The following is a 217,795-nucleotide window of genomic DNA, read 5'->3' as shown; positions in this document are numbered from 1 at the left end:
AGTCTTGTGCGTTGCTGGAACGAGCTGCAGGTCAAATCCACGCTCTTTTATCATTTAGATAATCTTCAATTGTGTAATATGCTTTTTTCAGGAGCATATTTTTAATAGATTTTTTAAACTTGTGCAAAGGTAAGTCCAAAATAGTTTGCGGGATTTTATTATAAAAGGTAATACCCATACCCACAAATGACTTTTGGACTTTCCTGAGGCGGAAGGCAGAAGCTGCAAGTTTGTCTCTGTTTCTGTTTCTGTTTGAAGGGATAAATTACTATAATTAATTGGTCAGCAAATATGTGATACATATTAAATGATATTCGCGACTGCGATTTCATCCGCGTGGATTTAAGGCCCAAACACACTTGTGCGGCAAATATAGTTTATGAGTTTGTATGGAGCAAAACGCTGCTGCGTCGCATCGCGTCACGCAGCGCAGCGCAAATGCGTTTGGACCATGGAAACTAAGTTCATCATGAGGAGGTCATCATGCGAAAAGCTTCTCTATTTAAATCCCTCTCTTTTGACTTTGGGTAACTAAGCCCTGTCCACTCCCCTTATATCGTCTAACCATTTGCGTCTTTGACGACCTGAACAATTAGGCTTACTTTATAACACTAAATTAAATTATTTATTCAACCAAGAAAATGTAGCACAGTACAAAAACTACTTAAATCTAGTGCACAGAAAAGGTAGAGACACAATAATTCAACTCAATCGGCTGGACAATGTACGAACTCTAACAAAAAGTTCCTAAGAGATTTTGCGGACAAGTCGCGGGCATCATCTAGTTAAACTAAATAATATCTGTCCCGGCTGTACTCACGTGTGTAGTCGACGTTAGCCCGACTAGTTTCGAACCCATACGGGGTCCTTTTTCAAGGGAGTCCGTTCGCGCACGCGCCGCGGTTTTGACTGCGGGACGCACGTGCCGCTGCCCGTAGCGCCCGTTGGATATTATTATATATATGGAGGATATTATTTAGAATGGAAATCACTCACGGTAGTTTAAATGCTAAAATAGTTAAACTAAATTAAAAGACCAAAATAATATATTTGCCGTACCCATCGCATTGGTGTTTAGCAATAGCACGCCGTGGCTTTGGCCGCTGTTCTCCACTGCCAAGTAGAATGGATGGGATCCGTATAGATTAACCTACAAATAAATAAAGGGTTATAAATACTATCTGTCCCGGCTTACTCACGTGTGTAGTCGACGTTAAAACTAACTAGTCGGGCTAACGTCGACTACACACGTGAGTAAGCCGGGACAGATAGTATTTATAATGGAAATCACTCACGGTAGTTTAAACGCTAAAATAAAGGGTTGTTACAAAAATACTTGGAAAGAACATCCATATCCCTTCGCGAACAGAAAACAAGTCTTATTCTAATTTAAAACACTAAAAAACAGACTGCTCTGCCACATTGGTCTTTTTAAGGTTCTGTACCTCAAAAGAAAAAAAAGAAACCCTTATATTGATGAAATTTCTGTAGTCCACGCGGACGAAGTCGCGAGCATAAGCTAGTTTTTCATAGAAAAACTTCCAATAAAATAAAAATTAATGTCAAATGAGCTCGGTGGCTATCATTTAGTGTAGGTCACAAAGTTAGCGAATCACCGTATTGGGCAGCGAGGTGAACAACGGCCAAAACCTTCTGCCGATTTCGTAAAACCTGCATCAATCACTATTACAATCTCAATTGTTGCGATTGGAAGAATTTGTGCGATTCTTGTTGCAACAATACATTGTAGCCAATAGTGAGCGAGCGTCAACCAATCAGAGGTGATTGCGATCGTGACATTGTAGCTGTCATTCTACCGCAATCGAGCAGTTGAGGTGATTGCGATCGTAACATTGTAGCTGTCCATTTTACCGCAATCGAGCAGCTGAGGTGATAGCAATCGTGACATTGTAGCTGTCATTCTACCGCAATCGAGCAGTTGAGGTGATTGCGATCGTAACATTGTAGCTGTCCATTTTACCGCAATCGAGCAGCTGAGGTGATAGCAATCGTGACATTGTAGCTGTCATTCTACCGCAATCGAGCAGTTGAGGTGATTGCGATCGTAACATTGTAGCTGTCCATTTTACCGCAATCGAGCAGCTGAGGTGATAGCAATCGTGACATTGTAGCTGTCATTCTACCGCAATCGAGCAGTTGAGGTGATTGCGATCGTAACATTGTAGCTGTCCATTTTACCGCAATCGAGCAGCTGAGGTGATAGCAATCGTGACATTGTAGCTGTCATTCTACCGCAATCGAGCAGTTGAGGTGATTGCGATCGTAACATTGTAGCTGTCCATTTTACCGCAATCGAGCAGCTGAGGTGATAGCAATCGTGACATTGTAGCTGTCATTCTACCGCAATCGAGCAGTTGAGGTGATTGCGATCGTAACATTGTAGCTGTCCATTTTACCGCAATCGAGCAGCTGAGGTGATAGCAATCGTGACATTGTAGCTGTCATTCTACCGCAATCGAGCAGTTGAGGTGATTGCGATCGTAACATTGTAGCTGTCCATTTTACCGCAATCGAGCAGCTGAGGTGATAGCAATCGTGACATTGTAGCTGTCATTCTACCGCAATCGAGCAGTTGAGGTGATTGCGATCGTAACATTGTAGCTGTCCATTTTACCGCAATCGAGCAGCTGAGGTGATAGCAATCGTGACATTGTAGCTGTCATTCTACCGCAATCGAGCAGTTGAGGTGATTGCGATCGTAACATTGTAGCTGTCCATTTTACCGCAATCGAGCAGCTGAGGTGATAGCAATCGTGACATTGTAGCTGTCATTCTACCGCAATCGAGCAGTTGAGGTGATTGCGATCGTAACATTGTAGCTGTCCATTTTACCGCAATCGAGCAGCTGAGGTGATAGCAATCGTGACATTGTAGCTGTCATTCTACCGCAATCGAGCAGTTGAGGTGATTGCGATCGTATCATTGTAGCTGTCCATTTTACCGCAATCGAGCAGCTGAGGTGATAGCAATCGTGACATTGTAGCTGTCATTCTACCGCAATCGAGCAGTTGAGGTGATTGCGATCGTAACATTGTAGCTGTCCATTTTACCGCAATCGAGCAGCTGAGGTGATAGCAATCGTGACATTGTAGCTGTCATTCTACCGCAATCGAGCAGTTGAGGTGATTGCGATCGTAACATTGTAGCTGTTTATTTTACCGCAATCGAGCAGCTGAGGTGATAGCAATCGTGACATTGTAGCTGTCATTCTACCGCAATCGAGCAGTTGAGGTGATTGCGATCGTAACATTGTAGCTGTCCATTTTACCGCAATCGAGCAGCTGAGGTGATAGCAATCGTGACATTGTAGCTGTCATTCTACCGCAATCGAGCAGTTGAGGTGATTGCGATCGTAACATTGTAGCTGTCCATTTTACCGCAACCGAGCAGCTGAGGTGATAGCAATCGTGACATTGTAGCTGTCATTCTACCGCAATCGAGCAACTGTTCTCAGTAGTGGGCCAGGCGGTGGGTTGAGATGATGATATAAACTTTACTCACATTTTCCGTCGGAGCTATATCTCTGTTGAATAAAGTAAAGGTCTTCCAATTGAGATCATTCAAGAAAGTCGCCTGCTTCTCTCCCAGTCCGTACAAGTGATCCGATGGTAAGAGAGACGATATTTGAAAAAACTTATCCGATAGGATAAGTCCGCCGATATTTTGGGTGTCCATTCTGGAATAAGAGAAAGAATGTTTCTAGAATCCAACGTCACCCAATAACATTCCGATTGTTATACAGTAGGCGGCAGAAAATAATGTACATCGACCTTTAGAATGATGTATCGGCTTTGTAGAGCATTGTCTCCGTCAGTCATACCTATGTGACGTTTAGTCGGTTTGAACGACAGAGACAATGCTCAAAAAAACCGCTATGTCTTTCTAAAGGTTGATGTTTTTTTTTTTTTTTTTTTTTTGAATTAAGATACAAGTTAGCCCTTGACTGCAATCTCACCTGATGGTAAGTGACGATGCAGTCTAAGGTGGGAGCGGGCTAACCTGGAAGGAGTATGGCAGTTTTTATCAAACCCATACACCTTTGGTTTCTACACGGCATCGTACCGGAACGCTCAATCGCTTGGCGGCACGGCTTTGCCGGTAGGGTGGTAACTAGCCACGGCCGAGGCCTCCCACCAGACACTATTTTCTGCCGCATACTGTACTGAATTTTTTCTTCTGTCTCCAAGGATCCTAGGCTAGAATGTAGCGGATAATTATTATCGGGAGCGAATGACCGCGCGCGAAAATTTCTCTTCAGTATTTAGTCCGCCCAATTCGTAAAAAAAGGAAAGGACGAAAGTGAATAAACGAACGAACCACGAAACGATAAAAAAGCTTGGATTTGACTCGCTCCAGCATTGCACGGGGCTGCAATAGCTTGTATAGTACGGTATAATAACATTGTAAATTGAAAAGTTAAAAAGAGCAACCGCCGAGTTTCTTTCTGGTTCTTCTCGGTAGGAACGGCATTCCGAACCAGTGGTAAATTAAAACTACCTGACTATTCATATGTACTTGTAAAAAGTTTACATGAATAAAAAAAACATTCTAAAAAAAAAAAGAATTCAGCGATGAAACCATCTCAATACTTCAGCTATAATATGGGTCCATCGGTACCATCGGTATCTCGGGGTATGGAGACTCGAACCTCTTGAATTCCGCGTACTCATGAAGATAGCCATACTAAATGAAGATAACTGATATAAAATGTACTCACAATGTAACATTGTCTGAATTCCGTATGACTTTGAATCCAACGGCTGAGCTGTCGACCTGCACTCTATACTTCAGCTGTGATATGGGGCCCGATACCATAGGTATCTCAGGGTATGGGGACTCAAATCTCTTGAATTCCGCGTCGAAAATCTGTTGGGGACATATTTTATGGCTTAAAATAAATCAGTAGATCGATTTTGTAAAACCTGCATCAATAATTATTACAATCTCAATTGTTCTGATTGGCTGAATTTGTGCGATTTTTGTTGCAAGACGGCATTGTAGCTGTCATTCTACCGTAATCGAGCCCCTGTGCTATTACATTCAAACTATAAATGTTAAAGTATTTGTCTGTTTGTAACGTTTTCCCCGCTCTAAGCTACTGAAATGATATTGACCAAATCTGGCACAAAAATGGTTCAGATCCTTGAGACAATTCAATTTTTTATCCAGGAATACAATTTTAAAAATCCACATGTCCGCAGGCATCTGCTAGTGTTTAAGTTAAAAAAAACCGGCCAAGTGCAGTCAGATTCGCCTACAGAGGGACTACACTACAGTCGTATTTTTTCGACATTTTGCAAGATAAATCAAAAAGTATTTATTATACATAAAAATAAATAAAAATCTGTTCTAGAATGTGCAAGTAAAGCACTTTCATATTTTTTTTTTTTGAAAGTTAATATATTGTTATTTGTTCATGAACACTTTTTTTCCCTTACATGTGCTATAAGACCTACCTGCCTATCAAACGTGATTTTAGAATCTAGGTCAACAGGAAGTAACCTATAGGTTTTCTTGACAGACACTACAGACAGACAGACGGACAGACAGACAACAAAGTGATCCTATAAGGGTCCCTTTTTTCCTTTTAAGGTGCAGAAACCTGCAAAAATCTCTCACCTTAATCTGCAGCACGTCATCAGAAACATAGTTAAAGTCCAACTTGATGGTGTTGAATTCGTTAGGGTACCCAGCGTCCCTCCCCCTGCCGCAGTAGACGTACATGCCGTGCTTGGTCTCTGTGCTGTTCACGAAGTGGTATGTGTCGTACTGTGGAGGGTAGAAGCAGTACGGCGCGCCCGGGACAGGTGTGGCCTTCCAACAACACCCTGCAATGCAAATTCAAGATAATTATCAACGAATCTATCTATATATATAAAAGGAAAAGGTGACTGACTGACTGACTGACTGATCTATCAACGCACAGCTCAAACTACTGGACGGATCGGGCTGAAATTTGGCATGCAGATAGCTATTATGACGTAGGCATCCGCTAAGAAAGGAATTTTGAAAATTCAACCCCTAAGGGGGTAAAATAGGGGTTTGAAATTTGTGTAGTCCACGCGGACGAAGTCGCGAGCATAAGCTAGTGTAATACTATTTGGAGGGCTGAAAAGCGCGACTGGCGAAGGTCGTACATAACATAAGACAGACAACAACAACAACAACAGATTCAAATTGTGTCTTTTTTAGTTACCAGATATTTTGATTTCCACATATCAAAAACATTCAATAATAATAAAAAAAATCTACAACCGCACCGCACGCCACCGCAAACAATATTACCCTCACCACCTGGGTGTCTGGTGCACTTCGACCACCCGTCGTGCCAGACCCTTCTTTCCACGCACATGCAAACTGTGGAATCAACTTCCTTCAGTGGTGTTCCCATTAGATATCAACATGGGGTTATTCAAGGGGCACCAACAAGTTTCTGAACGGCCGGCAACGCATTGGTGGTTCCTCTGGTACTGCAAATGTTCATGGGCAGCGGTAATCACTTAACATCAGGTGACCCGCCTGCTAGTTTGCTCGCCATTTTTAATTATAAAAAACAAAACGTGTTCATGGTATGTTATAGATATGTTTGAGCCATTATGAACGTGCGAACTGAGTCATTACGATAATAGGGTTGCGAGAATGCTGCAGAAGTCGTTATCGATAAAGCCGTACGGACGCAGGAAGCTAATTTTGTATTGTTTCCCCTCGCTCTTTATAACCTGTTATCGACTATCGACAATTTTTTTACCACTACACACAACACCAGAGCATCATATTTCAGTTCCATAAGGAGCGAGAGGCCTGTAAAAGTGACTTATGACCCAGTTCGCACATTCATACTGGCTCAACTATAGTAATACCAACCTCGTTGTGCGCATGCCTCCTCACTAGCGCCGCCCTGCGGGTGACAGTCAAAGCGCATATGGTCCGCCACCTGAGCGCACATTTCCCGCAACACTTCCACCGGCCTCTCAGTGTAAGCACTCTTTTTATTGTAATCCTTCTTTTTATTTACATCGGACATGTTTATTTTGTTCTTCGTCGACAGATTATTGTGATCGTGGTAGCGATTTTCCGTTGGTATTATCTGCAAGGAAAATCTAAATAAAACAGATATATCAGAGTACTATACTCTATCCGCGGAAAAAAGTTAGTACATCACTCTCTCTGTTATGTAATCCCATAAAAATCACAGAGACAAAAATCTCAGTGGGCGCTAACCATTTTGAGTTAGCAAACAATCACAAAATGTTTTCGAGATTCAATTCGAAAATTTTTTCAAAAAAGATTCGAAATTCAATTAGAAAACATAGTTTCGTTTGTGATTGGTCAGTGGCTCAAAATAGTTAACGCCCAGAGAATTGTGTCTCTATCATTTGTATGGGATTATGTAACAGAGAGGGCACTATACTAACTTCCTTCTTTCTCTGTTTTAGAGTATAAAGAAGTTTCACTTCAAAAATGTACCTTTTCAATAATTGGTGATAGCGGCTTGCTCACGTCGTCAGGGTGCGCGCGCTGCCATAGTCTTCTAAAAAATTGGAAATTAATAGGTCAATAGAACAAGAGAAACTTTTAAAACTTAATTTCACAAGCTCATTAAACTATGATCGATGATATACTTTAGTTTTCATATTTGTTTGTTTGCATTCATGTACAGTTGGATAGCTAGTTTTTCTTAGTTTGCTTAAAAGGTAAACAAATCGCAGGAACCTTCTCGAAGAAACGCGTAAGCGACGCAATTCACCCGGCCCTTTAGACCTTTTCACTCGTATCATGATTTCATTTTCAGTTCAAAGTTCAAACTCAAATTATTTATTCAGAATTGGTAAAATTTTACGCTTCCTGATTGTCATAAATTTTTATTTGTAAGATGATATGATATAGTGGTGATAATTAATACGTACTTAAAACTAAAGCTACGAGGGTTCCAAACGCGTCCAGGTCTGAGAAGAACCCACGTTCGCGGTAACGCAGCAACGCGCGGTTCGCGCATCTAACGCATTTCAGTCAGAAGCTACTCGTTTACTTCAAGGTAGGGAAAAAACAGACTAAACCTCTGTTGCAATTTCCGTTCGTTTATAGATTACTAGCTTATGCCCGTGTCTTGGTCCGCGTGGACTCCACAAATTTCGAACCCCTATTTTACCCCCTTCGGGGTTGAATTTTCAAAAATCCTTTCTTAGCGAATGTTTACGTTCATGCCAAATTTTAGCCCGAACCGTCCAGTAGTTTGAGCTGTGCGTTGATAGATCAGTCAGGTAGTCAGTCGGTCAGTCAGTCACCTTTTTGTTTTAAATATTTAGATTATCTAATCCAAAAACACCCATGTTAAATAGTCAGGGTTTTTGACACTTACCTATAATGATCATCACCCCAGCCCCCGCCCAGGGCGCCGCCCACCGCCCACCACGCGCCCACGCACAGCGCGCAAAGCAGTGCCATGGCCACCATCCCGGGAAATAGGTTCGATGTGGTCTCCCAACAACGACCCAGCCAGCCGCGACTGTGGGAAAATCTCTCGTATCTGGAATACAAAAAGTGAAAAAGAACAAAAGTTAAATTATATGAGAAACAATCGAATTGTAAATATTGTATGAATTATCTTCTTTTTTCTATATATAAAAATGAATCGCTGAATGTGTTGCTAAGCGCAAATCTCATGAACAGCTGAACCAATTTTGCTAATTCTTTTTTATAATATTCCTTGAAGTACGAGGATGGTTCTTAGGGAGGGAAAATTTAAAAAAAATGCCTGAAAAAGTCTAAAACCAACACTTTTCTATATTCCCATACAAAAAATTCGTAATAATACTTATAGTCAATTTAAACTTTAATACCATACCATAAAGTTTAAGTGTTAGTGGAGGGGTTCCGGGAAGGCAAAACACTTGACTATATATAAAACTTGAATGTTGCTAAAGTATTAAAAAAAAAAAGAGTTAACTGTTAGGCGGTACGAAGTTCGCCGGGTCAGCTAGTAATTTATAAAACAAAATCTATGTGATGTCTTTAAAACAATCCAACAATGACTGAGCAGAGTAAATTATACTATTTCAGACATTGTAGACTTGTAATAAGTAGGTATAAGTATAAAGTGGGGGAAAGTAGGATATATAGTAATAACATTATTAATATCTCAAGTTCTAAACATAATAAAAGATAATCAAGGGTCAATTAATGTCAATATACAATTAAATATATATTTTTCTCTGCTATGATATACAGCAAGTGTGATAAATCATCTAAAATAATAAAAATGAGGAATGTGTATTAGTCATGCAAATTGCTATTGCGCTGGAACAATGACTCAGTTTCATAACAGTGACGTCAGCCCAAATAAAATATACCATCGGCAAAAACAATTTTTTTTTATATATAGTATTTGTTATTAAGTAAATTTTTTTACTTATTTTTGATAAGTTTTATTAATATTTTTTTAGACTGCCGTCTCAAAAGTTTGATTTTGTTTGTAGGTATTCTCTAAAATAGACTCCCCACTTAGAAAGATATTCCCCCTTCAGTCTTAAAAACTAGTATTATAACTAGTTAGCTACCTATAGTACAAACAACATACCCTTTCATTTTATTTTCACACCTAAAACCCAACTGAGTAAGATTTTTGGACCTCAAATACAAGTACTTAATAAGTCACACACAAAATGTTAAATTCTATTCAACAATTTTATAGAAGTGAATTATGTTTGTAACTCAATAAACTCTGTATAATTTGTAACAAAGGATTGATCTTTATACTATAAAGGTTCAATGCACTGTACAATGATTACTGTCTAAACAGTATTTATTGACCTTAAGAGTAAACAAAGTAATCAATGTTTTTATTATGTGAATTAATATTGAATGATATTTTTATCAAGTACCTACAGCTGAGTTTTATTAAGTCATTCTAATACATATAGGCTAAGCTGTGATAGCCTAGGTAGAGGTTAGGATGTCTGCCTCCTAATTGGAGATCGGAAGTTCGATCCTGAGCAAGCACCTCTAACTTTTCGGAGTTATGTGCATTTGAAGTTATTAAATATCACTCGCTTTAACAGTGAAGGAAAACATCGTGAGGAAACCTGCATGACTGAGAGTTCACCATAATGTTTTCAAAGGTCTGTGAAGTCTGCCAATCTACACTTGGCCAGTGTGGTAGACCTTTGCCAAAACCCTTCTCACTCTGAGAGGAAACAAGTGCTCTGTATGATGACGATGACTAACGCATAAACATAGTTTAGCTAGGAAAACATATTATGTACCCAGACTAACAATTAAATGCACAAGCCCAGCTGAGATCTTCAATAAGCAATCTTACGCCTTGTCTTCAGATTGGACTACTTGTTTTGCGCGCACTGTACCCACCTATGCTCTCTCGAAGATTCTTCTTCATTCTGTGGTCTTGGTATCACACCACCGAAAAGGGGTCCACGATTTGTTTTGTCAGTTTTTCCAAAAGGAGCAAAAGACAATTTCCTTTTATACGATGCATTCTTAGGACCATTCAGTGAGGTCTCGGTGTGCATACCAACATTACGAGTTGACGGTTCACCATTTTCAGCAATATTAGAACCTTTATCGCTCTCATAGTAAAGTCGGTAGTTGATATTATCGTTCAGCGTTAATAAATCAGTTTTAGAACCTGGCGACTTATCACAGAAGTCTTCGAATGAAACTATTTCATAGTCTTCGTCCTCGTCCTGGCATTTTTCAGCCTTGTACGGGATTTTCGGCATACTTTTGCTAACTGCGATGCGCAGTCCGAGTTATGTTTACTAAACTCTAATATGAACTCAGTTCTTTAAGAACTGTGCAATACTTTGTAATTATTATAACTGTTTCATAGTGTTTTCATAAAGAACATTAATAAATCACAATTGTTTTCTTTGTATTTTCATTGTATTTTCGTGTGTGATTTTGATCGATAAAAATCGCTCAACAAAAACAAATATTTTGATTGAACACAGACCACAGACTAAATACGGGAAATGACACAATACACTAGACAGCTTGACAACTACTTTCATTCACTCGTTTCATTCACTCGTTTTTATCCTCATTTTTTATTTTTATTTCAAAATATTTAATATTTCAGATTTGGTTAAATTATTATTTTGAACATTGAACATACATTTTGATAAATAAAATATAAACATATCACAAAATTAAAAATATAATAATATTAAATACTTAACTAGTTAAGTACACATTTCTCACATTTCTGATGGATCCCACTTTGTAGGTAGTTTGAAAAAAAATAACAATCAAATGCGTGAGCATTATGGTGGAATATTTGCAGTGAAAGTTTTGTTTATAGTAAAAACCTAAAAAAACGCTAAAATGGATTGGAAAAGTGCAAAGTTTCTTTTAGCATCCACAGCTACGGTTGTTGTTGCTTCCCAAGTGGTAAAAAAAATATGTAATTACTTTTTCAACTCTAAAAAAAGTTGTCAATCTGAAGATGCATGTGATGAAGTTAGTTGTGATATGATGAACATTAGAAATCGTGAAATAAATGACGTGATATTGTTTTCTGATGATGTAATCCAGCACACAATAAAAGTACCACCAAATAAAGACTTTACAATAAGTGAGAGCAGAGAATTGAACTGCTTCAAATTGATAAAGTATATCAAATCAGCACGTGAAACTTTAGACGTCTGTATGTATCTTATAACCAGTGCTGAAATTGCTGAACAATTGATAAGGTTGGGACAAAGGCACGTGTTAATACGAATCGTTGTTGATAGTGACATGGCTTTTACTGCACCATCTCAAATTAAGAAGCTAAAGGAGTACAGTAAGTTTAGTTCAGCTTAAAAATACGTAATTTTTGTATAAACTTTATTTACTAATTAGTTAACTATAAGATTGATAAAATTAATGATAAGACAATATTCTACTTTTACAGGTTTCATTCAAGTGCAGACGAACAAGAAATCTATCCTGATGCATCATAAATTCTGCATAATAGATGGTCCAAAAGCTGTCAAGCGGAAACAGATATTAAAAACCTATGCGGAGAAATTAAACATTCATGCACAATTAACAAAACATAATTCGCACCAAAAAAATATGAAACCTTGTAAGGGTTTTGTCATGTCTGGATCATTAAACTGGTCTACCCAGGCCATGGTTTCAAACCACGAGAGCGTTATTGTAACATCCCATCCCAACATCGTCAGTAAATTTGAAAAAGAGTTTGATAGGTTATGGGTTGAAGATGAACCAGTGAGTATAAGCTATTATTTTATTACGTTATTATTGTTATTAAACGCAATAGTAATGATTGTTACTAGTACTTATAATAATAATTAATATTCTTTACCTATACTTTATAATATTTGATAATCATAATTAACTATATGAACAATATTTTCAGGCTATTCTTTCAACGCTTTGACAAACTGACGAATAATCCTAAACAGACAATATACATAAACATATTACGGTAAGTACCTATGACCCTGTTAATTTTATTATTGAAATAAACATCAAAACAATTATAATTTTGAATACAATGGTCACAACTCACAAGTAACTTTAGAAATACATAGTTAGTTATTATGTGTCATTCATTGTGATTCGATGTTCGTATACTAAATAATGGCACAAAAAGATTTAAAACATCAATCACATGGAAAAATGAATTTCAAATAAAACATTAAAGCGTTAATGCATATCTCAAAATCAATACAGACATAAGATATTTTATTGCAATGTGAAATAGTTAGTATTTTAAAGCACAAGGGGGTTTTTAGGACCTATTGTGTTTTACTTTTAACTTAAAGTTAGGTTAACATTTATTTAAAAATAAAATAGGCTTTCAGTTTGTTTTATTCATAATTTTAATTTTTAAACTTACACACTTAACACTTTGAAATTTAGCATTTCTTAGGTTTTTCGACAGAAATTTCTTTTTAAATGAAAATGAACACTTTTCCGCCACACTACATTTATTTAGTTCAATTTAATTCAAAACAACTTTATTGTTACCAAAATTACAGAGAATAAGAGAGTGGAAGTTGAGTTGAGAAAAAAAAACAATTATTTTATATAAATCATTCTTTTAGGTTTATCTCAAAATGTTTTATTACAATATTAGTTCATGTTTTTATGATTAGGAAATCCATGATTGAATTGAACAGAATTACAATTATGAAATGTTTCAAAATTAAAAAAAAACCAAAAGGGAACCTCAAACATACCTTTTTATAAGTTGGGTAGTTAGGTATTTGTTACAGTACAAAAGTCCTATAAAATTAGTTAGGCAAGTTTTAAATGGCATTATAATAATCGCCGTTATAAAAAGTTTAAAATAAAAGGAAAAACAATAGTCGTCCAACTGTCGAACAACAACAGGCAGCAAAGAAAAATATTGTTCGATCCATTCACTCAAATTTTCAGATGACAGATGACTTACAAAACCATAGATAACTCCATGTGCACTTAAATTTAATTTCGATCGATCATATGTTTTCTTTGTGTAGTTTTTTCAGCCGCTGATATTCGAATTGGTTATAAAGTATCTATTTATTAATTAAGCTAGAATTACGTATGAGTGTCTAAAGAGTGTAAATTACACTAGTTAACCGTGTAGACCAGTGAAAAACAATATTTTTCCAAGTTCTTATTATGGGTGCATTTCGACGTGCACGTGCTTGCATTTTACAGTCATTTTCTGAAATTTCAATCGGGAAAGTGCAGCTGAAACTTTAAATATAACATTATGAATGTTCTATCTCTCACTATACGATCTTTCCAATCTTTAATTTGTAAGTTTCACGTAAAAAACGTGGTTTTTAGCGAGTGTTAGGTTCATTTTGCTAATGCACTTTGGTTATTTTCTATTCAAAATTTTCTGAATGGAAGCGTGTTTCTGGATCAGAAATTATTAGGATGACGTGCAAGTGGTATGTATGAAACAAATTTATGTTCTCAAATACATATAATTACGAAAAAACAGCACATTTCAAAGTGATATGAAAGTCACTCTAGAATGAGCATGTTATTTTTTTTCTTAATTTTCTACGAGTACTGGTGACAATATGTGCTATATCAGGAATTATTAAGCTAATAATTGATGTTCAGCTGTAAATTAAAACATCAGCAGATCAGGTGACTAAGAAAACATTACTTAAATATGGACTTCAGGGATAACTTACATGGACTTAACATAGCTACAAGTTATGTTTCATCCATTGCATTAAACCTGGAATATACGATATTTAATGAAGAAACTCTAGTTCAAATGTCTATTCAATCTTCACTTTAAGGCAACATGTGATTAAAAATAAGTGTGGTTATCAATTTTTTTTGGGTTACAAAATTGCTCCATCATTGCAACGTGCAATTTTATTTGAATATCATGACATCATTTTGTAAAGACTAAGTAAGAAAGTTACTATTTTAAATAGTATCATTTGTGGCAATACTTTTATAAAAAAAAATGTTTTTGATTTAATTTTTCGTTTGCCGAGGAAAATTGTACTTCTCTTATTTTATCAATCGATAATGAATCACTTAAACATTATTGGCAAATTCATAATTAAAATTATCACATGTTATTCAAGATATCACATGGTAATCCATGAAAAAAATATAATTTTTCTCTATCGTCAAACCTTTTTTTGTCGAACCATATTTTTTCTCAACTTTATTCGTTTTATAAGACCTTATTACCCCGTGTTCAAGCCGATTGATAAGTACTTATTTATTTCAGCCATATTCTAATAACCTCTTTCTTTGTTACAGTTGTATGCGCCAATGATGCAACACCACATGTGCAAGTGTTTTAGTGCAACAAATTTTCACCAAGTGTATCAACGTAAAATACACCAAAATGGTAATTTTAAAACGTGAAACAAGTATTTTTAAGTGTGTGAAGTTGCCAGCAGATTATTTGGCTGAAATAATTGTGTTTGAAAAAAGTGCGTTTTTTGGATGCAGTGTTTCTCAATAGATGGCGTTGTTAGCATTGCTGAGCAAGTGAGGGAATTCCGCTATTCGTCACTAGGTGGCGCTGGTAAGTTAATTATTTTATTTTTTTACTAGAATACCGCCATCTAGTGGAGAGTAGCATTATTAGCAGTTTTCAGTTTTACGTTAGATGGTGTTCTATGTCTCGATTTAAGACTATGGAACTAAGAAAATTAGCACAAAGTACAAGAAAAAATATCGGCCAATCTCCTCTTTGCCTTACAAGTTACTAGAGGTAGAGACTAGCGAAGTGCATAACGCTAATTGGACACTGGAAAAGCCATGAATTAAGAGAAGAAAAAGGATATTATAACTAGGTACTTACTACTAGTAAGTAACTAGTTACTAGTAGGTATCTACTAAGTATAATAAATAATTCTATATATAATTTATAATAATAAAGGCATTCCGAACCAGTGGTAGATGCATCCGACTATTCGTAAGCACTTGTAAAAGTTTATACGAATAAAAAAGATTTTCATTTTCATTCAAAAAATATTATTGGAAATAAAGGGATTCGCTTTCGAGACTACAGTCTTTCAAGTCTTACGTGGGTACCTACCTACTACCTAAGTTTGAATTCTATTTAGGAAGAACTTCTGTAATAAGTAGCGACTTCGTCGACAATGTAGGTAGGTTAGGTAGGTACTTACTTAGGTTTTAGCATACAGGTACTGCCACAGTCTTAGGTCAGGTCCGTCTAATGTAATAACTAAAGAGAAAACTGTAATAAATAATATAACACAGCACAGTCATCAATCCTCTACTTTACTGAGCAATAAATGTCAGTTTTGACTCCAACGGCTACAAAGTCTTGCGTACTAGTAGCTCACTAGTAGGTCAGTTTAAAGCTATGGTCAGACGCAACGGCAGGCGGCGTCGCCAGAAATCAAAGATAGGCATAATATAATAACAATGAATAATTTAACAGTATTTTTCATTTGACAGTTGTCAGGTCATTTGCTATTCTTAATTTGAACGCAGGTGTTATTCTTGCCATCTTCTTGCCATATTAGTAAGTACATGGTCAAATCTTTTTTTTTTAATTTTTAGGGTTCCGTACCTCAAAAGAAAAAACGGAACCCTTATTGGATCACTTTGTTGTCTGTCTGTCTGTCTGTCTGTCAAGAAACCTACAGGGTACTTCCCGTTGACCTAGAATCATCAAATTTGGCAGGTAGGTAGATCTTATGGCAGACATTTGGGGAAAAATCGGAAAACCGTGAATTTAGGGTTAGATCACACAAAAAAAAAAATTGTGGTCATGAACTAACAATTAGTATTTTCAACTTTCGAAGTGAGTGACTATATCAAGTGGGGTATCATATGAAAGGTCTTTACCTGTACATTCTAAAACAGATTTTTATTTATTTTTATGCATCATAGTTTTTGAATTATCGTGCAAAATGTGGAAAAAATACGACTGTAGTACGGAACCCTCATTGCGCGAGCCTGACTCGCACTTGGCCGGTTTTTTTTTATAGACTAGCGCTTGGCTGCAATCACACCTGGGTGGCAAGTGATGATGCAGCCTAAGATGGAGCGCGCTTGCCTAGAAGATGCCTATTCACTCTTGTCTATATCTCTGTCATCTCTAGACCAGTTCTCCCCAACCGTTCAATCCTTTACTTTACTGTGCAATAAATGTCACTTTTGACTCCACTAGCTACCAAGACCTACTAGTTTAGTAAGTACATTTAAAGCTATGGTCAGATGCAGCGGCAAGCGGCAGTTATATTTGAGCCAAATTGCATAAAGAATGTTTACTAACAAAGCCAAAGAGCGTTACCTAGCAACCTATACTAGTAATAATAATAAAGGCGGACACAAATTATCGGACGCTTACGGACGCGGCTGACGGCCGCGACTAAGGTATCTGGATAATACATAGTACACTGAACTGTGCAAACTATAGGACGAAGTCGCGGACGTAACCTTGAGCGCTCGGACGTCCGAGAGATATCTCACAAGCCGCGTCCCAAATGACTGTGCACATCTATCAGTCGCGGCTGTCAGCGGCTCCTTATGGACGTGTCTCATAGTTTGTTTCACGTTTTGTACCTATGACAAGCATACTATGCCTGCCATAAGTTGCCAGGCAATGGCTTTGTTAATAAACATTCTTGACGCAATTTCGCTCAAGTTAGTTGACACCGCCCGCCGCCGCGCTTTTGATCTAACCAAGGGCTTATAACTTTCCTTTGATACCTCATTCGTATACAAAACAAAACGTTTTATTACAATAATGCTCCCATATTCCTGGAAGGTGCTATAAAGGTGTACGTTGGATCGCGGTGGCATACTAACTGCGTTTATTAGGGCTTTTTTTAATTTATTTTAGTGTTCCGTAAACAGAACTGTGGGGATGGGTGACCAATCATCATCATCATCAACCGATAGACGTCCACTGCTGGACATAGGTCTCTTGTAGGGACTTCCACACGCCACGGTCTTGCACCGCCTGAATCCAGCGGCTCCCTGCGACTCGTCTGATGTCGTCCGTCCACCTAGTGGGGGGTCTTCTAACGCTGCGTCTTCCGGTGCGAGGTCGCCATTCCAGCCCTGCCCATTGACACTGGTGACCAATGGTGACCAACTACTGGTGCCCAACCTAACACACACCATTAACACACAAGCATAATAAATAACTTATTATGCTTGTTGCGAAAAACCGGTCAAGTGCGAGTCGGACTCGCACACGAAGGGTTCCGTACCATCGCAAAAGATGCATGTGTGAGATGTGGGCATGTGAGATGAATACTTAACTTAGCTGTAGACCGTACCTAGTTATTTGATTTTCTACAATGACTTATAAATTATAATGTATACATTTTCTAACATATATTATCAGGATCGAGTAGATACCTACTAGGTTAAAAGTCAATTAAAGCTTTTATGCAATTTTAATAGATATTACAATTTGGCTTACTAAGTAAGCAAAACTATTAAGTAAGTAGTATAGGCAAGTAGAACAGTATAATTTGATTATACCTAAGATATAAATTACTGCAGTGATAGCCTAGTGGTTAAGACGTGCGACCTTCTCAATTAAAATGTTAAGTTTACTTTAACGGCGAAGGAAAATGTGAGGAAACCTGGATGCCTAAGAGTTGTCCATAATGTTCTGTGAAGTCTGAAAATCCGCTCTTGGTCAGCGTGGTAGACTGGCCAAACCATTCTCATTCTGAGAGGAGACCCGTGCTCAGTAGCAAGCCGGTGATCATGATGATGAACATACAGATGTAGCTCTATCGTTACATGAGTTTTATAGATATTTAAGATCTATATGTATATATACCTATATTTAAAAGAAAAAGCTGACTGACTGACTGATGTATCAACGCACAGCTCAAACTACTGATGGATCGGGCTGAAATTTCGCATGCGGATAGCCATTATGATATGATATTGATGGCATTCCGAACCAGTGGTAGATGCATCCGACTATTCGTAAGTACTTGTAAAAGTTTATTCGAATAAAAAAGATTTTTATTTTATTTTATTTATTTATTTATATATATATATATGTATGATATCAGCTAAGAAAGGATTTTTTTGTTCAAATCAGCCCTTAAGGGGACTCAGTTCGGTGCTTTCTCCATACAAACGTAGGAGGGAAAATACAACAATATTCGATATTGTACGCACAAAACTAAGAATTATATTGATTTATCTCGTCATTATCTAGGTTCAATGATATCTAAAACATTGAAAAAAATATTGATTTAAAAGTTACGAGCCTCAAAAGATTCCTATTTTAACACTAAATTTATGACAACTTTAGGCGTAAATAAATAAGATTAGGGATATGAAAATTGTAAAACAATTTATCATTAGACGTAGTTTATTTATTCATTAGTTGAAATAACTTTACTTTGCAAACATAAATTCAGTAGTTTTTTCTCAAAAATACTTTTCCTAAACCTTTTTCGCGCGCTTGATTTCAGTGATAATCATCGTGCCTCTCAACTTTCTCATACAATGTCAAGTGAAAAGCAAACACGTTGCCCACGTGCGCTGCCAATTTCGGTCGAGCGTCCTGCGTCACCTTAAGGGGGTGAAATTGGGGTTTGAAATTTGTGTAGTCCACGCGGACAAAATATAAGCTAGTACTTACCTATTATAAATTATAAAAGGAAAATCTGACTGACTGACTGATCTATCGACGCACAGCTTAAACTACTCGATGGATCGGGCTGAAATTTAGCATGCAAATAGCCATTATGACGTAGACATCCGCTAAGAAAGGATTTTAAAAAAATCAAACCCTAAAGGAGTAAAACAGGTGTTTGAACTGTGTGTAGTCCACGCGGACGAAGTCGCGGGAATAAGCCAATGATTTAGTAGAATTATTGTAGTAGTTAGTATTGTATGATACGGAACACATCAACTTTTTGTTAAATAAGTAAAGTCGTAAACAACATTTCACAATCTTTGACCCATAGCGCGTAACTATGGGTCGTAAAGATCGTTGTCGGCGGATAATCGTGTGATACACAACTTACACACCTAATTCTAGTTTAACTGATTCCTTTCCGTATAAACTTCTTTCTCGTAAATGACATGATCTTACGAGCATTTTATTGTTTTCGGTTTCTTTTTTTGTACAGAAAGTACCAGGTTTGTATGGTGGGAGGCCTCCACTGTCCGTCCATCTATTTGTTTGTGTGTCTGTCGGCAGGTTATATCTCGTGAATCGTAACAGGTAGAGACGAAATTTTCACTGATTGTGTATTTCTACTGCGACTTCAACAAACAAATAATTAATAAAAATTTCAAAATGGCCGCCATGTAGGTACTTAAATTCAAAAAGTTAAAATGTACCTAGGTAATATAACATAATCTTGAACGATAGTACGGAACCATTCGTGTGCGAGTCCGACTCACACTTGACCGGTTTTTAGGGTTCCGTACCTCAAAAGGAAAAAACGGAACCCTTATAGGATCACTTTGTTGTCTGTCTGTCTGTCTGTCGGTCTGTCAAGAAACCTACAGGGTACTTCCCGTTGACCTAGAATCATGAAGTTTGGCAGGTAGATAGGTCTTATAGCTGACATTCGGGGAAAACTCTGAAAACCGTGAATTTGTGGTTACATCACACAAAAAAAATTAAATTGTGGTCACGAACTAATAATTAGTATTTTCAATTTTCGAAGTGAGATAACTATATCAAGTGGGGTATCATATGAAAGGTCTTCATCTGTACATTCTAAAACAGATTTTTATTTATTTTTACGCATCATAGTTTTTGAATTATCGTGCAAAATGACGAAAAAATACGACTGTAGTACGGGACCCTCGTTGCGCGAGCCTGACTCGCGTTTGGCCGGTTTTTTATTTATTCGTTTAAGGCCAAGTCAGCTCTTGCCTGCGAATTTACTTACTAGAAACTACAAGAATAGTATAAGCCCAGCTGTGTGGCACCTTTACCCCTTAAGCCGTGTGAGTCACGCACCGATTTACATATTAAAATGTTTTTATATTTACAAACAAAGAGCCGAAGGGTAACTGCACCGGACGCATCCAGAAATGGATACTAAGTGGAGGAAGTTGCGTTCATAAAGAGGCATTTTGATATGCGACTGATATGTCGCGATAAAGGGTTTAACTAAGCGTTCCCGCCGGCGGCGTTCGCGTACTTACTTATCAGTACCCTTATCGTAAATGCGAAAGTGTGTTTGTTTGTTGGTTTGTTGGTTTGTCCTTTTTGACGTGGATCGTTGGATTGACGTGATTTTTTGCATGGGTATAGATAAAGACCTGGAGAGTGATTAGGCTACTTTTTATAACGGAAAATCAAAGAGTTCCCACGGGATTTTTAAAAAACCTAATTCCAAGCGGATGAAATCGCGGGCATCAGCTAGTACTTAATGTAATAAAACGTAAACTTATTGAGAAATTTTATTATAATGTAAAGGATTATCTTATAATATGTATTTAGATTATAAGACATCAGTCACATGTAGATATATCTATATTTAAAAGTAAAATGTGGCTGACTGATCTATCAACGCACAGCTTAAACTACTAGACGGATCGGGCTGGCTATTATGACGTAGAAATGATTTTTGAACATTCAACCCCTCAGGGGGTAAAATAGGGGTTTGAAAGTATAGTCGCGACTAAACCGACCGGACCGACTAACCGACTAAACCGAATACGATTTGCGTCATCAATCCTTGGTTTTGGAATACACTTCCACGATATGTGTTTCCTACCAATTACAATCCGGGTATCTTTAAAACAAGAGTGAATAAGCATCTTCTAGGTAAACGCGTCACATCTTAGGCCACATCATCACTTTCCATCAGGTGTGATTGTGATCAAGCGTTTTCCTATAATCTAAATATACAAAAGGAAAGGTGACTGACTGACTGACTGATCTATCAACGCACAGCTCAAACTACTGGACGGATCGAGCTGAAATTTGGTATGCAAATAGCTATCATGACGTAGGCAACGCTAAGAAAGGTTTTTGGAAATTGAACCCCTAAGGGAGTGAAATAGGGGTTTGAAATTTCTGTAGTCCACGCGGACGAAGTCGCGAGCATAAGCTAGTGAATAATAAATAAAAAAGACTTAACTCTAAGAAGACTCGAAAAAGACTTAAGACTAAGTAAGTACTTAATCGATAGGTATAATATACTATTACAGCTATCGATTAAGTGTATATACGTACGTCCATTTTGGTGTAATTGTTGTGTATGAAAGCAAGATTAAGTATTCAATCCCGAAGGCCGGCCTGCGATTGTATTGATAACAAATGAACAAAGACAAACGCAAGGCTGTGTGATTATCAGATAATATATTGGAAAGATGGTGTTTTATTACATACTACAGGTAAACTATTAACTGTTAGGCCCCAATTAAGTACTACTTTAAAGCCCGGTTTGTGAACTCGCCAGTTATGTTCTCATTAGCTATTGATTCAATAAAGTTATGTATAGGATAAACGTCGGTTAACTGTCCATGCGTTTCTGTATACAACAATAACTATGAAACCGATAACCAGTTCATTATTCTGTCGCTAGATGGGTCTGTTACAGGAAACGAGTTGAAATGCATATATATTATTATTTTATTTCGCCATCAACACTAGTTTTATTAATAATACTTAGTATTTTTTTCTATGCTAAATAAGTGGCTAAACACTGTTTTTGCAAAGTAAAGAACAACTTACTATTAAAATACTTTTAATCTAAAATTACGCAAACCATGAACTACCTACTGACAGATGAAACGTCAAATAACTTTATGAAATCGATAATTTAGCCAGTTAATTTTAAACGGAGTTTATCTTGCATTGCGTTTTTCAGAAGCGCACTGTCTTGAGTTATCGGATCAATAGCGCTATTGAATACATAAACCGTCGTTAAAAGAACCTCAGAAACCTCATTAATGTCCTTGATTAAATATCAGAAATTGGAAAAACTTTGCTCAACCATGCTTTGAAAAACCTGAGTGCGTGTCTGCGAAATTAAAATGCTAAATGAAAAAGCATCCTAGAGCGCTATAGCCTATAAAATACGTTTTACGACTTCCTAAAAACAGCAATAAATAGGCGTAACCACTTCAAATTCATATTATTCAGTTATTCATCGGAATTTACGATCAATTTGTAGAAGTGCGTTAATGCGACCGAGGCGCCTGTTCTGGAGGGGTCCTCGCTTGGCAACGAGACTAAAGACGGCCATATTCTCGCTGTCAATAGGCGAATAATTGAATTCTACGCTTTCTATAACAGTAACATCACCTGCCTTTAAAAAGAAATATAAAAAATCAGAGCGGATCCCCAAGCTCTATTTGACATATCGTAACTCAAATGTCTTCTCTTATTATTGAACATAACATCTTCAGATACCTATAACTAATACTGTATATTCGCCGCCCGTATTAAGCAATTAGGCCTCTATTTATTGGAGGATAAAAAAGATTTAGGATAGACACCATCACGGCGGTTACGACCTTTTGGGTTGATTATATTCAACCAGGTGCGACGAGTCGCTCCGATTTTTTTCTTGAAAAGCTTTGTCCGCGCTGCCAGGTATGGTTTCATTGTACAATAGATGTAAGATTTTGCACAAAAACCGTCTCGCAGAAACGGGGCTTTAGAAAAAAGTGCACCTTGAATGCAATATCGGGTAGGTACATTATATATGTACCCACTACCCAAATTTCAACTCGGCGGGCCCCGAAAAGCATTTTCGTTTCTACACTACAATGCATACAGCCTAAAACGAGTGAGTGAACGAATGAAAGAAGGAATTGCGTCATGTTTTTTTTATTTTTAGGGTTCCGTACCTCAAAAGGAAAAACGGAACCCTTATAGGATCACTTTGTTGTCTGTCTGTCTGTCTGTCTGTCTGTATGTCTGTCTGTCTGTCTGTCTGTCTATCAAGAAACCTACAGGGTACTTCCCGTTGACCTAGAATCATGAAATTTAGCAGGTAGGTAGATCTTATAGCTGACATTTGGGGAAAAATCTGAAAACGGTGAATTTAGGGTTAGATCACACAAAAAAAAATTTATTGTGGTCATGAACTAATAATTAGTATTTTCAACTTTCGAAGTGAGTGACTATATCAAGTGGGGTATCATATGAAAGGTCTTCACCTGTACATTCTAAACCAGATTTTTATTTATTTTTATGCATCATAGTTTTTGAATTATCGTGCAAAATGTCGATAAAATACGATTGTAATACGGAACCCTCAGTGCGCGAGTCTGACTCGCACTTGGCCGGTTTTTTTATTGAATCTATGGTTAACGGCCTGCTGCCATTCTTAAGACTGTTTGACCGCGGGCGCGTGCCATGTTTTTGATTTCTTTTGTTTTTTTGACATCTTGAATTTCAGTGTTAGGTAAATACGACCCCTGTTTTCCTAAATTGCATTCTCATTCAACTTCTAGAACAAACTTGAACTCAAATCGAACAGAAATTAGCTTTTTAATTATAGCTTCAAGACATAAGCTACATAAGACCGTGTCCTGAGAAAACCCATGCCAGCAAGAGACCTATAGTCCGCGACATGTCGAGATAGCAATCGGGGTATGAGGCGGGGGGACGTCCCGCATACCCGCGCGTCACCCGCGCTTGCCCGTAACGGGTTAACGCGGGGGCTGTGCGGGTGTGCGGGTCGTTCCCTCCCCGATTGCTATCTCAACCTGTCGCGTACATACGTCGAGCAGGGGACGTCTATTGGTACCAATTAGAAACGACGAACAAGAAATTTTATTTTACATCCCTACTAATCCATACCTACTACCAGTGGCGTGCACAGGAGTTCAAGCCAGGGTATGCATTTAGGTATGAACTTATTTTACGGCAGGTTATAATGAAAAATAAGCATTGATTTATTACAATGAGGGTAAGCAGTGCGTTTATGCTTCTATGAGCTGCACGCCACTGCCTACTACCTACTTAATAGTATATTAGTTATAAATTCGCAAATGTGTCTGTCTGTCTGTTTTTGTATACCTATCTGTTTTCGCGGCCCATCCGTTTAACCAATATTTACGAGTGCGGAGACAGCTTGCATCCTGGAGACTGATTTAAGCTTACTTTTTGTCCCGGAAAATCAAAGAGTTGCCACATTTTTTTTTTTAATAATTTTTACAGTCTATGTTTTAACACAGACATAATAATGACAAAAGATATATATAGATAGAATTACATACCTACAAAGTTAGCAGAAGTTACACATTTTTTAAAGTGGTTACCACGTCGGCTTCATTACAAAATGAATTTCATATTATAATGAATAAAAAAAAAAAAAAAAAAAAAAAAATGGATAGAACACAGACAGAAGACACCCGGCAGGCGCCGAGCAATCATTATGTTCGGTAATTGAATGGGTTGATATACGTATTGTCCTAAAATAACATTGGTTTTAACTTCAGGCAAATATTCAAATGGGTTTTTTGTATAACAATTAAGTAACTAAGTAACTGATACCAGCAAGAATACTAGGTATCTTTTTAAATCCATATTTTTTTACTGTATTCATAATATGCTCCTAAACCCACTCGGATGAATAACGGGCATCAACTAGTTGTCCATATAAATCCACTCCTCTATTCCATATTTTCGTTTTCGGATAACTAAACTGTCTGTCTGTCTGTATTTGACCTGAACTAATCTTTATTGGCAATATATCGTATATTTTGCAAGAGGAAACCAATGAGGAAACAGGCTACTTTTTACAGCCAGTTTTTACAGAAAGGTACCTATTTAATGGCAGGCTGTAATGCAAATTAAGCATTGAGCTATTTTAGCTAGGGTAAGCAGTGCTTTTATGTTTCTATGAACTGCCCGTAGGAAAACATCGTTGTCCCGTAGACGGAGCGGACGAAATCGCGAGATATTTGTTTATCTATAGATGAATCATTTACATAGATTAAAAATCACTTCTTCAAGATTACAAATTATCAAAAATCAAAATACAGCTTCAAACCCTCACTGCTCTAGCAACACTGGCGGCGCGCACGCGTTATTAAATATAATTTTATGTCCGCCTATAAAAAAACATATTTACGGTCTTTGAGGAATTATTATACATAAAAATTCAACGGTAGAATATACGCCTGAAGAAACTTAAACGCTCATCGCAATTCCTACCGAGCTTAAGCCGAATAAGGAATGCGTAGAGTTGTTAATGGCACGTTTTTTAATTATTTTTTAATTATTTCAAAACGAAGCGGTAAGTAATAGTTTTGAAGTATCAATTCAAGTTTTACATGACGGTTTAATGATTACTGTATTATATTATATGAAATTGTTATTTGTTTATTCTTGGTTTTTATATCCATCGTTACGTTACGGAACAAGCAGTTTATATTTAAACTGGCTTATTCCCGCGACTTCGACTGATCTCTCAGCGCACACCTCAAAGTACTTGACGGATCGAGCTGTTTGGCATGCAGATAGCAATTATGATGTAGACATCCGCTAAGAAGGAGTTTTTAAAAATTCAACCCCTAAGAGGATAAAATAGGGGTATGAAATTTGTGTAGTCCACGCGGATGAAGTCGCGGGGATAAGCTAGTTCAATATATTTTCTGCTGCCACTGATCTATTCGATAGAATCTCGTGTACGGTATCATATACGGAATAACTTTTGCCGTCTCAACGTAGCCTAAAGCTTTGCAAAAACATGGATAAGGCCCGTTTCGACACATTAATTTCGCGTGCCACGGCACCTCAGCCGACAAAGGGGATTTCTATGTAAAAATCGAACATTAAATAACATATTAGCGGTAGGTAATGCACATCGTTAGTACACGCGAGCGTCTAGACCGGAAACGAGGAGGTTTTCATGCTAAATATAATCTCTCCCCATGGATGGCCTAAGGTAAGCCCGCACTGCGGAATTTCGCCACAGAACTCTGCGACATATGGAAATTTTATGAATGCCATTCGAGAGTATTTGGTTGCACGCGCGAGGTTGCATCACCATTATTATCATCATCTCAATCCTTAAGAATTAAGGATTGGTCTGCATTGCGCTCCGGAGCGTAGCACAGCCTGATCCTTGATCTAAGGGTGAGATCTATAGAGTGCACTCTGACTTTGCTTAGACTTAATATATCTCTTACATAAATCTGTTTCGTTTTAACTCAATATTAAGCCTGAGCAAAGTAAAAGTGCGCATAAACGATCTCAGCCTAAGTCTAATCCCATCGCTGGCACTCCGCTGAGCACGAGTATCCTTTCGGAATGAAAAAGGTTCACGTCATAGTCCACTTTGATTGGCAGACTTTACACGCCTTTGAGAAGATTATGAAAAAATCTCAGGTATGCAACGATGTTTTCCATCGCTGTTGAAGCAAGTGATATTTAATTTTAAGTGAGTACCCACTTACGTTTCCATACTGCTTCTATATTTAATTAACTTTCAAATAAATTCCTATAACGATAATATAACTCAATTCTGCGACAAACAACCGCGCTGTGAAATTTGCAGTGCGGGTTTACCCTCAGGCTTTAAGATATTGCTTGATTCGGATATTTTGAATACTTTTCGTAGCGAAAATGAGGCATGATGTAATTTCCTAGTTGTGGTATTTTAAGTGACTCGCGATTCTGGGAAGGGGACTTGAAATCTTTGAAATTTTGTATAAATAATATTCGCTTTCAGATTTAAACGAGTATAGATACTTGGTTACTTCTTATTCTCAAATTAATTTGGTTACGTATTTCAAGCTAGCTTTCTTCCGCGACTTCGTTTGCATAATTCTCTCTCTCTTCTCGAAATAAAAGGCTGGAGTATGCTTGTCTAGAAGATGCCTGTTCACTTTTGCCTTGAAAATATTTAAGTTAATACCTTCTTGGCAGGAAGCACGGACGCTGGAAGGGCATGCCACACCTTAGCGGTTCGTATCAAAATCGTTTCATTTGAGTAGATTGGGTGTCGACCAAATAAGGGTGTCAATGTTCACGGTTTCTCGCTGTTCTGTGGTAGAACGGTGAAGGAGGATCAAGGTAGTGAAGTTCCTGAGCACACTCCAAAGTATATCCGAAATATATAAAAGGAAAAGGTGACTGACTGACTGATCTATCTTACTGAAACTACTTGACGGATCGGGCTGAAATTTGGCATGCAGATAGCTATTATGACGTAGGCATCCGCAAATAAAGGATTTTTGAAAATTCAGCCCCTAAGGGGGTGAAATAGGGGGTTGAAATTTTATTACTATTATTATTGTGTTGGTGCTGTAAGGTGAGCAATTTCGTCTGTGTAAGCGATTGATCGCGAATAATTCTTTGGGCGCGGCGATATATCGAGTCTAATGCATCGACTTGTCCAAGTCCATAGTAAACTAATAACCCCATACCGTAATAATTTCCGTACTCGTTCAAATTCTCGTAACCTGTACTCGGCAACTACACAATCGCCCCTCATAATCCTGAGCCATTCCCACAGTTGAATAATCTCTAGAAAAACATCACAGAAAATTGCTATTGGAAATCCCAGAAATCTTAGAATTTCCAACAATGCATAGCACAATGCAACATGTACAATGCATCACAATGGCCCGATCGCTATCGGTTCTGTGCAAAAAATGGTAAAATAGTAAGATCAGGGCAATTGAAAGGAGGGAGCCTTCGGTGTACGGACATCTGCCGCATGCGGCGCGGATACCGCTTACTTATGGCTAATGTGACTACGTTACGTTTAGATTCTGTGGGACTCACTTCGGAAGGGAAACAAGCGATTTAGTGTTCCGGTACGGCGGCGGTGCACGTAGTAAGGAGTTTGGGTCTATTACAATATAATCAACTAGCTTATGCTCGCGACTTCGTCCGCGTGGACTTCACAAATTTCAAACCCCTATTTCACCCCCTTAGGGGTTGAATTTTCAAAAATCCTTTCTTAGCTGATGCCTACGTCATAATAGCTATCTGCATGCCAAATTTCAGCCCGATCCGTCCAGTAGTTTGAGCTGTGCGTTGATAGATCAGTCAGTCAGTCAGTCAGTCAGTCAGTCAGTCAGTCAGTCAGTCAGTCAGTCACCCTTTCCTTTTATATATTTAGATATGAGTAATAATTCCTATCTATGTGAGATGAGAGAATAGACAGTCCAAATGTATTCCCGAGCAAACTTGCGCACTATATCTATATATTTTCTGGCTTGTCTTCGTTGAGATTGGCCGCTCTGGCCGGAACTCGGACTTCGGCCAGGATTATTACCGCTGCACCAACTTAGACTCATCTTACTGTCTTTGTAAGTTTCAAGATCTTTCCTAAGTTCTCACCCTTTCTTTTATTATCATAGTTACAATTTTTGTTTTGCTTTATGTATGCAAGCTTCAATTAAAAAAAATGTTGTCTTACAGTTCCAAAACGAAACGAAACGAATGGTCACCCTACGAAACTTTGCACGTTACGGCAAATCTAAACTATATCGAAACAGCCTGGCCCGTAATTTCTTCGGCAGCACGTGTGTCTTTCTGTGGCGCAATTTGATGGACAAAGAGAAAAAAAACAATCCTCTCTTGTCTAGGGGACAAAACTGGTATTATCTTGTACAAATCGCGTTATTTCTGATGCATTGTGTTGCACAGATATGTATTTTTAGCCTAATCTGACGTAAGTAGAAAAAGTGGTTTTGACGTAACGTCAAAATAATGGACCCAACAGCCCCACACCATCCCCACACACATTGAATTATTAACGTACGGCCGCGGGTACACGTGTAAGTTTTACTCACGTAAGTAGCTTAAAATTTACTAATGTAAACGCTCTTATTTTTTTTTTTTGCAACACTTACATCTAGCTTTACAGGCTTATTCCTAATATACTTAAGTACATATAGCGCAGTAAATTTGTTGTCAATTAATAACAACAGTGATTGAAGAAATAATTACATATCGCAGCCCTATGAGTATTGCAGACGTTGCACGGCCCCACCTATGCAACCAAACATCTATTGAGGTCGCGATGGATATTTCCTAATAAGTAAAATTAAATACATTTGTTAATTCTTGTCCTAACTTCGGAGAGAATTCTATACTAGTTAATTATAAGAATTAATTGTAGTTTTTAATTTTTAGTTAAATAATTTTTTTTAAACCCACTAAAACGCCGCTAACGTATTTAAATCATCAATAAATATAAAGACAAACATCGGAAACGACTGCAAAGACATCCCAATTCACTGGCATACAGCCACTTAAAGCGACTGAAGCGCGCAAATATACTCTAAAGACTGCTCGATACTGTACAGACTTGAGGATAGTGGCCCTCCAATCTGGCAAAGTCACAGAAAACAACAAACCTGATTATAGTCTGTCGACTGATTGCAGCTACATCAACAAAAAAAAAACGTAAGCTACTTACGTGAGTAAAACTTACAGGTGTAATCACGGCCTAATGTTTCCTCAAAGCCCACACAAACAGAGGATGGCTTTATTTTCATAGCTTTTCTTAAGTTCCAATAATTGTCATCAACCTATCATCCACTGCAAGACATAGGTGTTGTAGGGACTTGCATACGACATCTGGATCCAGCGGCTCCCTGCAAGTCCTGTAACTCGTTTGATGGTGTTTGTCCACCTAGGATCCTAGTAGGAGGTCCGTTAAAATTGCTCTTTCTGGCGCTAGGTTGCCACTCCAGTACCTTGCGGGATTTCAATGACTACTATGTTTCGAACTATGTGCGCCGCCTATCTCACTTCAGTTTCGCACTCCGTCGAGCTATGTCGGTTACTCTGGTTCTTCTACGGATCTTCTCATTTTTGATAGACTGTAGAGAAACTCCGAACATAGCTCTTTACTTTTGCAAAAGAACATGAAGAAAATACACGGATGTAGGTACCTATTGTTGTAACTTGTACAGTACGCGGCCAAAAGTAATGTACATCGACCTTTAGAACGAGATAGCAGATTTTTAGAGCGTTGCCTCTGTCGTTGAGACCGAAAAAACGTCATATAGGTATGAGTGACAGAGACATACGCCCTACCAATCCGAAATGTCATTCTTAAGACCGATGTACATTACTTTCTGTAACTAAAGTCCTTTTCATGAAAGAAGTCCCGCGGTGATTTTTGGAACTAAATTTGACAATACAATTTGAGAGCTTATATTGTTTCATCGAAGTATGCAGGAAATAGTATTATTTGATTTACATATGCTAAATGTAAAATAGGTAAATTTTTTACGACATTATGTCACGCGAGTACAGCGCTGCGTCTGCGTTCTTTCATGAAAAGGACTCTACCTATCGGATTGCTTTAGTATTATTACAAAATCGCGTTCTATGTATTTCAAGGAAGGTTTCAAATTCTAAGGATTATTATTTATTATGTAACACCTACGCCGTTGTCACTTCATCTCGCGGACGCAACTGTTCAAGTTGATATAACCTTCTAAATATTAGTCGAGGCTCGAGGTGTTTGCAGAATAAATTGCCTTCTACGTTCTAAGAATTTTCTCCATAAGCCGACGAGGAAAACAGAATTTTTCCACTGCGATCTTATGTGGGTAGGTATCTGCTATGTTATCTCTAATAAATAATATTTGAATTATATAAAAGCTTGGTGTTTTTCGAAGACCGACAATTTTTCAAAAATATTTCTTCAGTTCTAGTAAAATCCTACCAGTAGGTAATTCGCACAGGCCGTGTCAGTCTTCTATAATAAAATAGGGTAGTAAACAGATCGAGGGTATACCACTAAAACCCAATAAGTCTGTTGGATTTGGAGGGATTTATTAGGTTTGAGCGGCATACCCTCGACATCTCTTAAATATATAAAAGGAAAAGGTGACTGACTGACTGATTGACTGACTGACTGACTGATCTATCAACGCACAGCTCAAACTACTGGACGGATCGGGCTAAAATTTGGCATGCAGATAGCTATTACGACGTAGGCAACCGCTAATAAAGGATTTTTGAAAATTCAACTCCTAAGGGGGGAAATAGGGGTTTGAAATTTGTGTAGTCCACGCGGACGAAAAAAATATATAGTTTAGGTCACTCAGGAATAATGTAGCTTTCTACTGGTGAAAGAATTTTTAAAATCGGTTCAGTTCCAGAGATTACTTCCTACAAACAAACTTACAAATTTTATCTCTTTATAATATTAGTAGGTATAGATTAAACATCAAACAAAAACATATAAAACTTACCAGTTCTTCATTAAAATATCTGTATTTAGAGAAATAAAACCGTTATGAGTAATAAGTTTTTCATTTGTCTACGATAATTTTTTTATGAAATCTCGTTTATTGTTAGCAAAATAGGCAATGTAATATTCATTACAAGGTCAAAGAATCTAACAATTCTACTACTGATTAACGATAACCATACCTATTTAGAGGCGGATTTACCCATGTAATAACGGCCTTACAAAGGCTGCACCGCATTTCATTCAAACTCCTTTAAAAAAAGAAGTAAATTACGTCTTCAACATTAAAGTCTTCGTATATTAAAGTGAAGCCGTCACTCATGTCACTTGTCATTCAATGACAGTGCGTGCGCTCTGCGTGTGAGTTGCGTTTGCGGCGGCCGACAAGATTTCGCGCCAAATTCGAAATAAGAACGCGTGAGAAATCGCCGGCGGCCATCTCGAATTTCGTTCGGAAACGCTTTTCGAACGGTTCATGGAATTTTTTAGTCTTTAATTTTTAAAGTGCCGCCTTTTGGGAGAGTTTTAAATAAAAAAAGAATTTTACTTTGTTGATTATCATTTCGTTTGATTACTTAGGCAGGTACGTACTTACTTAGTTGTATTCATTTTTAAAAAAAATATATATACTGCAACCATTCTGACACCAGAGGCAAAGAGGGAAATTCAATATGGCGGCTGTGTGGCGCCATTAGCAAATGTGAAACATTTCACTATTTACACGACTGCCCAAAAAAGGGTTCATGTAATGTATGTGAGTTTCTTTATTCCACCATAACTTTTAAATTCCTGAACATTTGGATATATATGAACCTTACATCATCCCAAGTGACACTGGTTATAATTTAAAAAAAAAACAATAGGTATGGCTGTTGTATGGCGACAAAATCAAATAAGAAAATTTTGACTCGTATTTTGGCAGGACAGTGATGCTCTTTTAATTACGCGAGTACGACTTATTTTTTTAGTTAAGTTACATATAACTACCTATTTAGTAGACTTAGTAAAAAAACTAAATATTCAAATAACTAAGGGCCTCGAAACCTTGGGCAACACACTTTAAAATCCGTCGATAATAGCTATCTGTCTATTCAGACGTGACCTTCGGAGGATTTTTACATACTTTATCTATTTAACACTATATTCCACTAATAAATAACCGGCAATTTTCCCACGTTACAATATAAACTGATTAGTAATGTAAAGCGAGGCGACAAGGACGCGTCAGCAGTGGTAGGGTTGTCAACCGTGCTCTATTAGAAAATCGAACATTATTCGTAGTCTTTCTTAGGTTCTTAAAAATAAGTTTAAAACAATACGATTAAGTAGGTGCGTAATGTACATATTATATTTAAAATTAACGATTAGATTAAAAAATTCCCAACTATTCAGATAATAATTAGTAGGGCCTTTATTATTCCAGGTATATCGTTGTTTGGTTCAAGTATCGATTTACTTAAGTAATTAAATCATTCATACAATCATCATGTTCATTACGTAGGTTAGGTACAAAACTCGAGTAATAACATTAGTATGGGACTTATGCTTCATAATTTATTGAAGAATTACTTAAGTATTTAATTATTTATTTAAAACTGGCTTATTCCTGCGACTTCATCCGCATGGGCTACACAAATTTCAACCCCTATTTTACTCCTTTAGGGGTTGAATTTTCAAAAATCTAAACATCTAAACATACGCTGGCTATTGAATACTGCAAGTTGACAACCCTAGTAGCGATGCGACGCGGCGCGCGGTCCGCATGGCGACAATTAATTTAGCATATTAACGAGCAGCGGAAGACAATATCTAGCCTAAAATATTGGGGGCTCACAATCTTAGCTGCGTAATCCACTGACATTTATTTTCAGCCGGCTAAAAAATTAAATAACTACCTACTTAGGTACTTGGTAGCTAACTTTATTTCAGTTTCTTTTATTTGTTTGTGGCTTTCTTTTTAATTTTTCAGCTGCGGTTCTCTAACTTTTGCGATTTATTAATCATATACTTATGTACTTTAAACGAGTTATTCTTGTACATTTATTATATCAATCAATCAATCAGTCTATTTGCGTCCACCGCTGGACATAGGCCTTCCAAAGAGCGCGCCACCACATGACCACAACCGATCAGCTGCCTTCCTCTTCCACCCACTTCCCGTTACCTGCTGAAGGTCGTCAGTCCAGCGGGTTGGAGGTCGTCCCATACTGCGCTTGCCGATACGCGGTCTCCACTCCAGAACATGTCTGCCCCAGCGGCCATCGGTTTTGCGGCGGACGTGGCCTGCCCACTGCCACTTCAGCTGGCTAATTCATTGAGCTATGTCAGTCACTTTGGTTCTCCGACGGATTTCCTCGTTACGGATTTTGTCCTTCAAAGAGACACCCAACCACCCCAACATAGCCCGCTTTATAGCACGCTAAGCGACATTGAACTTGTACATAACATGTACTTAATTGGTTTGCAGTCTAATAAACGGCATCCCGTTACCAAATGATAAAAAGAAGACTGATAATATCATTACGAGGTTAAGTTACTTTTCATTACATTAAAAAACATAAGAAATTAATGGATTTTTAATTTATTAACCAACTATTACATCAAAAAAAAATATATTCGCAAAACATTCGCAGTAATTTCGCGGAATGCGAATGCGAATTTGCAAAAATATGCGAATATCCGCGAATGCGAATGCGAATATTCGTTACATCACTAGTAGATATATATTTACAAGTATCACCTGTACTTACTACTGCACCCTAAAGGTCAATCACCAAGGGCAGCTGGTAATAGCATACCTCGGTGGCAATTAGTGGCATCCCATATTTGGATGAAAGATTCCTTTTTATTGTTACGACAATAGAAAATGTCACCAATACATTTTTTCAAATGTTATTAGAATATTTGCTTTCATACTTAGGTCACCTCTTGGTCAATAACCTCTTACCGTTAAGGGGAAGTAATTTAACTATAGGAGTAATTGAGTAAGTACTTATATTATACCTAATAAAAAAACGAAGTGGCAATTGTAAGACGAATTTATGCATACTAAACTAACAGTTACATTATTATAGTACCTCGATAGCAGAAACTCGAAAGCCGTATCGGAGATAGAGAGCTGGTTATGTTCTAGGCAAGCGAGCTCTAACCTAATAGTACTTATCAGTGCTTTCTATTAAGCATGATTGTCGTCAAACATAAGCCTATTCCTTTGCGCCTAGCCTAGTCCAAACCCTGAACCCAGTCAACTAGTTGGCTGAAATAACGTTTAGTAAATCGTATATAAACGTCTAAATAGGGCCCAAGCAAGGGTCACAAATGCTTCCGCCGGGCACATAACATTATCGACGCTACGTGATTCGCATCCCAATGGTTCCAATGTTGGACTTGAAATAGAAGATTGCGTTTGGATTTAAGGGAAACCCGTTTAGCTACAGTTTAAGGGACGTGTGTTTTCTTTTCATCCTTAAATAGGCTATTTCTTTCGATAGTCGTTTCAACCGATAGACGTCCTTGCTGGACATAGTTCGTTATATCGTTATGTTATCAGATCAACAGTTAGACGACCACTATTAGACACAGGTCTCTTGTAGGGACTTAACATACCGGTCTTGCGCGGTCTGCGGTCTGAATCCAGCGGCTCCCTGTGACTCGTTTGAGAGCCGGCTATCGGCTTTTCGGTGTGAGGTTGATATTCTAGCACCTTTGGAACACCAACGTCTTCGTTTTTTTAACCCATTGTTACCGTTTACCTAGGTTGGTTTTTCAGGTTCTACTACGGATCTCCTCATTTCTGATTTGATTACGTAGAGAAACTCCAAGCAAATTCTTTGATTTATAGATGTTGGTCTATTGTCTTAGCCAATTCTAGACCCAAATACTTCTTTCCTATGAATTTAATATACTTAATAGCGTTGTTGACTATCCTATCCATCTATCCACCTTTTATTTTACCTTTCCACGTCAAAACGTCCGAAAGTTTACGTGTAATTATTTTCTCAGTGAATTCCTTCATTAAAATTCAAGTCACGTATAGACAATAGGTGCGAATCGAATAGCTGGAGGAGGTTTTAATCTTAGCGGAATGTCGGAAGCTCATAACGACTCCATTTTGAGTTATGGACCAATAAACACGCCGGATTTGAATATAAGGCGACCAGACGGCGACTATCTCTTCTCTTTGTAGGCAAAGGGAAAGGGTACCCAGTAATAAGAACTAGAATAAAGACTAGAATCGCTAAAAACTTCTTAATCAAGAGTGGGATTTTCGGTACGGTTAGTGAGGCAATAACTGAAAATATTCGACGAAAAGAAAATTGGGCCTGATAAACATATTCGGTAAACTGGATTTGTCATCCTCGTCGTCCTCAACTAATAGACGTCCTGTTAGTCCTTTTTCAATGTTCTCAAAGGTAAGGCCGGGACTTCACCAGAGCGGAGATGTGCGGAGATTTCTGAAGCGGAAACGAGAAGAGATGTTTTTCAGCAAGGGTGTATCCACCGAAGCTGTCCACCGGAGACGAGATGGGGGAATAACGAAATTCTATTGGTTGTTTAAATCACATCTCCTCTCCTCTCGTCTTATCTTCGCTCTGGTGGAGTCCAGGCCTAAGGTTTGCCGGCGATGGGATGATGATGATGTATTCGTTTTAATTTTGCCTCACTGATCGTTTCCAAATTCTCACCCTGTAACCTGTTCATATCTGTAGAAGCCATGATTCATGAAGCGTGTTGAATTACTGTCTATTGAAAGGAAATAATAACCGTTCTTTTGTTTTTTCCGCAATCTTGTATAAGGTTAGTATGATCGATGCTATGAAAAAGGTTTGCACAGACTTTATTAACTTTGTTATGATGCTGGTCTATGGAATTAAGTAACTATTTACTTACTTGTTTATACATTCTCTATTCGTAAGTAATTGTAGCGTAAACACTTAAATCACTGAGTAATCGATGAGAGCTCGATTATATGTTGTTAATTGAATAGTTGATTGAATCGATTTCATGAAATATTGTGATTTATGGAATTACTTATTCGTAAAAAGTTGCAAAATAAAACAAACAAGTTGGTTCGGTTGGATAATTCAGAGTTTATAGACTTTATTCGCCAATTAAATCCTATAGGATTTATTCGCCAATTAAAGCCGAAATTAGAGCTCTGGTAGAGCATGACATCTGAAAGCGATTGAGTATATGTACATAATTTACATTACTTAAGTACTTGATTAATAATATTTTTGAAAGCTGGGTATCAAAATAGGACTTTGGTCATGTTGCTTGAGATATCAATACAAACAGCATATATATTATATAAGTAGCTCCATAATAAGTATTTAATTACTTGATTTGTATTGAATTAATTTTTATATATATTTAATATTTATTTATTTAATATTTATATTGCTTGACACTTATTCTAATGAAATGTATAATCAATACCCTTATAATGAATGCGAAAGTGTGTTTGTTTGTTGGTTTGTTGGTTTGTCCTTCAATCACGTCGCAGCGGTGCAACGGATTGACGTGATTTTTTGCATGGCTATAGATAAAGACCTGGAGAGTGGAGAGTGACATACTTTTTATCCCTGAAAATCAAAGAGTTCCCACGGGATTTTCGCCAAACCAAAACCGAAAAACCTAATTCCACGCGCACGAATTCGCGGGCATCCACTAGTAATTTAATTTAAAGTATCTTTTTCCTATAGCCTAACAGGGTTGCAGCCACATGTATATATATAGCTGTGTATACTAGCTGCTGCCTGAGACTTCATCCACGTGGATTTAGTTTTTTTTTCAACTTGTGTGAACTCTTCGTTGTTCTGGTATAAAAAATAGCATATCCATCTTCGGGATGCAAGCTATCTCTGTGTTTTGGCACACCTGGCTTTCGATAAAAACTGTTAAACCGGGTTAACACACATGGGCCGTGAAAAGTAACAGACAGACAGACGAACAGATAGACACACTTTCTCATTTATAATATTAATACTATATATTAGGATTAGGTACAGTCCAACCTTCAACAACATCTAAATTGCGTACCTAAATAGTAAATATGTACTTTACGTTTCACCTTTCCCCCACAAGGAGATACAACTACTAAATCTTTTTGTTGTTGTTTTTCTGACAAAAGGTTTGTCTAGACTTCCACTTTGGGCAACCTCGATATCTTTGAGAGATTCTCTACGAGTGATATTGGTTTGAGAGCTGGTGAAATATTTGCGAGGTTATTTATTTTATTTATTGTAAGTAGGTTTAAATAAGTTATAAAATATGATTAAAAATTGACAATAATTAATAGAACAAAGAGATAATGAATAATAACATAGATATTTTATATTAAGTAAGTCACTATTGCAGCTTTCATCAAAATAATATTATCAATAATAATCTTTTGTCAAATAACTACCTAATCACTCACTTAGGCCAGAGAAAAATCTCGGAAATATTAGGAGATAGATATGGAAATGTTAGGAGAGCAATACAGTTAGAGAACATTAGGTTGCCTATTTCACAACCTCCAGATAAACTTTATTTAATGAATAAATTTGACAGTTTTTGTGTTGGAAATCTGTCGAAATGTTAAATTTATCCGTTAGATAAAGTATATCTGGCGGTTGTAAAACAGGCCTGTCTTACTACCACTATTTTTTAATCAGTGGTTGGTGAACACAGAGGATTCAACTCCTAGAGTACGCATACACAAGGTTTTGCATGAAACAAAATCGTAAAATGTTGGCGGGGGACAGGGGAATGCTATGTTGTGATTGATGGACTTAAAAGTCACGAAATCAAAACAATGTGTGGAATGAGGGTACCGAACGGGCGTGGGCCGATTCTTATGCTAAGCAAGTGCCTAAGCTTGGCGAGCGGGGGTGTTCGGCTATTAGGCGACTATAGGTGGTGGTCTGTGTTGGTGAAGCACTTGCTCAAAATTTTCCACCACTTCTCCAGCTATTAAGTACGAGTGATATTATGTTATTGGAATTGTCTGCGCAGTCCCTTCTGAACCCTTTGGTGAAGCACTTGCTCAAAATTTTCCACCACTTCTCCAGCTATTAAGTACGAGTGATATTATGTTATTGGAATTGTCTGCGCAGTCCCTTCTGAACCCTTTGGTGAAGCACATGCTCAAAATTTTCCACCACTTCTCCAGCTATTAAGTACGAGTGATATTATGTTATTGGAATTGTCTGCGCAGTCCCTTCTGAACCCTTTGGTGAAGCACTTGCTCAAAATTTTCCACCACTTCTCCAGCTATTAAGTACGAGTGATATTATGTTATTGGAATTGTCTGCGCAGTCCCTTCTGAACCCTTTTGCCTAATGTCCGTACGCTGCCCTTCAATGGCTTTTATAGCCTTAATCCCCCTCTTATAGTGCTTATAACGACTTATGTCGTTCGGACCATTGCGAATTGCCGTACCGCGACTCGCAATGAATTTAAATAGAGCAATATATGAAGCACATAACTTTTGACGATTTGAACGTGTCTTCGTATGGACACTGTTCACGACATTAAGGGAACTTGGTAACATGACGTCGAGGCTTCGACGTCGCTAGCAGGCGTCAAATGTTCTAACTTGACGCTAAGACCTAGGTAGCCGATGAATCGCCTATTTTTCTTTGAGTTTACGTCACCCATAGCCTAATATTTTACACATCGTCGTTTCAGGATCAAACCGAGAGTTCCCTCACTCTAGTTCACTCTGGTATGGAGATGTGGGGTTTCTAGAGTAGGTATTGTCATAGCTTAAATACATACATAGTACTTGATGTTTGTGATAAGCCAGGTTTGGTCTTTGCGCCTACATACTGCTAAAAATATATAAAATTATTCTTTGTACGTAAATAGTACTTACATAATAAGTTATTGTGTTCACTTTATAAATTTGGGAATATTGTTGGAACGCGCTTGTTGCTAAGCAGGATCTCCTGTGTATCTAACACATAATAGTCAGGAAAATGGATATAAAGACTGAAAAACGACCTAAAATCCACCATCCCTCGAACCCCGACGATGGGGTGCTTAGACATAAAAATAGCCTCGTTTGTCATCCTCCCCCAGACCTGCAATTAACTTGCTCAGCATGGAGACATATTGCCGTACTTTTCACCTTTTTTCGAGGGTCTGTAAATCTTTTTTATAACTACCCACCCTAAATAAGGCTAGACAAATTAACTTCCAGTCGAATTGTCTCCTAACTGGTAATATGGTAAGTAAAGCCTCCTCCTTTAGGCTGCCTTACCACCAGAGATGTGCGAAAATGCGTTGTTACTTTAGGGATGAGTGTGTCTTGACATTCACCAATAGGATCACTTTGATCATTTTGACCCCTATCTCCGTCATACATTTTGATATTTATTTTACTAACACTTGTTTAATCCACATCCCGATGGATATTTCATTGATATTGTAACTTTGACCTGATGCTACAACCAAGATAGACTGTGGACTATCTAACTCCTCGACAACTTTCAGAAGATGTGTTATGTTTGGGCTCATTGCAGATCAATGAGCCTCGATATATAGTTCGCTTACTGACCAATCTGATGCTTCTGAGTCTGCACCAAGAAGATGGCCCTATCAAACGTAGGTCCGCTGAGTTTGTACTCATTGGATTTCTCTCGACGAGATTTTGATAGACACATGATGATCAAGGCTTGCTGTTAAGAGCCCTCGCCCACGGCGACTTTTTGTAGCGATACAGTAGCGATGCTGTCGCGCTTCCGCATCGATACAGTCGCGAAGCGGTCGCTAGCTGTGTGCCCTCGCCCACGGTCTTAGATTCAGTCGCGATGCAAACGCGATACTGTCGCGCTTCTGTCTCGATGCAAACGAGAAAAAAATGTTGCACTGATGCTTGGTTCTCCATTCATGCGCCACCCTCCCTCCGTTCTTTCCCCGATGTCGTCCGACACGGTCGCGCGTTTGCATCGATACAGTCGCGATGCAGTAGCGCGTTGCAAATGCGACTAACACGCGTTAGTAGTGATGCTGGCGTGCGTTTAGTAAACGCGCGACAGCATTGCTACAAAAAGTCGCCGTGGGCGAGAGCTCTAACAGGAAGGTTGTGGGTAACATTTCACACGTCGGGGCTGATTAAAGTTTGTAATGTACAAACTTGTTGTAGCTTAACTTAATTAGAAAAAACCGGCCAAGTGCGAGTCAGACTCGCGCACCGAGTGTCCCGTATTACAATCGTATTTTTTCGACATTTTGCATGATAAACCAAAAACTGTTATGCATAAAAATAAATAAAAATCTGTTTCAGAATGTATAGGTAAAGCCCTTTCATATGATACCCCACACGCAATCTTACTTTGAAAGTCTAAAATACCTAGCAATATTTGTTCATGAACACATTTTAATTTTTTTCTTGTGATGTAACCACAAATTCACGGGTTTCAGATTTTTCCACTAATGCCAGCTATAAGACCCACCTACCTGCCAAATTTCATGATTTTAGGTCAACGGGAAGTACCCTGTAGGTTTCTTGACAGACTGACAGACAGACAGACAACAAAGTTATCCTATAAGGGTTCCGTTTTTCCTTTTGAGGTACGGAACCCTAAAAAAGCTCATTATGCTAAGTTTTGAAAGTAAAGCGATTGTAAGTGGTTGTGGGTTTCTCACATTCCTCTAGTTATGGATCCTGATAACTCCTTGCGTGGAAGGGCAGCCTTTTTTTTCCCGTGGGGAAATTTCCATGAATACCACCGCAGCCGAGGAGGCACGGATGTTATGTCGGACTCTTACCGACTAAAACCCCACGATGTTCCGCGCATCGCCTAGTGATTGGGCTACGGGGCCAAACACGTTCGCGAAATCCAGCCAGCGGCGCCTGCTGAAGATCCACCTCAGGGGACCAATAAAGTCCCTACGCACCCTCTGAGGCGCACCAGGAACACGAAGGTGCACCTCCCGACTCGAGGACTGGTTAGTGGAAGGGCAGCCTAACTCAGCGATATGGTACAAAAAAAAAATTTTTTTTCGCCGCCCCTTTATGGTCAAATGTTGTTGTTTATTCCGTATGACCTGGTATATTTATTGTGAACAAATAACCAATTACGATGATTAACGACGGTCGTATCTCCTGAAATCTGTAGTGTTCTTATACTTGTAGAGATTAAGTACCAATGAGGCAGATATTTTTATGGAAATGTAACTAGGGCTTATAGGATTTTAGGATTTATCTCCCCATAAAGGAAGACTTATGTCTGTATACAAAACCTAACTGTCTCAAAAAAAACTGTTAAATTAATATAGTGGGGCTAATAATAAACAAGTACGTACTAGTTATGTACTACACAAAAACCCATTTAGCTAGAACATAAAGAGATACTCTAATAACAGTTAATATGATTTGTAGTAGTTGGAAGACTCGCCTCTAGGTAGACGGACGACATCAGGCGAGTCGCAGGGAGACGCTGGATTCAGGCGGTGCAAGACCGTGGCGTGTGGAAGTCCTTACAAGAGACCTATATGTCCAGCTGTGCACGTCTATCGGTTGTTGATGATGATGAAGATGATTTGAAGAACCAGCCACAGGCCACGGCAGTTAATCTCGACCAAAGATATTATAAAACTCCAGAGATAAAACTTCATAAGATTTGATGCATGACATGAAGCATGCATGCGCATAGGCATATAAATGAACTACCTCCAACGCTGACTAAAAAAATAGATATTAAAAACATTAAGTTTAAATTAAAAGAATATTTTTTAGCAAAGTTAGATGGCTGAGTCTTTTGTGTCTATGTAGATTATATAATTATTTATATTAGTGCTAATCCTATTCACCTAATAAACCTTAAATTTAATATACCTACTCACGATTATAATATGTTACATACTTACGTGATTCTTCGCGTTATATACCTACTGTTGATTATTTCTTTAAGTAATTAGTTAATAGGTACCTTCGTTGCAGCTAGGCACCGAGGACAAACCTCTGTGGTTTTTTCGGTGTTTTTAGTTTAAGCTCTATTTGTATGTATTTTGATTTGATAATAAATTAAAAAAAAAAAAAAAAATATATATACTTATGTGTGGGTAGTTAACGCATGCGTGTAACGCAAGTTCAAAGTGCACCAGTGTACTTAGACTATTGACTGAACGCATATCACTACAGTATCGGGAAGCTCAAAACGAATCGGTCCTAATCCTTTGGTAATGAAAAGTTTTTGGGAGCTTGCTTATTTTTAAATAGCTTATGAATTACACAAATTTCAAACTCCTTTTTTACCCCTTTAGGGGTGGAATTTACAAAAATCCTTTCTTAGTGGATGCCAACGTCATAATAGCTATCTACATGCCCAGCCCGATTCGTCCAGTAGTTTGAGCTGTGCGTTGATAGATCAGTCAGTCAGTAAGTCAGCTTTTCCTTTTATACATATATAGAGATTTGAAATTTAATTTAAGTAATTTGTTTTTTATTTGCTCTGTTTTGGGTCCGTGACGTTTGCAGTTTTTGTGTTATAAATGCAGATGAACTTTTCGAAAAGCAGTCAGTCATAAATCATTTAATTGTGCAAATCATTGGTTGGCAAACTGTTATGACTCAATCAATTTATTGTTTGTTTTCAAAAATCATGCCAATTTTTTTGTACAACTATATTACATGAATCAACGGACTTAATTTCCTTTGGGGTTAGGACTTTGAAGGTAAGCCTTTTATGGAGCGCACTTTGACTTTGCTCAGACTTAAGATAGTATTAAAATGAGACATCGTCATGTCTCTGACATAAATCTGTCTCTTCTCGTCTTAATAAAATCCAGTCACGCTCTCAGCCTTCGTTAAGGTTGAAGACACGGTATGCCCGCGAAATTCAAATTTAATTTGGTTTTTCGCAATTTTTAAAGTAATAGGTACGATAAAGTAGGCTTATGGCATTCAAATTGAGCGCCTAGCAGTATCATCTTGACAGGCTTAAATAAAAATCTTTATTTGAAATTGTCCAGTTTAAGAAATTAGTCAAAATAATGAGTTTGACGTGAGCTGCTCACAAATTAGTCATTATTTTGACTAATTTCTTAAACTGGACACATTCAAGTAAAGATTTTTATATAAACCTGTGAAGGTGATATTGCTTGGGGCGAAATTTTAATGTCATAAGTCTACTTTGTCGCATTAGTTTACAAATTGTGAAAAACCAAATTAAATTTGAATTTCGCGGGCAGACCCGTGTCTTGGGCCTTATCAGCTTGTCAAAAAAAAAGGTTTTTGTCTAATAAAACTCACTCTATTCAACTAAATTATAGAAATGTATTATTGAAAAATTGCGATGATCATTTTCTAGAGTTCGAATTTTTAAAACTAATCGAAATAATTTTCCTATAAAACGCCTAGAATGTAGGGCAAAGGAGTAGACACCTATACAATAAAGTAAACATAAAAAACCTACTGCATCTCAGTTCGTGGAAGCAATTATCACCTCTGCCGTGGCGCCGGATGTTTTGTTTGCATCTGATATAATACCAGCATTTTGCGACTACCTGGCCCGTCTACCTGCCTTTGCATATTTCGAAATTATTACTTCTAGCTTGGCACGTTATCCCTGGTTTGTAATTTCCATTCAGTTATTTGTTGTAGATACATATTTACTCTTTGTTTGCTTGGTCTTTTTTGAATTTCATAATGGACTTTTGCTTGAACGCCTAGAATGCCAGGAGTTCTTTTTAATTGAATTCGTGATGTATATGCACAACTATCATTGTACTACGATCTACGACACTGGCGCGCGAGTGCAAGTAATGATCTAGTACAGTTCTTGCAATTCATGCAATTCTTTCCGAAAAGGTCTACAATATATTATGTTTGTTTAGACTAAAACTAGCTTATGCTCCCTACGTCATAATAACTATCTGCATGCCAAATTTCAGCCCGATCCGCCCTGTAGTTTGTGCGTTGATAGATCAGTCACCTTTTCCTTTTATATATTTAAAGATGCAGTTTTTGGAAATTGTTGTCGATTACCATTACATTACAAAAGTTGGATGATTACCGTTTATAAAGGCTCAAATTTTCTAATGAGATAGTATAGACACAGCTACGTGTAATACTCACAGATCAAAACAAAACGGGGATGCAATCCATCTACCAGATTTGATAACTGTTCGAATTGCACCATAAAACGTTGTCGTAAACCCTCGCACTTACATTGTGTTATTAAGGAGTCGTTTGTTTAACGACTGCATGTTAAATACGTCTACAAAATATTGCGACGGCAACGCTCGGCGCAAACTTGAAGTTATCGGTTTTGGGGTGTCTGATATATAATTGACCAAGCGAAGCGAGGTCTCTGCGTCTACTTGAGTGGAATTGCACTTGTCCGTCCGTCTGTCACAGCGTTATAACTTCTAAATTACTGAACGTATGTAATTGCTTCAAATGTAAATATATCTAATAATATGTAAACTGATCGCCTTCAGCCGAATATTGCATTTACAAATATAAAAAGCTTTATTTCATGAGAGCTCCCATACAAAATGGGGGGCCTTAAAGTGGAAATTGAATTTGACGCTATATTTTTAACATAACTTGCTTAATGATGTCAATAGATGGCGCTGTTAACTTTTCAAACAATCGGGATTTATGGAATACCGCGAGATCTTAGTTCGGGGCGAATCACTAGTGATAATTTTGTTGCCGCTACAGTTAGTGAGATTGTGAATGTGCAGCACGGTAGGTACGCATCGCGCAGTTAAAGTGCCATAATATTGCGAGCTTTGCACATTTTCAATTTAATTTAATGCTTACTTGTTTAACATGGACCTTCTTAGGAATCCGAAACCTTTTTAAAATTTTCATTAAGTGAATAAGTAAGTACCTACTGAATTATCTTAAGTGTGGATATAAAAACACCGCCAAATATTTTATAACCTGGCATTAACGGAAAGTTTTTAGCGCACGGCAAGTTAGTTAATGATCGAATAAATAAAGGGTTTAATTGCTATTATCTTAGTGTATTTTTAGCAGGCCGATAAATCAATTCTTCAAGTTATGGGTCCAATTATCCACATCTTAAAATCGATATTATTTTACTTACTACCAAGTTGCTACCATTAAGTAGGTAGGTACTAACTTAAAGTCTTCGGTATAAAATAAATCATCATCCGATTTTTTAAAGGCTTCTTGTTACTTAAAAATATTCAAAACAGACAACTCAAAATACCTTTTTATAGATAATTACAGGACAAGTTTATGATTTATGTCTACCCATATCTAAAGATGGTCTCGCGTCCAAAAATAAATCAAAGGATTCTAACATCAGAAGTGTCACACGCACCAAAATTTATCGCACGAAATTTAAACACAGGCGATAATAATCGAACTAAGCTCCTTTACTGCGAAACAAGCCCACACGGGGGTTACTAGTGTTGATTAAAAAAAATTAATTCAATTAAACTTTTACAAGTATTTTTGAATCGTCAGCTGCAATTGCCACTGGTTCGGAATACTTTTCCTACCGAGTTGATATTGATACTGTTGATAAAATATTAATTGGTGTTCCGATAACTTTACAACAATTGCTGGTCCATGCACTGAGTGATAGAAAGAGATACATACATAGAGACTTAATTAGTGCGACAGAGATGAAAGATTAGGCAGAAAATATTAAGCGTGTGCTGTTTGTCAGACACCTGGAGCGTGAAGTGATTAATATGTCTAGGGTTGGCACCTTACACGTTAAATTGCAGGTCCTGATTGTTATCTTAACTGGGTAAACGCATTACTTCAATGCAACACTTCGCTACATTCCTAGGGTTACATATACTCGTACCTAAGGCAATGCACACTGACTATAATAAACCTGTCTTGCTTTACCTTATCTATGACTTGAAACCTACAAATAATTTCGTTATTAACCAATTAACAAAGCAGAAGTACAGTCAAGCTAAAGATTAGCTCATGTAGCTGTATTTAGTTAGAATAAAGACCAACTTAAAACCAAATTAAAAAATTCAAGTGGGCATTAAATCATTTACATTTTGGACGATTACGGTTTGCTCGGACCTCCAAAGCTCTTTTTAGCTGACGGTAACCGTACCTGCCTGCACAATTTAGTTCTAGCAGGCTGCAACTCTTTGGTTCACTTGGTCACGTCATCCCCGAAATAAATCTATGGCGCTGGTCTCCTTCGACGGCAACAGTTTAAGCGTAAGAGAGAGAGAGAGAGAGAGAGAGAGAGAGAGTTCTCTCTCCTTCTCTCTCTTACGCTTAAACAGGAGGGGTAAAAACAAGAGTTTTTGCGACAGAAAGAGAGACGTTTGTCAGATTTTACTCTGTAGTGCTGTGTGAGCAATTGCAATCTTTGGCGTGGTACTAAGAGTCGCTCTTTGTTTAAACAGTTTGCGAATAGACTTTTCTGTATATATAAGGTAAATTTTCCGTTATTTTAGAAAACTTAGTGGCAGCCTTAAAAGCATTTATTTTCGCAGTCGAAGCCTGTGCTCAGTTTATGCAAATGAGATTTGAACAAAGTCGTCTCGGACCCTCAGCGCATCGGAGCGTCCGGCGTTAATTGATAATATCAATAAATAATCCCTCCTCACTTACCGCCTTGCCCAACCGCCTTGACTTACCGCCTTATCAGCCTTAAGCTGGTTATTTAGGCTGTAATAAGTAAAATTATAAAACAAACTGCCTTCATTATTATACCGAACATTTTAAGGGTTCCTTCCGTACACATAACCAACGGGACTATTCCCTTCGCTGTCGATGTTGATGAGTCTGTCAGTGAGGAGTGAGGACTCTTATTGTTACATATTCAGACTATTGTCATCATCAGCAACCGGTAGACGTCCACTGCGGGGCATAGGTCTCTTGTAGGGATTTCCACACGCCACGGTCTTGCGCCTGCACTGCGTTTTCCGGTGCGAGGTCGCCATTCCAGCACCTTGGGACCCCAACGTCTATCGGTTCTTCGAACAATGTGCCCTGCCTATTGTTTGTAATATCAAATATATTGTAACTCAAACTTTTATAGGTAGGTAGTTACAAAGTTTTGTTATTACATTATTACATTTTTATTTATTTACTAGCTGCCCTGGCGAACTTCGTTCGTTTTGAATTGTTCTCTCCGTAAGAACCATCCTCGTACTTCAAGGAATATTATATAAAAAGAATTAGCGAAATCGGTTAAGCTGTTCTCGAGATTTGCGATTAGCAACACATTTGGCGATTCATTTTTATATATAGAGATATATAGTGATTCAGATACAAGTTAGTTAGCCCTTTACTGCAATCTCACCTGGTGTTTAGTGATGATGCAGTCTAAGATGGACCAGGACATTCAGACACGCAATCTTTGAATGTCCTAGTTGTGCCGACCTAAGGACAGAAGCGCTAGGATCGACCGACGCGGAGGGTGTGAACGCCCGTAACCTTATATCGCGCATGCTGTCGAGCGAAGAAGCCTGGCAACGATATAGCAAAATGCTGAGGGCTATAATGATAAGAAGGGAAGAGAGGGAAAAAGAAGAAAAGAGGATGATAGAAATTTAGGAGGTCAGCACGAAGTAATGCTTACGCAGTTCCGTGCTCACCTTGGTAGGCATGGGGAGGTTATTTTAGTCCGTGCGAGTCGGACACACCCTGCCGGCAGGCAGAAGTCCGTAGGGATTTTTCCTCCCACGAAGAAAAAAAAAAAGTCTAAGATGGAAGCGGGCTAACCTGTAAGGGGTATGGCAGTTTGTTTTATTAAACCCTTTGGATACTACACGGCATCGTACCGGAACGCTAAATCGCTTGGCGGTACAGCTTGCCCAGTAGGGTGGTAACTAACCACGGGCGAAGCCTCCCACCAGACCAGAAATTTAGAAATTATAAAATTCCAAACCTCTGCCAGGAATCAAACCCGGGACTATGACCTCCCACTATGACTAATACGACTACAGTGCTTACCACTGCGCCAGGGAGGTCCTCAATTATAGGTAGGTACCGAGTCTTGTTATTACATTGTGTGTTCTATTTAGAAACTCGGTTATCACTAAGGCGAATTTCCCAATTTATCTTTTTATTCCGCATTCCTCTGGTTTTGCTCCAAATAAAAGAGTCAGTAAATCGTCTCCGTTTCGTCCCACGTGATGTGGCGTTAAGGGGAAGCTGTTCACTATTGCTAAAAGAATCAGTACCCGTATTATAAATGTGAGAGTGTGTTTGTTTGTTAGTTTGTCCTTCAACCACGTCGCAACGGTGCAACGGATTGACGTGATTTTTGCATGGGTATAGTTAAAGACCTGGAGAGTGACACAGGCTACTTTTTATACCGGAAAATCAAAGAGTTCCCACGGGATTTTTAAAAGCCTAATTCCACGCGGATGAAGTCGCGGGCATCAGCTAGTATTTTAATAATAGTGTGCGAAACGCACAAGTGGGTCATGACTCGTGACGGCACTTAAAAAGCTTTGCCTGAAAATCAACCCTGCAGTAGTCAAATACTGCAACATACATCGACAAGCCTTTTTAGCGGACACACGCGTTACTGTTTGTCTGTATTTTGTGTAGCTCTTAAGGTATGATTCCGAACCACGCTGCACGCAGCAGCGCTGTCGCAACAGTGCTGTCACCAGCTGTCACAGTGCTGTCGCGGCACTACTGGTCCCCATACAATCTCTATAAGCTTATATGACATTACATTCCGAGCTAGGCAGCAATATCGCGGCAGCAATGTAGCGGAATATTGCTGCCTAGCTCGGAATGTAATGTCATATAAGCTTATAGAGATTGTATGGGGACCAGTAGTGCCGCGACAGCACTGTGACAGCTGGTGACAGCACTGTTGCGACAGCGCTGCTGCGTGCAGCGTGGTTCGGAATCATACCTTTATTTAATCATTTTTAGTTTTTAGCTTTCAGGGTTCTGTACCCAAAGGGTGTCAACATGGCCCTAAGGTATTAAGTATAGTATTAAGGTATAAGTCTTCGCTGTCAGTCTGTCCACTGTCTGTCAGCGGGCTATCTCTTAAACCGTAATAGGTAAAAAGTTGTCACAGAATATGTATTATATTGCCGCTATAACAACAAAGAATAAAAATTACAAAATGGCCGCTATGAAAATTTTAAAAATTATAAGGTAGGTATTATTTCTTGTACGATGGTACGGAACCCTTCGTGTGCAAGTCCGACTCCCACTTGGCTGATTTTTATTTCATTAGTTTTTATTTTTCATGTACCAAAATTGTAGTTACAAAGTAAAAATAAATTAAGTTGCATTGGAAGTGCTTATCTCCAAACAGAGATTTCTTCCAGCTTCCCATTCAAGGTTGTAAGTAAGGCATATCAAGAAGCTTTTTTATCCGGCTTTGAAACTGTTTTCCCATACTATTAAACTTTAGGTTTACTTTAGTTTTGAAAATATTGCGCTATGCTTACATCCATTTAACTTCTTCCTCATGTTAAAACCTGGCCTAATTCTGCACTTCCTCACATTTAGACCTAGCCTAATCTAACCAGTTGCGTGTGGTTGCGTCTCCTTAACCCGCGTACGAGTAATTGTGCCAGGATGTCGGGAATAACCCGGTGACTCACGACCACACAGACGCCCACATATACACATCAACTACAGTTAGTACTATCTATGAATTTGTATGGCTCATTTTTTTACCGATTACGTTTGAGTTTGTTCCTTGTAATGTAAGTTTGTCTGTTCTTTTATATCTTTTGAATGAAAACCATATTCAAATGCTAACAGCCTCGGTTTGACATCTCCTCCAGGAGCATTATGAAAAAGATAGCATAATTCTAAAAAAAAAGTTATAAAATAGCTTATTTATAATAGATAATAAGAAAATAAATTTTGCATGCCCACTGTATAATGTAAACTGTAACACCATCATTGTACCTGCAATCGTGCAAATAAATGATTTGATTTGATTTGATTTAATTAGAAATTATGTATGACAGAAATATCCACACGTGACTTTTAATATAAAATTGTCGTTAAACCGCTAAATAAGCTTAAAATTATTAAAGATGGTTTCGTATATTGTGTAGATTCGAAAAATATATTTTTATAAATATTGTACATAATATTTACTTAAGTACCTACCTAGTCATTCGATAAAAAATTTGCTCCATCATAAGTGCATCTTACAGTGCATTATCACGTAATAAACAAGTTAATTTACGATACAATGATGATAATTATTCATACCTACATACCTACATTTTTGAATTATGAACAATGTTACGTATTTTTTACTGTTTTACAATTCCGCTGTAAATTACACCAGTGTCGTGTAAATTAAAAGCTTAAACGTTTCATAAAATATATGTGTATGTCTCTCAACGCCCAATGCTGACAGAGTTATGACCGTTTGTATCGTTTTTTGTTCGCATAAAAATGAATGGACCCAAAAATGATCCCACCTCAATGCCGTGTTGTAGAACATGTGCCAGTTTTTCTGAAATTTATCTCTTTCGCGCATTTTGCGATTTTACTCATAGTTCAGGAAAATTCCCAACCAACATTCTTTAAATAGAAAATTAGCTATGCCTAGCTGCCACTTTCTATACTGTATGTACGTAATGTGGTATTGCTTGCTTTTACTGTGTGTGTAGTAGCGGTGGGAGGGTACCGCATATCGCATGGTGCATGTTATACCGTACAGATATATCCCCCACACTCCATACAAGCGAACTGATTTTACCTGCTGACCTGGCGAACTTCGTACCGCCTAACAGTCGATTATGTTTCAGGCAATTTTTCAAATTTCTCTCCGTAAGAACCATCCTCGTAATTCAAGGAACATTATAAAAAAAGAATTAGCGAAATCGTTTCAGCTGTTCTCAAGATTTGCGATCAGCAACACATTCAGCGATTCATTTTTATACTACTACCGGAGCACCGGCCTGTCCGCACACGATTTGGGTGTGTTGGTAACGGTAGGTCGGGCTGAGCAAAACTAAACGAGCGAGAATTCGGTTTTTTAAGTACCTTTGGGAACTTTTTGATTTTCCGGGATAAATAGCAGCTTATATCCGTCTTCAGGATGCAAGCTATATCTGTACCAAATAGATGACACGTCCCGCGACGCGACGTCTTCGGTGTGAAAATCCTGTGGGAACTCTTTGTGGGAGCTAGCAGACAGACAGACATGTACACTTTCGAATTAATAATATTAGTATGGAAGTAGGAATGAAGCCTGTTGCTAAGGAACAACAAGCTTAATTTGCTATTACATGTGTATCATGGAGCTTCCGACTATTATATTATATTCTGTGCTTCCGCAAAGTAATACCAGATTGTATCCAACAATAGCTGATGCCCGCGACTTCGTCCGCGTGGATTTAAGCTTTTCAGAATCCCATTGGGAATCTTTGATTATACGGGATAAAAAGTAGCCTGTGTTAATCGTGGGTAATAATCTATCTCCATTCCAAACACCCAAATTCGTCCAGTATTTTTTGCGTAAAAGAGTAACAAACACACACACACGTACACACACACACACGCACACACAGACACAAGTGTGATGTGATATAAATTCGGTGTTAACTGCAACACGTAAGCATGAGTGGTGATTTTGATCTATTTGGCACGAGAAAGCAATAATCTCCTTTAGTTATTAATGGATAGCGTAGTGGATTACTTTGTTGCAACGCGTTAAAATGTCATTTGCTCTAGACCCCGCGCGCCGGCGAAAATAGCCCCAGCGTTCTGGCAAGGGTGCGGAACTGTCTGTCTGCGGCGACGCCGATGATAGACGTCGTCATTTCAAACTGCGTATGCAAAATATTGGAGAGAGAGAGCTATGCTTGGAGTTTCTTTACGTGATCAAATTAGAAATGAGGAGATCCGTAAGAGAACTAAAGTAACCGACATAGCTCAAAGGGTTGCGAAGCTGAAGTGGCAATGGGCAGGGCACATAGTTCGTACAACCGATAGACGGAGTCCCAAGGTGCTGGAATGGCGACCTCGCACCGGAAGACGCAGCGTTGGAAGACACCCCACTAGGTGGACAGACGACATCAGACGAGTCGCAGGAAGCTGCTGGATTCAGGTGGTGCAAGACCGTGGCGTGTGGAAGTCCCTACAAGATACCTATGTCCAACAATGGACGTTCCCGTGGTAGTGACATTGGGGCGGTGCGCGTGGGATGACACCGGGAAAAACTATTTTCTAATATTATTTATTATATTACATAAATTACCTACTCTATTTTAATGTTAAAAAATTGAAGAAAAAGAATAAAGTCCCTGGAAGTTGATGATGATAATATAGTCAAAAGTACTATTGACTAGTTTATTTTTAATTAAAAGTACTTTTCAGCTGATAAAAGTACTGGCAAACATAATAGTTGACCTCCTGCCGTGCAGTTTTCATCGCTTCACAGTTTACGACAGAAGCAACTCGTAATAAATGTTCCTACATTTGACGCTAGGTAGGATGAATCGCCTATTTTTCTTTGATTTCACGTCACCCATAGCCTAATATTTGACATATCGTCGATTTACTTCGATTGCGGTAGAATGACAGCTATAATGTCCACGATCGTAATCACCTCCGATTGGTTATTGCTCGCTCACTATTGGCTACAATGCATTGTTGCAACAAAAATCGCACAAATTCAACAAATCAGAACAATTGAGATTGTAATAATGATTGATGCAGGTTTTACGAAATCGACCTACAGGATCAAACCGCGAGTTCCCTCACTCTAGTTCCCTCTGATCGCGCGTTCTGTATGCAAAAGCCCTAATAGATTATGAATATCTCCGCCGCCCAGGATGGCGCCTGGTGCCCGCACGGGAGGCGGAAGTACTGACTTTAATTACCCGCACCAAATAATTACTGCGCTCTTCATCCATAATTATCGCTCATAAGCTCCCGTTACCGTTGTTTAGGGAAACAAACAAACATAAAGCGTTTTAATAACTTGCATGATAGAACCTACACACCTAGTTTCTCCTTTCACCAAAGGTTGCCTGGTAGAGATTGCTGTGAGCAATAAGGCCGCCTTTGCATACAATTATTTTTTAGTTTTAGTTTTTTGTAATAGTTATGTAATATTTTTTGTGTGCAATAAAGTGTTTCTATCTATCTATCTATACCTGATAACTGGGTATGTATGAATAATCCATACTAATATTATAAATGCGAAAGTGTCTGTCTGTCTGTCTGCTAGCTTTTCACGGCTCAACCGTTCAACCGATTTTGACGAAATTTGGTACAGAGATAGCTTGCATCCCGGGGAAGGACATAGGCTACTTTTTATCCCGGAAAATTGAAGGTCCCACAGGATTTTTAAAAACCTATATCCACGCGTACGAAGTCGCGGGCATCATCTAGTAATTAATAATTCGAACAATAAACGAAAATAATGAATAATAATGAATAATAATTCGACGTCACCGGCAGGCCTCAATTTTTTTTAATAAGAATATTATCCATGTTAAATGACTAATATTCCCCTTTCCTCTCCAACTAAGCGTAAGGCTTGTGCTAGGAGTAGGTACGACAATAGTGCAACGGGCGAAGTTTGAACAGTCGACCTTTCGGTTTTCAGTCCACTCCTTTACCGGTTGAGCTATTGAGGTTCAAATAGTACACTTGATGCAAGTAGTCCTAAAGTAGACCTATTGTTCTTTGATTTTACGTCACATACTATGTTTGACATACCTATCCTTCGATTCCCTCACTCTGGCGGCGGCTATCATTCATCGTTGAACACTGTGTTAACGAATCACCCCGCAGATATAGCGTATTAAAATAATGTTTTGACTCTTACTTAACCATTAACGCGTCATCCTAGTTTTCGGACAAGTATAAATGATAATTCTCTCATATGAATTTAGTGTTGCACATTTCCATTTGTCATAAAATCGCGAGAGGCTATTAGCGGCTAAGTGGCGGCTCTTCCTGCGCTGGCGCAGTGCCGATTCGACATAGATATCCATGCGATCCGCAAAGCAAAACGTTTAGCACAATCGCGCATCGACTGGACAGTTGTCTATAGTTTTGTTTTTATCTAAAACTAGCTGCCCTGGCGAACTTAGTACCGCCTAACAGTCGATTCCATTTCAGGCAATTTTTAAAATTTTTCTCTCCGTAAGAACCATCCTCGTACTTCAAAGGAATATTATAAAAAAAGAATTAGCGAAATCGGTTCAGCTGTTCTCGAGATTTGCGATGTGCAACACATTTAGTGTTTAATTTTTATATTATAGATTATAGAGATTGTACAGTTCATAGCTTTAACAGTTTAAAATAGGGTCATCTAAAGAAACTGACTCACTGATTGATATCTATAGCTGATGCCCGCGTCTTCGTCCGCGTGGAATTAGCTTTTTCAAATATCGTGTGAACTTTTTAACTATACAGGTCTTTACCTATACAGTATACACATGCAAAAATCACGTCAATCCGTTGCACTGTACAAACCAATAAACCAACAAACAAACATACTTTCGCATTTATAATAAGGGTACTGATGTCAATGCTCCAAGCGCTGCACTGGGATATGTAGGTGTTTGTACGTATATAAATTCTAGATTGTCACTAGTGGGGGTCTTCCCCAAGGGTTAGAAGCGCTGCGTTCTGCGCTTTTCGGTGTGAGGTCGCCATTCCAGCACCTTGAGACCCCAACGTCTATCGGTTTTACGTCTGATAATAATGGAAAAATATTTGTCACAGCAGATATACCTAATACAGTAAAGTACTCGTAGTTTAAACGTAAGTCAGAAAAGTAAGATTAATATAACTAATTTTATAAGTTATTAAAATGTCCCCTCATATAAAGCTTGCACGTGGATATAGATCACAACGCGTCGAGGCTTATCGAGAGTTTTAATCTTTATAATAAGCTAACTGCAATATTAACTTGATTAGGGCACAATTGCTATTGCAACCACATAATTAAAATAGCGACCTAAACACAAAAAGTATTTAATAGTCGTCGAGTCTCGAGCCGGAACGAGACTGGCCTAAAAACCTTCAAACACCCGTATTTATACAAATCGATTCAAGATGGCTCCCCCGCCACAGATCGCGTGACATCGGATGAGTCAAATATTGTCTAATTCATTAAACTAACTTTAACAAGCTAACAGTAGGTACATCACAGTCGTAATAGGTGTAGAATTAGTTACGTGAGAGTCACGCGTGTATTGCGTAAAGCGCCGGCGCCGGTCTGGGCGCCGCGGTGGTAGGTAGATGCTCATATATCGGTCAGTGGGCCGCGCATGAGTCTAGTCACGCGCATAGGCGGGAAACTGCGCTTTCCTGTACTACAATCATTACCGCAATCGCAATTGTTGTGATTGGCTGAATTTATGCTATTCATGTTGCAACAACGCATTGTAGCCAATAGTGAGCGAGCGACAACCAATCAGAGGTGATTGCGATCGTAACATTGTAGCTGTCAGTCTACCGCTGACGTGACGGGAGGATTTGATTCGTCATTTCAGTCTAATTGAACTAGGGCAGTGCCTAGTCATTTTTCAATTTGACTAGTGGTTGTAGATCATAGAGGCCTAAAAACACTGCTTACCCTAGGTGAAACCCTAGGTAACAATGCTTATTTTTCAATACTACCTACTGGTTGTGTGCACTGTGCATGTCATAGAGACAAAAGTGGAACTTATGCCTCCCCTGCGCCTCGATTGCGGTAAAATGATAGCTACAATGTCACGATCGCTATCACCTGTGATTGGTTGACGCTCGCTCACTATTGGCATTTGGTTACCTATTACCGATAAGCGTTAACGCATTTGTGTGCGGAACCTAAACCGCGTCGCGGTTAAGATAAAAACTGTCATTTCCTTTCCGAATTATTACTTAACTAGCTTATGCTCGCGACTTCGTCCGCCTGGACTACACAAATTTCAAACCCCTATTTCACCCCCTTAGGGATTGAATTTTCAAAAATCCTTTCTTAGCGGATGCCTTCGTCATAATAGCTATCTGCATGCCAAATTTCAGCCCGATCCGTCCAGTAGTTTGAGGTGTGCGTTGGTAGATCAGTCAGTCAGTCATTCAGTCAGTCACCTTTTCCTTTTATGCATTTAGATTTTTTATTCGCAGTTAAAATATGTTAGTACCTACTCGTATATCTACTACGTAAATTATTCTTTTCCCCCAATTCCTTTAGATACTGATCATGTTGTTGCAAAATAGGCATTGTATGCAACGCTCAACTGCAGAGGAAGGGAGGGCCAATAAAGCTATTAGTGGGTGCTGCGATGTCCATTACCGATAACGTGTAAGGAGGGAGAGTTGCTATGGTAACCATGACTTGACCTCACATCAGGGTGGAGTCCATAAGAACCAACTCCAAGAATCTAGTGCAGTACTACTACTGTTACATATACCTACATAAGTTACGCCGATGTACCTGCGCAGAAATCTTATTTTTGAATGGCGCGAAATTATTGCATCCAATCATAGCGCATGTCCGTCCGCTATTGCGTGTTGTGTGTTGTTTCGGATTGACTATGCTGTGTAGGCCCTACTGGCCGCTACAGCGTCTCTGGGGAGGGTGGCGAGCGTGAAGGTCCGCCTTGGGGTGAGCCCTAGGGCTCGTAAAAAATAGTTAGAGAGGTCGGGGGGCAACGTCCTCGTAAGGGCGCCTCCTGTGAGGCTCGGACCACGGCTTAGGATGACGTTGGGATGGGTGGATTTGTTGGACTACTGGTTAGTCCGTACGCCCCCGAGGCCGTGGCGCGAGTCCTCCGAGTGTCGTTAGAAATCGCGGACCTCGTCTTCACCGGCGAAGACGCTGTAATAAGGTTGAGTTGTGTAGCCCTACGAGTAGAGTTGCGTGTTGCCTATGCGCTATATTTTGTACCCGCATGAGCATGAGCATCTTAACGTCAAGCAAGCCTGCATTTCATTGATGTACGTACATTCGGTTTTAGTCGGCGTTAGGTTGCGCCACTCCGCCAGGGAGGTCGTCTTATATATTTTCATTTATAGAGTGCCGAAATACAATTTACATTGCGTGCAATAAATGGTCACCCTACGTCTGAGGGCGTAGGATAACACGACCAATTTGCAGATCTAATATCTGTAGCACCAAAATTATACTCACCCACACGAGGGCCGCGCTCCGGGCACCCCGTGACGTGACGTGGCCGGAATTAAGTACAAATTTTAGGCTAGAAACGCATTCATATCTCGCAACGCGGTTTCAAACCACCCGACTGTTGCTGTGCCAACCAAGTTGTATGGTACCAACGTACAAGAAATAACACTTAATTTTCATGGCGATCATTTCGTAATTTTTATTAAAGCGGCAATAGAATTTCTGTAAAAAGGCGACCGTTCGGTACTTGCTCTTGGCATTTTTCCGGGGCGCCTTCTTGTCTCCCTACAAATTATTTTGTCTCTTTCTTGTCACTTATGCTCACTCCCTCCCCTTGAGAGTGAGCATAAAGCACAAGGGTCCGGACAGACGGACGGACGGACGGACAGCGTTGGTTTAGTAATAGGTTGGCACTCTTCGAGTACGGAACCCTTAAAAAACATTTAAATTACCAAAACGGCCGGATCTATCTGGAGTGAACATCTAGATTCTAGCCGCGTGATTTTGGGTTGAGTGGCGTGTAATGAGTATATTTCCTCCATTAAGTACACGCTTGTATTAATATTTGCCGTGAACAATATGAGACTGTGATTTTTATTTTTGACACGTCGTCGCTTGATAGATGTGACACGTTTTGACACAGACGCCGGGCTTGTGCGAGGGACGAGGGTTGTCGTTTTATTCACTTTGGGAATCGCACACACAAAGTGATAAGAATTCGCGAGACTTATTTTACTTAGGTACTTACTTACTTCTTTATTGTAAACTTTTTTTTTCAATTGCAATTTTGTATAAACTGCCGCACTTTAAGCTTTTAAAAACAGATTACTTCAATTAATCTTAAAGCAGTGCATAGTGCTTAATTTGAAAAAAAGTTACCTAATACTAATCTATACTAAGTATACCTAATATTATAAACTAGAAAGAATGCGAATTTTGTGAAATTGTAGAAGGTAATCTCCGGAACCGCTTTGCCTATTTGAAAAGTTCTTTGGCTATAATAATCTATATCTTCTAAATATATAAAATGAAAAGCTGACTGATTGATCTATCAACGCACCGCTAAAACTACTGGACGGATCGGGCTGAAATTTGGTATTCAAAGTACGGTTCACCTTTAAAATAAGGACTAAAATCGTACTTTTGACGTGAATTTTGACGCACAAAGTTAAAATGGCGCGTGAGATTCACTCATCATCATTCATTTTTGGGACCCCAAGGAAGCCTGGTTTGAGCTTTAGACTGCATCATGATTTACCATCGTGTCAGACCGCAGTTTAGAGCTTATTTGTTACTTAGAAATTTTTAAAAAGCAATTAAATAAGTAGTTACTCATTGGATAATGCGTCTGATTAAAGTTTCTTTTAAAGCATTTAAGTAAATAAAAACTTTTTAAGCATTTTTCAATTTAAAACGCTCTGCTCAGGAATTTACTTAAAAAAACAAAAAGAATACGACTTACCATATAAATAAGGAACTTCCAAATTGAATTCTGCGATAATGGTACCTTTTCGGTATGTTTGTTGAGCATTTAGCCGGTCGGTCGGGCTTATCGGGTGGAGTCAATTTGGACGGGTTTATCAACGGTCGGGGATCGTTCGCTAATGCTCCGGTTGGATATTAGAATCAGATTAGCAAAGGTCAGGGGCACAGCGGAGCGCGAAAGTGAATCTAGTTTATGATATTGACAGTGCAGCTTTTGTAGGGAACATTGGAAATTACTAAAAGCGTTTCACTTAGGCTATACAGGTCGAAATAGCAATAGAGGTGGGGAGGCCCCGCACATCCGCACAACCCCCGCGCTGCAGTGCGGGATAGCGCAGGTGATGCGCGGGTGTGAGGGTGAGCCCCCCCCCCATACCCCTATTGCCATCTCAACCTGTCGCGTACTATAGTTGTTAAGACGTCTCATCCTAACGACATCAGGACCATTAGAAGAAATCGCAAAGAAGCACTAAAATTTGTCATTGAATTAAAAAATATAAATACGTATGTATTTAGTAAGTTAGTAAGTAATAATCTGAAGTTACTTCGAATATTTTTATTTCGTCTGATTCAAATTTCCTACCCTCAAAGTCTAGACAACCCTGAGAATTAACGAAATATTATGTGAAAAACCTAAAAAAAGTACCAATTTTATAAGAAACGTTTTCGTAGAAATGCTTTTAAGGATCGAAAACTTCTGAATTTCCTTCGAATATTCATATCCAATACTTTACCAACTCTCTACAAGTGTACAAGAAAACCCAAAACTTGATATTTTTACATTGAAAGTAACATCGTCTGGATTTTAACGAACCGTTTCATTTGTTAGGGGTCCTTCAGTTAAGTAAAGTCGCACAATTAATTGTCCGGCGTCCGGTCTAGACTCTCATACTCACGACATTAGAAGTTGAACAACTTTGTGTGTTTGAACTAAATCTGACGTGACCTTTATATATTTGTTGTATATAATGCGAAAAAAATAACTGTAATGGGATCCGATGATTGATCGTTATCAACTAGGTAATCATTTTGACTGGTACATGAAATATGCAAGTCTTTCTATTGTTAGTGTAGTATAATACTGTATTTGACAACTAGTCAAATCAGTAACTTTTTATCAAACGTCAAAACGCGCGCTTAGTATGCGACATTCTATGAAATACCGGTGTGTGACGTCACAATCATTTGACGTGTTTTTTTTAGTTTAATCGATAATTTAAAATGGTTATTAGTTATTACACTTAAAACCAACAAAGGACGTGGATTTTACGTATTTTGGAAGACCCTCTATTTAATAATCACTGAGAAATAATTGAATTTTTGATGTAGTCAAAATACCCAATTGTAATCGTAACGTAAATTGAAATAATTTCAAGGCCATTGCAACACAGTAGTTAGCACATACATCACAAAGATCGAAATCGGAAACATCAAACAAACGAGCGTGTTTATGCGTCGTCATGTTGGCGCATAGCGGCAGTGTATCGCAGTAAACACACTGTGTAAACTTACGACTGTAATGGGATCGACGATTGATCGTAATCAACTACGTAGGTAATCATTTTGACTGGTACTCGTAATATATATATTTAAAAAAAAAAAAAGAATATTAGCCATGTTAAATGACTAATATACCTCTTTCCTCTCCAACTAAGCATCAAGCTTGTGCTAGGAGTAGGTACGACAATAGTGCAACGGGCGGGGTTAGAACCGTCGACCTTTTGGTTTTTCAGTCCACTCCTTTACCGGTTGAGCTATTGAGGTTCAAATAGTACTTTTGATGCAGGTAGTCCTAAAGTTGCCCTATTGTTCTTTGATTTTACGTCACGTACTATATTTGACATGCCTATCCCTCGATTCCCTCACTCTGGCGGTGGCTATCATTTATCGTTGTTCCTTCCTTCCTTCCTTTACCGGTTGAGCTATTGAGGCTTAGTCTTTTTTATGCAACTTCTTATAAAAAATTAAATTCTTTCCGAATTGCACAAAGTGTATGTGTGTGAAAGGTGTATGTGTGTATGTCTGTTCTCTTCTCTGTTAAAAATTTTATAGCTTTATTTGTTTCTATTTGTCAAGTTAACTGTAATATTATTACACGACTGCTCAAAAATGAGGACCAAAGAAAAGGTGATTTTTTTAAAAAGTATATTAGCCATGCTAATCAGGACTAATATTCCCCTTTCACCTCCAACTAAGCGTAAAGCTTGTGCTAAGAATAGGTACGACAATAGTGCAACGGGTGGAGTTTGAACCGCCGACCTTACGGAATTCAGTCCACTCCTCAACCGTTGAGCTATTGAGGCTTATTGCGTGGAAGAGGATATACGTTTAAAGGTATCGAAAATACTAATTAATAAGCACGTGTTATTAATTAGTATTTTCGATCAGTTTTCTATAGCTGATTTCGTTCTACTACATACATAAAATAAGGACCGTAGTATATAAAATGTTGCAGCTTAAATTCTATGGTATTAATACCTCGAAAATTAAGTAAAGTGGTAGAAGTTCAAAGAATACCGCTAAATATAACACGAGCGACGGCGCTATCTTGGTGGAAATCAGACCTAGTAACGACAGCCTCGTGTGATTTACAAGCAATATACCTATTTTTAGTTGCTGGCCCAAGGCATAGGCTTAAAATCTTTTACTTAACTACCTGACAGGTGACTCATTGTAGCGTTATTAGTTATTACCCAAGTGAACTAGAACTTAGGAAACTCTCGGTTTAATCTTGAACCAAAATATTTCCAATTGTTCTCTACAAAGTCCACGTTTTTATTTGTCATACTGGCGATTATGTACAGTTGTGCTCGGCGAAAATATAAATCCTCCTTATTCCCTATTCAGTGGGAGTTTTGAAAAATGCAGCATAAAACTACTTGTCTACTTGTAAAGGAACCCTTTGTATGTATAAACTTTATTGAACCACAAAACACAAATGACAGGTTACAAAAAAAGTAAACTTAAAATAAACTTTGTGTGCCTAATACAGAGAATAAAAGTGGTCCAAAGCGCTTGTATTTTATAACTTAACCCCTGTCAAAATTGCAGCTAGCATACGAGCCTTGACACGCAATTGCACGTTACTGCAAATTTAAATCATTCATTCCGCTACATTCCTGTTATTTACTTTCGAAGGGCCAATTTTGTATGGCCCGGCCACAGTAATTTATATTTCCGTGGAGAATTTAGAGCTGTAAAGGTGGTCGCACATTTGGCCGCACAGTACGAATCTCCTTACTTTTTGATTTTTAGAATAGAATAAGGAACCCTCATACGATCAGAAATGAGGAGATCCGTAGGAGAATTAGAGTAACCGACATAGCAGGGTTCGTAAAACCGATAGACGTTGGGGTCTCAAGGTGCTCGAATAAAGGTGTTCCAAACACACACACACACACACACACACACACACACACACACACACACACACACACACACACACACACACACCTCTACTCTACCCCTCACTAGGTGGACGTACGTCATCAGACGAGTCGCAGGGAGCTGCTGCATTCAGGCGGCGCAAGACCGTGGCGTGTGGAAGTCCCTACAAGAGACCTGTTATGTCAAGTACTTAAGAGGTTAAGAAAAAAGACCGATGAGTTCGGGAATTTCAAGCTCCTTGTCCTAGTTTATAGATTTTGCAGATGGCAACCCTATTCGAAGTCAAACACTGTCATTTCCAATTCGCGCGTCGCCCTTCTGAAAGCCAAAATGACAAATGATGTACGGTATTGGTAAAAAACGCGTGTCTTTGTAATGCTACGCCAGCGCCACGGCTAAAATGTAGCTCTAAATAGTTTAACGAACTTTTTGCCACCGCCATTAATAATAATGCCGTTTTAAGTGTTTAGGAAATTCCTTCTAATGGTGATATTTGACGGCATTGATATTACTAATTTTATATTATACAGATTTGGGCTAGTTTTGAGATGGATAATACCCGCACTGTAAAATTAAATCGCTTGGCATCTAACGACAAACGGCACGGCATGCATCCCTAGCTCAGAATACGCAATAGTACCCCCTTGGTTGATAAATAATCAGTAATCATAAAACATAATCATAAAGCTGTGATAGCCTAGTGGTTAGTACGTCCGCCTTCTAATCGGAGGTCGGGGGTTCGATCCCGGACACGCACCTCTAACTTTTCGGAGTTATGTGCGTTTTAACGGTGAAGGAAAACATCGTGAGGAAATCTGCATTCCTGAGAGTTCTCCATAATGTTCTCAAAGGTGTGTGAAGTCTACCAATCCGCACATGGCCAGCGTGGTAGAATATGGCCAAAACCCTTCTCACTCTGAGAGGAGACCCGTTCTCTGTAGTGCACCAGTGATGGGTTGATCATGATGATGATGAATCATAAAACTAACGTCTACCTAAGCCTTCTATTAGTGACTAGTCCGTACCTGAGCATATTTAGAAGTTATCCCATTAATTTTCTCACTGATCCAGCCTGGAATTGATTATCCGACCTCCCTGTTATAAGTCTACAGCCCACACAAACCACTGTGCCACAGAGGTCGAGCGGTGGGTTTCACTACCCACGTATATAAATGCGAAACTGTGTTTGTTTATTGGTTTGTTAGTTTGTCCTTCAATCACGTCGCAACAGAGCAACCGGTCCACCTGATTTTTTGCTTGGGTACAATAATTAAACACATGGAGAGTGACATAGGCTACTCTTTATTCCGGAAAATCAAAGAGTTCCCACGGGATTTTTGAAACCTAAATCCACGTGGACGAAGTCGCGGGCATCAGCTACTAGGTACTATCTGCAAGATGATCCAACCCTAAACAAAAGTTAAATGTGGACATCCCGTCGGTACCCACTCTACCCAATAATATCGCATGCGATATCAATCTACGCACTGGCTCATTAAAGCATAATTAAAGCTATTAAGGCAAACGAAATGTCATAGCCCCCATAAACAATTATAATATATAATAATATAATATATTTATTTATTGATCAAACATAGGTACACTTAAACATACTTACTTACGAGAACTAATACATAAAATACATAATAACAAAACCAATTTGTTAAGTAGGTAGGTATACAGAAAAATCGACTGTCCCTAAGCTAGGTATACACCTGTGTTTTAGGCGACAGCACTCTCCTTAAAATTGATGGCTCATTTTATATACAAAAGAAAAGGAATCTGCATGTAAGGTAGATATTATAAAATTTAACATGTTTACTATAATTATTAGAACTATAACTATTAGTGAGTGTGTGTGTGTGTGTGTGTGTGTGTGTGTGTGTGTGTGTGTGTGTGTGTGTGTGTATGTGTGTGTGTGTGTGTGTGTGGGTGTGGGTGTGGGTGTGGGTGTGTGTATTATATATTTATTTTGTAAATAATAATGTACATTTTAATAATATATTGTAATATATATTTGATATAATATATTATATTAAAATTTCCAACAGCTTTTCAGTCTCCGAATATGTTCGTGTAAGCAACCATTCTTTAACTTTTTTTTTGCATTCGTTTTTATTTAAGGGATAAATATTTAAGGCTTTATTAATTTCATTATAAATTCTACTACTAATGATATAGTATTGTCTCCCTGCAAGTTTACTTTTATGTCTACCCGTTTTAAATATTAGATCCATTCTTCTCTTTTCTAGGTTTGTATCGAAATTTAGGGAATTATGTTTACGTATTATAATTTGTAGTAAATAGAGCTGGCGAACCGTAAGAACCTTGCAATCTCTATATAGATCTATTGTTGGGAATCTAAAAGGTCTGTTTGTCATAACTTTTAAAATAGCTCTTTGTGCTCTCTCTAGCTGTAACAGCAATGTTTTATTGCTACCTCCCCAGACCGATATGCAATACATGAGTAGCGATTTTACTATTGCAGAATATACCATAAAGATAGTACACTTATTTGCTGACGACCTAAGATTTTTAAATATATATATCAATTTCCTTATTTTTGATGTCAAATTAGATATGTGCAATTTCCAAGACAAAGTATTATCTATAAGTAGCCCAAGATATTTTATATTAGTAGCATATTCTACAACAGGGCATGAACAAAATGAGTTCTTAACAAAAGAATTGCATGTATGCGCTTTCAGTACGCATTTATCGGCGGAAGGTTGAGAGGTAGCTGAGGGTGAAAAAGTGAGGAATTTAGTTTTACTAATATTTAAGCTAAGCAAATTAGACGCCAACCAAACTGATACTTTTTTTAAGGCAATCTCGGCATTTTCGAATGCTTTTTCCCACGTATTGCCTGTAATTAATAAAACGGTATCATCTGCATAAGTTATAATTTTGCAGTTCGGAATAGACAGGCGACAGAGATTGTTTATGTAGATAAGGAATAGCGTAGGGCCCAAAATGCTTCCCTGAGGAACACCATAGGAAAGTGGCATGTCGTCGCTAAGGTATTCATTTACCTTAACTTGCTGCGTACGGTTTGTCAAGTAGTCTTTGAAAATGTCCAGTGCTATTCCCCTGATTCCTATTTTATCTAATTTTCCCAGTAGTATGGGGATAGAAACAGTGTCAAAGGCTTTGGACAAATCCAGAAATACACCAATGCATTTTAATCTCCGGTCTAGTGATCTAGTAATGCTTTCAGTAAGGTCAAGAGCAGCATCTTCCGTAGATTTATTTTTCCTGAAACCATATTGATTTGGAGATAAGATATTTTGATTTTCTAAGTAGTTGATTAATCTTTTATTTAAGGCCTTCTCAAATATCTTTGAAAGTGCTGTAAGCATAGATATAGGTCTATAATTGTTGACACTGCTTCTATCGCCATTTTTATGTACTGGTGTAACTAATGCCTTCTTGAAACAGTTCGGAAAGATACCTTTTGACCAAGAGATATTACAAATTTTAGTGATAATTGGAGTTAAGGTAGAACAACTTAATTTTAAAACCTTAGTTGGAATACCATCATATCCAACTGCACTATTTAATTTAAGACTCATTATAATTGTTTCTATTTCTTTTTGATCTACTGGTAAGATCCCAAAAGAGTTAACAGGGGAAAGGTAATCATCCGTGTTGTCAATTTGGGAAAAGTTCGGTTTTGAGAGTATTTGTGTCGCTAAACTATTTCCCACATCTACAAAATATCTGTTTACAGAATTGAGAGAAGTTTTTGGATCAATTTGAAGTTGTAGTAGTTCATTTGGAGGAGACGATGTAGAAGTAATATTTGCAACTTTCTTAATAACCTGCCAAGTACCTTTTGAATTGTTCTTAGTTTTTTCAAATTCTAGCTTTTCATAGTCTCTCTTTAGTCGTTTTAAAAGATTATTACAAAAATTTTTGTATCGATAATACGTTATTTTTAAGATTTCATTATCAGGTGAAGTCTTATGTTTTTTGTGCAAACGGTCCCGATGTTTAATACATTTTAAAAGTCCAGGAGTAATCCAGGGCTTTATTACTGCTTTTTTCCGTGATGTATGAACAATTTTTGTGTTTGTCTTAATAATGCTACCCAGAGTATCAACCAATAAATTTGCAGCACAGTTCGGATCTTGCATGTCAGCTATTTTGTTAAAATTATATTCATCGATGCTCTTTTTGACGCCTATATAATCAATAATGTGTCGATTTTTTGAGACGTATTGCCTGGGGATTTTCATATCAAGACACACAATTGTTGGCGAGTGATCAGTAACCGATGCATCCAAAACTAGTGTAGTATTTTTGAATTGTGTTTTTAATAATATATGGTCGATGCAGTTTTTATCATGAGTTGGGAAAAAATGAGTTGGAAGGAGACCATAACTACTAATAAAATTAAGATACTCATGGGAACGATTATCACTACTTGATTCAGTAATATTAATATTTATGTCACCCACTACAACAAGAGATTTATGTCTCAGATCATGAAGAACCGTAGCAAAACTGTTTAGAAAATTGTCTATTTGTTTAAAAGAGGGAGATCGATAAATAGCAATGAGAAATAATTTATCATTTAAATTACACATTATCGAGCTCGCATCTGCTAAATTTGGGTGTGATATAGTGTATTTAAGTTCATTCTTAATATATATAATGACACCGTCACGTCTCTTGAGCAGTGCTGAGTATAGCCAGTTAAAGTAGGTATCTGATTTACATTCTTAAGCCAACACTCTGTTAAAACAATAATGTCTAATTGTAAATTTATTCGTTTTAATAGGACTTGGAGGCCGTCGAAATTTGAGTTTACACTGCGAATATTCATTTGCAAGCCTGATGCGTTTCACAATATGGTCATTTTGTAATTTGCAAACATTGATACACAAAGGTTAAGAAAAACAGAACCCCGCTTTTTTAAAGTGACCGTGAAATAATGTTTAACTTTAAAATAAAATGAGAATCTGAACGGCATTTATTTTGTTAAAAATATTTGTTTCCGTAGAGAGCATTAAAAAAATTTCAATTACAAATGTCCATTTTGATTTTTTTGAAAAAATCAAGTAGGTATTATAAGAATAGTAATCTTTACATGCTGAATTTAAACCGTAGAAACCCGCATTAAAATAAGTAGATACAGTACAGAACAGTTAAATAGATATTAGTTACCATAAAATTGGTTTAGTATAACCTATATATAAAAGCTAAGCTGTGATAGCCTAGTGGTTAGGACGTCTCACACCTCTAACTTTTCGGATTTATGTGCGTTTTAAGTAATTAAATATCACTTGCTTTAACGGTGAAGGAAAACATTTTGAGGAAACCTGCATGCCTGAGAGTTCTACATAATGTTCTCAAAGGTGTGTGAAGTCTACCAATCCGCACATGGCCAGCGTGGTAGACTATGGCCAAACCCTTCTCCCTATGAGAAGAGACCCGTGCTCTGTAGTAAGCCGGCGATGGGTTGATCATGATGCTATCTAAAAGTGAGAGAAGTGAAGCTTCAGATCAACAGTTCTGTGGAAATATGTATCTTGGCTTCTTATATCAATGTTTGCCAACTAATTTCATACGTGAGATCGCTATGTGGTCGATGAAAAACATGAAATTCGCGCGCCGAACGTTTTGACCGTTATGGGTGGCCGCTTGTTTTATACCCGTTATGGTTTTTTGCAATTTGCCAATGCATACGCATAAGTATACGCATAAGTACAGTTTGCGACAGTAAGAGCTAGTGCGCACCACGGAAGATTTCCGTACGTTTTTTTCCCGCATAATCTGTGAACTTCGCATCCGTAAATTTTGCACCGGATTTTGATAGATTAAAATTCTAATTTGCGGATTTTAAAACGCACCGCAACTCACCGCACCGAGGCCTCGCGCTAGCTCTTAGGGAACTTGTAACAAAACGAGACGTCATTGGCTGGCGTCCAATGTTACCTACATTTGACGCTAGGCTATGAAACGACTATTTTTCTTTGATTTTATGTCACATAGCCTCTATTCACTCTGGCATAAGCGTTTGACTTATATTATACAACAGTCATTTCAATTTTGGCGCACTCTACTACAAAATATGAATTATGTTATATGTTATAATCAGAGTTACAGTACGCGGCAGAAAGTAATGTACATCGGCCATTAGAATGACATTTCGGCTTTGTAGAGCGTTATCTCTGTCACTCGTACCTTTCCACGTTTTGTCGGTCTCAACGACAGAGACAATGCTCTACAAATCCGTTATCTCCTTAAAAGTCGATGTACATTACTTTCTGCCGCGCACTGTAGACGAAATAGCATCTGCTATCACAATGATACTAAATACAATCAGGCAATTCCCACAAATCTTATAGCCCTCGAAATTTCAAACCAAAACAAAGGTTAAACTGATTACCGATTCCGTTAAAACCAATCTGCTCCAATCGTTGGGGCAGATGCGTCCCAAATAATTAACCGCTGTCCGATCAATCGACCGCGCGTGGGATTTTAATTACCCCATAATGCGGGCCCTAATCTAATAGAGGGATTTCGTTGAATTTAAATTGACTTTCAAATATATTTTTTTTGCTTTTGTTTGACGTTTGTTAATTTTTGTTTAATTTTCATTGTTGATTGAACTCTTGATAGAAGATCTTGGTTCGTAAAATATGAGGACCGCAGTTTGACTTTTGTTATAGTATATATTCTTAAGGTCACAAAGATGTATTATATCAAGTAGGTATGTTTTGTTGTTGCTGACAAGTTTTGTGATAAAAAAAAAATAACATGTGTATTGTTAATTTTTTGTATGGAATTAATTTTTTTAAACCCACTATGTTACGCTAACTATGGTTCAAAAGACGCATTTTACCGAAATGTAATTATTTATTGGAATTTTTGACCATTGATTGAATTAACTATGGATCAAAAAACCCGCCCTATGGGGTATCAAATGAAAGGGCTTCATGACCTGATTAAAAAATATACTCATAATTAAATTTCAGCAATAAAAAAGATATTTTCAAAAGACAAGTTTGGGCTTCTTCGGATAGGATCTGCAGAGTGAGATGAGTTTTTGTAAAATATGTACGTCGTAATATCCTCATATCTAACTTCATGATTCATGACAGTAATTTTGAAAAACTTTAAGTTAAGGAACTGTCGCAATTTTCAATTAAAAAAATACTGAAAGAGCTTTCTTACTCTAACACACTTGAATAAAAGTATCTATTGAGTTACATTAAAAATAACTTCGTTAATAAGTGAGCTTCGATCCACCATTTTTATTTCGCGTTTCAAATATCGCGAGCAATGTTACTTAAGGTGATTTGATACAACCAGCCGCGAAAATTCAAATTTTAGTTAGTTTTTCGAAAATAGTAGACTAATCATCCATCGAAGGCTTATGGTACCCAATGAGTTTTGCGGGCATAAAACATTTATTCATCTACATGTTTTTCTATGAAAACCTTGGTCAAAAATACTCATTTACTTCATATTTGTGCAAATCTGGGAAAATTCTGAAAATTATCTGTCAGGAACAAATATGAAGTAAATGAGTATTTTTGACCAAAGTTTTTTTTGAAAAAAACATGTAGATGCATATAAATGTTATGCCCGCAAAACTCATTACCATAAGCCTTCGATGTATGATTATTCCACTATTTTCGAAAACTAACTAAAATTTGAATTTTCGCGGCTGGTTGTATCAAATCACCTTAAATAAAGTTGATTTGTACTGAGATAGCAAAAAGATAGATATTTTCGATATCACGTAGAATCGGGGATCGAGTTCGTTTACGGTTAAACAAACTTTTGATTATTCCGAGAACGTTACAATGTGGCTACGAAAATACACAATCATTGACTGATAGCCATCGAGACGAGCGTTTATATTTACCTACTGACCAAACATTGATATAAAAACAAGATCTGACTAGTTAGATACGGTTTTGCGTGAAAAAGTTGTGACTAAATTATACTCGCGACTTTGCGCCCGCGTGGATTTAGGTGTTTAAAGTTCCGTGGGAACTCTTAGCTTTTCCGGGATAAAAAGTGCTGCGGTAAGCATTATATTATCTCCGTAATTCTCCTCAAAATCGGTTAAGCGGTTGTAAAGAGGTGACACTTGACAGACAAACATACTCATTTTCACATCCATACTAATATTATAAATATTTGGCGCAGATATAGCTTGCATCCCGGGGAAGGACATAATCTACTTTTTATCCCGGAAAATTAAAGAGTTCCCACGGAATTTTTAAAACCGAAATCCACGCGGATGAAGTCGCAGGCATCATCTAGTTTATAATATTTTAGTATGGGTTCTCAATGAAGCAATAATTATGCTCACCCCCGGGTTGGTAAAAACATACGGGACCATTCCAGTATGACTGGGCCAATTATGATGAAGTCATTCCCATTATGTACAAATTACAATGGCCGGTCGACCCGCATGGTCCGCACGCGCCTCCAACTACGATGGGGTCCCTTAACTCCCATCACTACCCATATTATAAACGCCAAAGTGTGTTTGTTTGTTGGTTTATTGGTTTCTTGGCTTGTCCTTCAATCACGTTGCAACGGATCGACGTTTTTTGCATGGGTATAGTTAAAGACCTGGAGACTTTTTATCCCGGAAAATCAAAGAGTTCCCACAGGATTTTAAAAACCTAAATCCACGCGAACGAAGTCGCGTGCATCAGCTAGTAGTATATTTTTTTTTATAAATACTATCTTTTATTAATTTTTTTTTTTTGTAAGCTATTAAACAATTTTGGGTTACGTTTGCACCAAATTAAGAATAATGTTAAAATAAGGACTAATAAATCGTTATCTGACCCATAAAGTTAAAATGACGCGTGAGAAGTCATTTTTATTCAGACTTCCAAAAAGGAGGTGGTTCTCAATTCGGCCCGTTTCTTTTTCGACTTTTTTTTTAAAATGTATGTACATCGATTTTTTCCAGGTTTCTGGACCGATTTTTATGCTTTATATTACACTAGCTGATGCCCGCGACTTCGTTCGCGTGGAATTAGGTTTTTAAAAATCCCGTGGGAACTCTTTGTTTTCCCGGGTTAAAAGTAGCCTATGTCACTCTCCAGGTCTTTATCTATACCCATACAAAAAAACGTCAATCCGTTGCACCATTGCGACGTGATTGAAGGACAAACCAACAAACAAACATATAATATGGGTACTGATTTAAGCCCGTCAACTGAAACTGTGGGTGGTACAGTGCCTTAATTCTTCGGTTTATCAGCCCATACACAAATGCACTTGTAAAGTACCTATTTGCTTGTTTATGTATGGTGCATTTTAAGTAGCATTCACGTATGGAATAATTGCAATCGCCATGTCATTAAGACAAGTTCGGGGTGGTGCGTGACTCAATTGTTTCTGTGAATTTTGGAGTACACGCCGCTTTTCGTGCGCAGCGCGGACCGACCGCTCCCAGCAGATGTTTTTCTTTTTTGGCTAATTGAATGTATGAATCACGCGATTTCGTAAATACTGGTACATAATATACCACTATGCATTCAAAATAAACTGGCGTGTTTCCACTTGAGACCGTCATCTAAATATATAAAACGAAAAGGTGACTGACTGACTGACTGACTGACTGACTGACTGACTGATCTATCAACGCACAGCTCAAACTACTGGACAGATCGGGCTGAAATTTGGCATGCAGATAGCTATCATGACGTAGGCATCCGCTAAGAAAGGATTTTTGAAAATTCAATCCCTAAGGGGGTGAAATAGGGGTTTGAAATTTGTGTAGCCCATGCGGACGAAGTCGCGAGCATAAGCTAGTTGGTAATAAAAATAGGACTATATTCTGGTAACAATATATTACATTCGACATGCCACGTAAACAATAGGGGTAATAAACCAAACACTCATAGAGCCCATTCATTTTTAAAGGAGCCGGTTCGGCCTCATAGTGTTGATACTTTTGAATTCACCCGCCACGACTTAATCCTATTGTTATTGTTAACTACTGTCTCAATTGGAAACACGCCAGTTTAATTTGAATGCACTTATACGCGACAGGTTGAGACAGCAATCGGAGTATGAGGCGGGTGTGCGGGGTGTTCCCTCCTTGATTGCTATCTCGACCTGTCGCGTACTATACGTACTAGCGCCTGTGGTTGGAAGTACTGAAATCTGAGTCATTTAAAAAAAAAACATCGTAAGTCGTATCTACTTGGAAGTTGGAACTCATGATTTTTCGTACACAAGTCTTATGATAAAGCTTTTTCTGTTCATTTGATCATGAAACAATAACTATTATGAACTAGAAATGAATTGTTTAAAACTAAAACCTTCCGCAGAATTCTTAGATATTACTTGTCAAGCCATATTTTTTGAGTTATCGCCAACAAACGAGAATTTTCAAAAATCTAATGTTTCTAAAAACAATGCTTATGTTTTATTTTTTTCTTGCTCTGCACAAATTTTCATTTCGTTGTATAGATTTTCTAGGTTAAGTATAGAGTTTTTAGATTACTTTTTGTTAAAGCAAGAACAGAATTTTGGTACTTTTTGTTTCTAACAGTGAAATTATGTATTTAATATTGGTGTATAAAAAACATTTCTGTTCGAAAACATTTGTTCCTAATGAATTAGTCAAATAGAGATTAGGACAAAAAGGATAAACCGGAAACAGAAGAGTATGGTGTGCGTGTGCGTGTGTAAACGGGGCCTTCTGCGAAATGGGGTACTGGTGAGGACGACAGAACGGTGTATTGTTCCAATGTAAATATTGCGACATTGGCAACCCTAATCTGATATTGACTACACACTGCTTTGTTGTGAGTAGTAATCCTTATTTCCGTTTAACGGAATTTAGGCAGTGGTCCGACCCCGGCGAGATAACGACTAACTATCGGCGATTTTCTCTCTCAAGAAACGCACAATAGTTGTTCATTCCGTGTAAACGAAAGAGATGCATATACTTATATCAAAAGTTGTTCTCTGACTGTTCACACTGCCGGCGACGACTCGCTTTACTAGTTTTGTCGCTGAGCGACAAGCTTTCAAAAATAAACTCGCTCAGCGATATTCGTTCAGCGATGCTCGCTCGCTTGTACACGTGTAACGCGCGCGCAGGTTTGCACAGGACTGATCGCAGACGAATGGCGCGAGTAATCGGTCGTCGCACTTGCACACTCACTAATAGCCCGGCGACAAAACTATCGAAGCTATACACTCGCTTCCCGCCGTTTCTCGTTCATCGTCGGCGGTCGGACCACTGCGTTACTCACATATCAAAGGTCCCTTGTAAAATCCTAGTTTACTTTAGTCTATTTTACACTGAACCTACCTTCCAACTATGTCTATACTAAGTGGGTAATCTATCAACGCATAGCTCAAACTACTGGACGGGTCGGGCTGACAGGCATGCAGATAGCTATTAATATGACGTAGGCATCCGCTAAGAAAGGGGCAAGAAAGGGGCAACCGCTCTTAGGGGTTGAATTTTCAAAAATCCTTAAAATAGGGGTTTGAAATTTGTGAAGTCCACGCGAACGAAGTCCAAAGCTAGTTTAAATTATAAAACCGGCCAAGTGCGAGTCAGGCTCGCGCAACGAGGGTTCCGTACTACAGTCGTATTTTTTCGACATTTTGCACTATAATTCAAAAACTATGATGCATAAAAATAAATCAAAATCTGTTTTAGAATGCACAGGTAAAGTCCTTTCATATGATACCCCACTTGATACAGTTATCTTACTTCGAAAATTGAATATACTAATTATAAGTTCATGGCCAAAATTTTTTTTTGGTGATGCAACCCTAAATTCACGGTTTTCAGATTTTTCCCCGAATGTCTGCTATAAGACCTACCTACCTGCTACATTTCATGGTTCTCGGTCAACGGGAAGTACCCTGTAGGTTTCTTGACAGACCGACAGACAGACAACAAAGTGATCCTGTAAGGGTTCCGTTTTTCTTTTGAGGTACGGAACCTTAATAAATTGAAGCTACCGTGCTTGTTTGCCACGGCGGCGCTTTGGCCAAATACATTCGCGCCGACGACGGCGACGCGACGTACGAGTACCTACGCATTTGGCATCTTTCGGTTATAGTGGTCCAGGGCATTGGCCCAATATCAACCCAATCTGTAAACAAATAGAAAATGTCGCGACCTCCCGTCGAACTATCAGTAGGTACCTACGATAAGTCAGTGGTTCATAACGACCGATAAGAAACGTCATACAAACATCGTGAACAAACGTTTAATGACTCGGTTTCATGGTTTCGTAGGTCATTGACTCATATCTAAAAATACAGCTGATTTCGCGAGAGATATAATGCGATGGCAAAAAGTTTTAATTATATAATTAACTTAATTAAATAATAAATTCAAACCTTGTGAGGTTTTCTTCGTGATTTTTCATACACTTCTTTTAGCACGGTCACATTGAAATGGCTTTTCAAAAGACTTTTCACATGCTACTATTGAAACGATCCATCTCTTTATTTTATTTCATTGTGGGATAGACTTGCGCTCGATGGAAATTATGCCTGAGAAATAGATTAATGATGAGGTGGGAGCGCGTTTGCCTAGAAGATGACGTTTTTTTGTCGTTTAAGGATTGTGATGATATACAGCATGACGTTCATGTTAAAAGTAAATAAAAATCGTGATTTTTTAAATTATTCTCTACTGGCTGATATCCGCGACTTCGTCCGCGTGGAGTTTGGTTTTATAAAAATCCCGTGAAACTCTTTGATTTTCCGGGATAAAAAGTAGCCCATGTCACTCTCCAGCACGCCTAACATGCGCCGCACGAGAAATGTCTACGCATTTACTCGTCTTATCTGTATGAATGAACACGAGAATATGTGTAGACAAAATTATTATCTATACCCATGCAAAAAATCACGTCAATCCGTTGCACCGTTGCGACGTGATTGAAGGAAAAAACCAACAAAACAACAAACAAACACATTTATAATTTATAAGAATATTTATAATATTCGCATTTAATATATATTATTAAAAATAATAATAGATATATATTACGCATAGTACGCATTTATAATAATAATGAATTCTAGCCCCATAAACTACCACTATACAAAACATGACATCATTTTATTACTACAGTCCAAGACCCTCTTTCGCCTGCCGAGTGGAATCCATCTCAATCCATGGCCCAGCCTCTTACCAGACAAATTGGCTCAAGAACTTTTCTCTTTACGAAGTGTTTACCTACACTTTTTAATTTTTAATCTGTAAGTTTGATACTATCTAATAACATTGCAGGAAAAGTCTCACAGGAAAATTACTTAAGTACATAGTTTGCTTTCTTAACTTTAAGTTTTCCGGAACAAGTTTTACTTAATATGTATAAGTGAACATATTGGTTGGAACTTATAAAAAAGTTTGCTCTTATTTCATGACTAGCTTATGCCGGCCATTTTGTTCGCGCGGACTACACATATTTCGAACCCCTATTTTACCCCCTTAGGGGTTGAATTTTCAAAAATCCTTTCTTAGCGGATGTCTACGTCATAGCTATCTGAATGCCAAATTTCAGCCCGTCCAGTAGTTTGAGCTGTGGGTTGATATGATAGATCAGTCAGTCAGTCACCTTTTCGTTTTATATACTTTGATATTACCTTACCTACTAGCTGGTACGCGCGACTTTGTCTGTGTGGAATCTGAACTGAATATATAAAAAAGAAAAGTCCTGATGACCTGACTGAGTCATCAATGCCCAGCCCAAACTGTTAGACCCTGAAAACTGGGAGCTCCCTTTACAATGTAGACAAGAAACAATGCCGAATTGTTCGAAATTACATATATTATATGCGATAGCGAATAAGAAGGATTTATGTTTTCACAGAGCGAAGCTGCGGGTGGTTGCTAGTTTGTATGTATTTTTAGCAATATAAAGGTATGCCTAGTATTATGTAAAGCGTTGTCCATGTCCCGCTCGATTTACATATAGCACTGTCCTTGTCAATAGTAGATTAAATCTGTTCTCTTGTATGAAGTGTCGAGGGTGTGCCTTAAAAGCATTCCTAATGTGATTTCATAAAAATAAAAGAAGAAACCGGCCAAGTGCGAGTCAGATTCGCGCACCGAGGGCTCCGTATTACAGTCGTATTTTTTCGACATTTTACACGATAAATCAAAAACTATTATGCACAAAAATAAATAAAAATCTGTTTTAGAATGTAGGTACAAGTAAAGCCCTTTCATATGGTACCCCACTTGGTATAGGTAGTTATCTAACTTTAAAAATTGAAAAATACTAATATTATTCTGTTCATGAACACATTTTGATTTTTTTTCTGTTATGTATCCACAAATTCACGGTTTTCGGATTTATTCCTTTATTTGTGCTATAAGACCTACCTACCAAATTTTATGATTCTAGGTCAACGGGAAGTATAGGTTTTCTTGACAGACAAGACTTACAGACGGACAGACAGACAGACAACAAAGTGACCATAATATAAGGGTTCTTTTTTCATTTTGAGGTACGGAACCCTAAAAAGGACTCCCCGCACTCGAATACATCTCATCAGCGCCGTTAAGTAATACGCGGCTCTACACCTAAAGTGCTCGAGAGCAAGGGGCATAGACAAAGTGACTTCCATTCGCCTTTGAGCTGGGTAAACAAACTAATATAAGGTCCCGACAACGAGTTACTCATCTAGGAGTTGACATAATGATCTCTTCTTATTCAGAAGTTTGGGTAAGCCCCAATTCTAGACGCAAGTGCAATACTTACTGCGAATGAAGCTCAAAGCTATATTATGACTAAGAAAGCTACTAACTATAGTTTAGCTCGTATTGCTAGGGGTCTTTCTCACACTTTAGTTTTCTCCACGGGCAGAGATAGTGATCGCAAAACAAGTAGCCCTGAAGGTGCAACATGGCGATTTTGAACAAGTGACAGGCTAAAAATTAAATTTTAATTTTGGCGACCTCCCTGGCGCAGTGTTAAGCGCTGTAGTCTTGTTAATGGGAGGTCCCGGATTCGATTCCCGGCAGGGGTTTGGAATTTTATAATTTATAAATTTCTGCTCCGGTCTGGTGGGAGGCTTCGGCAGTGGCTAGTAACCACCCTACCGTGGCAAAGCCGTGATGCCAAGCGATTTAGCGTTGCGGTACGATGCCTTGTCGAAACCAAAGGGGTATGGGTTTAATAAACACTGCCATACCCCTTCCAGGTTAGCCCGCATCCATCTTAGATTGCATCATCACTTACCACCAGGTGAGATTGCAGTAAAGAGCTAACTTGTATCTGAATAAATAAATAAATACACAAGCCCGGCTGAGATCGGTTTTTGTACAATGCGCAGTCAGACAGACGCCTCGTATTCAGAGGGCTATTTGTTTTGCGTGCACTAGGGCTAGTGCCAAAAGTTGCTAAAGTCCTAGCACAGACCCTAAACTAATTTAGCTTCTTCTCAGCGTCTATAGCGGAGAATATTTGTAATGTAAGAACGCAATAAAGAAAATAAAATTATACATTCAACTCTTGTAACTACTTTGAGGATGATTTCACGCATTATTTGTTTGACCCTGTGGTCCAATGCTTTGGCTGAAGGGAACCTTACGTATAATAGCTTCTCTCATCGTAAGGAGGGACTGCGTAATGTTTCTTTGTAATTCTGAATACAATAAAATGGCTAGTTTATGGAATCACAATCTAATCTGGAAACATAAAAATTGTTACCTCATTAAATTTTCAAACGTAGTGTATTGATGTAAAGTTTATTAAAATCTGTTTGGGCAAAGGTTTACACAGTAATAAGGTGCGACGCATACCAACGGAGTGAACTGAGGTCGAGGCGCAGCGCATTTTTAGGGTTCCGTACCTCAAAAGGAAAAACGGAACCCTTATAGGATCACTTTGTTGTCTGTCTGTCTGTCTGTCAGTCAGTCTGTCAAGAAACCTACAGGGTACTTCCCGTTGACCTAGAATCATGAAATTTGGCAGGTAGGTAGGTCTTATGGCTGACATTCGGGGAAAAATCTGAAAACCGTGAGTTTGTGGTTACATCACACAAAAAAAATTAAATTGTGGTCATGAACTAATAATTAGTATTTTCAATTTTGAATTAAGAAAACTATATCAAGTGGGGTATCATATGAAAGGTCTTTATCTGAAAACAGATTTTTATTTATTTTTATGCAACATCGTTTTTGAATTATCGTGCAAAATGTCGAAAAAATACGACTGCAGTACGGAACCCTCGTTGCGCGAGCCTGACTCGCACTTGGCCTGTTTTTATAACTTTAAATAAGTTTAAATTCAGCTTCATTTGTTACTTAAATTAACAGTTTTGAAAACAAAACACGGAGTTGTAAAGAGCGCGCGATCGCTGCTTTGCAAAACTCAATAAATTGAATACTAGCTTATTCCCGCGACTTCGTCCGCGTGGACTACACACAAACCCATATTTCACCCCCTTAGGGGTTGAATTTTCAGCTGTCTATTTCTCAATAGGTCGCTATCTGCATGCCAATATCAGTACGATTCGTCCAATAATTTAAGCTGTGCTTTGATAGATCAGTCAGTCAGTCAATCAGCTTTTCCTTTTATATATTTACATATATAGACTAAGAATATACCTACGCCGATCAATATTTGCGTTATTGTAAAAAAAATACTTCTAAAGGTTCGTCCGCACCTGAGCGGCGCGGCGCGGCGCTTCAGTCCGACTGCAGAACGCGTCACCTCAGGCCGCTCGACGGTGCCTACCGCACTACAACTTCAGTACGCGGCACCTCGCGTCACTTGCGCGTCACTTTTATACCCGTTCGCGTACGAGCGCGAAGCGCCGTGCCGCGCCGCTGGGTATGTCGCACTAGCGTCACTGCACTGCGCGTCGCTTCGCTGCGCTTCAAAATATTCTCTCCAGCCGTGCCGCGCGGCAACGCGCGGTGAAGCGCTGTGCAGCGCCGCTCTAGTGCGATATGCGCCATACAAAATGATAGAAATGATATTTTGAAGCTCTGTGCCGCGACGTGCAGCTCGCTGAAGCGCCGCGCCGCGCCGCTCAGGTGCGGACGAACCTTTAATAATACCTGTCCCGGCTTTACTCACGTGTGTAGTCGACGTTAGCCCGACTAGTTTCGAACCCATACGGGGTCCTTTTTCAAGGGAGTCCGTTCGCGCACGTGCCGCGGTTATTTAGAATGGAAATCACTCACGGTAGTTTAAACGCTAAAAATACTTCTCTTTACACCTACAATGCCTGCTACGCACACTGTAGGTGTGACTAAGAAAGTCGCCGATGTAATAGGAGTATTGTAATATAGGAGTATAAATAGGTTCTATAAACATTTTAGTTAGATAATTAATTTATTTGCCTTTAATTAAATAATGACTGTGCTTTTTTACGTTTAACCTATTACGTAGGTACCTACTTAGTAATTATAACGAGCAAATTGGATTTGTTTTGGAGTCATGTAAATTAGCGTGTACCGTTGAAAGTCTGCCGCTGACGCGATGACAGGCAATTCTAAGTGGGTTCCCTGTTCTATACGTTGAACATTTACTTAGCGTTTTTATTTGGGTAGATCTTTCTTCGACCATGGTATGATCGAACACCTCCTGGTACACGGTTGAGTGGAAGGCACACGTCCACGTGGGCGTTAACCAACTAGGTGGACGGATTTAATCCGCTCCGCAACGAACACGCCTGTCTCCGTGAGTGCACGTAATGCCACAAACAGAAGTCGCTGGAGGGAGATTGAGAAGAAGAAGAAGAAGAAGATTTTTCTTGGTTGGTCTCTTACGAATACAACGTAAAGCATTCGGGACCAGTGCTAGACTTTATTAAAAACAGACAGATCTTCGTCTATTAAAATAACTTTATCGTCATTATGATCTACCCATTACCGGCCAACTACTGACTACGGGTCTCCTCTCAGAGGAGAACGGTTTAGGCCATAGTCTGTCACGCTGCTGACCCAATGCGGATTTGCAGACTTCACACACCTTTGAAAACATGGAGAACATGAACATGGAGAATTGAGAGTTCTCCAAAATAACTTACTGTGTTCCTAATTCGATACTACAAACACACACATAAGCTAAGTAGAGGGACAATAATTTTGATAAACATTTCTTATTTTAAGCTTATTTCGTGGTTTAACGACATATTTTAATGTAGATAACGGGTACATACCGCGATCCGATCTACCGTCGATACCGTTATCTACATTAAAATATTTTTTCATTCATTTGAACAATTTAATTTAACAAGTTAATAAAACAAGCTCTTTAGCAGTTCATGGCATTTGCACGCAATCTAATATTCAAAAGCTTCCAAACATTTAAAATGAAAACATTAAGTAAATATAATTCAACAAGAAAGTACCTACACAAGTTCTGAGATAACTTTCTATCATAATTTAGAAATAAAACACCAAAGCGTGGTGGGAAATTCCTAATTTATCTTAATTTTGTCCCGAAGGTACGAAGAATAACAGCGGAAAATAATAGCTCTGAAAACTTTTATTTACTTACGGTAGTAGAACCATGCGTCAGGCTGTTGACGGGATAGTCCCGTAGTCCTTATGAATCCTAGAAGAACATGTGACATGAAAATGCCCCTCAAAGCTGAAGAATATCATTTGGCGCGTTGCAAAATCTGTACAGGAAGTCTATAATGTATCTAAAGCTATTAATAAATATGTAACTAAAATCCCGCTTACTTCGCTCGCGAAAATTTTGCGTGTTGTCCAATTTCGTGATTTGCTAATTGCCTTTGTAAATAAATTATATATAATGTATAGTACGCTGCAGAAAATAATCTACATCGGCCATCTATTTCGGATTTGGAGAGCGTTGTCTCTGTCACTCATACCTATATGACGTTTATCGGTCTCAACGACAGAGACAATGCTCTACATTCCGCTATCTCTTTCTAAAGGTTCAAAGAGCATTATTTTCTGCCACGTACTGTAGTTAATTGAAGGCAATATTTTTCCTTCAATAATATTTTGCTATTCTTAAAAGCATCAAAAGATGTAGGTACTTATCAAAAGGGAACCTAAAATAACTATAGAGTTATTTACTTTACGGAAAGCGGGTTTCTGAACTTTATTGGACTTGTAAGTTGAGACATGTGAGATTCTTTTAGATAACAGAGTCCTGCTTTTATTCAGCAAAACCCTGGTTACGTTTTAGGCGCAACTTCGCAAAGCCAAACGGCCCCTAAGAGGCGAAAAGTGTTAAAAAAGTGTAAAAGCATGACGCAACAAGCTTTTTTCTTCGCTCTATGATTAATTTATCTAATTCCTGAATAGCCGACATTGACCTGATTTGCGTTAATTTGAGATGCGGGTACACTGAGACTGAGATCTAAAGAGCTCTAAGTTTCAGTTCTTAAGCTAAAACGGGACAGAACGGGACGTTATATCGCTGACAGAACAGCGATATAACGTTGTCTCGCTTTGACAGTGTCTTAAGTCTGAGCAATGTAAAAGTGAGCTCTATAGATAGATCTCAACCTTAGTTTAAAATTAAAAAAAGTAATTTTTAGCAAAAGTGAGCATTTCGGCATTGAAAGTGTATTTTGTAAGTGATAATAATTATTGTTATATGTAGTTATACAAGGTGTAACCAGACCGCTAGCAAAAACTTAGCGTTAATGGCACCGATTCTAAGCACAACCTAATTTTAGAGTATTCGCAACCTCTTCTTACTATTGTAATATGAAAAGGACAGAAGCAGTTTGACATTTCTAAATTTAATTTTTAGATGGTAAAACCCGTGATTTTAGCACGCACTCGCGAACCTACTGTTTAAATTTGCTTGTGCACTAAAATTGAGAGTCTTTAAATGTGAAAGTCATGTTCCGTTCCTTTTTTTGCATTAGTAAAAAGAAAAGGATACAGATACTCTAAATTTAGTTTAGAGAGAGACTAGAGAATCGGGGCCATTGTTATACTATTTAAACACAATCCAATACCAATAACCATTTGCCTCATTTTGTAGTTTTAGTGATTTAGTATTTTTCAAACCCGTTCCCAAATGCGTTCAAAACTGGGGTCAATGGTCCACCTACGACGTGGCATTGACTGCGAATGGCCTACTTACGCAACGTTTGTTGACCTCTAGCGTCAGTCAGATGTTTTATTTGAAATATATCGTGAACTTATTATATGATATAGGATATTTTTTTCGTGTTTTTTGTGGTATCAGTACCTACCTAATCATCAGTAGGTACTGTCACCTGTCTTCGTTTTTGCTAGCGTTCTATAGATTTAATCATAGTTTAGGTAATTTTAATTTAGTATATTGTAACCCTTAAATCTTAAATCCAATACCCTTCTCTTTCTGAGAGAAGGCTCAGTAGTGAGCCGGCGAGTTGATCATGATGATAGCCGATTTGATGGACATACGCGTGGGCTTAATATGCATACAGCCTTACGACATAAATCACTTGTGTACCATTTTCGTTTCTCGAACAATATGTCAGATTCGCGCATATTGTTGACCTAACCTGGTTTCACATTCATATATTTTGATTCGAATTGTTTTGGCAGTTTTTTTGACGTCTGAAATCGGGTTTTTGTAAGAGGAACTAAAGGGGAGCTTAAAAACTCTTAAGAGCATAATAAGTACGCTTTTATTATGATGTGTATACTTAAAGTATGTCAATTCATTGTTAACTAAATGTAATGGGTTATTTTTATGACGTGTATGTTGAAATTGTCATAACAACTTATTCTTATGATAATTTAGTACAATTGTTATTATTATTATAATAGAAGTGGACTAAGAACCAGCACGTGCCAGACCTTCATTATTTTATAAAAGCTGAAAGTTCTCTGTGTATTGTCCCCAACACAGGTAGGAACGATCAGAAGTTTGGATCATGGTGGCTTTGGGAGATAATCCATACTAATATTATAAATGCGAAAGTGTGTCTGTCTGTCTGTCTGCTAGCCTTTCACGGCCCAACCGTTCAACCGATTTTGACGAAATTTGGTACAGAGCTAGCTTGCATCCCGGGGAAGGACATAGGCTACTTTTTATCCCGAAAAATCAAAGAGTTTCCACGGGATTTTCAAAAACCTAAATCCAAGCGGACGAAGTCGCGGGCATCAGCTAGTATCAGGTAATAAAGGTGTCAAAAATCTTACGTCAAATTATAATGGCATTTTTTTATATTTTTTTCGGAATAGTATTAGAAACCACGTCATGGCCAGACATTCAATATTGTGGCAATCCCCTGCCAGACACCCTTAAATTTCAAGAGCGTCTGTCATTCTAGTAGATTTTGTTAAATTAATTTAAATAAGTTTGTTTGTTACAAATCATGCCGCATCCCACTTCTGATGTTTATCATCAGAAGTGGGATGCGGGATCGGTAAAAAGTCATATCAAATATTTGGTTACAGCACTACCACTTTTATAAGTTACGGCGTGAAAATATCTCAGCCAATCATAGCGCGCGTCCGTCGGCTACTAAACTCATATTTTGCGATAGCACGAGTCTCCGTTGTTCTTGTGTTTAGAATCTTAACGTCAAGCAATAAGAACTGTATTTCATCGGTGTAAATTCGGTTTCAGTCAGCGTTGGGTTGTGCTTTTCTGCGCAAACGAATTTTCCGGTGCGATTTATAAAAGTACGTGTACGCAAAACGGAGGAATTTTAGATTAGAAGTAATTCACTGCCTACGTTTGTTTCGCGCTTTATTCAGTGCGTCATCGGATGAATATCTTGGCCGTGACTGACTCAGTTTTGCATACGAATGGTATGTATGAAGACAGTTCATAAATTCATGAGAAAAATATCTCAAAGGTACTACACTCATGTTTGTTTTCGAATTTTTTTGTTTAGTTTTCGCGAAAAATTATTCATTTGATTCATTCATTACTATTTATTATTCAGCGCTGGTTTTAGATTAATATTTCGTGTTTTTTGAATTTTGACTTTAGTCTACCGAGTCAAGTACTCGTACTCTTATAAGTTAAAATAAAATGAGAGACGTCGTGCCTTTGCTCTACTCCATTCTGCCAGTGTGCGTTGCGCCTAAGACCTAAGAATGTAGATTCTTTAAGCAGATACATTTTGATATGACACATGGCACCTCGGCTATTCAACTAATCATCTCATCAGGTGGAAAGTGGACGGGTTTGTTTTTTGTGCGGGATGCAACCAGCGAGTAGCGACTGACATTCTTAGCATCATTCCACGATGACATGTGTAAATTAACTTCTAACTATGTACATGAATTACAAGTAATATTATCACCCAATCAATAATAAGTACCCATATATTATTAAGACGAAAGTGTGTTTGTTTGTAAGTTAATCCTTCAATCACTGATAGGCAATGGATTGACGTGAATTTTTGCGTGGTTATAATTTAAAGACATGGAGAGGAACTTAGGCTACTTTTTTCCCAGAAAATCAAAGAGTTCTCACGCGATATTTAAATACCTATAAGAACGAGGACGAAGTTGCGCCACAGTTTTAGCGGGCTGGCTAGTATCTATTACATACATAGATTGATGAGGAGTATTCGTAGTACGTACTACTTACGAACTTGAAGTAAGTACCTTAAGCGCAGACCACATTAGTAGCGAAGCAAAACGAAACTGAGCTCGTTTCGCTTCGCTCATGTTGCTACGGCTACGCGTCTTTTGCGCAGGCCACAACGGGAGCGAAGCGAAACGAAACTAACCGCGAACCATAGAGCTGAACTAAGCCAGCGATTTTTCCTTAGTAAGCGAGCGAAACGAACTTAGTTTCGTTTCGCTTCGCTCCCAATGTGGCCTGCGCTTTATAAACGTAAACGTAAACGTAATAAATAATCACGTCATCTATCAATAAACTGATTGGACTGCTGAACACGTTTCTCTTGTGCTATGCTTTAATGGAAACGCACCCTTAAGCACTTGTCCCACCCGCCGACGAGGAAGCCAGTGATGATTTTCTAGCTCAAAAGACGTAATTTTGTATCGAAAGCAGTAAGTAATTAGTATTAAACTTTATTGTATAAATTAATCGAAGTAATTCTGATACCTAACTGATTTTCAGTATCAAACAAACAAAAACACAGGGCCTAAGCGGTAGGTATTTCTTGAGAATTCTCTAATCAAAATCACTGATTGTGTACCAAAAGTTCGCCAGACTGAAGTTAGACTCCCCATTTTCTAATCCAGTTCGCCGTTTTTTTTCATGCCAATTCCAGACGCGAGGGCTTGCCAATTCGTTTTTTTGTCTAGTTTTTCTCCGAAACTCGGCGCGCGGGTTCGGCGCACTCACCTTGTGCGCGCCCTCTACAATATAGACTTCAATTCAATGCCTAGAAATAGAACACGCCTTTTGTGTTCGCCGAAATAGCTAGAGGCACCTAGAGGTACACTACTAGGCTAAAAGATGATGGCGTTTTACTATTACACGATAAGCTTGCGCTTTATGACAATCATGCGATAGTAGTGGACTTTCGAGTCGAGCGTATGTGGTATCAGTAGCAGAGTGAATTAGAGTGAGGAAACTCTTGGTTTGATCCTCAATCAACGATATGTCAAATATTTGGCTACAGTGACGTGAAATCATAGAAAAATAGGGCTAACATAAGACTAGCTGCGTCAAATGTATTTATAAACCTGCATTGATAATGTGTAGGTTTGACCACGCTTGCCTAAAAGTTGCCTATTCATTCTTGCCTAACTAGTAGTAATTAATGTATAAAAATATAGTAGATTGATGAAGTTAAATAAGCGACAATCTGGACGAAATCAGAATATTATTAGATTCTATCTATTTTATTTTAAAATTGCAGAAGTAAATAGATAAAATAATAAAATGCTTTTTAGTTAAAATTAAAATGGTAGGATTTTGGCTCAGAAACGTTTTGCAATTTAGCGATTTCACTAAAAAAAATTGGAGGAGTCATGATAATATTGTTGCATAATGTCCATGATGTATTGCAAAGATGAACGAAAGGGCTTAGAGTTAATTTGAAAAAAGGTTAAAATTACGCTAAAACACCACGATTTTCAGCAGTAAAGGAATTCATCGAGAGAAGAAAATGCTTTAGATCTATTATCCGCTTGCTCTTACAGCATGTTAAGTCGGTATCAATATTATTTTGATTACGACCTTAATTCATAAAAAAGGTTAAAATTACACTAAAACACCACGATTTTCAGCAGTAAAGGAATTCATCGAGAGAAGAAAATGCTTTAGATCTATTATCCGCTTGCTCTTACAGCATGTTAAGTCGGTATCAATATTATTTTGATTACGACCTTAATTCATGGTTGGGTGTTTAATATTAAATACCACTTGTTTGCCTTTCGTTTGAGCTCTAGTTTCGAAACCAAGATTGGAAAGTCTTTTTAATACCTGCGTATACCTATGAGCACCTAGTCCTATCTACCTTTTCGCTGTCATTTACACATGTCATGGTTAAGTTCATGTTTCGTTCAAATCGTGGTATGAAACATACTCGAAATTGATTCATCATCATTGTCATCATCTCAACCGACGACGACCTCCCTGACGCTGTGGTAAGCACTGTGGTCTTATTAGTGTGAGGCCCCGGGTTCGATTCCTGGCAGGGTTTTGGAATTTTCATAATTTCTAAATTTCTAGTCTGGTCTGGTGGGAGGCTTCGGCCGTGGCTAGTTACCACCCTACTGGCAAAGCCGTGCCGCCAAGCGATTTAGCGTTCCGGTACAATGCCGTATAGAAACCAAAGGGTCATGGGTTTAATAAAAACTGCCATACCCCTTCCAGGATAGCTCACTTACATCTTAGACTGCATCATCATTTACCACCAAGTGAGAAGACAGTCAAGTTCTAACTAGTATCCGAATAAAAAAATTAGCAGTACCCATCACCTTAAAGATAGATTTCTATAAATTTTCGGGATAGAAATTACATATTTCGAAAATCCGCGACTGCAATGCAGTATTCAGCCTTGCAGGAAATTCGTGCTGCATCGGTCGGCTAAGGACTTTCGTGACAAAAACTGTTTGAGGACCACTTTGGCAACAATTTAGATTTGGATAATTATGTTTTGTGTATTGGATAATTTCACAGGATAATTTGAATTTTTGAAACGCGGTGGTAAGTGGTTATAGCACAAGTTAGGTGGTTAGTTGGAAAAGTAAGACGAATATTAGTCAAGTTTTTGTACATGGCTTCTTAAAAAAAATCATAATCGTTTTTTCCCACATCAAAAATTTAGATCAGTTCTGGTTTCAAACCAGCTAGTTCTGAAACATGTTTTAAATTGAAAATAGAAAATGTTAGCAATGCATAGTTAGCAATATTCGGAATTGAAGTTACATTATCGATGCCTTATGATTGCATATTCACCGATGTTGCCGTGCAAAAGGAATGGGAAAGAGCGAGTTGAACGGTTGGTATCACGAAAAGTCCCTAATAGGAGCGCCGCCGGTGCCGCATCGGATTCCTGCCAGCCCGCAGTCCGCATTGCAGAGGGTACCTAACTAGAACTACCTACTGAAAATTGTTGCATCCACTTGCATTTTATGCACTCCAGGTCAAATGATTTTATTACAATCTTCTTGTCTTTACTGGAACTACTTGAAGGTTATGAATTGAGCGATCTATGTGTAATGTTATGTATGTCGGTTACTCTAGTTCTCCTACGGATCTCCTCATTTCTGATTATATTTTGACCGTGAGTAGATTGTATTTTTTCCCACAAGCGGCATTTTCTTTCAAGTACTTACGCTCGCTAAATCAGATTGGCGTGTCCCCTAAAACACTACAGGTACATAGGTATAGGTAAAAGGTACAGAATATTTTGAATCTAATTACGGACACGCAACATCGAGTCTGCGACCGCCGGGTCGATGCACTCTGCTTTGATAAAAGATAAACTTTTTTGTTTGGCTAATGGCTCCACGTTATCCATACTAATATTATAAATGCGAAGTGTGTCTGTTTGTTACCTTTTTACGGACCGTCCGCTCAACCGATTTTGACGTTTGGTCTTCTTCTCCTTCTTCTTCTCGAGTCGACGGTCACCTCAAACACGGGCCCAAAAAGCCGCAACTGCGATAGCTCGGTCTTAAAGGTAGCCATTGTGCTGAAAAGATTAGTCAGCCTACTTGACGTTTGGTACAGAGATAGCTCGCATCCTGGAGACGACGCATTATCCGTCGTCTACGGACTAGCCCCCAAGGGGGGAGAGTGAGCATAGGGGACAAGGAAGAGATAATATAACTTTTAGGGAGTCAAGAAGGCGCCCCGGGAAAACGCCAAGAGCAAGTACCGAACGGCCGCCCTTCCGTGATTCGGCCCATATAACCGAGAGGTTGGTGGGGCCATGGGAGGTGGAGGGTGTTTCCAGTTCCCACGGGTTTTTGAAACCTAAATCCACGCGGACGAAGTCGTGGGCATCATCTAATATTTCTCTAAGTGGTGCAGCTTATTATTTAAATACCAAATGCAAATTGAGCGGAAAATTAATACTTAATGCATTTACTTTTTGCTTCAGTGTGACATAAACTGTGATACAGTCGAAATCTAAGATTAATGGATTGCCATGGCGATGGCGTGTGGGACACATCGATCTCAATAGTTACGAAATTAAAAATATGAAAGTTTGTGTTTTTTGTTCGAAATGTTGTTACTTACTATATTTGAAAAGTTATGTAGGTACCATTGAAATAAATGACTGGCTGGCACGGAAGTGACTGACTGACTGAGTAACTGATTGATCTATCAACGCACAGCTGCAACTACTGGACTGAAATTTGGCATGCAGATAGCTATTATGACGTAGGCATCCGCTACGAAAGGTTTTTTGAAAATTCAACCCCTAAGGGGGTGAAATAGGGGTTTGAAACTTGTGTATTCCACGCGGACGAATTCGCGAGCATAAGCTATTATGATAAAAGAATGTAATATCTAGAAAATACTTGTAACTACTTACCTATGTATTTTAAACAATAAAGAATTTTCTTATTATTTATTTACTAAATGTCAAATCTATTAACTAGTTTTTTGCTAGTCGAAATAAACTATTATCAAAAATATAAAAATTTGCAATGCGATAATACATTTCCGCGTGACGTATTGGTAATATTCCATCTGGTTGTTACAGGGCCGCCGAGTTCAGCAGCCGATAGTGAAACTGATAACGTGAGTACCGAATTTATTTTGATTTTACGCCAATGTTGCTAACTGGATACAACTGGTTTTAGGCGGCCAGAATCGGTTTCATGGATACAATAACCCTCATGTCTTGTCAACTACACTACTGGACAATATAAGGAGATTTTAGCGTTTAAACTACCGTGAGTGATTTCCATTATAAATACTATCTGTCCCGGCTTTACTCACGTGTGTAGTAGACGCTAGCCCGACTAGTTTCGAACCCATACGGGGTCCTTTTTCAAGGGAGTAAAGCCGGGACAGATAGTATTTATAATATAAGGAGACATGTAGAGACATGGAGACAGTAGTCCGACGCCTTTTATTTCTTTTTTTATTCAGATATAAGTCAGCCTTTGTCTGCAATTTCACCTGGTGGTAAGTGATGATGCAATCTAAGATGGATGCGGGCTAACCTGGAAGGGGTATGGGAGTTTTTTTTATTAAGCCCATACCCCTTTGGTTTCTATACGACATCATACTAGAACGCTAAATTGCTTGGCGGCAGACGGCGCGGCGCGGTTTGATAAAAAGTCGCTGATTTGACTAGTAAACAATAAAACCTATTGAATAAAGCAAGTATTTTTACAACTAGCTTAAACGAGTTACCAACAAGCCACCCACAGGCAATTTAATACTGTAATTCCTGGCTTGTTCACTTTACAGCAAACCCCGCAAGTGCTTTCATTGCATTACGAGCGGTAATCCAGTAATGAGTTGTTACTAGTACACTGATGCAATTGTGATACTATTATAGCTTTATTTTTTAATAGAGATAGCGAGCAAACGAGCAGGCGGGTCACCTGATGTTAAGTGATTACCGCCGCCCATGAACATTTGCAGCACCAGAGGAACCGCCGATGCGTTGCCGGCCTTTCAGGAATTTGTAGGTCCGCCCCTTGAATAACCCCATGTTGTTATCTAGTGGGAACACCGCCGATGGGAGTTGGTTCCACAGGTTGCATGTGCGTGGAAAGAAGGATCTGGCGCAGCGGACGGTCGAAGTGCACCAGACACCCAGGTGGTGAGGGTGGGTGGAGCTGTACTTTAACCACACTATTGGCTGACAGTGAAATACTGAAGTACGAATAAATACCTCCTAAGCCCGTAACTGCCTGTATCCCCAAGCTGTGATAGCCTAGTGATTGGGAAGTTCGCCTCCTAATTGGGGTCGGGGGTTCGACCTGTAACTTTTTTTTTATTTTTTATTTAGATACAAGTTAGCCCTTGACTGCAATCTCACCTGGTGGTAAGTGATGATGCAGTCTAAGATGATAGCGGGCTAACCTGGAAGGGGTATGGCAGTTTTTATTAAACCCATACCCCTTTGGTTTCTACACGGCATCGTACCGGAACGCTAAATCGCTTGGCGGCACGGCTTTGCCGGTAGGGTGGTAACTAGCCACGGCCGAAGCCAGAAATTTAGAAATTATAAAATTCCAAACCCCTACCAGGAATCGAACCCGGGACCTCCCACTATTAAGACCACAGCGCTCACCACTGCGCCAGGGAGGTCGTCGTCATTTCGGAGCTATGTGCGTTTTAAGTAGTTAAATATCATTTTGAACGAAAACATCTTGAGGAAACCTGTATGCCTGAGAGTTCTCCATAATGTTCTCAAAGGTGGTATGAAGTCTGACAAACCGAACTTGGCCCGCGTGGTAAACTATGGTCAAACCCCTCCTCAGTCTGAGAGGAGATCCGTGCTCTGTAGTGAACCGGCGATGGATTGCTCATGAAGAAGCCCGTAACAGGGGTGTAAACAAACCTAGTTTGGCTCTAATTTGAAAACTAACCAATCAAACTCAATTAAATTTTGTTGATACGTTCTAGGAGGTGTATGTCTGTGTTTTTCAGATTTCCGTTAAAATATTCAGTTTCAAAGTTTCACTGAGAACTTTATAGATACCTATAGGTAGGTTTGTTTACCCATGGTTTACCAAACTGATACTATGAAGGTGCGTGAGTACTTTAATAAGTTGGGTCATGGTGTTGCAAAATGAACGTGAAATATCGGCATGCATGTTTTGTTTTCGCGTAGGGGCTGTTATCCGTTGCAATAATGCATAGAGATAAGATCATTTTTAGGCTCTGTGTACACTGGCAAATTTGAAATGTGCGTACATGTTGAGAGTGGGAAAATTTTGCACTTAGCACAAGCCTTAGCGCGAGCTAAGATGCCTTGCTGATCGATTAAATCTGTTAATAACTAAGATTCCGACGAATTGAATACCTCCTCCTTTTTTGAAGTCGGTTAAAAAGTTATGTAATAGTATGGATATAACTAGGATTACAATTTTACAATTAACCCATCTATGAATTAGACTATTTGCTTCCACTGCTTAACATAAGCCTTCCCGAGAGCGCGCCACCATATACGGTCCTCCGCTTTCCTCACCCACCCACTTCCCGCTTTTATTTGAAAGGATTATTGAGTAATTCCCGCGACTGTCGCAACGGGTATAGGTGTTGTCGCCAGTATGCATTTAGCCTAATCAAAGCGGGTGTAAAATAATGTGGCCTATTGTCTGCCATGATCGATTGCGATTAGATACTGTTTCCACGGTTATCGCGTGACTGGGGGTTGCTAAACCTTTATTTTGGCTAAAATCTGGGGTAGGGTGTTACACTGGGGATTTAAGGACCGCTCGACGTTTTGTTAGTGTTCGCTTTTAAAATACATCTAAAGCCTTTTTTTCCTTCGGGGAGGAGGTCCTTTTACCTCGGTTTTTGGTCATGTCCGACTCTATTGGGTTTGCGGCCTAAGCTTTTCGCTTCCTCTAGAGCGGAGATCATTAAGGTATCTATCTTAAAACCTAGCACCAGCAAAATAAATAAAATAAAATAAACTAATCAGATTATTGAGAGATAACTTGATGAAATTATCACGTCACTTAATAACTTGATTGGTTTTTTTTTTTTTTTTATTCAGATACAAGTTTAGCCCTTGACTGCAATCTCACCTGGTGGTAAGTGATGATGCAGTCTAAGATGATAGCGGGCTAACCTGGAAGGGGTATGGCAGTTTTTAATAAACCCATGCCCCTTTGGTTTCTACACGGCATCGTACCGGAACGCTAAATCGCTTTGCGGCACGGCTTTGCCGGTAGGGTGGTAACCAGCCACGGCCGAAGCCTCCCACCAGACCAGACCAGAAATTTAGAAATTATAAAATTCCAAACCCCTGCCAGGAATCGAACCCGGGACCTCCCACTATTAAGACCACAGCGCTCACCACTGCGCCAGGGAGGTCGTCAAATCACACGACATCCTTTCTCAAAAACCTTTCTCAACCCTCGTAGCTTTAGTTTTAAGTTTGCGTTATAATTATCACCACTATATTATCTTACAAATCTAACACTATACCAGACAATCAATAAGAGTAATTTATTACCTATTTTGAATAAATCATTTGACTTTGACTTTGAATCATTTGACTTTGACTTTGACTTTGAATGTGATTGGTCTATCGAATACGTCTCCGTTCCGCTACTCTTCAATGTAAATGCACCGATTTCGATCAACCAATCACATTTTTGAGAAAGGATGTCGTGATAAAAATAATGATCACGTCATCTATTAATAATCTCATTGGTCTGCGAACACATATTTCCGCTCTGATTCAGTAGACAGGCACCCTATTACTCGTAATCTACGAGTATAAAGTACAAACTGCAATATTTAACTGTAATATCTAAATATATAAAACGAAAAGGAGACTGACTGACTGACTGATCTATCAACGCACAGCTCAAATTACTGGACGGATCGGGCTGTGGCATGCAAATAGCTATTATGACGTAGACATCCGCTAAGAAAAGATTTTTGAACCCCTAAGAGGGTAAAATAGGGGTTCGAAATTTGTATAGTCCACGCGGACGAAGTCGCGGGCATAAGCTAGTTTTATTAATAAAAGGTGTACGTAAAGTGACCCGGTCTATAAAAACAGTCTATTAGATTTAGAAGTTCCCCTCAAGAATCAAACAGTTTAAATATGTAATAACAAGTTTACATCACAGTTTGCATTATTAATAAACAGGGAGTTCTACCATTGCACCGAACCCCCATAACTTGCAGCTACGCTCATAAAGATAATTAAAATTTATGTCTCTAGTATCACATTGAATATTTATATGAAAATATTGCTGGTCTGGTGTAACTTGTCTGAAAGCTCAAAGTGTTAAGGGGTAGGTTTAGTACGAATCGATAAAACTTTTATTGAGAACTAGCTTATGCTCGCGACCTCGTCCGCGTGGACTACACAAATTTCAAACCCCTATTTCTCACCCCCTAGGAGTTGAATATTCAAAAATCCTTTATTAGCGGATGCCTACGTCATAATGCCCAAAGGGGTAAAATAAGGGTTTGAAATTTGTGTAGTCCACGCGGATGAAGTCGCGAACATAAGCTAGTATGCTGTAATCCACTGAAACAGATCAAATCTGTATGGTGCAATATGCAGCATGCGATATGCACCGTCCGCCCTCCCACTGTTATACATGCAGGACAACCCAACTACCAAGCAATGCGCCTACTACCACGCAGCACCACACAAATCTCAAAGCACACTCGACGCACGTTTCGCTCCGACACCGTAGCATCCTCTGGAGATTGCAGACCTTACAATTCACACTTGCAAAACACACAGATTTGATCTGTTTCAGCGGATTATAGCAAACTAAGCTTTTGGTTCATTGTATGTCATGGATTTTCGCAAAATAACGCCTGCTTCTGTACACTAAAACTAGCATAAGAAAATAATTTTGAAATTACACAGACGAAAAAACTTTGCAAGACATGTTTAAAAAAAGCAATCTAGAATCTAGATCGATCGAAAGTCTGAATGTTATATTCTCTTAATTATCTAGTATGCTTAATTAAGTTTCTAAAAGACGACAATTTTTCTCTTGTTATAAATTTTTGGACTTGACGTTTTGGCATTCGCTAACAAGCTTCGCCAATTAGTTGTTTCTTGATTTCTTATCTTGGTTTTTTTATAAAGTTGACAAATTATGCTTGGTACGAGTTTGCCTATATCTCGATAACGTTTGTAGATTTCGAATATCGAAACACTACATCGTCAAATTAAACTGTAGTTCGATTGCTTTGCTTCATGCTGAAGTTACGACATGGGGTTATTCAAGTCACCTGATGTAAAGTGATTATCGCCGCCCATGAATATTTGCAGCACCAGAGGAACTGCCGATGCGTTGCCGGCCTTTCAAGAAGTTGTTGGTCCGGCCCTTGAATATAAATGCGAAAGTGTGTTAGTTTAATGGTTTGTCCTTCAGTCACGTCGCAAAGGAGCAAGGGATCGACGTTGTGTTTTGTATGGATAAAGTTGAAGACCTGGAGAGCGACATAGATTACTTTTTATCCCGGAAAGTTGTAGAGTTCCCACGGGACTTTTAAAAACCTAAATCCACGCGGACAAAGCGCGCCACCAGCTAGTCCATCTCTATATATAAAAATGAATCGCTAAATGTGTTGCTGATCGCAAATCTCGAGAACAGCTGAACCGATTTCGCTAATTCTTTTTTTTATAATATTCCTGGAAGTACGAGGATGGTTCTTACGGAGAGAAAAATTATAAAAAATTTAATCGACTGCTAGGCGGTACGATGGTCGCCGGGGCAGCTAGTTAAATATATATATTAATGAGTCGAGATGTGAAAACTCGTACTAAAGGTGTGCAGTCCTAAAGTACCTACTACCTAGTCATATAAAACAGATCTGTGAGCAGATTTGAATGCATAGCAGTGCATATTATTGTCGCCTCGTACAATTTAAGAGGTCCTGGGGTTGATGCCCGACTAATATTAGGAGACTGGTTTAATTTAGATGATCTTTTCCACCCGACCAAGAAAGGCCGTGCTTTGTCTGCCGAAGGTGGGCATGTTGCGTGGTCGCCATTCAATCATCTTGGGACCCCGGACAAAGTCTTTGTTGCCACTTGGCTTCACGACTCGTTGAGCCATGTTGTTTACTCAAGTTTCTAGGGCCAGCGGTTTGGGTTGTGTGTCATCATCATCATCATCATCATGATCAATCCATGACCGACTCACTTCAGATCACGGGTCTCCTCTCAGAATGAGAAGGGTTAAGGCCATAGTCTACCACGCTGGCCAAGTGTGGATTGGCGGACTTCACACACCTTTGAGAACATTATGGAGAACTCTCAGGCATACAGGTTTCCTCACGATGTTTTACTTCACCGTTAAAGCAGGGGAATTTAATGGCGATGGGTTAATCATAAGAATAAATCACCGTTACATCATTATCATATAAATTCAAGAATCGACAATCAAAAAGTGTACAATGTTTCCAAATTTGGATAAATGATTTGATTTTGACTATCAGCCAGACAAACTTTCACATTTATAATATTAGTACGGATAAAATTTTGAGAAGCCACAGTTTGTTTCGAAGCTGTTCAACAGTAGTCGAAGCTTACTGTTATCTACTTGTAACTGCTCTATATATAGGTAGTATGTATAAGTCTATGCTCTGTAGCAATATTAATTTATTCAATCTTGCTTTCATCTTTAATAGGCCCAATTCTAACAGGCTTATTAAATTTCTAAGGACTCTACTTACAAAGAAGAGAATGAATCCTAATTGAAATTAAATAGCAACGACTTCTGCTTATTATACCTACCTGTTAAATTTTGCGAAAAATAATAATGCGAAAGTGTGTCTGTCTGTTAGCTTTTCACGGCCCAACAGTTTAACCAATTTTGATGAAATTAGACTTAGAATTAGCTTACATCCGGGGAAAGAACATAGGCTACTTTTTATCCCGTAGAATCAAAGAGTTCCCACGGGATTCTAAAAACCCAAATCCACGCGGACGAAGAAGATTAACAGGCGTCATTCACTTCAAAGTGTGTTTTGTAACAAACACGGAATTGTATGAAATTACGAGGTATATGCAATTTTTTTTTTTTTTTTAATAAGAATATTAGCCATGTTAAATGACTAATATTCCCCTTTCCTCTCCAACTAAGCGTCAGGCTTGTGCTAGGAATAGGTACGACAATAGTGCAACGGGCGGGGTTTGAACCGTCGACCTTTCGGTTTTCAGTCCACTCCTTTACCGGTTGAGCTATTGAGGCTCTATAATTAAATATATAATATAAATTGTACAACTGCTCCCTAATTTTGAAAAAAATAACCGTAGTTTGAAGCCTGTCTCTCTAACCGAAGTTTGACGTGGTTTTATTTATTTGATAACCAAATTGTCCTTTTTGGTAATTCAACTAATTTTAGATTGATATTTAATAGTAACAAGAAAAAATATGCAAATTTGAACGTTGTCATACTGTTATAAGAATCGTTTTTATGATAACTGTCTGACATGTTCCCCCTTTACTTGATTTTCAATTCTATTTTTTTAGACATTCAACTCATTTTAGATTGACATTCGATACCGATTTGATTATAAGGGCGCGTGTACAACAAGTGTTGTAGCTAGTTATTAAGATTACCGGACACTAAATATAGGCTTAAAAATGTTAAGGGACGGACAAATTGATTTACAAAATTCAAAAGTGAGTTTGTCTGTCTGTTACTGCGGATTAAACAAATTGGTGTTATAGAAAAAAATAACTATAATTATATATATTTAGTAGGCACATTTAATTAAACGTAGTGCACGTAGCGGTCCTTATTTGGGTTCCGTACCCGAAGGGTGCCAAAGGGACCCTATTACTAAGACTCCGCTGTCCGTCCGTCCATCCGTGGGGTGAATCTCGTGAACCATGATAGGTAGAGAGTTGAAATTTTCACAGAAAGTGTAAGTATTTCTAATGCCGCTATAAGAACAATTAAAAAGAATTTCAATATGGCCGCCATGAAAATTTAAAAAATAATTAAAAAGTGTTATTTCTTGCACGATGGTACAGAACCTTCATGTGCAAGTCCGACTCGCACTTGACCGATTGTTTGACTATCGTTTAAATATAATATAAAAATTATTAAGATAACCATTGAAAATGGTACCTATCGTGGCTACGTAAGCTAGTATCATACCAAACATGACACTGTGGGTAATTCTCTATTACACAATGTTTGAACCAAATTAAATCGACAGTTCTTAATTTAGTGCTATGATTTTTTGCAGGGAGCAATATGAAAGGGATAGCAATCCATTTAGACCTGTCACTTTAGTTCAATTTAGAGATTGTGTGCATCAGAATAAGCAAATTGGCTATCAAATTATGACGAAAAGCTCAAACTCTTAGTACATAATAATTCAATGAACTCGCATCGAAAAATTCTTGTATAATATTATGCCAATCTAAGTGCGTAGCCCGCAGAGATCGTTGGTTTTAACCAATTTCCTTGCACCTGGAGTTCTACTAAGGTAATTTACGACTTTCATTAAAAGACACAACTTTCATTAAGAGATCATTACATACAACAGACCGATTAAATAAAGCATTCGAAATCCAGCACAAAAAGTTCATGAAAAAAAGGCACAGGCATTAAAAAGACATCGGAAGGTGTATTAACAAATGCTTAGGAGCTCATCGTAGAGGGCGGGTATCGCAAAAGGAGGTCAAATCAACTGTCACCTGTCTAGTAACAAAAAAGTTTTCATAAAAAAGTTTCAACAAAAAATCCACCAAACTGATGGAAAGTAGATATGGGGTTATTCGATACAGGAAAGGTTTTTTATCACCTCGCCTAAGTATCGAATTAACTTGCATAGAAATAAAAAAAATTGTCGCCAAGACAATGGTTTTCTTTTTCAATTCGGGCGCTTTGAAGATAAACCGAATGGATGTGCTGAGCACCTGTTTCCCCTTTCTGTTAGTAACAAACAATAGATAGTTTTTTATTTGGTTCTGGACAAAATTAAAAGGATATTTTATATATCGGCTCTACAAAGGTATAATATTAATAATTTATGAATCTGTGATCATATTTTAATAAGCATGTTACATTAAACTAATTAGGCTTTTCGAAACAAATTAAAGTGGACTTTTACGTCGTGGAAGCAAAAGGTCGTCAACGAACTTTGCGTAGTCAGGTGCCGCGAGGTCAACACTGCGTCGTAGGCGGGGCATTGGCCCCGAGTTATGCACGCTACACATTGCTGGTTTGAAAAAACTTCTTCTTCTTGAAGTGCCGTCTCCTATCGGAGGTACCCTGATTTCCAACTCGACCTGTCGCATACTATAGTTACTTTACTGCATTATAAGAAGTTATTATCAAACAATTTTGCTTTAATTTAATATCAATTAGCGTCAGTCTTTATTATCTTGGAGAGATTGTATAAAAACTCACTAAGAATCATTAATTTTAAACGGCAATAAAGTCGACTTTCACAATTATGGATTCATTTAGATCAAATTGAAACTTAATGCTACCGTCTTAATACGGTACTTTGATACCTCCAATAAATCTCGAATGACAGGCAGGTCAGGGTATTATAAAAAAACCGGCGAGTCAGGCTCGCGCAACGAGGATTCCGTGCTACAGTCGTATTTTTTCGACATTTTGTTCGATAATTCAAAAACTATGATGCATAAAAATTAATAAAAATCTGTTTTAGAATGCATAGGTGAAGACCTTTCATATGATAGCCCACTTGATATAGTTATCTTACTTCGAAAATTGAAAATACTAATTATTAGTTCATGATCACAATTTTTTTTTGTATTACACAAAAAAAATATTGTGATCATGAACTAATAATTAGTATTTTTAGTCATCACAAATTCACGGTTTTCAGATTTTCCCCCGAATGTCTGCTATAATACCTACCTACCTGCCAAATTTCACGATTCTAGGTCAACGGGAAGTACCCTGTACGTTTCTTGACAGACCGACAGACAGACAGACAACAAAGTGATCCTATAAGGGTTCCGTTTTTCCTGTTGAGTTACGGAACCCTAAAAAACAATACCTAGAAAATTGGAGTATCTCTACGTGATCAAATCAGAAATGAGAAGATCCGTAGGAGAACTATAGTAAGCGACATAGCTCAACGGGATGCGAAGCATGTGGCACTGGGCAGGGGCCAGAGCACATAATTCGTATAACTGATTGACGTTTGGGTCTCAAGGTGTTGGAATGGCGATCTCGCACCGGAATACGCAGCGTTGGAAGACTCCCACTAGGTGGACGGACGACATCAGACGAATCGCAGGAAGCCGCTGGATTCAGGCTGCGCAATGTGGCGTGTGGACTGTGGAAGTCCCTACAAGAGACCTATGTCCAGCAGTGGACGTCTATCGGTTGATGATGATGATGAATCATACGTATACTCCAATGGTTTTACAGGGCATCGTACCGGAACGCTAATGGCTTGGTGCCCACCCTGCGCCATGAGTGTCGTGATCAATTGTGATTTTTCTTAATCGGTGATTGGAGAGCTGTTGATGATATCGTCCATTCCGTCCGTTCTGGCATCTGGTTACGACGGACGGACGGTCGAATACAACCCAATCGAAGTTCGAATATCGAATTTTCGGGTCTTTTTAACTGTTGTATTTATTCTGCCACCAGATGGCTATCAGCAAAGTAGACTACGATCTATGACGACTTTACGCTTGACTACGCAAAAACCTGTCAAAAAATAAAAAAAACAATACACTATTTTTTTGCTGCTGATCCTTGTCTAAATGTCACAAGGACATTGAAATGGCGTTTTTACAGTCCTAGACACAAGCTAAGGATAGACAGAGTTGTTACAAAGTTACAAACCAACGTAGATCCATTGAGTTTGAAGCCATTGAGTTTGTTTCACGTGCATAGCGATGTACTGTAGCCGGCGGGAAATATTTGTACATCGGGCTTTAAAAAGAGATAGCGGTTACGTAGAGCGTTGTCTCTGTCGTTGAGACCGACAAAACGTCACATAGGTATGAGTGACATAAACAACGCTCTACGAAGCCGAAATCTCGTTCTAAAGGTTGATGTACTATATTTCTTGCCGGCTAGGTGCTGTACTGGATTATACATATTTTATTTTATTCTAAAATGCTATGTAATAAAGTGCGGAAATCTGGTGTGGAATTAATTCCGCAGTGCGCGCTCTATGTGGATCTATAATTCACAGATTTTGCAGGGGGAAAACGTACGGAAATTTACCGTGGTGCGCGCCAGCTCTATCATCAAGCTGAGAATTGGACTTTCTGGCGACCCGTTCCTGTCTATCCTTTTCTTTTAGTCTGTTGTTTTACAAAGCATGATTTGTGACAAGGAAACGTTGGGGCAGGTGATGGCAATTACGATATGAAACAACATAGGAAGCTTGGACTCAGCTTACGTAGGACCACCTTTTGTTAAGCAGCTGCCTTCGCCTTATTATGGGGACGCGTCACAAATGACGCCTTCAGATGTTTGTTTTAATGACAATGAGTTCTTAAATATCTTGTCTAGGAGCCAGTGAACGATTTGTATGTGTACATCTAATACATTCACAGTAATGATCGACAGGTTCGTCTTCCTAGAGCGTTGTGTCTGTTACTCATACCTATATGCAATAGTTAGGTATCCCTCATTGACATATATATTACTTCGTAAGGACAGGGCAAAATGGCAAGGTCCTGAAATGTTTATTTAGCACCAATGCAACCTCATGACGTCTGGATTTCAAACGGATCGTTCATTAGTATCTAAGAGGTGGCGCTGATTTATTTGGTTCCAAAACCGTGAAAATTTTTGTTCGCTTGGGCATATCTTGTCATTTATATAGATGATATCCCCTCTGTATTTATGAAATTACACGTGAAATTGTAATTTTTTATTTTTATTTATTTGTTGTTTTTGATAGCAAATTTGACTTTTATTTAATTTATTTTTGATTGTTATATAATTTTCAGGATTTTTGATTCTATGTATGTATGTGATAAATTTAACGCTACTTAGGCGAAATATCAAATATTCATACACCATTAAGTTATTGGTAGAATGTATAAGGCTCTCTATACATGTGATATTCTAAATTTATGTCACCTGCATTCTCACTAATAAATTATTATTTTATTTATTTATTTTATTTATGGCGTTTTGTCGCTGACTTCTCAGTCTCAACGACAGAGATGACGCTCGACAATGCCGAAGCTACCGATTGTCTCTTTCCAAAGCTTTAAATATTCCCTGCCGGGTAAAGCATAGATTGAGTGTATTTTTATGCCAGTCGTCGTGTTTTAGCGGCTAACTAAGCAATTTGTCTGCGTTGATCATACCAAATAGTATGAAAATCCCTTTGTAAATCTTTGTTGTGACGGGATAAAAAGTTTCATATGTCTGTTCTTCGTAATTTATTCATTTGTTATCTGATTTTTTCTTGTTTATTTTAATTTTATATGTGTTAATTAATCTTAGTATCTGAATTAATGGCCATTTACTCATTCATTCAATAACCGTATGAATCGCTTTGATCTATCAACCACCAACTCTCGGACTACCTCTGTACGGATAAACAGAAAGCCACCACCCATAGATTTCAATTCAACAACGCAAAAAGGATGGAGGACACAAAAGCTGCATTGTTCTCCCAATGCTAATGGACAGTGTTTCTCAAATATTGGTATAAATATGTAAACAAGTAATCCAAAAACTATACTAATACGGTATTTGACAACTAGTCAAATCAGTAACTTTTTATCAAACGTCAAAACGCGCGCTTAGTATGCGAGATTCTATGAAATACCGGTGTGTGACGTCACAATCATTTGACGTGCTTTTTTGGTTTAATCGATAATTTAAAATGGTTATTACACTTACAATCAACAAAGGACTTGGATTTTACGTATTTTGGAAGACCCTCTATTTAATAATCACTGAGAAATACTAAGCTAAATACATATTATTACACATACGTATTTGATGCTTGATATATCTAAAGCTTAATACATAGTATTGGACGTTGGATATCAAGCTATAATCGATAGATCCCCCGTCCTCACGAGTTTTGTAGACTCTGAATTAGGAATCAAATTGAGAATTAAAGTCTATTTATGTACGTGCAATAAAAACGTATGGTAGATATTGTATTGTTGTGGGAACGAAAATCGTGTTCTATGAAAATCAGTTCACTAAAAGTACCTAGGTAATTGAAAAATCTTTCGCCATAAAGAGAAGCTAAGAAAACTGTTTCAAATTTTTTGTAAATAATAAAACTATTGTCGTGCCCAACCCAAGCGAAACTCTTTATGGTTATTTGAAGGAAAAGATAAAAAGAAAAATAGCTAACTAGTAGAAAAGTAAAGTAGCTAGGAGAAACTGTCTTAGGGCGTTTGTGCACTCATCCATGATTTGACGGATCCGTCAAAAAATACGAATCGAGTCTACGTATTTGTATGACGGTCACTTCAAAGAATCACGTATACGAACCGAATCCGGATAAGTGCGCCAACGCCCTTATTAGCTATTAATAGGCAATTAAGTATAGTAAGCCATTACGAGGTAATAGCTACGAGTACTTATTACTCAATTTACTTAATTATACAGTAAAAAAAAAAAACGGAAAGTGTTTTGGAAAAATAAGTTCATAAAAATATACCTCGTAAAAAAGTTTGGAAAACGCTAGGGGGGTAGTTTTAGAAGTAGACGTTTCTCGGTAAGGGTAGGTATCTCCTTTTTGTATGCTGATGAATAAATTTTTGTTATCTAAAGAACATTGTTCTTTACCGACAAAGGAAAAAGGGAATGGAAAAATGTCTGCCTGGGGTAATGGTTTTGTTCCTTAATTATTGTTCTTTGAAGTGTTCTAATATACGTATTTTGATTTTACTATGAAGTTATTCATGAAATTAGCAATAGGTTGAATTATTGTCTAAAACCAATACATATAAGTCATTGTCTAAAACAGCAACTCAAGTGTGGTTGCTTTTTGGAGTTGTGAGCTTTAGAACGTCTTTGTAGTTGTGACTTCAAGTTGTGTGGGCTCAGAAATTCTGTACGAGGTACAATATTCGAGTACATATAATATGCATTCATACCTAACGTAACTAAATCTTGTAGCTCTAAGTATCGATTTAATTGTGACTATATAAGCGGTGCAGTTAAATCTTCTATCAAAACAAAAAGGTGACTGACTGACTGACTAATCCATCAACGCACAGCTGAAACTACTGGACGGATTGGGCTGAAATTTGGCATGCAGATAGCTATTATGACGTAGGCATCCGCTAAGAAGGGGTTTTTGAAAATTCACCCCTAAAGGAGTAAAATTTGGGGTTGAAATTTATGTAGTCCACGCAGACGAAGTCGCGAGCATAAGCTAGTATTAAATACGAAGGTGGATTGGTCTCCAACGTCAACCAACCTTAATATATAAATTTAAATAAAAACTAGCCTTTGTTTGTCCCTGGATTGCAAGCTGTAGGTGCAAAAATTTCGTCAAAATCGGTTAAAAGAATGGGTCCTTAGAATAGGATGGGCCGTGAAAATATGACAGACAGACACTTTCGCATTTAGATGGGGATTTCTATATTTATAAGTGCAAATACAAACTACATAATTTAATACCTTGAAATGATGATACCATGAAATCGCAGCTAATGAAGCGCAATTCTGTCGCCTTTTAAAAAACCAGCCTCCTTCGTTCAAGGATCCCTAAAAAACGATCTGTTATCGGTAAATTGTTGAAATCCCCAACAGTTTCGGTGGAACCGTTCGGCAACTCGAGGTTTATGGCTTTTTTCATTCATTCCCGTTCTAAGAATGGCGGCGGCCTTTTGGCGCCTACAAAATCCCTTATTTTTTTGGTTTTTATTTTTTCGGTTGGGTTTTTTTGTTTCACGCTCGAGGAATTTGGCGCGTACCGTATTGGGTTGTAGACTTGTCTGTTTTGTATAGTAATGGTTAATGGGAACTGGAATAGAATGATTTTGGTGCGATTTATCCTTATAGTCCAGCAGCCGCCAAGCCATTTTTTTTCTGATTAATAACAAGCTGATTCTTCGTCTGTAGGTTCGTTTGTTCGAAACGCCCAACTTTTGTTCTGTGAAAATTGCGCGTCGCAAGCGCCTCGTACCTACGCGATTCTTCGAAGTGGCCGCCATACAAATACGATATTTCGATTCATATTTTTACGGAATCCGTGATTTCACGCGTGAGTGCACAAACGCCCTTATGCGTGGTACAAAATATAAAGAGACATGAGATATAGCTGTATAAGTGGTATCGGTTAATTAAGCGCGTCACGTGTTAACGCCGCCGTGCAGCCCTCGGCCCGCGCACCATTTATTTAAGTCAATCATCGTCATCGGCCAAAGGGCCGGAATGCGGGGAGAAATTGTGAAATTGCCGAAACTGGCCGAAAGTGACCGCCACAGGGCAATCAGCAACCCTTCCCTTAAGAAGGAGAAACTATACGTAACGTTCCCTTCTGTCAAAGAATCGGACCATCGTGCATCGGGTCAAAATAAAGGAAGGTGTAGAGGCGTAAGACATTTGTTAATGTATTGTCGGACTATTTTAAAGATACCTAATACGGCGCTCGTCTCTACTAATTTATTACAGACTAGCTGACTAGCTGATGCCCGCGACTTCGCGTGAAAATCCCGTGGGAACTTTTTGATTTTCCGGGATAAAAAGTAACCTATGTCACTCTCCCTGTCTATATATCTACACCCATACAAAAATCACGTCAATCCGTTGCACCGTTGCGACATGATTGAAGGACAAACCAACAAACCAACAATTACTTTATTCCTTTATTCGTATAAAATGTAAGATTTTATTTGTGTTAGCCAAGAGAGTCTGTGTGTCTACTCCTAGGGAGTATGCGTGCTACTCGTAGTCACGGGGTAATTATGGAGTGCGAATAAAAGTTGCGCGGCCGGTTCAAGGAACCGTATTGAAGTGTCTGTGGCTTTTTAAATTTATTTATGCTTTTGTTTTTATACTTTGCCGACAGAATTTCTGGTTAGATTTTCGATACGAGTCTTGCAGCGAATGAAAATAAATAATCAAAAACTAATGTACACATATTTACTACATGTAACATGGCTGATGGTGCCTAAATAAAATTCGTGGGAGTGAGGAGGTTGCTAACGCAGGTAATTTTTACAGTACGCGGCAAAAAGTATCGGCCCTTGGAATGACATTTCGGCTTTGTAGAGCGTTGTCTCTGTCACTCATACATATATGACGTTTGGTCGGTCTCAACGACCAAGACAGTGCCCTACAAATCTGCTATCTCCTTGTAAAAGTCGATGAACATTAGGCTTTTGGCCGCCTCCTGTACTGTACATACAATATACCTTTGCAATATCCCGTAATTTAAGTTAGTAAGGAAAACTGGAAAAGGTTCTTGGAAAAATGACAGTTCTTTTCGAAAAGGTCTTCAATATATTATCTTTGTTTAGAATAAAACTTGATTTTTGACTATGCTGGCGACTTCGTCCGCGTGGACTACATAAATTTCAAGCCCCTATTTCGCCCGCTTAGGGGTTGAATTTTCAAAAATCCTTTCTTAGCGGATGCCTACGTCATAATAGATATCTGCATGCCAAATTTCAGCCCGATCCGTGCAGTAGTTTGAGCTGTGCGTTTTATATTAATTAAAAAAAATATTGTGAACATTATGCGATTCAATCTTTGTACTTTAAAAAGATCGCCAATAGAAATAGCTCACACACATTTATAACTCTAATACGACGCATATAATATATCAATCAGCAAAAACGCGTTCTAACAATAATGAGGTTGTCATGTTCGTTTTTGCGATGATATATTCGTTATTTCTTCAAGATATAGTACATCATTAATATATACATCATTTGAACTGATTTATAGCCTATATCGGCATCTGCGCGTGAAATTGGTGAATTAGTTAGAACTGTGTGTATTAATGTATTTAGCGCGTTCGCGTCTGTTTGAGTTTACCTACTTCTATCAACTATGTATGTGGAGTTACTCATATACCTATGCGGATTAATAAAGGAGGATAATATTTTCAAGTATTTTAATAATTATGGTCTGTGTAGTGAGATTTAGTCGACCATCTACCATTTCATATCGTGTATTCAAGCCATAGAGTCGTATCCTCAGTACCCTAACTTTTCAGGAGAACCGATATGGGGTATGGGGTTAATGAAACTGCCATATCCCTTCCAAGTTAGCCCGCTACCACCTTAGACTGCATTATCATTTTCCACCAGATGAGATTGAAGTCAAGGGCTAACTTGCAATCGAATAATAAAATAATACTTACATTATAAAAAACTCAATACCTTGAATAAATATAACATCTTACTCAATCATTTATGTCAATTAGTACATATTTCATTATTTTCTTTAAAAGTAGTTTACTTACAGTACGCGGCAGAAAGTAATGTACATCGGCCTTTAGAATGGCATTTCGGCTTTGTAGAGCGTTGTTTCTGTCACTCATACCTATGTGACGTTTTGTCGGTCTCAACGACAGGGACAACGCTCTACAAATCTGCTTTCTCCTTCTAAAGGTCGATGTACATTACTTTCGGCTGCGTAGGTACTGTACCTAAGTACTTACTGTCTCTATTCTGTTGCAAGATGCTCAACAACAGCCACTCAGCTCGCAAGTGTTCGCTTCGTGTTAAGCTAAACTAGCCACACTTTGGATGTGTTTCTATACGAATTAGATCGTGCAAAGAAACACGCGCGAACATTCCCGACCTTCCAAGGACTAAGGGAGCGCCCAACGTGGGTTCGAGTTAGTTGTGCTTACATCTCTGCGTCCTCTCATAGTATAGTCCGCGACAGGTTGAGTTGAGATGGCAATTGGGTATGAGGCGGGAGGACGCCCCGCACATCTGAACGCCTAGCCGCGCTTGCCCGCACTGGGTTAACGCGGGGACTGTAGGTGTGCGGGGCATTCACTCCGCGATTGCCAACTCGACCTGTCACATACTATACTTGGAAGGTTGGGATTGTTCGTGCGTGTTCGTACGTATTAACTTTCACACCAGTCAAATTCGTACGATAGCGCATCCAAAGTGCGGAGAACCTCACGTGTCTCCGCTCCAGAAATCCGCACTTAACGGACCTTACGGACCGGACTATTCGCATCACTCTGGAACCAGCCTTTATAAAGAAACTTAGAAAGATCCAAGTCGTGCTCGTAAATCCGTGTCGGGTGACAACCCTGCGCCCGACCTCCGTCACCTTGACCTGCCCGAGATCAGACGGCGAACGACCGGCCTTCACATTGAATGTCATTTATATTGAAATCGGTCTCAATTCGCTACTTTTGCGACGTTTCATTTTTCATCTTTTTGTTTTATCTTTTTCTTGCGGGATTTGTCTCTCTGATCCTTATTATTGGAGCCTCAATAGCTCAACAAGTAAACGAGTGGACTGAAAACCGAAAAAGGTCGACGGTTCAAACCCCGCCCGTTGTTGACGCTTAGTTGGAGAGGAAAGGGGAATATTAGTCGTTTAACACGTCTAATATTCTTTAAAAAAAAGTGAGGCGTGAGTAACTTTCAATCTTTTTACATTAAAATAGCTTTTTTGATTTATTTTTACTTTCACCCTATTATAATTACAAAGACATTTGAAACGGCCCTTTGGAAATTCCGAAGCTGTTCATGTTGTTTTTAACTGACTTTGCCACGTCCTGTTAAATAAGTAGGTAGTCCTTTGCCGTATAGACCATGCAGTCCTTTGCCGTATAGACACTGAATTTGGCTCCGCCGCGCGTCGTGTTACAGTTTTACTCGTAACTAACGGCGCACACGCATCGCTCGAATATACGAGGAACAAATTATATTGTTTACTATTTTTCATGTGTTTATAAAATAAGCGTGACCGTTGAAGCTCGTTACACATGCGCAGACACAACAAAAGATTACTTTCTCAAAAAAACGACAATTATTCATGTGAATTTGCATCAGTGTCCGCAAAAAGAGTTTACCCACACTGGCGCCGGCGGCGTCTCGTCCCTGTATGGAAGTGCCCTAACGGAGTCACACACCGAGAAAATAAACTATGTATGAGTGCCTTTGATATACGCACCCAAAGATCTCTTCGCGTAAAAATGGTGAAAAGCTCAAGTTGGAAACTGGACGAGTGAGGCCGAACTTTGGCGGTCCGAATTTGGTCGTTACTTTTCCGCTGTGAGGCGCCATGACTCATTGTGAGTTTGATCAATCCGATATCCCTAGATACTATCATCAGGAACTTTTAGATCTTGTCCACCCTTCACCATTTTACAGACAGATGGCAGATGCTCCATGTAAAAACTAGAATACTGGACAGTAGTCACGGATTCTAATAATACTCACGCTGAATTGTCCCAGCTTTTAGCCTCTTAGTCCTGCCATTCTATTTCTAAAAAGCGGTTAACTGCAAAAAATAGTTTTTGAGTTATCGCCAAAAAACATGGAAACTTCCCAGTTCTTAGTTTGGTCTTACGTAGGATACTATTTACCTCGAATTATTCGTTTTTAAAAGTTTCCACCTTTTTTGGCAATTACTCAAAAATGACTTTTTAGGTTTCCGTAGGTACCTACCCAAAGGGTGCCAACGAAAGGGACCCCATCACTAAGCCTCCGCTGTCAGTCGGTTAGTCCGTCCGTCCGTCTGTCTGTCTGTGCGCGAGTTTGACTCGCACTTGACTGGTTTTTTAGGGTTCCGTACCTCAAAAGGAAAAACGGAACTCTTATAGGATCACTTTGTTGTCCGTCTGTCTGTCTGTCTGTCCGTCTGTCTGTCAAGAAACCTACAGGGTACTTCCCGTTGACCTAGAATCATGAAATTTGGCAGGTAGGTAGATCATATAACTGACATTTGGGGAAAAATCTGAAAACCGTGAATTTAGGGTTAGAGGGATAGATTAAATTGTGGTAATGAACTAATGATTTGTATTTTCAACTTTCAAAGTGATATAGTTAATATCAAGTGGGGTATCATATGAAAGGTATGTCACCTGTACATTCTAAAACAGATTTTTATTTATTTTTATGCATCATAGTTTTTGAATTATCGAAAAATGTCGAAAAAATACGACTGTAGTACGGAACCCTCATTGCGCGAGCCTGACTCGCACTTGACCGGTTTTTTAATTAACCTCTTTTTAGAAATCGGACGGCGCGGCAGTGTGTAGGTATCTTTGAATAGGCGTATTGATATCAATGTAGTGAGCATAGCATTTATAGCACGTGCGGGGGGAGCTCCAAGCGTGAAGTCCCGGGTAGTTTCCCGGGTCGACACCCGACATTCCGTTTGTTATTTTTATTCGATTTGATCATCTTAATTGCCGCGCGTTTTGTAGATCCTATCTGTCGGCCGGAGCTGTTTAAACTGCCATGGAAAGTGTTGGGAAGGGTTATGGAATTATAACTGTAGATAATGGGGTGACGCTCTTTGTTTTATAATAAAACTGTAGTTACTTTGTAGTACTCGGTCTTAATTGCGCTCTATAAAACAATTAAGAGTCAACATCATAATTCATATGATCATTAGAATTAAAAATAAACCAAAAAAAAAGTTATCCAAAGACTTTGTCATTGCTGGATAGAGTACTATCAAAAAATATTTCTCTAAAACACAATCCCTTAAATAATTAATGTAATAACTAGCTGATGCCCGCGTTTTTAAAAATCTCGTGGAAACTCTTTGATTTTCCGAGATAAAAAGTAGCTTATGTCACTCTCCAGGTCTTTATCTATACCCATGCAAAAAAATCACGTCAATCCGTTGCACCGTTGCGACGTGATTGAAATAGGTACAAACCAACAAACAAACACACTTTCGCATTTATAATATGGGTACTGATTTACTATATAAAAAATCTGTATACAGTACGCGGCAGAAAGTAATGTACATCGGCCTTTAGAATGATATTTCGGCGTTGTAGAGCATTGTACCTGTCGATGTACATTACTTTCTGACATGTACATGGAAACGGTGCGGCCGACGCTTACGTGTTATAGACTAGTAGCTAAAATGTCGGCAGTGGCGTGCACAGGGTTTGAAGCCAGGGTAGGCATTAGTTAGGTAGGAACCTGTTTACTGGCAGGTTATAATGTAAAATTTGCATTAAGCTATTACAACTGGGGTAAGCAGTGCATTTATGCCTCTATGACCTGCACGCCACTGAATGTCGGCTTTCTATTAGTGGGCGGGGGTTTGATCCGAAACGTTGAAGGTCTCTAACTCTTCGGAATTATGTGCGTTTTATAACGTTTCAGGCGTAAGTTCTGTTGCAGCGGAAAAATTTCTTAATTTTATGGGAAACTAGCTGATGCCCGCGACTTCGTACGCGTGGATTTAGGTTTTTAAAAATCCTGTGGGAACTCTTAAATTTTCCGGGATAAAAAGTAGCCTATGTCCTTCCCCGGGTTGCCAGCTATGTACCAAATTTCGTCAAAATCGGTTGAATGGTTGAGCCGTGAAAAGCTAGCAGACAGACAGACAGACAGACAGACAGATACACTTTCGCATTTATAATATTAGTATGGAAGTATGGATTACAAATGGGACGCGCAAGAAGTCACGGGCAACTGCAAGTATAATACCCACCTAAGTAGTAGGTACCATAATATATAGAAGAAGCAGTCTGAATTTTGTATGGGAAATTAGAAAAAAATTACGCGTACGAAGTCGTGGGCAACCGCTAGTACCATAACAGATGAGATTCGCTAACATTCGGAGTTTGAGCTAGCTATTAGGTACATTAATACATCCTTCCTCGTTAAAACGCAACCTACGACAGAACCAAAGTGCACTAGTGTCATTCAACCCTAACTATTATAGTCCGCGACAGGTTGAGATCGCAATCGGGTAAGGGACGCCCCGCACACCCGCACAGCCCCCGCACTAACCCGGTGCGGGCGAGCGCGGGTGACGTGCGGGTGTGCGGGGCGTCCCTTCGCCACATACCCCGATTGCCTTCTCAACCTGTCGCGTAGGTACTATAAATTAAATTAGACAGCGATGTATTGTATATCAGCAATTGTCTCTTGTACCTCCTATATATCTCTCTCTCTCTACGTTAGGTTGTCTCTTGTTATGCGACCTGAAAGGAACCTTTTGTAAATCATAAGTACAAAAAAAATAAAAACCGACTTCGTTACACAAACACTAAAAATTGAAAAATAATTTAATTTATTACCGAATATATTATGTATACAAGAGTTAATATAGTTCCATAATAATACTTTTTGGTGCCGGTGCCAATTAGCTTTAGCTGCGCGAATCGTCTAGACTTCATATTTTTATGGGACTCCACAATGGCACCTCATTGGCACCGACCCCAAAAAATATTATTATGGAACTATATTAACTCTTATACATAATATATTCGGTAATAAATTAAATTATTTTTCAATTTTTTGTGTTTGTGTAACGAAGTCGGTTTTTATTTTTTTTGTAAAAAATTTTTATTTCACAATTTTTAGTGGCCCCATGGAATTATGCTATGACTGGTTAAAAATCTACTGTTTACTAAGCTATTACACTGATCGCGAGCAATTTACTCTTATTCGTTGAGGAGTTCCAGTATCTATCTTCGAAGATGTTCATCAGATCTTCACCAAATTGAAATGGGACCAACTTTGATTTTGAAGTCGGTTAATAAATGAGTTTTGATTAACATTCTGAATTTGTTTAAATCGTTGTATCGTTTAAACTGTCGTGAGTGATTTCCATTATAACTACAGATTATTCTAGCTATACTCTCGTATATAGTCGACGTAAGCTCGACTAGTTTCGAACCCATCCGGGGTCCTTTTTCACAGGGATTCAGCTCGCTACGCGTCGCGGTTGAGAACGCGGATGGGTTCGAAACTAGTCGGGCTAACGTCGACTAAACACGTGAGTAAAGCCGGTTGTGTGATATGTATACTAATATCCTTGTTAAAACGTAGCCTACGACCTACGACAAAACGTAAAGTGCACCAGTGTCATTCAACCCTAAATTAAATTAGACAGCGATACATGTATCGTATATCAGCAATTGTCTCAGCCTTACGTAAGAGGAAGTCTCCGATGGTCGCACACTCCGGAATTAGCTCGCCGTGGCCCGATTTAGAAATGTGGCCGGGACAAAAAGAAATGGCCTACGGAACGCGCCTTCTAATGCGACTCGCTGGGAGCCTGTTACACCAACGGTAGACTTTTCGCGCAAACCCTTCTACCGGCAAAGCCGTGCCGCCAAGCAATTTAGCGTTCCGGTACAATGCCGTGTAGACACTAAAGCCCGCATCCATCTTAGATTGCATCATCACTTACCACCAGGTGATTGCAAAGTGCTAACTTGTATCTGAATAAAAAAAATTAACAAGATAAAGTTCCAAAAACCAGTCTATTACAACAAAAATTAAGTTAACTAAAAGAAAACCTTTAACAAAATTTATCGATTTATTTTAAAAAACATTCCACATATTTTTTTAAAAATCGGTTTAATGAGGGCGACGCTTAAATGTCACCACTTCTTCGAACTGCAGCTTCCACACAAAATAAACATGTCACTTTAAAGTACATCAGAGGGAAATAATAAAATCAACAAAGATGCCAAAAATAAGAGAAGAAAGATCTAAAAATGCGAGGCTCCGCCTGGAGGTAAACCCTAAGGCTCCGAGAAATTAAATTTGAGAGTTCGGGTGGCAACGTCATCCTAAAGCACCTCGTACGAGGTTCGGACCACGGCTGGGTGACGTTGGGACAAATGGATTGGTTGCACTTGATTAGTCCGAGACCGTGGCGTGAGCCCATGTCCGGGTGACGTAAGAAATCGAGGACCTCGTCTGCGCCAGCGAAGACGCTGTGCAGAGGTTGGAAGATAGATGCGTATTAGAGAATAATATATATAAGAATATAGTAAAGATACCCAAGATATATACTACTATAAGAACCTCGTTGCATGGGCAGTAAGCTACGAGAGTTCGCGCACCACTGGCTCAAGAGGCGGAACAGCTCGGACCGTGACCGTGGACCAGTGGGTGTTTGAGGAAGGATCCGGACCACGGGGCATGCGGGGATCTGCGTTTTCGTTTGCGTCTGCCCCAGAAAGGGGAGAAAGACTCAAAGGGAGAAGGAAAGGATAGAAAGAATTTGTAGGGAGTCAAGAACGCGTCCCGCGAAGGGTCTCCCACGTTTCGGCCCATATAACCGCGAGGTTGGTGGGGCCAAGGATTGTCCAAGATAGGGTGATTGTCGGTGGCTACGGTGTGACAAACGTCCATTTATATAGCTGTTTATTTCTGGGCGCGCGACATCCAACACTGTTTTACAACCACGGCTAGACACTTGACTAATAAGATGTGGAAATTCTCTCATTCCAGTCTGAAATCTTAGAAAAGTACGTTTTTTATTTTCGTAAAAAATAAATTTTGTGTTGACAAACGCAAGGGAAATCTGAGAAATTTTCTTTTTTTTTTTTTTTCTTTTTTAGTTTGAAGAGCGCAGTCGTTCGAATTTAGGTGCCGTGTTATTTGATATGGATGTCATCGTGTTCATTCATTGGGTTTTATGTCATCAGTAGTATCCCGGAGTTGGGACGTTGGCGACCTCGGAAAGCACATAAAGCCTGGTCCTGTGCCTAGTCTCTCTCCGTACGAGTCGGTCTGTCACGGTACAAATCGAACTGTGAAATTGCGCATACATTCGTGCATAAATATTATAATACTAGCTGATGCCCGCGACTTCGTCCGAGTGGAATTAGATTTTTAAAAATCACGTGGGAACTCTTTGATTTTCCGGGACAAAAGTAGCCTATGTCACTCTCAAGTTCTTTAACTATCTATGCAAAAAATCACCTCGATCCGTTGCTCCGTTGCGACGTGATTGCTCTGTAATGAGACCCGTGCTCTGTAGTAAACCGGTGATGGGCTGATCATGATGATGATGATCTTAGACAAGAAAGTTATAACAGAAACTGTAATAAAGGTAGTCGCAAAAAGCTTTTCGCAAAGGGCTTTCAGTTTTTGCCGCGCTACCTCCCGAACCGTGTCGCATCTATTCTAGCTAGCCGCCATATTGGATGCGCACGCGCCGTTGAGCGCCAATTAATTAATACATGCCCTTACAGCTTTGTTAAGTTCACATTTGCGACATGTCGGTCGACAAAATATTGCTGCATCTGATAAAACAAAATTATGTTTTATAAAGTTAAAACATCCCTTGGGACTGAATGTATGAATTTTAGATGTCTATCGATTTGCAAAGGACAGATTGTGAACGATGTAACAATTAATATTTTGAGAGATCACGCTAAACCACGTCACTGGCGTGTCACGTTTTAATTAAATAAAAACCGGCCAAATGCGCCTCGTACTCTACATGAAGGGTTCCGTACCCTAGTACAAGTAAAACACACATTTTTTTCATGGCAGACATTTTCAAATTTTTATTTATTTGTTGTTATAGCGGCCATAGAAATACACATTATGTGGAAATTTCCATTTTTCTACCTATTACAGTTCACGAGATACAGCCCGCTGACAGACAGACAGACGGACGGACGGACGGATAGCGGAGGCTTAGTAATAGGCACTCTTCGAGTACGGTACCCTGATCAGTACTTTTGGTACTGTTCATGTTCCTATTGAGATTTAACTTTCGTGAGTGAGTTTTCCTGAAGAACGCAATTTTCTGCTCTTTCTCTGCTCGTAGAACACGTTTTTTGTTTGAAATAGCTCTTCTAGGTACTATTTCTAAAATTAGTTCAATGGTTAAATTTGTACGATAAAAAGTCTGTAGTGTGATCTTACACTTTTTTGCAGCGCAGACGCGTTTTTGTGGTGTATTCAGTTTTTTAGTTGACGATAGAGTCACACTTGGATTGGTACGTAGTAGTTATGCTAGGCAGCTACTATGGCTAGCGGCTAGCGGCTTGCACGCGACTCGATTCTATCTTATGATGTCTTCTCTGTTTATAAATCGTAACGTCTGGCTGTCTCATGTCTGGTTACTAAATCACGATATACTGAACTTGAAAATTAGATCTAGATTAAAATGTTTTCACTACTATGTTTGTGTCTATGTATTTATATAATTGGCTTTTATTTTTATTCAGATCAAGTTAGCCCTTGACTGTAATCTCACCTGGTGGTAAGTGATGATGCAATCTAAGATGGACGCGGGCTAACCTGGAAGCGGTATAGCAGTTTTATGAAATCCATACCCCTTTGGTTTCTCCACGGCATCGTACCGGAACGCTTAATCGCTTAGCGGCACGACTTTGCCGGTAGGGTGGTAATTAGCCACGGCCGAAGCCTTCCACCAGACCAGTAATTTAACTATATCCAGGCAAAAAATTGCGCCGATCCGTTACTCCGCTGCGGCGTGATTGAAGGACAAACCAACAAATCAACACGATTTTACATTCATAATAAGGGTAGAGGGATAGTAACAGATATTCAATTAAAAATAATTACTTATTAACAAACAAACAACCTGTTTATTTTTACAATAATGCATGACCTAATTGATCGGAGTATTTGGGAAAGTGCTCAAGAAAATCAGCCACATAATCTTAAATTTATATTCCCGATAGATACAAGTTAGTGTGTACGATAAAAATATTAATCGATTAATGGCCCCGATTCTCTAGTCTCTCTCTAAACTAAATTTAGAGTATCTGCATCCTTTTCTTTTTACTAATGCTAAAAAAGGAACGGACTTTCACATTTAAAGACTCTAAATTTTAGTGCACAATACAAATTTAAACAGTAGGTTCGCGAGTGCGTGCGAAAATCACGGGGTTTACCATCTAAAAATTAAATTTAGAAATGTCAAACTGCTTCTGTCCTTTTCATATTACAATAGTAAGAAGAGGGTGTGAATACTTTAAAATTAGGTTGTGTTTAGAATCGGTGCCATTGTTTAGGTTAATCGTTGCAGTGGATTTTATAATTTAAATAATTTTTTATCTTGACTGCAGAGTGCCCACGAGGATTTAAAAACACAAATCCACGCGGACGAAGTCGCGGGTATCAACTAAACATCATCATCATCATGATCAACCCATCACCAGCTCACTACAGAGCACGGGTTTCCTCTCAGAGTGAGAAGGGTTTTGGCCATAGTCTACCACGCTGGCCATGTGCGGATCGGTAGACTTCACACACCTTTGAGAACATTATGGAGAACTCTCAGGCATGCAGGTTTCCTCACGATGTTTTCCTTCACCGTTAAAGCAAGTGATATTTAATTGATTAAAACGCACATAACTCTGAAAAGTTAGTGGTGCGTGCCCGGGATCGAACCCCCGTCCTCCGATTAGAAGGCGGACGTCCTAACCACTAGGCTATCACAGCTACCCAACTACACTAAGTAATCTCTATATATAAAAATGAATCGCTGAATGTGTTGCTGATCGCAAATCTCGAGAAGAGCTGAACCGATTTCGCTAATTCTTTTTTTATAATAACCCCTGAAGTACGAGGATGGTTCTTTCGGAGAGAAAAAATTAAAAAGTTGCCTGGAAAAGAATCGACTATTAGGCGGTACGAAGTTCGCAGAGTCAGTTAGTACGTAGATAAAATTGTTGTGATAAAAAAGAGCGACCGATCAAATGTCTGCCGATTAAAAATTGACCAAATCGGACGCGAGCGCATTCCGCTCGGTGCGTTGACCGTGCGCTCTGCGCTCGCGGCTAACGCGATTTTTTTACTCTTTCCCACCGCCTGCCCACTGCGGATTGACAATCGTTAGGTGTGTGAAGGTTAGGAGGCATTTGGGTTTCGTAATCTTATGTATAAGTACCGTGATAGCCTAGTGGTTAGGACGTCCGCCTTCTAATCGGAGGTCGGGGGTTCGATCCCGCGCACGCACCTCTAACTTTTTGGAGTTATGTGGGTTGTAAGTAATTAAATATCACTTGCTTTAACGGTGAAGGAAAATATCGTGAGGAAATCTGCATGCCTGAGAGTTCTCCATAATGCTCTCAAAGGTGTGTGAAGTCTACCAAACCGCACATGGCCAGCGTGGTAGACTATGGCCAAAACCCTTCTCACTCTGAGAGGAGACCCGTTCTCTGTAGTGAGCCGGCGATGGGTCGATCATGATGATTTTACGCATTAGTAAAGACAAAGCTGTTTCCATAATATTTATTTTAATTCCAACAACGTCGCATGTAACATTAAATACAGCAATCACAACATCCTTTACTACCTACTATAGTACCTTCCTAATATATTCACAACCATCGATCATTTCAGTACACGACGCAGGGAAGTTCACTTCCTGACGAATAAAATACCTAAAGAATAATGTGACAGCCTAATCAAGCTAACGTCTCTTAGGCTAGGATCACACTAGCCAATTCACTAAAGTCGAACTGAAATAATTCGAAATGTCTTCTCGTCCAAAATTCCTTAGGGCTTGTAGACCAAAGTCTTCGACCAGTGGTGATGTATATCCGAAACATGGTCGCTGACTATGGGCTACATATAAAAACTATATATATAGTATAAAAAAAAGCTCCGCTGCTCGATTGCGGTTGGATGACAGCTACAATGTCACGATCGCAATCACCTCTGACTGGTTGATGCTCGCTCACTATTGGCTACAATGCATTGTTGCAACAAGAATCGCACGAATTCAGCCAATCAGAAAAAGTGAGGTTGTAGTAATGGTTGGTGTAGGTTTTACGAAATTAACCAGCAGAGTCACGGATAGAGCTATATGCTCTGAACGTATCGCAAAGAGCTGCTGGATTTAGGCGCAAGACCGTGGCGTGTGTTTGAATTTACGAGCCCTATGCCCAGCAATGGACGTCTATCGGTTTATGTGAAAATAGATCACCAATGAATTAATAATTGCTGCAGAACCGTAGTGACTTTAAGGAGCAGGTTAGGGGCTACAGTCATTCACACGAATATACAAAAAGTCTTAGGTGCACCCTTCATGATCTTCTACATATTTTGTATGGAAAACATGAATGGTGACTTTTGGTTAGTGCGGTCCTACGGTAAACGACCGAGGCTTGGCGGTATGCGATGTGCGTATTTCACACCATAGTTTATGGCGTAGGTACGTACGTGGGTTTGACACTTGGACGGTCAAGGGCAACCCGTCCGCCCGTCCTCAAGGTTGCGCCTTTGACCGAGCCCCGAATTTCGCGAAAATATTTACTCCAAAATGTACCTAATCTTGATTAGAACAAATACGACGCTGTCGACTCTCAGCTTATACAACAAAGACCCGGTTTTAAACCAGCTTATTTGGAGTTAAGACCTTTTGAAAGTGACATCTGTATTAGATATTAACGTAGATATTTTAACCCCATGTTATTGATAGATACGACCAAATGACCGGTTACACATACGGTTTAATATTGAAGCCCGTAACAGATTTCTTCCTAAATAAGTATGTGTACATATTATGATTTGATACCGGCTGACGTACTTTGATTTAGCCCAGACTTTACTTAAAACTCGAGAGAGTTTAAAGACTCTTTTTAACCACTGAATAGATAAAATGGTTTTAACTGTGTCTTAGTAAAGTCATAGTATCCTCTATAATTCCCAGTGTTAAGTCCAGACTAAGGACAGGGGTTGCAAAAAGGAAAGCGTACATCAACGAAACCGCGTGTCATTCATATGATTATAAGTACTATTTCTGTTGATGACAACTTTTAATTCATGCATATTCGTTTCTTTCTGGTGAACAAAAGAACAAAACAGTGAAAGTTACAATTCCTTTGGCTTCCTTTCGCTCTTTGGTTTCTAGTGTACAATTTCAAGTACAACAATACCTGTTATAATAGCCTGTATAGCCTGTAAGAATACCTGTTATAATAACACAAGTTAAAAATATTTGAGTTAAAATATTTCTAATATCCGCTCTATTTTTTGTATAGCTCTCTTTGGATGCTACTTAAGAATGCTAAGCCTTCGCCGGGGACGTTGCCATTTGAGGCACTTTTTGTTTTAGTATATCTCTATGTTAACATACATAATATATGTATAGGTATATATACAATATTATGTACAATCTAGTCGTATAAATTGCACTTCATTTGAATATGTAAGTCGTAAATTTTGTTGTGAATTATTTCCTTACTTTTATAAATGTCATTGTACTAATAAATGCCAAATTCTTTGAATACCTACTTACAGTACGCGGCAGAAAGTAATGTACACCGACCTTTAGAAAAGAATAGCGGTTTTGTAGAGCATTGTCTCTGTCTTTGAGACCGACGCGCGACGTCAAAACGTCACATAGGTTTGTGTGACAAAGACAACGCTCTACAAAGTCGAAATTTCATTTCATCAATGGTTGATGTACATTATTTTCTGCCGCGTACTGTACTTCTTGTCTGGAATACTTGTTTAGAATAATATTAAAAGTTTATTGCGTAATATTTGGTGATGTTTGAAATGTTGTGCAATTTAAAAGCCTTTGGCCATTAGATAGAAGATTTTCCTCTTTGCTTTTAGAATTCTGCGAAGTTGAGGTCACTTGAATGTGTTACCTAGTTGACTAATTGACTAATGTATGGAAAATATTAAGGGAAAATCGAAATCAAAGAATGCACCATTTAACTTGTTAATAAATTGTTTTACCTTGTATGGTGTACTGAATAGATTCTTACAGTAGCTCGGCAGGAAATATTGCACATACATAGAACTTTAGAAAGAAATCGTGGCTTTGTAGAGCGTCGTCTCTGTCAGTCATAACTATGTGACGTTTTGTCGGTCTCAACGACAGAGACAACGATCTACGAAACCGTTATCTCTTTCAATGTCAAAGTCAAATGACTTATTTAAAATAAGTAACGTGTTACTGTTATTGATAGTCAAAATTGATAATTTGTAAGATGGTATAGTGGTGATAATGTTTTAGAAAGAAAGAAAGTAGAAGAAAGAAAACTAGTTTATTCATCTTATGCCTAAGGTACAAACTTAAAATTAAAGGTTAGTAGGTAGTAGGTAGTAGATAATAAGAAGTAGGTACTTAATAATTAAATTTAATCTAAAATTTTTACGTAATCATAAAACTAAAGCTATGAGGGGTTCCAAACGCGCCCAGCTCCATTTCTAAAGTTCGATCTGCAATATTTCTGACGGTAACTACTTGACCACCTGTTCCTTGGAGATGGGCAGGGCATGTCTGGAGTACTACAGATCACAGATGGATCTGTTTGCTATTTGAGACTCGCCCAACACCGGAGAGGATGGCGTGTACACATGAAGAAGCCTATGTTTAACAATGGACAAGCAAAGGCTAATAAAGAAGAAGAAGAACCTACACCTAGATTAAAAATATGCATCAAAATATTATAAGTATTCGTACGAATGTTTATTTTCTGCCACTGCAAACTCAAACTAAAAATATTGATTTACTAGCTTATGCTCGCGACTTCGTCCGCGTGGACTACACAAATGTCAAACCCCTATTTTACCCCCTTAGGGGTTGAATTTTTAAAAATCCTTTCTTAGCGGAGATCTACGTCATAATAGCTATCTGCATGCCAAATTTCAGCCCGATCCGTCCAGTAGTTTGAGCTGTGCGTTGATAGATCAGTCAGTTAGTCAGTTACCTTTTCCTTTTGTATATTTAGAAAAATAATATTTTATGTAGCATTTTTAGTAGGATGGTACGTACATACGTAAGTATGTACTATAAAATAGGTGGTAATATTTATAGGTAAATAAATGGGTAAATAAAATAGAACTCTACAGTGAACTGGGTACGAAGCTGAATTACTTAGTAATTACTTCCAAATCCTGAGATACCCATTTGTTCAAATAAATCAAAGCAAACTTTGAACAATTAAATTAAATATTTAATTTCCTCAACAAAAGTTAATTTGCAAAGTCTTCCACGGTCTTGTCTCTAAGTTATTGAAATTACTTCCTCGATACGGTTAGCGGTAAAATCTAAATTGAATTATTTTTAATTTGTCTTTTTCATTCAAGTGAATCGTTTGATCCCTTTCGATTTTATAATATTTTGAAAACAAATTTTTGTAAGAAGATGAATTCATTCACGTGGACAATTTCCTGTTAAGAAAATTACGTGGACTGATTTTCATTTGAATCCAGCTCAGTGAAGTTTTAAAGACACATTCTAGAAACTAGTACATATTTGCGTCTGTGGGTTACCAGATCTCCGTAAATAGTAGATTGTACAACAAGGGCATAAAATGGGTTTTATGACCGAGTTTTCACTTCGATTGCGAGAAAATGAAACACTGATACGCGACCGCGACCTGTAAGTGGGCTTACTCTCATACTTCACCTCTTCTGGTCATTGTGTATGCTCTAGCCATATATCGATAAATCACTCTTTTTTTTTTTTTTTTTTTTTTAAATTCATTGCACAGGTACAATGTCCGACGCCATTTAATGAAAAGCCAAATATGTACATCCTAAGGCCCAGTAGGCCCGGGCCTAGGGCGGCCAGGTATAATGGGCGGCCAATCATGAAAAAAATTCACTGATGTTAATTATGATAAAAGTTGGAAATAAAAAAATCGTTAAGAATGTAGTCTATTATCATGAGTGCTAAGAAAGGGGCGGCTGGTACCTACTTACTAGATGGCCTGGGGCCTAGGGCGACCAAGACTACAAATCCGCCACTGTGTACATCAGTATATCCCCCACTGCGCAAGATCTAGTTCAGAGGCCCTTTGACGTGACACCGTGATGATGATTGTATAAGACAAAATGTTCCAAAGTGTCACCTTTCAATTCAATTCAATTTTTAAAGGATTTGTAGGCCAGGCTTCATACTAAAATATTCAAACCCCTTTTGGAATTGCTTTGTTCTGATTTCTTAAAAGCCCCAAAATTCAATTTTCGAGTCAACAATTACCTAAACCTATGGGCTCTGATTCTATATTAAACTAGCTTATGCTCGCGACTTCGTCCGCGTGGACTACTCAAATTTCAAACCCCGATTTCACCCCCTTAGGTGTTGAATTTTCAAAAATCCTTTCTTAGCGGATGCCTACGTCATAATAGCTATCTGCATGCCAAATTTCAGCCCGATCCGTCCAGTAGTTTGAGCTTAGCGTTGATAGATCAGTCAGTCAGTCAGTCAGTCACCTTTTCCTTTTATATATTTAGATTATGGAACAACGCGCTAAATATATACACTGTGACGTCTAATTGCGTACCAAGCGTATTTATGATTATGTCATAATGAAACCTTTCTCCCCAACAAACAACCCCTGTACCTTTTTGCTATACATTTAGGTACAATGTTGTAAGAGCACCGAAATAATACGTCATTACATCAAAGACGGATTTTAATTTCACGTACGCCGCCTTATAATTGGGTCGCTAGTAGAGATGGGCCATTTCACAGATATGTGAAAATAACGTGATCACGAGAAATCACGACACATAATCTCACAAAGTTGGAAAACGCTGACGGTCATCGACCCGAGCTAAAGAGCGTGCAAAATAGAACATTAATTAGCATCGCTGCGTGATAGAGAGGGAAAACATCTAGTTAAATTACGAAAAGCGACTTTGGCGTTAAAAACCATCTGTGAAATATCAGTGCTATTCATTTTGATCATTTTTTAATGTAGATAACGGGCACATACCACGATTAATCGCTCGTGAAGTTCCAGCGAAAAGAAGAAGAAAGAGGGTAGTTCGCTACTGCCCGTGACAGCTCATCTCTCGTAGCAGCGCAGTCCCGACGTGACCACGACCCGTGCAATTGGGTTGAAATATCGACAAATAACAACATCAAATTAATCGTGGTATGTACCCGTTATCTACATTAAAATACGTCATTAACTCACAAAATAAGCTTAAAATCATTATTTTGGTTATTTTGATCATTAGTTAAATTAATGTAGGAAACGACTGTAAGTGCGAAACTCGAAAAATCACTTTCCGTGAAAAATCTTCTTTTCATTTATGGACTAGCGCTTTGCTCCAATCAGACCTGCTGGCGAGTGATGATGCAACCTAAGATGGAGCGCGTTTGTCTAGAAGATTCATTCTTTACTCACAGGTACCTCCAATATTGAACGTGAGGGGAAAACTGATGCCGAAAGGGCGTTCTATATCCTAGGGGTTCGAATTACAAACCACGTTGCCTGTGAAATCACTGTGAAGAAAAACTATAATTTTAACCAAAAAAAATGATTTCATATTAGCAATAATGGCCGTCACTAGTCGCTACAATGTTGATGACGTAAGATTGAAATCTCGACGAAACCTGTCTTTACCCGAGACACGATATGTATCTTATGTAATGTGTAAGCGGAAAAACTTAATGGCTGGAGAGTTTTGCCCTTTTATGTATATGTAGTTACTTGGACGTTTTTTCCAGTGAAAAACAAACTGACGGTAGTAGGTAAAGCTTCCATGAAATGTTACAGCTATGGTCTTAGCTTTAAGGTGTAGCTGTACATGTTTTAAGCAATTATACATATATTGCACTTGCTTTGACGGTGTAGGAAAACATCGTGATACTGCATGCTTGAGAGTTATCCATAATGTTCTCAAAGGTGTGTGAAGTCTGCTAATCCGTTCTTGACCAGCATAATAGACTATGAAAATGTAATAAACTAGCTTATAATCGCGATTTCGTCCGCGTGGACTACACAAATTTCGAATCCCTATTTCACTCCCTTAGGGGTCGAATTTTCAATAATCCTTTTTTAGCGTAGCATGCCAAGATTCAGCCCGATCCGTCCATTAGTTTGAGTTGTGCATTGATAAATCAGTCAGTCAGTCAGTCACCTTTTCGTTTTATATATTTAGATTGCTTTTCTTGGTTATTTTAACAAACAATCCGAAAAGTGGAATAGAAACATTAACAACGTGGAAAAGCTTTAACATAATTATCGCTTTGCTATAGCAGTAGGCAACTATCCTCATTGCTGCATATTTATCACAGCCTGAGGATGTCCACTGCTTGACGTAGGGCATTCGTCAACCAACGTTCCACCACCCTCTTTAATCGTTGGTGCATCTTGCTGGAGGGCGTCCTACGCTTGCTTATTCACGGTTTCCACTCTAGAACTTTCCGGCTCCAACGCAAATATAGATCTCCCATAGGGACCGCTACTATATGCCCTGTTCTGCCACCATACCCTGTCTTTTCTCATCTTGCCGCTTGTCGACACCCTCTTTACATCTTCAGTCTATCATCTCATGCCAAATGGCGCCCCACGCTATTTACCCGTACCTACCACTCTCAACTTTAAGAATTTTCGGCTCCAATGGCATTCGCTCTTTCAACAAGCATGGCCTACCAACTGTCACTTCACAACTTGCTTTGGGCTATGTCAGTGATTTTAGTTCTCTTGCGGATCTCTTCAATATGGATCGTAATTCGTACCTATCCCTCAGGGAAACCACTAACTCCTCTTCACAAGCTCGCTGAGCGACTTTGTAAGTCTATAATCGCACAATTAAATTCGAAATACTAGTGCAATGAAGATATAATTCCTAAAGAAAAATCAAAAATATCTTTTAAATCATTCCCTTGCGCCATATCTTTGCCTATGACAGGAAAATAATTCATCCAATCATGACAGGAAAGTCAAAGGATACAGCTATTTTATAAGATGTATCTTGGCGGTGGTCCAAACGGTCACCTTACTTCACCTATGGTATGTTACCTACACATTTTAAGATTTGCAGGTGTATGCCGTTGAAACGTACAACGCCAAAAACGCAAAATGCGAAAATAAAATTGTTGCGCCGTTTTGTGACAGTGCACGTCAGTTAGGAAACTTCTAACAAAACGTCGAGGCTTCGACGTGACTGGCACTTAGCAGGCGTGAAATGTTAGTACATTTAACGCAGGTAACTCTAATGTAGCCCTATTTTTCTATAATTTCATGTCACCATACCTAATGTTTGACACATTTTCGATTCAAGATGAAACCGAGAGTTCCCTCACGCTAGTTCACGCTGGTTTTGCGATAAAGAAAGATTCCTTACGCCAAACAAGCATATCGCTAAAAAAGGCAAAATGTCAAAATTCAAATGCTGGGAAATACTAAACCCAAAATGTTGTAGTCTAAGCAAAATGTTCTTAAATATTAAGACTTTTTAAATTTTATGGGCCACTCAAATTTTAAGGGCCTCTAAAATTTTAAGATCCTTATTATATTTGATAGTTAAATTGAATTTATATAGTTTAGTTTTTTTTGTTACGAACGCGATTTTGGCATTTCGCGTACCGTTTTACGTCTATTAGCATTTGGCATTTTTGGCGTTGTGTCTAAACGGTTTTAACTGTTACAATAATTGCAGGTCTTTGCAATTATGCGTTGTAGGGTCAACATCTCTTGAAGTTGTTTCGGTGTTGGAGCGAAAAATGCATCGAGTGTATTTGCTGCTTGCCACCGCCACTCTTGCTTTTCCCACATGTAGTAGCGAGAGGGCGCCATCTTCGTGCTTATTTCTTTTGGCGTGGTCACTTCAGGTACTCCGTACTTGCAAAGAAAGGTTAAAAAGTTCAGAAGCATGCGAAGCACGAGTAGGTACTTACAAGTCATTTTCGTGAAAACAAACTTTAAAGATCCTAATTGTGAACAAATTATTTCAAACAAACACGCGAACAGAGTAGCGAGAATCCCTTAGTAGCTAATAAAATTAAAGGAAGAACTTTATTTAAAGCTATAAAACATTTCGTGATCTTTATCGCTGTATAAATAAGAGTTATTTTCAATTGAGACAAAAAAACGACTTGTGTGGTTTTATCAAGAAATACGACACGTAAGTCGTTCGAGTAAAGGCAAATAAACAAGTTGATCATTTTATTTTCACCGCAGCCTTGGCAGTGAATGTATTTATCTCGAGACGTTGCTAAGGGTCTATACAGACGGTATGTATTCGGATCGCCAGTTGGCTGAAAAATATCAATTAACCCTTTCTCACTACTATCTTTTCTCCATTTTGATTTTTTGGAGTTAGGCCACTATATCGTTGACGGCGTAGTATTAGTTCTGCGGTAATAGGTCGGCCTTCTAGTCGGAGGGCCGGGATATGCACCTTTAACTTTTCGGAGCTATGTGCGTTTTAAGCAATCAAATATTACTTGCTTTAACTGTAAAGGAAAACATCGTTCCCTGACAGTTCTCCATAGTGTTCTCAAAGTTGTGTGAAGTCTACCAATCCGCACTTGGCCAGCGTGGTAGATTATTACCAAACCAGTTGCGATTAAGTTATGTCAACTACAACTTTGCAAAATTCAGACCGTCCGCGTCTGTCTTAACCCTAATACAAAGTCTTAAAACGGTAAAGTAGTGTAACGCTCAAATAATCAAAATAGAGATATATAAAAGTAAAAAGTGCTAATCTTTTTCAAATATTTTCTTGAAGATGATATTTTATTATAGACTAGCTTATGCTCGCGACTTCGTCCGCGTGGACTACACAAATTTCAACCCCCATTTCACCACTTCACTTAGGGGTTGAATTTTCAAAAATCTATTCTTACCGGAAGCCTTTGCCTACGTCAAATTTCAGCCTGATCCATCCAGTAGTTTGAGCTGTGCGTTGATAAGTAGATCAGTCAGTCTGTCAGTCAGTCACCTTTTACTTTTATATATTTAAACTTATGACAATATGATGCACTGATGTAGCTCCTTTGCCTGTGTTCCAATCTTGATGCTAAAAAAAAATATCTTGTAGTTATCGTTAACTGTTTAAAAACAGAAAAATCCAAAGTTTCTAAATGAGCAAAAAATATATTTTTTGGCTTAAAAAATATAAAATGAAAATATTGAATGCTCGGTATATTCGTAGATACAGGCTTCTAAAAATATGTATCACATGATTTTTTGTTCATAATATGACATACCCATATTACAAACTCATGTTTTTATAATATTTATTTTAGTGTTTTACCTACACTTTAAGGAAATTTCTAAATAATTTTAAATACATTGCGGACAAATTTTTGGTATGTATTTAAAATTATTTAGAAACTCATGTTTTACTTACAAGTTGTGTTAGTACACACACAAAACATGACGTATTTGATATTTCTGGAGGCTGCATAAACCTCTGGAAAATAAAATTGTGCATTAAATACTTACTTATTTTTGATGTCGGGGTCTTCTCCGTTTGGCCGGAACGGCCAGACTGGGGTACGGGCCTTGAGGCTTGGCCTCCTTACCCGGGCGCGTGGCTGAGCATCTCTGTGCCCTGCACGCCTAATATGCGCACCACGAGAAAATTTTGTCTACGCATTTACTCGTCTTATTTGTATGAAAAAACACGAGATAATGCGTAGACAAAATTTTCTCGCGGGGCGCATGTTAGGCCCTCAGGTTTGTCTTTTAGCCGGGTTGAACCGGCTGGGGCCTGCCATCTTGGCTTGGGCCCTGGTGGTTTGGTTGTCTATGTTTTTGTTCACTTATTTTTTAAAGGTATGTTTGTGGGTTAAGCCACTTTGATAATAGAGGGCATGATATTACATTACTGCTTCTTGGCCACAGCTTTCCTTGCGTTTGCGGTTTGGGGTAACCTTACTTGACTTTCTTAGTGTTGAGATCAGGCTATAAATAGACGCCTTTGCAGCGACTCTTGATCTTAAACCGTTAATAGTTTTTTATTAGTAGGATCCATTTAATATGAAACACCTGTAGAGCTTTTAAAAATATATTTGATAGGTGGACGGACGACATCAGACGAATCGCAGGGAGCCGCTGGATTCGGGCGGCGCAAGACCGTGGCCTATGAAAGTCTCTACAAGATACATATGTCCAGCCGTGGTCGATAATGATGATGGTGATTATGAGGCGTTATTTGGTGAAAGTCCATGATACACTAGGAACGACAAATTTATCCCACACCAATATAAAAACAGACAGACAACAAAGTGATCCTATAAGGGTTCCATTTTTCCTTTCGAGGTACGGAACCCTAAAAACGGTCAATCAGTAAAAAGCAATAAAGTTAATTAAAATGAGTGTTTTATTCAGAGTATGATTTTGTGGATAGATGTGGGTACATTATAAAGAAATAACTGAACAAGAAACATACACATTTCCGTCCAGAAAGTAATAAATCAAGATAATAAAACCTTCGATTCTATATCGGCATTCGGTTTAAATTCCTCTGGGCTCAAGGATGGCCGAACGCGATCCTTTCGGCCTGCGCCGATAAATGAGATCGCAAACGACTGCAAAAGCCGCAATTTTTAGTACTGAAATGCGAGTGTCATCAGTAGCATCGTGCGCACTGTGAACTCTTGAGCACAGTTTTTATGTTGACATGAGAATCAAGATATTGAAAGTTTATCTAAATATAAGTAAGTTTTTTCAAATAAATCTGCTTCTGTAGTGTTTAAACTATCGTGAGTGATTTTCATTATTCATGTAGGAGAAACCGGCTTTACTCACGTATTTGATCGACGCTAGCCCGACTACTTTCTGCTACTGATTCGAATGACCCTAGAGATAAAAACGATCACTAAACTCGGAGGTCCAACTGGTGTCTCGCGCATTGCTATTATGAATGTCACATCCACGCTCTTTTTAATTTATCTGAAACACCTCTTCCCCATATGGTCGAATCTGTCACACGGATGCCCTGCATGCAATTATTGCGCCTCTTGCGCCTCGTCTCTTCGTATGTGGTCGCCTTAAAAGTTTAATTTGCATAATGGCTATATCTCGGACGGCTTTCCGATTTACTTTTATTCCTTTTCATTCGCGAGTGAAAGGATATTTATAGCTACTCTGTATATCGGTAAGGAATTAAGGCTTGGCGGTAAATATTTGAAAGGAAAGCTTTTATTTATTTAATACTGCCAATATTACAGTCAACATTATGATCATTTTTAGGGTTCCGTACCCGGTAATTGCCGACGGGACCCTGCTACAAGTCTTCGCTACCCGTCAGTCCGTCTGTCTGTCAGCATGCTACATCTCATGAGCCTGCTGACACTTTCATAACACACACAACTCATAGGTAAAAAGTTGAAATTTTTACAGTGTGTATGTCAATTGCCTCTATAACAACATATAATAATTTTTTTTAAATGGCCGCTATGTAAATTAAAAAAAGTTGTTTTTATATATAATGTTTTTTGTCCACCACCGTGGTAAATCATGGTGTTTTATCGTAGTAAAAGCAGGCAAATCTTGAAGGAGTATACATTTAATAGGTACTTGCAACCACAACTGATGCCAAATTGTGTCTATACTACTCCTCTGCTGTAGCCTATGGAACGGTGACAGTCTAATGGTTAAGATGTCGACCTCCTGTTAGGAAGGTCGGGGGTTCGAACCCGGGCACGCACCTCTAACCTTTCGGAGCTATGTCGTTTGAAGCAATTACAATATCACTTCCTTTAACGGTGAAGGAAAACATCGCGAAGAAACTTGCATGCCTGGTTGCGAGTTCTCCGGTATATTCTCAAAGGTGTGTGAAGTCTGCCAACCCGCTTTATGCCAGCGTGGTGGCTTATGTCCTAAACCCTTCTCATTCTGATAGGAGTTTACCTACTTTGACTAAATGCTCTGAGTTTGAGTTGAACGTCGATTAGCCGACTCGCATCCGATCCAAGAGACGGCAGTCATTGACCTGGACGCAGGTTTGTTAACTGCTGGCTGCACCACGGGAAATGTTGGCGAACCGTTACTCATTACTGTCTAAGAATATCGGGTGTAGTGTATTTTTATAATGACCAAATATAATTTAGACGCGTGGGTAACTGAATCATTGCCAAACATTGAATTAAATTAATGTATAGACCGCCGGGAAAATGTCATGATAGCCTAGTGGTTCAGACGTCGGCCTCCTATTTGAGTGGTCCGGGGTTCAACAGGACAGGTTGAGATGGCAATCGGTGTATGAGGCGGGGGACTTCCCGCACACACTGGGTTAGCGCGGGGGCTGTGCGGGTGTTCGGGGCGTTCCCTCCCCGATTACCATTTCAACCTGTCGCGTACTATAACTATCTTTAATATCCTAGCGGGTTGAAGAAACGAAAAGGACTTGTATTTTTTCTCAAATTCAAATACATATTTGTAAAATGGAGCTCTTTGTACTGTGAACACTTTGTATCGTGGCAGACAAATTTGTGTCAAGACGCTTACTAGGTTTTTCTACGAGGTCAGTGAACCCCTTTAATGAGATATCGTCTAGAAAAGTAAAACTGTTACGGCTTCATAGTTCATAGCCGCAGGTTATTATCGTAATGTTTTACCAGCTCGTGATGTTTGGGTTCAAGGCAAAAACCACGTAGGTAAAACTATTTGAAGAGCAACAATGAACCAAAAGCTTAATTTGCTGTAATCCGCTGAAACAGGTCGAATCTGTATGGTGCAATATGCAGCAGGCGAAATGCACCGCCCGCCCTCCCACTGCTAAACATGCAGGAAGAAGCAGCCACCAGGCAAGCAATACGCACCACCACCACGCAGCACCACACAAATCCCAAACACTATACTACTTCTATACAATATTTGAAGAGCATTAGCTGTCCCGCTCAAGCCAGGTCCAAGCGTGACAAGTTTTTCAAATAGGCTACGCCAGAAGACTCCCTCCGTCGTCCCTTCATTCGGCTTCACTTATCCGACCTGTTTTGCTTCTGATGTCGGCCTTCGTAGACTCACTTTACCTAGGACCTCTATCAAGACTGCATAGAGTCGGGATGCCCAGATGTCGTTGCATGCTGGCTGCAAATATGTAACTACCCGACACGTCTTAGTACGGCACAAAGCCTGTCTCTCTCCAGCTCTTGAACTACATAAATTCATGCAAAAATCCACGGCGATCCGTTGCTTCATTGCGGCATGATTGAAGGAAGAATATCAGGTAGGATGCTTCATACGTGTACAGTAACAGAATGGACAATAAGCTACTTCCATTCAATAAAATCGTTTATTTAGTCGATAATTTCATCCGAAAAACCAAACAACGGTCTAAAGTGTAGCGAATTGTTCCACGTCTTCCTATTTTTGATAACTCGTCGCGACAAGAGAATTCAAATAAAAAATGCACTGTTCACTTTCTGAATATCTCGCTCGGCCGGTTCCGGGTTCGATACCCGCTTTGGTCTAGATTACAAATGACTAAACATTTAGCCTGCCACAACCGCTCATCGGACTCCTATGGTTAGCCGAGCTAAATTCTTTCTCATGACCTCTACCAGCCATTATTATTTGAGGCAGTTTAGTTCTGATCTTATTCTTAACTAGTGTAAAAAAAGTTTGTTCAAGACTAGGTACAATACGCGGCCGAAAGTGATGAACATCGGCTTTTAGAATGACATTTCATCTTTGTAGAGCGTTGTCTCTGTCATTCATACTCATATGACGCTTTGTCGGTCTTAACGACAGAGACAGTGCTCTACAAATGAGCTGTCTCCTTCTAAAGATCGATGTTCATCACTTTTGGCCGCGTACTGTACCTACTTTGAAAGTTTCAGTACAAAGTTTTTCGGTTAGGTCGATGGGGTAGACGTGTACCGGTAAGTGCAGTGTAGCATGACCTCCAGGCCGCTAGATCGATGGTGTGAAGAAGGTAGCGAGAAGCAGGTGGACGAAGAAAGCAGAGGACTGTGTTCGGTGGCGCGGATTGGAGGTTGTTCCACACTGCGCTACCTGGAACACGTATGCTGCAGCGCCCGTAGGTTTTGCGACAAACATGACGGACTGCCTCTTCAGTTTCGTCGAGCTGTGACGGTTACTTTGGTTCTGCTACGAATTTCCACAGAGAGACCATAGCACGCTGAGCGACTTTGAACTTGTGGACAAGGCCAACTGTCAGTGTACACATTTCACCGCTATACCACATGAATCCTTACTCTGTGGCTACACACCATCACAGGTAGGACGAACGACTAGAATTTGGGGTGTCGATGAATGAAGACGTGACGCAATTTTCCAAATCTTCTTCTATTTACTATAGTACGTAGGTACTTATAAATAATAAAACAGCCAGCGGCGAGTGTCCGTTTCCACCGCACGTGTGTTGGCAGTTCAAGGGCGGGCGGCGGTCGGTGAACTAGCGTTTTTGCGCGCCTGCGCGGTACACGCTGCGCCCAAGCGCGCGCCCCCTGAGGTGTTTATCTTTTCCTCGATTACTTTTGGAATATCGTCATCGTCATTAACTGATAGACATAAGACTGCTGCACATTGGTCTAGTAGGCGCACACGCAACGTTTTTGCGTCGCCTGAATCCAGCGGCTCCTTGCGACTCATTTGACAGGTGCTGGCCTGCCCCCACTAGGTGGGCAGAGAACACTGTCCACATAGTGGGCATCGCCATCGTGAGGTCACCATTTCAGGACCTCAACAACGTGGGAAGACCCCCCCTCCAGGTGGACAGACGACATCCAACGAGTCGCAGGGAGCCGCTGGATTCAGGCAGCGCAAGACCCGTGGCGTGTGCAAGTCTCTATGAGAGACCTATGTGCAATAGTGGACGTCCATCGCTTGATAATGACGATGATGATGACTTTTTCGGATAAGCGTTTTTAACAATGCGGCAGATTAAATATAAGGCTGCGTCCTGACGCGATTTGAAGAGAGTGTCAGCCAATGAGATGTGATTACGATCGCAATTTTGTAAAGCTTGTAACTGTCAACCAATGGCTGCCCGCGGTAGGTCTCCACTCCAGTAAGCTACTAATTCACTAGAATTTCAAACACGAAGCTTCTTAGCTCACCTGGTTTCGCAAAAAAACTCGAGCACAGTGGCATGCGATCACTAGTGCAATTGGAAATTTATCTTCATTGCATCATTCATCAACTCTGAGCGACATGTCGGTTGCTTGCAATACTCTTGTTTATTTTTTTGCTATATTACATTAAATGGCTCACCTAATGCGTCTTATTATCTTGGGGGTAAGAGCTATAATATATTACGACGATTTTGTAAATGTGCAATGCCGAGGATTAGGGTTGTCGCTGTCGTTATTTTTGACACTATATTAATTGGTGTTTAACGGCATACAGCCGCACTCAGAGTCGCTTTATCGTTACTTAAGGCATTCCTTATCCATACTAATTAATGCCTTAAGTAATGATTAAGCTACTCTGAGTGCGGCAGTAACTGCCGTTAATAAAAGTAACGTGTCAATACTAAAAAGTCAATTCATTGGCTAAGGTCTTTCTAAACATTTCAAAGTCGAAGTCAAATGATTTATTCAGAATAGGTAACATGTTACGCTTACTGATAGTCAAAATTGTTAATGTGTAAGATGATATAGTGGTGATAATTAATTACGTACTTAAAACTAAAGCTATGAAGGTTCCAAACGCGCCCAAATCTCAGAGGAGCCCTCAGCCGGGTATTATTTTTACTATCACCACTTTATAAATCCTTTGTCGATGATTTTTAACTTTCAAGAGTTTTAATTTTAAATTTAAATATCCACACCACCACCTCCACACCGGCCAATCCACACTTGGCATAACTAATGGCCTAAACCTTCTCACTCTGACAGGACACTCGTGCTCAGTAGTGAGCCATTGATGGATTGATGATGATGATGAAGTTTGAAATGGCGCTATAAAGAGAAAGCCTGATCGTAATTTCTGAATTTTTCGGAAAGTCATGTTTATTTTTGCACTTATTTATACTAATATTATAAAGAGGTAATGTCGTTAAGTTTGTTTGTAGGGGGTCTCTGGAACTACTGAACCGATTTTAAAAATTCTTTCACCAGTAGAAAGCTACATTATTCCTGAGTAACATAGGCTATACGGGATCTTTAAAAACATAAATCCACGCGGGCGAAGCCGCGGGGATCAGCTAGTCTATAATAAATAATCTATTATGTACAAAGAGAAGCTCACTGATTGACATATCAACGTACAGCTCTAACCACTAGGTTTAGAAACTTGAGATTCTCAATATAGGTTATATATTTTATATCGTAGATCTTCTAAGACGGGATTGTTAGAAATTTTATCTGAGTGAGGTCGGGGCGGGTCAGTGAATCGCAATATACACTATTTACTAGATGTCAAAGTCAAAGTTACATAATTTATTCAAAGTAGGTACTTTTTGATTGTCAGTTGTTGGAATTGTAAGAGGATGATAATTGATTACGAAAATTTAAAACTATAGCTACGGGGGTTCCAAACGCGCCCAGGTCTGCGAAGAGTCCATGATTCCCGCGAATTCATCCGAGTGGATTTAGGTTAGTAGCCTATGTCCGTCACGGGGGTGTAAGCTAGCTCTGTACCAAATTCAGTTAAACTGTTGGGCTGTGAAAAGCTAACAGACAGATAAACAATCAGTCGGACACACTTTCGCATTTATAATAATCTAAATATATAAAAGGAAAAGGTGACTCACAGATCTATTAAACGCACCGCTCAAACTACTGGACGGATCGGGCTGAAATTTAGGAAAATTAGGTTAGGTATCCGCTAAGAAAGGATTTTTGACAATTCAACCCCTAAGGGGGTGAAATAGGGGTTTGAAATTGGTGTTGTCCACGCGGACGAAGTCGCGAGCATAAGTCTTAGAATAAATTATCATCTTCAAGAAAATATTTGAAGATTAGCACTTTTCAAAGTTTCAAAGAGTTTCAAAGATTCTTTATTTGCGGAAACATTTTACAACGAGATGTTATTACATAAAATTGTCCAGTAGAAATGTTTCGCCTTAAATATTAGGCATGCATTTTTACTTTAGATTTAGATCAACACTTTTACTATAAGCTTGTAGTATGATATGATATGAAAATATTGATTGTATATAAGTTGGCAACCCTAGGGTACATGCTTGTTCATTCGAAGCGACAATTTGTCATTTGCGCTTCCTTGCATTCCTGAAGGATATTAGTTGGTGTTATTTGTTAACACGAGTTTTGCTCTCTCGCGGTTTTAGCACTGTTTGCTTTTAAACGCGTTTTTTTGCTAGTTGATTAATCATCGGGATGTTGTGTTGCGTTATTATACATTGGTACCGATTCTGAGCACAACCAAATAGAGTATTCGCATCCTCTTCTTACTAATGTAATATGAAAAGTTGTTTGACAGTTTTAAATTTAATTTTTAGATGGTAGAACCCGTGATTTTAGCGCACAACTTCGCGAGCCTACTGTTTAAATTTGTAGCGTGCACTAAAATTAAGAGTCTTTAAAGGTATGATTCCGAACCGCCGAGTGCCGCGACAGGACTGTGACAGCTGGTGACAGCACTGTTGCGGCAGCGCTGCTGCGTGCAGCGTGGTTCGGAATCATACCTTAAATGTAAAGATCATGTTCTGTCCCTTTTTAGCATTGTTAAAAAGAAAGGATGCAGATACTCTAAATTTAGTTTCGAGAAAGACAACGGAATCGGTGCCTTGTTTGTAAAACCGGTATGATGTTGTTCGATAAAAGGGTTGTTACAATAGAAATTGTAAATTTATCAACCACGAAATTTAGGGGTTCGTAAGCGATGGATCATAATAATTATTTTATGGTTGGGATAATAAATGATTAGCATTACGTTTTCATATTCAGTTTAATGATGTAATTTGCATTTTCTAAAGACTTTACTTATTCTCCCGAGTAGGTACTGCATTTGTAATTTGTATAGTTAGGTACGTGCCGTATTAAGAAATAGGTAAGTAGGTATAGTACGCGAAAGGTTGAAATGGCAATCGGGGAGGGAACGCACACCCGCACAGACCCTGCGCTGACCCGGTGCGGGATAGCGCGGGTGACGCGCGGGTGTGCGGGGCGTCCCTCCGCCTCATACCCCGATCGCCATCTCGTCCTGTTGCGTACTATATGTTTTATTTTATCAGCACTATTATTTTCTGACGTTTTATTTTTCAAAAACTAATTATTGCACATGAAAATAGAGGACATATTTTATTTCAGAGGTTCTGTTTCTCTACGTTTTACTGACTACTCTATTTGGGGAAGGTTTAAGAATGTCGCAGACATGTTTATATACATATAATATACATTTTTTACTCTTCTGCCTTTGACTATGATACTGTGTGATGTGATCTATAAATTAAAAAATATATACCAAGCCTTTAAGCACTTAAGTTTGATTAAGTTTTGCAAGCTCGTGCGCCAGTCGAAGTAAAAATCCGTATAATTGTGGATGCCATGTCCAAATTAACAGAGGAATGCTAACGATCGTATCATCATGTTTGGTGGTACCTGCACGGCTACGCGCGCGTGGGAAGCTGACTCAGACCGGACAGTCACCCGCGACCGGCAAGGACGACCGTCGAGCAAGTGGACTGGAAAATGGTTAAATGAATAATCATAATCATCATTTTATCGTAATCCTAATCCTAATAATATTATAAATGTGAAAGTGTGGATTTTTGGATGTTTGGAAGTTTGTTACTCAATCAAGCAAATAAGGCTGAACGGATTTGGGTGAAATTTGGAATGGAGATAGATTATATCCTGGATTAACACATAGGCTACTTTTTATGCCGGAAAATCAAAGAGTTTCCGCGGGATTTTGAAAAATGTAAATCCACGCGGACGAAGTCGCGGCAAATAACTAGTAAAATCGATTTTAATCGTATACCTATCAAACTTTGAACCCATTCTATCTTTTTGGAAAGTGTAAAACGCCCTAACGCTACTTATTCAACAAAACCGCCATACATCATAAATAATTATATTTAAATCTGTAATTAATTAATATTGATGAGTCAAGAACCTTTACTAATTAGGCTTATGTTTTTCTAATTAAATTTTTTTATGACTTTGTCTTAATTTATGTAATGAATTTAATATTAGAGATCACCAGCGGAAAGAGGTTGTTAAGGTTAAACTACTTTATTATGAGATTATTTTTATATATAACTAGCTGCCCCGGCGAACTTCGTACCGCCTAACAGTCGATTCTTTTTCAGCATTTTTTTTAATTTTTCTCTCCGTAAGAATCATCCCCGTACTTCGAGGAATATTATGAAAAAAGAATTAGCGAAATCGGTTCAGCTGTTCTCGAGATTTGCAATCACCAACACATTCAGCGATTCATTTTTAGGATTCCGTACCTCAAAAGGAAAAACGAAACCCTTATAGGATCACTTTGTTGTCTGTCTGTCTGTCTGTCAAGAAACCTACAGGGAACTTCCCGTTAACATAGAATCATGAAATTTGGCAGGTAGGTAGGTCTTGTAGCAGACATCACACAAAAAAAATTGTTGTCATGAACTAATACCTAATTAGTATTTTCAATTTTCAAAGTAAGAAAACTATATCAAGTGGGGTATCAGATGAAAGGTCGCGTCGTGCAAAATGTCGAAAAAATACGACTGTAATACGGAACCCTCGTTGCGCGAGCCTGACTCGTACTTAGCCGGCTTTTATATATAGAGATATGGTAGGCAGGAGGTAATTTTTCTTTGTATTCGTTTATAGGTATAACTTCTAGACCTTTGTTATGGATTGATTTCAATTTGATATCAACCATCAGTTCTGACTGACTTCTCATTATTGACTATAAAAAATGAAATAAAATATTAAAATGTAAAATATTTAATTTTTTTACAAAACGACAGAGTTCCAATCGCAAAAACGCCGTTTCATAAAAAAGTATGTATATTGGTCACATTTAGCATATCGCATCAAAAACTATCTTTTATCTATATTATTAGGTACATATACTATATATTATGGTTATCAGTATTATTAGTCTATTTATAGACACAGTGTATATCTACCTATTTTGCGAGGCCTTAAAGGGTTTAGTTAATGGCCATGACGCATCAGCTGTTAGTATATGTTTATACTCAGTTTGCACGTTTAAGGAAAATCTAAGATGTCTATTTCGCGTGGATTCTTTAAGCTATAAGCATGGTTTAAGTAAAAATAAACAGACATTTATTTCTAGTGACAAATGAATCACTCATTAGACTCGACACTAAAATCTAAATCCATATCCTTACTTATTAGCTACCAACTTACCATAATACAAATGCGATTGTTCGTTTGTTGGTTTGTCCTTCAATCATGCCGCAACGGAGCAACGGATTGATCTGATTTTTTACATGGCTATAGTTGAAGACTAGAGTAATATTGGCTATGATTTATGTCGGAAAATCAAAGAGTTCCCATGGGATTTTTGAAAATCTAAATCCACGCGGGCATCAATTGAAAAAAATTCGTGCTCGTTTGATCAAATTGCGAATACCTACCTAGATTTAATTTTGAGGGGTGCCGAAAATGAAAAAATGTGTGCCTCCCATGGGCAGTGTTGTAAAAAACTTCGCACTCGCTTCGCCCGCGCTTTATCAATTTCGGAGTGCCTAGATTTGATTTTGGGAGTGCCGAAAAGGACACAAATATGCACCTCCCTTGAGCGATATTTAAAAACAAATTTGCGCTCACTTGCTCGCACTCACTAAGATTACACTTATTTTCTGAAATATTTTTCTATTTAAATAATAAATTTAAATGTGTGCTAGTGATTATGGTGGGTACTTTTAATGGTACATAGGAGAAAATAATCTGTTAGAAATGGCAAATGGTACAATAAATTATTTGACGATTCAAAAGCACTTGTTAAAGTTTACTTGAATAAATATATTCTATTCTTAAGTATAAAGGTCCTTATAATAATATGAAGAAGTAAACAAAATAATGTGAAAAATGTTGTTTAAAATAAGATTAGAATATTGATACTAATTCATGACTAATATTCCCCTTACCCCTCCCACTAAGCCTAAAGCTTGTGCTAGGAGTAGGTACGACAATAACGCAACGGGTGGGTTTCGAAACGCTGCGCCGCACCGACCTTTCGGAATTCAGTCCGCTCGCTCCTCAACCGATTTTCTATTGAGCAGTGGACGTCTACTGGTTAATGATGACGAAGACGACTATTAAATCAAAATATTCCCATCCCTAATTACTTCAAATACCTAAAAGTATCTATTCACAAAAGCAGCCATACAAGCGACACAGCTCGTAAACCGATAGGCTGACGACCCCTGGCCATATGAATTATTGAAACGTACCAAAGGTTCCCAGCCTGCTCGTAAAACGAGACCTATTTCGGATCGCTACGAAACATCCCTGCGTCAATTTTTTTGGGACGCATATCATTACTTAACGGCAAGTTAATTGCTGTAAAGATTTTATAAAGGCAGTATCTACAGAAATGTAACTAAGAAGCACGAAGACTTTGCAAATTATTCTTATCCTGTTAGGTATGTCATGAATGATCGCATGATCGCTTACCATCATTTACCATCTCTATCAGTATGGACTAAGAGACAGCGCGTGCCAGACCTTCGTTATTTTATAAACGCTGAAAGTTTTTCTGCGTATTGTCCCTAAGACGGGACTACCCCCTGCTAGACACCCTTAAACTTTTAAACTTGAAGGTGTCTGGTAGGGGGTTGCCATGATACTTAGTGTATGGCAAATGGCAATGCATGACGTGATTTGACGTAAGATTTTTCACACCTTTTTCCTATCACCATTTCACAATAACTCTCAAACTTATTGTAACCATCAAAGCTGTTAAGGCAACTCATTCTCAAGCTTTGTTATCATTCAAATTACCCTATTATAATAGGACTAGCTGATGCCCGCGACTTCGTCCGCGTGGAATTAGATTTAGATTTTTCCGGGATAATAGGTCTTTATCTATAAGTACCCATGCAAAAAATCACGTCAATCCGTTACACCGTTGCGATGTGATTGAAGGACAAACCAATAAACCAACAAACAAACACACTTTCGCATTTATAATCAGTACTGATTTGTCGATAAGTTTCAATTCGATTCAATTCGAATTTCTTTATTGCGAATAGGTATGGGTAAACAGTGGAGATGTTCCAAAAACAAAAAGGTACAGCCAAATTCTGCCTATTAGCATGCAATATGTTTTACGTTTAATGAATCTGGGACGTCGGGATTACCTCACAGACGCGCCCTTGACCGAGTCCAAGGAGCGAGCAACGTCAGCGAGCCTCGCGCAACCAGTCTGACGAGCCCAACATCTGCGCTAGGGAAATAGTTAATAGCCTCGCTTCTGAAACAGGATCCGAATGGCATCCGACATTACCATTTTCTGTGTACCTATAATTATCTGGTTTCGTGCGAAAGCGAAACGGACATTCCTATAATAGTCTATGTTTATATTAAATGTATTTTAATTTCATACTGTATATATTTCCTTCAGTACCTTTATTATAAATGCGAAGTGTGTTTGTTTGTTGGTTTGTCGTTCAATCACGTCGCAACGGTGCAATGGATTGACATGATTTTTGCATGGGTAGGTAATTAGGTATAGATAAAGACCTGGAGAGTAACATAGGCTACTTTTTATCGCGGAAAATCAAAGAGTTCCCACGGGATTTTTGAAAAACCCACGCGGACGAAGTCGCAAGCATCAGCTAGTTAATATTATAAATGCGAAAGTGTGTCTGTCTGTCTGTCTGCTAGCTTTTCAGGGCCCATCCGTTCAACCGATTTTTATGAAATTTGGTAAAGAGGCTATCTCTTACATACATATTATTATTATTAATCATCCCTGAGCATGGATCTATTCTCAGAATGAGAAGGGATTAGGCCATAGTCTGCCACGCTGGATCCGTGTGGATGGGCAGATATCACACACCGGCACCGTTGAGAACATTATGGAGAACTCTCAGGCTTGCAGATTTCATCTTATATGTTTCTTCACCTTTAAGCAAGTCACACGTAATTGCTTGAAACGCACGTAACTCTGAAAAGTTAGAGGTGCGTGCCTGGGATCGAACGCCAAACCCCGCGTCTAAGAGCACTGGGATATCATAAATTACAGAGGTCAATTTTCGGAATATGCAAGTGGCCCATTTACCACAAAGTGGCGTCTGGATACACCGTCTCCGCTATTGACCTCTGCCCCCCGTCATGACTCAATGGACTCAAAGCAGCAATACAACCGAACAGATTCCAAGAACGGGCTCGTCGCCCACTCGTTCCGTAACCGCCATCCGTTTGCTATAATTAGGAAATATCTAATAATATTGCACAATCGAATATCCCTACACAATGTTTTGTTTTGCATGAGAAAATCTCATCAGTAATGTGTGATGAATGATTGATATAGCAGCGATGACTTTTTTATCAGCAATGAGGATGATGACTATGTCGAAAATAAATCATTTCAGGGTTGAGGGTCTTCCAAAATTCGAAAATCCACATTCGCTGCTAGTTTCATGTTTGATAACCATTTTAATAAATTGTCGATTTAACTAAAAAAGTATTAGTCTAGTACAGTACTTTAGTTTTTGATATAAATGCTAAAGTATGTGTCTCTTACCTTGCCATGTTGCAATTGCTGAACCGATATCTTACCGTTGCTCTTTCTTCTCTATTGAAAGTACTCGTTATTTCCGAACTAACTGACCCGCCCCGGCTTCGCTCGGGTGGAATTTAGAAAATCGAGGCGGGGTTGAATTTCTAAAAGTCCTGAAACACGTATTTCTTCATTTGGGACCGAAAACCCAAAATACCAATTTACATGTCAATAACTTGAAAAATGACCCCCTTCGTAGTAGAATTATCAAAAATCGTGCAATATGTATTTTTTTTATTTTTAACTGAAAGCTTTAAGGTGACCCAGTACGCTCGACCGAACCTGTTTGCTTTTCACTTGACATTGTATGAGAAAGGTGAGAGGCACTATGATTTTCACTAAAATCAAGAGTTTAGGAAAAGTATTTTTGAGAAAAAACTGCTGGGTTTATGTTGCAAAGTATAGTTATTTCAACTAATGAATATATAAACTATGTCTAATGTTAAATTTTCATACCCCTGATCTTATTTATTTACATCCAAAGTTGTCATAAATTTAGTGTTAAAATAGGAATCTTTTGAGGCTCGTAACTTTAAAATCAATATTCTTTTCAATGTTTCATATATTATCAATAAACCTAGATAATGACGAGATAAATCGATATAATACTTATTTTTGAGCGTACAGTATCAAATAATGTAGTAATTACCCTCCTACGTTTGTATGAAGAAAGCACCGTCCTGAGCCCCCTTAATACCAATTTTCATCGATGTAACTTAAAAGATGACGGATTTTCATTCAAACTTCCATTCCTCATTTAACCCATTTAGGGATGGAATTTCGAAAAATCATTTCTTAACAGAAACCTCCTCTTTACAAGGAACACACCTTCAAAATGTCATGTCTCTAGAACCAGCGGTTTAGGCTGTGCGTTGGTATATAATTCAGTCAGTCAGGACTTTGAATTTTAAATATAATTAGCTGAAAACTCTATTAGGTCAGTCGTAACAGGCTGTTTAGCGGATCTCTTACATATTATATTAGATACAAGTTCACGGCCGGCATGGGCATTCCTTTACCACCTAAGAGATTCATCTTAATGCTAGAGCGGCTGTCACTAGTCATCAAGTCGAACTAGGTACCTACACGGTACGACTGGCAAACGAATCGTCAATGCTTCATAAGGTCAGTGGTAATAGGCTGTTTAGCGGATCTCTTACATAATTTAGCCGGTTAACATTGTTGCAAGTTCATGGCCGACATTCTTTTGATAGCAAAGAGATTCATCTGAATGTTAGAGCGCTAATATATAGTTGCCAGGTTGGTCGGAATAGGTTGCTTAGTGGATCTCTTACATAATTCCGACAATTAGCATTGTTGCCAAGTTCACAGCAGGCATTCTTTTGATACCAAAGAAATATATACATATATCTAAATGTGAGCGACTATTTAGTCACCAGGTCAGATTAACTAGTACGTCGTACAAGGACTAACAATTTGATAGGCAATGCTTTACAAGGTCAGTTCGAATAGGCTGTTTAGCGGATCTCTTACTTGATTCCAACGAATAATATTGTTGCCAATTTTACGGCCGGCATTCTTTTAACACCAAAGAGATTTTATCATAGTAAAAGCCTTTTTCGTACTAAAATGTTGATCTTATGGTTCGAGAACGTTGTTTTTTAAACCAGTTGACAGTTAATACAACATATACTATACTATACTATAGATGTTAGAGACTGTGGATAACTACAGCTACCCTTATTAGCAAGTTTAAATCATGACAGGCATCTGCAAAGAATAATTTCCATATTACCATCGTATGCTTGTCAGTGAAGTAAAACATCGTTAGGAAACGTTCATATTTTAAGTTCTGGAGTACAAAGTCAAAGCCAAATGATTTATTCAAAATAGGTAATAAATTACTCTTTTTGATAGTCAGATGTTGGGTTTGTAAGATATACCTAGTGGTGATAATTATTATGCAAACTTAAAACTAAAGCTACGAGGGTTCCAAACGCGCCCAGGTCTGAGAAGAGCCCACAACAAACTCATTTACATTATGGTTATTCCTCTTTTCTATGACATAGGAGATATATCTAAACATGGAGCTGTCACATTCTATTACATAGGTACAACATGGGTATATTAAGTACATTAGGTAACAGGTACAATTTACAAAAGTAGCCAACTATCCAATTGTATTGAGTTATAGCTTTTGCTGCTTTAACCTGTCTGTCACCAAATAAAATGTTAAATATCATCGCCCGACACCAATTGCTGTTTCATGGACGAAATTGTCATGTTTACGACCGCGGAAGTCTTGACCTTAAGATCTTAGTGGTTTGCAACTCTGTAACTAGCTATGAAAAGGCTATATTTACGACTTTTAACAGTGTAACGTTACGCCTAAGTGTACCGCACATTTATTGGTGCTAAATTTTAAAATAATGAGTACTTATTCTGATCAGATCGAGAGAGGCTAGATTTGAGTTTTTTTGTAACATTTTTGATTTAAAAAATTCGATAGAGGTTGGGGTCCCAAAGTGCTAGAATGTCGACCTCGCACCGGAAAGCCCATAATTTGAAGACTCTCAGGTGGACAGACGACATCAAACGAGTCGCATGGAGCCGCTGGAATGGTGGTCCAGCCGTGGACGTCGTATCGGTTGATAATAATGATGATGATGATATAATATAAAATACAGTTCGCGGCCGAAAGTAATGTACATCGGATTTTAGAATGACATTTCGGCTTTGCAGAGCGTTTGTCTCTGTCACTTAGTAACTAATGACTACGTAAGATTGTAAAGGGCATATATTGTTAAAATTTAGAATTTTAAATAAATAAATATTATTAATATTATTATACTCATACCTATGTGACGTTTTGTCGGTCTCAACGAAAGAGACGACGCTCTACAAATCTGCTATATCCTTCTCAATGTCGATGTACATTACTTTCGGTCGCGTACTGTAAGTAATTTAGCTCTGATTATAATTGTTTTAAAGTGTAAATGAAATGTTAAATGATTTTTGCAATCAATGAGTTCTTGCCGACATGACAATATGGCAGATTAACATGTTAACGGTTAACCGTTTTCCTCCGTTCAATTTACAATGTTATTAAAATAAAATAAAATAAAAATAAAAATCTTTTTATTCAAATAAACTTTTACAAGTACTTTCGAATAGTCGGATGCATCTACCACTGGTTCGGAATGCCTTTCCTACCGAGAAGAACCAGCAAGAAACTCGGCGGTTGCTCTTTTCAAATATTTGATTATCATTACGCTATTATCCTTCACGATTAGTTTCTGCAGAACTTGGCTCGGTAGCGGTGACTCATACTACAACAATTCACTTTTATAGTATGTATTTAGCTACCTAACGTTAGTCATTGTACCAAAGTCTGAATGGATGTCTGTATTGATACCGAGAAGACGTGAAATTAAAATAAAAAAAAGCCGGCGCCATGCTCTGTTTCCTCAATGAGCCATTCCCATTAAGGCATGGTGCGGTGACTGAGTATGTCATTGATATTTTTATATCAGACTATTGTTATATGTCTACCATATTATACCTATGCCTTAATATGTATATTACGCGACAGGTCGAGATGGCAATTGGGGAGGGAACGCCCTGCACACCCGCACATCCCCCGCGCTAACCCGGTGTGGGCGAGCGCTGGGGATGGGGGCATGCAAAGCTGCATGCCTGAGAGTTCTCCATAATGTTCTCAAAGGTATGTGACGTCTGCTAATCCGCACTTAGTCAGCGTGGTGCACTATAGCCTAAACACTTCTCGTTCTAAGAGGAGGTCCATGCTTAGTAGTGGGCCGGCGATGGTTGAGATGATGGTGATGATGGTAGCACAAACCCTTAGACATAGAAAGCTGAAATTTTGCGCAGAGGTTCCCTTTATAATCTAAGCATGGAATAAATCCGGATATTTTTAGGAATTCCCATGGGAGCGAAGCCGTGGGTGGTCGCTAGTATTTATTAAACTTTAAATAGACGTTAAACCTCGATATTAGGTAGTATCAATAAAATATACAAATTATGAGATTTAGCATAGAAACCGTTATGGTTTTACCGGTGACTGCACTAAATTTATGATTAGTATCGATATTAAATTCCTTTAAATTTATAATATTAAACTGTGACCGATAGGTATAAATAATTTTATAATAATCGCTTTTGCGTTTAACAGTTTGCTTTTACATAACATTAAATTAAATTTAATTTCATGGTGGTAGAATTTGTTAGATTAAATTATAAATAGCCTGACAATTTCAAATTACTAGTCAATAGCATAATGATATCAACGTATAACCCAAAACACCTGGTAAAACTTGCATGTACGTTCTCTCTATAATGTAGAAATTCCTGCGAGATACTTATTTAAAAACCAATAAATCCACTCCAAAGTCATAGAAAAAAGCTTTCAAACAAAAAACTATTAGAGGTGCTTCTGCCCTTATGACGAGCATTGGTTAGATTTTGTTTAACCACTAGGCTGTGACCAAAGACATTTGGTCACAACCTAGTGAAAAAAGTCTTTGGTTAGGTTTAAAGACTTTATTTTCTCAAAAAGAACAAAAGTTCACTTACATGAGAACAATTTTAAACTTAAGTAAAGAAGAAAACATTATTTATGATACGGTGAATTTATACAATAATAAAACTAGTACCTATATATTTAAAACTATAGTGTTTGACAATATTTTTTTAATTTTTCTTTAAATTTTGGAAAAGATTTTTCGTTAAAAATGTCTTTCGGCAAGTTATTATATAGTAGTACTCCCTCAAACTGTATAGTTTTCACCCCACAATTAGTCCTAGCTTTAGTTAATTGTAGTTTATGTTTGTTTCGTGTACCATGTTTATGAGATTTTGTCTTAAAAGTGATTTGTGTATGTACGGACTCTAAGAGTATTTTTCTAACTAGTATGCATGTTTTGTATTTGTATAATTGACTAATAGATAGTTGATCAGTTTTCTTATATAATTCTTTGGTCGGGAAGCGATAGTCTAGTTGGAATAAAACTTTTAACAATTTGTTTTGTGATATTTGAAGATCCTTTAAATTAGTTTTATATGCACATCCCCAAATCTCTATTAAGTATTCTAGTAAAGGCTTGGCTAGTGAGTTATAAATGATACTTCGGACTTTATGTGGTATACATCGTGCAGATTTACGCAGAGCTCCAGTCAACGATGTGATTTTTGACTGCAGATAATCTAAATGAGCTCGCCATGTTAATTTAGAATCTAGTATAAGACCGAGATATTTTTCCGCTTCTGACTGTTTCAGTTCTTGGTTATTTATAGTTAAGGGATCGAAATTAGGAACTTTTTTGTTTTTTGCAGTAAAAAGCATATAAGAGGTTTTAGCAACATTTATAGTGAGTAAATTGTACTGAAACCATTCATTTAGTGTATCTAAATCCGTTTGTGCATTCGACATGATCTCATGGATTGAGTCTCCAAAATAAAATAAGCAGGTATCATCAGCATATAAGGATACCTCTCCGATCAATCCCAGGTTTCCAATATCATTTATGTAAATCAAAAATAACAAAGGACCTAGGATGGACCCTTGAGGTATCCCACAAACAATGTCACATGGTTTGCTTTTAAAATTTTCAATTTTTACTATTTGTTGTCTACTTGTTAGATAAGATTCTAGAATTTTAAAAGCTGATCCAGATATACCGATACTTTGTAACTTATTGAGCAAGATAGTGTGCGAGACGGTATCGAATGCCTTTTTCAAATCAATAAATATACCGACAGCTATCTTTTTTTGGTCAATATTAGTTTTTATTTTAGTAATCAGATCAACTGTTGCCGAAAGAGTATTTGATTTGGCACGAAAACCGTACTGGCCTTTGAAAAGAAAATTTTTTTCTGTTAGATAATTACTTAGCCGTATATACAAAACCCGCTCAAATACTTTTGATAATACGGGCAAAACCGATATGGGACGATAATTCCCAGGGTCAGATTTTGAGCCAGCTTTATGAATAGGGCTAACTTTAGCTATCTTTAGACTATCTGGAAATATACCATCTTTCATACATTTGTTGATACATAAACTTAGTTTCTCACTTATTATGTCATTAATACATTTAATTGATTTGGCCGTAATACCATCGATACCTGAACTTGCATTTATATTTAAATTTTTAATGATGGAGTGTATTTCGTGTTTTGTACATATTTTAAATTCTATGAGGGTTTTATTCTGCGTGGGTGAGTTTGAGTATGTGTGAGCATTATATATAGTATTATTATGATATTTTTGTGGTATGTCGTTTGCTAAAATTGGACCTATTGTAGAAAAGTAGCTATTAAAGTTGTCACATATTTCTGTACCATCATGAATAGTTTTACCGTTTACTATAAGTTTAGGGGGAGCACTACCACTTTTATTTTTATTGCCTGCAAAAGTGTGAATTAAGTCCCACATTTTTTTTGGTTCGTTATAACATTTAACAAAAGTTGTGTAGTAATATTTATCTTTAGTGTCCCTAATAGTACTTCTAATTTTATTTCTAATATTATTAAAATTATTCTTTAGTTCCATATTATCAGTATCTTGTTTTAAGTTTTTCCACAGCAAATTACGATTTCTAATTTCATCCAATATCTGTTTATTTATCCAATCGTCTTGAGGTAGATTTTGTATTTTGAGCTTAATAGTTTTATGATTCTCTATATTGTGTTTAATAAAACAGTCCAATTGGTTATAGTTGTGATCTGTAATCTGAAGATTTGTCATATTTTCGGCCACATCCTTGTATAGTGTATCATAATTTATTGCTTCATACTTTATTTTCTTTTTTGGTTGCTTTTTGAAATTTTTAAGTTCACAATAAATTTGTTTATGATCTGATAGGGGTGAATCTATTATAGCTATATGAAAATCATTGATAGTATTTGTACAGACATGGTCCAGGATTGATTTAGATGTTTCTGTTTCTCTAGTACAATATTGGCTATGTATTTTATTTAGTAATTTATATCCTGACTCTTGTAGTATATACATATATTTCTTACTACATCGGTCTTTATTTAGAATATTTATATTAAAATCCCCAAAAACTATTGATCTTTTCCTTTGTTCCAACTGCGTTGAATAAATTTCAAAGAAGTTTTCAATGTTAGTTGAGGGTGGTCTGTAAACAAGTCCAATATTTAAGCTGCATTTTTCTAAATGAATCCATAAGAAGTTATTTCCACCAACATATTTTTCTTCCGTAAGTGTGTAAGACAAATCATTGTGTACGTATATTGACACTCCTCCCCCAATGCTATCAGTTCTATAATTATAAATATGGGAGTAATTCGGGATTTGCAATATGTTTGCTTCGGTTTCCGATTTAATCCAGGTCTCCGTTAATAATATCAAATGTATAGTATATCTAAAAGATTTAATGATGCATTTTAGTTCCTCTATTTTACCTGACTTTAATAAACTTCTAACATTTGCATAGAAAAATTTAAGTGAGGAGGAAGTCATTGTTACATTAGTATAATCGTGAGTAATCTGGTAGGTAGGTGATTCGCTTGTAGGTAGTTCCGACATCACTTGCCGTTTTTTGAAATCACTTTTGTAATTTTAGGAATTCCATTCGAGTATTTAATGCTTAGGTCTGTTTCACCACTTTGCTGGCGCTGAGCTAGCTCATCCTTCAGGTTTTGTATATATTTTTGTTGAGCAGGCGTTTGGTCCCAAAAAATACGAATGTGTTTATCTTTCGTTAATGTACGGTTACGTAATATATAGTTCGCTGGTTCCTGAGAGTTAAAACATACTTTAATATTTCGGTTTTTTCCTGGCATATATTTGCCTAGTCGAAAAATCATTCTTGGTGTCTGGCAGTTTTCGTAAATGCTGGAGATTATTTTCATAACCTCCAGCATATCGTGTTTGCGCCTGTTTTGTGAATTTTTATCATTTATTTCATGAACACCCGCAATTATTATATTTTTTTGTCGATTGCACCGATCTTGTATTTCCAGGGTGATGTTTTCGTAACTAAGCGGTAGCGGATTTACTGACGAAGATTGGCTGGCAGCATTTCTATATGAATGAATATCACTCTCGAGTTGAGTAATTTTATCCTTCATAGTTAAGTTTTGCAGTCTCATATTTTCCAATTCATTTCTTATAGTATGATGGTCAGTAATTAAACTTTCCGTTGCGCTTCTCATTTCCTGAATTTCCTGTTTAATTTCCGACATTTCTTGACAGATTTTATTATTATTTTGAGTATGTTGTGCACTAAAGTTTTGCAAAAATGATTGTATTTCATTTCGTAATTTGCTTAACTCTTCTACAAAAAACGCAGCAGAATCATTTTCCCGTTCTTTTCTTCGTCTTTGTGTTACGTTTTCTTGCTCCCTGGCAGTTCCACATATCTCAAGAGCAGAATCGCTGCCGCTCTTAGCATTCCCGCTATGCGCTAATGAACGAGTACTCATTCTTAGATAGTGTCGGGCGAGCCGGTCCGGCGAAGCCGCTCAGAGTGAGATCAAAAATAAGAGGTGGTCTCTTTTACCCGAGGGGGTGAAGAGAGTGCACGGCCACGGCGGACTTATTCTGAATAATCGTATGTGAAACGCACTGCACAGTCCAACATTAACGTTTTGCACTATAACTTAGGATTTATTTTCGAGGAAGCACTTAATTTTTAAAATATATATTTTCGAAGTAATTAGTTGTACACGTCTATTCTTTACAGCGGTCAGCACCGTACCGTACGTGGTTGTGATTTAATAGTCATCGTCATGGTCATCCGATGTACCTACGTTCATTGTTAGGTACTGGAACTTGTTGCAGTTCTTCGAATAATGTACCCAGTCCATTGCCACTTCAGCTTTGCAACATTTTGAGCTATGTGAGCTTAGTGGTGGGGCTGCATAAATGCCAGTACCTAGACCTATATTGTAAGCGAACTAAGGAACTAAATACACAGCTGGTTCGAACATGCGCCCTTGCGACACTCCACGCGCCTTATCAGCCTTATCTTGTTCTGTTGTTTAAGTTATTGGCTTTACACAGGGTGAGATTTGAGGAGCGGTCAGTGACAGATTTTTTTTATTTATTTATTCAGATACAAGTTGGCCATTGCCTGCAATCTGACCTGGTGGTAAGTGGTGATGCAATCTAAGATAGATGCGGGCTAACCTGGAAGGGGTATAATTTTAATAAATTATGCTTCTAGCTTTTCATATTTTACAAAAATTACACACGAATATTTAGAAGTGAAAATTAAATACCTTCAATTTGAGAGTAACATTATGAAAATTTAGAAAATCATTAAATACCTACCAGCACTAGAGGAACCGCGAATGCGTTGCCGGCCTTTCGACGACCTCCCTGGCGCAGTGGTGAGCGCTGTGGTCTTAATAGTGGGAGGTCCCGGGTTCGATTCCTGGCAGGGGTTTGGAATTTTATAATTTCTAAATTTCTGGTCTGGTCTGGTGGGAGGCTTCGGCCGTGGCTAGTTACCACCCTACCGGCAAAGCCGTGCCGCCAAGCGATTTAGCGTTCCGGTACGATGCCGTGTGGAAACCAAAGGGGTATGGGTTAAAATAAAAAAACTGCCATACCCCTTCCAGGTTAGCCCGCTATCTTAGACTGCATCATCACTTACCACCAGGTGAAATTGCAGTCAAGGGCTAACTTGTATCTGAATAAAAAAAAGGTAGGTATTTGTTATCCGCCTCGTGAATAACCCCATGTTAAAAAATGGGTACACCGCCGAAGGGAGTTGGTTCCACATTTTGCATGTGTACATCTATTATTTTGGCTCACTATACCTTTCCTGAAATCTCCTCTGTATAATATTATTATGTAATGTTCAAGTAGGTACTAGTTCTAGACTGTATGCCTTGTAATGGCTGCATGTAATTGCACAATGCATTACGCTTATATTGTGAGCATTTCTCCAATGTAAACGGTTGTCTGATGTCAGCACATGCGTGCAAATAGGGTTTTTATGGTAAGCAGGCGAAATGTTGAGGAAAACCTGACTTTAGGTCATTCTTTTGCCACTACCTTCTCTATAAAATGCTATTTAGTAAAAGTAGAAATATAACGATAATAATGTTTTTAGGGTTCCGTACCTCAAAATAAAAAACGGAACCCTTGTAGGATCACTTTGTTGTCTGTCGGTCTGTCAAGAAACCTACACAGTACACTTACTACACGTACTTCCCGTTGACCTAGAATCATGTTTGGCAGGTAGGTAGGTTTTATAGCAGACATTCGGGGAAAAATCTGAAACTGCCAATTTGTGGTTACATCACACAAAAAAATTTAAATTGTGGTCATAAACTAATAATTAGTCTTGTGGGTATTCAACAATAAAGTTAGTTACGCGATAAACTAGTATTTTCAATTTTCGAAGTTAGATAACTATATCAAGTGGCGTATCATTTATTTATTTATTTTATATCTAATTAAAACGGCAACGGCCACTTACACTAACTAGATGATTAATAATAAATTTAAATACAAATAAAGGTACAAGAAAAAAGACATAAAATACAAAACGATAAAAGATCAAAGAATTTTGAATATGTACGCTGAGAACATTGAATGACATATTCATGCAATGCTCTCAGCGTACTTCAGTAACTCCCGAACCAGTATTATAGACCCATCATTAAATGGGTCCCATTAAGCATTATTGTCCAAAAGCGCGTTGAATGATGCTAATGAACGGGGTATAGGTGACATAGATCTAGCAACAGTGCGATGATGTGGGACCACGAAAAGTTTATTTTTTCGTGGACGAAGATTACTGTTGGATTCAGGGACACGTATGCGACACAGTTGGTCATGAAGTTCTGGAGCATTAACATCTCCTTGCAAAATTTGACACATAATTTTGAGTTGGTCGCAAATGCGTCTGACCTCCAGGGAGTTGAAACCTAAGCAACCTAACAGAAATTTGGTTGGGTATAGGAAAGGGTAATAGCCATAGCAACGTTTATACAGGTATCTTAGGAAGGCCTTTTGTACTTTTTCTAATATAAGCCCGTACTTTGCCTCGTACGGATGCCAGACACAGGTGCTTGTTTCGAGCTTGCTTCGGACTAAGGCGTAATATAGTAATCGTATTACCAAAGGACTATGGAACTCCCGAGAGTTGCGTAGTACAAATCCTAATCTTCGAAATGAGTCAGCTGCTACGATGGAAGGTCAATTTTTTATCAAAAATTACACCTAGGTCTTTCATGTTCTGTACTCTGGGAATAGGGATTCCATCCATTTTATATTCATGTATCAAAGGATACCGAACTTTACCAAAGGTCATAACTGAACATTTGTCACGATTGAAAGGGATTTAGCTGTGCATTCTAAAACAGATTTTTATTTATTTTTATGCATCATAGTTTTTGAATTATCGTGCAAAATGTCAAAAAATAGACTGTAGTACGGAACCCTCGTTGCGCGAGCCTAACTCGCACTTGGCCGGTTTTTTTATTAAAGGCAAAAGAACCGAGTAGGTATACATAATATTCATAAAGTACACAATTATACTGTAAAGAATGAAATAAAAGTAAAGTAAAATGAACTAATAAATATTGTGGTTTAATGTTTATTAATGTACTCCGATAGAGTGTGGTTTTTACATTCTTTAATATACTCAATTTCCTGTTTTTGCCTATGCAACGTTTTTCCTAGTATTTTTTCCTTGATTTAAAGTAATTAATATGTAGACTAGCGCCATACAAGAAGCAACCTAGATTTACTACTTACCTACATTTTAATTATAAAACTAGCCTTTTCCTATGACTTCGTCCGCGTCTCTTTATTTTTATGCATTATAATTTTTGAATTATCGTGCAAAATGTTTAAAAAATACGACTGTAGTACGGAACCCTCGTTGCGCGAGCCTGACTCGCGCTTGGCCGGTTTTTTCATCGATCAAATGGCTATTTTCTGAAACAATTTACCGACCAATGGCGGTTTATAAGCGGCCATTTTAACCGCTGGATCACATAGGTTAATGTTCAGTATCTTTATTCATAAAATCATAAACAGCGCTTTATCTATCGACATCGGCCGTGTTATCTAGGGTTGCCCTTCGCGGAAGCGAGGTTATCGATATCGATAGTCGAATGTCGACAGTGGAACGATAAGAGCCGCGGGGAGAAATCTGATTTAGAAGCAATTTTAGGGTTCCGTAAAGCTAGGAACTCTTGTAGTTTCGTTCAGTCCGTCTGTATGTCTGTCACACTCAATTTAAAAATCACTACCTCTATTATAAATGTGAAAGTTTGTTTGTTTGTTGGTTTGTCTTTCAATTACGTCGCCACGGAGCAACGGATCGACGTGATGTATAGTTTAAGACCTGGAAAGGGACATAGGCTACTTTTTATCCCGGAAAATCAAAGAGTTCCCACGGGATTTTTAAAAACCTAAAGCCACGCGTACGAAGTCGCGGGCATCGCCTAGTAACCTTTAAGAGGTGTAAAGTTGAAAACTATCACAGTTATAGAAACCTGTTACGCAGAGGCGTATTAAAATCAGTGTAGGTACCTTCTGAACATACAAGCGAAAGCCGTTCAAAATTTTTGCGCCCCACTCCCCCCCGAATAGGTATTTTAAAATAATTTAAAGCTTTCTTTAGAAAACCACTGTTTACGAAATAATTACCGTTAAAGTTTTTAGCAACTAGCATGACTACGGAACCGTACCTTATGCGTGTTCTCACACTTCATAATAATTAATGTATTGCATAATATTGTAATATCGACAAATGATAAATTTGAAGACTTTCAAGTGACGTTTTAATTGCTATTCATAATTTGATAACAAGTTATCTTATTAAATTGTTGAAATATATATGACAAAAATGTTCCTACCTATTAAGCATTGTTACAAGTACTTATTAGTGAAGATCATACTTCATTTTGATGTTACATTAAATAACCATATTTTTCTGGATTATCTTTTACATTAGATATTTATTAATTATTTCAGGCGTGCAACAAAGGTCTACCATAAAAATAATATTACATACACTTTATTGTACCAATTTGGCAGCTTTTTAACGTTCAATGAGTCCCAAATTAAGTTTAAATACTTACTACTACAATAATTATGTTAACGCGTTTCAACATCATCACAAAAATGCATTCTCACATTATTGGTTAAAATCTAACCTAGCCTAGCCTGGCAGTGGCGCATCGATAAGAAATCGTACTATTCCAGAACATCCCTATCGATATATTCCCAGACAAGTTCGGACATATTTTTTTCAAATTAAATATTTTTTCTGTCTCTATAATTGCCATTCTTTGAACTGCTCGTCGTCACGCTATTCCCTACCTCACATCCCAAATAAATTAAAAATCCATCAGATAGTTTTTTATTTGGTCTATTTTTTTGTGTTATTTTGTAAATGGGAAAATTCAAGATTCACTCGTAAGAACCGGAGACAGGTTGGGGACTACATATTCTGTGACCGCTTGTATTAAAACGATTGAACTCCGAAAAGTTAGATGCATGCGACGCGCCGGATCGAAAATGGACCTCCCGAATTGAAGATCGATATCTTTTTAAAACCACTAGTTCATTAACGCTTTTCTCATATGACTAAATATCACTTATTTGTAAAATTCTACATGCCAGATATCAATTTCGCTTATTTTTATGCGCACAATTTTTAAGCAAATTGGGTATTTTCCTACTTTTGAATTTGATAAATATTATTACTTTATTATAAACTAGGAGAAAAATAATGACGTACGCTGAAAAAAATATTAAAATCCAACAAAGATTTACAAAGTTACAGGCATTTTAATTTTGGAGTGGGAGGGTCTTCTATCCCTTTCTCGCAAAACGAAAATTTGTATGAAACCGCACGAAGCCACTATCTCTGTCTAATCAGAAATATTTAAATGCTTATAACTTTTTTGTTATTTGATCGATTTAATTAGTTTTTTCAGTTTACGTCATTATTTTAATCCTAGTTTATAATAAAGTAATAGGAGTCAAATACCCAATTGGGACGATTCCATGCATGTTTAGCAAGTTTAATTCCTTACCTACCCCACCCACTTACCTAATCCATTTGCTAAAAAATGTTATATAAATGTTAATCTAAATTCTTATCGCAACTGTATAGATCTAGGACAATGTTTAATCGTCGACCTTATATCAAAATGTGACAAGATTAGTAGTAGGGAGGGCCCCTATCTGTGATCTCCTTTAGTTTAACCTAAATAATGAAGGTCGGCGAAATCGTAACGCGACGACAGGTGGCTTTTTACATGACTACCCGAAAAAAACCGGCCAAGTGCGTGTCAGACTCGCGCACCGTGTAACTAACCTGACGAGGTCCTAAGAACCTCTACCCTATTTTTCCTTCGAATCTTTCCAAAGATTATGATATAAATTAATTCCCCTAAAGTGGCACGTGTATCGTATAGCAGTAAGACCGCTTGAAATGTTGTGTCCATAATAAACCAAGAACTTTTAGAGCGTCAGAAATTATGAGTTCATCAGGCCCAACGACTTTGTGCGTTGACGGTTGTGGGGTTTGCGTATTCGAGTATAAATACTTATTAAGCATTTGGTCGGACAAGACGAATACCCGTCCCTGCTCAATTCAAAGTGGCTGTTCACTTATAGAAACGGTTTGAACATGGTAGGATCAAGAGACTGCTCTCACAAGACGTATCACATTAATAGAGTCAAATACAATCTTTCGGAAAACCGAAGTTCGTAGGATACATTGAATAATATTGTAAGAGTGAGTTCTCTAACCTTGAGATGAGATCACGTTGTCAAGACGTGTAGTTCCAACCAACTATCCCTTCGGGATAGGAGCTTGGAAGGATGGCATCATTTACTTGGAGAATGAAAAGTAAATGATGGTACATAGCCCCACCGCGCCATGTACGGTGAGCTTCTGCCTTCCCTTGGTATCCTATGACACTAAGTTCATAAAATACCAACGAACAGTAGCCCCCCCCCCACAACGTCATCATTTGATAAACGGCGCAACGTATGCAAGCATACTTTAGAAAGAGGTGCGTGCCTCTTATGATCCCACGATGCAGCCATAGCTGATACAGCATTTTTAGAGTGGTGCTCTCCCACTACAGACCTGTTAATAGGTTTCAAGGAGAGTCAGACTCACTGCGGGAATATCCACAGGCCTTAACCCAACCTTCAATATTCATGTATTGGTATAATAATGTCGCATTTATATTGTGCGTGTATTCAGTAAACACCACAAGGTGGTTAAGTATTCCAACGCATGTCAGAGTACAAACAGAACAGCAGCATTACCTGCCCACTGTGATTGGTAGCTATTAAAGCATGCTAGAATCAACTCAGCAAAGGATTCACAAAGCCCGAGATACTAGGTTCTTCTTCATATAAGAATCACAAAGCATCAAAGGCACTGGGTCTCCTTCGCATAAGCGTCTTCCAACGCGCTCCAACGCATACCAGCAAATAATTCAAAAGTAAACACAGGATACCAGAACAAGACAAAACCAGAAATAGCCGTATGATCTGCCATTGCTAGCCAATCCTATTCTAGTTTCCAATGTAATTAAATCCTAAAGACGAGCCAGGCTCACTGCAGATTTAGTACATGGGCCTACAACTCAATTTAACATCCACTATACTTGAATGCAACCCCATTAACATACGTTCGCACTATGTGTGAACGCACGCCGATGTAATCACAAATTCAAACATAGCAAACTATTGTCAAGAATGAACAAGGCTCACCATGGCATCTACAGGCCTAATCCCTATCTAACATCTAACTGATAGTCAGACGCCAAACAGAGCCAGGCGCACTGCGATACAAACGCCGAAGCGAGGGAGACTATATCCACAGGCCTAATCCCATCTTCAGCATTTATGTACCTTGTAAGTGTTTGCAATCACCACGGAATGATAGAAGTCTTCAGAAGAATGTCAGATAGTTCACTAATAACACTGAAAGCCATCTCAAGCAAAGATTCACCAAACACATCCCGAGGGACGCGCGGTTTTCTCCGCCTAAGCAGCCAAATTGTCAGTTCAACCATAAATCTCTCTCTATAATATAAGAAATGTATCCTTGTACTCAAAGTGGTCCCATTCTCAAATTAGTATTCTTTATTATAAACCTCATGTGTCGCCCCAGCACATAAGCTACAATAAGTAAATTATATTTTCTATTTCCACATCGCCGTTTGAATAGAGCACGCTATGAGCGCCACTACGCAACGACGAGCGCGCACACTCACCGTCTCGACCGACGCGTGCGATGCCGCACGCAACGCTAGTTCAGCAATGAACGCTCCGAGCGCTATTACGCTTTAACCAGCGCGGCGCGCACACAACGCCTCGACGCGGCCCCGCGCATCGCTGTCTGTCTTCGCTCCCGATAACCCGTGCGGCGTATATCCTCGATTCCCAATGTTTGCCAACGTTATGCGTTATGAGTTAAAATTGAAACTCTTAAAAGTGAACCTTTATATTCTTATGTGGAGATACCTTACTACTAATATGTACAGACCTACTTTCGATTAAAAAAAATATACTATTTTGAACATTATAATTTTATAATATTTTAGTATGCCAGTTGAGTATCGTTACAACCGAGGGTTCCGTACTCGAGTATTTTTTCGACATTTTGCTCGATAAATCAAAAACTATTATGCATCATCATCATGATCAACCCATTGCCGGCTAACTACAGAGAGCGGGTCTCCTCTCAGAGTGAGAAGGTTTTGGCCATAGTCTACCTCGCAGGCCAAGTGCAGATTGGCAGACTTCACAAACCTTTAAGAACATTATGGTGAACTTTCAGGCAGGTTTCCTCGCGATGTTTTCCTTCCACGTTAAAGCAAGTGATATTCAATTGCTTAAAACGCACATAGCTCCGAAAAGTGAGAGGTGCGTGCCCGGATCAAACTCGCGACCTGCCAAATAGGAGGCGGACGACTTAGCCAATAGGCTATTATCCATACTAATATTATAAATGCGAAAGTGTGTCTGTCTGTCTGCTAGCTTTTCACGGCCCAACAGTTTAACCGATTTGGATGAAATTTGGTACAGAGTTAGCTTATATCCCAGGGACGGACATAGTTCATAGTTAAGCAGATGGACCTCTAAAAGTCCCGTGGGAACTTTGACATTTGGCATTTGGCCGGGATAAAAAGTAGCCTATGTCCGTCCCCGGGATATAGCTAACTCTGTAGCAAATTTCAGCCAAATCGGTTAAACTTTTGGGCTGTGAAAAGCTAGCAGACAGACAGACAGACACACTTTCGCATTTATAATATTAGTATGGATTTGGTACAGGGCCCTGCATACGTCCCGAAAATTGACATAGGTAACTTTTAATCCCAGAAAAACAAAGAGTTCCTATGAGATTTAAAAAAAACCTAAATCCACGAGAACGAAGTCGCGGGTATCATCTAGTGGCTCTATAAATGTCTATTTTGATTTAATTCGCTCTTCAAGTCGTCACTGTTTCAAAAGTTTCTCACTACATCAATAAATTAAGTAAGCAGTTGTTTCGGATCTCCTATTAATAGCCGGGAATGTAATGGGTTTTTTATATCGTTCACCATGGTGGTGGACCGGACGTGACGCATGCTCGTAAAGTTTGCGATATTCGGGAAGTGACGTCATATATTGCAGGAAAAGCTTGCTTAGAGCTTCGGGTGAGTAATTTAAAAAGAACTAATTTATATTTAACTAGCTTATGCTCGCGACTTCGCCCGCGGGGACTACACAAATTTCAACAAACAAACACTTAAAAAAAAAAGAATATTAGCCATGTTAAATGACTAATATTCCCCTTTCATCTCCAACTAAGCGTTAAGCTTGTGCTAGGAGTAGGTACGACAATAGTGCAACGGGCGGGGTTTGAACCGTCGACCTTTCGGTTTTCAGTCCACTGCTTTACCCGTTGAGCTATTGAGGCTCTAATTCTGAGAGGAGACCTGTCTTCAGTAGTGAGCCGGCGACGCGGACGGTTTGATTATGATGAGACATTTACATTTTACAATCTCTTTTGAAACATTAATAGATGACCCTTTAGGACTAATTACACTGTTGACTATTATAGATTTTACAGCCGCACTCAGAGTCGCTTAATCGTTACTTAAGGCATTCCTTATCCATACTAATTAATGCCTTAAGTAACGATTAAGCGTCTCTGAGTGCGGCTGATAGACTTCTTAAAATATACATCCACTGTAGCTAATTCATAGTTTTTTTTAAATCTTTAAAGTATGTTTTCTAGTTCATGTTATCCCATTACTTAAATGGGAACTGAAGTGTTTTTAAAATGTCCACTTGTTAAGTAAACTCATTATAATAATCATATTATTCAGCAAGGTCAGTTCGCATAATGTGGATACAGTATGTTAATTAAAACAGACGATTGTCAACTAAAAGATATATGAACGGATAAACGTAGTCAGTACTAACTCCCATGGCAAAAAGCACAGCTCAGCAATCGTACAGTTCCGAAATAAATGTAGGTACATACTCGTGCAGAGCCACATGACGCAGAGTCCTGTCAAAGAACCTGCTACGTCTGCTTCGAAACGTTACGAACGCGCGTAATACATGAAAAAAGGAGAACAAAATAAGGCACCATTCCACGCGGGCATGATTTGTATAGTAATTAGATAAGGCTAGCTTTAAGTTTTATTGTAATATTTTCCAAAAAGAAAAAAAAAGATTTAAATAAGTTAACTTTAGTGATATCTTCTTACATTTTTAACCGATTTCCAAAAAGGAGGTGGTTCTCAATCCAGCCCGTTTTTTTTCGCCTTTTTTTTAAATGTATGTACATACATCGATTTTTCCCAGGTTTCTGGACCGATTTGCAAAATTTTTTTTTTTCAACCAACAGTGCTTTGGCAATCGAGTACATTTACATTGTCCCCCATCAAAGAGAGGAACCGGTCCAGTGAGACGTCATTGCTTTTTTGCCACATGTCATCTCTATAAAACTCCTTTTGAGTCTGCAGATGACTTTAGAATAGAATAGAAAGATTTTTTATTTAAATAAACTTTTACAAGTGCTTTTGAATCGTCAAAAGTACCTATGATCTACTACTGCTACAGCTACAGCTAGAAAAGGAAACGCCCATTCGTCAAATGTTTTTGGCCAAAGTGCATCCATCAATTAAATTAATCAAAGGCATTAGGACTGAGATCACAGATCAAGAAACAAGCTATATTTTGAAAATAAAACTCGGAGAAACTTTTATAAACCTTTTTGTTTATTTGTTTTCTCATTAAGAATTATTGCAATACCTACATTGCCAAGATTGTTATTACGCGAAATTAGTTGTGTGTCTTTTAATAACGCCGGAGTGTTACGCACAAACCGTTACGAGCAATATTTCAGTCATTTTATAAGTTTTTTTAGTATTCATAACATTAATGGATGAATTTTGGGCAAGAATGGGCGTTTCCCTTTGGCGGTTGCTCTCTAGCCTGTAAACCGATAGGACATGCTGATTGCTGGGCCTATTGTAGCACTGTATGGTTATATAAACTACGGCACAAGGCCGCATCTGCCGACCGGCCCGACCGGACGGCGGCTGCATGTGGCACAGTGGGGTAGGTTGGAAACTTTGTAGACACAAGGAATTTGCTGTGCGAATTTACCAACTCTATTTATATACCAAGTGTTGATGACTACGCCCGGTTATTACGAATGCCATATTTAAAGGCTCATGTTTATCTCAGATCGACCTGATCCAGTCTTAAGTTGCTCTTAACTGTATGAATAAACTTTTGGAAAGGTGCACATAATATGCCAACCATTAAGTGACTTACGTACCCTCTACAATCTACATCGTACATACGACTGATTCGATTCATTTATTCAGAATACTGCGAAATGTTTTTTGTGTTTTCACCATCACCGAGTGAGTCATGATCACCTGGTACCTTCGTATTGGAATCGATTTCTAATTTTATAATTTGGTTTACCCTGTACTGCGTCTCTGCGATTTCTGCAATTTGTGTTGTATCAAATTCTTTAAACAAATCTCTAAGTGAGTCATCCTTGCCTGGTTCCGTCGTATCGGAATCAATTCTAATAATTCTTGTTTCCTTTGACTCATGTTCTCCCTAGTACCTCTTAACGATTACCTACTTATTTGGATATCCGATGCTAATTTCTGTAGGTTTAGTTTCCAATCTACATACGATCTACGCAACAAATAAATTCGGAACCTCATCCGTTTTAATTATAATAAAAATATATATTGGTTTTTTTGTATATTGCGGTGGTTGCAATGAACAATCAATAAATAAAAACCGCAGTCATATTGAGTTGTCAGTTAAACTTACTATCCATTAGGTCAGCCACAAAAGCACGTTCGGAAACCGCTCAATAGCACCGTAACTTGTCAAACTTGTTAGAACACTTTCTCGCACTTGAGACCTGACTGTTCAATTCTTTAAGGAATCGAGGCGATTTATGTGTGGTGAATAAATTGAATCCATACATGACATTTCAATAGTACCCATTAGACGTTTTTGCGCATTTCTTAGAACTTTTGACAGGTGTAGTGTAGAACCATTGCGCTATAATAATTATTGGTCTCATCTGTCGATTCGTCATGTTAACGTCGAGGCTATCCAGCTCCTCGACAACACAGACCTAATACGTAGACTTAAGAGGACTAAGCCTTTTGAGCTAGTGTAGTTATAGTGAAAGTGTAGTGCTAGTGCAAATCAAAGATCACACGAACAAAGTGAAAGCATAGTGCTAGTGCAATTTAAAGAACACAAGAACAAAGTGTCTTCCAATAAGGTGTCTTAACTATAAACTAAGCTAAGTCAATGGACAGATTCTATTATAATATTGCTTATTAGCCTCTTTCATAGGCTAGATTGTAATGGTAGTAAAGTACTGGTTGACAGTGCTTTACGACAAAAAAAAAAACTGTCGATTCAGAACGTCAGAAGAGAATGTCAGCTGTGTGTTCTACCGGCTCTTCAATGTTGTGAAGAGCTCTTCAAATTGAAATCATCTTCTCCGTTCCGTGCTCGGATATAAGCATCCTCACCACGTGGATGCCTGGTACATTGAAACTTCCCGCTGCTCTAGGTCTTTTCTGGCACACACTTGCAAATTCTGGTGCTACTAGTCAAAAGTTAATAAACCGCCTGTTCATTTGCTTGCTATTCGTCGTCCTCGTCATTCGTCGGTCTTGCGCTGTCTGAATATTTAATGCTGTCCTGTCCACGGAGGCGGGAGTCTGGTCCGCTTTCCCATGCGAAGTCACTGTTCCAGGACTATTACCACTTCAGCCTCGCATCCCGTTGAGTTATGTCGGTTACTTTGATCGCTATTATTAGAAAAAAATCTTCCAATTGTCATTAGATCGCTGGACTGAAATGCTGTTGGAATGATGTGAAGCCGCCGTTAGGTATCGTATTTAAAAGTGGTGGTAGGAAATCGCTCAGTTACCAAACTGCAAATTGTCAATTGGCATAGAACGTTCCTATAAGATTGAAATTGAATGTTATCTTTGATTGAAAGGATCACTGAGTGGCTTTTTGTACGTAATTCAATACTAATTCGTGCGAACCAGGTCACCGCCGTATGACTCATGCTCTCCTGGTACCTTGCACGGATCTGCTTGGATTCAAATGCGAATAAATCTTTTGTGTGATCTTTAAAATAGAACGGAGACAGACGGACATTTATTTGCTTACTATCTGATGCCCGCGACTTCGTAGGCGTGGTAAATCCACGCGATCGAAGCTTTAAAATTCCAATGGGAACTCTTTGATTTTCCGGGATAAAAAGTAGTCTGTGTCACTCTCCAGGTCTTTATCTATACCCATGCAAAGACCTGGAGAGTGACATAGGCTGCTATTTTTATCCCATACAATCAAAGAGTTCCCACGGGATTTTTAAAAAACATAACTCCACGTGGACGAAGTCGCAAGCATCAGCTAGTAGTCTAAATTAAAAAAAAGTCTTTTAAAAATGCTGTTAATTAAGTAAAAATAAAAATAAACGTAGTGCGTGGGCAAAACGGAAACATAATAGGGACATTATTATTTAATCAACGGAAACATATTTTGTTATTAACGTAAAGATCAACGTATGTAGTTAGTTAACAATTTAGTATTATTGTGTGATAACTGATAACTTGTTAAACGAACTAAAGTTTAGTTATCTTGGGTCATTTATATCTAACTATTCCCATGAGACGCCGCGTTTCCGGCGTTTAGATGGTAGTTTGTATAAACCGTACATAAAGATATAATTTAATAGAGAGAGCCAGCGAGGGCCAGACCTTCGTTATTTTATAAAAGCTGAAAGTTTCGCTGCGTATTGTTTCCAACACAGGGAAGAACAATCAACGACTTTGAAGTTTGTATCATGGTGGCTTTGGGAGATAACAGGTAACAAAGGTATAAAAAATATTACGTCAAAGTATAAAGTCTAATTTTTTTATATTTTCTTCGGAATAGTATTAGAAATCACGTCTTGCATTGCCAGACACTTAGAGTCGTGGCAACCCCCTGCCAGACACCCTTAAAGTCTAAGTTTTATGCTTTGACGTAAGATTTTTTACCTTTGTTACCCAAAGCCACCATGACACAATCTTCATAGTCACTAATCGTTTGGAGACAATACACAGAGAAACTTTGAGCTTTTATAAAATAACGTAGGTCTAGCCCTTGCGAGCTCTCAGTCCATTAGTACTAATGAGCTTATTTGGAAATGAACTGTTAAATCTCGTTTTTTCACACCCTTAAAACGGATATCGTGAATGTAACGTGTTAACTTACGAGTGAAATAATCAATTTGGAGTCGTAACTCGTATTTAAGGATTAGATTTGTTAATTTAGTTTCGTTTAGAAAGTATTTATCACGAATGTAAGAAAAGATGCGGCATTAAGATGAAACTACTGAATAAATGTTTATTTAAAACTTTGTCCGCGTGGATGTATGTTTAAAAATCCCGCAGGAATCATGAATTTTTACGGGATGAAAAGTAGCCTGTGTGTTAATCTTTCTCCGTTCCAAATTTCAGGCTAATCCGTCCAGTAATTTTTGCCGGAAAGAGTACTTAACAAAAATACAGTACACGCATACAAACTTCCGCCTTTATAATATTAATGTCAGTGTGGTTATCTGCCATGCCTCGATTTCGCTCGTGCAAAAATTTTGAGTAGCTATAGTACGCGACAGGCTGAGATGGCAATCGGGGTATGAAAGGGGGGGGGGGGCACCCCGCACAGCGGCCGCGCTCGCACGTCTGTGCGTGGCGTTCCCACCCCGATTGCTATCTCGACCTGTCGCGTACTATAGTAGACTTTATAGAGAAAAGCTATATGCAATGAGAAATGTCAAGTTTTTGGACCCAGCGGTTTGCTCATGACCGTGTTGACATGTTAGTCAGTTAGTTTAATGTAAATTACCTTCATAACACCGCATACTTTCCAAGGTTAGAGCTAGTGTTTTCCACTTCCAATTTTATTGCAAGTTACCTCTTTTGTATTCCAGTTCGGGATACGCAAATTTCAAAATCCTTTTGTCCCTTTCTATCAATCGCCGAAAGTGCATTCACAGATTCACAGACATTCCCATTCAGAGCGGGCGATAATTCATAAAGATTCGTGCAGTGTAAGGCGCAACGCTCACCTATAGAGTGTAGAGCTGAAGCGCATGATCTGTTTTATTTAATAACAATTTAAATTAAATTCTCTATGTCCAAGGGTTTGAGCTGGGCGTTAATAAGTCAGTCAGAGTCAGGACTTTTCTTTTTATATGTAACTAGATGATGCCTGCGACTTTGTCCGCGTAGATTTAGGTTTTGAAAAATCCCGGGGAATCTTTTATTTTCTGGGATAACGAATCCATCTCCAGAATGCCAGCTATCTCTGTACCCATCAAAATCGGTTCAACGGATGGACAGTGAAAAGCTAGCATAGGAGATAGACAGACACATTTTCGATTTATATTATTAGTATGGACGTATGGACTAGTATGGATGAAGAAGCTGCTTCTCCGCTCCTGCTCCATTCCGTAGATATGCGTTGCGCCTTAACGTCAATACATTATTCAGGCGAAAACACAATCTCACTCGAGACTTGCGAAACTAGTCCGAACGCTTTTGTGATTGTAGAAAGGCGCGATTTTCTCCGCCTCACAGTGTGGGCCCGTTCATAAATCACGGACTTAAAGTTCACATTATAGTCTTCCAAGCTCCGACGCTGCAGGGGTCCACAGCTTTGAGACCATACAGCCGTTTAAACACTGTCCGGTTTCACCTGCGACGTCCCTTATTATCTAGCTAGGCTATTATACCATGCATATTAAACTCATCCTTTTCTCCTCTATCCCTAGTTCGAGTTCTTATAGTTTTCGAATACGAAATCCGATATCCGATATCCGTCAGTCTGTAAGCGGGCTGTATCTCGTGAACCGTTATACCGTAGGTAGGTTGAAGTTTTCCCAAAATGTGTATATTCTATTGCCGCTGTAACTAAAACTAATATTTTAATAGCTGCCATGTAAATTAAAAAAAAAAAAAAACAACATTGGTAACATGTTACACAATCTTATACTAAGCCTACTGTACAAGTAGCGCTTACGTATCGCAAGTAGCGTAAATCTTCACCACTTTTTCGACGATCGAGTTCTACGAACGTTATTAAGATATGAAATCTTATACTAAGCCTGTACAGATGCCTCTTACCTATCGCAAATGGTCGTGTAATCCTTACATACTGCCTTTTGTTCAAGAGACTCATCTCACTTTCCATGAATTTAATGTCATTTTCAGTTCAGATAGAGACAGAATTCGCTCGACCGTCGCGCGTCGGTACCGGATGGGAAGCCGAGATTCAGTAATTTGGTCGCACAATACAGCAATAATAATCGCAGGTCGCTCGTAATTGCGACGACATCCGTTGAACAAGATGTATAGCACACATGTCCGTGTGAAAGTATGGAGAGGGCCGCGCGAGCGCAAGTTCTCTTATCAGAACCCGTTCCGTGCATTTTAGATGTTATGTCTGTTACGGTTGAAATTTGCGGGGTATGCAAAGTCGACACTGTCCGGGCTGAGTTAATTTTGCACGGTGCCTGTAACCCTACTTCTGTCTATAGAGCGTACTTTGACTTCGCTCATACTTAAGTTTCAGTTAAAACGAGACCTAATGCCGCCATTATAACGCTTTCTCATTTTAACTGTGTTTTAAGTCTTGAGTAAAGTCAAAGTGCGTTCTATACATAGATCTCAGCCTAAGACTCTCTCTGTAACGTGGCCTGGCAGAGATCGTCAAAGCGATAAGTCCGCCAAATTGTACTACTATTTTTGTTGTGCACTGTTTTACTTTTGTGTTTCTTTTTATGATGGTGTACAATTAAGCATATTTCAATTCAATTCAATTCTCACTTTGGCTTTGCTTAAAGATAAAATGCCAGAGACATAAATCTTTATCGTTTTAACTGCAGCTTGTGAAGTGAACTCACTGAAGCCAAATCAAATAATGCTCTGTAGATCTCGGGCTGAGATCTAAAGAGCATGACCGGGTAGAGTCGATTTCGCATTCCCTTCGAACTTAGCCCGTAACATATCGGCTTTCTTTACAGTTCGATACTTAAATAACTGCCTCGGGAATTTTTATTCGATGTCCATTGACGTGCATCAAATGTATTGGCCGTGTTACGTTGTAACAACTTTGACGGCAAGGCATTCCGAATTGCCGATAACCATCCGTACCACGGACTTGGAGCAGCTAGATACCGCAAGCTGTCCGTCCAGACGTGCCCGGAGCTTAAGATCCAAGCGTCTATTTTTAGGTTCCGTTCCTCAAAAGGAAAAACGGAACCCTTATAGGATCACTGTGTTGTCTGTCTGTCTGTCTGTCGGTCTGTCAAGAAACCTACAGGGTACTTCCCGTTGACCTAGAATCATGAAATTTGGCAGGTAGGTAGGGCTTATATCAGACATTAGAGGAAAAATCTGAAAACCGTGAATTTCTGGTCACATCACAAGAAAAAAATTAAAATGTGTATCGAACAAATATCCTATTTTCGACATTCAAAGTAAGTATTGCTATATCCAGTGGGGTATCATATGAAAGGCCTTCACCTGTGCATTCTAAAACTGATTTTCATTTATTTTTATGCATCATAGTTTTTGAGTTATCATGCAAAATGTCGAAAAAATACGATTGAATTACAGAACCCTCGTTGCGCGAACCTGACTTGCACTTGGCCGGTTTTTTTTTCATTTCTCTGTCAATGTCATTCCTCTTATACGAAAAATCATTCCTTTCTCCTGTCGAAGTCTGTTGGCTCTGAGAGAGGTTACTTACGCACTGCATCCGATTCGAATTCGTGAAAATACGTTCTGAAGTAGTCATAGAACTATGTATTCGTATGGTAGTTTACGCACCAAAACCGTCTTCCGTTACCCGATTTCCCTCTGTCATCCGAGTGTCCGATTTGGAAGAAATATTCGGGCGTAGAGGGCGTACTGTTTGTACGTATGCTTTCCCATTTCCTTTAATTTTCGGAGCTTGAATTTGAATCAGATATCCGATTAGTGCGTAAGCTATATTATCCGAATTCGGTTCGAGTTTTTATATCCGTATTTTAACACGGATTCAGATCGGATGCAGTGCGTAACCGCTCTGACGCGTGGTATAAGTCCCGCAAATTGCTATTGCGCTGGGACCATGTCTCATTAAGATTGAAATGACGTTATTGCCGTCAGCCGAAATAGCATCAGCTCGAAACTTCAGTCTAGTGCTGACGTCACTAAAATGGCGGCCCTGCGCATTAGCAATTTGCGGGACTTGTGATCATCACGAAATGACTCGCGTGACGTAATCGTAGGTAGGAAACGTTTTTCAGAACACTTGTGAAGAAAATAATACTAAAAAATAATTGTATTTAGTAGATAAAAAGTTTATTTAGAGAAACAATTAGTAAATGTGCAGTTGGTAAAACTATAATTAACTGTTGTTGATGGCATAGCGGTCTCATCAGATAGATTATTTACTGAAATACTTTTATGGTCTATTGTTATTAGAGAAGGTTCATTATTCGTGTAGGTAGGTGAAATCCAATCATTGTACTTGGTGTTTCGCCAGTAGGACGCGCCTCAGAATCGAGTCTAATTCTTTTTGTACTATTGAATACGATCTTTTTTGTATCGAAATTTTTTTAAGAACAAGGTAACTCAACCAATAAAATAAATAAAAAACTCTACAACTCACTTGTGAATAATAACAATGAAAAAGTCACAGTTTATTATAGGTGTTATTATGTGCCTAATTGCGGTGAAATTCATAGAGCCACTATATGAGCTAAGTGTGTTGTAAAAATTGTTTTATTTTTTATTTAGAAGTTATGATGAATGAAGAAACTCACATACATACGATTAGATACATATATGAACTGTGAAAACATTACACTTCTTCGTTGCTGAGTTGTGTGAAAAAATTGAAAAACTGATATTATTTTACAAACATGCGGTATCTAGCTATTCCATGTCCGTGATCGTAGTGATTCCTGGTACTATTAATTTTTTAATACCAAGTATAAACATCGAAAATTTTTAGTCATTGAAATGTAACGTTACTCTAATATCGGTTTCCAATGAAAAGATCCAGATTGTTGATATATTTTAACAATGACGCTGTGTTCATTGTTATATCATCGAATCGTGAGGTTTTTTGAGTCGGGATTTTTTGTCTTCCTAAATCTTTGCGCTGAAAATGTACCCAGACGCTGTTCTGCAAAACTCCGAGAAATGTAATCAACATGTACACAAAGCTATTGCATTCTATTTGAAAATGAAACAGCAAAATAGGAATTTGATACCGTTTGGAAACCTTAATTGTGAAGAATCTAATATGAACCTTAAATTGACCTAATGGATTGACGCTGCTGATCGGGGAATGGGCGACCTAATGTGGGTCGCAATGTGCGTTGACTGATACATTGGTCCCGCCCGTGTCATACTAGGAAGACAGACAAGACTGGGAGCCTCAGCAAAAATTTCTGAAACCGGTAAGCGGCGCACATATGCCTCTCTTATCGCGAGTCTTTGTTAAAGGACTGAGCGATTTCACAATCTTCCATCGTATGCAGACATTTGATCAGATTACTCAGTAATTGTGTTTCTATATAATATGCCGACATAGCTCAACGGGTTGCGAAGCTGAAGTGGCAATGGGCAGGGCACATAGTTCGTAAAACCGATAGACGTTGGAATGGCGACCTTGCACCGGACGACGCAGCGTCAGAAGACTAGGTGGACGGACGACATCAGACGAGTCGCAGGATTCAGGCGGCGCAAGACCGTGGCATGTGGAAGTCCCTACAAGAGACCCATGTCCAGCTGTGGACGTCTGTCGGTTGACGATGATGAGGATGATGATAATAATATGCCACATTTAAAAGATTAAACTAGCCTTAAATCAATATTGCTTAACCAACCCTATCATTTGATATAGCGCTACCAACCCAACACTAATGTCCGGTTATTTTCTAAGCCATTTGAATTCCGTAAACCGATTATCGCCTCCGAGTAATATTTTTCGGGGCGGAAGTCTTTTGTCGGGGCCCTATCTCTGGGTCACTGTCAAATTTGATCTATGTGAATGTTTTGACAAGCGCCGATAGATAAATAACGCGTCCCCGGGTTTATTTATGATCCTGTGGATGGTTGCTTTCAAAATTATCGAAAGCGTTAAGGAATTTTACGCAATGCCAGGTAAAAATTGATGATGCACCACTTTATTTTAACTATATAGACTTGCCTTGAAGCTGTGGTAGCCTAGTGGTTAGGACGTCCGCCTAATTAAAATCACTTGCTTTAATCGTGAAGGAAAATATCATGAGGAAACCTGCATGCCTGAGAGTTCTCCATATTGTTCTCAAAGGTGTGAGAAGTCTGCCAATCCCTCAGAGGGGAGACCCGGGCTGTGTAGTGAGCCGGTCATGGGTTGATCATGATGGTATAGGGTTACCTTGACTGCAATCACACCAAAGAGTAGGTTATAATGCAGTCTTGAAGTTTGCTGGTGTTTAAGTGGTGCAACTTGCAAGGCATCAGCCGTGATTAGCAATCCGCTGACCACTCTACTCCTAAAATGTACAACTTTATGACCTGCTAAATGATCAAGCATATATGGGCATTGCATATCGCTCCTAGGTTAATGTTTGAATCTTTCGAATACATCTTACTATCTCATGAGATCGCATCGCAGTCAAGCGTAACCCTTTCGATAAAAAACATATTACAATCGTAAAGGAAAAGCAATCCAACCCGACAAATCCGTTTCCGATTTGCCTTTATACGTAAAAAAGTTTAGACATGTGTTTAATTTTTTGATAATGTCTATGATAATGAAAAAAATACAAATTGTAGGTTATTTTATTGGAACGATGCGGACGTGGCGTGGGATCGTCACCAGTGTTTGATACCGGATATCTTTTTATAAAGATTAGTGTTACACTTCTGATTCAAAAAACCGGCCAAGCGCAAGTTAGTCGTTCACCGAGGGTTGCGTAACTTAGACAAGCCTAAAATAGTTTGGATCCTAAATAAAAAAAATTGTGTTGTTTCTTTGCTTGTTATCGTCTGAAAACCAAATCCCTTTTATTTATAATTGGAACTAGCTGATGCCAGCGACTTGATCCGCGTGGATTTAGGTTTTAAAAAATCCCGTGGAAACTCTTTGATTTTCCGGGATAAAAAGTAGCCTATGTCCTTCTCCGGAATGCAAGCTATCTCTGTAGGTACCAAATTTTGTCAAAATCGGTTGAACGGATGGGCCGTGAAAGGCTAGCAGACAGACAGGCACACTTTCGTATTTATAATGTTAGTATGGATTTATAGTTGCTGAATTAGCAGGTGTGATAAACAGACGGACAGAAGGACAGTTTTCAGTGGTGAGCGCTGTGGTCTTATTAGTGGGAGGTCCCGGGTTCGATTCCTGGCAGGGGTTTGGAATTTTATAATTTCTAAATTTCTGGTCTGGTCTGGTGGAAGGCTTAGGCCGTGGCTAGTTACCACCCTACCGGCAAAGCCGTGCCACCAAGCGATTTAGCGTTCCGGTACGATGCCGTGTAGAAACCAAAGGGGTATGGGTTTAATAAAAACTGCCATACCCCTTCCAGGTTAGCCCGCTATCATCTTAGACTGCATCTTCACTTACCACCAGGTGAGATTGCAGTCAAGGGCTAACTTGTACCTGAATAAAAAAAAAAGGACGAACGGGACAGATAATACACGTAAAATAAGTCTTTGATTAGAACTAAAAAGGTGTTACATTTTGCAACACATTACACATTAATAAATAAAGAACATACTATATTTTAAAGTTTCGTAAGCTTATGTACGCTGCTAAAATATACAGAAATATACGGCTATCAATTTGTTTGCATAGAAATTCCCACATTAAAGTTACAAGCCATAAAAATCGATGTAACTTATAAATCTTAATAGGTATCTCGGAGCTTTTATTTTAATGACGACACGAAAATACTATATCACCCATAGACATGGATAAGGTAAGCTAGATACCGCAGCTCGTCCTTCTAGGCGTGCCCAAATTTGAGCCAAGCGCCCTAAGCGCCTATTTTATTCAAAAACTACAATATGGCTGCGACATCGTCCGCGTCGATTTAGGTTTTTTAAAAATCTTGTTTGTTTTTCCGGGATAAAAAGTTGTCAATTTCCGGTACGAAAGCTACGTCTTTACCATTTTTCATATAAATCGGTGGGCTTTTAAGAATTCCGTGGGAACTCTTTGATTTACCAGGACAAAAAAATATTCTGCCGGGGTGAAAAGTTAAATCGGTTAAACTGTTGGGCTGTGAAAGGCTACTTTCGCATTTTTAATTTTTTTTTCAAATTATACAATATGTATTTTTTTAATTTTTTTTATCCTCTTTCTAAAAATACGAAAAATTGGTCCTCTCTCCTGACGAAGTTTGTTGTCAGTCATCATCAGTTATCATCACTAAATGACTCGAGTGACGTTATCGTAGCGTACCTACGTAGAAAAACACAGGCACGATTGGTTTTCATACTACATATTTAATTATTTAGTAAACATGCGCCATCTAGTTATTCCAAGTCGTTGGTATCACCTATTTTATTGCTATTTACAATAAAACCTGTTAATTGGTCATTTCGATCCAGAAGCGCCATTAAATACCTGTATAGCATGTGTATCGCCAATGAACTTATATCCGTTTTATCAGACTATTCTTTAGGCAGCTACTTTCATCCCATAGCATAGCAGTAAAAACTAATAAGCCAAACACAAAAACAGAAAGCCTTTTTTCTCTATACATATCTATCGTCTGTCTGTATGACGGACCGAGATGAAAGATTCAATCACGACCGGGCGCTTCCGAGAAGGCGCATTGGTTTTTTGCTAGTTTATAGATTTAGGGCTCCTCGGGACGTGCTCTGAAGCCGCTATCAACTTTGCAACACAAAGTACCAGAAGAAAATTTCTACCTGACGACTCTATTCCTTTAACATTAAGGTCATTATCCTTTGTAGAATTATTTCCTGTATTTTCCCACCGTATGTCTGGGTGTTGTTTGCAGCGAAGGCGATAAGGTGGTTACATCGAAATAATTCGTTCACGGCCCGGTGGGAATCTCCCGGGATGGTGACCGCAAAATATTGGGATAATAAACGGATACTTTATTCTGATCCAATTGAAAAGGGACAAGTGTGTCGGGATTTATTTATGGTGGGATAGGGTGGGATATTTTGAGTGATGTATTCATATCTGGTTTTAGTAAATCAATATAATATGTATATATAAGAATAAGCTGACTGACTAACTGACTAATCTATACTGATCGGACAGCTCAAACCACTGGATGGATCAGGCATGCAGATAGCTTATGACGTAGGCATCCGCTAAGAAAGGATTTGTGAAAATTCAACCCCTTCTAATAAATGTAATCTTATTAAGTACGTGCTAAATAAATTGAAGACCCAATTAAGAAAATAAGCGTTATTACTTTGATTATAACTTTCTTAATCAGCCCACCAATTGTCTAAGAAAAACGTATTCATCGTTATCGTAATCGACAACAAATTCTGCCCTTTGATTGGCTACACAGCGGTAAACAGCGAATCAACCAATCAAAGGGCAGAATTTTTTGACGATTACAATAACGATGAATTAGTTTTTCTTACACAATCGCTTTGCAGTACATGTCAATATTTATCTTGAACCCATCTTATGTGGGATAAACTTGCGCTTACTCACATTTTTTCCTAGCACCAACCACTCAGAAGTCGTGAGATGCGTTTTTTTCTAACAAGTTTGTAACCCACACTATTTCCCTGTATCTATTTGGTCTTAACAAATATTTCAACCTACATTTCTCTTATTGTTTGATTCATCTTCGGATCGATTAGTATGCAACGAGCATAGCACATCAAATTTGAACTAACGATCATTAACAACGCTATTGGCCCCAATTCTCTAGTCTCTCTCTAAACTAAATTTAGAGTATCTGCATCCTTTTCTTTTTACTAATGCTAAAAAAGGAACGGAACATGACTTTCACATTTAAAGACTCTAAATTTTAGTGCACAATACAAATTTAAACAGTAGGTTCGCGAGTGCGTGCTAAAATCACGGGTTTACTATCTAAAAATTAAATTTAGAAATGTCAAACTGCTTCTGTCCTTTTCATATTACAATAGTAAGAAGAGGGTGCGAATACTCTAAAATTAGGTTGTGCTTAGAATCGGTGCCATTGTCATCAGTATTAGGTAGGTTATGTTTTTATTAATGTTTTTAAAGCGCTAAGTGGCTGCTTTTTCATTTAGCCGGAGGGAAAAGATTTATTGCATTTTTTATTCAAAGACCACCGCAGGACAACACAGATAGAGCAAGATCCCACTGCCGCCAGACGTTCCTTATTTTCTGAGAAACAAAATGTGTGGGATAGTAGTAGTGTTAGTGTGTATTATTAACGTACGCATATCTGCTAGGTTATACCGTGGGCCAATTTATAGGTATGAAAGTACCTATTTAAAAAATTACTCACTTTTCTTAAAGTCTAACTGCTGATTTTCATGTAGGGTTTACAGAATATTGTTAATAATTATTATTCAGTTCTGCCAGACACTTCCTGTCGGCGGTAATTTCCGCCAGACGCTTTAAATCTCGCAAAAAATAACATAGTTTATCTTACTTATAGTCTGAGTCGTAATTTTTATATCATGATACTTAGGAAATATACATAAAATAATCACTCGGACATTAAGAAAAGTGAGTAGGTAATGTATGTAGGTGCCTTTACCAACCGATATCTTTGAATTGACCCGAGGTACAAGTACAACTACAAGCTAGCAAATATGCGTACATTAAAAGTACACACTAGCGCTACTCTTTCCCACACATTTTGTTTCTCAGAAAATACGGAAGGTCTGGCGGCAATGGGATCTTGGACCAAGATGATTGAAGGCATGAGAGTTCGGTGCATATGTCTTTATGAATGGAACTCTTTGCCTTATTTCGTCTTTTTTTCGGCGTGTTTCGGGGAAATGACCTAACGGTTCACCCGAGCATCATAACTTAACAAAGCATCAACCGAGAAAGTTTTTCTCGCGGGTTTTTGTCGTAAAATTTCTCGGCGCTTCGATGTTCATTCATTCAGATCCGTTAACTTGGTGGTATTAATTTAAGCTCAGTTTCTTTTTAATAAAAAATTAGAACAAAACAATAAACGTGTGTCGTGTTAAGAGGGATTTATTCGTAATGCGCTCCTAACAAACGTAGTTTGGCTCTCGTTTGAATGCTAACAAATTGAATTCAATTAAATTGTGTACTAGATACGCTCTAGGAACTAATGTCTATGTCTGTGATTTGACAGATTTCTTTTAAAAATACAAGTTTCACTTCCTTCAACAAATAAATTTCAGAGTAACACGGTTCAACATTTTCAAATCTTCACGTCTGGTATCCATCTAAGCGGAGCGGAGAGGAGATGTGTACAGTAAACCAATACTTAAAACGAAGACATAAACATTGAAAAAAAACATGCACAAGGAAAATTTAGTTTGGTCTGAATCAAATATTTCATTACTGTTTTAAGAATTATTTTCAATAACGTAAATATTAACTATTATTAGAATTATCCATACTAATATTATAAATGCGAAAGTGTGTCTGTCTGTCTGTCTGTCTGTCTGCTAGCTTTTCACGGCTCAACCGTTCAACCGATTTTGACGAAATTTAATACAGAGATAGCTTACATCCCGGGGAAGGACATAGGCTACTCTTTATCCCGGAAAATCAAAGAGTTCCCACGGGGTTTTCAAAACCGAAATCCACGCGGACGAAGTCGCGGGCATCATCTAGTATAGCAATAATTTTTTTAATGTCACGCTGCCATCCTAAATATCTTTATCAAGTTAATTTTTGATCTCGATAACTTGTTATATATTTTTTGCACCAATCCGATTTAAAAAAAATGACGTGACAATTTTTTCAAGTCATCTATCTTATCACCACAACGCGCAACGGTCACCCGAGCTAAGTGAAAACCAAACTAAGTTTGTATTGAGTGAGTGACGGAGAGTCTGTACCTTGTACGTGCGACGTGATTAGATCGTTTTTAGGGTTCTGTACCTCAAAAGGTAAAACGGAACCCTTATAGGATCACTTTGTTGTCTGTCTGTCTGTCTGTCGGTATGTCAAGAAACCTACAGGGTACTTCCCGTTGACCTAGAATCATGAAATTTGGCAGGTAGCAGACATTCGGGGAAACATCTGAAAATCGTGAATTTGTGGTTATATCACACAAAAAAAATTAAATTGTGGTCATGAACTAATAATTAGTATTTTCAATTTTCGAAGTAAGATAACTATATCAAGTGGGGTATCATATGAAAGGTCTTCACCTGTGCATTCTATAACAGATTTTTATTTATTTTTATGCATCATAGTTTTTGAATTATCGTGCAAAATGTCGAATAAATACGATTATAGTACGGAACCTTCGTTGCGCGAGTCTGACTTGCAGTTGTCCGGTTTTCTATATTTCTCAACACATTAATATCCTCGACTCCAGCCTATAAACACAGTTTGGATTATTAAAAGCTTCATAAAATCAATGTGCAATTTAAACAAGGCAATAAACTAACTTTCGATGTCGTAAACTTTTATTAGTGGTGCAATTCACATTTCAAGTTGAGATATTATAAAGATTATTAGGGTACCTAAAAGTTGGACCTTAAATTTTTTATGCCCACGTCCGGGTCCACTTGTTAACGTGTTAATGACACAACTTGTGCAAAAAATATATATCAAGATATCGAGATCAAAAATTAACTTGATAAAGATATTTAGGATGGCAGCGTGACATTAAAAAAATTATTGCTATATAATTCTAATAATAGTTAATTATTGAAAATAATTCTTAAAACAGTAATGAAATTTTTGATTCAGACCAAACTAAATTTTACTTGTGCATGTTTTTTTCAATGCTTATGTTTTCGTTTTAAGTTTTGGTACCCAAACATACTTCACGCTTCATACTAATACATAATAACTATTTATTTAAATGCAAAAGTGCGTTTGTTGGTTTATTGGTTTGTTGGTTTGTCCTACAATCACGTCGCAACGGAGCAACGGATCGACGTGATTTTTTGCATGGGTATAGTTAAAGACCTGAAGACTAAGTAGGGCACTTTTAATCCCGGAAAATCAAATAGTTCCCACGGAATTTTTTCAAAACCTAAATCTACGCGGATGAAGTCGTGAGTATCAACTAGTGGACAATAATATAATAATAATAATTGATCAAATACAAACGGATTGTCATGTTTATTCAGTTATTCTGTTATGCTGCAATTGTGGAACGCGGTAACTGAATAAATTGTAACAATTTGCGTGCGTTTGTCCCTTCGCTTTGATCGCCGATGACAGTGATGCGATAATTTCGTTAACTACTGCAATGTCCTCGGGCGGGCGGCCATTGTGACGCGCGGAGCGTGACGCTAAGTGCGTAAACACCGGTTTCTGTGTCAATGCGACACATTTCACATTTCTGCGATTAATAAGTACCTACTTATTAATCGCAGAAATATCTATCACTTTTTAAACATTTTTTATTTTTTAACTATTCTTACTCCTAGGTACTCTCTCTTACTTTACTATAGTTTTAGATTTATTCAATTACCATTGCACCTTGAATAATTTTTGTTTTTTGTGTTTTCACTATTTCGGAAAGTTTTAGCTACTTTTTGTATTATTTTACTTATATGATTAATAATTGTTCCATGTAAAGTGTGTGAATGTGCATGTAGTGTTTGCTTTCAAATGATTTTACATACAACGTCATGTAATTTAACTTTATGTAATTTAAGATCATTTTTGTAAAAATCGCTAGCGAACCTTTTCAATAAAAATAAAAAATAAAATAAAAATGGCTGTTGTCACAGTTCACCACAGTTAGGGAGCCTCTAACAAAACATCGAGGCTTCGACGTCCCTGGTAGGCTCAAATATTAGTACATTTGACGCAGGTTGGCCTAAAGTAGCCCTATTGTATACTCAGTTAATTTGAAAATACAAAAAAACCACTGTTATTTTATAGTTTTAAGTTTTCACCCGTCCCCATTGACGTTTGTCCAACTTTGCTACCACCTAAATCGTTACTCAATGGTACCATAATAATTATTTATGGTCATACAAATCACATTGTACCTATCTTTATTTTCAACTCAATCGGGAAATTTGAAATTAGCCCAAAAATCCGTTTTAACCATTCTCAACAGCAGTACAACATATGAACAAGTAAAACTAACAAAAAAAGGTTTTAAAAATATTATTAGCGTACTTTAACGCCTAGTGTGAATATATCCTTAGGTTACATGCACTACCTACGTAAACGGTACATCAGGGAGCGTTCATAATATTTGTATGAATTTAATTTTAAACGCTGTAATTAAAGGCGAAGTCGCACGCACTCTTCTCTAATTAAGGTCAAAAACCATGGATACAAGCTTTTATTAAACTTCCTGTTGGTTGGGGTCAACTGTTTTTAACCCTTTGGGTCACTTTATACATATCCGATTGACATAAAATTTTATGTTGGTATGTATATTTCTAGTGGTTAGATGACAAACTTCTAGCTTTACGATACGATTTTTGACGACCTCCCTGGTGCAGTGGTAATCACTGTGGTCTTATTAGTGGGAGATCCCGGGTTCGATTCCTGGCAGGGGTTTGGAATTCTATAATTTATAAATTTCTAGTCTGGTCTGGTGGCAGGCTTTGGCCGTGGCTAGTTAGTAGTTGCCACCCTACCGGCAATGCCGTGCCGTCAAGCAAATTAGCGTTCCGGTACGATGCCGTGTAGAAACCAAAAGGGGCATGGGTTTAAAAAGCTGTCATACCCCTATCAGGTTAGCTCGCTTCCATCTTAGCAGCATCACTTACCACCATGTGAGATTGCAGTCATGGGCTAACTTGTATCTGATCTGAATTAAAAAACAAACCGGTCAAGTGCGAGTCAGGCTCGCGCAACGAGGGTTCCGTACTACAGTCGTATTTTTTCGACATTTTTTCACGATAATTCAAAAACTATGATGCATAAAAATAAATAAAAATCTGATTTAGAATGCACAGGTGAAGACCTTTCATATGATATGCACTTGATATTGTTAACTTACTTTGAAAATTGAAAATACTAATTATTAGTTAATGACCACAATTTAATTTTTTTTGTGTGATGTAACCACAAATTCACGGTTTTCAGATTTTTCGCCGAATGTCTGCATAAGACCTATCTACATGCCAAATTTCATGATTCTAGGTCAACGGGAAGTACCCTGTAGGTTTCTTGACAAACCGACAGACAGACAGACAGACAGACAAGAAAGTGATCCTATAAGGGTTCCATTTTTCCTTTTGAGGTACGGAACCCTAAAAAATGTTGCGCTTCTAGGTAGTTTTTGACGGCCTCCCTTGCGCAGTTAGCGCCTAGTTAGTTGTTTTATAAGTGGGAGGTCTTGAGTTCGATTCCCGGCAAGGGTAAGTTAGGAATTTATTGATTCTAATTTGACTCTGGTGCGGTCTGGTGGGGGCTAGTTACTCTCTCCGCAAAGCCACGCCAAGAGATTCAGCGTTCCGGTATAATGCCGCGCAGAAACCGAGCTAAATTAAATTGCCTTACCTCTTCCAACTTAGCCCGCAAGAGGTCAAGGAACGTCTCTTGGAAGGACTTCTACACGTCATGTCCTTGCAACGCCAGAATCTAGCGATTCCCTGCGACTCGTTTGATGTCGTCTAACTAGTGGACAGTCTTCCAACGCTGCGATTTCTAGTGCGACGTGCCATTCTAGCTCATTGGGACCCCAAAGTCTGTCGTGGTTTCGAACTACATATGTCCTTTTCCCATTGCTACTTCAGCTTCACAACTCACTGAGCTAAGTCTGTTACATATTCCTACGGATCTCCTCATCTCCTCATTTAACAGGCCGATGTCGGGCAGCAGCGACACCGGCGCAGAGCAACTCTGCAATGAACAACACATCTATCTAATAGCGCGGTAATTATGGCCTAAACCTTCTAGGTTACAGATCAATAAATTGCCAAATCTTGATATTATGGTACTGCGAGTTGCGACGTCATTAGTACTGACCGCACTGTGACCTCATCTCCGTTCAAGACATCCATCTTAATGTGCGTTTACGCAATCCTTTCTCCTTACCTACCTCGTCCTTTTTAGAAAGTTCTTCATGGAACCCGGTCACGCATACAATGGCGCTTACCGCTTACTGGGCCGACCTGCAATGTTACCATGCTCTCGGTTTCATTTCCGATGTATCAAGTTACGTCTTACCAACTAACTGCATTTGTTTACCTTGTTGTTCTCGATTGGATTCATTGCACACTCACACATACACGCACACACACACACACGTAATAATATGTCCTCCTGACCGAATTTCGGCGACAGCGGACAATCTCGGTGATTAATTATTATGGCCCTAAATAATAGAACAGTTCTAATACTTCCAGTTTTCGACCACTGGCTCATACCTACCTAGCGATACGATCATAAGACACGTCAGAGTTCATGGGCCTTCTAGATAAGGTATCAGTCACTTTATTGTCTAGCCATTTTTTACGACCTAGCTCGTTATCAATATAAGCTTTGTCTACCTATTATGCTAGCCTAGATTTGGTAGAGTATCTTATCTATTTTTAATCTAAATGTTTGCCAATACCCCGTAAAGATTGGATATGGTAACGCTAAGGTTAACATAGAATTAAGGTTATCAACCACCATAAATAAATTAATAAGCATCTTTATCCTCATCATAATGGTCAACCCATCGCCGGCTAACTACTAGCACGGGTCTTCCCACAGAATGAGAAGGGCTTGGCCATAGTCCACCACGTTGCCAAGTGAGTAGGTACTGGCAAACTTAACAATTCACACACATTTGAAAACATTATGGAGAACACTCAGGCATGCAGGTTTTTTCACGACGTTTTTTTCTTTTCGTGATACTAATTGTTTAAAACGCAATAAACAAACACCGCAGCAAACATCGTTTGCTGAAATGAACCAATTTCTGACAATAGCGCGGTGCTGTATAGTGAGTGATGACTGACGACCCTTGCTTGTGATGCGAATCTAAAAGATAGCTTATCGCTATCGTGGCGCCACACGCTACGTTTTGCGCAACGTGATTGATCTAAGCCTAGGTCGTTTACTGAAATGAACCAATTTTCGACCATAGCGCAGTGCTGTATAGTAGGTGACGACCCTAGCTTCTGATGCCAATCTAAACGATAGCTTATCGCTATCGTGGCGTCACACGCGACGTTTTGCGCAACGTGATTGTACATCTAGGCCTATGTTGGAATAGGTCGTTTGCTGAAATGAACCAATTTCCGACCATAGCGCGGTGCTGTATATTGGGTGACGACCCTAGCTTGTGATGCGTCAATCTACAATAGCTTATCGCCATCACGGCACCACACGCGACGTTGTGCCCAACGTATTGTGCATTTACTAGGCCTATGTTGAAGTAGATCGTTTGTTGAATTTTGCAAAATTATAGCGCAATATTTAATGCTAGGCATGCTAGGCTTCCATTGATCATTAGCACAGTTCACGACAGTTAGGGAAATTGTAATCAAACGTGGAGGCCTCGACGTCACTGGTAGGCGTCAAATGTTCCTTATCGTGACTTTAATCAAACTGCATAGAGACTAGACTGACGCGACTCGGTTCCTTGTATTTCCTACTCTCGACTCCTTGGGCGCGACTGTAGTCTGTACTGAGCCTAGTAAATCGGTAACGTTTCAGTATAGCGCAAGAGACCACTGCTAGTCTAAAGGTGGTCAATCAACACTGAGCTATGCTGCGCTTTGCTATACTCTATCGCTTCTCCTACTGGCTATTAGGCTAGGCTGAGATCTATAGAGCGCACTTTGCTTTGCTCAGACTTAAGACTGCGTTAAAACGAGACAAATTATGTGAGAGATATACATCTGTCTCGTTTTAACTCTGTCTTAAGTAGTAAGCAATGTCAAAGTGCGCTCTGTAGTAGATCTCACCCTTAGATTATAATGAAGATACAAACAAACCCTGCTGCGCTGCGCTTTGTGCGGCTGTCCTGTGTTCAAATACGTGCTGGCTTGCTCGTCATCGCACTGTCAATCTCGCTCAGTCTTTCGTCACACTCTCGTCCATCTCGCTTGCACTTGTGTGCAAGCACACTGTGCAGCTTAATGCTGTTTATAGAAAAAAAAATCCACCAGAAAGTTAGCTTAGTTGAGCAAAGCACACGTGGACGAAGTCGTGGGAAAAGTTAGTCAAATGACATAACATTATATTACGTTATTTCCGTCGATATGGTAACCTAGTTGATGCCTACGACTTCGTTCGCGTGGGTTTAGATCGCCAAAATCCCACGGGAACTCTTGGATTTTGTATTAAAAGTAGCCTATGTCACTCTTCAGGACTTTAACTATAACGTTCCACGCAAAAATCACATCGTTCCGTTGCTCCGCGACGTGAAGGAAGGACAAACCAACAAACAAACAAACATACTTTCGCATTTATAATATGGGTAGGGATAATATGGTTAGGGATTACTGTCAATGATGACAAATTTCGCTTTGAATTTAATATCTCGATATTTTACAACTGTCTCTTACACTATAACGTACAAACTCTATAAATAGATACGTCTGACGCGGTAGACTGCACAGCTCTAATCGGACTAGGTTCCTACAGACCTATATACGTTCACATAAAATGCAAATATCGACTCTATTAGTTAAGAAATAGAGTTAAAATTTAATTGCTTAAGTACTTGCATCAGATTTATAGTTGTAACTTAATGGCAAAGCAAATATCGATCCTATTTTTAACGAGGTAGAGTTCAATTTCAACTGGTTCTGAAAGTGCAACAGACTTACAGCTGTAACATAATGGGATAAGGTTGTAAATGCAACGGGTGCATTTACAACCCGCGCTCGATATAGGTCGGAAAATGTAGCGCCGTTTATAGTACTCCGCCCGTACTATCGTAGTATCGTCGTTGATATAGAGAACCTAAGATACAGTTGCGGCCGTCTATGAATGAAAAAACTTCATTTTCAGATACATCACTACCCATGTTATGAATGCGAAAGTGTGTTTGTTTCTTGATTTGTTGGTTTGTCCTTCAATCACCTCGCAACAGATTGACGTGATTTTTTGCATGGATATAGTCAGTGGCGTGCAGGCCATAGAGGCATATAGGCACTGCTTACCCTACCATTTGGGATCTACAAAATCATAATATGTAAGCCTTTAAAAAAAATAAAAAAAGCATTTTTTATATCTAATTAGTATTACATAATTAGTATAGAATTATTAAAAAAAACTATTACATAATTAGTATAAAATAATTATGTTAATATTGGGTAAGTACACTTCTTCAAAAACTCGCCGCCCGGCCTATCGATCGCGATCGCATAACGATCGCGATAAAACGCGATATCAAAGTAGATAACCTTTGAGCTATCGAGGCTCTAATTTAAACATAATATTGCAATGAAATATCACTAAAATCGTGAGGAAACCTTGCATGCCTTAGAGTTCTCGTTATATTCTCAAAGGTACGTGAAGTCTATCAGCGTCTCCGGGGGGGTTGGCGAGCGCGAAGCTCGGCCTGGGGGTGAGCCCTAGGGCTCGAAGAAATAATTCGAGAGGTCGGGGGGCAACGTCCTCCTAAGGGCGCCTCCCGTGAGGCTCGGACCACGGCTTAGGATGACGTTGGGATGGGTGGAGTTGTTGGACTACTGGTTAGTCCGTACGCCCCCGAGGCCGTGGCGTGAGCCCACGTCCGGGTGACGTTAGAAATCGGGGACCTCGTCTTCGCCGGCGAAGACGCTGTGATAATGTATATCTACGACTTCTTATATCAATGACTATTATCGTAGTGTGCGTGCGTCTGTTCAATGGTAATGTATAGCAATGCAGTTTAGCTTGTGTGTGTGCGTGCTATGTTGTAATAAATATATAGTATGCTTAATGAATGACTTGCGCCTGTGTGCAGCTGGAGCCGGGTTTATTGATTTCTCTCAGATAGGTTGGGCATATTTTTAGATCCAGACATGATCTAGACCTAAGTGAGACGGCCTGGTTGTAACTTGTACGATAGTGGATATAAATTTCTCTTATCTCTTGATTTATGTATTTTTATTTTTATGCTTTCTCTTACGTCAGTGTAAAAGATAATAACTACCTACCTACTTAAATGGATTTTTTTTATTGTTACTTCGGTAATGGGGCCGATTCTCTAGTACACAATCTCTAAACTAAACTAAATTAATAGGTCTAAATCTAGTGCTCTCCTTTTCCGCAAGCAACATTATGAAAGGGATAGCAATAGATTTAGACGTGCCATTTTAGTTTAGTTTAGAGATTGTGTACAACGGAATTAGCCACATTGGGGCTAATTCTCTTGTACGCAATCTCTAAACTAAACTAAATTAACAGGTCTAAATCTAGTGCTACCCTTTTCCGCAAGCAACATTACGACAGGGATAGCAATAGATTTAGACGTGTCATTTTAGTTTAGTTTAGAGATTGTGTACAAGAGAATCGGCCCCAATGTCTGCTAATCTAAATCTATATCTACTAATATTATAAAGAGTTAAAATTTGTAAGTATGTTTGTAGAGGGTAATCTCTGAAACTACTGAACCGATTTTGAAAATTCTTTCAGCAGTATAAAGCTACATTATTCTTGAGTAGCATAGGCTATATTTTATTTTCAAAAATATTAGAGATCCTCATGAAAATTGTAATAAGCGAAGCCGAGGCGGGTCCCTAATATAGCATAAATGGAAAAGGTCTGACTGACGGACGGACTGATCTATCAACGCACAGCTGAAACTACTGGACGGATCGGGTTAAAATTTGACACGCAGAATGCAGATAGCTTTTTATTTTACAAGGTACACATCCGCTAAGAAAGGATTTTTGAAAATTCGACCCCTAAAAGGGTAAAATAGGGGTTGGAAATTTGTTTCAGTCGCATAAGCGACTTTTACACACAATTGACCTTTTTGGTCTTTTGATAAAGTACCTGGAAACGTACAGTACGCGGCTAAAAGTAATGTACATCGACCTTTAGAAGGAGATAGCGTAGAGCACTGTCTCTGTTGATGAGACCGACAAAACGTCAAATAGGTATGAGTGACAGAGACAACGCTCTACAAAGCCGAAATGTCATTCTAAAGGCCGATGTACATTACTTTGAGTTTTTTTATAAAGTACCTGGATAGGTACTACCACCCTTGACTAGGGGGACCCTAGTGAGATATTAGCCAAAGTAAAGCCACTAAATGTTTCACTGCCACATGCGAAATGCGTCGTTATGCTAGTTATGCTACCGGGCGTTACATCATAGCTTGTAGATTATTTCGAAGTAAGTAGAACCAACATGCACCATAAATTAACTCAACCGGAAATCGAACCCGTGTCCTCTGACTTACAAAGCACAGTTCTAATTCTATTTCACTTTTGTTTCAGGCTTGGCTCCGCAGTATATCTTACCAAAGGAGCTGCAAGTTACCACTTTCAACAATGGTAAGAAATCTTTAAAAATATAAAACACAAAAATGTTTCTACCTATGTCTTTTATACTTTGAAACCATGCAACCGATGTGTGCCAAACCAGTTTCATTAGAAAGGCAATAATGCGAAGATGGTTTAGACCACTAAAACAATGCATTAGGCGCATTCTTTTTGTAATATTGTTGCACACTTACGTTAGTAAATACTAATTAGGTGATTTAAATGAACGTTGATTATACTAGGTATGTCAGAAATTTGTCACAAGTTCCAAGTGTATAAAGTTTAGCTCTATCGGATGAACGATGAGCGAATACCTACATAGGTATGTGGATGTCCCTGCAAGAGACTTTGTCTAGCACGGGACGTCTATCAGTTCATAGAGGCGATAACGAGGGATATTAGGCTGCGTTTCCACTGCGACAAATATGGAGACGTATTGAATAGACAAATCAGGTTATTGTTAGATGATGTGATGATTTTAATAAGTCATCAAAATAATATAAAAGGAAAAGGTGACTGACTGACTGACTGAAATATCAACGCACAGCTCAAACGACTGGACGGATCGGACTGAAATTTGGCATGCAGAATGCAGATAGCTATCATGACGTAGTCATCCGCTAAAAAGGGTGTTTGAAAATTCAACCCCTAAGAGGGTGAAATAGGGGTTTGAAATTTGTGTAGTCCACGCGGACGAAGTCGCGAGCCTAAGCTAGTCTCTCATTATTGAGAGACTAGCTTAGGCGGAGGCGTGTTTTTCACCATTTAGATTTTATAATCTAAATGGTGAAAAACACGCCTCCGCTCCGCTTCGTTTCAGTGGAAACGCATCCTTAGCAGTTACTTTTTTTTACGATATATCGCAAGGTTATCGCAAGGTATCGTTATCGACTAGTTATAAATCCTCCATACCTATATTACGTTCCGGTGTCACGTTCGCCTTTCCCAAGGACTTCAGACTCGTGGTCCGATGTGTGCTGAACATAAATACTAACCCCCGTATTCACAATCATTACTATGATGTCTCACAATGCGTTTGAAAGCATAGTGTGTGGTTCCACCAATCAGATTATTTTGTCACGTCAATTTTCCATAATCTGATTGGTGGAATCCACACTATGCGTTTGAGCACATTGTGCGATTTCATAGTAATGATTATGAATACGGGTGTTAGTATTTAACGCTCTCGGCGTAACGGGGAAAATGCTATAGACTCATTGATTGTTGTTCTTCATCCATACTTCCATACTGATATCCATAGGTACCCATATTATAAATGTGAAAGTGTGTTTGTTTGTTGGTTTATTGGTTTGTTAGTTTGTTGGTTTATCCTTCAATCACGTCGCTACAGAGCAACGAATTGGTGTGATTTTTTGCATGGGTATATTTTAAGACCTGGAGAGTGACATAGGCTTCTTTTTATCCCGGAAAATCAAACAGTTCCCAGGGGATTTTTAAAAAACCTAATTCGACGCGGACAAAGTCGCGGGCATCAGCTAGTAATTGATAAATTCTTTTGTTAACTTGCGTGTCTGTTATATATTATGTTTCTTCTCATGATTATGTATTCAGTGTAGAAGTTATATAATTATTGTCGATCGCGTCACCGTCTGAGGTCTCACTGTAAAGTGTAAACTGTACAAATTTGTTCAGCTGCTGGCTTTGTGGCACACTGTGTCACCAGGTCGAATTTCTATAGATCAATTAAAAGACGAATTCGCAATGACGTAAATATTAAATAGGGTTAAGAATTATTGTCTTAGTTTTGAGCCTGAAACAAAATCCAGCTAGCGGTTGCCATGCTAGGTTTTGACAACCTCTTGTTGTCTTATAAGCGAGAGGTCCCGAGTTTGGTTCCTGGCAGGGCCTTGGGAATTAATTTCTAAATTGATTCTGGTCTGGTTTGGTGGACTAAGAAATTGGTAAGTTAGCCCGCTTCTATCTTCACACACATCATCACTTTTCAACCACTATTCAAAATTGCTAACTTGTAACGGAAAGGACAAAAACAAAAACCGGACACGCCGGACAAGCTGGACATACCTTTAATAAAAGCACAAATCACGACAATTAAGGAACTTGTAATAAAACGTTGAGGCTTCAGCGTCACTGGTGGGCGTCAAATGGTCTTACATTTGAATATGAATAGCGTATTTTTCTTTGATTTCACGTCACCCATAGTCTAACATTTGACATATCGTCGATTCAGGAATAACCAAGAGTTCCCTCAATGTTGGGCATACATTTTTAAGCTAGACATAACTTTTATAATTTTAAGAAACTGGGATGTATCTTAGTATAAGATTTTACATCTCATAGAGAGTAGGTACGTTGATAGAATTCGAGCGTCGAAATATGTAGGTACTCTCTTTGCGCTACTAGTGTGCTTTAGGCTTTAAACAAAGGAGTCTCGTTTATCGTGACGAGTAATCGATTCGATTCGTTTTTGAAATCGATGTAACTTTCGTTTTGATGATTCTGAAAGTTTGATTAGCTATGACTCTATTCGCTTGGTAATTTGATTGGATTGCCTGAAAGCTGATTTTAATTAATACGTTATTATTGATTGTGTTTCTTGTTACGCAACAGTGGGTACAATACCTATCATTTAAAGTTTTCTAGGTTGCAGCTGAGTTGCTTTACGGCAACCTAGAAATATCAGCAGTTTTGGCATAATCAACATTGCGTGTGTGACCTGTTGTGCGACTTCGTACGCATGGATTTAGGTTTTAAAAATCCCGTGGGAACTCTTTGATTTTCCGGGATAAAAAGTAGCCTATGTCACTCTCCAGGTCTTAAACTATACCCATGCAAAAAATCACGTCGATCCGTTGCTCCGTTGCGACATGATTGAAGGACAAACCAATAAACTAATAAACCAACAATCCAACACACTTTCGCATTTATAATAGGGGTAGTGATTGTATCTATTCAGATGGGCCACATGACAGCAACAAAAAACCAGTCACGTAAACCAGTACACGAATGGTTCCGTGCCATCGTACAAGAAATAACACTTTTGATGTAACCGCAAATTCACGGTTTTCGTTATTTTCCATTTACTTATGCTAAAAGGCAATGCTGCCTGCTTTTCATGATTCTAGGTCAACGGGAAGTACCCTAATAGGTTATGTTTCCTTTGATGGGTCATGACAAACACAATAGACAGAAAGACAGACAGACAGACAACGAAATGATCCTATGAGGGTTGCTTTATTTCTCTGGAGATACGAAACTCTATAACTTGCCAGGCAGTAGTTATGTGAAAGATAATAATTTATTTAAATGTTCTCGATTAAACACTTAGGGCGAAATCTATAGAGCGCACTCTGACTTTGCTTAGACTTAAGACAGAGTCAAAACGAGACAGATGTATAACCCTCACCTAAATTTGTCTCGTTTTAACTCAATCTTAAGTCTGAGCAAAGTGAAAGTGCGCTCTATAGATCTCAGCCGTGTAGTGTCTTAGTGTTGTGGTAACTTCTGTTAAAGTTTAAGGATGTCTGGCAGGAGTTGCCATGACACTAAAGTGTCAGCCAATGCGTGACGTGATTTCTAATACTATTCCGAAGAATTGTGGGCATCTGAAAGCTCAGCTTAATGAGATAATCTAAAACATATTTATAGACAACAATACAATTTAAGAACCTTATTAACTATGGGTTATTAAGGTCAAATAAAGGGACGTACTTGGCAGCGGTCCCTTAAATCTAAAATCACATAAACCTCCTTTCCCTAAATAATATCAAAAAACTCAATGATATAGCCATTATCCGTGATAGACTGTTGAAGTTTGGCACTTAAGCTAATTGGATTTGACCACAAAATCAAAAGAGCGTTGCAGCATTATAATCTTTATTGCTATAACCTTGCGACTGATTTTATTATAGCAAAATTATTATTATAGTGATCGCACATTACCAGCGAGCCGCATTGCAAATGCGAATATTTGCCGCGTGGGCATGCGACTCGTACCGCGTACTTATAGTCCGCGACAGGTTGAGATGGCAATCGGGGTATGAGGCGGGGGACGCCCTGCACACCCGTACGTCACCCGCGCCGGGTTAGCGCGGGGGCTATGTGAGTGTGCAGGTTGTTCCCTCCCCGATTGCGATCTCGACCGGGCGCGTACTTATACTTTATTCGAAACTGAAGTAGAAACTTTTTACACAATAAAACTATGATAAAGTAAAAATAAACTATAATAAACCATCATAAATCATTATGTAAACAAACATCTTAATTTTTAATAGGTACTCAATGAGCTCTCTTCGTCTGATGAACGAAACATCAGTTTAACTTACTAAACCTTCTTGAACTTGATTTATATTAGGCTTTTTCACATAAATACGTCAACCGGTACAGCGATAGTACGTCAGAAACAGAGGAGGCACAGGCACATTCGACCTCCCGCTACTGCAGCACTATTACCAGCCAATGTGACAGCATCGATTCAAGGTTCTCCACTCTTGAAATTGATTTCCGTTCGGCACTTGCGGTTCTTGGTACGCACGTGGCTAATATGCGATCAACATTCACACGGTTGGTCATAATACCGGCGGAATAAGGAAACGGAGGAAATCGCGGCGATATCTTGAGGCGCGGGCCAAATCGAGGCCATCATGACGAAACTGATTGATAACGTCTGCCGTTTTTTGATAACTGGTCTATCGCTGTTGCTATGCCAACTCTACTGAATACGTCTTTGTTTGATTTAGAGTTTATATAACTCCTTTGTCTTGATGAAAATTAAAATAATTATCAGCGTCTTTGTTTTATACCTATTTTGCATTATTCTAAAGTTTCGTATACACTTGAGGCAGCCTCGGCTAGATTAGAATTGCTGCCTCAACGAAGCTATGGTCTGAACTATTTATCTAGTGGAGATGAACATACAGAAGTACTTTTTAATTCAGATTTAGACCTTGTTTTCGGTTTAAAGAAATTACTGTTTAGTAAAAATTATTCTCAAAAAAGAAATTTATTCTCAAAAAAAGAAGTTTATTCTCAAAAAGAACATACTGTTCACTTACATTAACCTTGTCTTCCAAATTATGTTCCCTTTTTTCCGTGTGTAAAAATGCAATTACTTACGCATTCCGCACAAGAGCGGGTATGTGGGACTCACTGGCACTGTGAGACTCTCTGGCACACAACAGCATATACCCGCTAAAGAACCCAGCGGTACCGTCCACGTCAAGTATGAGGCGTCTCAGGATCCCGGGTATCGGATACGACTAAGACGTCCCGACGTTGAACCGGCACAGGTTTACACCAAATACCTAGGGCAAGAGAAGGTGAGCGTAATGTCTCCTTCTTCTCCCCTGTCTTCTGCGGAGCGAACGGGCGTCAACGTCCAGCTCTCGCTCCCGCTCTGCGGCCTCCTTCAGTATTAAAATTATGTGCTTTGCCCATTAGCATTTCAGGTTTGCAACCCGCTGAACTATGTCGGTTACTCTGGTTCTCTTAAGTACGGATCTTCTCATTTATGAAGAGAAACTCCAAGCATGGAATTAGAAAAGCTGTTTCACATTATACCAGCAGCAATCTAGCTCTAGATTAGACTGCAATACTGTTGGAAAACCCGCATTTTATATCACCTTTATTTGTATTAAAGGGTACTTTCAAGTATACTTAATGGTCGAAACACTCAATGGCATTGCAAATAAAATAATCTTTTGTAACACAATAATATAATATGTTCATTAATAAACCATTTTTGGTGTTCACGCATCGAACTGTGAGCATCACAAACTTGCGGCGTCATCCCAGGGGTATTAATTTCTATTTCCTCCCCTTTCCTCGACTTTGTTGTCAAATTTGATATGGTATAATGACATCGGAATATTTTAAGGGTGTTCTTAGTTTTCGCCTGCATTTTGGAGAATCAAGGATCAACCATTAATCATTAAGCTCAACGCTCACAAACAGAGCGGAGCGACATCGAAGCGTCTCACGTTTTTTTACTTTGATTACAGTACACTACAGTTCAGATTTGTTAGTTTCTTCAAGGTGTGTGAAGTCTGCCAATCCATACCTGGCCAAGGTGGTGGACAATGGCCTAAGCCTTTTTAATTCTGAGAGGAGATCCGTGCGCCAGCGATGGGTTGAGAATGATATGATTGTGATGACGGTTCAAATCGTTACTCAATAATAAATTAAAAATTTAAATCACCCCGGGCGGGTCAAGGTTACCATAATATTGCATTATGGTAACTTTGATCCGTCATTATCGGGATAGAGTCCATAAGACAAGTGCAAGTACGTAATATAAATATCAAATGGATGAATGAGACCCCTATAAAGGCTAAGTAAACAGCTCACAATCCTCAAACGGTCAACATATCGCGCGCTACTGTGACCCCATTATGCGGCCCATATTATTATGGTCAACCTAACTCGTGGCTCCGCGCCTCTACCAGAATGAGTGCGGGCACTCCCGGTTTGTTCCTGAATCGACGATATGTTAAATATTAGGCTATAAGTGACATGAAATAAAAGAAAAATAGTTATTTCAAAGGTAACATTTAACGCCTGCCAGTGACATCGAGGCCTCGATGTTTTGTTACAATTTCCCTAACTGTCATGAACTGTGTCTCTACTCATTGCCACTCGTGAGCCTAGTCTGCTCACCATCACTCAGACGCTTAGTGTGCGCTGACCCTTATAGTTTACAATGGATCTGGGACAATTGATTGTAACTGCAACCTCATCGTTCGCAATCGTAACTTTGCAATCGCCGAATTCCTTTGAAATTCTGCAACGCCAAGCTGAATACCATACATTAACACTGGAATTCATAGTCAAGACAGGGGCTTCTTTAGAGGAGGAGTATAGTTTAGTAAAAAACTGATATACCCCTTACAGGCTTATCACTTTCCACCAGGTGAGACTGCAGTCAAGGGCTAACTTGTATTTGATTTTTTAAAAAACATTCAGACGACATTGTGTCATATGCAACCTAAAGGCAATGCATAAAGGTTGCATATATGAGTATGACACGTGTCCTCTGAATGCTCCCCTAAAGAAGCCTCTATCTTGACTATGAATTCCAGTGTTAATCTCCTTTAACTTGATGAAGCAGATGATATGGGACTATTATAAATGTTGCTCATCTATTTACTTTTCTCCACGATTTTCTTATAACATTTCTTTTCTTTCATTTACTTCGATATCTGAATTAAATATTTTTTCATGTGCCTACCTACGCCAATTTGTAAAGATTAAAATAGATAGCCGCAACGTTCGTGCATCGTTCATCCGATTGAGTTGAAACTTTGTACAGTTGTTGTTTCTAACATAGTCTTATCAACGTACAATATAATTAATGATTTATCATGCTTTATTTGAGGTCCTATTCTTAGGCCTTAACATTATTTTGATTTTGCTTTTTTCCTTTGTTTCAGATAACACGCTACTGTCTGCTGCAGATTATACCTGTATTCCATAAGCTTATATCCACCATGTTATTTCTTTGTTCTTTATGTTACCTACTACGAATCATATTTTATTATTGTCATCCTACCACGCGACGAATTCTACGAAAATTGCAATAAAACCTCATCACTAGAATCTTTTTATTATTTACTTTTAACTTTAAACTACGTGATAGTCTTTTACTGCAATTTCGTGCATTCTTAGGAGAATCGATTTGTAACATGGAGTAATCCACTTTTGTATCTTTTGTTAGCATTATCTTAGATCATGATGAGGCCCCAGAGGAAAAAGAAAGAATGCTTCTTTATTTTGTAAGTTCGTTGACTTATCATTTGATCTTCTCAACGTTTTTCCTTTTTCCTTCGGGTCCGAAGGTTCACGCGTTAGTTTTTATATTTTAAGTAGTTTTTATTTTGTTGTTTTTGAATATTGACTAACAAACACTAAACATTCTAACGCATGACTTATATTTTTTACGGTTGAACTCGCGAGTGTGCATGACGGTGAAATTTTTAGTTGTTATTTTATGCTACACTGACATGCCTATATTTTGTTAATTTTGTATTATAAATAATGTTATTCAATCGTTGTAGAGTTAATGATTACTACTATGAAATGTTTACTTCAACAATATCGTCCAAGCTAGAGATCAATACATTGTAGATTGTCGTACGCCTTGCGCCATAAAACTTGATTTTAAGTTCAATCCAATTGCTTAAAATTCCAGTTTTAGTTCTTGCATGGCAATACCCGGGATTGCTTTCTAGTTTTTTTGAAATGAAAAATTGTGATTATGCAATCTGTTAATTTCGATTTCTCAATATCAGAATTATTTTTAATTTAATCTTATTTCGTATCCAAATGGTTTTATATGGTGTGATTTCAATAAACGTTCTCGCGATCTTACAAGTTGGTTTCATTATCATTAAGCTCTCACAAGATGTTCCCACAGCAGATTCGCATGTCTCATAGCTATTGAATAGATCGCTTGGAGGTCGGTCATTTTCCAATTATACAATGTCATCAGGACAAGGCGACCTCCGCTGTAAACCGCCTAGTGAATGTATAAACTCGAAATTCAATTCAGGAAGCGAGTCTCTTCTTAAAAGATGAATTATAACCAAGTTCAACAAAAATATTGATTTTTGCCCTAAAATGTAGGGTAAAATTAATAGTTTTATTTTACTATTTAGATGCCAGATGAGTTTAGGCCCTAAATGGTTGGCATCTAAACTCTACAAAATAAGGTAGGTAGCAGCGGCGAAGAGTCAATATAACACGATTCCTATCGGCTTCCCTTTAAGAATTGGCATAATATAGCGTAAGTAGGTACTATTCACATAAATTCCGTAATACGTTCGTAAATACAAAGGTTCGATCGTCACAAATGCTAATTTTTCTTTTGTTATTAAGTACTAATTTAAGTTAAAAACATAACAGCTAATGTAAGTAACATACACCTACGTCCTACACCTTACAAGCCGTAAAATATCGGATTCCCTAGTTAGATTTTTGCTTAGTATTTATCTCTTTCATTTCCCTAGCGAAAGCGAAATGAGCGAACTAGGTCTGTCTCGCTCTACGGTCGACTAATAAAGAGCACACCAATTTAATCTGGCCCAGTAGCGAATACGAATTTGGAACTCTGACAGGTCAGACAAATTTGACGTAAATAACTCGGTTGGATCCGAGTTACCCTATAATACCTCCAAATTAAAAATTATATTAATAGTATTGTTTTAACAGGTACATGCTACTATTTTGAGTATTTTGTATTTTGAAGGGTTATTTGATATTGATACATATTTTGTTTTTGTGAAGCGGCCATGCTTGTTTGTTTTTAAAGTTGTTAGTGGTGTTTTATTTTGATATAATAAATTGGTGATGTGATTAATAACTTATAAGTGTAAGTTCACGGTAATTTTGATTCAGTTTGGTAAGCCAAAATCAGATATGGCCTTAATTCACATAGATTGTTGTTTAACAGATTTCTTGTTACGTAACGATAGTAATTTTTCTAAATTAAGTTTTGAAAACAAAAATCGAACAGCTGATATTCTTGTAGGTAAGTACGTTTCCGGCTTCCCTTTATCAGATTTTCACCCTTCGCCACTGGTAGGTAGTAAAGTTCTAACGCTACGTAAGCCAAAATTAGCATTAGTTTGTCTCTGTGGTATACTTATTTCATCAACCTATCGCCGGCTCACTACTGAGTATGGGTCTCCTCTCAGAATGAGAAGGGTTTGGCCATTGCGAACATTATATAGACAAAGGCATGCAGATTTTCTCACGATGTTGTGCTTCACTGTTAAAGCATTAGTACATAAGTACTTATTTACTGGCAGATTAGAAATATGAGTATTGAGCTATTTCAAACTAGGGTAAGTAGTGTTTTTATGCCCCGCTGACCTGTACGCTATTGTATGCCATTATAAACCTTATCGTCTTCGAATAAAGTTCTGTTTCATAATGTTGTTCCTAAAAGAATAGACTTTGGACTTTGAACAGCTTGTTCACTTTTGGCGAAGGAAAACTAAATCGCAATGGAACTACGCAATTTGTTTAAGTATACACTCATAAATTCTTTCCGATTTTGTTTTAGAGTTCCGCAATAAAAAGGTAAAGGAAAACATCGTGAGGAAACCTGCTGCTCGATTGCAGGAAAACTGCATCAATCATTATTAAACTAGTTATAAAACTAAATTAAGTCTTTGAAATATTCTATTTCCGTTTTCAGGGTTCCGTACCCAAAGGGTGCCAACGGGACCCTATAACTAAGACTCCGCTGCCCGTCCGTCCATCCGTCCATCGGCATCGGTCCGTCTGTCAGCGAGCTGTATCTCGTGAATCGTAATAGGTGGAGAGCCGAAATTTTCACAGAATGTGTATTTCTATTGCCGCTATAACAATAATTAATAAAAACTTCAAAATGGCTACTGGAAAAATTAAAATAAAAGTGTTATTCCTTGTACGATGGTACGGGACCCGTTGTGTGCGAGTCCGACTCGCACTTGGCCGATGTTTTTTTATAGATTGGTGTAAAACAGGCCCGCTCGTGTTAGCAGGTCACAGCTGACTTCAGTCTGCTTATATGAGCCGTGATCGCCTTGTTGCTACGCCACTTATTAGTGTAGGTATCAAATGCCGAAGGCTGCGTATAGGTGTGAAAATTTGTATCATGCTTGGCGTTTTTATTACTAAGCCTCCGTTGTTCGTCCGTCCGTCCATGTCTGTCTGTCAGCGAGCTGAATCTCGTGAACCGTAATACCGTCATAGGTAGAGAGTTGAAATTTTCACAGAATGTGTATTTCTATTAGCGCTATAACAATAAATAATAAAAATTTCAAAATGGCCGTGATGAAAATTAAAAAGTACTATTTCTTGTACGATGGTACGGGGCCTTTGTGTGCGAGTCTGACTCGCACTTGACCGATGTTTTTTTAAAGATTGGTGTAAAACGGGCCCGCTCGTGTTAGTAGGTCACAGCTGACTTCAGTTTGCGTGTATCTGTGATCGCCTTGTTGCTACGCCACTTATCTGTGTATATTAACTGCCGAAGGCTACGTGTAGGTGTGAATCGAATCATCTTAATACGCATTATTCGTATCGTGCTTGCCGTTAATTTTATAGTCGTATTTGATAAGTAAAATCTTTAAGAATTTTTTTTCGAAATTCTATTTTTGAAAATTCAACCCCTAAGGGGATTAAATAGGCGTTTGAAATTTCCACGTCCACGTGGACGAAGTCGCGGAAATAAGCTAGGAAAATAAAAATCAATAAAAAATTTACATCTGCATACCTAAATAGTTACATACCTACATATCTACATAGTCATCATAGTTCTAGTACAATCATCATAGCTCATAGTAGTTCAGCGCTTCATAATCTGAAATCAAAGATTTTGTTTCCTACGCAGACCACGTGACGTCTTGGTCTAGCTAAAATTACGCGCAAGTTCGAAATTCGTACACTTATGTCGGACACCGCGCATGGCCTGTCTCCACGGACGATGTCGCGGACACTGAGTGACACCGACACTACAACCTGCAACAAGGTGTCACGGTGGTGGACACACGAAGACACTCGATGTATACACTGAGTGTCTAGTGTATAGTATCGTCGTGTGTCTTCTTTAGAACACTCTTTGACTTTGCTTTAACTTTGCCTACAAGAGACCTATGTCTAGCTGTGGACGTCTATCGATAATGACGACAAAGTTATATTTTTTACTAACATATGGACCTTTTGGAAGACTAATTATAATAACAGTTTTAATAATATTAGAGCCAGGTTACCAAGCAAGTTGGAGATGGATATTGGCACATAGATAGACGGTAGGAGGCTTATCAGGAACGATCTAGCCGGTCGTTAACCTGTTTTAATTTAGCATGTTTTGTTTTTTTACACTGAGGATCTACACTCTACATGGTCCGAGAGCCGACGGATTAAAAGTCTTAGGCATCAGATACATGGACAATTTTCTTCCGTGCGAGTGGAATTGACATAGACTTAGCCTATGACGCCTCTAAAAATTGTCCGAACAAGTTGTAATTAAAACACGACTTCGCTGCCATATTGCATTTTTTCCCCAAAAAAATTTTTGCCAGTGTCACTCGCGATGATGTGTGTGAGACGAGACTACTGCATCCAAATCTGTTTAGGCATTTGTGGAATAAACTAACTCACATGCATACACGAACCCTTAATGCTTAAAATCATTATCGGAAATGGAATTGGCGTCATATTTTTGTATGCTAAATTGAACAACTTTAGAGGTGTTGTCGTTTGGGTGTTAACAAAAACTTAGGGATTACTCAAATGCAAAACATGTCCATGTGTCTAATCCATAGGACTTTTAATTCCCCGGCTCTTCGACTAACAGAGGCACAAATAAACATTAGATCTACGAATAAATTGTTTCGCCTACAAGATATCTTGACGTCTTTGACGTCATCATAATATTATGTTTGAGTAATTTTCATTTAAAAGGTTGTAACTTTGCCTTAATTATTATATTTTCTCGTTCGCAAATGAGTTTCATTAAAATATAATATGATGTTGCATTGAAGGAATTTATAAAATTGAGCGAAGTAGCAAAAACGAAAATTGAAGTAATGATGCCCGCGACTTCGTTCGCGTGGATTTAGCTTTTTAAAATGCCGCGGGGACTCTTTGATTTTCCGAGATAAAAAGTAGCCTTGAGATATGTTGTGGCCCTGGACTCCTCGAACTGGGCCGGGAATACCCTGGACACCTCCTAGTTGTGGCCGGGATAACCCTGGACGCACGATGATGCTGGGCCGATCAATGAAGCTTGAGATTGTCTTCTGTTCATAAGCGATTCATTTTTGAACTTATTTCTTGATGTTAGTGTTTCTTGATTTTTAATACAGGATTATTTTCTTCTTTTTGTTCTAATTGAGTCTTGAATCTTGATATTCTTTAGAAAATTGTGTAGTCTTCTTCTTGATCGGTGCCCAGCCGGTGCACGCACTTAGATTAGGCATGCACCGACTGGCAAGGGTCGCCATGAGATATGTTGTGGCCGTAGGTAATAATTAAATGCGGCAACGGTGAAAGATGTTTATTGAGAGCCGGCTTATAATCTACTAAACTTATGGGCTAACAATACCAATAAAGAAATCTTACATACTATTGTCTTAATCGTATTGCTTAACTACTTAACCCACATAATTTTGCATCACCTCTCTTTCAATCCGATGTGCAGGCAACCTACTTCGATATATTGAGGAGTTGCATTTTTATGTTACAGCTAATATGAACATGCTACGTTTAAACTGACAATTCGTACATATTACAGCCTAAGTCCGTGTCTGGGATGAAAGCTGTATCATATTTCGTCTAAATCGGTTAAACTAATGGGTCCTGAAAAGGTAACAGACTGATAGACATCGACAGACATACACGCTTTTATAACTTTATTTAAATATATGTTTTCGTTTTTATTAATTTGTTTGGATTTGTCATATGGGTCGTTCTGCGATAAGAGACATTTGATTCATTATTAGTTAGTACTAGATGTATAATTAACAATAAATAATAACGAATCAAAAATTAAACCACGTAATGCCACTGCAATAATGTAAAACTTCTGCGACGCGACGTGAAAGTTTAGTAAGCTCATTTTCAAAACATGTACCTACCTACTTAGTTTCGTAATTAAATTAAATTAATAATATAAATCAATAACTAAAATCGAAAAGCAGTAGTGACAGTAACATGATCATATATAATGAGTAATTTTTAAAATTACGGTAGGTAATTTCATTTTGACTATAGTTGATCAATAAATAACTTGTCTTTAATTCCATGTACGGTCTTCGAAAGTGCACTCAGCATTGATATATTAATACTAATACATACAGGATGTTCTATTACTTACTACTTACGACTTTACTAATGTAAACATTCTTGTAAGTACATTTACCCTAGTTGTATTCAAGTAATTACGTGAGTAAAACTTACAGGTGTAGTCGCGGCCTTAGAGACAGTAATTTCATTTTGACTATAGTTGATCAATAAATAACTTGTCTTTAATTCCATGTACGGTCTTCGAAAGTGCACTCAGCATTGATATATTAATACTAATACATACAGGATGTTCTATTATTTACTACTTACGACTTTACTAATGTAAACATTCTTGTAAGTACATTTACCCTAGTTGTATTCAAGTAATTACGTAAGCTACTTACGTGAGTAAAACTTACAGGTGTAGTCGCGGCCTTAGAGACAGTGATGAAACAAGTCCTAATTGAAAAAAATAAAACACGATTGACCTGCCGAAAAACAACTAAATAGTAAAAAAACACATTTTAATTTTGTTGAAATCATAAGTAGAAGTTAAGCTACAATAATACTTGTTGATGGTAGTAGATAGGTAGACTACTACCTACCACTACCTACCTTGAAAAAAGCTGGCATTGTATAATGGTGCTTTATGGTAGAAAAAAACAACATTTGGGAATGGCGGCATACAGTCGCCATATTGTTTTTTTTTATTACAGCTAGTGTTACTCGGGATCATGTAAGGATTCTAACGATACCCAGGCCAATACATACAAATCTATCAGGTATATTTAAAAGTAATGGTGGGATAAAAAAATTCACATAGGCACATGAACCCTGAAAATATTACTTGCTCCTCTTGTGGGCAGTCGTGTAAAAAGAAACACGGAAATTCTGTATTTTGGGATAAGAAATAATGCAGTTTTTTATTGATACTACTTAATGGGGCCTTTTGCCTCTAATAATAATCTATATATATAAAAGGAAAAGGTGACTGACTGACTGACTGAATGACTGACTGACTGACTGACTGACTGACTGACTGATCTATCAACGCACAGCTCAAACTACTGGACGGATCGGGCTGAAATTTGGCATGCAGATAGCTATTATGACGTAGGCATCCGCTAAGAAAGGATTTTTGAAAATTCAACTCCTAAGGGGGTGAAATAGGGTTTTGAAATTTTGTAGTCCACGCGGACGAAGTCGCGAGCATAAGCTAGTCACAATATAAACTCAATTGTCGATTTATAAATTTTTTTGTGTCGTTTTAAAAAAAATCTCTGTGTAAAAAGCTTGTCAACTTTATTAGTAAGTGTCTGTGTCAGTATTGTTCCAATAAAAAACTGGCACCCTAAGAATCTTAGGGTACCTGTCGTAAAAGTGCCTGAGATAAAAGCATCTTAGGCTAAGATGCTTGGCTGTAAAAATTTCTACTATTCCAAATAAATGAAACATTCTGTATATAGGTTTGCGAGCGACTTTCATATTGCGAAATCGCGACATGTTACGTCTTTGTAGAGGCGAACCAGCTAGTAGGTGAAGTCGGGACCACGGACGAAGGTTAGGAAAGTAGGTATAGTCCCCGACAGGTCGAGATGGCAATCGGGGAGCGAATGCCTCGCACAGCCCCCGCGCTAACCTGGTGCGGGCGAGCGCAGGTGACATGTGGATGTGCGGGGCGTTCCCTCGCCTCATACCCCGGTCCTAGCCGTACTTTTGGTATGACACTTTAAGACTGTAGGAAAATCACTAAAATGGATACATACCTACTAGTAGGTAGTAGGTACCTACGCTGGGAGAGGTGTTTCATACAAAATGACATGACTTTAGTGCCAACTCGAAACGCTCTACCGAGCATACCTACAGGGAATTAACAGGGAAAGGTTTTTCTCAAGCAAGTAATATTGATCATTATAAATAATATCTATCCCGGCTGTACTCACGTGTCTAGAGTCACAGCCGCGGCGCGTGCGCGAACTGACTCCCTTGAAAAAGGACCCCGGATGGGTTCGAAACTAGTCGGGCTAACGTCGACTAGACACGTGAGTACAACCGGGATAGATATTATTTATAATGGAAATCACTCACGGTAGTTTAAACGCTAAAATATTGATCATGATGAACACATCGCTGGCCCACTACTGAAAGCGAGTCTTTTCTCAGATTGAGAATGGTGTAGGCCATAGTAGGCCATGCTGGTCCAGTGCGGGTTGGCAGACATCACACACCTCCGAGAACGTTATGAAGAACTCCCCAGGCATGTAGGTTTCCACACGATGTTTTCCTTCAAGCAAGTGATATTATTTGATTGCTTGAAACGCACACATAACTCCGAAAAGTTAGAGGTACGTGCCCGGAATTGAACCCCCGACTTTCCAAATAAAAGGCCGACGTGTTAACCACTAGGCTATCACCGCTTTTCAAGATAAAAAACAACATCCTTCTCTGTCAGTGAAAATAAAAACAATGACTGCATACAATCTCGAGCATCTCTCCCGTACGATTAATAACCGATACAATTAGCAACAGCGTTCGTGTATTGTAACGCTGCTTTCTCCGTGACGTGTGCTGGACCACAGACTAGACATAATCAGTCATTCCACTGACCATATGACTCATGAGTTAATTTTTTTTGCTTGACTAAGTTCATCACCATGATCGACTCATCGCCGGCTCACCACAGAGCAAGAGAATGATCTAGGCCTTCCTGGCCAAGTGTGTATTGGCAGACTTCACACCCCTTTGAGAACATTATGGAGAACTCTCAGGCATGCAGGTTTCCTCACGACGTTTTCCTTCACCGTTCAAGCAAGTGATTTTTATAACTATATCCCAAAGCAAAGTTAGATCACTCCGTCTCCATTTATTAGATTCAGTTGAATGTAGCTCAGAACAACAAAATCTTATCACCCAGCAGTCTTGTCTGACCTACCTCTAGAATCCTCGCTTCGCTTTCGAAGCTCGCGGAAAAAGTTTTGAAAAAGCGAGCAAACGAGGCCGGGAGGTAGTTAGCGAAGCTGAGTAGATGAAGCTGAATGAAGGAACTTCGAAGCACGTCTTTTGGGCACATGATATAAAACAAGCGAGTAATGCGTATGTACAACTAATACTTAATTTAGGTAACTAACTATTTTGTTTTGAATAAAACATTAGTTTTCTCTCGTTTTTAAGAACATCATTTTTATAAAGGTTAATCCTTATCTGCGCACGCGGACGAACTGTGCACACAACGCGCGTCATTAACACATAATGTAGACGTGCTCACAAGTGATATGCGAGCGTTTGGTATGTTGTACTTGTACGTAACTTTTTGAGAGTGACTACAAACATAATTATGTACAGTGCGCAGCAGAAAGTAATGACCATCGGCCTTTAGAATGGCATATCGGCTTTGTAGAGCGTTGTCTCTGTCCCTCACACCAATGCAACGACAGAGACAATGCTCTACAAATCCGCTATCTCCTTCTAAAGGTCGATGTAAATTATTTTCTGCCGCGTACTGTAACGCCTTCGCGATATGCAAGTGCGCATAGAGACAGTGATGCGTTCATAGGCGTTCGATGCGCGTTGTGTGCACGGTTCGTGCAGATACGCAGGTGTGGATCCACCTTCACGTAAATCCCTACTAAGAAAGGTTTTTCAGTAATTCCAAATTCCAACAGAATGTTTAAGAAATCTCAACTTCAAGCGGACGAAGTCGCGCGAAAAGCTGCTCCATTTATTATTTAAACTAGTTGATGCCCGCGACTTTGTTCGCGTGGATTTAGTTTTTTTTAATCCCGTGGGAACTTTTTCATTTTCCGGGGTAAAAAGTAGTTTATGTCATTCTCCAGCTCTTTAACTACACCCATGCAAAAAATCACGTCGATCCGTTGCTCCATTGTGAAGTGATTGAAGGACAAACCAACAAACAAACACATTTTCGCATTTATAATATGGGTAGTGATTAGTTACGCTATGAAGTGATCTGGCTGTGTATTTATATTGTGGCCACATTCACCGGTTTAGATATCGACGTCTAGTGCCAGCCCCGGGCGTTGTCTGCCATTCCCATTCACGCTCAGCTAATTAAAGCGGTTTAACGACGTAATAAAAACTCTTGCGAATACTCTCAAAGGTGAAATTGCATTCTTGGGGACAGGTTTTGAAGAATGCATTTTGGACAACGATCTCTGTGTATTGTGCACTAGATCTGCCATTCTGAACAAAAATCTAAATATATAAAAGGAAAAGGTTACTGACTGACTGATCTATCAACGCACAGCTCAAACTACTGGACTGATCGGGCTGAAATTTCGCATGCAGATAGCTATTATGACGTAGGCATCCGCTAAAAAAGGATTTTTGAAAATTTAACCCCTGAGGGGGTGTTTAAGGGCTAAGTTTTTGCTAGCGTGCTAGTCACACCCTGTATAGGTATGATACGAATGGGTAAGTTTGTTTGCAATGAATTAAGTGACATCACGGATGTAGGCAGCCCGCGGCCTGCTTGCTACAATGTAGCCAGATCTCTCTGATAACATCTATCAACTATCACCGGCATCGCTCGCTCGTTATCTATTGCTATACACTTGCATCTAGCTAGACACATCGCTAGATACGAGTCTTGGTGTAAACTTATACAAGAAACATACATTAACATAACTTGAAATGGTTTCATGTGTATAGGTTGACTGCCTGATGGGTTTAGATTTATGAAATCATGTGAAAACTCTGATTTTGCGAGATATCAAATAACCTATGTCACTCTCCAGGTCTTCAACTATATTCATGCATAAAATCTCTCGGCTCACGATTCGATGCAGTGGTAGGTACTTTTTTGGTATTAGCTGTTGCCCGCGACGAACCGCGTCTCGCGGGGGCTGTCTTTTCCCATGGATTTTCCAAAAAAAAATGTTTTATGCAAACTTTTTCCTGGCAAACACAACAAAAAAATAATTAGGCAATTTAGTGCAGTCGTTCGGAAACTATGCGCGTACATACATTTCGGCGATTCATTTTTATTTATTTAGATTTACCGGTAAAACCAATTGTGTGTAGGTTATCTACCAGGAAATTTTAGCAGGGCATCGCACCAGAAAGTTTAATCGCTTAGTGATAAGACATTACCGACGGATAGCAACCAGCCATAACCAAAACCTCTCACCAATTTAAATAATTATCTGTAGCCCTTAATCGTGTAGTTTATTAAAAATAACGTCTTAATTATGGTAGATATTAACCTTTTTAATTCTAGCAATCCCATAGATATTAAACATTCTATTAAGCACAGATAGGACAAAACGACCTTTATAAGGGAAAACAATGAAGCTATAATTTGTCTCCTTTTTCCGTAGCATGGAGCATAACTTTATCGTCGTAAAATTTTAGCATGCATTATTGTGCGACGTATTTACATAGCATAACAGTTAAAATAACATTGATTTGGATACTACAGATTTGTTTATGTTCTGATGTATTTAGCTGAAAATTGGCAACACGCTGAAAGAAGCAAAAACCATTTTTATTACCCGATGTCCTAATTTAAGTACTATCAACTAGTAAAAACTATTTAATTGGCCGATCGTTTGCTTTATTTAGGTTGTCACTATAAATAGAATACCAATATTTATAGTGAAAACCATTCGTATAAGGTTCCTTCCTACTCGTACTTTCATATTCTAATATCGTACTTTTGACATCATAGTTGACACAAAGAGCTAAAATGGCTAGTGAGTTCTCATTTTGTACGAAATATATTTAACTTGATTTTTTTTTCATGTTTTTAAATTCCGGTCTACTCTATATTTAAATGTCTGCTGATGACCAATTAAGTTTTATGAACATGTTCCTACCGAGGCGATGATAAGAACCCATCCATGGCTTTTGTATTTTGGTATGCAAAACGTCTCTCCATGCGGCGTGACTCCTCACCGGATATATTAAAATTAAAAACCGTCAAGCGCGAGCTACAAACCTAGAGTTCTGTATATATCTACTGTTATATTTTAATGTAGATAACAGGCACCTACCACGATTAATTTGATGTTTTTTATTTGTCGATATTTCAACCCAATTGCACGGGTCGTGGTCACGACGGGACTGCGGTGCTGCGAGAGATGAAGTTCGAGCTGTGGACAGTAGCGAACTACCCTCTTTCTTGTTATTTTCGCTGAAACTTCACGAGCTGTCCGGCAAAATCTATATCTATTGCTATTAATTATTTCTATAAATCCATATTACTTAGTATTGTTAATGCGAAAGTGTGTCTGTTTGTCTGTCTGTCTGTCTTCAAGTTTTGTACGGCCCATACAAAACCGATTTCGATGAAATTTGGTACTTACAGAGATGAAATGGTTGCATTCCATAGATGTAACCTTTTTTGTCCCAAAAAATAAAACAGAGTATGCTCAAGCGATTTTGTTTTTTGGTACAGAGATAGCTTGCATCCCGGGAACAGACATAGACTACTTGTTATCTCGGAAAATCTAGTTCAAAAAATTCTTTGAGCCAGCTCATTGAAACTAAATCATGAGTGCAAACACGACTCATACGTGCGACTTATTGCCACGCATCAGAAACTTCAAAAATAAACTCATACACGAACATACACACGCACACAAATTAACGTAACGCATATCAAACATAAAACATGCTACGGCTAAAGTAAACCAGAATGAAATCTGGTCGCTACCCTAGTGTACTTTGTAAAGTGGCCAGAAGTCACCGACATTCACATCATTTTTTTTTTTAAACTATATAAGCTTGCGGCTTGACTGCAATCACACCAAGTAGGAGATGATGATGAGATGCAGCCTAAGGTGGAGCGCACCTGCCCAAAGCTGTAAACGAAGGTCGAGAAGATGAAGCTGAATGAAGGGATGTCAAATAGAGTCTTCTGCCGTAGCCCATCTAAATACTTGTCTGAGCCCGCCGCTATAGAATGAGTCAAGTTTATTCGATACTAAATTATTATAAGGTAGCTATAAATATTCCCTAAATAGCGCAACTTAAAAATTAACGGTTTAGTACGTATAACTAGGAACTTTTGTTCAGAAATCTGCTACTTTACGTAATATCATACTTTTCCCGTAGGTAATCTTTTTGGCAATAAATTATCGAGGTTTTATTTTTTTTATTCATTATAGACGCACGCTTGACTTGATGGGACAGGTCTTACATTAGTAGTTACACTAGTATAAGTTGCAGCGCGCTTCTCCAGAAGATGCCTTTTCATTCTTGCCTTGAAAGTACTTACTTACTAGTTACTTAATACGTGGCAGGAAACACGGACGCTGGGAGGGCGTCCGTAACCTTAGAGTTTCGTGCCAAAAATCTCCTGATTTTCTAGACAATGCCTACATAAACGAATTCCATATTCAAGCAGTAACACACGTAACACGTATAAACGAGCAAGGTTTTTTGCTTGTTTTTACTTAATGCCATTTTTGAGTGCGGGAGCCCTAATTTAAACCATTTTTCGATATCATTATGAATGGCATACATAATGACTTAAGAGGTGAACTTCGTTAAGGCATACCTGGCTTAATTATGTAATAAATCACTTTTTATTTATAGCTCGCACTCGCCACCGCGTAAAGATAATGCGAACGTAGTTCGTTGTCTTCCGAAATGGACAACTTATTTTTGGGAATTCGGAAATGAAGTCTTGGAAAAACATTGCATTGTACTGCTAAAACAAAAATGACTTCTTCTAGTCAAGTCTAGATAAGCGAGTATTCAAATAAGAACCACACTACGAATAACTGTCCCATCATCATCGTCATCGTTATCAACCGATAGATGTTCACTGCTGGACATCTCTGGATCTCTTGTGGAGACTTCCACACACCAGTCACTGCCTGAGGAATCCAGCAGCTCCCTGCGACTCGTTTGGTGTCGTCTATCCACGGGGGGTGGGTCCGCTTTCCGGCGCGAGGTCGCCATAATAGAACCTTGGCACTCCAACGTTTGTCGGTTTTTCGAACTATGAGTCTGTGTGTAACTGACCCATAAGATTTAAATTGAAGCTTGTAAGAAAGTAACGGAATAATTTCAACGGCGGGCGTCTCTAATCTACTTCCGCTTCCTAATCTCATTGATAGATTAGTGGCCGACCGTGTGTCTGGTCCCACACTCGTCAAATAATTATTGTTCCTCCTAGCCACAAACCTGTTCCAGCTGAGAGCTTCGAAAGATCGCGTGATTCACTTGTACGTGTAGGTACATGTATCTTAGGCATGTATATCAATAATGGACTAGAAATGACTTTGTATAATACTAGCTTATGCTCACTACTTGTTCCGCGTGGACCACACAAATTTCAAACCCCTATCCCTACCCCTTAGGGGTTGAATTTTCAAAAATCCTTTCTTAGCGGATGCCTACGTCATAATAGCTATCTGCATGCCAAACTTCAGTCCAATCCATCCAGTAATTTGAGCCGTGCGTTGATAGGTCAGTCAGTCAATTAGTCAGTCACCTTTTCCTTTTATATATTTAGATATGCATTTTCTTTTCATTTTTTAACGTAAGTATTGTTAAATTTATGTATAGGTATATACGTAATTAAATAACGTACAAGCAAAGAAAAAGCTGGATCTTAAAATCACGACAAAGTCGCGGACAAAAAGATAATTTATGTATATTAGATCAATCATGTCATTGAAAAAAAATGGCCTTTGCTCTACGCATGTAATTCACGCCTATCGATCTATTATTGCAATGATCTATGGCCACCACACGGGACATATCCGATAACTCATAACACGTAGGACACAATCCAAAATGTCATCCACATAGAACAATAACAACCATCGTCACATTCTCCACTTAAAAAATGAAGCTGTATGAAACAATTGTTTTGGCTACTCATCGATCAGAACGGTCCAATTAAATCGTTCGATCGAGTCAATCGAACGAATGAGCCACAAAACAATCGTAGCTCTAAAGGGCTTCCGACACGGTCTAGCGACTTGACGTCAAGCATGTATAATGCCGCGCCATTTTAACTTTCTGTGTATACTGTCATGTCAAAAGTACGATTTTAGTCCTTACTTTAAAGGTGAACCATACTGTTGACATGACGGTTGACACATAGAGTCAAAATGCCGAGTGATTTCTCATTTTGTATAGACTAGATGCTTTTGTTTTGCTTAATCAATCAGCTTGACGCGAGCTTGATGCGCCCGTTAAGCAGCTTGGTCAAGCGAATGGCACTTTTCTCATATCTCGAACACAGTCCGAACGTCGCGTCAAGCAAAAATATAAAATCGCATCAATCACCGTCAAGCACGTAAATGCTTGACTCAAGCATCAAGCAAACATTGTAAACAGTCAAAATGCTTGGCTCAAGCGAAAATCTACGTGCTTGACGTAAAGCCGCTTGACCCTTCGGAAGCTCTTTAGAGTTTGCGTTACGCGATCGTGACGTACCTGAGCGACGCGTAACAGTATCGCGCGATTGTAAGCAAACAGTCGCGCGTCACGGTCGCTTACCCTTAACTCTGTTGTTCATTTTATTCTCGTATTTTTTCTAAAGTAGACTGCGGTGGTTTGCGAAGCTGAAGTGGCAGGGCACATATAGTTCGAAAAACCGATAGACGTTGGAGTCTCAAGATGCTAGAATGGCGACCTCGCACCGGAAAACGCAGCTTTGGAAGACCCCCCACTAGGTGGACGAATAACATCAAGTCGCAGCAGTCAGAGTCGCAGAGAGCCACTGGATTCAGGCGGCACAAGACAGCAGTCCATTCAAGAATCGATTATTTTTCATTATTGGTGGCAGCAAATGATAAAAGTTCAATAGGTTTGAACTTTAAATAGGTATGTATATATGTATTTGTTATTTAGAACATTTTGGCACAAAATCGCTTATATGTACACCTGGGTACTACTTGTTTTTCCACAGTAGGATTTTTTTTGCAGTATAGCCAAATTATAGTATGTGCTTGTTTCACGATGATGAAATTGTAGTCAGTAAGTAGGTAAATGACCTGTACCTGTAGGTCATTATTATATTTAAACGCTATCGTTAAAGTATTTCATTGAGTAGGTAGATACCTAGTTTTAAATCTTTCTTGTAATATCCAAGAAGTAGGTAGGTACCTACCTACATTGAATACCTATTGTAAAGTGGTGCACACATTCTTACTAGCATACAGTATTTTCTGATTTAATCAGAAATCGAGTTTGAGAGTACTGTTGCGAGATAGGAAAATGGAAAAGGAGAGCAGATTAGTACTACTTACTTTACAAAAAAAGGAGGAAAGGAAAAAGCAGGACACACTTTAATGAAACGAGTTTTTTATTTCTCAGTATTTTCATTTAAAAAAATCACTACATCATGGTGGGCTATTCCACTAATCCCCTAATGGTGGGATTTGTGAACTTTGGAACATTATCTAGAGCTAATGAAGACTGATGCTTTAAAAATAAAATACAAACAACCCAAAGCTATAATGTCAGCAGAGTCAGCCAATCTTGCACTGAATTTCTTACAAATACAAATATGTACCTAAATACAAATTTCTTTATTGCGAATCTGGGTAAGCAGTGGAGATGTTACAAAATAAAAAAGGTACAGCCAAATAGAGTTATTAAAAGGCCGTTTCGACCTGAGATTGTGGCGATAGCCGATTAATCATCTTCGGTTTCGGTTAAAAATCGGCCTTAGGTTACCTACGCGCGACATTCCGTAAAGCAGTATATTCGATAGATGAGGGAGGACGGGAGGACAATTTGTTAATCCCTTTGGACACCATATGGCAATTTTACCTGGAAGTCTATTCAATGCTTCTCTCGCGACTAAACCTACATAATTTATTTACTTTTACTTTAAGTAGATTTTTTATTTTGCAACTATCGTATGACAAGCCTTTCTTATGGGTTGGGACTTGGGAGCTGGTAGCAATTTTTGTATGTATATGAATACATTAAAGTCATTAGGTCGAGTCCCCACGAGCGACTGGCTGCCTCTTAAGCGGTGTATCTGTCGCTAAGCGTGAACACATGAGTAGATATCCGCGAAGCCACACAATGCGCTGCGTTGGCGGTGCGGTGCCTATGATAGAAATCAACGTATCATACCACACGATGCATTACGATGCAATTCAATTCAATTCAATTCAAATTTCTTTATTGCGGATATGGGTAAACAGTGAAGATGTTACAAAAACAAAAACGTGCAGCCAAATGCTTTGCGGCACCGCACCGCAACGCGGAGAAGGGTGGTGCGGTGCAACGCTATACATTTTACCGCAGCGGCAACGCAGTGCCCGTGTCGCACCCAATACTCAAATCCACAGGGAAGCGCCGTAACGCACCGAAACGCGCCATGTGGCCTCAAATCAACTCAATGTCGAGTTATCCCCGATTGCTAATAACAACAAATCGGTGGCAAGTGATGATGCAAACTAAGATGGAAGCGGGCTAACCTGGAAGAAATATAGCAGTTTAGATCAGACATTCCTAGCTCCTAGACTAGGAGGCTGTGTTGGTGCGACCGCGTTGTTTGTGCGGTCAGCTACGTACTGGTATCAGTGTCGGTATCAATCACTTTCCACGCCACGACCGGTCTAGGCGCGTCTTTGCTATACTTAGTTTTATTTCTTTTTTAAGCTTTGATAACTGTTGGATAGAAGCAGGCGTTACTTGCAGAATTCCATCCGATCCGTACATGGCCAGCGTGGTAATGGCCAAAACCCTTTTCACTCTGAGAAGAGACCCGTGCTCTATAGTGCGCTGGCGATGGGTTGATCATGATGATGACCCGAAACCCGGACAGTACCAATGCCAAACCCCACCCGGACCCTCCCCGGATGCCCACCGAAGTCCGAACTAAGATCAGACGAAGTCAAAGTCAAAGTCTAATCATTTATTCAAAATAGGTACCATTAGACCCACACTTTTTCATTGTCAATTGTTGGATCTATGCGATGGTGATAATTAATTGCGTAAGCTTTAAACTAAAGCTGCGATTGTTCCAAACGCGCCCAGGTCTGAGAAGAGTCGACAACAAACGAAACCCGGAGAGATGATAATCCTAGTCGCAATTCATAAGTGCCAGTATTTCTACAAACTAGACTTCACGCCAGTTTATTTTGGCGATTTGACATGAATACGCAGCAACGCTGAAACCCTGAGTGGGCGCTTCTATGATTGACGTGTTCTCTCTATTTACATTTCACTGAGGCCATCGACCCGGCTACCGGCTATTCTTTACTCCAGGACGTCTTCTATGACACCATGATACGACGGTTCGTATAATCTAAAATCGATTTATCAAAATAAAAGTGTTAGCTATCGGTCAAATAGTAAGTAACATTAACATTCTACGCTGACTGCTGATAAAAAATTGTTTGTATGTAATTTTGTTACATTATGAATTGGCGTCAAACTCAAACTAAAATCATTTATTCTGATTGGGTATCACTTTCTGTTTGTCACATGCTGAATTAGCAATACAATGATGTAATGATGATGACTGATAAATTAATAGGTAAACTTAAAAATAAAGCTACGAGGGTCCAAACGCGCTGAATGATTGACAATTGGTTGGTTGTATATTGCTGCCTCACTGAGTGACATCAAAATAATTTTTCACAGAAAACCTTTAATGAATTAAAAATAAATGTCAATCATTCAGTGTTAGACACTGAGTTAGCGAGTCAGTAAGCAGGTCTGAGAAGAGCCCACAACAAACTCAGGTCAACTCAGGTTAGAGAGATTTCATCCTTATAATTATTGATCCTAACTATCGATGCAATAAGAGTACAGGTTGTAATTTTTCAGATTTTAGTCGGTTCGATTCACGGGTGTGGCAAGCGAATTTTCGAAAATCTTTGAATGCAGTTTTCTTTCTATTCAAAAATAAAGGAATGTTTTCTTTGAGTAAAATTTTCTATCTACAGTATTAAGAGTACTTTGCCTTCAGGTGGCATTACAAAATTCCACCCCGTATATAGATGTAGTTTGAGTTAGATTTGTATAATAATTAATCACTGACAATTAATATATATCATAACATATTGCATGCTATAAATAGACATAATTTGGCTGTACCTTCTTATTTTTGTAACATCTCCACTGTTTACCCATATTCGCAATAAAGAAATTTGTATTTGTACTTTACAAAATCGCTTATTTTATTAGAACTATCAAAGCTGTTTGGCAACTCATTCCCAGGTTTTCTTATCATTATGCTCCTGAAAAAAGCATATTACACAATTGAAGATTATCTAAATGATAAAAGAGCGTGGATTTGACCTGCAGCTCGTTCCAGCAACGCACAAGACTGCAAATACTATTTTATACATGGCATAATTTTGTACCTATATCAAATATTTGAAAAGAGCAACCGCCGAGTTTCTTGCTGGTTCTTCTCGGCAGGAAAGGCATTCCGAACCAGTGGTAGATGCATCCGACTATTCGTAAGCACTTGTAAAAGTTTATACGAATAAAAAAAGATTTTCATTTCATTTTCATTTTTCATTTCATTTTCATTTCATTTCATTTAAATAATCCTTTACATTGTAATAGGATTTTTCAATAAGTTTACGTTTTACGCACACTGTGGAATCAACTCCCTTCGGCGGTGTTCCCATTAGATTACAACATGAAATTACAAATTCCTGAAAGGCCGGCAACGCATTGGTGGTTCCTCTGGTACTGCAAATGTTCATTGGTGGCGGTAGTCACTGAACATCCCAACCACCAGCTCGTTTCTTCGCTATTTTTTTTTTTTAAAGTACAACAAATGTGTTGCTGTTAATCAGTAGGGCGATTTCGTGAAACCTGCATCAATCATTATTACAATCGCAATTGTTGTGATTGGCTGAATCTATGGTATTCTTGTTGCAACAATGAATTGTAGCCAATAGTGAGCGAGCGTCAACCAATCAGAGGTGACTGCGATCGTGACATTGTAGCCGTCATTCTACCGCAATCGTGCAGCCGCAGTAATGACTAGACTTCCAATTTCTTGTCAGTGTCTAACATTAAATGATAGCCACCGAGGTTGGTTGGTTCTACATTGCTGCTTCACTGGGTGATACGAAAATGTTTTTTCGTAGAAAACCTTCAACGGATTAAAAAATGAGCTCCATGGCCAGTTCAGTGTAAGATACTGAGTTAGCGAATCACCCCGCCTGGGCCGCAGACTAAGCCATTCATTCTATCTCTAAAATCTTAATAAAAAAATTGTTGAGTACTTTTTGCGTTCAGTTCAGCGCTTTCTAATAGACAGACAGGGCGGACTGAATTTACTTTTTACAACACAATGATCTAGTCTAGCATCTAGACATGACTAGGTACAATAATATAGGAAGCAGAGATACACATAAAAATAGATCTGTCAGCCACTTGTCAACCATTTTCATTTCGGGATTAGCCATAGTAGTTTTTACGATACAAGTACACAATCGATCTGACTATATTTATTCCTTACAGCATTATTGTAAATTACTTTATGCGCTCTATTTTTTTATAACCCAACATGCGACAAGGACATTGATATCCTAAATATCAAAGATACACAGTTTCGGATAAATAAGTTCAAAATTTCGTGTGACATAATGTTGTGAAAATATCTCTCCTCAAACCCAAACCCCCCCAAAATCTCAGACAAAAAGGTATTCAAAAGTGGAACTCTCTTTGATTTTCCGGGATGCAAGCTTTCTCTGTAGTACCTACCTGGTTAAAAATATGGCCGTTAAAAGGTAACAGATAGGTAGATAGACAGACACGTTTTCGCATTTATAAGATTAGGATGATTCGCAAAATGATCGCAAAATGTGTTGCTGATCGCAAATCTCGAGAACACCTAAACCGATTTCGCTAATTCTTTTTTTATAATATTCCTTGAAGTTCGAGGATGGTTCTTACGGAGAGAAAAATTTTAAGAATGCCTGAAAAAGAATCGACTGTTAGGCGGTACGAAGTTCGCCAGGGCAGCTAGTTATATATAAAACTGCCATACCATCCCCCTTCCATCTTAGACTGCATCATGACTTACCACCAGGTGAGATTGCAGTCAAGGGCTAACTTGTATCTGAATAAAAAAATACGCCATACAATGATACAATTACTTTTACATCTTCGATTTTATTTGTATCGATGTGTCTACATTATATTTTTTTATTAACAATATAGATCATCGCTCCTGACCGGTGTCTATTCAAATAATACGCGATTCATCATTATCAAGAAATGCTCAGCAAAAAAGAAAACTATAACAAGTTTGAATGTGTGGGTGAGGTTCCTTGAACCAGTAGTACACTCGACACCAAATATTACTATAAGCACTAAATGATTACCTAATTAATGAACTTTATTCATAACTAGTGATTTACGTTTTTAAAAATCCTGTGGGAACTCTTTGATTTCCGGGATAAAACTAGCCCTTGCCCGGGATGTAAGCTACCTCTGTACCAAACTTCATAAAAATCGATTATACTAAAATCCGACGACGAGCGACGTGACAGTTTCACATTCTTTGGTTTATTTCAAAGTTTAGAACATCTGCATCGGCGCAAAGAACCGTGGACCGTGAATAGCTAGCAGGCAGACAGACAGACAGACAGACACACTTTGTGTGCTACTATGTATTACTTAGTATGTAGTACCTAATACTACCCCAGGACGAGTCACTCCAATCAAAAACTTTTGCGGACTCCAAGTTGTAACCCATGTTTTGCTTACCTACTGCAAAAGTGTGTCTGTCTGTCTGTCTGCTAGCTTTTCACGGCCCAACAGTTCAACCGATTTTGATGAAATTTGGTACAGAGTTAGCTTACATCCCGGGGAAGGACATAGGCTACTCTTTATCCCTGAAAATTAGAGTTCCCGCGGGATTTTTGAAAATCCTAAATCCACGCGGACGAGGTCGCGGCCATCATCTAGTAGCTACTATATATATGTTCTATGCAAAACATTTTAGCAACTAAGCAGTAATACGAAGCTGAATGTACGTGGAAAGTTTAAAGTGTCTATTTAAATTTAAACCTTATTTTAATTCGTTAAGAATTAAAATCGGTTAACAATAAGTTTATCGAGTGATCTAGATTTGGCATAGAAGTTTTGAAATATATTTGAGCTAATAGGTTGCTAAGTGCTAGCAGAAATTCGGTGATTGTTGTATGATTGGATTTCTTATGCGCCTTTTTAAACATGTAAGAAAGGAAGTGGCTGTGAAGTCGGAATAACTACTTAGTTCTTTTGAATTGAGATGTTGTAACTATGTGAGATATTAAATACAACTTTCGATACGATTTTTATTTGCGTTTGTATGTACCAAACACTTGAAAAGAAATCTATGTCAATGCATACCAAAATGCTTGTCCTAACTTGTTATTGTTTGAAATAATTTAAGATCTTTAATTATGTAACAAATATTACGGCACCTGCAAGGAAAAATATTGTAACTCACTTTTTAGCGATTATGAGTAAATAGCAGCAGTAATAGTAAACAAAAATTCTCTTCTAAGATACATTTTAGAAGATACTTAAAAAGGTATATTGAGTTACACACACGCAACTATGACTGTCATCAATAATATTACGTGGATAACTAAAATTGTGAAGTAACATACCCTTTTATTCTCAGCAAGTATTATTTCGATTAAAAATTGCCTTATGTATTAATTCCAGGCATGGTATGGCAGACTTACATTCCACAACCGACCATCAAAAAAAGTAATTTATTACCTACATTGAATAAATTATTTGAATTATGAATTTTTGAATTTTACGATTTTTTTTGTAAATATTAACACACAACACTGACTTGTATGTCTGAGTTACAAGTAATTTTATAAATTTTATATTTAAACATTGTGGATAGTAATAATTGTAACTAACGAGAAACCATAAAATACTTATACACAAAGGTGTAGATTTTCTCTTGTTGACAAATATTTTCAAAGTTGGATAGCGTTAAGGCTTACCAGAAGTTAAAAAAAACTTTTTGAATGCGCTCTCGTTCCGTACTTACTATAGTCGTATTTTTTCAACATTTTGCATGATGATTCAAAAACTATGATACATGAAAATAAATAAAAATCTGTTTGAGAATGCACAGATAAAGCCGTTTCATATGATACCGCACTTGATATAGTTATTTCACTTCGAAAATTGAAAATACTGATTATTAGTTCATGACAACAATTTTTTTTTTTTTGTGCGATGTAGCCCTAAATTAACGGTGATTTTTCCTCTTATGTCTGCTATAAGAGGTACCAAATTTCATGATTCCAAGTCAACGGGAAGACAGGCAATAAGGTGATACTATAAGGGTTCCGTTTTTCCTTTTGAGGTAATAGGATCCTGATAGGTACGATGTTTTTCCTTGCAGGTGTCGCAATCAAATAATGTAAATTCAACTGAAATGAAATGCACTGCAAACTTTGCATCAGAAAACATACATACCTTACACAGCTCTATAAAGGCAATAACCGTATTCAAATATACTTTAATCATAATTACATCACCGAGCCGGCCCAAAAACGTTACAATTTCGCCCGCAAAAAGACCGAGGCTTCGAGAGAGACCGAGGCTGTGCTGGGAAGTTTCCCGCGAATGCCTGAGATCAATCACATGACACTCGTTAAGGACCGGCCGGGCTGGGGTCGATAACCAGGGCATTTCGGCGTATGTAGGCGACTCTACCTGCCGACCGGACCGACTACGTTCGCGAAACACATGTGCGAAAACTAAGCTTTATAATTTTCGCATCGTCGTCGGCAAACAGACGTTCACTGCTAGACATAAGTCTTATCTAACTCATTAATCATTACGACTGAATTCAGCGGCACCCTGCGACTATTTTGGAGTTTGTGTCTTCCTAGTAAGCCCGCTAAAGCTGTGCTTTCCAGTGCGAAGTCACAAATTTTCGCACAGCAATTCATAATTTCATCCTCCATCAACATCCAATCTACTCGTACGAAGCATTTTTTCTAAACGTTTCTAATACGAACCGCTAAGGCCCTTCCAGCGTCCGTGTTTCCTGCTAAGTATGACTTGAATAGTAAACTTCAAGGCAAGAGTGAATACGCATCTTATACGCAAGCGCGCTCCATCCTCCGCGAGGTCTACCTCGTCATTGCTCTGTTTCTCAACGACAATCATGTGATTGTCGTTAAGCGCAAGTCTATCGCACAGTAAAAAAAACCGGCCAAGTATGAGTCAGACTTGCGCACCGAGAGTTCCGCACTCGGGTATTTTTGTTTGGATATT

The 217,795-nt window shown here is 38.5% G+C and overlaps 1 protein-coding gene across 2 annotated transcripts; it reads left to right on the top strand.

Moving 5' to 3' along the window:
* The first annotated feature begins 11,271 nt into the window (after nt 1-11,271).
* LOC117988434 (mitochondrial cardiolipin hydrolase-like) lies at nt 11,272-194,182 on the top strand. 2 transcript variants are annotated; one of them, XM_069503126.1, is made up of 8 exons: nt 11,272-11,821; nt 11,933-12,252; nt 12,404-12,472; nt 14,776-15,046; nt 89,600-89,637; nt 145,308-145,439; nt 185,792-185,848; nt 193,243-194,182. In XM_069503126.1, the coding sequence occupies exons 1-3, from the start codon at nt 11,362-11,364 to the stop codon at nt 12,422-12,424; spliced, it is 801 nt and encodes a 266-aa protein (XP_069359227.1). In that variant the 5' UTR covers nt 11,272-11,361; the 3' UTR covers nt 12,425-12,472; nt 14,776-15,046; nt 89,600-89,637; nt 145,308-145,439; nt 185,792-185,848; nt 193,243-194,182. The 2 variants fall into 2 exon arrangements, with proteins under 2 accessions (XP_069359227.1, XP_034831472.1); XM_034975581.2 differs by lacking the exon at nt 145,308-145,439.
* The last annotated feature ends 23,613 nt before the right edge of the window (nt 194,183-217,795 follow it).

This window comes from Maniola hyperantus, chromosome 14 (genome assembly GCF_902806685.2).
Source record: "Maniola hyperantus chromosome 14, iAphHyp1.2, whole genome shotgun sequence".
NCBI lineage: Eukaryota > Metazoa > Arthropoda > Insecta > Lepidoptera > Nymphalidae > Maniola > Maniola hyperantus.
This window is presented reverse-complemented; position numbering and strand designations above follow the sequence as displayed.

What these genes read in the sequence shown, in the direction of transcription:
- LOC117988434 (XM_034975581.2), top strand. Translation starts at nt 11,362, where the DNA reads ATGGATTGGAAAAGTGCAAAGTTTCTTTTAGCATCCACAGCTACGGTT. An exon ending in TAAGAAGCTAAAGGAGTACA is followed by an intron (nt 11,822 to 11,932) that starts GTAAGTTTAGTT and finishes CTACTTTTACAG; the next exon opens with GTTTCATTCAAGTGCAGACG. An exon ending in TATGGGTTGAAGATGAACCA is followed by an intron (nt 12,253 to 12,403) that starts GTGAGTATAAGC and finishes CAATATTTTCAG; the next exon opens with GCTATTCTTTCAACGCTTTG.